Source organism: Rutilus rutilus (assembly GCF_951802725.1).
Source record: "Rutilus rutilus genome assembly, chromosome: 16".
Lineage (NCBI taxonomy): Eukaryota > Metazoa > Chordata > Actinopteri > Cypriniformes > Leuciscidae > Rutilus > Rutilus rutilus.
In genome coordinates, this window is record NC_140224.1 from 2,878,123 (window position 1) to 3,138,379 (window position 260,257).

Consider the following 260,257-nt stretch of genomic DNA (forward strand, 5'->3'; position numbering starts at 1 on the left):
ATAAGAGATGGGCGAAGCACTAAAAACGATCCGCACCTGATAATGTGTGTTTTTTGGACATCGTTTGCTTCCATTGTTATGCTTTTAAACCCGCCAGCGGATTCGGTATAGCGTTAATACATTAATCCACATGATTTGATTGACACAGCAGATTCTTAAAATGTCCAGCAGTGGCTTTCCTTGGTCAGTCATAAATGAAGATATATTTGGACAAGACCCCGTTTGGGTTATTCTAGAGGTGAAGGCTGAGACCACATTTGGGTTTCTTCTACAAAAGTGTCTAGCGAAAGCAAAACCAGAAGATTACATTATAACCCATCGCTCATTATGGAGATGACCACCAAGATTAGGAGGACAATGATCATTTTAAGTACATTTGATTCTTTCTGTGATGTGATTCAGTGTTGGCACAGGATGAAAAGTGTAATAATCTGTTTGGAGAGATTATTCAAGTCTTCTTGTGGCCGGAGGAGTTAAGCTCACCGCAATAGACTAAATAAAGGGTTAGCTATTGTTTTCTTCCCCACCCTTAGACTTATGAAGTTGCTTAGAAATGTTTGCCTTTCAAAGCCAGTTTGACAAAGATAAAAGGTTGAAATTATTTTGCACTCAGTCAATGGTGACTCCTATTTTCTTTCTCAATAAGTGTTGAAGATGCAAGTGGAGTGAATCCAGCCAGAAATCAGTAATATTGTTGAATATTAAGCGTCCCCAACTGAGCAAGACAGAGGTGACCGAACTCCATCAGGGGACAGAATAGAGGAAAAACCTTGTGAGAAACCAGGCTAGTTCTCGTCTGGCCACAGAAAGGGGATCCCTTGTAAAGGTGCATCATATCTGGGTGTCCTTGACATCAAAGAGCTCAAAAAACCCTGTGGTTTACAATGATTTTTGATTCGTCATCATTTCCCACATTCACTGGAGTAGAAACCCCTTCACGTGTACCAGAGTGACTGGCAGGGCTATTTATACACAAAGAATATCCATATTACTGGAAATTAGAGAGAAAATTACACATTACTGGAACATGCATCGAAGAATGTCTTGTTTCCCAAGATTAGCTCAAATACTTGAATTCTTTAAAGGGATTGCAGCTCGGCTCAAGGTCACACAGCCAGTTTTTCCATCTGATTCATCAGGGACTTCTTGCTTTTAGCTTTGGCTATTTTACAGGTCTGCTTGAATCATGTAATCTCATAACCAATCGAAAAAAAGACTTGGTTTACCGCACATAAATTAAATCTATTAGTTACCAAACAGTATATGATTTGTTTGTACTTGAGAACAGACCCCTTATTTAATGGTTTATGCAAACCAGTTATTTGAGGTATAACAGTTTCCCTGCCAGACCTCAAACAAATTCAGAATTAATTTTAACAGCATCAATGTATTAAGATTTTAGTATCCTACTAAGAATCCCTTTTTTTATTTAAATAGACTACTAAAATTGTAGTATGAAAGCAGGTTGTTTTAGGTCGTCCTGTTGACAAAAGCAATGTGTGGTTACAGTGAAACACAATTACAAGAAATCTACTTAATTGCATTGAATATAAACTTGCAGCTTATTTCAGATCTTAAATTTGTCTATGTTTCTTAACACACTTAATTGCAAAAGTTAAATTAAAACTTTTACATTTACTTACATTTTTAATCAGTTTTAAAACATTTAAAAAAAATCGTCATGTTTTAAAGAAGATTTATTTTAATGTGATGACTAACATACTAAAGCACATGTAAAATAATAAATACAAATTTTCATTACGAATGTGTTATTGCAAATATATTTAATACATGACTTAAGTTTCAATAGAAATGACATTAAAGTATATTTCAGTTTTAAATAAATGCTTGTGACGGTAGACTTTAACCATATTTCAAAGACAAAAGAAGTACTTATGAAATTACATATAAAGATGTACTTCAGTCCTTGTTAGGTCAAAAAAGCATTTACTGTAAAAATGATATGATCAATAAGTTTATTTTTTGTTGTTGCTTTAAGTGGTTATATTATACACGATGATTCAAATGTATTATTTAGTCAGTTTAATGTAATTTAAGTTGAAATGACTTAAACATCCATGTTGATTGTACTTAATTTAAAGCAGCAACTGCAAGTTCAACTAATTACATTTCCTTTTAATTGTACATGACATTCCGACAACATATTCAGTTTGCACTTAAGTATATTATTTTAAAGTTTTCATAATAAGTACTCTCTTTTTTTTTGTATTTTCTCAAGGGAAGCTACATCTCCTGTATTTCAGGTAAGCCGTTTTCCGTATAGGCCTCTGTACGCACTCTGTGTTTGCGAGGTCAAAGGTGAATAAACGTGGCTCTTCCCATGTGGTAGGGCTCTCGGGTCAATCTAACAGGGAGGTGCGCGTGAGCTGTATTTTATTTTCATCAAAACGGCTCTGATAACTCGACAAAGTTAACACAAAGAGTAAATTGATACCGAGATAAGCACTTTTCAAAACCTGTCCGCCTCACCGCTAAAGAAATGTGAGCGGAGCTTGCATGATTGAATTAGCGAAACTTAAGCCACTATACTGCATAACACCAAATTCCCCTCCCTGGATGATCCTGTATCCTTCGGAGAGGTAAATACTGAAAACTCATTTCCAGCCCTCTGGTGCAGCGTCTTTGTTTAGCTCTAGCCGTCGCCCGCTTGGCGTTTTTAGGCTGTGGGGGGTAGACTAACTCAAACCATCTGACTTACTGAACAATTTACATAAAGTCAAAGCAAAAGTTGTCTTCCATCATAACCAAGGCACTGTAAACCGCACACGTGCGGGTCAGGTTTCCATCCTCACATGAGGTGGTCCGCATACTGTATATAATCTGCCCAGCTTAACCTGGGTTATGGACTACTTATCACACAAAACAATGGTCAGGGTGAAACCGCAGCTGCCAAGAATCGGTATGGAAGAGTGAAATTCAATCCTGAGAAAACTTTACTGCGATTATAGGCAGACTTAAAATGGGGATTACAAGGAGAGACGATCCAACGACTCGATAACAGAAGGGCGGTCACGTGTGTGCGTGAGGGCACCGTCCTCCCGTGTTTGAAGAGAAAATATATGCAACACATGTCCTCTGCTAGCGCGAAAGGGTGTTGAAAAGAAACGGTTCCAGAACCGGAGGCCTGCGTGCCGCGGAGGTCCCGCTGACAGATCAGCCGAAGCTTTTTCCAAACTTTCACAGGCACACAGACCAAACAGTGGATTCCACTTCAGTTCAGAAGAAATAGCGCCTCCGGAATCAGGAGGACAAAAAAAAAAAAAAAAAAAACATATGGCCATAGGGATGGCAAAAACTTCTAGTACTTTGATACCGAGTACCAAAATAAATAAATAAAAAAATCACCATTATTTATATAAAACTAACAAATTACATAAACTACCATGTAAAAGTTTGGGGTAATGTTATTAAAACATTGCTCACCATAGCTGCATTTATTTATACAGTAAACACAGGAATATTGTGAAATATTATTACAATTTAAAATAATTATTTTCTATTTGAATATATTGTAGACTGTAATTTATTCCTGTGATCAAAGCTGAATTTTCAGCATCATTACTCCAGTCTTCAGTGTCACATAATCTTTCAGAAATCATTCTAATATGATGATTTGCTGCTTAAGAAACTTTTTTTTTTTTTGTTGCTTTCTGCCAGGACTTTTACGCGCTTTTCCCAAATCACGGAAGTGACGTCGACGTCCGGGTTAGTGGTAGCATGAGCCGTCAGGCAAGTGTTATTTAAGTAAACTCCTGATGTACTTACAAACTTTCCAATGCCTGGTTTTATGAGTACAGAACCTATTTGTACTACTGTAGAAGTTTAGTACCATTCTGGGCATTATTAGTGCGGTAATTTACCAGATACATCCTAGGATCCGTTAGCGCCTGCACTAAGCCATCCGGCTGATATCTCTAGATAAGTTCTAACTTTAATAATGTTCGACCAAGGGAAAAAAGGCTTCTGGGGGGTGTTTGGCTCGAGGTCATGTTGCAAAGGACCCTAGGTTGATTTTACTCCGAACCATCCCTTTAAATAGAATTTTTTGTAACATTATAAAATACTCTACCGTCACTTTTGATCAATTTAATGCGATAATGCAATAAAATCTTACTGATCCCAAACTTTTTAATGATAGTCTATGTACTTCAAGTTTTTAAATATGAATTATTGACATATTGTGCAGTACCATATGACATTTTATAATCCACACTAACTTTGCCTTGTCAAATGATCAGATATTTTAAGAGATTTTATGTCTGTATGGATCCTCTCTGTGATATCTGCATGTTGGTTTCACCATGTGACTTTGTTGGTCGCACTACTTGACAGAGACAGCTGCTTTCGAACATAGTAAGTACACACATGTTCAAAGGTTTTCCTCATAAAGATCTATCCTCTGCACTTTCAACATCATGAACTCGGATGACTGGTGACTAAAAGAATATTAGCATTAACACACCCGACGCAGAAACCCCAAGCGCAGGCCATGTGAAGTGCACTTCCGACACCAGGGTACCTGTTTATCCAGAACAAAAGGAGGCAACCGGGTATCCGTCTACACTTTATGCTTTGTTTTCAATTGTAGCTCTCCTGGTAGATCTAGCATTTTAATGAGAAGCAGATGTTTCTGAGAAGGGACAGACATGAGCTGCAGACAGAGTCCTCAGTCCCGCTGTCACAAGAATCCAAGAGATGGGATGAGGTGCGATTATATCAATCACAAACTTTCCCAGGAGTCTTATTCGCATAGTTTGTTTTCATGCTTCCAGTCTCTAGATGTTCAGTGCTCCACATATGAATGATCTGCAGTAAAATACTGAGATATGAATATGACTACTCCCAACATGAATTGTGATAAGTGATCATTGCACTTGAAAAGTTTTGCGAACTGACGGCAACATTGTCAAAACGATAAAACCACTCATGCTGATCCATGAAAACAGCTAAAAAAGCTGTATTATGCATGCAATGTCACTTTGTAAAGAAACATTACGCGCCTGCGCACATATGCATGCTTGAATAAAACACTCAAGATGGCGAAAGCATCAGTTTTGTCTGGCTGGAAGATGTGTTTGGTTTATACGTGCACTTTGGAACCTGTCTTGAAAAGTGTGCGATTTCAGGCCCCCAAAAGTATTTGTTATCTTACTGGAAGTTAGTGGAATTCAATTTACACTGGATTCGGTGTGAAACGACTTCGTAAAATGGATGCATTTTAACTCCTTTCGCATCATATATGATCAAAACTTTTTTAGCAAGTAAAAGTCCTTTTACTATAATTGTAAAAATGTCCACCTTCAGCTCGTGGTTCATGCGTCTTTTTGTCGTGAAATCTTTATTGATTTTAGTAAAGTAAACATAAGAATAACTTTTACATTTCTAGTCATATTTCAAGATGAACATTTACTGGGTGGAAGCAACTTAGGTTTACTTGATTATCCATACATAATTTTCAAATATGTGACTCAAATATGATCCATCAGGCTTTTGAGCAATGTTTATTTGTAGTTTATTATACACTGATTGGCTTCATCACTGTCTCCTCTCCACCAGTAAGCTGGTGTGTGGTGGGCGTTCTGGCGCAATATGGCTGCCGTCGCATCATCCAAGTGGATGCTGCACATTGGTGGTGGTTGAGGAGATTCCCCCCTTCCATATGTAAAGCGCTTTGAGGCCTCAGAAAAAGCGCTATATAAATGTAACGAATTATTATTATTATTATTATTGTTCATCTCTCAATCATTATTGTATTGCATTGCATAATCTGTTTTAAAACTACGTACCAGTGTTGATCATAAATCTTACTTAGACATATTATTGTGAGATATTGAGTGACGCCTGATATTATTATCATTTAATGTAAACATCAATTCCAAATTCAATTCCGAGTTCAATTTCCAAAAATCAGATTTTTCGGACTATTATTTTATGTCAGGCTTTACGGCATAAGCTTATAAAATACGTAACAGCAACAAAATGGACAAATTTTTATTCTCTGCAAGTAATTTTCAGCCCAAATTTCAAGGTGGTAACAGACCTGTATAGGACGTTGAGACAGATACTCGGTCAGGCTTATAAAATGATGCTTTACATCATAAGTGTTAGAGATAGTTGTCAAAACAAATATAGCGATTCAGCATTTCTGTCCGGGTCGTGGCTTGGCCTGCGGTTCATGGCTGAGGTGTGTTTGATTTACGTCTGAGGATCCTTCTCCCTTCATCAGTCTTCTCTCATTTAGACAGGTGGCATATTTCACCCGGGACTCGAGCGCATGTGTGACACTGAGACTTTCAGCAAATCCTCCCCAACAAATCCAGCAGGTCTGTGCAAACGTGCACTTCCCACTTTCAGAGAGATTACCAAATCCTCAAGCTCATCCACTGCTCATTGTGTTCCAGAGATGAAGCAACACAAGCTGTGGAGGTGAGAAACACGTTACACGTGCCCTGGGACAGTCCGGGTCACTTACGGGTCCAGCTGTCTCTCTCATTAGTCTGCGTATAAACCCGAGCTGCTCGGCACCGTGTGATCCGAAGCTGCGGTCTTCTGTGTGTTTCCTCCACCTCAGACTCAGCATTCCTCGAGTGCGCGACATGCAAGGGTCACAGTTCGATATTTTAGTGTTGGATGTTTACAGTATAACATCAAAACTTTGAAAGTTACAAAACTTTCGGTAAAGCCATGCAGTTTAAGCTCTGTCCATGTTGTCGCCTCAATCAATACAATTTAAAATGCACACTGTCTATTTTCTTAGTGTTTACACTATAAGGTTGGGAAATACGTTTTTATTTAGCAAGCAAGGACATATTAAAGTGATCAAAAGTGACAGTATAGATTTATAATGTTACAAAAGATTTCTAAATCAAATAAATGCTGTTTTTTTAACTTTCTATTAAACAAGGAATTAAGAAAAAAAATATATATATATATATCAGATTCCACAAAAATATAAACAGCATTAAATTATGACTATATTAAATGTTTCTTGAGCTGCAAATCATCATATTAGAATGATTTCTGAAGGATCATGTGACACTAAAGACTGGAGTAATGATGCTGAATATTTAGCTTTGATCACAGGAATAAATTACATTTTAAGATATATGCAGATAGAAAACAAATAATTGAAATAACATTTCACAATATTCCTGTGTTTACTGGGTTTTTGCTTAAATAAATGCAGCCTTTGTGAGAGGAGACTTCTTTTAAAAACTTTAAATAAAAATCTTAAACCCAAATTCTGACCGGTATAGACCTGATTAGGCAACATAGAGAAGTACTCTGCAGAAATATCAGAATCTAATATTATTTCTAATATTATATATAGTCCAACCAGAGAAAAAAAAAAAAACTATATATACTTGTTACATGCGGATGAGACATAGAGAGACAAAAACGTAAATAGTAAATAAGCAAATTAGCTTCAATACATTCACAACAAAATGACAAAAGCAAAGTTCAAAATACATACAACAATACAAAACGTTCTCACTTCATAATGTCACACTACCTTAGTATTTCTGTGATTTATACTATGTACAAACTATGTACACTGCACTGAATTCTCTATTTGCACACAAAAATAGGGACAATACATTTGCCAAAATGTGCAATGGCGCAAACACACATTTCCAAACACACGACCTCACACATCAAGTCTGTTGATTGAACTGGATGTTAATGGCAGCTGTAATTTAGCATCTTAAAGGCACAAGATGTACGATTTTTAGGTTAAAATATCAAAATTTTGTTGACTTGTGTACTTGCATTATCCTAAACGTTTCCAACAGTGTTTAAATCCAGAGAAATCAGCCATTTTAACCAGGACACGGACCGTGTCTGTGCGTCGCCTGTCAATGACGTCATATCTGCGTTTCCCTCCATTTCCACTTTTATACTTTCGTAGAAACCACGCAATCACCAAAGACACTTTAATATATGATATGTTTTATTAGACAGGTGAGCAACTGTTTGGATGCATTTATCAACAGAAACCGAATCATTGTTATATAGCTCGACACGGAATCGCTTGTTTTCTTGATTTACCACGAGAACCGTGTTTTTACCGTGATCAGAGACTATTTTGTCAAGTTGCAAACATAATTTCGTGTCATTTAGCAACACAAGTCATCCAGTTTTTATTATTATGATATTGTAATATCGATCTAGATTCCTGCAAAGTGCAACAAGTCTCTTATACCAGCCACCGAGTGAACGCACAGAGTAACGTTAACATAACTTTTTGATGAAGACGACAACTCCCATGAATCCAGCCTCATTCACATCGTCATCAAGCTGCGCCGTAGTTTTGAATAAACGCCATCTAGTGGTGAAAATTACATATTGTGCCTTTAACCAACACTGCCAACTGGTAGAATGTTCAATTTAAAAACGTATTTTCTTTCCCCATTCCAAACACAAGGCTGAACATGAATTGCTCATTTAACAAAATAAAGCTGTGTTCAAAAATCACATACTTTATAGTATGTAAATGTTTACAGAAGAATATTCTGTAAGTAATACTACTGTCTGTATAAAGCAGGGCATTATCAGTTGATGCGGGAATTCTTTGATTTATGGCACACTAACAACAACCACAAAAACTATTTACTCAGGTTCAACTTTCTTGCTTTTTCTCCATGAAGTTTCATGAATTCTGCATATTACTCATTTGACATACTGGGAAAGCAGGCCTGTACAGACACAGATGGAGAAAATCCAGGTGAAGGCGTACAAATACAACATGAAACAGAACAAGACACTACAAAATAAAAGAAATTTCAAACTAAAAGTCCTTCAAAAATGGAATAATAAATACATCAGCTAGGATCACACATTAACCACCAGAATGAATTCATCTTCTAATCCATCAAATCCAGTCATTTCTGAGTACTCTTCCCCTGCTCAACCTTAAAAGTATGGAAATATCATATTTATAGAAATTTACCATGGTAATGCCTTTGAAATACATTGGAGTACTATGTAAATACCACAGTATATGATGATCAGTAACACAGTATATATAAAAAAACCAAGGTATCACCACTGCTATACATTACAAATGCCTTTCATTGTAAACTGACACAGACTTGATCTATATATAGGCCAATATTACAGCATACTCTATATTTCGCAAACTGTATTCAGATTTCAGAGAATTCAATATAAACTCCATCAATCCATCCTTTTTCCAAACCGATTGTTCTATGTACTCGATTAAAGAGATATGAAAGAGAAAACCCTGAAGCACATACTGTACAAACACTTTTCTAACTAAACTCTGACTTTTTTTTTTGCCTTTCTCTGGGAAGTTGTGAGAGTTTGGGATGCTGTATCACTTGTTGAGCTGTGAAATGAATCATTATAATGACTTCAGAGGAGGGCGTCAGATTGTGTCAGCTCTGTCTTATCCAATTCAAGCCCAGTCAATACGTGCACATGTAGTCAGCTGAGGATCGAAATACGACTGCCAGCGCACATTTAAGTGAGCGCTGTGTGCGTGTGCATGTCTCTGGGTGTGGGTATAGGTTTTGTCATGTTGCCAGAGTATGAGAACGTGTCAGCTTAGCTACGGTTTCACGTATTGACTCGTTCAGGCACATATTTCGCTGGGCGCTGGGATTCATGTTGAGTGTCTGAGAGACTCTCCTCTTTCGCACTGACGCAGTGCCAGAGCAGTCAGCCTTAACTATTGTATTTGTATTGTGAGAACATCTGTTTTATTTACTGGCTAATGGCTGACTCAAGCTTGGAGACTGTAAATGCCATTGTAGACGCAGTGTGTGTATGTGTGTGTGTGTGTGTGTGTGTCTGCATATATGAGAGGCAGCAAGTTAAAAATGGGGGAGCAAGGGCCAAAGTCTATACATTTGCATTCATTTGGTGTGCTTTATAGCAGTTTGGGTCTACGCACACGACTTTGGCACTTGTGCGATTCCACTCAGCCAGTCGTGTCACTTTACAGCTGCAGAAAATATGCACAGACTTGCACTTTCACCCCGTGTGCATGGCACACATGTGCCTGTATATCCCAGACTCTGTTAGGATCCTTAGACAGAATAATATCTCATTCAGCCAAATGGGATTATCAGCATTTCGATACGCTTCAAAAATATGTTCTAAAAACGAATTGCCAACATTGCATTTAGTTATGAAAATGTTATTTCTGAATGTTCTCTGAATGTTCAAAACGTAATTTTTTTTAAAGTATTAGAAACTTTTTTATTTCTTATGTGAACGTTGAGAAATTCCCTTTTTATCATTTTGCAGACATTATGGAATGTTACTTTTCACACATTTCTTGAGCAGCAAATCAGCATATTAGAATGATTTCTGAAGGATCATGTGATCATGATGCTGAAAATTCAGCTTTGGTCACAGGAATAAATTACAGTTTACAACATATTCATATAGAAAACAGCTATTCATATTTCACAATCTTATTGTTTTTGTTGTATTTTTGATCAAAATGAAGTGTGTGTGTGTGGTCCTGATAAACTCTACATTATGGGGACAAAATGTCCCCAAAAAGATGGCAATATTTGAAATCCTTGTCCTTGTTCGGACATTTTTAGTGCCTATAAAACAGCTTATACATCATACTACAGTAAGTGATGTTTTTTTTTAAATATAAAAATGCAGAAAGTTTTCTGTGGTTTAGGGGTAGGGTTAGTGTAAGGGGAGAGAATGTACAGTTTGTACAGTATAAAAATCATTATGTCAATGGAATATCCCCATAAAACATGAAAACCCAACAAGGAGAGGAAGAACGATACATATATGTGCATCTGTGTCCGTATACATGTGCATTTTTTATTCCTTCATGCATGTTCAGCTTAAATTAGTTGGTGAAAATAGCTATTGGATAAAGTTTTGAATCTGAGATGAATCGGCCAGAACTTTTTTTTTGCTTGTTTTTTTTTTTTTGCACATTATTGGTGTCTAGAGACATGAAGCAGCGCTTGCTACACAGAGGCCTGCAGTATCATTTAAGGGGCTTAGGGAAAAAAGCAAAACAGGAACAATAAATGTAAATCTCAGGCCTGAATGCCAGCTGCACACCCGTTTCCTGGAATCAAAGACCTCATCTAGGTAATTCATAATGAGGGAATTATCCAGAGGGGTGGACACCAAAAACACCAGAAACGGTATATTACATCCTATAAAAGGGTAAATGCTTTCATCCAAAGCAGAGGAACAATGCAAGGCCCTCAAAACAGACCACAGGCAGATTCTGGACACGACTTCTGTTACGATGCACATTAATCATAAGCTATTTGCAAAATTAATTTAAAGCTGAAGTCTGTCACCAAAAAGAATTAGAAAAATGACCATTTTGAAACCAATCAGAATCAAGTATTCCAGAGAGACACGTATGATAATGGATTTTAACGTTAAAAAAAAAAAGCACACATCCTGGTGTGAAAAAAGGCAAAGTAAAGTCCTGTTTTCCATCAGCCAAGTTGGAGTTTCAGCATGTGCTGTTTGCACACTCTTTTATCTCAATGTGGAAATCAGACAGGCGAAGAGGCAGACAGACACACTGATGGATCCAGTTTCAGCTCTGCTCAGCTTGTGCTGTTTCACACTGTTGCATCATACGGGCCGAGGCTCCTGTTTCTCTTTGGGGCTCAAAGGACCTAAATGTTGCCAGAAGAAAGAAGTGCATATACAAAAATAAAATTACAGAGTAGCATGAGATCAGTTACAGCTGTTTGCAGGGACAGTGATCACACGGCCGCAATGCTGTTCTAATATAAAAGCTAAGCCGTGTTGCATAAACGTCCTTTCACCACTGTAATTTGTTTGGCGATCAAACATTGTTGGACAGTCACTCAGGTCACTGGAATACTGGTCATTTAAACACATCTGCAACTAATCGTTTTCAGTCCAATACTGACAATCAGTGTCTAACTCCAGTAGCCCCATTAGTGTCTCATTTCTAAACGAAGAATCAGTGGTGCTGCCCTAATAAATTTGCATTTATGGGTAGTTTGAGTTACATAACATTATCCAAGTGCCTGCAAACGTCTCGAAATACAAGCCTTTCTTTTGAAACGATGAGAACCCGATCCCTTTTGCTCGGTGACGCAGAAAACGGCCTCGCTCTAAATCAGGTGGCTTCTGACGGGGGAATGAAGCGATGGCAGACCTGATTATAGGGGCCTAAAAGTAAGTTACCCGATCTGTAGCACATTGTATTTCTGCCACATAAAACCCTTTATGGATCGAAATAATATTTCATCGGCCTTTGGGTGATGTAGATCGGTGAATCATGAGGCAGAAGTCTTGAACTAAAAGGCATTTATACATACAAAAAAAAAGAAGAATATTTTTTTTTACAACCGTATAATTTTTTTTGCATGAATGCTTTAACCAGCCTGAAGTGAACAACAATTAGCCAGCATTTTTTATATCATATCAGACACTACTCATTGCTCCTTTGCGACCTGGGTTTCATTGCTTTAAAAGTTAGTCCTTTTTTTTCATAAAGGGAAACAGTTCATTTTTGATTACATTACTTGACAATGAGCTTTAAATTCATTTAAAAGCTCCATCTATGATTCATTTACGTCTGCCTCTTTCTTATTCCCATACATGTGCTACCAATTATAAAGCAGCGTACAGCGATTACTTGGCTAATCGTTTTTTTCTCTTTGTCTTGATCCTACATTTTTCGTAAGACATTGTAGGACAAAATTGACATTTGAACCTCTGACTCCATGGGCTTCTGGTAGTGTGACTCCCCTGACTAAATGCAGACAACACTACAGTTTCAAAGTCATTGTGCATTCCTCATGCTGACCACTGAAAACACATCAGTCCACAATCTGACCACTGGTCGACGCTTGCACACACTTGCAAGTCAAACAAACTACCAGTTGCTCTGTTGCCCCCAAAAATGTAAATAAGCTTTTACAGAGTCGCCGCAAAAATGTAAAAACATCGGAATAGTTAGTTATGCTGAAGTAAACCAACCAAAGATCATTGCACCCACACATATTAGCATTTCATTAGCTTGACATTATAACCGCAGCCGTTTGCTGAAATTGAAAATAAAAACCTACCTTGTTGGCCTAATTAATAGCTGTCAGCAAGAGTTTAGCTCTGGATCATATCAAAACAGACTAAGCCCACCTTGTTCACATATATTTAGCATTAGCGCTGAGGTAGACTCAAGGTGGATCTGGGTGGCTGCTTTCATTAGCTGCGATAATGCATGCGCAGATTGTTTCCATATTCCTGCAAAAGTACATGCACATGCATATTCAATGGTCAAACTATATAGTCCCCCTTTTAATAAATCACGCGGCCACTTCGGGCGAAAAAGAAAAGCCACAGAACTGACCTCTCCCTTGCGTTCAGGTATTTTCCTAGACCTTATAATTAGTCATGTGCGGGTAATGGCTTAGGAAAATATTGGTGACCACGTAAATGGTCATCTGTCTCATTACAATCAATGCACAGCAGTTTTGTTGTTCAGCACTGCGTCGTGTGAGATCCTAAAGCAAAATCAAGGCATTAAACTGCAAAAATAATTCAGTCTTGCTTTGGATTAAAAATATCTAAACAGCATTAAAACAAGATAAAATATGACTAATATATATTTTTAATATTAAACTTTTTTTCTTAAGCATAAATCTAACTTTTTTTCATGCTTAACACGTTTTTAACAAGTTCATGCATGCTTAAAAAAAGAAAAAAAACTTCATAAAATAATTTAGAAAACATTCTACAATTATTATCTTATATTTTTATATAGAAAACTAGACAAAAATACAAATTTATTTTCTGCTTTGTGATGCAAATATATCCCCTGATTTTGCATTTCCTTAGCAATTAAATGTATTGTGCTTTAAGGATTTTTAGATATTTTTATTGGGAAAAAGACAATCTCTTCTTAATTCAAATCCAGTGGCTATTTTTTCTCAATAAATCCTGGCCATTTGTATGTATTTTTAAGATATTAAATGTTTATTTGCACATGCAACAGATATTGAAAGGACAGAGTAAAAAGGGTCATATAAATAAAAATATATAAACTAGATTTAGCATATACATTGGGTTGCTCATGTTATACACGCGCACACACACACACACACACACACACACACTAGGGTGCTGTGTGGACAGAGGCCAGAGGCAGGGCCATCATTAGACAGAAATGAGTGAAAATAAACCTCCTAGGCAGACCCTGGAGGAGCAACTCTTATTATTGCTATTAATAATACAGCTTAGGCGGAACAACCAGAGGTAGCCTCATTTTTAAAAATGATATTTACCCCCATTTTGATGAAGGGGGGCTGCAGGGGTGGCAAAATGGTTCCCACATGTGTGAATGTTAACGCTCTGGTCATTACCCATAAAGACTTGCACAAAGAGAACTTGATTAATTGGCCATGTCCTCTAAGCTCTGGAAAGGCCAGCTCCCAACAATGCAATTATCATCGGCTCGCTGTGTTTATTTGAACGGCAGTGCCAGCCAACACAAAGATGGGCCTGCTTCAAAACACGCTGAATGCAGGAGCATTCTGAAGCATGACTACACGCTAGTTCATCAATTGTGCCATACTGCATTCATTAGATGTGAGTGGGTTGTCTGAATATGATATAATTGTCGACCTGTGGCATATTGCAATGTAGAAGTCTTGGCATGGGCCGTGTCAGGATCCACTGAGCTCTGGATTCGGTCTGCCAAAAACAAGCCCTGGAGGGAGACGCCACCACTGTGAAGGCTGGATGTTACCATTGGCTGTGGTTTAGATTTGGTTCTGAAGTTTCTTTCAAACCCAGTTGCAGTGTGATAGACCAAGACTTGAAGGGAAATAAACAGAACTGCTCTGCTAAGTGTCCAACTGATCATGTGCAGCTCTCGGCCTTTGATGGATTTTCATGACCGCTCAAACCATTTCCAGTAATAACTGCATGTTCTGCTTACAAAATACAAACGTATGCTTTGAATTATGACGCCGCTCGGATTGATAAAGGCGTCCGTCATGTGTAAATCCTGAAATTCTTCGAAAGGCAATAGCTTCAATCCAGTGTTTATGCCAACAAACACGTCGTGCTGTTTTTCCAATGTCTTTTGAGGTTCCTAAACATATTTCTCTAAAAGCGCTGTGTCAATATTAGTATGAACTCTGCACAAATAAAACTGATCCTTTCCTCAGTCTATTAAAAAGGAATTGTGAAATATTTATGCAGTCTATTTTTACATTTGGCTGAAAATGTAAACCACCTGTTGATGCATGCAAGCCTGGGATGTGAAATGTCAAAGTCAATCAAGTGTTATCAAGCGCGAGTGGATTAAATTGACTTATTATAGTTGAGTGCTGTCTCAATGGTTTGCATGTCTTGGCAACTTCACTTCTTACACTTCTTATATAATAACTGAAGACATTGTACACAGTAAACAATGTGATTTAAGTTTAGAACGGGAAGGAAAGCCTTAGCGATGACAAAAAAGGCACAGCACGGTTGTATGACATTGTTAATATATAACAGTTAAGTTGATATTTGATTCAGTATTACCAGTTTCTTTGTTTTTGCCCCACCAAAGAAATTTGTTTAAAACAATGCCACTGTAGCAATACATAGTCGTGTTTCGTTCCTGAATGATTCAGGGTTTTTGAACAAATTGGTTCAGTGACTGATTCAATGGCTCATTCATTAAGATGAGTAAAATGACTCCCTCATAAAGGCCATGTAAAGGAACCACATTACTACTACAGCATACTATTACTACTTTCTCCATAGAAAGACAAGGGCTGTGTCCAAAATCACCCAATATAACTTTAAATAGGGCACTATTTGAGGGGACAGCCACTTGTAGTGGTGTCCGAAACCATAGTCGATGTTATCAAGTGCACTCATTCAATCCCACAATGCACTGCAATAACAAATGTACAACTGATAGACGCTCAATGGCTAGAGAATACCCATAATGCACTGTGAGAATAAGCATTTTTTCAACTGCTTGAACAAATGGTTCTCTGACAGCCACTTGTCGCCACCTACTGGCGTATTGATGTAACCTGCAGAAAGAGTAAAAAAATGAACTGAGACTGTCAATGAACTTTAATGCGATTGCGTTCTGGATTAAACACTTAGAGGAGGCTGGATTGTTTTTCTCAAAACAGTTCAGCACAAACCACTCAACCTATCCTTAGCCTGGTTTGGGGGTAAAATCACGCATTCACTATGTATTGGATTTAATCCAGTACGTCATCGCTCAACAGGCTACAGCGAGGACAACTTGGAAAAACACTAATGGACAGAGATCTTATTTATTTATTTATTCATCAATTTGTTTGTGTATGTATGATGGAATAATATAAATTCTTCTAATATATATTCTTCTTTTCTCTCCCTCCCTTCTAGTGTTAAAAGTAGAGAGAAAAAACATAAAACCTGACGTGGACCTCAGACAAAGTGTTGTGCATTAGCATGCGGTTAGGCCGACTCACATACTCTGCTAATTCTGTCTGAGGTTCACTGGCAGTTCAGGCTCCACTATCCAGAGATCAAGTGTTAAATAAAGCGTTATAATCTCCACCTCCACTGAAATGGCTTTATGGACACATTCTCGAGGGAGGCCAATAAAATTGTTCTCCATTTTGTGCAACCATCAACAGCTTTAATCATGCATATTAGTTGTCCAATAACTTAAACGTCATCTAATCCCGTAAAAACCTTGTGAAAGCAAAGCCGGTCCTCTCACCTAATTTTACCCCAGTGGATTGCGCAGGCGCCTGGGCAAATTCAAGTTGCGAGGCCTTTGGAAGGAAGAAGAAACAAATGGGGACCAACTGGGAATGGCAAAATTGATACATTTGCTTGAACGGCTGGGTAAATAAATGATTATCATTAAACCCTGTAAAGCCTGACATATGAATAGTCAGGAAAAAAATCTGAGGGAAAAAGGGCAAGGGAGAAAATATTCAAAATTGTATTCAGAGGCCCAACCTGAGCAAAAAAAAAGTTGCATTTATTTTTGTGTGCAGCTGCTGATATTTATATGTCCAAAAAGGTATTTAAAATTCTGATTGCTTGAAATGTAAATCAATTAGATTTCTATAATAGTACAACAGACTACTTACATAAAATGCACATAAATATCAGTCGTCACTCTATATCTCGAAATATTCTAAGCAAGATGATATTTTAAATGCTTAGTTTTATGACCAAAGCTTTGTAGCTTTAAAACAGATCATGCAATGCAATAAAATGATGATTAACCCTTCCTCAAAGGCCTGATGATCATATTTGAGACTTTTTTTTTTTATGATGTACTGTATGGATAATCAAGTAGGCCTAAACCTTAGTTGCTTCAGTCCAGTAAGTGTTCATCTTTAAATATTAACAACATGAAAGTAATTCTTACGTTTACTTTAGAAAAATCAGTAAACATTTCATGTGAACCACAATCTGAAGCTTTAAAATGTTACTAAAAGGCCTTAAACTTTCTAAAAAAGTCTAAACTATCAATCAGTAGTAGATTGTGCGCAACAGGTTTGTCTGCAAAGTCTTTATCAAGCTGATCATTTGAAGGCCTTGAAATCTGTGTATTAAATATGATATACTAGGGTTGAGAATGATTGCCTCTATAAAGTAGCTATTACGCCCTGCTTGACGCAAACACACGCAGGCTCTTTTCTGGGACAGTCTGGCAGTTTTGCAAGGGAAGCTGAAGAATGCTGGGGGAAAGTGAGTATTGAGTGTGTGCAAGCCACGTTCCCTTATCTCCTCCTCACCCCCGCACTTCCGAACCCCGTCGGAATGGAGCAGTAGGAAGTCACAGAGACATGGCCTCACCGGGAGAGCGCGGCTTAAAGCCCCTCACCAAACACTCGGCTTCCTCTCTCATCCCGGGAATGCCGCTCTCCATCTAGCTTTCTGTGTTTTCTTAAGGAAATAATTAAAACAAGGACAGAGCTATTCCAACAAAAGCCCTCACTCCCCTCCGAAGGAAATCATAGCGATATCCCCCCTCCACCGCGGCTCCACGCTTTGTTTTATGTGCTTGTAAGTCCGCGGCATTTGGGGGAATTGCTTGCCAGGGATATATATCTCACCGTGAGCTAAGACCTATGATGAACAGTCTGGGCAGCCATTGTTCAAACAAACATTGTTGTTTCTTCTTCTCCCTTTTTTTCCCCCTTGGATTTCCTTGTCTTTCTGGTCCTCGCGTCTCGTTGCGCGGCGAAGGTTTGTGTGCTGGACTCACACTGAGCGCTGGCACACGCGGAGCAGGCATTAGTGTTGATGAGCTCATAGTCAGAGCTCAAGTGCTTTAACGTCTCCATATAAACTGATACTCGTGCCCGTGGGACCGCGCGGGTGTGCTCTGTCTGCTGCGGGACATCTGTGCTTTCCTCTCGCTGAGGTGATGCTGAGATCTTACTCAGAGCAGCCGTTTCAATACACCCCAGAAGAGAGACACATCAAGGAACAGATTACAACTTGTGGTTATTGAGTAGGGAGAAATGCACCATTGCATGTGATTGAAAGATGCACATGAGAAACGTGGTACGCATTTTTACAAAGAAAAAGTGAAAGCAAATTCCTTACGTGGCAGGTAAATGAGTTTTCTCTCAGAAACAGAGAAATAAATATCATTGACCATTTCCCACAAAGTTGTAACTACTCTAGAATTGATCTTGGGCTAATAATAAAGATAGGGGAACTAAAGGTAGGAAGCAGCATATCTAACATATTAATAACATAGCCTATTTCCCAATCTTACAGGAACACTTTTACATGCAGGGTTAGGTGGCGATTTCGTATTTATTGGTATGATTTAAATCGTTACATGAGATTGTGTTGCAACATACCATTCAGCATGTTTTTATATTTCATGTAGTATATAATATAGCTGTTTGAGAATGTAAAAGTTTCAAAGATCAAAGTACACCATAAATGGATAAAAATTTATTGTTTTCCAAATAAAAATAAGCAATTCTAAACTGCCTGATACAAGTCATTAGTGATTCCAGTCTTACTTCCTGCTCAAACCATGTAGGTTCATAACAAATTTGTATAATGCCCATCTATGGCCTTCATTGGCTGTCACGCTTGCGATGGTGGTTCTGGTAACCAAACAGTTTTGGTTCCCATTAACTTCCATTGTGCAGACAAAAAAAAAAAGAAAGTACAATGAAAATCTATTGGAACTGAAACTGTTTGGTTTCCAACATCTTCTATTAGGTTCCACAGAAGAAAGAAAGTCTTACAGGTTTGGAATGATAAATTATGACAGAGTTTTCAGTTTTGGGTGAAAAATGTCCCCTATATGCTTAGATTTCTGTTATTGTTTCAGATGACCTAATGCTCATTTCTTTTGCATAGTTGCTCTATTCGAGCACTAAGTGGTGGTTTCATGTGGTATTGTCCAAAAGCATTAAGGAATTCTTTAACGTTTTATTGTATCGTCTCAGACATCTACTGGAGAAAGTTTGGGTCAATTGCAAAGGCCCATTATCACCCTTCACACACAGCTGCAGATCAGAGAGTCTTTAATGCATTCGGTGGCCTGGCAATAATACTCCACTCGGTGTTCACAGCAATTGACCCATTAGGTCCAACTGTTTTTATAAACTTTTGAAACATGGCCAATTTCTATACTGCAGGGGCTTTTTGCCGGGTTCGGGGTAGTCACGGTCAGTGCGTGCCTGTGGTCTTCATTAAACGGCCGGGCGTTAAAAGTACAGTCCGGACCCTCTGGAGCAAGCGATAACCACGCCTGAGCAACCCTGCTTTCTGTTCGACCGCGAAACAGTCAAATCTCCTCCAACCTCAGCCACATATCGCCTCATGAACCCTGACCCCCACCCTTCTGCAGCACTGAATGCTGGGAGATTTATGGAATCAGTGAGTGTGAATCACAGCGAGATTGTAAAAGGCAGTTCTGGGGTTTTATAGAGGCTGTGGACCAGAGAAGAGGACAGGGTTCAGTGTGACACACTGTGACATACAATGCTTTGGATTACATTACTGATCAATCATTCTGTGCTGAGCTTTAGTCTGTATGCGTGGAAAGGTGAAATAAAAGGAGAGGTGTCAAAGTCCATCTTAACCCTTACTAAACCTTGCAATCGTTTGGTTTTTGGTGTCCTGTCTCCACTTTAGGTAAAACACAGTCACAATAAACACAATCTTTAAGATGCGTTTGAAAGACTGGAGATACAATTGCACTAAAGCATGTTTTATGATTCTTTTTTTCAATCTGCAACATAAATAATCAGCACGTAACCACTAGTACAGCTGCAAATGCAAATTCTGTATGATATTATACTACGGTCAGAATATTAAACTGCATGATTAAGATCAAAATTATTGGTTTCAATTTCGATTCTCAGTAAATGCTCCTCTGAAAGCGCTGTGTTTGAGTCGATTATATTTTGTATTTGAAAGCAACATTCGTCATGAGAACTGTTTATAAATCTGTTGTCAATAAAGAGTAGTGATTAGGCCTGCGTTCGAAAGCTTAAAATTGGTATGAAAAAGGTCTGTGGGCATCATGGCACGTCCGCATCCAATGTTAGCTTCACTTTCTGTCTCCTGAGATAGCTTCATCTGGTTGATTTTTAAAGGCAGCATAGATGTATCCTTCGCTGCCTTTGATATCCCACAATCCTGTGCTTTGCATTCTGTGACAATTAAACTAAAAAGTAAAGATGGCGTCTGAAAGTTGCGGTGTGTGTGACTATTGTAGTTATTAAATATTCACTTAGTTTCACCCAAAGCTTGATCTATTCTGCCTAAGATCATTAAACCATTACACTGCCTCAGAAGTTTGTCTGAAATCAGTTTCGTGGCGTACCTTTGTGCACAAATGTTGCCTACAAAGTCATTGCCTAATAAGGCAACAAGTCAGCCTACGTTTTCGGACGCAGCCAAGGTCTCCCTGCAGTTTTCCAAAATAAAAGTTCAATGGTTTAACGTTTGAAAAGAAAGAAATTAAGACAACCTTAAGTGTTAGTATTGTATTTTTACTGTTGTTCTGTAAAATAATAATGATGATGATGGGGATAGTAATTATTTTTATTAACATTTTTATTAATAATAAAAACAATTCTATTGATAGTTTTATTTTAACATCTACTTTTAATTTTACAGTACAATGGTATGTATTATTGCAATGCCTTTTCCAGGCAACAATATGTTTTTTTTTATTTATAATAACAATTGGTGGGGGGGGGGGGGGGGGGGGGGGGTTTGTTCGTCTTTAGCTGATCACATGTTTGTGACTTGACTTTTAAAAACAAAGAAAATGTGACTTCCCAGTCTTGCAGTCTCTCCTGTTCTTGCTCAGACGTGGACTGGCTCTGATCGCTCTGGTGTGGCGTCTTGAGTTCCCTGTCAGGTCAGGGTTGGACTTCGGGCTTCGGGTCAAGTCTCGAGCCTTCCACCAAGGACAGAAAATATGTTATTTCCTATCCAATACAAAGATTATATGAACATGTCAACTCATGAGTGTTTTTTAGAGCTGCTTTACAGTATCACTGATTCTGTTATTTTCCAGTTTATTACCATGAAGTTTGCTTTGAAACAATCTGAATTGTATAAAGCGCTATATAAATGAGGGTGATTTGACTTGACTATAACAAGAACATTACAATGAACTACACACATTTGAAAATCTCACTACAAATAATCCAGAATGGAAGACACACTTCCTCACATCTGAAATCAATGATTGAGTGAATCTCCTGAACTTCTCCAATCAACAGTACATCATTTCTAATCCATTTATGCTGTAACATCTGCTCTAACGTGGGCCGTTTAGTTGGATCCAGGGATAGGCACTGGATGATCAGATCACTGCATTCTGTACACATTTTAATAAGGAGAGAGCTGGTTAGTCCATGAAAGGAGCATCTAAAACATGATAAATACAAGGATAAATGTTATTTATCTGTACTTTAAAGGTGAAGTATATAGTTTCTGTGACACTGCGAAAAAAATAAGCCTATTTTCCAAAAACCTTGCAAACGTCCCTTTCGCCTCCATCACAAACGCAGCTCTCACTGGTTCTTGTGAAGGCATGTTTCAGATCCAACATATTAGGAATACTTTTAGCTGCGTTGCATTTGAACATTTGTCTTTCTGAACGGGTGCATGATGGTATGGTATAGGTTCCCACAATGCTCTGTTCCCTTTGACGTTTTCATGACCCGTTTAATCTTTGAAGGTATAAATGCAACCAATTTTTGCTTTCACTTCAGTAACTAAAGCTGAATTTCACTCCCCATGGTCCTAAACACCCTCAGGCTCCGCCTTCTACAGTAGCCACGCCCCCAAACTCTCGCTATAGGTTGAGCTGAAAAGAGATTGACGGATCTGAGCTGTTTTAATGGCACCTGGAAGGCTCAGGGCTTACACTTTTGGGGAGATGTGTTTTGTCAGCAGAACAATCTAAAAACACATTAAATCAAAGATGGCGCTGCTGTGAATAAGGTCAATTATCATCAATAACTACGAGACACCTTTAACGGTTTCAAGGTCACTAGTAACTATTCATATTAAATCAAAGAAATACTGTTTGTATGTACTATATGACAAGGCCTGAGCAAGGTGTGGGATTGTTTTGCACTATTTTGCTTTTTGGTGAACCAGTTTGGGTCAGTTTGACCCCCAAACATCATAATTATTAATAATCGAACAAACAGCAATTAAAAAACAAAAACATACAAGAATGTATTGTCCTCCTAGCTCTTGTAATTCATAGACAATAAAAAGTGAGGTTTCAATGATATTTTGACCACTGAACCTGGAAATGTCCCCAGGTTTCCATTTCAGAAAACTGGTCACCTTACTGTAAACTCATATATATATATATTTATGTGTAATCTCCTTCAAGGGGCCGTTAACACAAGTTTCAAAAATAACTTTACAGAGCGCAAGGGAATAAAACAGAAGGCACGTTTATAGGTGAATTAACTCCCATACTCCATTGCTAATATAAACACTCAATACACTCTCTGCAGATTCATCTGATTGGTGCGTTGTTTTAAAAGCGACATCGATCCGCTATAGTTGCGTGTGAAAAGTTGAACTCAAAATTGACTTGCATGCTTTTAAATCTCTCACTGCAGGGTGTTATCAGTAATATCAAGTAATTCAGCCACTTGTGCGCAACATATTTTACCTTATGTAACTTCTTTTTAAAGCCATAATGTGAAATCTCTCTAGAGATGAGAGATTTACAGTCTGACCCCGGTAATTTTGTGTTGCTTTCTCACCCTTACTGTGTCAGCTATAGTTTTAAACATTTCCCTCTCTTCTCCGCTCATCTCCCGGTGTGTCGGCCTGAGTGACTACAGTAATAACAACCCAGCTCGTGCCCTGCCGAGCCCACCACTGTCCCGGGACAGGAAATTAAAGTGAAATACTGAGTCCGAGGCCTGCTAACACACTCTCCCGTGCCAATAAAACAACGCTAACCTGACTGTCATCTTTACAGCCTACACGGCCATTAAGGGGAGTTTTCTGTGTTTCAGAATAAATCACAATGGCAGTGTATGAGGTTTACCTCGCAATGAGATCAGAATGAGAGGAATAATGCAGAGCAGAAAAGCGCTCAGCCGTAAGAGCCGTAAAATATCGCTGGCTCGGGTCAAACGCCCCGTCAATCAAAGACGTGCGTTATGTGGAACAGTATGGGAACGGTTACGGCACAGAGAGTTTTGGAGAAGGGAGCTCTTGCTGCTTTCTGATAATCCGTGTCACTAAACTCTTCAGAAATATTCAATCTTTAAATAAAGGGCTGGGGAAGCTTATTTAAAGGCGCTTTTAAAGGTAATTGCATCACTCATTTCCTTACACATCGAATACATGCGAGTGTAAATGCATCAATCAGCATTTTTTTTATAGGATTTTTATAGGTTAAAAGTTATTTTACAAAACTGATCATGAATTTTACATCCTGAAACTAAACTTGAATTGCATGTGATTAAATGATCTGATATTTAAAGTGACTTACTCACAGTTGTGAGTGTGTTTTCATGTTAGTTGCACCAGAAAATATCAAAATTAATTTTAATTTAGAAATTATTAATATGCTAATCAAGTATCTGATTTATTTAACAGATGATCTGACTAATTTCATTACGTTCGTTCCCAGCTAACGTTCTGTTAAGGGTTTTCCAAAGTTGTGAGTAAATCTTCTTCCAGTAATGTTGATAAAACATTTGTTCAAAGTTATCTGGTTCTCATAATGTTAGCACAAAAACATTATTTAGCTGCACATTTGTCTGATATTAAATGTTACTACTTGTTCAGAGAACAAAAGTAATGTTTCCATATGTCTACAAAATGATAAAATGCAATGTTCCTTTAAAGTCCCCCTGTGGTGAAAATCCAGCTTTTAATGTTGTTTATGTGTCTATGTGGTGTTTTTAATATGCTTTAAGACAAACCATGTGTAAATTCATAAGTCGACAGCATTGCTGAGTCTCAAAAACACGGTTTGAAAACGTCACAAACTACCATGTAACCAATCAGATCAACGTGTGATCGTCAACCAGTGGATCTCTGAGCTGAGTGAGTGAGTGGAGGCGGGGCTCATTTGCATATTCTTAGAACCGCGTATACTTAATGAGGCAAGGGTGTCGAGTTACATTCAAGCTATTTTAAGGCATGACGATTTTTTTATTATTATTTTTTTTCTCAAGGAATTCATTCAAGTCATTTTGGTGATCAAAGTTTTAAGGGTAAAATTATTGACTACAGGGGGACTTTAACATTCCCATATATAAAGTATAAAAAAGAAAATTGCGTTCTGAAATAATGTTTTCATAACTTAATGGAAATGTTAGCGAAATATTCTTAGAACATATTTTTGTTATCTGGGTTACTTGTTATGCGTTACCCCCACCACTTCTTATAAGTATGTATGTAAACTTTGTTACATTCCTAATATTTCCTGTTATTAGCATGCATAAACAGTGTGTCATGTAAGCGAACACCTCGTATCTCTGGCCAAAGAGCATAATGTATTCCTGTAAAGTCAGCTCTCTAAGTCTACAACGTCTGTTATCAAAATCCGCCAGGGCTTTTCGAAGATGCCGCACATTGTCAAGAAAATGCCAACTTGTCATTCTCCCTATTAGACAGCTGCATATCATTTGAAACCGAAGCCAGACACTAAGCAGTACGCAGGCAAAAGTGACTGAAACACTAGAATGAAACGAGTTTCTGGTAATTCAATGCACGTTGCCCGAACCGCTGGACTTAAGTGAATTTGACTTTTCGTCTTATTTGGGGGAGCACTTTCTTTACGCTCAAGAATGAATCACATCACCTGCAGGACAAAATACCAAATATAGTGTGTCACAGTGGTCTGTCAAAATGCCAGTATATCCAATCTCGGGACCCGACGTGGAGTGCCTGTGCAAAATGACCATAAGGCTGAGATCATTTTTTGAGGTAAACGGTGAGTGGGCCATTTCCTGATGAAGAGGCAAGATTCTAGTAACGGACCCATGTTGAAACATTACCCCTAAAAGTAAGAGTTCATGATGGCGAAGCTGAAATGTCTGCCTTCTGCCAAAAGCGAAACACATCGAACACGCCTGTATGGCTCATGAAATCTCATCTGAATATCAAAATAAATAGATTGTGGGATTAATGTCCAAATACCTTTTACGATTATATTAATAAAACATGCTAAAATAAACACTGGTGAATATATCTGATCCAGCTTGAGATATTTGGACCAAAACCCAATAATGAAAGCCATATGGTAGAAACAAATGACTCATGATGCTTGTATTGACTCTATAAATACAAGCAGATTGGTGACGCAATGTAAAACAGCGGCATTGTTTACTTGCTGATGAAAATCCAGACACAATGGCATCAAAGGTAAAACACAGCTATTGTTATGGCAGCAATGTACTGTACCTCTCCATTAAATACTGCATTTTGGAAACATTTGCCTCACAACATAATGACAGCATTGATGGCTGAAAGTAAAATACCTCATTCATGACAATGGCTCTGTTCCAAAACCTCGTGAGCTGCCAACAAATCAAGGGCCATTTCAGATCGTACGGGGCCACCTAACCCTAAACTTAACCCTAATCGACCCCGTGCCCAGGCCACCCATTACAGTCTTCAACAAATATTAATTAATATTAGAATATATTGTTTTACATGCACACAAATATGGACACAAATATGGAAAAACTAGACTCAACTGCATATATTCAATATATGTAAATGGGACATGCTTCCCTCTGTATAATGATGTAAAATAGGCCTAACTGTTTATTCGTGAATACAGTGCCCTCCACAATGGCACCCCGTGTAAATATGATCAAAACTGGCTGTAAAAAATAAATCTGCATCGTTTATCCTTTTGATCTTTCATTCAAAAAATTTGCAAAATTCTAACCTTTCATTGAAGTAAAAGAATTGAAAGTGGGGGGAAATCACATTATGAAATAAATGTTTTTCTACAAAACACGTTGGCCACAATTATTGGCACCCCTAGAATTTTTTACGAGTAAAATATCTCTTAAGTATAATCCCATTAATATTTACCTTTTTTAGCACACCAGGGTGACTAGGAACATGAAACTGTCCAGCTATGACTTCTTGTTTCACAGGAGTTTAAATATGAGGAAACACAAAGGCCAAATCCCCTTAATCATCCATCACAATGAGTAAAACCACAGAATATAGTTCTGATGTGCAGTAAAAGATTGTTGAACTTCACAAAAAAAAATTAGCTAAAGAATAGCTAAAGAATTAAAAATCCCCATTTTGACCATCAGGGCAATAATTAAGAAGTTCCAATCAACTAAAGATGTTACGAATCTGCCAGGAAGAGGACGTGTGTCTATATTGTCTTAATGCACGGCGAGGAGGAAAGTTTGAGTGGCCAAAGACTCTTCAAGGATCACAGATGGAGAATTGCAGAGATTAGTTGAGTCTTGGGGGTCAGAAAGCCAAAAAAAAAAAAAAAAAAACCTACATCCCCACATGTTGTTTGGGAGGGTTTCAAGAAAAATCCTCCTCGCTCCTCCAGAAACAAACAAATTTAATTGTCAGACATGACTGGAACTTCAAACGGCACCGGGTTCTGTGGTCAGATGAGACTAAAAAAGTAGCTTTTTGGCAGCAAACACGCTAGATGGGTTTGGTGAACACAAGGATAAAAAGTACCCCATGTGTACAATTTAATATACTGTTGGATCTTTAATGTTGTGGGCATATTTTTCTGCTGGAGGTCCTGGACTTCTTGTTCAGATACATGGCATCGTGGATTCTATCAAATATCAACAGATAAAAAATCAAAACCTGACGCCTTCTGCTAGAAATCTTATAATGGGCCGTGGTTGGATCTTCCATCAGGACAACGATCCAAAACAAACATCAAAATCAACACAAAAATTTGTTGCGGAGCACAAAATGAAGCTTCTGCCATGACCGTCCCAGTCCCCTGACCTGATGAGTGGGCTGAACTGAAGAGAAGAAGCACAAACATGGATCTGGGAATCTGAAGGATCTGGAGAGATTCTGTATGGAGGAATGGTCTCTGATCTCTTGTCAGGTGTTCTCCAAACTCATCAGGCATTATAGGAGAAGACTCAGAGCTGTTATCTTGGCAAAAGGAGATTGCAAAAAGTATGTAATAAAAGGGTGCCAATAATTGTGGCCAACGTGTTTTGGAGAAAAACATTTATTTCATAATGTGATTTCCCCCCACATTCAATTCTTTTACTTAAATGAAAGGTTAGAATTTTGCACATTTTTTTGAATGAAAGATCAAAAGGATAAACGATGCAGATTTATTTTTTACAGCCAGTTTTGATCATATTTACCAGGGGTGCCATTAATTGTGGAGGGCACTGTATATGTTGTAAACTGCTATTTATTCCTGTGATCAAAGCTGAATTTTCAGCATCATTACTCCAGTCTTCAGTGTCACATGATCCTTCAGAAATCACTCTATTATGATGATTTGATGCTCAAGAAACATTTACTGTATAATTATTATCAATGTTGAACACAGTTGTGCTAATTCTTGTGAACACCGTGATTCACAATTCAAAAGGTTGGGGTTTGCACAGAAATATTACCGGAAAGTACCTAAAAACTGTTTTCAACATTGATATTAATGAGAAAAATATTAATAATTGAGCACTTAATCAGCATATTGGAATGTTTTTTGAAGGATCATGTAACATTGAAGAATGGAGTAATGATGAAGAATTTTTTTATCTACATCTATATAATAATAATAATATAACAAATATTAATAATTATAGTTATAATTAAGAAAATAAACCTATTTATTTATGTTTGGCATGCATTTAAAATACTCTTGGCTCTGAGGGGATCATTTGAATGACTAAAGTCTATAAATGTTACTTCACTGTGCAGAACAGCGTACATGTATATGCTGTTTCTAAACACATGGATCAACTGCTCGAGTGCCTGAATATTAAACTTAAAATCTGTCATGAATGTTACATTATTGGTAAAGTGGGAGCACTTACGGCTCGAGTTCTGAAACGCAGCACACATTGGCCCCGTCTTTGTAAAATGGAAAATAAGTCAGATCAGGGTTTTGGCAAGTAGTTTGTGGTCTGGAGATTAAAGCTCACTTTTTTTGTGAGTGCAATGGACCAAACGCTGTCAGGTATATTGCTACAAATTCTCTTGGTTTATCTTGCATACACTGAACGTTGCCATGGTAAATGAAGGGATTGGAATCATAAGGAATTTCACGCTTGGTTTTGATTCATCTCAACAATTCTGCTTCCTCAACAAGTTCCATTAACGATTCTTCTGAATTCGAGGTAGAAATGTTTGGAACACAGAAATGCAATTCTGCTGCCAATGCAGAAATTCATGCAAAACAAGAAATAAAAAACAATAATGTGGAAACATATTTAATGAATTCCTTTATTTTCATAAAATGCAGCTGACAAAACTCGAAATGTGTATTTTTAACTACACATTGTTATGAACAACTAATTTAAAGCCTTAAAGGCTTACGATATTAATGACTTCAGTAAGTGAGTTATATTAAATCAGACACTGCTCAAAATGATTCATAAGTGTTTGCGATTCACTAAAAATAATCGACTCATGAGTCTTTAACTCAGCAATCAGACTTTTCCGTGCTTCACTGTTGTTGATTCACTAATAAAACTGGCTCATGAGAGTCAGACTTCACTGGTCACGCTGTTAGTTTTTGATTCACCAAAACAGAGATGTCTAAACCAGGGCCTGCAGGCCGAAGTTGGCCACGATATGAGGGGAAAATATGTGCCAGTATTCGGTAAAACTGTTTATCGTGGCAATTAATATGCACAATATTGGACTTCAAAATACTGTGAATAATTCTAGATCAAATGTTAGCATAATTGTTTTAATTTCTCTGAACTTACAGTAGCTTAATTTCCATCAATGAGTCAAGATTCAGAGCGCTCTAACAGGAATATTTGGAGAACATACACTGTGCTGTAACTTGCCTTTTGTTTATTATGGGTCATGTATGAGATAATGTGCAATTAGTAACAAAATAAAACCTGACAGGGTGCAACAATATTACAGTAATATTAATACTGAAGTTCTCTGATATCTTTTTTTATTGTGCAATTAATAAATGAAATGCAAGTTGGCACCAGCTGTGTTTGTATGAAACAAGATTGCCATGAACAACTGTGAATATGCCTGACCAATCAGAATCACATATTATAGAATTCAATATTTTGAATATATTTGAATTGCTTTTTTTAAAGATGGTTATTATTCCCTTATTAATAATAGACTTAAGTAAAATGAAGTCACATGAAATACAAATTTACTTTGCATATTCGCATATTATAAATTATAATATGTGTGGATTAATTTATCATTCATCATTAAAAACAGCAGTCACACTTTATTTGGGTCCAATTATCACTATTAACAGCGACTTTTGCCTCAATAAGCGCAGAATTACTGCTTATTAATAGTTAATAAGGTAGTTGTTAAGTTTAGGCGTTGGGTGATTAAGGGATGTAGAATATGATCATGCAGAATAAGGCATTAATATGTTAATAAACAGCCAATATCCTAGTAATATGCATGCTAATAAACAACTACTGTAGTTAATAGTGAGAATTGGACCTAAAGTGTTACCAAAACAGCAATAAAGTTGCATAGTACTATGAAACTTTGAAAATAAAAACGGATTAGTTAAGAAGATTGCTTAGTGTTTTAAAATTATAAAATAATAAATGATGGGAACCAATTAAAATTTAGAATAACAGTTTGACATAATGCAACTTTTACTTTTGACCCACGGTCCTCAATCACGTTGTATATTTGGCCCATCATTGTAAAAAGTTTGGGCATCTCTGCACTAAAAGAACCGGCTCAAAGGAGTCATTCACTCAAGAATCAGACTTCACTGTGATTTGATTCACTATAACGAACAGGTTCATATGAATCATTCGCTCAGGAATCGCATTGGTCATGCTCTATGTTTGGTGCTGAATAATCCTGGGATCTCTTTCCATTAACAGAAGCAAACGTTGTTCTGAATAAGAACCAGTTTCATTATACGTGGCCATTATAACATGCATGATCTAATCTCCGTGGCAATCAATGTAAACAGATGTCAGTAAATATCTTGTACGCACATTAATGCTAACAAGACTCTTAAAGAATTAATGATGATTTCCAGCCCATCACAATAAACACAGTGTGTGTTCAGACTAAATTGACCTCATTCACCAAGACCACATGATGACCTGGTGAAATAAACTATAGTTCACAATTAATTAGCACTGTATGGCAGAAGTTTTCATGACCTTAAACAGCCTCTGGAGGAGAAGACCTGTGTTGGTTGGCCTTGTAACAGGATGTAAAGCTGCTGTGAAATATGATACGCCAATGATTTATTGTGCGCATTCCAGTATATTGGACAATTTGTAGTGCAGAACAAATGGCAGACAGTAACATTCAATCTACCATTTCAGTGTTGCGTTTCCTTCTTTCTGTTCTGCTCTCCCTCTTAGACGAGAGGATTGCTGGCAGACAGTGTGTTCTTCTTGCTCAAACAGTTCGGTTAATGTTAATGTTGGCGTATTTGGACCAATAAGCACCAGGCCCATCTTCCTGGAAACATTTACCACAATCCATCAATCCGCAATCTATTTGTTTAGGACAAATCAGATCCTCGCTTCTAAGCTATATATCTGTGAACGTGCATTCAAGTGTCTACACTTAAAGTATGCTATGTGATGCACACGAGTGAGCTGGAGAGTTTTCCATCCAGAAGGATGCCGATGTTAGTGTGTTTTTAAGATATCTTTGGTTTCAAGATAAAGTTGGCATGTTTTCTGAAGGACTCCTGGCAGCAGAAAAGAGAGGTGGCTTTAAACCCTTGTGAAAAAGAAGTGCGTTTTAATTGTGCTTTTTTCTAATCTTAATAGTAAAAACTCTACTTGTAGATAATATAATATTAATGAAATAACAGATCACTTAAAAGGAGTTCTTAAGTACACTTTTAAAAAGTGCACTTTATAATGTCAAATTTTAACTTTAAAGTACATTTTAAATCATCTTTTGTCACACATCTTGATGTGTTGACTAACATAAAGCACGCGTAAAGCAGAATTTTAACTGTAGTGTGTTATTTGATATTACATTTAATCGCAACTTTGTCTTTACAAATGTGAAATTACACAAATATATCTAAATATATGACATACAAGATGAGATTCAAGAGAAATTATATTAAAGTATAGGCCTATTTTACCATGAATGCTCATCAGCATATTCAGCAATACACTTTCACCAAAGACAATTGAATTAATTATGAAATTGCATATAAGATAATGCTTAAGTTCTACATAAGTGGGTCATAAAAACACTCTTAACGGACTGCATTTAATGTAAATGTAAACTGTAATACATTTTCATTTAATTGTAAATATCATGCAATTAAGTGTCTGAAAACATTGCATTCTGTTCACACTTATGCATGTTCTTTCATTTCCATAATACTTAGTCCTTTTGAAAGTATGCGAAAGTGTTCTTCTTCTCACAAGGGTGGCTGCCCATTTTGGCTTGCTGAAGCTGATGCCATCACTCTGACCAAGCCGGGTAAATGTCGCGTTTTCACCCACATCCATGCCTATAACCTGCGGAGAGTTTGTATGTGCACTATATGGGAGTTATACGTACCGATATGCATCTGTTTACATGATCACATGTACTTGGCATACTTCCAGCCACCCTTTCCATGCTAAATCAGAGATTAGTGCGTAATCAAACTCTCATCGGGTTGTTCTTAAAGGCTTCTGTCAAGAGGCAGGGCCGTAGGAAATGACTCAATGAGTAATCAGTGTTCTTGGCCCTGAAGTCACGTCTCAAATCAAGATCTCTTCTGTTCACGTCTGCAACAATTCAATTTGTTGTTCAGGTTCTACCATTAAAAATCAGTGATTGGTGCTTTATCATTCTGTAAATTGATTACAAAAACAAAAGAATCTGGGTTACAGTTCTTGCTGAAACAGTAAAGCTTGTTAAATGTTCATCAGGGCGACGGCCGCTGCAGAAGGACCGGCTGATGTAGTCGACGACCTGAAGCTGTACTAAATTACTGTTGTAAAATGTCCATAGAGGCTGAGTCACCGTGTGATTGTATGACTACAGCCATAGCGCTGGACTGGAGTCAAATGAACATGTGTGAGATAAGAATCAAATGGGGAGCTGGCTTTTTATTCAAAATCCCCATTTGCACAAACAAGTTTAGGTAAATTTACAATTAATGTGCCATTGCAATACTTTCTTTACAATAACAAGAACGAGAAGGTTATATTTGCAGAGAGGTTTTGGTTTTGCATCATCTTCCATTAGAAGTGGAATTTTTCATGATCGTCACACACTAAAAGATGTGTATAACCACTGCAATACTTTCTGATATGCCAATTCTTGCAGACATTTTGCAATCAGTTAAGACAGGTGTACCTACAGATAAGATGAAATCTTATGCAATTCTGAGGAGAACTTGAGGAAAAAATGAATAATGTAATATTTTGTCTAGACTACCCTTCACAATTAATTAAATGCTCATAAATTGCACTGTTGCCAAACCAACTCAAAAGCTTCTTCTCTTGGTATTGATGAGTCACAAGGCCCAGTGGAAAGTACATTCAATCAGAATGGCATTTTTATTTGCCAAGTCGCTTTGCACTTACGAGAATCGGACTTCTTGAGCTGCTCCCGAGGTAAAACTCAGAGCGCTCAGCCATCCAGCACTCAGCACGCAATAAATATATGGAAGGTGTACAATGATGGAGGTTCAGAGAGGAAATAATACAGTAATGCGTTCATTATGCCACAGTCAAGGTCATGGGTTCGATTCCCAGGGATTGCATGAACACAAAACGTCAAGTTTGGTACAATGTCTTGTGTTACAAACAAACCTGTATTCAAAATGGTCAGTTGCCGTCTTATGTAAAACTATTTTTAACTATTTCGATTTTTTTGTTATCTTTTACGATTATAATGAATTCAGATTCAATTGCCATCTTAATTGAGAGAATTTGTAGAACTGTTTTAACATTTTCACAAGGCAGGACTGATTATGTGAACTGAGAATGTGATTAAAATGGTTGAAAAACTTAAAAAAGGAATAATTTTAGGTATAAACCTAAACCTCAAAGCTTCACATCCATGTTATTTGTCTGTTTTGAGACAAATGGCGTTTTACTTTTCATTCATATTATAAGACTTGCCTGTTTCCCGTTACTCTTTGTTTCTCTGGTTGCCATCAAAAACATTGTTCCTCTGGCAGGAGGATGTGGCATGAAGATACATGTGAAATAAAACAAACTGCAGACCAGTTTCTAAAAGCACACATGCATTCTTTCTGTGCCTTTGCTCATTTTCAGGAAACAAAAGAAATCTCACAGATGGGGACTGATAAATTGAATGTTCTAGACAAACACCGGCTCTCTGCTGGTTTGATCCTACAGCATTCTCACAGAGCTCTTGACATTTCCCATGCAGAACAACCCAGGCGAAATGGCTGTAATACATGGCTCCTCATATATCCTCCGAATGCCTCTATTCTCCGTGTACTTTCATGTACTCTCCAAGCTGAAGCGCTAGGGAATAGCAAAACAAATTGTCTGCATGCATCTTCCTACAATGACAGCCTCCTTATATACTAGTAAACCAGTGCAGACTCCCAGCGTGAGACGATATAAGTCTTTATCGCGGTGTTTGGGGTGGTTGTGCACCACAGCTGCCTCTTGCTCTCTGCCAGAGAGATACTAATTGGCTGTGTTTTGTCTCTTTGGCCCCTCCTGCTCACAGGGGCCCTGAAGATCTTGGCCGTCGCTGCTGTTTCTGTGGAAGCGAGCCAGAAGGGTTAGCGGGCGAAGAGCCATTTCTTCAACTGATGTCAGCCACAGACCGGCAGGTAAAGGGGGGGTTCTCTTTGCCTTTTAAAGGGTTAGTCGAGGTGTATTGAATCCCCATAATCCACAGGCTTGAAAAAAGATGATGAGTGCTTTGGCAGTCTTAGAAGATGGGACAAATGAAAGAACGATATACAATTGATCCAATTATTTCAAGTTCGCCACGTAAACAACAGCATGATAATATAAGTTTCTGTGGTCATGTTGTATTAAGCCATTTCCATAAAGCCTTTCTTTTAAAGTGCATCTATTATGCTTTTTCAGATATTAACTTTCATGTAAAATGTCTGCGATGTTTAAAAGATCAAAGTGCAGATAAATGGATAGGCCTTTATTTTCTCCCAAAAGAAAGAAGCGATTCTGAGCTGAACGAGTCTTCGGGAATTCCAGTCCGCACAGGAACCAAGGAAGGTTTGTAACAAATTTGCATAATGCCAGTCTATGGTCCTCATTGGCTGCCGGTGAACAACATCTACATTGCCCCGCCCTCAAACACTATAGTTTCTCTGAGACTGGAAGAGTTTGGTTCGTGTTGTTCGTGTGGAGAAGACGCTGTTTTCTGTTGACAAAGCAAATCCACTTTGATGCACTTCTAAAGGATGAGATTGGACGTTAACACTGACGCCATCGTTACTGTTTGTATCGCTGCATGTACAAGTGCTATGGAAGCCTCCGGAGCTGAAATTCTGATATGCTAATGAGCGTTTGTTTTCCGACACGGTCGACCAATCACAAGAGACTGGGCCATCTGACCAATCAGAACGGAGTTGGCTCTCGGAAAGGAGCGGTTTAGGGAGACCGGATCGAACTGTTTTTGCAATGTATATAATGAGAAAATGAAAGTGTTTTTTGACCTTGGATGCATGTAACCCTATTGTAGGAAACTCCAAAACAACATTAGGAATCTTTAAAATAGTATAACAGGGCACTTTATAATAGGAATATTCCACATTTAATATGTATGATATCAATCAACAGCTTTTGTGGCATAATGTTGTCCCCTATTTTATTTTAAAAAGGAGCAAAAATCTAGTTTTTAAAAGCAGAAATGTGAAGCTTATCATTTTATAAAAGCACTTACATTAAATCTTTTGTTAAAACGTGCATTATTTGAGCTTCTCAGCTGTTTAAATCATCATTAATTATCAACAGTAAATTATCTGTTTAATCATCAACAAAGATGTAAAATTGGATTTTACTTTACACAGAAAATGCTAGTAAGTGATTTTTAGTATCGGCTTTCTGTGTTTTCACTCTTATACGGTAGGGGGCGCTATTACACATCTTCTGAAAGAGTACATAATCTCCTGATCAAAACACATGTGAAGAAGAAGCAGAAATAAGCGATATCATATGTAATCATATGCATATGTAAAATAACCCGCTCATCAACATTAAACAGCATATAAATCAAAACTGCATGTTATGAACTGTCGACCCAGGACGAGCGACAGGACTGTGAAGCTTTGAGTGTGTTGATCTACTCCATCTGTGTTTTGATCATCATTCTGAATCCCATCCAGATGTAAACATTTTTTTGTTTAAAAGCAGAGGCTCTGTTCTCTCTTTTGATATGTTACATGTTCAGATATTCAGACAACAAAATATTCTGGAAATTATCAAAAATGCAGGCGGTGGCTGACAACTTTTTTTCAAAAACGCAGGCGGTGAAAGAGTTAACATGCACATTGTGGCTATACTATTGAAATCTTTACGGATTGACGCCTAAATGATTTACTGTAAGTTAACCCAGATATTTGTTGGTGTAAGGTATTTTTTAGTGCTGCTGTTGATTGAGCTTGCTGAAGCCGAATATTCCCTTAAACCTGTCCATGAACACCTGGTCGAAGCTTCCACCTGTGTGTTGCACATGTAAGGCATACGCCAGCTGTGTGAAAGGAGGATCAGAGGGTGTGTGATGACAGGGCGAGTGCTAATTGAAAGGGCTTAGCGCTGACGTCACAAATCCAGCATTCACCGGCTCTACAGCTGCGCAGGTCAGCATAACCGAGACCCTTCCCTCGGCCCGAGGACACGACGAGAAGCGAACACACCTGGAAGAGTCCGGGGAGGAGGAGAGCGTGCAGCCGCGTGGAAGATTACATGCTGACAGGACAGAAAGCCTGACAACAGTCATTACACTCCAACGGGGTTATGCCCTTGTCAAGGTGACTGGTTATGAGTAACCAAAAAAACTGTTTCACGATAAGGCCAAACTGTGTCAGAGGTTTTGTCAAATTAAATGAATAATGTTTGTTTCAATGAGGAAAAAGTAATGAAATGAAAGCTTCACAAACACATGAACCTACCTGGGAACACTTTAGTTCAAGGTCCGATTCTCACTATTAACTAGTTGCTTATTAGCATGCATATTACTATAGTGGCTGTTTATTAGTACTTACAAAGCACATATTAATGCCTTATTCTGCATCCCTTAATCACCCAATACCTAAACTTAACAACTACCTTACTAACTATTAGTAATGAGGAGTTTATTGAGGCAAAAGTAGTGAATGTGTTCCCCAAACTAACCCCCTCCTCTCTTATAATTATATATTGTATTTACTTATGTATCCAGGTTGAGAAAGGCTGTAAAACGACCCAGGTTCAGTTCTCTTGCTGGAATTTTAAATTAAGGCAAGAACCATTGTGTTTTTTTCATGCAGTGATCAATATTGAGATTTTGCTTCCATAACTAGTGAAAATAAAACATTTAAAATACACGTTTAAGTGTTTATTTCGTTACACTTCATCTGTAGATTGCAAATACGTTTAAAGGTAAAGGGTTTTTCCTCCTGCACTGAGTCAGAAGCACTTACATACACCAAACTTTACCTTTTTACTCATAAAATAAGAATAAAGAAATATTACCCTACTCACCTTACCTTGATAATAAAAAAAAAAAGAATTAAGTCTGCACAAAGAATACTTTTTATGTCTTTGAACACTAAAAACAATTGTTTCTAAAAGGATTTCTGATGCACACTGAAAAATAAAAGACTTATTTTTAGAGGCGCAAACACACTGATATGCTCTGCATCGCCGCATGACTCGTTCTTGCGAGGGTAATATCTCTGCGTGTTTGCACTGTGCCAAATCTCAACAGATTGCGTACTTGTTAACTCATGTTTTACACATCTCTGTTCTTTGCATTTCTCCACACTTCCTCATGGGCCTGGTAAAGGATTATGGGATACGGTGAGTTTGAGTCCACCCACACAGCCGGTCCCCCGTGAGCCAGACTCGCAGCCTGAGAGATTGCACTCCTCCGCTTATTTTGTCTGACTTTCATAAACAAGTCCAGGGGTCAAATAATCTCTCTGTATATCTGTCTGCGACTCAAGCTGACTGCTTTTAATATTTAGACAGGCAGTAATGTTCCTTATACTGATCTGCCTACACCGTTACCCTTTAAAATCCCTCGTGGAACTGCCAAGTTACTGTGTGGGCCAAAGTTTGGCTACCCTCAAAACAGTTTAATCATGTTTGCCTGCAGATTTGAGCTGTATTGGATGACGTTGGTGTTTATTTTAAGTCCCATATCAGACGCTAACAACCCGTTTGTTTATGTCATTGTCCCAGAGGGTGTGTGATGACATCATAATACAGTGTCACGGTGTTTTGATGACCTCTGAACTCCTGTCAGTATTAGAAAACCGGGCTGTGAGGAGAGTGTGCGTAAAAGCTGTTAATAAGCGAGAGAAAAGTTGCTAATTAATACCTGATGCCGATATTTTCAGCTACACGTTATGCTGCGTTACAAGCGAGTTTTTTTCATGGGGCATTTGTGCGCAATATAGTCGAAAAAATCTAATCTGAGCAGCCGTTTGTGAGAAATCATACTCAGACGAGGCTGATTCTTCTTCTTTAATGATGCAAATGAGAGCGCACTGTTTACTCGGCCTCCGTCTAAATGAGAAGTTGAAAGTTGACCCGTCTCGCAGTAAGAATAAATGTGAAAAGATAGTGTTTCAGCGTAGGAGTGATACACAACATCTGTGAATTGTTAATACTACAAGAGAGAAACTGATAAATATTTGAAAAAGAGGGCAATTAACAAATATACAGTGACCCATCCACATCCTCATACGTTACGTGTTGTGCACGTATAAAACAGGTGTGGAGACATGACGTCATAAGACAAAACACATAGCGAACGCGTCAAACACACATGGGCCTTAATGAGCAGTGCAGTGGATATAGACACAATATTTCAAAGGAATATTTCCGCTTTTTGAGTCATACCTCATTTTATAACATTTTAAAATATCAAGTAGTGACATTAAAAGTAAATGTGGCCATTACGTCCATTAAAAGTTGTGTATTATTTGATCTGTAAAGCTGTTTATATCATAATATTTATAGGCGTGTTGATGTCATTAAAGTAAAATTGATTACACAGAAAAGGTTAGTAAGCAGTTTTCTTCACTCTAGAATCGTCTTAAAATGCATATTGTTGACATTTTGTGGCTATACTATCGAAACAAGTATTTGACCGTTTACGGATTTACTTTCATTCTAAGTGTCTTACTGTAACCTTCATCTTTTTTTTCTTTTTTTTAACATAATTAGTCATAGTGTGGTACATTATGCCATCATGCATGCCACAGATGCTGTCAATCATTCTTAACTGAATCTTCAGCCTGAAATATTTCTTTACTGGCCAAGTATTTTTATAGAACTAAATCCAGATCAATCAGACACCTGTCTATAGTGCCTGACGCTTGTGTGTGTGTGTGCGTGTGTGCGTGTGTGTGTGTGTGCGTGTGTGTGTGTGTGGTTATATAAATCAGTCTGGAGGCGGTCTGTCTGTAATTACAGGTTAAACACCTCTACACAGTCCAAATGCTGAGAGAGGCGGAGCACATATGGTGTCAATACATTTTAATTACACTTTCTAATTCACCCTTTCCTGCTCTGGACGTGCTAAGACACACTTCCCCTCAATAGACATATCACTGTGCATCAGGGCTCAAAACTGTCTCTCCTGTAGAGCTACAGTGCCCTCTATAGGTTAGAAGAAGAGGGATGCGATATTAACCAAAAGACAAGACTGACAAAAGTTGTTATGCTTCTCCCTGGCATGAAAACAACCTAATACTGAAGTACTGCGTTTGTAAAAGAGAACAACAGTCAAAACAGAGAGTCTATATGATATTAACCCTCAAGTTCTGATGAGATTGACTGTACATTCCCAGAAACCTCAATGATGTATGTGTGAAAATGAAAAAGGTTACACTCTATTCACTTTATGTGTCCTTGTTGCAGTGTAATTATACATTAAGTAACGAGTAATAACATACACTTACCATAGGGTAAGGATTAGAGTTTGGTTTAGGATTAGTTGCATGTAATTATGCTGCTATTATTACAGTAAGTGCATGTAACATATGCAACAAGGAGACTGTAAAATAAAGTGTTACCTATTTTATTATAATAATTATTGGAAAAAAAAATACATATATATTATTTTAAGTTTGTTGTTTTGAGTTATTAAAACATAAAGGTTAATCATTTACATTGGGTTCCGTGATTGCATTTAATGTTTTTATTTGTTCCCTGCTCATAAAATGTAATAAAGACTAGGCTTCAAATCTAAATGAGAGATTTGAATTGTCCAATATTCATTCCAGAAAACCTCAACAAGCCTGAGTGAGACATCAGCCAAAGCTGGGAGATTTACACAAGACTATCTTATGAGGTAATAATCACTGACATGGCAAACCCATCACTTTCGGGACTTTTACAGACTGCTAAGTTTCCAGCCTTCTGACCCCCAAAGTCCATCAAGTCACATCCGTGTGACTCTCTCTGAATCTATAACCTGCACTTATGTCTCTATTAAAGCCTGAGAATGATGTCACTTCCAGCAGTGTGCGATAATTAGCGTTAACACGATTCCCTCGATGTCTTCAGCTTGTGCTGTAGTAGGTCAAACAGTGAGATGAGAGCCAAATGTGTAAGAAGATTTGCTGTTCTCATAACAGAAATGCATTCACATGAACTGAATAGTTTAGACCAAATTTTCTGAAGAGACTCGATCGCTTTATATAATAAACAGATTGGATTTAGGTTTTTATTCACATATAAACATTCATCAACTAACACACCAGTTGTGGTAAAAGGAAGCTCAAGCATGTTCGCTTAACGTGAACCTCATTGGTTCTTGAAGAAGCTTCAACGTGATGCGTAACACGAGAATGAACCTCACTGATTCTTGTTGAGCTTCTTCAAGAACCAATGAGGTTCATTCTCGTGTTACGCATCACGTTTGAGCTTCAGCAAGAACCAATGAGATTCATTCTCGTGTTACGCATCACGTTTGAGCTTCAGCAAGAACCAATGAGATTCAATCTCGTGTTACGCATCACGTTTGAGCTTCAGCGAGAACCAATGAGGTTCATTCTCGTGTTACGCATCACATTTGAGCTTCATCGAGAACCAATGAGGTTCATTCTCGTGTTACGCATCACGTTTGAGCTTCAGCAAGAACCAATGAGATTCAATCTCGTGTTACGCATCACGTTTGAGCTTCAGCGAGAACCAATGAGGTTCATTCTCGTGTTACGCATCACGTTTGAGCTTCAGCGAGAACCAATGAGGTTCATTCTCGTGTTACGCATCACGTTTGAGCTTCTTCAAGAACCAATGAGGTTCATTCTCGTGTTACGCATCACGTTTGAGCTTCTTCAAGAACCAATGAGGTTCATTCTCGTGTTACGCATCACGTTTGAGCTTCTTCAATAACCATTGAGGTTCATTCTCGTGTTACGCATCACATTTGAGCTTCAGCAAGAACCAATGAGGTTCATTCTCGTGTTACGCATCACGTTTGAGCTTCTTCAATAACCATTGAGGTTCATTCTCGTGTTACGCATCACATTTGAGCTTCAGCAAGAACCAATGAGGTTCATTCTCGTGTTACGCATCACATTTGAGCTTCAGCAAGAACCAATGAGGTTCAATCTCGTGTTACGCATCACGTTTGAGCTTCTTCAAGAACCAATGAGGTTCATTCTAGTGTTACGCAGCACGTTTGAGCTTTGTTTTAAAGTTTCGATATAAAGGAGTAGTGACACATTTTGCCACATGTCTAAGTGATTTGGTTTATTGAAAAAGCAAAAAAATTAAGAAAGGGTCGGGTTTATGCAGACTAAATGACTGAATAAATCCGACATCACCAGAGAGAAGTCGTTTCAACGGAAGATTGAGTTATGACATTTTGATGAAATCTACAAGGTCAAAACAAAGAATATGCATGAATGAATCATTCACAAGAAGGTCATTAAAATGCATTTAGAAAATATATTGGGGGGAGGGGGGTTCAATTCATGCCAACTCTAAGTAAGATTTTTTTTCAGCGTATCAGACAAAAAAAATAAAAAAAACCACACCATTTAAATTCACTGGATGTTGATCTTTTTGTGGCAGCGATAGAAAATAAATAGAGTGATATATGATTAGTAGTACTTTTGTGTTTTATCATGAGTGTTATATAAAGTTTGAAGTGGAGTAAAAATGGAAAATCACTGGTTACAGCAGTAATGTTACGTCTCATTAGTAGTGCATATTTACAGGTTGAAGTCTTTGCCCTTCTGTGAGCAGCAGCTAGTTGTTCATGGCAAAGTAATGAGGCCTGTGGTAGCTGGATTCTCCAGTAATTGAAGTGATGGAGCATTGCTACAGAGGGAAAACTCGACATGTAATGTATTTATGTTGTCATATGGTGATTTGTCTCATTCTAACTAATATTGCCATTTTTGTGTGTGAAGAACGTTTAGAGCCACAAGTTTGTTTTCTGAGAGGCTCCTTGTTAGGTTCGAGTTGAACTGATGAAAGCCTACAGTATGTTTGCTCTGTTCTACTTGCATTAGTTCAACTCAAGTGTGAGAGTTTGGTCTGGACAATTGGGTACGTCTTGGGTGTTATGCTGGGAAAAGGATGAAACGAAGTATGAAATACAGGAATCAAACAAAGAAGCGAAAACTCAAAGTGTAAAAACATCTCAATCCAGCAACAAATTTATTCATTATTCCCATTCAAGTTCTCATAATTGTGTATTTTTAAGTTAATGTAAGACCACTGCAAAGCTTTCAGACATCATCATGGGGAACTGAAGAATACAGATTGGCAGTCGAGAAGGGGATAACCCAGCAGCTCTTGGATAAAAACAAGTCAACATTGTCATTTAAGTGAGCCGTTAAATCGAAGTCTCGCCTTCGCCATGACAAACTGAAAAATGATTGCGAGTCAATTATTTTAACAGTTTGGCATGGATAAGAATAACACTGTATGGGAGGGACATTTGTTTTACCAACAGCAGGAGGAGGCTGAGACTTCTTTTCAACAGCACATTTTAAGATGTTTGGCCGGTTAGATCCCAAGACTTGTTCTTCTACGCCTTGCTTTCTCGGTTGCAAGCAAACTAGGGGATGTTTTTGAAACCCCACAATCCTACATTCAGTCCTGACATGTCAATACGAAAATATTCGTCTTGAAAAACATGTTGATTTCATCTGAAACGCAGGAATGGAATCAGACAGGTATCGGCTCACCGTTAGCCTCTTGCTCTTGTGTCTCTAATATCTTTATTTTCTCTCCAAAGAGCTGAACAAAGAAATAACAATAAAGGAATGTCTAGCCAGAGCTGATTGCCAAGGATAACTGTAGCAGATGTCGGTGGAGGAATCTCACTCGTTCTGCCAGGCCCTTGGGAATTTCACCAAGCGGAGAAGCCATCGGATCTGAAAGTAAAAGCGCAGCCGAGGATCTGACCAGGTGGTGAAAGCTTTTGTCTGAAACCAGCTGGCTCTTACAGGCCATGCTTAAGGTTCTGCTGTATTGGATGGCTGTTGTTCTCCGAGGGTTGTAGGTAGCTTGAACGACCGAGCAGTCGCTAGTTTGGACGGCTGCGAGAGTAATGATGGGTGGACATGCATGGATAAAAACTCACAAAACCAGGATCTTGATCTCGAGTCAGTGTCAATACCAGACACAATAAGAAACATCTCTCAAGCAAAACTGCAGCAGACATTTGCGTTATGTAATCTAACCAGTTACATGAAGATTGTCAGTGTGCTTGAGATGACATATAGGTATAGGACCGATTACTGTACTCGTTCACTGTGACATGAATATGCCTTCTGTCCGTTACGACATGCTGGAGCAGTTTTTCAAATAGCATGGCAGCGTTTAGCTGCAAGAGGAACCATCATCCAAATAAACTATACTTTCTTGGCCTAGAAGCCAAAGCCTAGGTCAAAAACTGTGGGAAGATCTCAAGCAAATGCACCTTACCTCATGAATCTCATGCTGTTTCTCCAAACATTCTGTCATTCACAGTGAGAAACTTCTAAACACGACTTTTGCATTTACTTGTCTTCCTTGCAGTTCTTGGATGGCTCCAATGTCTCTTCTGACGGGCTTCCAAACATGTTTATTCCACCCGAAAGATCTCTTTCACGCTAAATAGAGTAGTTGATGTATATTTGACTGTTTTTATGTTTTTGTATCTGATATCCATCATAAAATTGGTACTTTGTGTCTTCAAGTAAACCTAAAGGCATAGGTCATCCAAAAATGAAAACTCATTTTTGAATCACCCACATGTTGCTCCAAACTATCTTTGTTCGATGGAACATATTTAAAAAATAAAGGTTATTTATTGGCATCTATGGTTCCATAAAGAACATCCATGGAAACCTCCCATTGCACAAACCATTTTTTCATAGTGGAAAAAGATTCTTCAGATCATTAAAACGTTCTGCACACTAAGAAAAAAAAAAAAGGTTCTTTTAAGAACTGTTTACTGAAAGGTTCTTTGGGAAACCCAGAATGATTCTACGGCATTGCTGAGAAAACTTTCTTTTATTTTTGAGAGTGAACATCTTTTGAAGAACTGTTTTTGTCCATGCAATCAAAGTCAAAGGGGTCCAAAACATTTCAAAATATGTTTTTCTGTGCTCCACCGAATAAAGATAGGTGTTGAACGACATGAGGGTGAGAATATCCATTTTTGGTCGAAATATCCCTTTAAGTAATGAACAAAGGACTCGTGTGAACTCTTACGCTTCGGTGAACCCAAAGCTCAAAGGATGATAGGATAACAGAAGAGAAAACGACACAAATTTCTCCTCGCCCAATGAGGGAGCCAGCGTTATGCCTTACTAATTTTTACAGTCAGGTTTATAAGGGTGGCCGAGGGGTGCGTGTATGGCGAGGCATCGGAGCAGGTATCTCAGGAGTCCTTCCCTCGGATGATTCTGCTGAAATAAGGGCGCCACTCGACAGGCATGAAATTTTACATTGGAGACAACGTTGGGAGAGCGTGAGGCTTTAGGATGTGCTACAATAACATAATTCCCTCTATCCCACATCCTAAACCTCATATAAGTTCCCTCTTGTGGCTCATTACCACCTGTGGCTGAAAAAGTATGTTTATAAGCTCCAGTCCCCGAAGAGAGGCTGCCATTCGCACGGCTTTACAACCCAGGGAAACTCGGGAGAGAGAGACGAAGGATAAATAATATCTATCATGTCATATATTTACTGTCCTTTTGCAGTCGGTTGCAAATACGATCCCCTTTGCTGCTCCTCGAGGTGGTGTTATGGACTATGTATATCCACAGGACTATCACTTTCACAGTGTCTCGGTGCCCCCGCCTCCCAGCTTCACATAAGTCATTCACGTTGGGGCGATTTATCATCGTGAGTAATGCTCTGGATGAAGTGAATATAGGAAAGGAGGGGTAAGGAAGTGGTGGGTGTGGGACACTGCAAAACTGCCCAGATTCAGGACCAGTTGCCTTTAAATCAAAGCCCATCAAGGGGCCGTGATTTGGTGCGGGGGGCTGATTTGGCACGGTTTCCACGTGTGACATCTCTTGCTGTGGAAGTGCAGAATGGCAAAAACAGCTTGGCTGGACACAGAGTATAGTTGTGTAAATGCTAGATTAAATCAGATTTATGCTTTTCAGCATGGAAGCAGTACATCTGTCTTTCTCAACCACGCCGACCCTCTTTTCTCCATGCTTTCAGTAGGTACGATGCTGTTGAATTAATGGAGCAGAGTGGAGTGTCCACATGGGAGGTTTTTCCTGCTTCTTTTAACGTCTTTTTCATCTCAGTTCACTCGCATGTTCTTGTGCTGTTCGATTTTGCCATATATTATCGATGAGAAAGCGTGGTAAATTAATTAAAACCAAGCCAAGCTGACCCTTCACTTTCTCTTACTGTTACTGTTGCTACTCAGCCAATCATTACAGAACGTCATATAGGAAAGAACAAGAGATTTATATTACTAACAACACTTTAGTTTAGGGTCCGATTCTCACTGTCAACTAGTTGCTTATTAGCATGCATATTACTAGGATATCGGCTGTTTATTAGCACTTATAAAGCCTTATTCTGCATGCTCATATTCTACATCCCTTAATCACCCAGTTCCTAAACTTAATAACTGACTTGGTAACTATTAATAAGCAGTGATTATGAGTTTATTGAGGCAAAAGTCTTAGTAATAGTTAGTCAATAGTGAGAATTGGACCCTAAACTAAACCCAAACTGGATTTTCACTAAAATCTGCTAGTGGTGAAATTTTGGGATTCATTGCTATTAAAATTATTTTTATTTATATGGCCAATAAATGGCCAGTATTAGAATGCTACTGTTTTTTGTCTAATTAAATGAAAAATAAAACACTAAAAACTCTTTTTAAATGGCAAAAGCTAATTTAGGCAGCACAACATTACGTATATGGACAGAATGAAAATGTTATATTAATTTAGGATTTGCTAGAAATACTATATATTTAACAGTGTTAATAAATTATGAACTGTGTTTATAAAACATCCAATGTCGACAGATGCCAAGGGAAAAAGGAAAACATGTCTATATAATATATTGTGCATCCTAAAAGATTATTATTCTGTGGATTGGCATGCATTTTAAATGCTTTGTAAAAATACAGCAATGTGATTAAAAACTATAGCATAAGTGAACTGAACTGTCTCTAACATTTCTACAACACATTGGCTATTACGACCTCTTTGGTTACTATCAACGCCACACTGACCTAAATCAATATGTCAATTATTTGAAGTTTGTAGAGTTAATTTACCTTGGAACAAAAGTTCCCTTACTGATGTTGCAGAAACTATAGATAGCATTGAAAAAGAGTCAAGAATCCAGGTCATGAACCGATTATCCAGTACTCAGCACAGTGGACCTCAATGAAATATCCACTTGTACTAAGTTACAAAGATGAGCTCAGCCAATTGTTCTCACCTTAAGAGTTCCTCTCTAGTGTTTATTGGGTAAGATGTCAGACAGGGTCAGACACAAAACTGAGGCGTTGAGACTGCTATAACAAGGCCCACCTGTGGATCATACTACCACTGTTAAAGAGAAAAGACAGAATAAGAGCGTTAGGGTGGACAATGATCTGGCAACTATAAAAAGAAACAAGCGAAGGGCCAATATTAAACTGACAGCTGTTATAAGACTTTCAAAATAAAGTCTTTATGTATTCAAGAATACACAATTGATATGCATCCTATCAGAACGACTGGACACAGATACGCTATACGGACTACATTAGTCATCTGGAGTGATTTGACGTTTCGGGAGTGTCACATATATCTGCGCCGCCTCGTATACGGGAGTGATGGATCGCTCACTCTCAGCAGGCACTTCAGAAGAGTTTCTCTGATTACATAATTGGCTCACAACACCACAGGGAGAAGGTCCTGTTTGATATTTCATGTCTTTGGTGGGTCTTTTGGCCTTGAGCGGTCCGCGAGTCTACGAGGGAAAGCGCCACTGTCCGTTCGGAGGGTTTTATGTTTAGTTTGTCTTGGCCGCAGGATGCATATCGTTCCGATGACATTCTGCAGACATTTCCAGCTTTTTGTTTTAGCTCCATCCATCTCTCTGTCTGTCTCCCTCTCAACCCTCAAAGAAAGAGAGAGGCGAGAGTTATGTCTCCCCCTGTGTTCTCACTCACTCAAACCTGGCTCGAGAGTTTTGTGGAGTGGTAATACGGGGTTCGCTGCGTCTCCCAGCGTTCCACTTTTTGGCAGTCTCGTGGACCTCCTGACCCCCTGTTTGCTCCCCGGCCCCATCGACTGATGAGTGATGGCTAATAAAAAGGTCCTCTCTTGCCCTGGAGTGTGTTAAACATCTCACTGGCAACGCAGAAGCGATTTCTCACTGTCTGGTTATCCGCACACGTTCGCATACCAGCACCCTTCAGACAAATTAGAGGCGGCGGGATAAATAGCGGGTACACAAAACCAAAGAGGGACAATATGTAGCCTAGTTTTGTAAAAATGTAAAAATGTGCAGTTCTTACCTTAAGGATGTATTTCTAACATTTAAAAAAGATTATAATTGTAACTTAATTAAGTTAGGTTGATTCAGTCGTATTTAGGCATCCTAACCAGACATGATGCGATAAAATCCACTCCAGAACAGCCAATCAGAAGAGCATGTGGGCGGAGCTCTCTTTGCAAGCCAACCGCACTCACAACGAAAATCGATAAATATAATTATTAAATATTAAATCATTTTAACATTAAAAACACACACTGATTGATGATCTAATCTTTGTCATGAAATTCTTGAAACTCTTGTTTACCTGAGGTAAAATATCCCTTGCTTTCAGCATGGCTATCAAGGTTACGTATAATTATATCTGAACTCACATTAAACCTTTTTAATATTAAATGAAGCACATAATCAGTACCTGAGGTTATGATATTGTTATAAAGGTGTCTTCGCAGAAATAGATAACGTTTCTAAAATAGAAAAATAATTCCCTGTTGCTTGTCAAATATCAGATGGTTAACAAACCTGTGATTAATATGAAAAATATAGATTTTATCACGTGTCGGTGTTTGACATCATAGTACAGCGTGAGCATATGCTTTTGAATCGCTCTCACTGTACTTTGATGTCACACATTGATCTCTCTTCAAGTCGAACACGCCCTAATTGAATCAGTGTTTTGATTCATCAGTGAGTGAATCAATCAGTTGAGTGAATGATTCAGTGACTCATCATAAAGAATCTGAATCTGAATATTATATAGTAGGTGAAAAAACTTGTGTGTAAATGGCAGTATATCTGAATTCACAGTATTCATTAAACAGTACTACTTACAGCGAGAATCTGAAGTGATTTACAAACCCTTTCCTTGCCTTTTAAGCTTCACTATCGCCACCTAGTGATAAGGCATACAGATTGTTTTGCACAGATCACGAGACGCCGTAAGTCATCCTGTTTGGTTTCCTGAGTTTTTAAAGTATTTTAATTATGAAACTCTATAAGGTGGTGTAAGGTTTTGGGTTGGGCGGGATGGTTTTTTAGCTATAATTTATTTTATGTTTCACGACTAGCTGTTATTTCATACTTCATAAGATTCGAAAGCAATATAAGCTAGTCTTACAAACGTTTTAAATTATTTACTTCAAAAGATTGTTTTAGTCAATGACATCCACTCTTGTTTCTTCACGGGAGGTTGTAAGAATTTCTCTTCTCCAATTTTCTGTCATTTTTGCAACAGCACTTCCCTGGCATTGACAGAATTTTCCATCTTTCCGTGTTTTCACTGTTATACCGTAGGGGGGCTGTTATGCATCTTCTGAAAGAGTACAGAATCTCCTGATCAAAACACAGGCATAAAAGGAGCTGAAACAAGCAATAAAAGCATTGCTTATGCACGTTGTAGCTAGTGTTTGAAAAAGACGTGATTTTCTCAGCTTTTTTTGTTCAAAATGTAGCTTTTTTAACAAAACCACATTCAAGTGTTGATTAAAAAAAAAGAATGCATGAAGCTAGAATAAAATGTTTTTTTTTGTTGTTGTTTTTTAAAGCAGATTTCTTTATTTTGATATATTTTATGTTCATACAACAAAATATTCTGGTGGCCATTGCATTTTTTTATTTTATTTTTGAAAATTATCAAAAAAATATGGCAGTGGTTGGCAACTTTTCTTAAAAAAAAAAAAGAAAGAAAGAGTTAATCACATTGTGGGTGACCTGTCATTTTTACAATTTCATTTAATAACAAAAAAATGTGGCCATTTGAAGGTCAGTATTTTAACAGGTATGTGTGAAGACTCAAATCGTCTGACTTTACAATACTATAATAACAAACATTTAGAAATCAGATATTTACTATACTACTTATGCTTTAAATTTTACTTCATAGGTGGAAAAAAAGCTCATCTCCCCAAGTAAAAAAAAAAAAAAAAAAAAAATAGAGAGACAAACATTAACATGAATTTGCTTGACTTTAACATGCTTATTTGCAAATGTGATGACAAACGCATAGCTCACCCTTTTCAGGCCTGCTACTACACTCCCAAGATCTGTTTGTTAGGACAGATGGTCTGGAGCGTCTCTGAGCTGAAGGCCCTCGCCTGTAAGGGGAAAAAAAATGGGTTGCAAAGTTACAAAGCCATAGACAAGGATTCCTGTCAAAGCTGAAAGCAAATGTGTGGACCATTCCTGAATATACAGGAGAGAGACACTTTAAAGGCAGACCTGCAGAGATACCCTTACGAAAAAGAAGTATACTTCAAGTTACTTAAGTAATGTTCAAGTATATTTTTAAGTATACTTTATGTAGTAAGTAAACTTGTAAGTGTTCTATTCCAATACTGCTTGGGACTAAATTGGCCCACGTTTTAAGTGTACTATAAGTGTAACAGTAGTAAACTTTAAGTACACAACTAGGTTTCTCATTTGTAATGCATCTGTACTACAAGTGAGCTTATAAGTATACTAGTAGTTTATAGTTTTAATACAAGTAGTAATGTGTTTAGTTTATGAAAGTACACACTGAAGTGTACTCTCAGTAAACTACTAGTTTAGCAGTTTATACTGCAAGTATACTTGTAAGTTTTCTTTAAGTGAACATAACATTATACTTGTAGTTTACTATTTATATATTATTTTAGCACTTGCAGTATACTACTATGTTCAAATTATGTTTTACACTTGAAAAATACCTTTAACTGTACTTTAATTTTAAAAACATTTTATTAGCTTCATGCATCCTTTATTAATCAGCACTTCAGTGTCGGTAAGTTTCACAAAGAAAGGCAACGTTTTAAACAAAAATGTTGAGAAAATCTCATTTTTGTCAAAGACGCATTGATCAGATTCAGAACGATGATCAAAACACAGATGGAGTAGATCGAGTCCGACACCCCCAAAGCTTCACAGTCGTTTTCTCTTCATGGGTTACGCTTCATTTCATTTGGTAATATTAAGAAGTTTTGATTTACACGCTGTTTAATGTTTGATGATCATGTTATTTTACATTTGAGTGAGCAATCTTCTATCACTTGTTTCAGCTTCTTCTTCTCCTGTGTTTTGTTCCGGAGATTCTGTACTAGAAGATGTGTCATAGCGCCCCCTACCGTATAACAGTGAAAACATGGATAGCTGGAAAATTCAGTCAATGGTGTGGAAAAGTAGCCTGGCTCCGCCCTCCTACGTACTTCCGCTCAATTTCATTTTCCTTCAGTACTACGTCTGGGACTGCTGTATATTCTTAGGTTTCCAGAAATAAATTTTTTGTAGGACCAATCAGCGAACAGAGGGAGTGGCTGTGAACGATGACGTTGATGTAGTGCGTCAGTTTGAGTTGGAGTAATGGCAGCGGAGAAAGATGTGAGAAAAGCTATTCGGTCCGTTGTTGCAAAACTGCCGAATATACAGAAGTTAAAGCCGGAGCAAGAACAATGTTTGCTAAGTTTTATTGGTGGCCATGATGTTGTGGCCCTCCTCCCCACGGGGTTCGGGAAAAGTTAGATTTTCCAGCTCACTCAGCACTAGTGCCAGAAGAATTCCATAACTACTAGAACTGCCGCAAGCGGTCATTTTGATCGCTATTCAAAACTCTATATCTTAAATGATAAATCCCCAATTGAGAGATTAATGCATTTATTGTATTAGGATGTCTTTTAAAAACAAAACAACACCAAACTGTACATTTAAACAAGTTTAATTATAATTTATAAATAAATAATATTCGTAGATGCCCTGAACAAAATGACGGAGATGTTTTCATGTTTCCACTGTTCGATCGCGCCCGCGCCCGTCGACACACACACCAAATTCCAGCATTGCAGCCTGTTCATTATAGTGAATAATAATAAAATAGTCAACCTAACATATACAAATTCCACTGCTCTGTTTCTCAGTAGGCTACTAGTAGGCTACAATTCGTACCATTTTAATCGTGTGAAGAGGATGATTTTTTCCGTCGATATTGGAACGTGAGTGAAGTTCAAAGCCTATGATAAAGAATAGTTTAGCATCCAAATACATCGCAAATGTTGAAACATTTTGATTCTAATTAGAGAGTTGCGTGAGCCCAACGCCGCTTACTTTCACTTTCGCTTATAAAGCATTTCATTTTGGCTTTAGTTATTTTTTCATTCTTGTTCTGTTCTGAATGTCATTACATTTAAATGATTTGTTGTTGAATATGTTTAGTGTATTTTTTTACCACATTTTATTGTTGCGTATATTGGTATAATAATACCGCGAAATTCAGTGCGGTCAATATGACCGTTTATGGCCGAAATAGGTAAATATGTTCATTTGTTTTTTTTTTGCCTTATGTGTAATTTCCATGGGTAATTTATATGAAAAACCTTTTAAATGAAAATACAGACACTTTTAGGAAAAGTCAGGCACCAGCAGGATTGTATTTATTTTTTCATTTTCAAGTTATTGCAGATATAAAATTCAAAACGGTCAAAATGACTGCCATGGCAGTTCTAGTGGTGAATGAGTTAGCTAAGGCGAACGATAGGGATGCAAAGCCGATAGTTGTTGTCGTCTCCCCTCTTGTTGCACTAATGGAGGACCAAGTGAAGGAGGCAGAAAAGTTGTTTCCGTATCGCGCAGTAGCCGGTGATGACTGTACAGCATTTGCGGCAGATCCGAAACGACCGCAACGGCGTATTGTTAATGATTAGACCCAGCTTCGACAGTTGACTGAATACATCACTGTCCTTAGTGTCAAATATACATTTTGAATTTGTAAATGTTTCCGGCCGGTTTCGGCGCATGACATACGTCACGACCACACGTTAGCGATTGGCTATGGCAGATCCTGAGTGACTCTGGGCAGATCCAATAGTTTTGAACTTTAACAGAGAACCCGCCTACAAGGAAGTAAACGTTTCTCAATGGAGAGATTCCAGACTCTCTGTACAAATGAAATGTACAAGAGTCTGGTAGAACCAGGCTAGTGGAAAAGTAGAATTAGAGTAAATTCCTTTACACTACCAGTGGACTAGCTTACACAAAAATTCAGATACGCAGAATTAGAAAAATATCTGTTTTATATCAATATTTTGTGACAATGTGAGTTTCATAAGACTGTATATGAAAAACTATGTAAAAAAAAAAAGGCTACTTGATCAAAAGAGTTAACACAACTACAAGCCAAGTATACTTTGAATACTTAATTATACTTTTAAGTATATCTCGATCAAAAGATTGAGTACAAGTACAGGTCACATACACTTGGACTTTTCTCTCAGTATAAGTCAAGTACACTTAAGTGTAATTTTAAGTATATTTCTGAGAAGTACATAAAGAATATGTTTGAGAAGTATATAAAATTATAAAAAAAATACTTATTTTTAGTTTAAAAGAAGTATACTAGAACACTTGAATAAACTTCTTTTTTCGAAAGGGTAAGTTGGAAAGTTACTAATTTCCATTTGAGAAAAGCCAGATTGCTAAAACTAAATCATTTTGTTCAGATCATTCTGATGATATCAATGTTAGTGCATAAATCTGAATAGATATTATAGGCTAGACTATGTTGTAAAGCCCAGCGGCGGGTCTTGCCCTCCATTATGAAAGCTATTGATGTGTTTTGCTACCATGAGGACGTGCAGGCTGGTATTGTGCTAGTTTTGGCCAATGTTTTATTGCTTTTAAAGCTTCTGCTTCCTTCCTCGGATGAAGTATTACAACTACTGTTTGTTATTGAGCCAAGAAATCACAGGTAACAGGGGCCATTCACCATCCACCAGAAGGAGGGGTTGTGCATTTCACGGAGAATTGACTTTATATTGAGTCTCATAAAACACTGCAAGCTTCTCAAAGACGTTTCTATGGAAGCAAATAAATAGATGTGTTTTTCCCCCGTCCCTTTCTGGAGTCAGAAGCGAGATGGTCACCGTCCAGCCTGCATCTCTTTTGGCAAAGGATCATTGGTATGTTTGGAAAAATACTCCACCGAGGGTTTTTGGGTCATTAATAAAGCCTAATTGCAGCTAACCTAGCTGTTATCGGCTTCTCCTTAAACAAGCAATTTGCTATGAAATTCGAGATTCCGCACTCATTTATGCTGTGTTGGTCAGTTCAGCGTTTATATAAACACTTTATAAATCCTTCATATGAAGACGTGCGAGCCTGCGGCCGGCCTCTGTTGCCTGCAGCTCTTTCCTCATGCTTGTTTTAAAATGAGGCCATCTCAGATGTTTCTTATAGTTTATTGAGGAACCACAATCCATCGACAAAAAAAAAAAAAAGTCCTGGATTGCGATTTCTTGATTTGGACTTTAGAGTTATTGCCTTTGTCTGCGCTAAGCAAAATATACATGTTTCATTTCTAGGGGAAAGTTGAGAGAGACTGCCAACGACACTGAAAATTAGGGCTTCGTTTAGCAGGAAATTACAAATCCGCCTTTCAGACGACGGCATCCTACCTGTACATCACTCGCTAAAGACCTGGAGGAGATCGGTCACGGCCCGACCCATGGCAGAGTCAACGTGGACAGTTTATTTCTCATTTACAGTAAGAATGATGTTCTAAAAAACATCTTCCACGTTATTATACGTAGTGCAAATGACTTCATTAAGGGGGTGGTTTCACTTTAAAAAACACAATATTTGATTAAGGGTCGGTGACGTACAGAATAAAGGTGCAGTTACGTTTTGCAATTGCTTTTTTACTCACTTTTTCATTTTGCAGGCAAAATGCCATAGCCTAATTTAACTCGTTTCTGAAAGAGTACTGAATCTCCGGATCAAAACACGGGCAAAAAAGAAGCAGAAACAAGCATTGCTTATGCACATTAATTCTCGATTTTCTCAGCTTTTTGTTCAAAATATTGCTTTTCTTGACACTTAAAATGTCATGTGGTGTAACCATCAAGTAAAAAAATAATAATATATTTTCCTTATACATTGAATACATGTGAGGGTACACATCTTAATCATTATTTCATAAATGTTTTTGTTTAATATATTTAAGGGTAAATTTTTAGATATAAATTCATAATGTTTTTGGCAAGTCTCACCATTAAACTCGCCATGTCATAAAATAATCTGAAATTTTTTAGACTTGTTGACCTTGACACAATAATTGTTCTTATTATATATTAACTTGTCATATAATACAATTATATATATATATATTGTGGACACAAGATAGTCAAATCTTAAAAAAAAAAAAAAATCTAATATTAAGAAGTGGATAATCTTTTTAAAAGGATCAAAAAATTATTTTAACACAAATGAAAACATGTTCATGAAAGTATTTCTACTGTATGTATGAATTGCATTTTAAGTTATTTTTGAATAAATTAATGGGGAGGACAAAGCACAAAAAAAAATAAAAAAAATCACATCAGTGACCCTTAACCTCTTAAAAACACACGGTGGATGGGCTCAGATCATCATTCACTCCAGAGCTGCGTCCTCAATCCTCATTTGAGGCTGGGAGTTTGACGAGGATCCAAGAGAATACAACACATGGCATATAAACTACAGGCCAGCCGACAAGGGACCCATCCGAAAATCAGCGCTACATCAGGGCCGTAACCGTGAGAGGAGATGAAAAATGAAAAGTTTTACAGCCTATGTCTTCCATATGAGGGCCGCAACCCCATGATGGACGCTTGCAGCTGTGGGACTGTGGGACTGTGGGACGCGCTGGGAGTGATGATTTGCATAGCCATTGGTCAACAGCTGCTGATGTCATTAAGGGTGACTGGGAGAGGTGTATTCATCCGTTCCCCTACCGGTCTTTGACGACCGGCCCCTCAAAGTTCTAAAAGTTGCATTTCTAAACTGGTCTGCTTCTGCATTTTAATGCTGCCTTCACATGCTGTCGGAATTATCATGTGACTTTCCTAGTTGAAAATTGGACATGAACGCCCTCTCAAGTCATATTTACTACTGGGAAGTTCAGGGATTATTTTGAAACCCAAGTTCCTGAGTTGGTCGTCCCATTAACTTTAAACATAGCTGAGGGGAAAATGTTTTTCCACAACAACTACATCATCTTGTCTTCCGGTTAAGATTTTTAAGCATATTTACATAACCATTTGAAGCATATTCTATATTGTATACACAGCAAAAATAGCACATATTTGACTAAAATTTCTAGATAGCGCTGTGAATGTTTGTGTTACGAACTGCTCTGACAGACCGGTTGAAGATCCAAACAAAACTATTACATAGTTCTGGCATGAAACTCTAAATGGTGGAGGCTGATAGGTCTTTAGCTTATTGGTAGCAATAGCCGCGTTTCCACCACAGGAACTTTCCTCAGGAACTAGGGACTTTGTGGTGGTACTCGGTGTGTTTCCACCGCAGGATCCAGGGTCTAAATGAAGTTCCGGGGAAATATATCCCCCTCCGAAAGTCCCTGCTTGCGAGGTAGTACTTTTTCAAAGTTCAGGAACTTTCAGGGGTGGGACTTGGGCGTTGAACATGCTGATTGGTTGAGTTCATGCCGCATTTTGATTGGTTGACTCCATGCAGCATTTTATTTCAACCACCATCTGTTGCGGAGCGTGCAGTAACAGTTGTTTGCTATTCGAATCAACAATGGAGTTTAAAAAATACGACCGATGGACCAACGACGAGGTTCAGGCTTTATTAAGCTTAAATTCAGAGGATGAAATCCAGTGGGAACTGTAAAGTCGCGCGCAGTCCTACATCACCGGACTATTTGCCTAATCGTCACGGTACTTTAGACCGAGGCGGAAACGCGGCTAGCAACAGGTCTGGGGGAAAAGTTCCTGGGACAAATTGTTCAGTGTAATTTTGGTGGAAATGCGGCTAATCGTGTCGTTATCCACTTAGCACAGCTGATTGGTTGCTGTTGCATCAGCGGCCAGTGAGCTTGCTGCTCAAACATTCAAATACTTGGCATTGTTTGCTATTAGCAGCAGCGTAGCAGAACTATTCCTTATTTCTCAAAGACCAAATACAGTAACATTGTCATATCCATTACCATGCCAAGATCTATTACCATACCAATCTCCAAAGAGTTGTCATGACAGAATAGGGGTTATACATAATCATAATCCAAATGATCAGAACCAAATAATCCAAATATCAACAAAGTCCAAAACATAGGTAAATCCAGGCAGAGGATCAGAACCATAACACTGTAAAACAATCAGGAGCACTCGGAAATGCAGTGTAACACTAACAAGACTTAGCAAAGAGTGAGTGAAAACACAGGACTTATATAAGCGGAGCTTAACAGGATACTGACACACAGCTGGAAGTAATCAAGCATAATGAGTCCACGCAATGGTTATGGGAAATGAAGTTCATGATCAGATAACAAAGGAGACGGGAGGAGTGCCCTCTGGTGGAGATCCTGGGCGCTCCAGCTGGTGGATGTGACAGTTTGTCAACGAACTTTACATTTTGGCTTTAAAAATAAACAAGAATAAACCTGGAATGATTCCTATAGGCCTATGTCACACTTCCTGCTTCCGCAACGCGGAGTAGGGATTCAGAACTTCCGGTCAACAGTGTTTCTCGATAAGGATTTAGATTATCAGCCATACTAAACTAAATCAGTCTACTAAACCATCCGAGGTAGACTGTCCACGAGCTATGAGGTTGTGAAACGAAGGTTTTTGCTCCTGTAGAAGCTATAAGTTCGTATGAAATCAACCTTGTTTTAAGACACTACCCACAATCCTAAGCGTAGCAGCAACGTCTGCTGATTGGTCCAACTCGCTGTTACCATAGAAACGTTTACCTTACTGGCGAACGGCCCGCCGCTGTTGTTGTAGTGCACCGGGTTGCTCTGCTTCAGGACGTAGACAGCCATACCTCCGCTTTCACGCTTTTCCACTTGAGAGTTTTCATTTACCATCCGAACCACATCGTCATATGTGACTTCAGGCAGGTTGCGGAGAGATTTGATCCAGCGGTATCTATCGGACTCCACCATTGTAAAAAGCTAACCGGAAGAGCCGTATCCCTACTAAAAGACGTACTTCCGGTCTTCAATTTTTTCGTGACATAGGCCTATTCTTTCCGACAACAAAACGCTTTAACGCGACGAGTGTGTAATCACAACTTCGTAAGTGGGAAGTAGGAGACTTCCGATGGCATGTGAAGGCAGCGTAACAGTGCTCGACAACGTCAAAATGATTGAGATGACCAATCAAATCAAAGAAGGTGGGATTTACTGTTCACAGAAACCAAGCGCGAGTTTTTAACAGTGGAAGAGTGTGAGATAAGTTACTCAACATTTAATATTTGACAGTAACCCCAATAATATCCAGTGATGCAAAGTGGCCAACGTTTGTGTCAAATTTTTCCATTTAATCGAAAATATAGGCTATCATTTACTTGATTCATGTCATTCATAATTGAATATGACGAGACAAGCCTTTTTGAACATATTAAATGTGTATTTTAAAATAAAAATATCTGCAAACAGTTCAAATTGATTACTTTACAAAAATTCTTATTCTTGTTCTTATAATGTTCTTCTTTCTTTTTCTTGATCCCCCTAAAACCATTTAAATCCTTTATTTAATTCCTTTAAACAAAATGAACATTACTATTTATTTAAAAGACCCCTCCCAAAAAACAAGCCCAATGCTCAAGACATGATTACGCTCCTGCTTCTGTAAACTCCCATAATTCTCTTTTAGTGTTGGACAAGCTTCTTTCCTCCAGGGGAAAATCGTAATGTATTTAATATCTCAATTACGATAGGCAGGATTCCAGATCTCGGTTAGAAACCGGTCTTGCATCACTGAAACGAGACGAAGTGTAAACTTCTGACCGCATTGTGAAAGCACCATTTACCGAAGGGAATGAGATTGTGAAGATCATTTGCAAACGGTGAACTTTTGTCTTGTGGATGACATAAACGTGCCAACAACAAAAAAACGCAACGATAGTCGCTCAAAAAGGGTCAGAGAAAATGGCCCCTATTATAAGAGAAGATTTACTGTGGGCAAAGCTCATTAGACTCAAGAAACTAGTGCAGACACAATGAATAATGGCTTGTCTCGGTATGTTTGTGCAGTCCTCTTTAATCTGTGTCACTGTGCCCGCTGTTCTGTGGATGTTGGCACGTTTCCCGCTGGATAACTGACAGTGCCCACCATACGCCCTTCTCCTGTGCCCTACTCACCCAGCCTGAACCCATTGCTTCTCAAGAGCGCTCCACCTGACCTGGCACCACAACCGCTCTCTGCCGCCACTCGTACGCCTCCGTAATTACACACTAAATGAGAAACAGGAAAATGTAATAACTCAGACTGGTGATAATGAAATAAAACTGTGAAGAAGAAAAAAACACCACTCTGCATTTCAGCGATCGGGAATATCATCTGAGCTGCAGTAATTTCCCAGATGAAGTAGTGTCTAGCCTCTGAAACTGTAAGGTGAGGCGACCGTTATAAGGATTGGGAGTGGGAAATGAAGCCGAGACTCTCAGACTTTTGGCCAGGGAGCCATTTTGTCTTCTTTCTTTCTTTCTTTCTTTCTTTCTTTCTTTCTTTCTTTCTTTCTTTCTTTCTTTCTTTCTTTCTTTCTTTCTTTCTTTCTTCATCACCTTTTCTCCAAAACGCAAAACGTTCATGGTCATAAACAGGCCTGGAGAAAGCAATTTACATTTTCTTAGGACTAAAGCACATGTATGACAGCAAACAGCTTCATTTGTGGGACAATGATAAATAAAAGTAAAATAATTAAAATAATTAAAAATTATAGATTTTTCAAGAAAATGTTACATTAACCATAAAACATCCTGCAATATTGCTATATTGCTTGTTTATATATATATATACTCTTTATTCATGTTGGCTTCATGCTGTTTTGATTGTATTGTTTTTAGTATTTTACAATTTTCAAGAAAATGTTAAATTTTATCACTTAGATTTAATGTCAAGTGGTGTAACCAAGTAAAAAGTTATATATTTTTATACTTTTTTTTTTTTTTTTTAGGTAAAAACTTCTCTCTTTTTTTTTTTTTTTTTTTTTACAAATATCATGAATTATTCATAAATATAATTATATTTTGTCGCACCCCATGACATTTTACAACCTGCACCATCCTTGCCTTGTCATTAAGAAAAAGGTAAAATGATCTGATATTTTAAGAAATGTATTGAGCTTGACACACATTCCTGAGGGTCTCCATTATATAATTTCTTGATATTTCCTAAATGAATTTTAAAACAGAAATAAGTTTTAAAAAAGCTCATTTATTAAATTGCATTTTGAATCTATTAAATAAATTGATAGAGAGGACAAAATGACTGTCACGCCATTCATTGACCCTATTAGTATTATTTCCCCAAGTAAAGCTAAAGGTGAAGCACAAATCTGAAAGCAACATCTGTATCTTTATTACGACTTTAAACCAAAATGAGCATTAAAGGGGTGGTTGATTATGATTTGACTGCTGTTTAGTTAGTGTGTAATGTTGTTGTTTGAGCATAAACAACATCTGCAAAGTTACAGCGCTCAAAGTTCAAAGCAAAGGGAGATATTTGCTTTTAAAGAAATCGCTTTTTAAGGACTACAACAAACGGCTGGTAGAGACTACACCACATTCCTCCCGGGTTAGTGACATCACCAACCCCATAATTTACATAAACCCCGCCTCTGGGAACGCGATTTATAGATTATCATGACAAAATATGCTAATCAATGACTAGAAGATAACTACACATACATAAATTCATCAACTAACCATTCAGAAATGTCCTGTTGCTTCTACATGTTGTCACTTCTTCTTGAGTCTCTCCATCATTGTCTGACTCCGGTTTGAACATAAAAGGCTAAAAGTTTTTGAAATTTCCAGTGCATGTCTGTGTGAGTGCAAGCTGTTGTAGCTCCACCCCCTGTGCCGGGAGCAGCAGCTCATTTGCATTTAAAGGGACACACACAAAAAACAGTGCGTTTTTGCTCACCCTCAAAAAGTGACAACTTTAACATGCTATATAAAAATATTAGTGGGGTATTTTGAGCTAAAACTTCACATACACACTCTGGGAACAGCAGAGACTTATTTTACATCTTGTGAAAAGGGCATTATACCACCCCTTTAAAGGAGAAAAGTCTTTACCCACCTAATCTGTAACCTCCTGGAAGTTTAGAAGCCTTTTTGCTTAATTTGCTTCTATTCTCAGCCGGCTCCCTGGCTGTTTTCACAGGGACATCACTGCAGGACTCTCGTTTCATACCGCGCCTGCCAGCTGACTCATGAAAAACACACAGCAACGCTCCAGTGTCTCGTTGCATTTAGCACTTACACTAACCAAACCCCACTGTTATTGTAGCTCAACACTGAGGAATATGCTGAATGCCTCTTCTGAGCACCTTGCTTGTTTTCTGAAGGAGCAGCCCTCCTGCATTTCTATTTATGTTTCGAAAATGAGCCTTTCCCCATCCAGTATATAATGGATTGGGACCTGGAGAACAAGGCCACAAACTAACATGTTCAATGGAAATACACAGATTCACTGGCTGATCAAACACAATCAGACACAACGTGCAATACAAGTCCCATGCTCTGGTAGATTCATCACTCCTCATTCACTAATATAATCATACAAGCTGTGTACAGAAAGAGTTTGCACTATGTTTAAATGATCTCAGATCTACATTGCACATCATTTCTGTTACTCTGAAATCAATTATATTACACTACAAATTGAATGTGTGATTTGTAATGTGTTTTTTAAATCCATCATCTAATTCATCACTGTGTCATTTTACAGCATGTCAGGCGTCCAAAACTGGCATGATGCATCGCTGTTGTCTCGCTCTGGTGACACTGATTCAACACTGAAAGACGCAATGCAAAATATGCACATAACATACAGAAACACAGGCAGCTTGGGAATAGATGAGTGAGAGGGATGAATAAAAAAGGCAGAATCTGAGAGTAAAGACAGACAGATGGGCCTGGAAGGGAGAGAGGAGGTCCAACTTGGCCCGTTGAAGTGTTTCTTATGTAATACCACACTCGTACTTGTGTGCCAAAGCTTTTTAGCATGTTTGTAAACCTGGCAGGTCTAAAGCGCAGCTTTGAAATCAATATTTGAAATAAGATTTCATCTGTCTTCTATCCTAAGAATTCTTTCAGACAGAACTGAACCTGCCATGCCGTATCCATTTTATTGCAATTGATGGGTTTGTGGCCTAATTAACTCGATCTTTTGTCTAAAACATCAACATTCTTGACCGGGGCAGAAGGTTATGGTGTGTGTGTGTGTGTGTGTGTGTCAGCACACAAGAGCAGTCAGAAACATTTCCTTACAAAATATCAGTTTGGAAAAGTTTAAGACACAGCATATGGCAGATGTGTATGACGATTTCAAGAATAACGACGTAATGTTTTAAGAATAATTTCATAATTGGCCTTTTACGAGAATAGAGTCATAATATTATGAGATTAAATTTGTAATGAAAAAAACATTCTTCTCATAATTTATATTATAATTCTAATGTATTCGCATAATATAGCGACTTTAACCTCACATTCATGTAACTTTGTAGCCTGACGTCGTCATACTCAGATTCTAGTCAGAATGTGAGTCTGATACTTCTCCACAGAGATTTGATTATGGGGCGTGTCTCAACCGAACCAGGAAAAAAAAAACTCTGCACTCAATTGGATAGACCTACAACCAATCAGAGCAACGGAGTAAATGACGCATGTTCTTCATTCATATTTTCAACCAACAAAATGTCGCGGTTCTCTGTTCCTCTTTTAAAATGAATGCGCTGTCGATATCTTCTATAACAGACGCGATGGCGGAATCTACACATGATGTTTCATAAACAAAGTTCGGGAGGAGCACGTACAAATAATCAATCCAATATCAACTTGTCATCAAACAATACCATGTCTAACGTTACCCTATCTATCAGCATGAGGAAGCATATTCACTCTGTAAACTTACCTAACACTCCTTGACAGTTTTCCAGCATCCCTCCACCACCCCGAATCCTCACTCTTGTCTTGTTCTCTCACAACCAGGAATACGGGGGAGTATGGCTACCGAGCCCACAGCCCTCTCCTCGGACAGCACGTCATATACGCATTTATTCTATCGACTTATTTGTGTGAAATCTTATATACGCATTTATTCTATCTGACTTATTTGTAAATGTGAACTCGTGAAATCTCAATTCTCCAGCAGCAGTCGTCTTTGTTGTAAACTAATTCAAATCAAGCGCTCTTTGGTGACGTGGATGATTACGTTACCGTTGCTCATCTGTCCATCATCGTATAAAGCCCGCCCTGACAATTTGATTGGTCCGAACAATTTTTGTTCGGGCATAATAGCTCCTCAACGGAGCAAGTCCAGACCGAACTTCCCGACCAAAAAATGTTGTGGGCGGGGTTCGGGCTGGCACCCAGGCTAGTAACTTTGACTTTATTCTCAAAATACTAAACTGACTTTATTCTCATAATCTCATGTTTATTTTTGAAATGCTATGATTTGCTTGTAAAAAGGCCTATTATAAGATTATTCTAAAATCATATACTAAAAATCAGAATGGAAAATTATATAGTTGCTTGTATATATTGAAAAATATAGTTTATGTCTATATATATATATAATTGAATTGAATTTATTTGACAAGTTTACAAAACTGTACAAAATAACTATTATCCCATATACTTTAAAAACTGTTGAGGATAAAGACTCAATAAAGCCGATGGATTATTTCCATTGTGTTCCTCAATGTTATTAAAAAGCATGAAGGCATGTACAAAGGAGACACATTAATCACATAATATAAATCCAATATTTTCATTTAAAACACAAAAATCCTAACTATAATCACCAAAGACTTAAATCAAATAAAATGAATTAAATACAAAGCTGCATATTTTGGGAATTGTTAAGGCACCAGTGAAAGCTTCTGACCAGTTTTTATGGTATATTAAATGTAATTCCATTAATGTGAGCTGTAGCTGTAAGGAATCCCTCGGGTATCCCGTAAACGAGCGGGACGGTCCACTCCTCAGTATCGACACTGATCAGGTGTTTTACCACCCACACTGTTTGCAATGGCAGCGTCCCAATGACTGTCTGTCAGCATCGGCCACTACTGTTTGATTACAGTGTGCCACATGTCTCAGTCAACACACGCTGCGACACACATGTGTATATGTGTGTTTGGGGGAGAGAGGAAGTATCAGGTGTGGGTTTGGTTAACAGAGGGCTTTTCCTCTGTCAGTACGCAGTCTCCGGGACCCGTGGGCATCAGGCGCTGAAAGCTCGGACTCTGTCCCAACACATGTGAAGAGGGTTCAATGCGGTTATACATGAGAGAGAGAGAGAGAGAGAGAGAGAGAGCAATGCAGACAAGACAATTCCTTCTGTTTTTTTCTCTATTCATTTAATCTTAAACCTGTAAAGCCTGACATATGAAATATTACATACACTGTATATATACTGTATATAGATATGTATGTATGTATATATATATCCGGTCTGTTAATTTTTTTTAAATAAAGAATTTTTTGTTATATATATATATATATATATATATAACATTTGCAGATGTGTTTTTTGTTGATTTTTGATAAATCCTGCTTTTATGCCTCACATTTTATGATATGAGAATATTAAGCTTATACACGAAAAGGCCCAAACTGAGCAAAAATATGCAATTTTGTGCAGATGCTGATATTTATATGGCCAGAAAGTAAGATGAGATACTGGTGTTTGTAATGTAAATCAATTAGATATTTGTATAGCAGATACTTTCATAAAATGCATATAAATATCAGTTATCACTCTCTATCTTCCAATAAAATAGTAAGATGATATTTAAATGCTTAGTTTTATGATCAAAGCTCTGTAGTTTTAAAAGATATAATGCAATGCAATACAATGATGATAGAGACAATTAGAAAAAAAAGCCTAATGCATCATTTAATATTTTAGCCTTACTTTTCTGAAACGTGATGTAAGGTCCAGTCCACTTGAAATATTGCTAACAATATAAAAGTTATTATTTTTACACAGAAAACAAGACCTGTGAACCACAAGCTGAAGGAGGACATTTTTACAATCATACTAAAATGACTTTTACTTGCTAAAAAAAAAAAGTCTAAGCTATTAATCAGACGACATGTAGTAGATTGTGTGCAAGTGCAACAGGCTTATCAGCAAATTTTTGATCATATTGATTATTAGGAGGCGTTAGAAATGTCCATATCAGGTAACACTGGCATAACCATAATGATATTTAAACATTTTCACCGGTTGACGAATCTCTAACCACCTAAAGCATGGTCAGTTTTCATAAGGTTTAAACAGCGATACACATGAGAGCTCAGGAAATCTGCAGTCTACAAATATCCTCAAGTTTATCAAGTTCTTTGAGAGATATATACAGTCTCAGTAAATCCTTTCACAGATAGAGCCTTCAAGCCAATTAAATATCCAAGAAAAACACGAAACCCTAAATATGTGGCTGTGATCTGCTGAAGGATGACTACATCTCTGCTTTGGTCTTAAAGCACTTTTTAAATGTCAGATATTCCAAACACACACTTGGCGGATGAACGCAATCCCTCTGGCTCACACTGTAATTTAGAGAAGAGTTTCTACGGCCATTAAGAGAACAGATCATCTTACTGTAAAAAGCTGATTCGATGCATTCGCCGTCTTATATGTCAATGTCTAAATGAGAATGTCTGTGTCTTTGTGCTTTAGCTTCTAATGAGATGTAATATCTGGCCAAAATCAGACACTTTATTTGATAGTCGAGTAACTTTGCAACTAACTGTCATTAGCATTCGTACACTGTTTTGGTTAGGGTTAGAAAGTTGATATTAGTTAGTCAATCTCTGTTGGGGAGCATCAAAATAAAGAGTTAGCAGATATTAAGCAGACAGTTTACTATGACTAGTTGACATGTAGTTGCAAAGTTACTTATAGTTGAATGTCTAAAGTGGACCATCGCATGACTTTATCATTTTATCAATTACCATCAACATTCTTTTCCTCAAAGAGCCGCTGAAACATAATAAACCTGTATATTTTTCAAGAAAATAACCTGCGAGGAGCACTTCTAAACAAACCGACTAATTGCTAAGCATAACAGACTCAAAAAGAGGAAATGAGAAATAAGTGGCAGAGATATGAGAAACGAAACAGCGGCTCCTGTAAACTACCCGTTCACCATTCTCATCTTTAACCCAAACAGCCCTAAACACTTCACCCCCAGGTCAAAGAAAATTCAATCATTCTGAAAACATAAAACACCCGGCCTCCCATAATCCCCCAGTGGTATGTTTCCACTTTAGCAATAATTGTATTTTCTCTTCAGATATCTAATAGAACAGCAGCAGCAATGGCTTGGTGCTTGTTTAATTTCTTCCATCTGTTCTCTTTTGGACCCAAAGAGATGTAGAACAAAAGGGGGAGGCCATTAATAGGAGTACAGTTTACAGAAGTGCCAGCAGAGCCTGTAGGTTCAGCCTCGAACAGGCCAAGGATTTCACCTCGTACTTTCAGGCAGAGAAATCTTTCCTCAAATCCTCGAGCGCATGGAGCAGCTCATTCATCTTTATGAAGATCTCCAAAAGACTGTTGTCAAAATGTTTATGCAATTCTGTATATAATCAGCGGATGGAATTCGAAACTCTGAACAATATATTTTTAATGGGGAATAATGGCAGGGTGCTTTGCGCCATGAAGAAAAAAAAAAAGAAAAAAAAATGAAATGCATGGACTCAAAAATACCTGTCCTTAATAACTACTGAATTGTGAGGCAGCTCGGGTACTTATGTATGAAGCATTGAGTATTAAGTAATACATTTCACTGTGAAAATGCCCAGACTGCTCAACTTCTCTGCTGTAAAGCATCAGCCAAGAAGCAAGCGCTTGCAGATGTGTTGAAACGAAAGATGTTTCCTTAGTCATCCGCGCCATCTAGAGGAGAAAACAGAAAGTAATATCCAAAAATACCCTTATATACGAGACACTTTTGGGGGATTTTATTACATCCTTTTTGTGCATACTTTTGTGAACGTGTCACTTGAGGGAGTCATTTTTATGCAGCCATATTGAAGAGTTAAAGAAAAGATAATTGTTCATTCATTTATACGAATCTATTCCCTCAATGATTCTTGAGTAGCCTACTGGACAAAACAGCAGACAAAACTAAAATACAACTGCATGAATCAAGAAATAATCATATAGGTTAAAATAATCAGAAATACTGTCAGTTATTGTACATATATACTGTATGTAGCTTTCATTACAGTAAATAAATGAATTAATTCATACCCTATGGGTTCAAACTGATTTGACCATTGAATTGTCACCACACTACAAAAATGACGCAAAGCAAAATGACGAGATATAAAGTCTTGTTTTCTGAAAACAACAAACAACAAATATCTGCAAATGATTACCCCAGATTTTTATTTTTTTGTATAAGCAAAAAAAAAAATCTCGATTAAAAAATGTTTACATTTGTAATGTAGACAAGTCAAAAACACACACACACACACATATATATATATAGAGAGAGAGAGAGAGAGAGAGAGAGAGAGAGAGAGAGAGAGAGAGAGAGAGAGAGAGAGAGAGAGAGAGAGTGCAAAGGCAGAATATCACAGGTGCAAAGCCTTATAAAAGTTTATATAAATTGTATAGCCTATCCATCTTTTAGGACATATTACTTATGTTTATTTAATAAAAATAAAAAAACGAAACTCTCTAACGAAACTTTGTTGATGAGGATCATCTGAAGACACACTGATGCCGTACAGAAAATGGCTTCATGAAGGGCAAACACGCTTTGGGTAACAGTGAGTAAATCTTCATTTCCATTTGCGTCATAGTCATGTCATTGCGTTTGCTTCGGTCACTATGTGGGGATCTGGCTGTACAGAGATAACAGACAACAACCTGCTAAAACCAACAAGGACTTGCAGCAATTTCCAACATTTGTCTCCTCATTGATGTTATCTTCTAATGACGTCTAAACCACATCCAACACACCTTCATTGGTGAATTAAGCTGTAAAATATATTTTTTATTAGACACTATTGTAATATTCAACAATAGGCTTAAATAAAATATGGCCTTAAACTCTAAATGAGGCAATTACATAAACATAAAAAAGTATTCATGGTATTTGTCTTAGACAAAAGTGAGCTAAAATTGTCTGCTAGACCTAAAATTGCAAAGAAGGCACATTTTTTATGCAAGGTAAGTGTGAGAGAAAAGGCAGCCTTAATGGTGTATGTATCTGATTTATTAATATGAGGCAGACAGTTTATTTAACTTTAGTCATGATGTTTGACCTGTCTGTTCACTCTTATCTGTGCGGGTGAGCATACAAACCCTTGTGTAAACTGAGATGTAAATTTATAGTTGGTTTGAATGCACTGTCACACCAGTCCATCTGCAGTATAGGTGCACATTCATACTAGAAGGGGATATTCGGGTTGTTGCATTGGTCAAATTAAGATCTGCACGGTCAGAAATGAAGTTACTGAACATTTATCTCTTTGGGATTTTTGCTTTTGTGTCATCCGATGTCATTTCCACCTCAACAGATGAGCAAAAGATAACAAACGCAATTAAGATGCGCATCTGGAATGAAATATTCCAGATGAAAGATTTGACACGCAATGTTCCGACCAATAGGAAGGCACCTGAGTTCATGATGGAGTTATATGATGCCGTTGCGGACTCGAACGGAACGCTGAAAAACTCGAAAGTTCTGGAAGGAAATATTGTTAGAAGTTTCGAAGGTGCGTAAATGTAAATGGTGAAATGCCTGATGTTACACTGGATGTTTTAGATGCTAATGCGGAGATTTTATTTTTCTCCTAATATAGGACAGTCCAGCGGCTCATATCACTTCTTTAATCTGACATCATTCGGACAGGACGAGCGCGTGATCAAAGCAGAATTCCGATGGTTTCGCCATAAACAGCCTTTTATGGGACGTCATCATTTTTACAAAGTAAGTTGGGCATTTAAGTACTTTAAAAGTCGATTTAAGTATGCAGCGGATTATACAGTGACAGGCAAACGATCATGTAGCCTACTTTTCCCTTTAAAAGAAACGCCAGTAGCCCAGATAACAAGATACATTGTAAGAACGTTTTGCTAACGTTCCCATTAAGTTATGAAAACGTTATTTCTTGAATGTTCCCTCAAAGTTCAAAACGTTTTTATTTATTATTATATAGGAACGTTAATGAACGTTAAGAGAATATTCCATTTTAGAATTTTACAAACATACTTGTTTTGAAAGTTATTTGAAAGTTCTAAAACAAGTATTGACATTTAATAAACATATATTATATATAATAAATATATATAAATATAAATATATAAATATATTTTGTGCTAACATTTTGAGAACATTAATGTTCAACTTTAATGTTGAACTTTAAGAACAACTTTGAGCAAATGTTCTATTAACGTTGCATTAAGAATGTTTGTTCATTACTTTGAGAGAACCTTGCTAGAACGTTGTAAGAACGTTCCCTGTTAGCTGGAAGGAAATGTTCGTCACAAGTAGCCTTGTCTTACAGAAAACTTAACCAGAAAACTCTGTTTTAGATCGACCTGTATGAAGTGCTGGACAGCAGACCCAAACCTTGGCGAGGGAATTTGATAAGCTCAAGGTTATTACCTGTCTACACCAAAGGATGGGAGGTATTCAACATCACACAAATGGTAAAAAAAAAAAAAAAAAAATTATGAAGAGGAAAACAAATTGTAATCATTTTGTTTGTGCTGCTGTTGCAAAAAATAACTCCTAAATTATGAACAGGTGAGCAAATGGATTCTTCACAGCGGTGAAAATAATGGTATCCTGGTCGTGACAGCTTTACCTTCAGGGAACTGGTTTGAGTCCAGCATTCAGATGGATAGGCAGTCAGATGAGACAAATGCGTATTTGGTTATATATTCAGATGACGGACGAAAGCACTACCAACACCCACCGTTCTACACAGGTAATTAAGCCATAAAACATACTGAATTCTCCAGACACAAGTATAATATATGGGTGTTTTCTAGACTATGGGTACTTTGGGCCCTGTGGTCTTTCAGAAAATAAACTTTCTTAAAACACTTTTCACACTAATTTATTTATGGATATACATGGAGCCACAATGGCATTTCCATCACATCTCAAATAGCATTTCCATCACATCTCAAATAGCATAGGAAATGGGTGGAAATGTTCATATTTTAAGACTGAAAGTCTGGGTCTGCGACAAGGGTAAAACAATACAACAAGAGGCATTTTAAAAGTCGAAAAATTATTGATGCAGTCCTGGTAAAAGTTTCCAGATTTTTTATTATTTTTTTTTTGACATTCGTACAACAAAAAAAAAAAAAAGTTGAAATCTGTTTAGATAAAAATCAACCTCAGGGACATAAAAGGACCTAAAGTTGAAGAAAGACTCATATTGATAACTGAATATAATGCATAATGAAGAGTGCGTATCATGTGTGTGTGGAAGTGTCATTGTTGACTCTCTTTTAGGACAAAATATCAACACATCCCTTAAATTCCTGGAGCCTACAGAAAGTTTAGTGAAGCCAACAATGCGGAAGCGCAGGAGCGTGCGTGCCTTAACTTCCACATGCCAGAGAACAAACCTCTACGTAGACTTCACTAAGATTGGCTGGTCAGGGTGGATAATATCTCCCAGAGGTTATAACGCATACAGTTGCATGGGCTCATGTCCGTTTCCGCTGGGCGAAGGTCTACGGGCTACGAATCACGCTACCGTGAGATCCATCATGAACGCGCTGAAACTATCAAAGGAGGCGGGAAAACCGTGCTGTGTTCCTGATGTGCTTCACCCCATCAGCCTCCTGTACTTCGATGATGAGGAAAATGTCGTTTTAAAACAGTATAACGACATGGTTGCGGGCAGTTGTGGCTGCCATTAAAATACGAAACGGCAAGATGTAAACTAATGTTGATGTGTACTGTGCCACACTGTACATTTAGATAGCATTATTTTAAGTTGATATTTGTATGGGTATTTGTAAGTCTAAACCAAATTAAATATATTAAATGCAAGCATTACAATAATGTCTTTTATAAGTGTGAAACAGATCTACTTCTATCATTATGAGCAAACTACTGTGATTGGAAAATGACCTTTCAGACTTAGAAACGTCATACTTGAAGCTCAACTCTATTAAGCTTGTTACATTTGTGCTGCCAGTACTTATATTGTAATAGTTGGTCATCCTGAGAAATACGTGCATATTGTCAGACAAGCTTGACCCAGATGAGTCACGTTGAGTTCCTTCATTTTCTCAGCCAATGATGTGTGTCGTGCCAAATACCACATAATGTTGCAACCCAATTTTACAGCAGTTTTAGCAGGTGATTAGACACTTGCAGACCTTCCATTCACCACTTGGTGGTGGCAGAAAAATAATCAGCAATTACGACTTTTGAATGGACAAAAATTCTGGTATTTTTCAATGTTTTTTCCACCATTATTTGAAATCATTTTCGAATGCTGGGTTGTTGTTGTTGTGGTGCAGTCTATTTCAGATAACCCCGTGGGATTAAAGAGCATGTGGTCATGGTTACTCACTGTGTCACAGTGTCAATCAGATGATCTCTTCCTATCTAAGTCAAGCAGAATACGGTAATCTGCAGTGAGGGCTATAGACGTTATACTACAAGTCTAAACTCTGGCTTTCTTTCTGAGACTATAAACTGAATGGGATATGAACCGTCTTTGGATAAAATAGCAAGATAATCAAAATTAGATCATTAAACAATTGCTCATTGATGATGCTTTTATTGGAATGGTTATTTTCTGAAGCAACAATCCATTTAAATGGATTCATTCCAAAATGCACCCTGAAAAGTGATGCAATCAGCATTTGTTAAATATACCGTTTTAAGCATATAAAACACATTAACTATGTTCAATTCTTAATTTTTACAATACTTTTCGGCTGAGAAAAATACTGTGGACTAATGTATTTTCAAACCTCAAATGCAAGATGTATCAAAATAATCTGTTAAATATTTTTGTGAAAGCAGCACTACTTTCAATAAGGCGCAAATCCAAATCTCAACCTCCTGTTACAAATAGACAAGTGCTTTTAACAGTAGGAGAACTAGGTATTTGCCATACTTTAAGAAGAAATAAACATGTACAATCCACGACTTGTGTACTATAAACAAAGAACGGCATACATACTACAAAAACTTTTTTCCATATCACACCAGACTGCAAGTAGGAAACAGTGAAAACTGCATTAGTCAACAAACAAAACAAATCCCTGATTTCAGTCACGTTCAATCTCTGGACCATCCACTGATGTTGTCATCTCACACTATCAATTTCCTCTTCAGGGGTGTGTTCTTGGGATATATACACTGGCTCAATGTAAGGATTTACTTCTTCATTATTTATCTGATAAAAGTCCTCCTGTTTCGTGCTAGGTTCAAAGTCTTCCAGGTCATCCGGAGGAATCATAGATCCTGCAGTCCTGACAACAGACTTCTGTGATGGTACAGGCACTGGAGCAAAGCCATGATACAGCATAAGTGGTGGTGTGTTCATAACCTCCATTGGTGGAGCCTCAGGAGAATGTACTGGCAGTTGCACATAACTTTTAGTTTCTGGGTCAAAGAAAGTTTTCGTTTTGACCTGTACTGGGATATCCACCAGAAAGTACTGTCCAGAGTCAGGGTCTTGTAAAAGCTTTCTCTGGGTGATCGGGAAGGACTGTGTTCCAAGATTAGTGGTTGGTGCGTAAGTGTGTTCAATGCTGTTGTGGCGCAAAGGTAATGCCTTTGGAGTAGAGTACTGTGATCCTTCTATTAAAAGATTTGATTTAACTTCACCACCAGTGCGACTTGACATGTTTTCAAATCTATCCAGACTTTGAGTCCTACGTTCCAGTTTTTTGGGCAAGTGTTTTTCAATGCTACGACTTAATCGATCACTGTCATTAATTATACTGCCGTTCTCCAAATGATCCCCATGGTTTGATGTGCCATCTTGTTGTTTCTCAGTGCGGTGGCCCTTTGAGTCACTGGTTTGTCTTTCTTTGTCTTTGGATGCATGTTGCAGTTTTTTACTAGGTTCATTCTCTTCTATGTTTTGACTCTTTTGACCACTGTGGTGTCTAGCATGCTTCTCGCTTCTTTGAGATTTGGGCTCCGTTGTGTCATTGAGATGTTCGCTGTGTTTACCGCTGATTCTGTCAATGCTGAGCGATCTGTGTTCTGATCTGTCAAGTAATTTGTCAGTGCTGTGGTGTCTCCTCTCAGCCTTGTGACTGACACTTTTGTCACTGCTTCTGCCTTTACGCTCAGGTTTGCTTTTAGCTTCAGCCTTTTGTATCCTACGTGTGGTGAGCTTCATGGCTCTGCGTAGAGCCTTTTCAGTTTTTGGAGGCACAACAGGTGGCTTGTTCTGACCATTACTGTCATTTCCGCTGCAGACTGAAGCAGATCTCTCGCTGGGTGCCTTGGATCCCTCCTCATCCTCTGCTGGTGCAATGCTAGAGCTGTTTTCCTCCATGGCATCCCCTCCGCATGATTCATAGCTTTCCAGGCCCTCAGATAAAGTGCTCACAGCAGAGCGGTGCTCCTCCTCCTCAGACACAGAGCCACTTCCAACTGATAGCTTTCTGACTGTGACCAGGTGATTTACTGGAAGGGACAATAAATGCATTGCTGGTTGGTTTGTTTTGGGGCTCTTGACTGATGCAGCTGGAGAATGGACACAGTCCTTGCAGAGGTCCAGACCTTCCTCATCTTTCTCAGATCCATTCAAGTGGTCCTTCTGAGAAAGCTGTTGATCTATTTCTACTTGATCCTTGGAGGAAGTATGACTGTGTGATGTTTGTGTTAAGCTTCTAGCTGACTCAATCAAGCTGTGCACCCATCCGCCTTTGTCCACATCACGCGGTGGAGAAACATCAGACTCACTTTCATGGTTGTTTAAAGAGCAGGAATCTATGGTTGGTTTCTGTGAATTCTCCTTCTCCTTTCCATCAACTCTTTCTTTCATGTAGCAGACCTCTGCTTTACTTAAGAACTCTTCAGGTTGTGATTTTGCCCCCTGTTCTGATTCATGAAATAGAGAGAGCTCACTTGAGTTTGAAGATCGACTGCTGTGATGTGTTTGTTTACCAGTTGATGAGGATATAGTGTGAGATTGCCCTAGGATATCATGGACTGTGATACTGTCCTTTCTGGCTTTATCGGTTTTAAAAGACTGTGTTTCAGAAAGTTCCTCATGTTCATCTACAGTTTTTCCCTTTTCTGAGCTTGAAAGTCCAAACAGACGTCCACTGAAGAAGTCTTTCACATAGCTTTTACTAGGACCTTTGGATTTGTTCTGCTTCTGACCTTCAGAACCCTCTTCCTTCTCGTTCGTTTTTGCCTTGTTGTCTTGCATTTCTTCATTGATGTTGTTTGTGAGATCACGTATAGCTTTTTGGACGTCTTGGGTGACACGGTGTTTCCTCTTTGCACCCGAATGTTCCTCACCTCTTTCTGTTTCTTTCGAGGAGCTGTTAGACTTTCGTTCACTCTCTGAATCCATCTCCTTGTAGATAATGGAATAAGTCCCACTTTCAGGATCACTGACTGTGAGTTTTGGTGGAACAAATTTATGTTTCATTTTGTCTTTTGGAGCCTTTTCATTGGGTCCCTCTTCCATAGACTTTTCGCAGCTTGTATCTTCAACAGGCTGACCTTTCTGAGCATCCTTGAGGTTCACCTTACTTTCTTTGTCATATTTCTCTTTCAGAGACAATACATTTCCTCTTGTGGGGCCTCGATTCTTTGATCGACTTGACTGAACTTTGTCAACTTCCCTACTTTCCATGTCCTCAGTTTTGACTGTAGCGTCACCTTCTCTTTTAAAGTCAGAATTAAAGTCAGAAATCTTTTCACCTACTCTGTCATTACTATGCGAATTACTTCTCCTTCTTCTTGGGAGTATCTCAGGTTTAAAGGAACTAACGCCCGACTCTTCCTCACACTGTCCCACACTGCTAAGATTGCTACTTTTCAAATGATCACCTGTTTTTGTGCATGTATTTTTATTCATCAACTCTTTCTTTTGGCATAATTTATCATCCTTGCTGACATTATCTGTGTTGCTTTCTTGATTGTCAAGGCACAATCTGTCTCTTTCATTATATTTTATAGGTCCTGCATTCTGGCACTGCCCAATAGATGCTTCCTGCTTACAGGGCCTGGCTAATTTTACCTCAGCCACATGACTTTCACCATGTTTGGCCATGTCTTCTGACCTCGTTTGACCAGTCTGCCAATTTGTTTTAAAAGCAGATACAGTATTCTGACCTTTGCCATCCTTTGCACTTTTCTCCCTCTCATTCAGCATGAACATACTAGACTGTTGGTCCTCTCCACTGGTGGGTAACTCACCACCTTGAGATTTTTCACAATCAACTCGTTTTATATCAATGAGTGAACCTCCTGTATTGGAGACAGCCTTACTTTTCAACTTTCTTTGCTCTCGTTCAGCAATTACTTCCTCTAAAGCCATTTTGGCCAGGTCGTACTTATCAATGACAACATTCTCCCTCTTTAATGATGCATTTGTCTTATTAGGCACCTGTTCCGTAGATGCAAATAGTGTTCTCTTTTCAGAAATGTTTCTTTTCATTGTTTCAGAGTTACCCTTTTGCTCTCTTTGAGTTTCCAAACTACTCTTTGATGTCATCATTAGCTCTTTAGCTGTGTTAGCCTCTCCTCTTACATGAACCCCTTCTTTCAATGGTGGTCCATCCATTACTTTATCTTTATGTATGTTTGCAATATGCTCCTCTTGTCTTTTCTCTTTTGTTTTTGTATTTTTGGAATGCCTTGACACCTTTTCATTTTCATTTTTATCCTTTATAGTCCCTTTTTCTGCATTAGAACTATCATTATCATTATCTGTACTTACAAATCGCTGGCTTTTAATGTAGTTGTTCTGTCGTGCAGAAAAGACATGCTTTGCTCCTGTCTCCTTTCTGTGTGGTTCCTTCTCTTTAACAGGGCTTTTCTGTTCACTGACTATTCCTCTAGTTTTCAACCTATCCTTAATTTGATTTGTACCATCACTAATGACTTGCTCTTCCAGCTTTGGTAAACTTACACTTGGACTTTTACCAGATTTGTTTTCAAGAGATCTTTCGCCATTTAAAGCTACAGTGGGTTTAGGGGCATTTAGCGTTGACTCTGAGGGATTATTTTTGCTTTGCAACTCTGCACCTTTAAACAATTTACTTGGATAACTACGCTCTGTGTTATGATCTTTGCTTGCTTTGTCTGTGAAAACCTGTGAACTTGTTTCAACCACAGTTTGAGCATTTGCTCTAATATTAATCTCCTCAGGAGTAGTTTTTCTGTAAAGTTGTAATGAGGGGTAAGTGGCCTTGTTAGCTGCAGGACTCCTGTCTGATTTTAATTTTCCAGATTGAAGAAGACTCAATGCCAAATAGTCATCTGGCACCCCGCCATTTGCAGGAGAGCAAGTTTGAGTGTCTGCAGTTTCCAACAAGGGACTCATCTGAGAGATGATGGCTTTGTGACGAGCGGGTGAAATAGTTGTATCTCCTGAAATCTGTTGAATTTCAAGGCCATCTTTTGACACTTCAGGCAGGGGAGACTCTTTGCTTTGATTTGCCACATCCAGACCTTTAAACTTAGGAGGACTGTACATTGTCTTAACCCGTTTTCTATTGTCTTTGAGATTGAACAACAAGCTTGATGCTATGGATTTGTACCCCTCTCTCCTAATCTCTGGTGACGGATGCACGTCTCTCTCCGGGAGTAGTGGGACATCCAGGGCAGTGGGTGAGAGCACAGTTTGCAGTATGTCTGAAGTTCCTGTCCCATGTCTGGAGGGTATCACTGGTGTCAACAGCTGTGAAATACTGAAAGGAGTTGAACTAGCGGAGGTCTGGTCCTCTATTGTCTTCACTTCGTTTTTAAATGCCTGTGCTCTCCTTTCTCCAGCGCTTGTCCTCTCACAGACTGGTGAGTTGATGGAATGTCCCACAGGAGCAGCACTTTTTGCTCTACTTCTGCTTTTTCTCCAGGGAGCGCAAGGTTCTGCCCTTTCTGAATTACATCTCTGTTCAGAGGCAAGAGGAGGGTCCTTTGTAGGAATATTGTGCTGGATGTGCTTGGACTCTTTCTCTGGCTTTGGGGCTACACTAGGTGCTGAAGATTGTACAGACGCGACCTGTGGTTTAAGCAAACGAGTCTCACTTTGTATAGGACACTTTTCGACTTTGTTTTCTTCTGATGGGGAAAAACTTAATTTAAAGTGTCCATGTGCTGCGGTTAATTCTTTGTAAAGAGGAGAATCATACCATTCAGGTGGCCTATTGCTTAACATAATCTCCGATATGTGCTCCTGACCAATGGGGAATTTATTAAAATCCCTCCATGACAAGAACGGGCTGAATTCACTGTGGAGGAAAAAGTTTATGGAATTCAGTTTTCTCAGGTTGTTGTTTTTGCTGTGTTTACTCTTAGAGGATTTTCCCGAGGGAACCGATGCATCCTTGCTTGATTTTTTGGCGGATCCTTTTTCATCTGATTTTAGGTGATTCTTGGCTTGGGAAAGATGTTCCGCTGCTATACTCTGGTAATCTGAAGAAAACTCAGAGAGCTCTCTTTGGATGCTGAGAAGAGCAGATTTGTCCCATGAATCACCATTTGTCAATCACCATTTGTCATCTTGGTGCTCTCACCATTCTTTCTGGCTGAAAATACAGCAAAAAGTGCAGAGTCTTTGGATGACTTATTTGATCTACTCAATAAATCGTTCGCTCCATTAAGGGGGTGAGAATTAAGTTTTTTGACAGCAGAAAATGAGCTCTCCTGAGTCTTTTTTGAGACGCCCTCCACCACTGGCTTGTGGCAGCTGACTGGAGAGGGCGAAAACTCGGAGTCATTGTATATTGCTTCATCTCCAATGCACAAACTCTTGAAAGCTCGATCCGTCAGGCTCATGACCTCACGGTCTATTTCATTCATAAAGCTATCGAGATAGCGGAGGTGCTGCATGCTTGTCCTGTGACGCTTCTCCTGGTTGCTCATGATGAATACGTTTGCCCAGTTCCTTCAGTCTGATGCAGAATTGACCTGGCTTGACACTTCTTGCATTGTCATCACCAGATATTGGAGATTACATTGTGAGAATCTTGCAAAGAAACAAAAAGACATAGAAAATATATCAGTTTTTGCAACAACAGTCAAAAATCTTATTTAAAAAACTAAATGTTTTGACCTCAGATGTGGTTGCTAATCTATCATGTGACTATGTACAGTAAAGAAAGATACAGCATGCCAAACACCAACTATTTTTAGAAGAAGGCAGATGTCTCTCTGCCCTTTCACATACACAGGCCACCTGCACAACCATTGGCAATCGTTTATTAAAACAAATGGATTTTTCAAACTATGCAGAAGATTTTTCAGCGTGCCCTGTTCAACAGATCTAATTTTTAACATTGTATGCATTATCTGCACACACAAATGAGTCATCATGCAGTCGTTTCTTTGCAGCTGTTGTACTGTGTGGTTGATCCTGGTATAACTCATTAACCCATATTTATCCTGACCTGAATCCATTAGCCAGCACTCATCACAGCTTATATCTGTCATGGTGTGGGAATGTGTCTTAAAAGAGACTACAATATAGCATTATTAACCATTTCTGTGTATCTCTTGGAATGTCATCTCAGAAAAGCTCAAGAGCTAACCATGCAAGGACCAATCTCGAGATATATTTATGAGCATTTAAAAGCGTGCACTTAGTGGCCAGGAAGTTTTGGACAGCGCAACATTTTTCCACCGCACATAATTCTGTATCAACTTGCAGTCATGGTAATTTCCCCACATCTGTTACTTTATTTATGTGAAAGAAGATCTACAGTACAGTGATAACGCCCTGACTAACCTCAAGGAAAGTTCTTCAAAATAACAGACTGTCTATCATAAAATTATAAAAATGTAAAAGAGCAGCTGCATGCGCTCAACAGATCTAAGCCTTTTTTATTATTGAAAGGAAAATATAATTTACCTTAAGAAAATTTCAAACAGAGCTCCTGTCAGGAATGTAAGCACATGCGTTAAACTACATTAATTTGACGGTAACAGAGTAATGGCCTGTTTAAGTTTATTCCTTACCTTTTTTGTTTTTTTCAGTTTCTGTATTTCGTCCTCGGACAAATCCTTAAAGGTAAATTTCACACAAGCCACCAAGTGAAATCAGACTTCTCTGTTACTCCGTAAAAGAAGACTATGAAAATGCTCTTCACTGAACACAACCTGAAGCTCATGGTAGATATCCATGTTTCAGAAAGCACTTGAAGGAGGCTGAGGAAGAACGAAGCGAACACACCCTACCGAAATAGTTGCCGGCAAGGCCAGAGCTGTAACACAGGAAGAAGTTAGCGAGTGCAAATATCTGTGCGACTGTTAGGTGTCGAGTGGGCGACAGATGAAATAGAAATGGTCATCTGCTATTTTGGTACCGGTAGCTTGAAGACCTAAGCCGTCTATACCTCTCCGATCCTTCAGAGACAACAACATTTCACATTAACACAGCAGCTCTGGACACATGGGATGTTGTTGTATGGTGGCTGGGATGAGGAGTCGTTTTTCACACAAACAAGGGGTGGTAAATATAGCACCTTGCATCACCCCACAGCAGTGTCACCAAACTCAAAGTGTGGGATGAGTGTCTAATGGAGTCTGATTACCATGACAGACTTCACACAGTTGTTCAGCTTGTGTCTTTCTAGTACTTCTGCCTCCCCGCTCAGACTGAAAGAGGAAAACACGTTTGCTTAGGCTCTGTCTTAATGCTTCATTATGTAAATATGTTTATTTGTCTATGCGCTTCACACCTACAGAGAGTGTCATAGAGAGTTATTTAAGTGTCTCTATTTGAGGCAGCCTGTATTTCATACAGTAATCGTCTGTCTTTCTTTCTGGCACACCTTTCATATCTCAGCTTATCTGTCACACGCCTGATTCTCCACAGGCCAGACTCTCAAGAACATTGATAATGCTTTTCAAAGTTTGAACAGTAAAGGCCAGTAACTGTAATGATCACTGTAAACATATTGTTTTTATATAATTCTATGAGAATATGGGAAGTCCACACAACAACTTTATTGATAACAACACAGAGGAATGATGTTGCTGGAATCACTTTTGATGCAATTTTATTCCAGATGATAAATGATAAGAACATCGACAACCAATCAGAATCCACCAGACTTTAAAGAGCTCAAGCATTTAAAGCGACAGAGGACAAAACAACTGCAGTAACGCAGTATCTGCATCTTTCATGCATTGCTGTGGATGCTAATATAGTTAACGTTATATTCATCTTTATAGTTTTCATTCTTGGCGTGAACATGCCTTAAAACAAATTTAATCAAATATGGGTAGAAAGCTGTAAAATGATAAAGTTGATAAAGCTACAAACTGAAATTTAGGCCATGTATGTTAAAGGACGAGGTAATTAACATTAGTAAATAAAAATACAACTGTTCATTGTTAGTTCACGTAAGCTCAGGTCCAGCAAATAATATTAACAGATGCAACTTTTGATTTAAATAATGTATTATTAAATGCTGAAATCAGCATTTTCTAAAAATGAATTAAAGCTTTTGAATGTTTTCCCTTGTTAGTTCATGTTAACTAATGTACTGTAATTAACATGAGGTTAACAAATGGAACCTAATTGTAAGAAGTATTACCATTAATTTTTGTCATGTTCAGACCTTATTTGTTTTTATGTTTAAATGAAAGTAAATATGCATTCAACGAGATGCAAGCGTTCAATTGTGTCAAGAAGACACTTTTTTCACAGATAATCAACAGAAATGTGTGAAAATATACAGTTATCACAACACTCATCTGTTTTGTCCACAAACGATTCATGTGGTTGTATGGAGAAAGTCCCTTCCTAATAATATTTGAGCTGTAAGACTCTGTGTCAGCAGTCAGAAAACTGTATACTGCATTTCCCTTTTACCATCTGCTAATGTGAACCTCAAGGGGAGGAAGGTCACTAAGAGAGGGCAGACGAGTCTCTATCCTTAGCAACCCGGTCTCACCGTTCCCAAAAGGCTCTCATGTCCACTCAACCTCTTATTCCAGAGCAAGCAGGCAAGGCTATAATAGGACAACTGGACTGTTTCGCTGTAGGGGGAGTCCAGAGAGTAGCGTGGTCTATTTGAGGTGATGGACGTCCACACATGGGCCGGCTATCATTCACTGCATGGGACTGGAGAATGCTTGGCCATCATGGCAGCCAATAAATACTAGCATGTCTGAAGCGCTGGCCTCGACATGCACTCGCTGCCCACAGAATGACTGCTAGCCTGAGGTTCATCTTACTGTTATTGACTGCCATGCTGGATTCTACAGGAAGAATTTATATAAATGTAATAACCGTAGCCTTGTTATGGAATGCTTAAAGAAATAGTTCGCCCAAAAACAAAACAAAAAAAATTGTCTTTTTTTTTTTTTCGTGGAACACAAAAGAAGATATTTAAGAGTGTTTTTGTGTTCTGTACAATGAAAATGAATGGTGACCTCTGCTATTGAGCAAGATTTAACCCTTTAAGGTACTACTCAACCGTTTGGTAGACCACACTTTAAGTCACTATATTTTATTGAAAAATGCATCAAGCTTAACTCAACCTGAATGAGCCATCTCTATCGTTTGGTGTAGTTGTGCAATGCTAAAAAAATCCACTAGATGGCACTGTGTCTGTGAGCAGCATGCCTTTTCAGTGTTCCTTCAAACAGCACGTGACACAGCGAAAATTTACTCATCCTTTGATGACGCATATCGGCGGGACTTTTAAAGGTAAAACTATTTTGTTGACATATTATCGTTTCAGAGGAGTTGTTAAACAGAATTATGTAACTTAATTAAACAAAAATAAGTCTTATAAGGGTCAAATAATTTTTTCAAAACATGCTCTACCAAACGGTTGAGTTGTCATTTTATGGTAGAGAAGTTAGCTAATGTTGGTAAAATTAGCTAATGTTGGTAAAATTAGCTATTTACAATGACCAAAAGGGTTAGTGTTGTTAAAATGATTAATTTAATATTATTCAATTACATATTTGATGAAAAATATTTGATCAATATAATTTTTTCACTATTTCTGGGAGAGCGGGCACAAAGTAACACTTTTTGACTTTCTCAGTTTGTGTAAATCTACTTATGGTTCAGAGTATTTATTTTTCCCCACATTAATTTCCCACATGTCTAGTACAATTATGTGGTTTTGTTTTATTAATACAGTATACTTTTTTCTTGATAAGAAAGAAGATACCCCGAAAGAATGGAGGTGAAATGTGACAACATGCCCCATAGGTGGGGTACATTGTAACATGTGAGGGGCACATTGTAACATGACCATAAAACAGCTTAAAATGTTATCTGATCTAATAAAAAAAATATACAAGACAGACTAAAATATTTTCTAAATAAAATACAATTATTAACTTTTTCATATAAAATAATGGCATTTATTACGGAGTCCCTAGTCCCACTTTGTCAAAAAAAAAAAATTATAACTATCTTGTGGTCTCAAGATAGTAACTCGTGGCCTCAAGATAATAACTCGTGGCCTCAAGATAGTAACTCGTGGCCTCAAAATAGTAACTCGTGGCCTCAAGATAGTATCTCGTGGCCTCAAGATAGTAACTCGTGGCCTCAGGATACTATCTCGTGGCCTCAAGATAGTAACTCGTGGCCTCAGGATACTATCTCGTGGCCTCAAGATAGTATCTCGTGGCCTCAAGATAGTATCTCGTGGCCTCAAGATAGTATCTCGTGGCCTCAAGATAGTAACTCGTGGCCTCAAGATAGTATCTCGTGGCCTCAAGATAGTAACTCGTGGCCTCAGGATACTATCTCGTGGCCTCAAGATAGTAACTCGTGGCCTCAAGATAGTAACTCGTGGCCTCAAGATAGTAACTCGTGGCCTCAGGATACTATCTCGTGGCCTCAAGATAGTAACTCGTGGCCTCAGGATACTATCTCGTGGCCTCAAGATAGTAACTCGTGGCCACAAGATAGTAACTCGTGGCCACAAGATAGTAACTCGTGGCCTTAAGATACTATCTCGTGGCCTCAAGATACTATCTTTTTTTGACAAAGTGGGACTAGGGGGGCTCTGTACTAATCAAATCTTGGGTGAAGTTTTACACACACACACACACACACACACACACACACACACACACACACACACACACACACACACACACACACACACACACACACACACACACACACACACACACACACACACACACACACACACACACTCTTGATATGTTTGGAGCCATCAATAGCAGCCATCAGATTTTTTATTGGTCAAGAAATTGCACTTAATATGACTTGTTCTGAATTTTGTTCTTTTATTATGAACAGACATCTCAACCGTTTGGTAGAGGACTGTATCTAAAATACTGTAGGGTCTAATTAAAAAAAAAAAATTTGATTGTTGTTATTGTTATCATAATTGAATAAAAAATGCAAAGAAATAATTTTTCCTTTGCTTTTTTCATGGTGCGTACCTCAAAGGGTTAAAGAGATGGACTTACATTTTAGTCTGTTCCCCCACCTATCATAAGACTTCAGAAGATCTAAAATGTAACACATGGGTCAAACAGACACATTTATGGGGATTTCAGGGTGAAGTATAAATAGAAAGTGCACTACCGTTAAAAATAAATGTGCAAGTTTGGGGTCAGTACGATTTTTAAATGTTTTTTGAAAAGTCTCTTTTACTCATCAAGGTTGCATTTATTAGATCAAATAATACAGTAAAAATAGTAACATTGTGAAATATTATTAAAGTAAATGTTTTCTCTTGTAATACCCTTTAAAGGGGTGGTTGAATATGATTTCACTTTTCTAACTTTAGTTAGTGTGTAATGTTGCTGTTTGAGCGTAGTAACTTTGCAGATGTTGTTTACGCTCAAACAGCAACATTACACACTAACTAAAGTTAGAAAAGTGAAATCATATTCAAAGTTCAAAGCAAAGGGAGATATTTGCTTTTAAAGAAATCGTTTTTTAAGGACTACAACAAACGTCTGGTAGAGACTACACCACATTCCTCCCGGGTTAGTGACATCACCAACCCTAGAAGGCTAGAATTTACATAAACCCCGCCCCCTGAACACGATTTATAGATTATTATGACAGAATATGCTAATCAATGACTAGAAGATAACTACACATCAGCTACATAAATTCATCAACTAACCAATCAGAAATGTTGTCTACATGTTGTCACTTCTTCTTGAGTCTCTCCATCTTTCTGACTCCGGTTTGAACATAAAAGTCTAAAAGTTTTTTACATTTTCTGTATGTGTCTGTGTGAGGTAATCGGAGCTGCTAACACACACACACACACACACACACACACACACACACACACACACACACACACACACACACACACACACACACACACACACACACACAAGCTCTTGAAGCTCCGCCCCTTGTGCCGGGAGCAGCAGCTCATTTGCATTTAAAGGGACAGACACAAAACGGTGCGTTTTTGCTCACCCTCAAAAAGTGACAATTTTAACATGTTATATAAAAATATCTGTGGGGTATTTTGAGCTAAAACGTCACACACACACTCTGGGGACATCAGAGACTTATTTTACATCTTGTGAAAAGGGCATTATACCATCCCTTTAAAATGTAATTTATTCCTGTGATGTCAAAGCTGCATTTACTCCAGTCTTCAGTGTCACGTGATCCGAAATCATTCTAATATAATGATTTGCTGCTCAAGAAACATTTCTGGAAACTGTTATTTTATTATAGGGATTATTTGATTAATAATAATAAAAAAAATAACATTTATTTGAAATATAAATCGTTTATAACACTATAAATGTGTTTACTGTCCCTTTTGATGAATTCAGTGCATCCTTGCTGGATAAAAGTTATTCAATAGTAGTGTATCTATTGGCTGCAAATATTAGCATCAATCATGGCATGAAATGTTTAGTTTATCATGCAATTTAAACATGTATTAGCCTTAAAAAACAAGGGAATTCTTTCCATGGATCAATATGAATTATAAGATAAGACAGCTCACAAAGCAAGTCAATTGCAACACTGACTCATTGCAACAGACCCAATTAATATGACACTTGTGTTCACTGCCACAAATGCAGGCGAGGAATATCTGCAGTCTCAAGATGTCAACAAATGTCCTTGTGATGAAAACAGATCATGCCAGTTCTGAGATGCAATCATTAGGGTTCATGACACATGTGATTCACAGATCTAAGGATGTACAAATACCCATTCTGACAATGTTAAGCAATGGCAGTGTGGTGTAAAGTCATGTCTAACATTATGAAGTTTACCACTAAACCACTTCAATATACTGTCATTCATCCATTATAAAACTGTCAAACACAAGCGGTCATTCTCACACTTAAAATATAACATAATAATCCTGGTTTTATTTGTTTTGTGTGGTTTGTTGCTCTAAAACAACATTTCAAAAATCAAGATGTATGATAGAGAAAAGAAGTGTCATTCCTTTCTCTTAAGAAAAATGGTGTTTACTATTACCAGAAGAGTAATAGCTTTTCTCACACTATAAATAGACATAAATAGAGCAGACAAAGAACTCTTGTTGTTATGGTTTAAGAGATTACGATAAGCATTTTGGGAGGTGTTTCATGCACACAGTTTACCTCGTGCTACTGGACCAACACCAGCCTGTAAGTATTTATGGAAATTCACAAGTGTGTTTGTTTGGCGAGACAAGAAGAGGAATTTTGAAGTTCTATTGAAAGGCACAGCTTTACTATTTTAAGCACAGAGTGCAAAATAAACATGCATTTTGTGTTCAATTATGGTCAGTAAGAGAAGACGCTTAAGCTTCAGAAAATGTTGATCATAATCCCTAGGAGGTCAAAATAAATAAGAAAATTGTTTTATTATTATTGATCTCTTCTATAAGGTTTGCGACCAATAAGCCAATTGCGACCAAATTCTATAAGGCCTTTCACCAAAATGTGTGGAGTGTGAATACAGTTTAAAACAATATTTAAGTGATTTTGTTATTTTCACTCACAAGTAAACATCTAAATAGAGGAAACAATCACAAATCTCAATTCAATTCAAAATTCCCATTTTAAGATGGCCAGTGATCACTGCCTTTTCCATCCTCTTAAATGAATAAGCCTGTTAGAATTTAAACATGGTAAAGCATCAAGCAGAGAGTTTGCACTATGTTGAGCTCTTCGTACAAAGATAACTTTGAGGCAATGACAAGGGAACAACTGACAATAAATGTTGCTAATTTAAACATAGCAAGGCAGAGTTGATAAGAATAGCAGTTATGCAGTAAATGCACTAAATACATTGCTAATCCCAGTGCTAAGCCACATTAGATGATAAAAAGATTAAAGCTGTAACACCTTACAAAAAGGCCCCATTGTTAATGCATTCACTAAACGTAACTAACAATGAGCAATTCATTTCTAACAGTTTTTATTAATTGTTGTTAACTTTGCGTAATGCATTATCATAATGTATTGCGTCCTAATGCATCTTTTCAAACATAATTGTAACATAATGTTTGCAGATTGCATCTGAGATTGGTTGTCTGTTTTAATGCATTATACTTTCTAAATGTGTGTTCAATGAATAGATCAGTATTATTATTGATGAGATCACACAATGCATTATAAGGTGCATTATCGGGTTGCTGACTGTGACAGATATAGCATATATAGCAACTATTCAGACCACAAATTAGTCACTCTGATTGTAAAAACCTCATACAATGATATTAATGTCATTTTTGATGCCGATTTTAAATGTTTCGTTGTGTAAATGTGAATCTTCCCAAATGAAGCCCACACAAAGCTGGGAGAACCCGACACCAGTTTGAGCAGCTGGGAGAACGGACGGCCAAGGCCATGATTATAAGTTGCTATGGTAAGGCCAGTCTCTGCTGGCAGTTTATCGAAACAAGATCAAACGAGCTGGCATGTTTTGCGGTTTCTGAATGCTCCATTAATCCGCCATGTTTGTTATGCCAACCTGTTAGTGCTTGTCTTTCAGACATGCACCGCTGACCGAGTCAGGACCCCTGAAGAGTGAGTCTGCATTCTGATCAGCAAAATACTTGATGTTCGTGACCTTTGACTGTGTAACAAGAACCTGTTGATGGAAGCCTGTCCAATGAGCATGTACGCACGAATATCCATCTAGACACAATTAAAACCTGTGATATGTTCAGTCTTCAGTGTCACATGATATTTCAGAAATCATTTTAATATGCGGATTTGCTGCTAAAGAAACATTGATTATTATCAAACTTGAAAGCAGATGTGCGGCTAAAGTTAGTGGAAACAGTGATACAGGAAGTTCAAAGGAACGGCATTTATTTGAAATAGAAATCTTTTCTAACATTATAAATGCCTTTTCTGTCACTTTGAATTTCACACAAAAAAAATGGTACAGACCCCAAAAGTGTGTCGTCGTGGTCAAACCTCTAGTTGCAAAACAAATTGGTGCAATAGATCTCGCATGCAATGCATGAACGTCTCTCAACACATTGAATGGAGGGTTTTAGCCTGATGAACCTGATCTGATTCTTTAACTAACACATGATGCTTAATGGAGATTCGAAATTACAGAGCAAGCATTTTCAGAATGGACATATCTTGTATCTTGAAACTGCTTTTTAAAAACAATTACCCCCTAATGGAAAGAACACTGAAGAGCTGCATGCATATCATCAGCATCATCTTATCAAGTAATCATTTGGTGAACGTACAGGAAATGGTTTAATTTCAACAGCAGCACAGCAGAAAAACCAATGCAAAACAACCAATGTCAGAGACAGACATGACAAGACGTAAGAATGTCTGAACATGCGAGATACTGCTCAGCCTTCTGCTTTATCTTCACCATCGGTAAGGAATTATCATTCAGTTTATGGAAGTCGCGTTGCTAGAATTCTTGTTTTTATTGTCAAGAGCGCAGACGCACATTTTGAACTAGAATAGTAAACGAATAATTGACTTGTGACGGATAAACTATAGGTCAACACATGTTCAAGTAACATCAAGTGTGTGACTGCATGCAAAGTATCCTTACAAAAAAACAACTCTGATAAAACTCTATAAAGATGTGATATATTGTAATATGTGTCGACTGTTTAAGCATTTGCATTTGTTTGTCTTTTGCATTTTTGAGAAAGGTTTGCACACGTCTCAGTGTGGTAAGCTAATGTGTTAAAGTTGAAAGTGATGTCGCAATCACAGATCTAATCTCACTTCCTCTCGATCATAACGTCTTAATTGTGTTTCCAGGAAGCTGGTCAAACACTGATTTACATAATGAAGCTAAAAACAGGCTTATGTGGCAAAAGAAACACTTGTTACAGTATTTTTGCTTACACTTTACTTAAAGAAAAATTAAAAACACACTGCTTCATGAAGCTTCAAAATCTTTGCGTATCTTTTGATCCGAAACCGGTAGTTCGGAGAGCGTATTAAGCTGCCGATGCCGAAGTCGCGTGATTTCAGTAAACGAGGATCCGAATGTTTTGACATTTCAATGGTTCGCCACTAGGGGCCGATGATCTCAGTGAACCCATGAAACAGTGTCTATGCAGTTTTTACCTGATCTCGGATCAGTTTCATAAACTTGTACATTTGTAATGACACATTTGTATAATAAAAAAGTACGTGCAGTAGGCCTGACTATCCACTCCCTCCATAAAACACAAAAACAAGCCCTACAAATTAATAAAAGAACGCATTGGCCTGTTATACAGACACTTCATATTTAATGGTATTTGATGATTTGTTGATTCGATGTAATAGACGGAACTTTTTATGCATGTTTGGGCTGAGTTTTCATTGCATTTACACGGACCGGTGTTTCGAGGGCTTCGAAACTGTGAATCATTTTGCAAAACAATTGGTTCGAAAAGCTTTAGCTTCACTAAGAACCGCACAGAAATGACTTACACATTACCTAACCTTTAACACCGAAGACACCAGACAAAGAACTGAACTGAACAGAGGGTTTGAAGGAAACTAGCCCATACGACAAGGAACTACACCAAAACAGAACATAAACATGACATTAATATTACTTCAAGGCAACATAATTATCTGATACATTTTAACTAAGGATTATCAACTCGACTGCTCTCTTACAGATTGCTTGTTGGTGACACGTGTAAATGGACAGGACTCTTCCAGTGATGAACCAGGTAAAAGACTAAAGAAACTCACAATTCAAAACCCATTTAGCATTGAAAACCGTTCTAATTAGATTATGTTTTCTTCCCCTGAGCTTCAGAAATAAAATATGCTGTCATAGGAGCAGGGATTGGTCTTTTCTTCTCCATCTGTTTTCTGCTATTGAAAATCTACATAATCAGAAAGCAGATGCTTGACAACGAACCATCAGGTAAGTGCTTTCCTAGAAATCTGAATAAAATATTAAAGCTTTTAATCCAAAGGACAAAATATTAATCATTAACATTTTAACATTTTTAAAGATGTATCAATAAGAAGAGCATCTTCACGGTAAGAACATTGTTATATGCATTTTACACTATGATGAAAGTTTGGTGTGGAAGTGAATCTCATAAAATGATGACCTCTATTTTTTAGGGTCGTGGATATGGAAAGCAGGAGGGAATGAAATCTCTTCCGAGGATGAATTGATATTCTGATATTAAAGGTCCCATTGCATGGATTATTTTATTATTTTAGAATGTTTCCTGGGGTGCCCTTATAATGTTAGTATGTTTTTTGGATCAAAAGTTGTTATAATTTAGAAATAAAAGGCATATTTCCTAATTTTAGCCTCTGATTTGAACGCTGTCTGCTGTGAGACTTCAGTGTAAACGCCCACTGCTGTGATTGGCTGGCATGCTTGCATATGAAATATCTAGCATTACATGTGGAACTCCCTCGAAAACTTTTACTATTACAGCTATTATACGTTTTTACTATTACAGCTATCGGGATTAACGAATTTAAGTATTTAGATCTATTCCCATCACATAAAAGGTTGCAGTGATGAGCATTGAGCAGATGACAGCCTGTTGATCGCGTGAATGAAGATCTTATCATTGCAACGCAGTTTCTGCACTATCACTAATGATTTCTCCAATGCAAACATGAGGTAAGTACAGTAAGCATCATTGCTTTCATAACGAGTTTTGGCAAGTGTCCAGATAAACTCGCGCTGTGTGATTGACAGCTTGGGCGACTGGAAAGGGATTGTTCTTTGATCGCTATCTGTATATTAAAGGTGCATTGCGCAAGTCTCTGAGTTTTTGCAGAACTATGCCCCCTTCTGGCGACACGCGAAACTGCAACCAGAGTTGTGCACGCGGTTACGTGGAGTTTGCGTTGGGGTTTGGGATGAACTAGAAGCCGGTCTCTTTGAATCCATCTTCTACTTTTGCAAAAGTCGCTTGAGTTGTCTTCGCTGATGCGGATAATGGCGGCGAATACACAAACCTGCCAGACATAGCCAGGTGAGCGTGAACGCGCATGACGTCACGCCCAGTCGATTCCGTCCCGAATCCCTCTTATTTATTTTACTGTACAGGATTATAGAGGCAATCGCAGTGATCATAGAAGGGCTCATTCAGCCCATCAGGCAATTGTTTAAGCATGTATGGGTTAGAAAAACGGGTATTTTTAACATGAAATGTTGCGCAATGCACCTTTAATCACAGTTTAAGTAAGATTATTTTCATCCTAAGCGAAACGACGTGAAGTTGATCGTTTAGTCACTGGCTTGATTTACTGATGCATAAACAGTATTGAACGACTTTGAGAGAAAGATTATCTGTCTGAACTTGAACAATTACACATCAGACATCCACATAACCCACTGCTTCTTCAGAGGCTCGGACGAAGGAACTAAAAATACTTTTGTGTTCATTTGTACATCCAAACACTGAGCAACTGCCATGCTTCGCTCGTTTGCAAGCCATGATCTCTCGAGGAAAAAACAATATCGCGCTCGCGCAGCTCATTTTCTCATGGGCGGGCCAAATTCTCTTTGCGGGCAAAGAAGAGAAAGGGGAGGTGACCTTTCCCCTTATGACGACATAAGGGGAAGATTTCTAGATTCGCCCGTCCTATTGGTTTACACCCATCAAAACGTCTAGCCACTGGGGGACCATAGGCAGGCTAAGGGAACTCATATTAAGGTTAAAAAAACTCATAAAGTGACATTTTCATGCAATGGGACCTTTAAGCTCAGAGAACACAATCTAATATGTCAATTTATGACTGATTTTATACTGATTTATTAATTAAATCAAATTCAGCAGATCAGCGTCATCGCTCTGCCTTCATTAATCTTTTCTGCTTTTTAGACTTTGAGAGCCATAACTGCATTTACATCAGTAAAATGTTTATATTTGCAGTATATAAATGAGCTATTAATATAGCGTATGTAGAAAAAGCACAAAAGATTTAAGCACGTTTGTCATTTCACTTAAGGTAGAAGACCTATTGGTTTTTGCCATTTTATGTCTTTTTGGCTGTGTTGTGCAACAATCAAATCACATTTATGTGTAATCAAACATGACTGTATTTGTAATTTAGTCAATAATAAATGAACAGTTCCTTCCAGACCAGTCGAATGAGTATTAATTAGAGTCATTTATCTTTATTAAAATGCATGTTGTGACAGATGCCTGAGGCTGTTATGGACCCTAAACACACACACACACACACACACACACACACACACACACACACACACACACACACACACACACACACACACACACACATACTGTACACACACACACGTTTGTTTCACTGTATTAGTGAGGAAATTTCATAGACTTACATTTTATTGATTTCATATCAGGTTAATGATGTTAAGACATAACTCAGCCTCTGAACCCCATAACAGAAACATGTGCAAAACATATGATTTCATGATTTAAAGGAAAACATGCTTTGGGTGATTTACAAGCCTTTTGAACTAAAGAGGACAAGTACAATATCCTCAATAGTCATAATATGTTGTCATAATATTTCAGTATTTAAGTGTCACTTTTGAGTCTTGCATTTGTTTTCTTCTAATCGTTACACTCAATTTAATTAAAATATAAAAGTCCAGTCTTGCAACTCTTGATTTTGTATGGACACAAGCAGAATAGTGCAGAATCTCATTTCATTTTACATAACATTTCTTTATATATATATATATATATATAAAGTTTTTTTCTAAAAACAAAAAGAAACAAAAATCCTTAAACTTCTGTTCATTTCCATTTTAAATCAATCTCAGGTTTTCAATGTGGAGGCTTTTTTAAAAACTGTATCAGACAATGTCTCACTTTATCCAGAGGAGGGCACTGTTGTTGCACAACCGTTTGCACTATTAGCTGAAAAACAGTACACGTTTAACTATATATATTTCATTTTGAAACATCTTGATGAGGCAACTACATCTACACACAGTAGTGGCCAAAAGTCATCCAAATAACATCCGAAATAACACTTCCGGTTCTAACCAATCAAAATATGAGTAGCCTATGTTATATTGGGAAGAAGAATACAATAAACTTGGTTAGGGTATTCAAATTACAAAATTATTTGGCAAGAAAGGCAAACTCCAGCATATAATTAAATGTGGCTTTTATCGTACTGTGTGTATTCTCGTAACATGCAAGCATAATTTATTAATATTTTGCAAGTTCTCTCTTGTTTTTTTATTAGCTATTCTCCCATCGACTTATAAATCTTTGCGCATGTGTCGTGCTTAACATCTTTCCAATCCTCCTTAAGTTCTCTCCAAAGCTGAGCTTCATTGGAAGACCTGTATTCCCCAAGGTTTTCAAAGTCTTTAAGGTCAGAAGACTGAGGCGGCCACTTGAACGCTTCAGAATGCTGAGCATGAACACTTCCATTGCATGCGTGTTGTGTTTGGGATCATTATCATGCTGGAAAATACACATTTGATGCAGGATTCCCAAATATTGTTCTACATTCAAAGCAACTTTGTAGATCCTTCCAACACCTTCTGCGGACATGAATCCTCAATACCATTATGTACGAATAATGGCACATGCATTTGGTATTAAAACACTCCAGTCGTCTCCTGAACATGCCTGACATCATTCAATGCAAGGTTGTTAAATTTTGACTCTTCGAACTGCAGAACACAACTCCAATCCTTATGTTCTTCGGCAAATGCAAAGGTGTTTTTTTTTTTGCAGTAGATAAAACTAATAAGTGGTTTCTTTACTAGTACACAACCTCTCGATCCAGCCTCTTACGGTTCGAGATGAATCGGACGTCTCTTCCAGGTCTTAAGAAGTTGTTTTCGAGGTGGTTCCACATTCAGGAGATTTTCATCCTCCTGTCAAAATGCTCACTAGTCTTCCATGACCTGGCACACACTTCACATTGAGCATATAGGGCTAACACTGTGCTTTGACATTATTCTGAGGACATTGTGACCATTTACATCCTGCACATGAGCAATATCCAAAACCGACTGAGCAGATTTAGCCATTTCAAGAATATCCTTCTTATCGGGCCGTTTTCATGACAAATGATACTTGAAACGTGAAATGCATGGATTAGTTTTACACTCCAGCCACAACTTACAACATGCGTAGATACTACTATTAAGAACCATTACTTTCCTTGAATGTATGTTAAAGTTTCTTCATGAAGCCAATAAAGAACCTGTGAGAGATGTTTCACTGGCAGTAAACCTTGTTTGTAACTTTCTCCAACTAAAACTAGATGTCCACCTTCTGAAGAGGAAATGACATCGCCTTCATTGAGTGTGGTGTGTGTAAGTCCTGTACAAAGGGGGAGGATAGAGGGTGTACACTAAGTAAAAACAGAGCGTGTCCTGTCTCGGGTTACACAGAAGAGAGAGAAAAAGAGTAGAGGAATTCATAGGCAGTTTTTGCGAAGAGATTGAAGTGGAGTTGCATGGAGCCCATCGGACTGGAGAATGAAGATCTCTGCAGTGGTGGCAGCTCTCCTGACTAAACTCCTCTTTGGAAGTAAGTGCAGCGGGTTTGATTTTAACATGTGATCCCCAGTGATTGTTCAGTATAGCTGAGAAAATCAGCCTAGGTGTTGCAAGTGACTGCAAACTGTTTGTGCATCTAATGCATGTTTCTTTTTAATGCTCATGTGTTTTTTTTTTGTTTTTTTTTGTGGTTCTGAGAGTTTGAATATAAAGCTGAAGGTCACCATACAGACAGACTAGATGTGGTCTGTGTATTGTCCCAATCAGCCAAGCTGACATATGCACAATATAAACGCCTCAGTGTAAATGCTAGGAAAGTATGAAATTTCAACTGTTCATTTGGTTTTGGTTTTTCCTGGTAATTCACTTTTTCTCTTCGGCTGTGAGTATGCTGTGGTTTCTGACTCCTCCTTCACAAGTATATAAGGAACATCCTCACTTTTTGTAACTTAAATCATATCTGTGTGTGTGTGTGTGTGTGTGTGTGTGTGTGTGTGTGTGTATGCGTCACTTTGAGTTTATAAATAGCACAACATCCTCAGAAAGAACTGACACACCAGGTTGTTTTCTTCCTTAAAAAAATGCTTACTGTCCATGGAAAATGGTGATTGTGACAGATTTTGTAGAAGTATGTTTACATCTATTTATAACTTTATATTTATATGCTACAAAAATATGAAGCAGCACAGGTTTTTTTTTTTTTTTTTTTTTTACAAATAACGTTTAGAAATGTTTCTTGAGTAGCAAATCAGCATGATTTCTGAAGGATCATGTGACACTGAAGACTGGAGTAATGATGCTGAAAATTCAGCTTTGATAACAGGAATAAATAGCATTTTACAATATATTCACATAGAAAACACTTATTTTAAATTGTACAAATATTTCACAATTTTACTGGGGTTTTTCTGTATTTTTGATCACATAAATGCAGTCTAGGTGGGCATAAAGGCTTATGTCTAAAACATTAACAAATCCGACCCCAAACTTTCGAAAACTAGTGTAGACTAGTGTATATATCTATATATCTATCTAGATCTATATCTATATCTATATATATATATATATACTGTATATATATTAATTTGTGGCGATGTCTGTCTAAGATCCACCCAAGTAATGTTCTCCAGATGGCCTGTCAAAAAGTCTCGTTAAGCAGAAGCAACAGGGTCTGGAAAGGCTCTCAGTTTTAATATCCCAGCATGCATTGCTTTACTATGCTCTTTAAAGCCTCAAACAAATTGCTGGCTTACACGACGGAGACGCTGAATAAAAAAATAAATATTTTTTCATCCAGTTAGCAGTCGTTTTTCTTGAACATTGCGCCTCCATGAAATGTTGCTTCTCTCTCATCAATGTCATATAATTTCCAGATGTGTGCTGGGCCATCAACGTCACAGTGACTCCCTCTCCGTTCACGGTGGTGTCTGAGGGGGCGAACGTCACCCTGTCCTGTCAGGTGAGCCCGCGGCGCCGGTCCACGAGTCTGCCTGTGGTGCGCTGGATGTTTCAGCCGGAGTCGGGCCGAGAGGAGCTGCTGGTGGCCCGGGTCAACATGCAGAGGGCCAAGTTTTACGGAAACTACACCAAGAGCTTCCACAAGCCCAAAATGAAACTCACAGTGGTGAAACACGGCAAGATATACAACCTCCTCATCGTGAACATCAGCGAGCAGGACAGGGGTCTTTACAGCTGCAGGGTGCAGGAGTTTAAGAAGCAGCGGGAACGATGGAAAGCTTTGACCAACGGCTCGGCCTCGACGCAGCTCAGAGGTTTGTCTAACGCACAGCACGGTTTAGTGATGGGAGAAAAAAATACGCTTCAATTGCTTCGCAAAATGCTTCACTGTTTCGAGCTCCTCAAAACGCCACAGGCTGGTGGGTCAGTATGGTGTAAATGCTACAAAAGCCCAAATCATGCATTAAAAACACCTTTTAGAAACCAATTGCAAATGTTGAGGGGTGGTTGATTATGATTTCACTTTTCTAACTTTAGTTAGTGTGTAATGTTGCTGTTTGAGCATAAACAACATCTGCAAAGTTACAGCGCTCAAAGCTCAAAGCAAAGGGAGATATTTGCTTTTAAAGAAATGGCTTTTTAAGGACTACAACAAACGGCTGGTAGAGACTACACCACATTCCTTCCGGGATAGTGACATCACCAACCCTGAAATCTACATAAACCCCGCCCCCTGAACGCGATTTATAGATGATCATGACATAATATGCTAATCAATGACTAGAAGATAACTACACATCAGCTTCATAAATTCATCAACTAACCATTCAGAAATGTCCTGTTGCTTCTACATGTTGTCACTTCTTCTTGAGTCTCTCCATCTTTCTGACTCCGGTTTGAACATAAAAGGCTAAAAGTTGTAGAAATTTTCAGTGCATGTGTGTGTGTGTGAGTGCAAGCTGTTGAAGCTCCGCCCTCTGTGCCGGGAGCAGCAGCTCATTTGCATTTAAAGGAACAGACACAAAAACGGTGTGTTTTTGCTCACCCTCAAAAAGTGACAATTTTAACATGCTATATAAAAATATCTGTGGGGTATTTTGAGCTAAAACTTCACATACACACTCTGGGAACATCAGAGACTTATTTTACATCTTGTGAAAGGGGCATTATACCACCCCTTTAACAAATCATCAAATACCACTAAATATGAAGTGTGTGTATAATAAGAGTTATTTTATTATTGTGTTGTTTGATTTATGGAGAGCTTGGTTAATAACTACTCTCTGTGTCATTAGAAAAATCTACAAATTTAGACACTGATATGCGCGCAGAGATCATCATCCCTTAAGTGGGATGAACTATTGACATTTCTAAACGTTTCGAAACCGTTATGACGTAACAAAGCCTCTTGAAATCACATGACTTTTGCTGTTTAATTCACCGAATCTGTTTTTCATAAAGGCTTTGAAGCTTCACAAAAGCACCCATCACTAGCACTATTCCATATGCTGTTGTGACTTTTCGTTGAGAGTTTCTCTCATCTAGACTCTTAAATTGTCTCGAGGTTTGAAACATCTGTCAAAATACTCACCGCATAAGCGACATGTCGAGAAACTGTTTTGGGGTTGTATGTGTTAGATTTTCCATTAAAAACATGTGGAAATGTGATCTAATATTTATGCGCTATATATCTGTCTTTTGGCCGTCGGGGGTTGACAGAAACAAAGTGAACACTGGCGGAGTGACAGCCAAACGCTATTGACACTGGCTGAAGAGTGGAGTTTTCCTTTACTAACTTACAGACACACAGAGGATGGAGAGACTGTCGCTCTCGGGATCCAAGACTAAATAAGTCCAGACATATTTTTAATGTATAAAGGGGTTCACAGCAAAGCAGCAAGAGTCATAAAAGGCGAAGAGAAAAACCAGGTCAGGAACAGATCAGAGTTTCCCCAAAAAGGGGCACTGGTGCTCACTGTGGGTGGCCGTCGCATGGCCTACTTAAACACATCAGGAATCAACATGGGATGTTTGTGGCTTTTAGTGCATGTGTGTTATCTGCATGTGAGTGTACTGCCAAACATCTGCAGTCTTTCCCTTCAGGTAAAACTAACAAAAACTATAGTTGACTCTACTCTGAACAAAGGGATGTGTCAATTTGGTTTTGGTCGAATCACCTCTGACAAGTAGCAAATCCAACAAAGGCTCATTGGAAAAACATGCCTCTACCCACATTTCTGCAGAAAAACGTACCTATGCAAACAATTCACAGCAATTCCCTGCTGAAATGAACACTAGTAGCAGTTTTTTTTTTCACAAATTATGACTACAAGGGCGAATTATCGATTGATATAGAGACTTATTTTTGTGTGGATCACTTTTACCATAGTGCATGACTTGTAAACTTGCACATTTTGACGTTAGCATCACATCAGCAGCTCCATATATTTCTCACATAAGCCGTGTTTCCAACGAAACAATTTGTCCCAGGAACTTGTTTTCCTCCAGACCTGTTGCTGTCTGCGTTTCCACCGCGGTCTAAAGTACCGTGAAGATTAGCCAACTTAGTCCGGTGGCGTAGGACTGCACACTACTTTACAGTTCCCGCTGTATTTCATCCTCTGAATTTAAGCTTAATAAAGCCTGAAGCTCGTTGTCGGTCCATTGGTCGTATTTTTTAAACTCCATTGTTGATTCGAATAGCAAACAACTGTTACTGCACGCTCCGCAACAGATGGTGGTTGAAATAAAATGCTGCGTGGAGTCAACCAATCAAAATGTAGCATGAACTCAACCAATCAGCATGTTCAGCGCCCAAGTCCCACCCCTGAAAGTTCCTGAACTTTGAAAAAGTACTTCCTCGCAAGCAGGGACTTTCGGAGGGGAAAATATTTACCCGGAACTTCATTTAGACCCTGGATCCTGCGGTGGAAACACACCGAGTACCACCACAAAGTCCCTAGTTCCTGTATCCTGGAAATCCAGACCGAAATCTGAAAGATTAAGGGTCTGGCATTGAGTGATGTAAATCACCCAACTTGAGGAGCGGCACCAAGCAAGCATTCGAAAATCTCACTGCACGCAATTGGATACAACTACGACCAATCACAAGCGGAGCTAACTGGTAGATTAGACTCTTGCCGTATCTGGTCGGCAAAACAGCAAAAATGTCCTTCTTGCAAAGGAACGATTCGAGCGGCGTCTTCTGTTCCTCTTTCAGATAAAAAGCCAAGTCTAACTCGTTCATTGTAGCGGCCAAAGCCGTTTCAGACAACTGGTGTTGATCCATAGCCATCTTGCAATGTTTACTAATGACTTCGACGTCGCAGCGCTGTCGTCATCTGTTCAGCTCGCCTCTGGCCCGCCTATATCAGATAACCCGATGTGATTGGTGCAGCTCGGCTACAAGGGCATATTAAATGAGCATCATTACTCGACGCCAGAGCAAATTCAGCTTGTGCTCTCGCGAGAACTCTGGATTTCCAGAGTATAGTTCCTGGGGAAAGCTATAGTAAACTTGCTCGGTCGCTCACCTGCTACAGCATTGCACTCGGGATGTGAAGCGCTCGGGTACGAATCCCATGAAATTCACGATATATGAGCTCAAAGACTTGTAGACGCAGCTGAAATGCATGGTTGAAATGCACGAATCTCATATTTGCTTTAGTTAATGCTGTCGGTCAGGTTTAGGGTCGGGTATAGACAGTGTAAGTACAGCAATGGAGCTCGTCAAGACATTTCATGGGCTATTAAAAGTGTAAAAAAAGACTTATAAATTATTTTTTTCAAATATTATTCAAATGTATTAATATAAAAATATATATATTTTAGTCTGACAAAGGTTTTCTTTCTTTAAGTGCATGTAAAAATACACTTTCAAGTCGAAACGAAACAAAGTTTTCAATCTAACTGCGGTAATCTGGCGAGAGAAACGGGATATTTTATCCATCAGGAACTGATCTGATTGTGAAAAGTGGGGATTAGAAGTGAGAAGAGATTCAAGCGGTTGAGTGGAGAGCTTTAAAAGAGGGATTCATGACGTCAGCTAAAAAAAGGAAAGTCATTTCATATCAATGATAAAAAATTACAAACACATTGTAGATCATTGTATAAACTCTTCCATAGATTTACACAAGATAAGACCTCACTGTTAGTAATTACTCAGTATGGAACAATTATATTCTTCAGTTGATACATAGCTTTAACTAAACTCAATTTAAATGATAATTTGTGTTTTTGATTTTAGGTCATCCAACCATACGAGTGAGGTAGTCCCAAAACCAGGCCATACCACTAAGCTCAAAACGCTCTGTTCCTACACAATCACATTTTCCACTGAGAGTATTTGTAAGGAGAGCCACTGAGTGTCTCTGCCATGAGGGAGGATGTGGTGCAGATTTAAATACACACTAGCACAGAGAAAGCAGGGAATACTGACCATGTTTCTGGGTTCGACAACAATAGCGAGATGCTTTGTATGAATCTTGTCAGCACGTGTTGCAAATCAATTAAGCCTTTAAGGCTGTCCCTGTGGAAAAGCCTAGATTTGAAGTAAATGGGTTGTATTTTTAAACATTTTTGCTGTGCTGTCCAATGCTAAAATGGCAATGCTGAATAAAAGGCACGCCAACCATTAAGGCTTAGTTGTCATGAGTAAATGTCACAGAATGTGATCATTCATATGGCAGAGACAAAGGAAGATGTCAAATTCCCTACTTTTTTTTATACTCTTTCGTATATTCACTGCTTCTTTTCATAGTTGAATGTGCTGTGGTCGTGCAATGAAATCATTAATGTCAATTGATGCAGCTGCTCTATTGAAACATGCATCTCTATTCATGCCTCTGTGAGGTCTTCAACTGTACAGCGACATTAGCCTTTAGTAAACCACTGAAGATTTCGTATCTGGCTCTTATTTTGTCCAGATATAAGCCATGACTCAATAGAGCTTTTGTCCCTCCCCAGTTCAGTCAGGCATGAGCAAGGGCTCCAAAAATAAGCACATTTCTGCAAGAGCCATGAATGGAGAAATAAATAGTAGTCCGTGCGCAAGCAGAAAAAGCAGAAGACATTTGCAGCGTGGTTAATAAGAACGCATATAGCCAACTGGAAATGTTGTGCATGTTCTATTCTAATTCTGTGACAAACTCTACATAGAAGATTCGACATACTTTCATGCAGTTCCTTACACAATACTATGTCATGACCTCAAAACACTTTTCCCATAGTGCATGGTTTGTAAACTAACGCATAGTAAACATGCTCGGTTGCTCAGCTGGTACAGCACTACTCTCGTGATGTGAAGCAAGATAATGACATGGTTGCTTCAGAAAGTGTGCTTTTATCTCACGTTTGCTTTTGTTAACTCTATTGGTTATGTTCTGTGTTATTTTCAAACACGATACAGCGATATTTACTGGACATTTTATTTCTGAACTGCCGCGGTACACCATAAAAAAATATTCAGTTGTAAATAAAACATTATTGTTGTATGTTGCATGTTTTACAATACTATTTCAGTCTTTCTGCTTCATAATTCAATGTGTTTTTTGCAGTTTCTTTAATTAATTGTAAAATATATGAGTGAATTTTTTTTTTTAAATCGTACTCCATCAACGTAATAAAACTGGCAGATTCATGTTTTTCTGTTTTGAATTAAACTGAACATGCTTGTAGCGCCACTCATTCGTTATATCTCTTTTAAAGTATCGCGTAACATGCAAAAAGCAATGTAATATCATTTTGCAAAAATGTCGTTTAGTTTATGAATGTAATGATACGGTTAAAAAAAATCATGTTTTCTAGAATATTTGTTTCCATAATTTTTTTTTACGAATGCAGTAACTATAAACATTGCTTAACTTAAACTTCTGCTTAAATTACATTAAACTGACTTAAAAATGAGTTGTATACTTATAAGTAGAAAACTTATTAAAGCAATGTAAAAATATATGTTGTCATAACTTACTGATCATATAATCTTTTACAGTGCAGAACACAGGATCAATTCAGCTCATTTGATTCAAGTGAGTCAAATGAGCTCTTTAGTGGTCTGTTGCACACCCAGAAATGTGGCTAAACGTCCTCAGTAGCCGAGGTGGCTGTGTTTATTCGGCCCGCGAGTCTTTCTGTCGTCAGCTGCCGTGGTTATGAGTATTTCAGGGCATCACAGTGGGTGTTAGCCACCATGAGCCAGGACCATATCCAGAGAGAGGGAAAGCCTCGCTGCTGTCATCCCACACACATCTTCCCCTGCAATTTACTTGATTTAACTGCTTGTTTCATGTAATTATGAAGGTCTGGAGCCACAGTGATGAGTGTGCAATTCTCTCTTCTTCCTCTCGCAGTCCATGTTCTCCCAACCGGCAGACCAAAGCAGGAACTGTGGAGTCTGTTTGAAGGTAAGCCACAAAACTGTGTTCAGACATATTCTCTTGGACCAAAATAAATAAATAAATAAATAAAATACCTCACTAAACACGTTCTTTCAGATGCAGGAAATTAATCTACAGCTTTTCTTAATGGGATTGGTCACGCAAAAATATTTTTTCCCATATGACTCTTTTCCATATGAAAGTGAATGGGTACTAGAGCCTCCAAAATCACTAAATAAAATGACAACATGCACTATGTTCCAAATCTTCTGATGTGACAGCTGTGAAGAAGAAGAAATATAAACTTAACGAAAAACAGAAATTCACAAAATGATTGGTACCACTTTAGAATAATGATCTGTCATTAAAGGAATAGTTCACCCAAAAAATTAATATTCTGTCATTACTCGCACTCATGTCGTTCCAAGCCTGTTTGACTTTATATCTTCTGACAAACACAAAGGAAGATATTTTGATGAATGTTGGACAACATTCAGATTTGAAGAACAACATTCCTCAAAATATCTCCCTTTGTGTTTGTCAGAAGAAAGGAAATGCATACATGTTTGAAATTATATAAAGGGTGAGTAAATAATGACAGAATTTTTCATCTCTTTTACCCTTTCACATATAAGTAACACACTCTAGCTGAGCCACCGGCATTTAGTTATTTTAGATTGTATCACCTTACTATTTCAATGGCAATGCATCAATAGCACTGTATGACTGATGTATCGGTTTTAATAATTTTTTCCTTTTTATTAGAAAATAATCACAAACTTAAATATATCGTGAAATATCTGATATTATGTGTAAGTAAATACTCAAATACATGCAAGTAAATGTTTTTGTCGTTTAAACACCTTTATAGTGATTATGTTAGTTGAGATATATATATATAAATATATATTATTCCATCAACATCAGTGTGCATTTTGCTAGCTATAAATGTTTTTTAACTCTAGTACCTATCAGTATTTAAATGACTGAAACCTAAAATAAACATTATGTGGTTGTTGAAAACACTGAACAGCTATGACATATGACAAGCATTAAGGACGTCTCTGGCTCAGAGCAAAAGCAGATTTGAATTTAGCAGTATAATAACACATGTAATGGTGCCATTATAACACATGTAATGGAGTCTTTTTGTTTGTTTTCCTTATATATTTCATGTATTTTGTATAACATGTATGTCAATTTATACTAAAGTATATCTAAAGCCCTATTCGGACTGGATTAGTTTAACATGGAAAGTAAAGTAATTATTACCAGAGCTTCTCAATGATTTTAGATTGTGCATCTCAGTAATCATTACGGACAATATCAGTAAAGATTACGGCGACTTTTACCTTCTGTAAAAAGGTCAGGGAAAATAACCTCAGCTAATCCCGTGCAAATAGACCCGCTGTAAATATGTACTAAAATATTCCATCATTTCCTGTTTTCCGCGGTTTTCCAAGTATGGAGCCGCTTGAAAAGGCATTCAGTTGCTTTCTAGATGCTGGGACGAGTCTGTGGCAAAACTCAAGTGTTTTCCACATACCATTCAGAACAAAAAGAAGGCCGAAAGCACTTGTTAGAGGCACAAACTTACTTTTAGCTTTAGGTAAGTGCCTATTACCAACACAATCCAATCAGAATTTAATGAATAAATCATTCGATCAGACCTAACTTTTATTTTTAGGTTATATATAGGGATAACCGTTTTAGACCATGCGCCGGGAGCGCCGACCATTTTTCCTGTCGTTAAACTAGCAAAAGTGGATTCAGACACGCCCTAAGTGCTCTTGTGCCGTGCGCTTTAGACCATGCGCTTAGATAGTTAAAATAGGGCCCAGTGACTTACTCGTTAAGCCAATGATTTGCCGCCACCTACTGGCGGTTCATTAGTACAATTTCATTTTCGCTGAGTGACTAAGGGACTAAGATTGAATGCTGTTTTTGTGTTCGGTCGTGTTTGTAACATTTATAAATAGTCTATTAAGAGCAAAATATGAGATAAAGTATCTGAGATAAAGTAATTACAGTCGCATTGCACAATGTTTTGTGTCTTTTTTTTCTTTGAAACAGGGCCGCCTCTGCACTGGTGTGATCATATGCATCAAATGCATCAACTTCAGTTGCAATCAGTTATAATCAGTATGCAATAGCGAATTTAGGACTGACATAGTTCCTTAATAGGTCACCAATTTCTGATAAGGAAACTTCAACAAATGCATATACATTTTGTCGTTTTTTTTTTTAACACCAAAAGAGCGTTTGCGCTGGAGCAAGCTGTTAGTAAATCTGCCCTAATCCTGTTTAGAGAAGAAGAAAAAAACACTGATGAAAGACGTAAAGTAAATGACAGAATTTTTACTTTAGGTGAAATTTTTTTTTTTTTTCTTAATTTGCTCTTTATTGCCAGGATAATACAAAAAGGTTACACAGAATGTTGTTATATAGGCACTGCTGTGTCTTTCTGCGCAGTGAACGTACAGTATGCATGTATGTCGACTGTTTCCCTTGTGTTTCAGATGTGTATCTGTGTGCTGTGCTGGTGTGTTGTGTTGGGCTCTTGTGCATGTGCATGTTCACTATAGCTGTGAGCTGTCAGTATCTGCAGAGGAAGAGACGATTAAAAGGTAGGATTCTTGCTGTTGTTGATATAAAACCATCTGATGTAGCATGTAAATGATGCTCCTCATCATATAATCGGCTCATTGACATTTTTTCATATGCTCCTTTTTGTTAGAAAACTATCATTTGGTCAAGAGCCCACAGAACAGGTGAGAAAATATGAAAAGATGAGTCAAGTCAAATGTATTTGTGTAGTGCTTTTCTCAACACAAGCAGCTTTACAGAAAATCATGATGTCTATCTTCATGCCTTATATGTGCATATAGCAGAATAGAGCTGGCCAATAATATAGTTTACATTTTGTGACGATATAACCAATCACGCAGTTATATATATACATATATATAGTACATATTACCCTACGAGAGTTGCTGTATGCGGAAAAAGTTGGACATGCTTATATATCCAACTATATAGAGAGCTGTATGATAAGACAGTTTACAATATAAACAATCACACAGCTGAGATTTGCTATTTATTGCTTTACGACTGTATTTATGCAGGTAAAAGACAAAATACAGGAAAAATGGGAACAAAACACTTCAAAATAAAAGTCCGTAAAACAAATAACAATAACAAACATCTGCCAATGGGGTAAAAAAAGAAACAAATTTTCCTTTTAATATTAAGTTTATTTTTCTTATCCCATTGGCAGATATTTGTTCTTGTTTTCAAGTATAAACTCAATACCTGAAGTCATTTGGCTTTGTATCTTGTTTTAAGAATGTTCTACTCAATAAGAGTTTTTCTTTTGCAGTGTAGGATATACTATATATCCAACTTACTATATCGCTGGGTGATAATATAGTTTAGATTTTCTATGATGTAAAAATGGAGGAGGACAACCTTCCTCAGAAACTGAGAGTGTGTCCGTGTGTGTGTCCAGTTCAGGGGAGACGGTCACTAGTGTGGTCAGTCTGTCTCCAGCTCTTCCCAAGAAGGTGAGAAAGTACAAGAAAAATAAAAGTGTTGAGCAGCCAGATGTGCCACCAGAGATACCGGCTAAAGGTAGAGTACAATTACTGACCTCTATACATCACTGAAGTGCATACTGTAAACCTCAGTTTAATAACTACAATATTACATCTCAGCCCCTATTGCAGACAAAATGCGAAAGCCAAAGCTTTTAAAACCTCAGCCCAGAAAAGTGGTTTTGGTAAGTTACTTTTATGAAATACACAGAAGTTTGTTATTTGTATTGCAAACCTGCCAAATGTTGTATTTAATATTTTATATGCGAGCTGTAACTCCTCTAGTGTTTTCCCGTCCCAACAGCCCAAAATTGCAGAGGAGAGTCTGACGTACGCCGAGCTTGAACTGATAAAGCCACTGCCTGAAGTCAAAGCGTCAAAGACAGGAACGGTGTACGCGCAGATCTTCTTTGAGGACAAGCCTGTGTAGCTTTACGTTTTCTTGTAACATTATTTATAATAACACAATGTTGATTTTTTTTTATCTCATCCTTTTTTTTAATACATGCAACCTCTGGTGGTGAACTGTACATATTGTATATGTATATTCTTTTTTTTTTTCATATGTTGATGTTTTATCTGTGATACAAGTTTAATATTTAGCAAATCTAAAATACACATGAAATTATTGTCATCTGAAAACTGCAAACAGTAACTAAAAAGGTGTATAAAAGCCAAGTAGTCTTGAGGGGGGGGGGGAAATCTGTTCATGAAAACCCATTCCGATCTTTTTTTAACCACTGCCACAAAAAAAAAAAACTAAACTACAAATATTACCCATTTAAATTTGTTGCAAATTGGACCCCTATCTGTTAATAAACTAATAATTTTAAGGACATTTGCACAAAACACTTTTAGCCACAAAAAAATCATCTCAGGAATAGTCTGGGTTCATTACAAATTCATCTCTATGCACATCTTCTGTGTCCTGCAGTTGATGTATTTTTGCTTATATTAAAGTGCCCTATTATGCTATTTTAAAGGTTGTTCCTACAATAGGTTTACATGCATCCAACAAAACACTTTAATTTTCTCATAAAATATATTGCAGCATTTGCTCTTTTCTCACATGTCTGAAACGCTTCTATAAAGGATTCGGTCTCTTTAAACCCCTCCTTTCCGAGAGCCTGCTCTGCTCTGATTGGTCAGAGGGCCCAGTCTGCTGTGATTGGTCGACTGCCAACAGCACGCTTTGGATACCAAACGCTCATTTGAATTTCAGCTCTTCCTCGGCACTTTATACAAAATTATACAAACAGTAACAGTGGCGTCGGTTTTACCGTCTCAATCTCATCCTTTAGAAGTGCATCAAAGTGGATTTGCTTTGGCAGCAGAAAACAGCGTCTTCTCCACACGAACAACACGAACCAAACTCTTCCAGTCTCGGAGAAACTACAGTGTTTGAGGGCGGGGCAATGTAGATGTTGTTCACCGGCAGCCAATCAGGACTGGCATTATGCAAATTTGCTCCATTGTTAAGTAGGTGTGTAACAGGAAGTGAGACTGGAAGTGCTGACGACTCATTTCCGCAGTTCAGAATGGATCTTGTCTTTTAGGAGACAATAACTTTATTTGTCATGCACTTTGATCTTTAAAACTTTGCACACCTTTTACATTCGCTAGCCACACTACAAAAAAAGCATAATAGGGGCATTTTGATTTATTCTGTAAAAAGATGTGTTATTTGAGCTGTAAAGTTGTGTAACCCATCCGTTTCATGAAGAGACTGTACTTTTCTAGGCAGAGGAACTTAGTTATGCATTACTGACATACATTTACTCTAGCTTTTTACATTGAGTTTTTACATTGAGTTTGTGCATAGTTACATCTCATACCTTTATGTTAACATTTCTGGTTTCATGCTCATGTTGTTGAGTTTAAAGGCTTTATGTATCATGGAATAGAAACAGTTGATATAACTTTGCATAGTGATTTTATCACACTAGAGTTACTCAAGTTAACATGTAAAAGTGTATCTGCCAAATGAGTAAAAATAATGTAAATTTTGTGGCTTTTGAAACACTTTTTAACATTTATTTCGGTGCATGACTTTCATTGTACACTGTACAAAATGATTTTCAGAGGGTACGTTTACACAACAATGTACTAGTTTTTCAGTTTTTGAAAAGTTTAGTGTACAAACGACAACGTTGTCAACTCGATCCCCGTTCACACATATCCGTGAAAACGACTAAAAACGCTGTATTCTGCTGCCAGGCCAGTAGATGGCGATGTCACTTTGCAAATACGAGCCTGCAGACTGAACACGTAACGCGCATGCGCATGACGCCACCGGTTTCACAAATTCACGTTTTTGTAGTTTCCACAGAGACGATAACGGTATCCTTTTCAAAAATTTGAAATTGAAACCCATTTTCAAAAGTTAGCATTTTCAGGTCCCCAAAACGCAGATGTGTAAATGAACAGACAAAACGCATTAAAGGTTTCCCATTTTTAGTTGAAAACAGTGTCGTGTTAGCAGCCCTTTACTCAGTATTTTTTTTTTTTTTTTTTGAGTAAAATATCTAAACATTCTTACAGAATACAAGATAAATTAACTTAAGAAGCTAAATGATATAAAATAGGCCAAGATTTGCTTTCTGGAAAATGTATGAAAATTTTGTGAGTTCAAGCTTAAAAATCTGCAAATGAAAAAAAAAAAAACTAGTTTATTTTTCTGACCTCATTGCAGGATTTTTTTTTTTTTTTTTTTTTTTAAGCTTACACACAATTCATGTTTTATATATATATATTTTTAATTAACACAAAAAATGTATATCTCATGTCCTTTTGCTTTTCTTGATATAAGAATGTCTAGATATTTGTACTGGAAAAAAGGCAAATGTACTGAAGAAGGGTTTGTTGTTTGTTATTTTGCAGTGTAAATATATAACTGTTAATGTGAATGAAGACTCAAGATTATTTCTGTGGTAATGGAAAGCAGACCACAGAAGCTCAACTTACGTTGAACCCAGAAAATTCCTTTAAATCTGTCGAAATGCTCAAGCCTGTTTGTTTTTCTTTTCTTTTTTTATGACTTCTTTTTTTTTAAATGGAAGAACATTTTGGATTAAATAATGGAAACGCTAATGAAATATCAGGGCGTATCCATATCTGGAACAGACATGCAGGCACCGCTGATTCGACCCTTGTCTGTCGGACTCTAAGAATAAATACAGTCTCTCACTCCAAGGTTTTTGACACTATCAGACTTTAAATGTGCAAGTAAGTTCTTTAACTGTGAAATATAAAGGGTCCTATGAGATCCCACTGCCTTCACCACTAACAAGAACCATCTGTGAATGACGTACAGAGACCCTCTGCTCAACACATACTGTTTCTCTCTTCTCTTTGTAAGTGTACTGTAAATTAAACATTTGTATGTGAAAGAACATGACTAAACCTCTTAATGCTTTTACTGTGTGCATCATTTGCAAACTCTGTATCTAAAGAAAAAGAGTCATGTTCAGTTTCTGAGGGTTCGTGTGTGAACTGTGATTTGTGGGATTGCATGAGGCAAATTTTCACATGTGTTTGTGTTTAAATGGGAGGTCTCGTTCAGAAGTCAAGAAAGCAGCGTGGAGAGAAATACGTATCTGTAGTCCTTTCATATTAATATAATGGTTAATCAAAAAGATGGAGCATTATGTAGTGTCAAGCCGTGATATTTCATGCTATCTTTTACTATTCCTGTTGACTATTGTAGTCTTCACCCAAAAATGCTGACATCATACTCACTCTCAAAACCTATATTCAATGTTTTATTCGGATATAAAGAAGATATTTTGAAGAATCTTTTAAAACATTTTGGACCCCATTGACTTTCACTGGACCAACAACAACAAATACATTTTTCAAAGTATCTTCAAATCAAGTCAGTTTTTTTTTTATAGTGCTTTTCAGAAAATTATATTGCTAATATCTTTATGCCTTAGTGTCACAGATTTAGCAACAATACAAGCAATTAAGCAGTTGAGATTTGCTATTTATATATATCTGCCTACACATGTCCATTTACATAAAGAGCGGGGTGATAAAATAGTTATATTTCGCAACAAAATAAAACCAATTCTGTGTTGTTCTTAATAAAGAATTGCGTACAGGTTTGGAGGGTGAAAAAATTATGGCAAAATTTACATTTATGGGTGAACTATCTCTTTAACACAACACACCTAACAAAAGAGCAATATACGCCATCAATTATAGTCTTAATCATACATGCAAACAATGTTTTAGTGACTGCAGGACACACACAACTGGTGATTTACACCCAAAACTACTAGAGTTTGTTGAAATCTGTAACACTCATGCGTCACCTTCAATATTTCACCAGTTGAGGAACAAAAACAAAAAAAACATTGCTTTAACATGACCTAAATAAACCTAAAATAAGTCTGGGGACTGTGGGGAGACACGCCAAAACCAGTGAAACGTTATACTAAAAGTAGACACGGCTCGAATTAACTCATAAAAGAAAGGTTTCCATTCTTGACCATGGGATGAGTCTCAGACAAGATTCTTTGAACGGGATCCAGGTAAACATTTATAAGGCAGGTCAGCGGAGGTCTGAGCAAAAACCACATCCTTGATTCAAACAAAACTCCCATTTGCTAGTTTTCCAGAGACCATCTTAGAGCTTATAACACACCTTAACAGTTTAATGGATAATACAAGACAGAAGTTAAATCTATATTTCAAAACAGGAGATCTACAAGTCAAGTCAAGAAAGTATGAATTCATAAAACCTGAAGTCACATCAGTTATGAAGTGTGTGATTAAGTGTGTGTCTTGCTTCCTAATTTTTTTATTAAGTGAGTTTATGGTGAAAACAAGAGAATGTTTTTTTGCCAATCTTGTCTGTTCTTGCCAATCTATATGTTTTGCTAGTGATTTGGTGGTGGTTTATCCTTAATCCAGTAAAGTAAAATAAATCTTTCGACAATGAAAAGTAACTTCTGTGCAAGACTTATGTCTTTTGGTTGAATGATTATGTGAAAATAAATAAATAAGAATACATTAAAACCATGGGTCCTTACATGCAGCATATCCAAATATACCGTAATTTCTATTTAGGGCAGCTTTTACTTTTCTAAAAGATTTGACCTTCTCCTGGTGGATGACAAATTCAAAGAATTTTGCAAAGACAAAACACCTCCATGGCAAGATTTGTACAGTGATTGCTTTCTCATCATTTCCCAGTCGTCACAAATCTCCTGTGTCCCATCATCACTGATCATCCAAGCTTTTCTAACTGGAGATGACACAGGACGAGCTGGAGAAAACAAGAGGGTGTCGGGCTTCTCAGAGCAGAAACCAGATCCTTGCGTGTCTGTGTAAGTGTGAAGCAGCGGTGTGTGAGGAAGCTCTGAAACGTCCCTTAGATCACCTTTCCCACACATGCACTTTGCTGATGGTCTTTTGGCGAGGATATTAATGTTTAATTTAGCGACAGATGCACTAAAGCATCTGAAGAAACACTAAGCCAAAGAAACTAATTTGATTGTTATAGTGCGCAAAAGGTTCAAAGAGAGCTTTGGATTTAATGCTCAAAAATACATGATTACAATTTAAATACTCCAATGTGCCAAATAACACAGATTAAACAATATAAACAGGCTCAATATATAGCCATTTATTAGATAAAGACGGCATTCTGGGTGATGACCATGATTTCCAAGTATTACGTGTTCCTGGATCATAATGTTTTGTTGGTCCTGGAGCAAATAAACATAGTCATTATTCCAAACCCTAACCAGGACGTTGATCTGGGAACACTTCCTACTCAGCAGAATGACACGCGTCCTTTAGCAAAATGAGGGGATATACTGTATGTGATGCCGTCACCGACCTGCAGTTGACTTGAGCTGAAGTCTTGCCTTTAGTCACACTGAATGCACTTTGATGAGTAGACGAATTAAGTGAGTCATAACTCACCTAGATAGCTAACTTTACTAATGACTCAGAGTTTAAAGTTTGAGGTGGTAAAAAAAAAAACAAGCAAAAACGAGATATTCAATATTCAAGTGATTTCTAAAGAAAATGCATTTAGTTTTATTAACTAATAATTAATAGTAACATTACAATGCAGTTTGCATGATCTCAGGTGCATGCTTCTGACATATTTCTGCATGCATCATCAATCAGGGAAATGAACATCAAAGCAGTTTATGCACTCTCTTGGTGGCTAAATGCAATGACAAATGTAGTGATATTTTTGCATTACTGTAAGTGAGTCACAACACACCTAGACATCTAAGAAAGCCAACTTTACTCATGACTCAGAGATTAAAGATTTAGGTGAAGCAAAACAAGCAAAATCTGCCATTTAAAACAAGACTTTAAGGTCGGATTCACAGACAGGGTTTAGAGTAGACTAAGCCGGGATTAGGCCTTAGGTCAATTAGGACATTTAAATAGCTTTTATAAATGTGCCTCAGAAAAGAAAAAAAAAACATTACTAATGTGCATCTTGAGACAAAACAATGGCACTGACATATTTTAAGGTCTGTCTGTGCAAGTTGCTTTCAGTTAAGACGGCGCAAGCATGCATTTGAGTCAGGGACTAGTTTAAGCCTCATCTGGGAAAACGGGGGTTTAGATAAAGATAAAGCACATCTTAATTGTTCATATTACATTTATTTCCTCACCAGGAATTGCATTTCAAGTTGCATGTTCTCTTATGCATGCGTTCAAAATACGTTTGCATCATCCGTCAGGAAAATGAACATCACAGCAGTTTACTGCCCTCTCTTGGTGGTAAAAAGCAATGGCAAATGTAGTGATATTTTGTGACTGTAAGTGAAATGTTATACTTACCAGGTCAAAAATAAATCTAGTTGGGATTCACACTGTCAGATATATCATATTCCATGTATGACGATACTCTGGCATATCTGGATACTAATCTAACAGAGAAACTGTTTTCTCCACTTACTGTAAAATATAGGTCATACTATGTAAAATGACCAGACAACAACAAACTAACAAAATCAGTTGTTGACGTCTCTTTGTATGTGTGAAACATTAAATATGGCATAATTTAAAATCATACTGTAAAAGGTTGAGTTTAAAGGTATAGTTTAAAATCTATTTCTAACTGGCTCTCTGCCAGGTGCTGGTCTCACCACATAATGCTGCAAAATATTATGTTAAAGGGGTGGTTGATTATGATTTGACTTTTCTAACTGTAGTTAGTGTGTAATGTTGCTGTTTGAGCATAAACAACATCTGCAAAGTTACAACGCTCAAAGCTCAAAGCAAAGGGAGATATTTGCTTTTAAAGAAACTGCTTTTTAAGGACTACAACAAACGGCTGGTAGAGACTACACCACATTCCTCCCGGGTTAGTGACATCACCAACCCTAGAATTTACATAAACCCCGCCCCCTGAACACGATTTATAGATTATCATGACGGAATATGCTAATCAATGACTAGAAGATAACTACATGTTAGCTACATAAATTAATCAACTAACCATTCAGAAATGTCCTGTTGCATCTACATGTTGTCACTTCTTCTTGAGTCTCTCCATCTTTCTGACTTCGGTTTGAACATAAAAGGCTAAACGTTATTGAAATGTTCAGTGCATGTGTGTGTGAGGTAAAAGGACACGAGCTCTTGAAGCTCCGCCCCCTGTGCCGGGAGCAGCAGCTCATTTGCATTTAAAGGGACAGACACAAAACAAGGCATTTTTGCTCACCCTCAAAAAGTGACAATTTGAACATGCAATATAAAAATATCTGTGGGGCATTTTGAGCTAAAACTACACATACTCTGGGGACATCAGAGATTTATTTTACATCTTGTGAAAAGGGCATTATACCACCCCTTTAAAATAGCATGCATACCTACTGACATTTATGCATGAAAATCTAACTGAACATATCCATCATCTAATAAGAAAACCACTACGTGCTCCTCACTCAGCAAGCAAAGCAATAAAACTAGCATGCAGAACGACACATCTCTGTTGCCTGGAGATGGAGCAACACAAAGCCGTCCTCATGGAGGCCATGGTTTCAGACTCGACAAGCAGAGCTCTCTACTCAGAGGAAATGAAGTGAGTCACGCTTACCCTGCTGGTTTTTACTTACAGGGTTTCTGAGAGAAGCTTGTGCATTATTCACATGGACGGATCCTTGACACAGACGGCCTGAAATGAAGTGCACACATGCTGTAGTCTCTGAGACTGTCTTCAGCTCTAAACAGCTCTGAGATAGAGATCCAATCACAGCAGGTAAGAAAGCACAATTTCTGTAGTAATGTTGCTTTATGCTTGCCATTTTGAACACAGTTTAGCTATAGGCTAGCTGTTTAAGACTAGTTAACTTAAGACCTGTGAAAACGCCACTAAACTATCACTGCACTGTTCATTTTAAACTGTAAACAGAGTCTTTTTGTTTTGTTTTGTTTTGTTTTCCATTGCTAGGTTACAGAGGTAATATGTTATTGTCATTTGCCTTACAATTACACATTTACGATAAGGTTCCATTTAATAACATTAGTTAACATGAAATAACAATGAAAAAAAACCTTCTAATGCATTTATTAATCTTAGTTATTGTTCATTTTAACATTTAATAATGCATTATTAATTTACGCTTTTTTTAAGGTGATATAGCTACATTTTACTCACTCAAATAAGTACTGAGTAATATCTAACTACATGTACTTACTATAGAGGGTTAGGGTCTGGTTTAGTGTTAGTTACTTGTAATCATGCATAATTTACTCTTATTTCTATAGTAAGTACATGTAGTAACATGTAACTACGTCACCTTTAAATAAAGTGTAACCCATTATTAAAATCAAAAGTTAATATTGTTTAAAAGACTTGATGAACTAGCAATGAACAGTTGTATTTTTATTGACTAACTTTAACACAGATTAATAAATACGGTAACAAATGCACTGTTCATTGTTAGTTAATGCACTTTGAGTATGGGACGTTATTGTAAAGTGTTACCAACATGCCTGGATTCTGTGTCAGATAACAGCCGCTTGTTCGGTAACACATTACCATAAGGTTCAATAACAATGAACACCACTTTTACATCATTTATTAATCTTGATTAATAATAATTTCTACATTTACTAATACATTTGCAACATTTCAAGTTGTAGCTATAATCAAAATTAGTTCATTTTAGGGTACAACAGGGCTTAAATGATCTAGGTTACTAGACCTCCCATAGTTTATGATTGCAAAAAAAAAAAAATATATATATATATATGTTTGTATTGAACATTAATGGAGCAACACATTTTGAGTGAAAATAAACAAAAAAAGTGGTTTGTTTGTTTAAAACTCTTTTATTTAACAATATATTATATTTTATTAAATGATATGATATGATTAATATCATATTTTTAAATAATGGTGATCATCTCTAAGGCGGACACCTAGCTTAATTACCATCTGAATCTAACCATATCGTGTCAACAAATGGGACAGTCAGCCGGCTGTTTATTACCATGTTAATTATTGTGCCTTTAGCCCCTTTTACCCCAAATACCATCAACTGAAAATCATTAAGACATTTGTCTCAAAATACTACATTCCATCATTTTAGCAATCCTCATTTGCTACTTAAATCTACATTTTTAAAAACATCAAATGTTAGATCAAATTATCACAGAATAAACTTTCAACGATCGCATCAATGATCCGCCACATTTCCACGTGCATCTTGAATAAACATGAAGTAATAATGAAAAATGTTACTTTTAAAACTGTACATTTACCTGTTTAAATAATACCAGTTCAACATCTCAAAAGCATTAACTATTGTTGAGGAATTTTGCCTGTTTAAGTTGGCACAGCGAGCTGTGTGGTGGCATACTGGGAAAAACACTGGCCTTTTGATTTGGGCAGCGTTTCATTTCATTAGTCTGTCCTTCAACAGCAGCACTGATGCATGACAGTCACCTCTATCAGACACACTCTCACACACTTCGTCCCAGTATAGTGAGTGAGTCTCCAGGGATTCCTAATCATTATTTTTCTTGGTTTAGAAAGGACAGCTTGTGTTTTTACACAAGGAAACAGTCAACATTGCATAACGTTGCTACCCACCTCGACTGATTGATTGGAATTTCACGTTTGCCCTTTGCGTATTGCTAAGGTAACAATAAGAATAAGCTTAAATAAATATCAACTATAAAACAAGACTCTAAAGATAAAGTACACATCTCACTCCTCAATTGAAGTGCATGAGAGACTCGGCTCACAAGAGATGATCACTGATTGTCATGATCGATAATTGCTAAGAACATAATACTCCCAAATAACACACTATACACTATGCACTTGTAAACGATGAACTCAACCTTATAAAGTTTTTACACTACATGGTTATTTTGTCATTCAACATCAGTCTGACTGATTCTACTTTTGTTTTTTCCTAAAAAAAATTGTTGCTTCATCAATATTCAATAAAAAGTAGGGATGCATGATATATCGGCCACCATATCGGTATCGGCTGATATATGACATTTTTTAATGTTTTTGTTTGAATTGCTTGAAATATGATTGGAATCACATGGCTTTTCACTGTCAGACTTGTTTTTGTAATCAGGCTCTCAAAAATTATATAAGAATTTGGATTTAGATTTATCGGCCAATATATCGGTTACCGGCTTTCAAATTGAAAGAATTATCGGTTATCGTATCGGCCAAAATTTTCATTTCGGTGCGTCCGCATATTTTTTCTTCAACCATACACTATGAGAGAAATGAAAAACATATTTTCCTTCAGGTTTGCCTTTAGCCCCCTTGTACTCAATAATTGGAATATTTTTATTGATACGTTTGTTGTCTTCAGCATAGGAAATCAATATTTTTTCCCCTTTTGGATGGACGTTTTTCACAGAGCTTGTCAGATCATTATGCGTTTAATTTTCTGCAAATGTTAAATGTGATGTTGCCTTAGAATTTGACCAAAAGCACATCTACATTGCATTTAAATGATGCCCCATAGGCAGCTCACTAGGCTTATTGTTCAGAAATACAGTAACTTACACAATGTTGCCTTGTTCATAGACACAATGGTGAAAGGGAAGAAGAAATCGAATGATCCGTCAGGTAGAAAAATCACACTCAAGATGGCGAAGAACGCTCTGAAGGTGACAGTAGACGGCAAACGTCGCCTCGACCTCAGCAACATGGCGATCGCCACGTTTCCAAAGTGCATCCTGAAGCTCAGCGACGTAGACGAGCTGGACCTCAGCCGCAACCTTCTCAAGAAGATCCCCGACACCATCGACAAGTTTGTGAACCTCCGTTTGCTGGATCTGCACAGCAACCACCTGGAGCAGATTCCTGCGGCTATAGGCCGTCTCCCGAACCTCTACAGCCTCAACTTATGCAACAATCACCTGACCGCCTCCGGCCTGCCGCATGAGCTCGGGCTCTTGAGGAACCTGAGGGTCCTCAACCTGGGAATGAACCGCATCGAGACTCTCCCTCCATCCGTGGCTGCTCTCAAAGAGCTTCGGGAACTGGGGCTCTTCAACAACCTCCTGACACTGTTGCCCAAGTGCATCCAAAACCTCCCAAAACTGCAGAAGATGAACATCAAATCCAACCCCATCCCCACAGACGGGCCTCCAGAGGTGGACAGCATCCAGAGAGTCGAGAGTCTGTATTTAGTGCGAGAGGACTGTCTGTGTACCGACTGCCTAAAGAGGTGTAAGGAGGACAGGGAGAAGTTAGACAGTCGAATAAGTGCAGCTTCTACGCAAAAGAAGTCCATCTTTGCGGGTTTCCTAACGCCAAACTCTGTCGCACAAGAGAACCAGGCGTTATGGAGGTGAACATGTAGACTAGTCCAAATCACAATATGCAATACAATGATGATTGAGAGATGTACAAATAAACTTTCCTCAAAAGCCTGTTGTATCATACAAGACAGTACGTAGTGATGGACCTTCATGTTAATGTATTTATGGAGTTGTAAGTGGCGTTTATACTGCAATAGCTTCTATGTACCACTAGGGAGTAGCAAATATCCAAACAGCCTCCGTTCTCACTGCTGCCCCCTAGAGGAGCTCTAATGACATTAGAATCACATCTGGAAAGTGTGGGCACTACACTTCATTAGAGTGTGGCTTTGGAAAAAGTTTTATGCTACACAAATAAATATAAATGCAAATGACTTGAAGCTATACATCTGATATTTATTCAGGAAATACCAAAGGACAATTAGCTACTTCAGGAACCACAAATTTAAGTCACTTTAAAGGGCTGCACGTTCTTCTAATATGAGTTTAATGACTGTAAATGGAGAGAGAACTGAGCGTAATGAAACGTGTAACAACTTGTCAGCAATACCAAAATACACTATTATACTTTCACAATTATCTGTTCTTGCTGTGAAGAAAAGGTTCAGGTGAATATAATTATTATGTCCATATTGATTTTTTTCGTCTTCTCATTTCTCTAGAGGAACAGTTTCCTAATTAACACTCGGCTCAATTCTATTGATTTCCCCACATCCGTGCTTGTTTTGAAGATCTGCTCATGACATGATAAGTGACATTTTAAGATTTCTCTGTTTAAGCAGTGGAACAACAAATACACCAAAATAACATTTACACCAAAATCTGTGAGACTGTGAGCGATAATAGATCTCAAGATGCATGACATTTTCTTTTGGTACAGTATGTAAGGGTTAGAAAAACCATGCATAATGTAATTTGAAAGAACTAAATTCCTCTTATCAAACCAAATCTTGCTTAAATGCTTATTCTTAACTGGATGAACACACATAAGCCTAGCGTATGAGGTTTGAAGTATTGTTATTTGGTGCTCCACACATCTTGAAATGACTCATTTGAATGAATCTGGAGGTCTGTAATCCGATTACTCCCACCAGAAGTCAAAGTAAACAAAACTCAACACTGCTATTAGGCTAAAGTGGATCAAAGTGAAGTCAAAATGGTATGGAAGAACAGATATTTTACCTTGAAAATAGTCTCAGACTCTGGTGGTCCGAGCACGAGGTCTGTAAAACATCACCAGTAACGCATTCTACGTCTGAAATTATGTAGTTTTATACACAAACATGTAACTACATTGTCCTTATAACAGTTTATTTCAATGAGATTTATGTCTAGTCTTGTGATAAAGATACATAAAATAAGGTCTGCATCATTATCATTTTGAAAATCTACCACAAACATCTCCTGTTGCTCCATCACCGCATGTCATGTCTCTAGAGGTGCCCTCCTAAATTATTAATACAACGCAAAATCAATAAGTCATGTGACATTGCATCTCAGTCAACAGAGCAGCAGCTGCGCTAATCAGAATTCTTCTGAACAATATAAGGTTTATTGAACATTTGGTCCCTAATGTCATAATAGACTGAGGGTTTGACACTGCAACTTCAATGTGATAAAAAAAAGATATATATATATATATATATATATATATATATATATATATATTCTTTAATATGATCTTTAATTTGTATGTCATTTTTTAATAATACAGTACAAATATTTGGTTACACTAGCCTATATTTAAAAGTGTCATTGTTACAGTGTAATTATATATTTAAGTACTGAGTAATATTAAGCAACTACACGTACTATAGGGTTAGGGTAGGATTAGGGTTTGGTTGAGGGTTAGTTGCATGTAATTATGCATAATTTACGTTTATGGTAAGTACATGTAACATATGTAACAAGGACACTGTAAAATAAAGTGTTACCAAATGTATTTATTTATTTAAATGCACTGCAATCTGAAAGCAACAATCAAGGACCTATCATATCCAAGATATACATACATATTCACATCATACCCAATCTTTTCGGTAAAGCCACAAAGTAATGTATTTTCAGCCTGAGCAGAATAGGTTCCTTAAAGAAAAAAGCCATATGAAAGACTTGACATGTACCAGAAATTGCCCACTTCAGGAAAACATCTCAAGATCAAAGAATCCAGCCGTGGTGCTCTGATCATCCGACTGGAAAAATACATCCCCGGGAGACTAAACATCCTGACCACTCGCAATGCATTTTGAGAACGGACAAAGAAGCATTTTGAACAAACAGCTAAAACATCATGTAAACAGCTCACGCGGGTATAGGATGACCAGACAGTCAAGTGCATCCCATCTGAGTGGTTTAGGACGCGTGCAATTTCCAAAATAGATGCAGCATAAAAGCATCTGCCGAAAGGGATGTTTATAGGAAATAAATCATTTCGTGAAAACGCAGATGGGCATTTTTTCGGGCAGAACTGACATTAGATAGACCGCATTATTCAATTCCAGAAAGATTTTCTTAATATATCCGAATGTCCTTACTAGCCAAGTATGTAAGAATTAAAAGAATGTGACATGCTATTTATATATATATATATTTATATGAGGAGTTCAGATGCAAAATCCTCTAAGTGCCATCTGAATCATTTTTATCAAGCTCGTATATTTAAGTTCAGTAATTTCACTTAAATGAAAATTAATAGGTAATTTTCATTGCCATTTAAGTGAAATTACTGCATTTAAATATACGAGCTTGATAAAAATTATCATTCTATAAGAAAATTTCAGATGGCACTTAGAGGATTTTGCATCTGAACTCTTCATATATAATATATATATGATATTTTTTTACAATTGGGTGCAGGACACTATAGTTCATGTAAGTTAGGATAGCAAGGATACATTTTATTTTGACTATATCTATCTATCTATCTATCTATCTATCTATGAAATATATATACATGAAAGTTACACACAGAGATACACATGAAATGCCAAAGTGCAAATTCATGGAATCAACACACCGTGTAATCTGTAATGTAAACATAGTTTTGGAGTCTCGAAGGGCACGGTTTGACAGACATGCACTGGGAAGAGAACAAAGCGCTGTATTTGAGAGACTAGAGTATATTTGGGAACTGGCGGGTCAGTGGTGGTTACCCTGCGCCTGAAGCAGCGGCTCTCGCCCTGGTGGCGGTTGAATGAGGTTTTTATTGCTGTCTCATTTATGTCTCCGTCAGGGTGTTGCAGCCTCCCTCCCTCCCGCCCCCCATCCGAACTGAGGACCAGCTGCGCTCTACAGGGCTGAGCTTCCCGAATCACACTGGTGGAGCCGCTGCTATTATCTGCCATACTGGGGGGGGGGGGCTTAGGAACAAGACATGGGAAGAAAAGGAAGACAAGGGCAAGAGGAGGAAAAGGGGTGGGCCGAATGTCACATGGAGATTTGAGACGGGCAATTGGAGTAATTTAGCTGTTGAGCACTCCAGTGTCCAGTAAAACAACACCAGTTATCCAGTAAAAACCAGTAATGGATTACTTGAAGATCATTTAAATTGTATAATCACTTAAAATGTAAAAAAAATATGGAGTACGACGCATACTACATGAGAAATTATACGGTTTTATTCACAAACATTAGACTGTCACCCTTATAACATTCATTTCATAAGATTTATCTTTTCTTTTGACAATTCTTAGATATAAAAATAGAAAATGAATTTCACCCAAAAAATTTTACTTATAATTTACTTATTTTCCAAACCTATAAAAAAATTGTGAAAATGGATGTCAGTTTAATGGTGTACCTGTTTTGTAGCAAATTAAGATTACGATTAGATATTCTTATATATAAATGTGTGTGTGTGTGTGTGTGTGTGTGTGTTATTATCACATATATTAGTATATGTATATATATATATATCTATACACACATATATACTTTATTATTATTATCACATACATTATTAATGTATGTATGTATGTGTATCAGTCCATGTATCAGCAGCACTTAACACATTCAGAAAACAGCAAGATTTATGTAAGAGATTGGTGCCTCCACATACAATTCGCGAATAACTTGATTATTATTTTACCGGTTGACTAATTTCTTGCAAGATAAGTACTGGACTAGTCCAATAGTGCACATCCCTAATGGAGATGTGTGAAGGAGGCATGCAGGGTGAGATTCCCCAGAGATGGAGGGAGTGCGACACACACGCCTGCCACCAATTAGAAGGCGAGTGGCTTGGGGCAGCCTGCTGTAATCATACACACACACACACTGACTGGTCAATGTAGAGGAGCGCATGATGAATAATGCAACGCTTGGTGGGTGTGGACCAGCGTGCGTGTGTGCGTCTGCGAGTAAGAACCCGGAGAGTGAGCATGTGCACGCGTCAATGTGTGTGTGAGGAATCCCTCCCCCAGCCCCCAACCAGCCGGTGCCTGCAACATGAGGTCAGCGAGCTAGCGGGGAAGAGCGGAGAGAGCGAGGAGGAGAGGAAGAGGGAGAATGTACAGAGAGAAGATCTGAGGAAGAGGAATATGCAGAGCAGAGGAAGAGAAGCCCATCGATGGCAGCCATGCTGAGTCCAAAGATCAGACAGACCAGGAGAGGTACAGTACGCTGCATTTGTATTTCATCATCTGTCACCTCTCAGGGGCCGCGTCACACACACACACACACACACACTGTACGTGCTTCGATCTCACAGCATCTCTGCTTCAGCTGCTCTCACCATATTGGCTGGATCTGTTCCTGATACTTCAACTGTGGAATTAAGCAACTGATCAATCAATCAAAAAAATTATATATATACATACTTTTTAAATATCGATCAGTGGCATAATCTCACAAATATATATCACATTTTTATGGGATAAATATATGGGATTACATTTCATAATTTGCTGCTTTCATAACAGAAATGCCTGTTTCTCATTCAAATGTATATGATGATCATCATCAAAATAATTCTGTTCTATAAATTATACATTTCTATATAGAGAGATGCATGCTTCTCATTAAAATTTTATATTCTCATAGAAAAGCAGGAAATTACAGCAAATGTAAAAAAAAAAATGAATCCAATAAATATTTGATTGTGAACATAAGATATACCTATTTGTGACATCGGCTATATATTGCGTTTGACTAGGCTAATAAAACTGCCAATATTTTGACATATTTTGATATTTACTGATATTTTGCCATTTTGTAATTATTGGCATTGGCTGATAACCATGTCAGCTTTTTATTGGTGATAAAAATGTTGTAGTTTCAGAGTATGTGTAAATTGATGAGATTCGCCTTGCCATTATATATACCCATTTTTGGAGATAAATACCCACATCGATCGACGACTATGGCTGTTCAACTGATAAATCAACCTATGTTCACCATCAAAAATTTGATTTAAAACAAGCTGCAAGACAAAAAAAAGAAGAAATAATAATAATGCACTCTATGGCTCAAGAAAACCTCAATAAATAGAGCCCATTGCTTGGCTCTCATTGTGCTGTGGCTGACCATACGTCAAACCACAACCATCCAGCGATGCATTTACACCTCAACAGATGAACATCAAGACACACATTCCACTATCATCCGCAACACGCTGTTCAGCTTCAACACACACACACACACGCCCACAGCGGCTGATCATCATTCATCAGCAGCCTATAGCACAGTCTTGGGTGAGATGTGAAATACAGGCAGGAGAAGATCTGAAGCACAAGGCTTCATTCATCATGCATCAACTTGATGGATGACGCTGTGTTAATAACCAAAGCTCAATGCGTATAAGGAAGCTGAGTGATTTACCCTGTTGTACCCTCAAACCTGCTTATAGCCCATCCCCCATCTGCCTTCTGCCCCAGTACCTGCTGAACATCAAGCATCTGCTGGGAGGAGACGCTAATGCACGAAACAAGAATTTATTTACACGGCACTTTCTGATTGGTCAATCACAGCATTCTTCGGTCGTATGGTTTTGTATAAAGACTGTCAAGCTGTAAAACTGAACGCTGTCCCAACCGATTTCCAACAAAGATGTGCTATTTTCATTTAATGTTCCACTTTCTTATTAAAATTAATATTTCCATTCATTTATTAAAGGGATATTTCACCTCTGGAAAGATGAATGTGTATTTAAATTGGGTCATTTATGTAGTAGAAATGTGAAATTATTTTAGAAGTTGGTGCCTTCTTGACTGAGAAAAGCCAGAAAATGTATTTTTGGCTCATGTGGATGAAAGACAACAACTCCCAGAATGCACTTGCTTCGCTGCCCTCCGAGGCCACGCCCAAGCCACGCCTACCGGTTACAGAGGGCAGTATCGGGAGAAATGATACAGCTAGGCTACTTGTCGAGTCGAAACTGAAAAGACGGCGTTTTATCGTGAGATCCCCCTATGGGCGGGTTGAAGACATGCGGGACGAGCTCCTCCTACTGGCTGGAGTCTCTCGCCTCTGATGAGCTAAATGACGATTTTTGTGTCATCGGAGGTTTTTTTTTCCAGACACACAATACAGAAATCTCTCGTCTCAGGGGGACATGAGGGAGGGAAGCACGGTCATTTGAAAATACTACCGGGTTTCTACTGATACAAAGCTTAATGCTAATCGGTGAAGTATCCCTTTAACTATCCATGTAATATGCCGGATATTAAACAGTCAGTAGGGATGTTATAGAGGAAATTTTCACACAAATAAAAAAACTTGTATTACTAATAACACTGGGTTCTGGGGACATCAGGGTGTTGCTATCAATATGCTGGGTATTGAAATCACTCTTTGCTTTTCACCGACCGCACATTGTACAAAGATAAGATTTGTCAATGATGCTCCAGATCTGTTGCGCACCATATCCTCCGCCATCTTCTTGTCAGTCATCTCTCTTTACTTTCGCTTCGTGATCGTCAAGTGAAATCACGGCTGCTTGTAGTGTCTTTTGTCCAACTGAACTAAAAAAATATATATTTCTATACAAAAGCAAAACTGGCCAAGTAATGCAATCATCGGTAACACCGACTACCGCAGCAAGCCTAACAGTTACTTGGTCAAAAAAGAAATCTTGCATCACCCTGAAGGGGTTTGTTTTGCAATAACGACCAGCTGACTGTACATTATACTTTCTTTATTTCCCAAAGGACTTATGACAGATGCTTTAATCCAAAGCCATTTGCATTTACATTGCAAGGTATATATTTTATCAGTTTATCATGCATTTCCTGGGAATGGACCCTATTACCTTGAAGTTGCTTGCTCGATGTTGGAATGATATATGCTGTTGGTTACAGTCACATAAAGTAGCCTTTTAATAATATAAAGATATTAGGGCTGCACGATTTGGGGAAAATGTCATATTGCGATAATTGAGGTCAATATTGCGATTACGATTGTGATATGCGATATAATAAACAAATGGTTTCATGAGTCAACTTGCTTGGTTCTCAAGGAAAATAAATGCACACACAGATTAGTGATAATCAGCCTAAAGAAAAAGTTCTTTAGTCTTTATTTTTTATTATTTATTTAATATTGAGTAAATATGGAAAAAGCAATAACATTGGACGAACCAGGTGCATTGTTTAAAGTGTTATAGCACATGTGCTAATTTTCAACACCTGTCCATAGGGGGCTTTTAAAAGTCAATTTCAAAATACTAAAATTTTCAAAAGTAAAAAGCTTGTGCTTTTGTATGATATCACAATGATGCCATCTCGGTTTCTTGTCAAATATCTTAATTGCCTGTTTATATAGAGAAGTGACTGGTTTCAGATTGTACGCTGATGTTTGTGACAAGAGCAGTGAGTGTTTTTCTCTGTTCCTTGTTTTTCCTTGATTAACTTTAGCGACAGATATAATTAGTAGCTACTGTGTACTGTCCCTTTAAGACCAGCTGCTGTCAGAGACGCGGATCTCATACGCACCTCATTCTCTCGCGAGTCAGAACTCTTAACGTTCATCATAAGACTAATCTTATGTTATGAAGATACTCGACAAAAAGACATTTTGGCATAATTGTGTGTGTTATTGTTCGTTCAAGCTCGAAAGAGAACTGTATTCTGGCATGCTGTTTTGTGCGCACGCACGATATTAGCGCGAGTCTTTTGTGTGTCACAGGCAGCGCGTTCATTTTGGCATAGGCTACATGTGTGTTGTTCGTTCTACCGCGAAAGAGAACTTGATACTGGCGCGCGTCTATCAGTGGGTCGTGTGTGTGTGTGTGTGTGTCAGGAGGACATTCACTGACTGACAGCGCGTTCTTTTTTGTCTTATCGCGCATGAATGGTTTAAAAGCATTTGCATGAATAAGAGCGGGACCAAAGGATGCCAAAAATTAACAGATGCTGCATTTATAGGCTTATTTGTTTATTTAATATAAAATCGCAGCATTTTGCGTCATATAATCGCGTAGGCTTGACATCGCGATTGCGATTGCGATACGATTAATCGTGCAGCACTAAAAGATATCATTTTATATATCTATATCATTTTATACATCTATAACAGGCTATTTCTAGATATAATTTTCTTTTATATAATAATATAAAAGCCAATGTTTTAATTTAGGAAAGAACATATAATACAATATAATGTCACCCCTATTTTTCTTAAATGAAGCTGCCTTTATAATTTTATGCTCTAGTTTGTGTCTTATAGTTACTAATCTTAAAGGGTTAGTTCACCCAAAAATGAAAATTCTGTCAGTAATTACTCTCCCTCATGTTGATCCAACCCCGTAAGACTTTCGTTCATCTTCGGAACACAAATTAAGATATTTTTGATGAAATCTGAGAGCTGTCTCACTCCTCCATAGGCTGCTGTGTAATCGAGATCTGCCATCCCAGAAAAGTTAGTAAAGACATCGTTAAAATAGTCCAAGTGACTACAGTGGCTCAACCTTAAGTTTATCACTGGTCGTCGCAGCCAACGCTGGTCATGTGTGTGATGCATGTGATGCTAGCCAATAGTGAGCCTACGTTCTGACGTACAACCCATAAGCGCTGCGCTGTTACACTACGTGAACTCACTCAGAGGAACACACAGAAGAAAATTAATAGTTGAATAAAGTCGCTATATTTGTTTGTTTTTTTGCCCACAAAAAGTATTCTCGACACTTGATAAATTTAAGGTTGAGAAACTGTAGTCACTTGGACTATTTTAACAATGTCTTTACTAACTTTTCTGGGATGGCAGATATCAATTACCTAGCAGACTATGAAGAAGTGAGACAGCTCTCAGATTTCATCAAAAATATCTCAAATTGTGTTCAGAAGATGAACAAAAGTCTTTAATTACTGTAATTACTGACAGAATTTTCATTTTTGGGTGAACTAACCCTTTAACGCGAGGTGGAGTTTATCTAAGGTGCCAAATTTATATGCCACAAAAGTGGCGCCAGTGCCACTGTCATCATGCACAACTTGAAAACATTCTTTCCACTATATTTTAATTGCAACTTTAGAGGCATCTATTCTCCGAGTTAATCCCCTCCGTGCCAAAACAGGCAGTTTTGGTGACCACATCCTAGAAACGCCCCTGACAAAGTGGGAAGGTATGAATCATCGCGTAGAGAGATTTGCACACTGGGTGTCTGCACTCGGTTTCATTTGACTTCGGCACTGAAATGCTTAATCCTTTCAAAAGCTAATTGGCACAAAACGTTTGAGTGCAGTGAAAACGTTTCAGTCATGAGGTCAAATTTACAGCTGTGAGGGAAGGTTTTAAAAAACATTGAATGTTTGTATTTCTGCTAAACACATCAAAGCCGAAAGGTTACATTTTTCCATAATATTAACATAAAATAAAATGAATTACTCATACAAGCAAATATCACACTGCTGGTTCTAGTGTTCCTGTGATAGAATAAAATGCTAATTTAGCATTATGTTCAACTTTAACTACTGAAAGAAAGCCTAAAATGATCACCACACCAAGTCATAATCAAAATTTAGTGAGTGAATAATGTTAAATATTGAAACTTAAGATTCGCATTTACACACACTCACAGCGTTTGGCGTGATCTTGCGACTGTCAGAGTAGAAATTAAAGCTGCTGCTCTCCGTATGTTTTTCCGTCGTCTCTAGTCGTGTTCATATGTAAATTGCGTGGGCTTATTTTGTCCATTAGATCGAAAGATCTGGAAAAAAAAACAGAAAAAAAAAAAAAAAACATACATTTACCAGCTCATAGACCCTCACCTCGAAGAAATCAAGACAGAAATGGTTGAAAGTGGGCAAAAGAGACAGATTAAGACACTAGGTGCAAACAGGAATGTGTTTCCCTCGTCTACTTGTGATCCGATCAACCAAAATGCATCTTAATACCAGGTGTAAACAGGGCCTAAGATGGCTAACTAACTAAAATTGTGTATAATGGTAGCTAAATGTTGGCAGTTCAGGATTTTAAACATGGAAGTTCTGCCTATATCATAACCATATGTGACCCTGGATCACAAAACCACGAGTCGCACTGGTATATTTGTGGCAATAGCCAACAATACATTGTATGGGTCAAAATTATCGATTTTTCTTTTATGCCAAAATTTAGTATATTAAGTAAAGATCATGTTCCATGAAGATATTTTGTAAATTTCCTACCGTAAATATATATAAAAACTTTTTTTTTTTGTGAGTGGATGCAGCAAAAGCTCAAACATAAATGGACAAATTTAAAGGTGATTTTCTCAATGTTTAATTATTTTTGCACCCTCAGATTCCAGATTTTCAATAGTTGTATCTCGGCCAAATATTGTTCTATACAATATTTACCCAACAAACCATACATCAATGGAAAGCTTATTTATTCAGTTATGTATAAATATATTATGTATAAATCTCAATAAAAAAAAAAAGACCCTTGTGACTGGTTTTGTGGTCCAGGGTCACATATGGAGAAAGCCATGCATAAACACCCTGTTCTACCAATGCAGACCTCTCTCTTCCTCTGGTCTCCATTAGACAGAGCATCTACTGAACCCACCACACCCAGAGACACAGCTAATATAATCAAGAAGCCTGCAGATCTGAGGAGGAGGAGACATTATGGAAAAGGCCATTGGAGACAGACCCAGCAGCCATCACACATTTGTTTCACTAAGATCCTGACTCAGTTCCTCCACCTCTGTAGTAAACATTTCATTCTAGTGGAGATGGCAAAGTATGTATACGCAAAATGGGGAATTTTGGGGAAAATGTGAATGTTCAGATTGTTTTTGTTGTTACCAACAGAAGAAAAATTAAGGAAAAGAGTAAAGAAAAAGGGTGGCACTGGCAATTAAAAAAATATATAATAATTTTTACGTACACATACAGGAAGAGTGATACGGGAGATCTATGGCTATGTTGTAAAAAGGTTTGGGACAATGGTAAATTATACAATTTAGAGTCATTATACAAAAAAAAAAAAAGAGTTGAGAATGCTGTGACCAATAAGAATCAAGTATTCTAGAGAACCACGTAATAGAGTGCAACAGTGCCTGCCCACTTCTTTTAGCAACGTTGGTTCCGGACGTTTTTAAAAAAGTCTTTTTTAAAACGTTATAAGCCAAGAACCGAACAAACCAGCTACGAGGAGAATAACAATATTACAAACTTTGGTTTGAAGCTGTGACCAATCAGAAGCAAGTATTCCAGAGAGCCGTTTAATAGAGTGCAACAGCGCTGCTCATATTTTAGCGCTGTTGGTTCTGAAAGTGGGAAACCACTTGAAACATTTGTTGTGTTGAGCCACTTCAATTACTTTTGTTTCATTTGTTCATTGCAAACAGCTGAAAGTCTGTAAATTTAGCTAATAAACCTGATTTGCAATGGGAGTTGAATCATTTTGATTACAACTGTATATATATAGATCACAGTAGGTCTATCTTTAAAGGTTTATTTTAGCATTCAAAATGAATTCCCCTATGGAGAAAATGAATGGGACTTTGACTTTTCGAACCCGACTGCTGCACGCTATATGCATGAATTTGAGACGCTCACCAGTGGATTGGGAGTGAAAAATACTATAAAAAAGCCACACATGCATTGATTTTGACTCTACAGCCCAAAGGCATAAGATGACTTGTGCAGGACTGACTCCGATAAATAATCCATGGTGACATAGATTGTTCATAGTCCAGCCTGAAGCCTCGAGCACCACAGCTTGTGTGTGTGTGTGTGGCCTGTGTCAGAGCAGCCACATTTTAAAATCGGTTATATCAGTCAAAATATGTTCCCAAAATATGTTATATTACCATTACCAAATAGGTAATACTCCAATAATCTTTGTTTGACTATGAAATAGTGCTGTGATCTCTATATTATGTGAAATGGCAGACTGGCAAACGGCAGAGGTTTCTATATCAAGTGCGCCTCTGACTAAATTACACTCTGGAGATCCTATTAGAGTATGAGAACTCCCTCCCTTCGGCCATGGGGAAAACAAGCACCTGATACAGGAGAAGCCCAGATACATTTACCAGAGGGTAACTGGTACAGACCAAAGAGGATGATGGTTTGCATTCTGCTGCAGGAGATGAAGCTGAACACAAAGCAAACAAAGAACATCACAGCACGGTCGATTTTGTTATTTAAGATAAATATTAAGAGCTGCACGATTCTGAATACATTCAGAATCACATTATTACTGTTTTTTATGAATCACATAATTATTGTGTTTTTTTTTTTTTATCAAGATCACAATTCTCTCAATTCTGAACAAACAAGTAAATAAAATAACATGTCATTTACTAGAGGTTCTGACAAGTTTAATTGCTGCAGTCTATTTAAAATGTTTACATTTATTTTATTTTAATCAGTATGAATGAACTTACTTATAATGACTTCACTTGTTTGAGTATTGGATGAACCAGTTTTTGAACAAATCTCTTGAATGAATATATAATCATAGTCAATATAATCAATATAATCAAGTGCCAAGTTACTTTCAAAAGGTGATTTGCTCTCACTACCGTAGACATCAGTGTTTACATCCGAACTATCAAAATTTTATTCCAGTACTATAATTTGATTATTTGTAACCATGTGATGTTGAAAAATGTGTTTGTGAAGCTGTTTCATACCTATTCATGATATCTGCTCTCAAGGACACTCAAATTATTTAGCATCAGTCACTAAATATATTTAGTATCTTGAAGCGTGTCACCTACAGTATGTTTGGTGAAGCTTTCTTCTGTTCATGAAACACAAAGAGGACTTTTAAAGAAACGCACTGATCACTTTTTCCGTGCATGTATGCCATGGAAGGAGACTGAAGCTGTCAAGCTTAAAAAAAAGACACAAAACCACAATAAAATTCTCATAAAAAATGGTTGGTATGACTCATGAAGTCTTCTGAAGGCACACAATAGACTACAATTCCCCTTTTGTGTTCCACACAAGAACAACGTGAGCAAATGATGACCATTTTCCCCTCTGCTTCTGTGTTTGTCATCCTTAAATCACGGAAGTCTAGAAAGGTCTCACTGACTTCTCATTGACTCTACATCTCTTCTCTTCACCTACAGCCAGGTCCAAGAGCATGGTGATGGGAGAGGCATCACGCGGCTCATGTCGGCCCACCTCACCAAGTCTCCAAGAGGGGGTGCTAAAGGCCGGCTGGCTGAAGAAGCAGAGGAGCATCATGAAGAACTGGCAGCTGCGCTGGTTCGTGCTTCGTGCTGACCATCTCTACTTCTATAAGGATGAGGAGGAAACTAAACCACAGGTATGTTCAGCTTTAGAGACCTACATGCATTTCTCTTCACAACTCCAGAACACTATGCAGAAACAAACTCGCACCTATGAAAATAAATGTGGGCTTGACTACTGCCGAATTTGCACTATGGAGATGGTTCTCCAATGGTTGCTACAAGTCCTGTACTGTAAGTTCAAACTGAATTAGACACACCCATTCGATTAGACACGCCTCTTTCCAAAACTCTACCATACAAAGATGCTACTGAGACCACTGTAATCAAAGATTGAGTCAAAAGTAAAAGCAAAAGCGTACAACTGATTACGGAGCTGAATATGGTGCTAAACCCACTTAACTTGTCACATTGCTTACATGTTCTTTGAATGCACAAAGGCCTGACGAAACTCAAAGTTTTCTGATTGGATTGCACTTGCACTTTGAAACCAGTTTGCAAAAGTTTGACTTTTCAAAAATGTGCATTTCCTAGTTTTTGTAAAAAAAAAATGTAAAAAATTACATTACAATTCATTTCTAGGGCCGCCAATAATTGTAACCAACGTGTTTTTGAAGAAAAACATTTATTTCATAATGTAATTTTCCCTCTATTTCAATTGTTTTACTTCAATGAAAGGTTAGATTTTTGTGCTTTTTTCTTTAATGAAAAAAAGTTGCATCCAATTAAGCGTCTGTATATTCACAAATGTAAACGTTCGTGTAGATTCACAAGCGGTGTTGTGATGCTGCTGAGAAACCTCTCAGAGTATTGTTATTTATCTCAGTGCAAAGAATGCACAATCAAGTATCATTAACAGATCTGAACATCGTTACACAAACACAAATACAAAAATAATTCTCTCATGTCGCAAACCGGCTCTTGTTACGTGTGACATGCCATCAACAAAATATGGCAAAAAACTGTCAATAGGTGTAACACCCCAAACTAAACTGCTTCTTGAACACTACACACACTTAAAGGTGCAGTCTGTAAGAATGACAACTTGTGGTCGAAATAGGTACTGCAGTCCAAATTCAGACTCGACGGCGCTCACACGGGTTGCCAATTTGAGCACATGCAACAGGAACGAGTGCATGGACAATGAAAATTCAGTGTTTCCCCTAGGTTTACAGGTTTGGGGGGGGGGGGGGGGGGCGCTATCTATCTATCTCTATCTATCTATCTATCTATCTCTATCTATCTATCTATCTCTATCTATCTATCTATCTATCTCTATCTATCTCTATCTATCTATCTATCTATCTCTATCTATCTATCTATCTATCTCTATCTATCTATCTATCTCTATCTATCTATCTATCTATCTCTATCTATCTATCTATCTCTATCTATCTATCTATCTGTCACATAAATTGGTTGTCTGGGAGGGTAATGGTTTGTAAAAGTTAAAAAATGTTAACATAAGATATCTCTTTAAAAAAATATATTTAAATCTTTTTAAAATTGACTTTTGCAAATAACCTTTGTTAAATTTATAGAAGTATTTGTTAATATTAATGGACCAGAGCTTAAATAGTTTTATTTTTTAACTAACAACTAAAAAAAGATTTATAAATACTAACCAATATATATATAAATTTTAAATGGGCTTTTTTTATGAGAAGTTTTTATTTCTATGATGCATTTATTGGAGAGAATAATCCTGTCAGACGCACCACTGCTGTGAACGCGCGTTCACGTAAACACAATTTAAACAATGTATTATTCAATACATTACTTCTATATAATTATATATTAAGTTGCTCAAGCAAGTGGTAAAATATTTAACCATGTACTTATATTAAAATCTTTTGTATTTAAATTTTAATACAATAAATCTTGCATGTCACAAAGAACTTGTTTTTCCACCTCCACGAATAAGACGAGTGTTGTTAGGGATGGGCATTCGATTAAATTTTCCTAGTCGATCGTCGGGAGAATTAACGATCGACTATCGATTAATCATTAATATTTTTATATTGAAATTCATTATTTCTTTAACTTTTTATAAATTAAAAATGCAATGAAAATACAAAAATACAGTTTGTTTGTCCTCGATGAGATCTTTATTACAAGAAGATCAACTTGTGGCAGTGAAACTGGACGTTCGGTAGACTTGAAGATATGCCCTGCGGTGCTCTAAAACAGCGGAACCTGCAGCTGCGAGCCGGCGTTCTTAAACAGAGACCCATGGCCACTTCATCCGTTTTCTGTGATCGGATAGCTATCCGATCGTGAAAAGACCAAATGTAAATGCCCTCCGAAACGCATTCGAGACGGATTTAAACCCGATCGCTCAAACCACTTCAGGAGATCTAAACGCATTCCAGACGAAACTGGACAAGTGTAAATGCATCTGTACCACATGTAAATTTGACTAATCCCAAAAATGCTAAGAAATAAACGTGTGAGAGCGTGTTATAGGCTATTAAGTCATGTTATAGCCAGATATGACGTTGCTTCAACACGCATTACCACAGATGAGCATCTATTCATCAAGCCAACGTGCAAAGTAAACTATCGCAAATCAAAGTAAAAGTCATTCATCAACACACAATCATCTTCATTAAAAGTAAAGAACCGAAATGATCTTACCAGGGCTGTTGCCGCAATATCTTGTTGCGGTCTTTGATTTAGACATTTTCGCTGATGATCAATAAAATGCAGCTCACATCAGTTGCTTTCGGTGACGTGCAACAATTTAAATATGCATATAGCGCGGGAATTCATGATCGGATTTATATCCGTTTTGCAAAAACACATTATGTGACCAGGTGTAAATGGAATCGTTTTGATAATTCAGATAGTTATCCGATCTGAGAAAACGCATGAAGTTCCCATAGAACTTCTGCACCAGTCTACTGATTTCTGTTGAGAAAGATAAGCATGTTGACATGATCTGGGATCAGACGCGACCGCAACCTGGTGACAGCCAGTCCAGCCGCCGAAAACACCCGCTCTGAGGGGACTGACGTTGGATGCACAGGTACCTCCGCGCTAAAATTGATTCCATTGCTTCAAGACTCACACTCTACGCAACGCAACCTGCATTAGTTTAATCATAACAAATAAACGTGATCGACGAAATTCTTAACGATCAATTATCGATTAATCATGCCCATCCCTTATGTCGCCTTGTTGAGGTAAATTGTAGATTTCCTTGCTTTAACTCAGTCTTAAAGTGAAAAAAGTAGTAATTAATTAAATAAATTTATGGTGAGATTACTACATTTTATTTAATTAATCGCACTTATGGTGAAATTACTACATTTTCAGGTCAATCGGTGTTCATTTTGACCACGAAACATGCGCTGTCACTTTAATTCAGCGTTTGCAGCACAGCAGAAATAGACTCGGTGCAGAAACGATCTCTGCACTGCTGTATACGCACCGCAACTGGAACAGATCGATCATCGACGGACTGCATCCTCGTGCAGTGTGAAAGCTCTGTTAACATGGGTACGGAAAAAAATACTCACCGCAAACGAAATATATGTGAAACGGGCGTTAGACTTGGAGCAGGAGAGCTACTTCGGCTGCTTCTCGCAGTAGAGCGAGTGTTGCCATCTTCAGTTCAGCGACACATTTCCAGCCGCGCGCTCTCTGTCCGCTAGTGCTCAACTGTATGTGACGCAAGTGTTTGTTTGTGTGTGAGTGTGCGCACTCATTGGGATAATTGTAAACACAGACAGAAAAGACATGCCATCGTGGAAATAAGATAAATAACATATTACTTAAGGGCCATTTAGGTTTTTTTTTTTTTATAAAATAACAAATTGTAATCTGTCGCTATAAAGAAAATCAAATTTACTTGACCTCCAAGGGGGGCGGGGGGAGCCGTTAGGAGGGCGGGGCGCCCCCCTTATATAATGGTAGGGGAAACACTGAAATTGGCAAATTGGCAACATGAAGTATCACAGACCAAAACAAAAGCAAACATTCCAGCCTGGAAACGCACATTTCAAAGTAAAATAACTGGCTGTAAAGGTGTTTTTCAGAGAAACGAGTATGTGAACTTAGCATGTTTCCTCAATATATGCAAACAAACATATTATGCTATTTTATGCTTTAGTAGAGTGAAAAAGTTACATACAGCACCTTTAAGAAAGGTTCTAGACTGCACTATATGTTAAAGCATCATGTGACAAACAGCTATTGAACAGTAAGTGTGAGCTCTTCCATTTATGCCCAGTTGTTTTACATTGCCACCCCAATACAAGCTTGCACATTGCTTTTTTAACAGGTTTATGACCATTTATTTTAAGCAATCAATACCGTCCAGCCTCGTCAGTCAGACTGAGGTGCGTGATGAGCAACTAACCCTCATAGGAGACTGTCAATACTCATCCAAGCACCATTAATCTGAGCCCATGCTGTGCTGGCCAGGATGTGTGTGAAAATGTCAATCCCACCCACTTTTCCTGCCTTTAATCAATGGGATTCAAAGTGGAAGGGCTGTGTAGGAAAATCTCAAAGCAAATCACACACTGAGATAAAAGGCGTTCATCCCACGCATCATGATCTGTTTTTTATGGTTGTTCACAAAGAACATTTTGCATTCCCAAACATTTCTCAAGAATGTTCTCAAGACAAAACTTAAGAATTTGAATTCCTTAAAAGAATTGTTTTAAATCGCCATAGTCAAAACATCTTAAGCCCCTTTCACACAGAGATTCCGGAAAATACACGGATAATGTGTCCCGGGATCGTTTGATTTTGGTTCATTCACACTGCCAGTGATTTTCCGGAATCAGTGAGTGCGTTCACACACATCCCGTAAAGATCCCGTAAAGACACGTGACGTCAGGATGTGTTGTAGAAAGGTCAGTCTAATCTTCCGCTACCGCTCTTTCCATTGTAGTCGTGCACTTGGTGGATTTTTTTACGCAGCGTCTTAGGCTACGTCTACACTAATCCGGATAAATTTGAAAAGTCTAAAAACGCTCCGCATCCACACTATCATTTTCAATCGTTTTACAAAATTTGCACATCCACACTGAAACGTCTGAAAACGCTTACATCCCCGTACTGCGCACGAGTAAATCCTAAGACGCTTCGACCTGCGTCATTTCCGCTAGGCGTTTATTTACTTTCCGGCTCTGAAACGCAACTGTCCTCGAGTTCCGGCGCTAAACAACAACTGCGAGTAAACATTCTGTCTCCTTTGAAGAAACGCAATCTGCAGAATGTACAAACTGTTATGATTAATGTTAAGATTAAACATTAATCTTTAAACAAGGCTGTCAAAACGGAGAGCATCCAAAACAACTGCTGTACAATGTCGTTCACCATCTTGGCTGAATTGGTCATATGACTGCATCACATGACTAAAAATGCGTCATCGTATTCAAAAGCCTCCGTTTTCACAGTCCACACTACGACACGAAGACGGCGTTTTCAGATGTATCCGCTTTGGAGAGCGTTTTCCAAAAGCTACATTTTCGTTGACTTAAAATGCCATCTCAGTGTGGACGGAAGGCCAAAACGGAGAGAAAAATATAAGTTTATAAATAAATGAAAACGTATTAGTGTGGACTTGGCCTTAAGTTTACTAATGATCTGCGCTCTCGATCTCGAGAAACCACGCTCGAGCATTTTTTTCCGGATTCGGTCGTACACTAACACATCGCGTCCCGTTCCACAAAGCTGACGAACGCTCTCAGCTTCAGCGCGGATAGTAAGGAGCTCCTGGTCTCGGCTTCATTCTAGTTTGCACACATTTTTTAATTCTTTCTTTGTTAATGACGAACACAAACTTTTTTCTAAGAGCAACAAAATACCCCTTACGGCATTGGTCCTGGCTTTTGTTCACACAGGGAGCGTTCCGGGACTGATCCCGGCAATGTTACTAGGTCCCCATCCCGGCATCAATCCTGCAATCACACAGAAGGCACTCTAGCAATTTTACGGCAATTTCCCGGGATCAACGCGCTGTGTGAAAGGGGCTTATTATAGCGTCCAATAAAAGGAAAATGTCATGAATATTGCCAGATAGATTTAGCTGCCTATAGCTAAAAGCACCGGGGAGATTCTGACCCCAAATCTACATGCAATTAGTTGCCCTGCAATAATCTCTGGAATTCATTCAGTTTATAGTTCATCTAATTGAAGGAGGCACTCAGAAAATGTGTACTCAAAATCCCTGGTTACACATTTCCAGATGAACACTTGCTGCTTATTAAAGAATTACATTCAAGAGCGCATGGTAATTACGTTTGACTGATTTTTAAGTCAATGTAGGTTAAGTGATGCATTTGTATGTCTCTGTGCAGGGCTGCATCTCACTGAAGGGCAGCCAAGTGAATGAGCTGACAGCCAACCCAGAAGAACCCGGCCGACACCTTTTTGAGATTATGCCAGGTGAGAAGCTCTTCAAATCATCAATGTCCTATACCGAAACCAGCATGTAACAGTCTATATAGTAGAGATGCACCTATTGATCGGCTGGTGACCGGAATTGGCCGATTTTCACGTGATCGGCCATGACCGGCGACCGGCCGGTCAGTCTGACATATGCCGATTTAATGCCGGTCAAATGCACTCGGTGCCACATGATTAACATCGCGCAACATCAGCATCACACGTGCACACGGAACGCACATGTAGGAAACCTCTTGAATTATGGCCGTTTCACACCGCAAATGTCAGTGGCGCGTGAGCCACATTTTTTTCCGTCATGCATGTTAATCAATGAGTGCAAAAATACAAAAATGGTGTGCACATCCCAAACACCCAGATTGGGCGCAGGTGCAGGACAACTGAATGATATAAACAAATAAAGAAGGGTGAAGTCCGCACACTGAAAATTACTGCTCCAAAAGAATTTATTCAAGCAACGTTTCGACCCTCAGGTCTTCATCAGGCACAATGTCAATGTAAAGTGAAGTCAACTTTAAATAGACACAGGTGATCACCTTAATTAGGCACACCCAAGAAATCATGTGACAAATGCAAGTCATGTGACAAATACAAGTTACAAAAATGTTTTTCAATCACTATAAAAATGGCTTAATATCAAAATCCTCATTTAACCCTAAAGGTGACAAAGTATTTAAGGTATAAATCCAAAAACAATCAATCAATGAGTGCATTCACACAGGAGCGTCGCGTGAGCAGCAGTGAAGCGCGGGTTTCGGCGCGGGTCTATTTTTGCAGCGCTGCTCACGCTCAATTAAAGTGAAAGCACACTTTTGATGGACAAACAACTAAAAATGAATTCACACAAAAAGTGCTCAAAATGCACAGAATAAGTATGTCTAGTGTGTTTTAACAAGATCTCCAGTATGTCAGAAAAGAAAACGAAGACTCAAAAATATTTGTAGAAGATTTACCCATTTAAACCTGTTTTCATTATTCAGTTTTGGTTGCAAGTATGGTTATGATTATAAAAAATAAATAAAGTAAACTAGCCAGAAATTATAGAAATATAGAAATATCTTTATACTGCACGGCTATATATGTGTGTGTGTTTTTCCCACACCAGGAGTAATTTATATAGTTCTATTTTATATCGATTATCTGTTCAAAAAATTATATATGTTCTATGCAAAATGTAAAATGTTCTATTAAAGAAAAGATAGAAAATAAATATTTGTGTGTGCTGTAAAGTGGTTAAAAAAAATCGGCTAAAATCGGTATCGGCAGGTCAAACCCAATGAAAAATCGGAAATCAGAATCGGCCTAGAAAATTGTAATCTGTGCATCTCTACTATATAGTTTCTGAGTGACAGGAAATCAAACGGGCCTTCCAGAATATTCTGATTGCAGACGGGTCATTTGGGGTCAGCCTGATTTACTGATGCTGAATGTCTGTTTGTTTTATTTATGACAAGTAAACAACACATCAGTGTGACACCCATCAGAGCTCTAGAAGACATGCAGTTGGGACACGCAGTTTTTTTAACAATATAGCAAAGAAAACAGAATAATTGATTACAGCTGTGCTGTAAACTACATGCCTATCACTCGGCTAACTGCAGCAAACCTCCAGTGTTTACAAGATATAAATTCTCTCTAAATCCTTAAGATGATGCCTGATGTGCATCCTCCTTTCTCTCTCTCTCTCTCGCACATGCTAATCATAATAAAAAGGGAAATATTGAATTTCTTACAGTATATCTCTGAAAATGCAGCCCTGGGTTGTTCAAGTCAGAGACAGCAAAAAAATAATAATCTAACTGCAAATCTGGTTAAAAACAATCTAACTCTTGTTGGTTAACATGTATTATGGTGTATTCTTTTCCAGAGCAATGTGCATTAGGGTTGGGAAATTTTTAGGCACATAAACTAAATAATATAATATGATGAGATATGATTTTAATACATGAATTATGCCTTGCAATGCAATAATTGTAACTCTTATAATACTTATCTATTAAATGCTACATCTTTAGAAAGTATAGGCCTAATGCGTTACAGCACGACAAACAACCAGTTTCAGATGTGACAAGGAATCTGCAAATATTATAATGCATTTTAACTTTGGTTACAAATATTTTTGAAAAGATATGCATTACAGTGTACATTGTGAGTGTATTCATAATCCATTATACACAAAGGTTTTTAATGGTCCACTTTAGAGATTCTATTGACTACAAGTACCTTTGCAACTACATGTCAACTAACTCTCATTAGAGTATTAGTAGGCTGTCTGCTTAATATCTGCTAACACTATTTTAATCATGGTCCTTCAACAGACTGTTACTTTGCAAGTACAGCTCAATTTATTCTACTAACCTAATCCCTAAAAGTTTACTAATAGTGACTGTAATAATGACTGCTAGTTGACATGTAGCTGCAGGGTTACTTATAGCTAGTATAATGGTCCACTGTAGACACTGAATAAAGTGTAACCTAAAAAGGTTTTAGGTTTTAAGTAAAGTGTTACTGCTTTTCAATAATACTAATAATTATTATTTATTTAAAGTATGATTATGAATTTTTGTACAATCATCCATAATCATTTAAGAATCAGGGTGCATCAGCAAAATGTTCACCCCTAAAGTGCATCATAAACAATTATATAACTGAATTCTGCGTTAGCTAAAGCAATGCACCAAATAAAATAGCCAAACACACAGCAGTTACCCAGCCCCCGACACCACTTTCTCATGCCAGATCAGTCAACACACCATCTCCTCCCGAGAGAAGAGCTCTTAACCACATGACCAGCATGCTTCAGCTCCTTCGAGTCAAACAAACTTATTGACAAAGTCCCTTTTCCATGCAAAAATGAACAATAACGTGACATAGAAATGATTGTGTTGTGACTCAGAAAATGAATAAGATCCGAAAACAACGGAGAAATGGAAAGACGTGATTTACAGCTAAGAAAACTCAGATCATACTGCGCTGAAATATTGAAACAATCTTATGTTTTGGGGTTTTTTAAACATCCAACAAACATCCAACAATGGCACCATTCATCGCAGGGAGATAAATGACAAGTGCTACAAAAAATGGGATCCAAACCAATGGGAAAAGCCTGGAATTATTTTGCATGCTTCTGTGTTTGCGTGGCATTCAGAATGCAAAAGCATAGTCTGGTCTTCTAACCCATGCTTGCTTCCTCTTGCCTCCACAAAGTTTAGTTATCTGCTAGTGAGGATTTCCCCAAGTATCAGGTCCTCTGAGATTGATGCATCTGGTGTGCTGTGTGTTTGCGTAAGTGCAGCGAGGTGTTTAGAAAGGACTAACAGAGCAGGCCGTCTCCTTCTGTCAGTCTACCGTGAGAAGTCGGTGGGAATGAGAGAAACAGAAGTGAAGTGCTGCTGCTTGAGCTGAACTGAGACGACAAAAGTACTTTCTACTCACTGGCTGTTGTTTTTTAAGGGCGTACTGTATGGACTAGCGTGTCGCCGTGTTCCAGTTTTTTTTATATCCACTCTGGGACATGTTTGAGATGTGTTTTATTGAAGATTTGGTGGTTTGAAGCAAACACTTCTGCAGCATGAATTCAGTGTGGTGTGAGAACTGCATGTGCCGTGTTGGGGTTCATGGCCAATCTGTTGGAGTAAGAGACATGGCACAACATTAGTCTTCTATACAAGCTCAATCCCTCAAGTGCATCATGGGACAGGGCTGCTGTAAGCCACGGAGGCTCAAACCACCACTACCCCAAGGTAATGCATTTATTCGTGCACTTAGAGATCGAAGTGAGGATGATTTTCTACCATTTTCTTTATAATACTGTTATAGCATTGTTAGAGTATGGGTCAATACAAACATATACAAAGCTAGAAATGCTGGGTTATTATTTTCATACAGAACAGATGCATTAGGGATGCCACAATATAAAAAATATTTCTATTGTTTTTTTGTGTTTTTTTAATATGGCCGATAATCAAAAATGAAAAATTGTAAATCTAAACCCCTTTTAAATGCCATTTTCAACGTATGATTAAAAGATAAATAGGCGTAACTTTTTTGTACATTTTGTAATAGGTACACATAATATCATATAATGTTCATATAATTTGAGAAAATTATGATATTAGAACAGAACTACATGTTGTTAAGGTTGCAATGTACCTTTAAATCAACACCAATGTCTGTGGTAACATCCTAAGCTATAAAAAAAAAAAATCACACAAAAAAAAAGATTTTAACAACTTTACAGTTCAAATAATAGGGGAAAAAAACAGTTTAATTAAAAGTTTTGACAAAAACGAATTTTTGGAAAATGATAAACCTCACATTTCAATCTAAAAAATGATTACGTACGTTACACAAAATTATTAGACGGGATGAATGAAAACGCAAATTCACTCTCTGACAGTAGGTGGTGCTTATGGAAAAGCAACGATACTGTACAGAAAAAAGAGCAGCGCTTATAAACACAAGTTCATTAGCCATCATACAAAGGTAAGATGAAAAGAAGACAGTCAGTTCTCTTCAGATCATATAAAGAAATCTTAAAGAATATAAAGAATTCACTTAATCAGATAACTGATGCATACTTTCGCCACAAGCCTGTTTTTCTTTTCCCTCCCAGAATATCAGCAGTCATTCTGACACTTCCTAAAGAGACATGAATGCGAAACAAAATGCCACACCATGGTGAGAAATGAGGGGTTCTCATTATTCCTTCCACTCTGTGTGAGAGCGTTAGCCTCAGAGGGTCTGATTGTCTTATTTATCTTAATTGCATCAGTACTTTGTTTAGCAGTTCAGTCGAGTCTGCTGTGAACACTTATCGTCTCTTGAGTTATTACTTCAGTCATTCTGTCTGGCTGAACAGAATAATAATTTTAGCTTTATCATTGTTAAGCTATAAACTGAAGCCATTATGGAGGTTGTTCTACTTTTTATCCTTTACTGTTGCAAAGCATCTGTATTACTTTGGCTCTTTCTTTCTAGGTCTGCTTTAAGTTATTATGATTTATGAAGTGTTCAACTGCTCATGCCAATGATGGCCAGATGGATTGAACCACAGTTTGATGCTAAAGCCTTAAAGTTTTACTGAAATATATATTACTGCTACATTACATTTACTAATTAAAGATACATAAAATGTATTACCCTATAAAAAAATATAAAAAACTTGCAAAAAAGTGACTGAAAATGGAGAAAATAAAATCATAACCACTTACAGCGCCTAAGACACTTGTGTTAATCTTTAACACAAATCTAATGAATGTTGCTCAGAAATTCACATTTCTATTTTTTCTTGGGCAAATAATCTTGGTTGCAAGCTATAACAGCTATATTTAAGACTATTTAGTTTTGCAATAAATATAAATACCTTATGCTGAATTTATTTTACATGAACACTTAATTTATAAATTAGCAAGAAACGACTCAAGCAAGACATATGTAGGGAGATATGAATCTTTGAGTAATAAACAGTGATGTAGATGTAGAGGTGAAAAACAAGGTAAGGCAAGTTTATTTATAGAGCACATTTCATACACTATGGCAATTCAAAGTTCTTTTAGAAAGGAATAAAAATAACCACAAAATAAAAGCAAGGAAAATTAAAAGTCATTCAAAATGCTTTACATAGAAAGCAATTAAAATATCACACTATGGCAATTCAAAGTGCTTTGCATAGAACATAAGCACAAAATAAAAGCAAGGGGAATTAAAACAGTTATAAAAGGAATTAAAAGAGATAAATGATAGTTATAAAATTAATTAGAGTAAAATTAAAGTAGTAAAAGATGATACATAGAATAAACTTCTCATTTGGTAAAACACTGGTGTATCTTATTTTGCATATAGTTTTACTCTTACACTGTGTCTGCGGTGTTTATTCGGTGCGCCTATAAGAATTCCACTGGACGTCTCCAATGGACTCGATTTTTCCCTAAAATCGGACAGGAGGTAAAACAGGTAATACCATCATCTCACAGATTGCCTCTCTTGATTTCTGTCTCAGCTGGTGAGAAAGACAAGGCTGCGATGAGCCATGAGTCTTTTCTGCTCATGGCCAACTCCCAGAGTGACATGGACGACTGGGTGAAGGCCATCAGACGGGTCATATGGGCTCCATTTGGAGGAGGTAAATACCAGGTGGACCACAACCACAGCTACCAATATAAGACACACACACTAAATAACATTTAACGTTACTGTATAGCTAGTTGGAAAACAAGTGAATACTTATCTATGCCATTGGATCTTTCTTGTATGTTCACATGATAGGCTATGACCAGGACATGCTCACAAAAATATCCCTGAGCAGAGTAGGATCCCTCACTATCCCGAGATTCAATTACAAAGGCCCTGTTATTAATAGAAAGTTCAAACAAGTAACGTCGTAATGTAAGCAAGTCCAAGATATCTGCTCTCAGTTAGAGACAATGTGGCAACGTGCCTCGAGCAGCTTGAACAGTTAAAGCTTGTACTATATGTTGATGTTATCTTTTTGATATACAGTAACACGAAAGAGTAATTTTCTTACCGTGGTCTCGAAACAGGCAGGAACGTTTCCAAGTTTCCAAGTTTTCAAGTGTCTTGCGTCAACCAAACTGACGCCAAGATTAACTGACTTTTTAAAGACCGTGCTTTTTTATTTAGCTTTTATTGATATAATTAAACTTAAGACAAATTTAAGAACTATTTCCACATCAAAACATTCTTTCTGTGTGGTCTTCTTGTCGTTAGTGCGGTTGAAACGCATCAATAGTTCGCGTGTCTTTCTGGTTCAAACAAGAAGATTAACGGTCCCTCAGAGAACCCGGATGCACAGGATGCGCTGACAGGACATCGATGGAAAGAGAATATATACCTGAAAAACGAGTGTTTCTTTGTACGTCGCGTTCTTCGAAATACTTCGATGGCCACTGTAATTGCGAATCTTCTCGCTGCTGTCCTGTCGTTTGGAGTAAAGCTGACAGTCATAAAACTGCAGGTGTGGTAAGAGTGAAACGGCACGAACAAAGTCACGTGATCAGTAAGTTAACCACAGACTGATTTTTACTACCTGACTGCATGTAGTACAAGTACTATCATGTTTTGGTAGGATAATTAAATATATAATAAATTATATAATACATATTTGTAGTGGATTTCAAGCAAATATTTTATGAAAATAGTGTTGCATTTCAGCTTAGCTTGCCTATTATGCTACACTAAAATATAGTGTATGTAAATTAGTTCTTTAGTTGTCAATATTGGGGTCTGCTATTGAAAAACCCATCCTGGCCGATATAGGTAAATTGGCTACTATGTTTTTTTCCGATATGTACAATTATGATTACCTGAATTACCTACCTTACATGCTTAAAAATAACGTTTTCTAAAGGTTTTGTGCAGTGATACCATAGAATAGGCTAGTTATGTTGGGTTCCCCAAAGTACGGACATGGTGATTGGTGAATAAGAAAATATATAAGATGGGAGGAAAAATTATTTGGCAATGTTTTTGCGTTCTCTCGTTCCCCCCAGAAATGTTGCTTTCACTCAAAAGTTTTGCAAGCGAACCCAAAGTTTCTTAGGGGAACGCAAAAGCTTTGCCAAATAATTTTCCCTCCCATTTTACATATTTTTTCTTTATCATGTCCCTTTAGCAGCTCCGTACCAAAGAACAATTTCAGTGAAAACAGTATTAGTATATCAAAATAAAAACTTTTTCGAAAACTTGCAATGGAAAAGGATTGTGCATTGAAGAAACATTTGTTTCCCCAAAGAACCTTTCAGTGAACCGTTCTTAAAATATATATATTTTTTTACTAATCTAAAGAACCTAGAGTAGAGTAAATGCCATGGTCTTTCTTGACTGCTCATGTACAGTATAAGAATCTGTCGTTTGATTCATCTCTACAGGCATATTTGGGCAGCGTTTGGAGGACACCGTACAGTATGAAAGGAAGTTTGGCCCTCGTCTCGCCCCTCTCTTGGTTGAGCAGTGTGTGGATTTCATTAGGGAACAGGGGCTTGATGAAGAAGGACTGTTCCGGATGCCAGGACAAGCCAACCTCGTCAAGGACCTTCAGGAGGCCTTTGACTGTGGAGATAAACCTCAGTTTGACAGGTACTATCACCAGCTACTCCAAGCAAAGACATGTTAACCAATTAACCCTCTCCAACTGTCGGTACTAACCCTATAATTGTCCTCTATAGTAACACTGATGTCCACACTGTGGCTTCCCTGCTGAAGCTGTATCTCAGGGAGCTGCCCGAGCCAGTCGTTCCCTTCTGCAAGTATGAGGATTTCCTCACTTGTGCTCAGCTCCTGGCCAAAGATGAGGAAGAGGTTAGTGGATGAACAATATCTGAACATATATGAAATGTAGAGAAGTAAACTTAAAGGAACAACATTTAGATGTATTTGAAAACACCTACATGATCCAAGTTTCCCTATTCGGACGGGATTAACTTTACAAGGGTAGATGGAGTAATGTAATTTTACCACAGGACGTCTGCAATATTAATGGCCAATTCGCACGGGATAAGATATCTCAGTAAAACTAGCAGAAGTGGGAGGGGTAACGTTAAGTCGATTTGCGCATCGCCGTCACCCTCCTGTCGTCATGTGTGTATTAGGTTGCTTCCTGATATCACGTGCGCAAACACATATAACCTATATTTATATATTTATATATATATATAAAACAGTTATGTCCGGTCGAACGATGTATTAATTAACTTTAGATTGGATTGTGTTGGTAATAGGCTTTTACCTAACGCTAAAAGATGTTTCATGCCTCTAACAAGTGCTTTCGATCTTCTTTCTGATCTGAATGGTGTGTGTAAAACACTTGAGTTTTACCACAGACTCGTCCCAGCGTCTAGAACGCAACTGAATGCTTTTTCAAGCGTCTCCATACTTGAAAAACCGCGGAAAACTACTTTTAAACACGAAATGACAAAATATTTACGTAGATATTCACAGCGGGTCTATTCGCACGGGATTAGTATTACCTGAGGTCATTTTTCCGGACCTTTTTACTGAAGGTAAAAGTCGCCGTAATCTTTACTGATATTGTCCGTGATGATTACTGAGATGCACATTCGGACAGGACTAAAATCACTGAGAAGCTCTGGTAATAATTACTTTACCCCACCTCTCCATGTTAAACTAATCCAGTCCGAATAGGGCTTTTAACTAGAGTACATTTTCCACATATTGTTAGTGGAAAGAAGTGTTTAGCCTGGGATATGTTTAAACACAGTTGTTTTTGTGATTGTTGCTGATTCAAAATCATTTTGTTTTAAATAAAATATTGTGAAGGGTTGCAAACATCAAATTTGTCAAACTAACCCCTTGAACCAACTATATAACATTAAGAAAATGTTAACAGTAACAACAAAAATTGCTATGTTGGAACAAGCTTAATGAATTACCATATGAATGCATATGGCTGCTCTGACCTGTAGTTGCTTATAGAATTTGTTTTGTATTGAGCTGTTTGCTGGTATTGGTGCCAATTATTTCTGCAGTTTTGTCAAAAAGTATGTTTGTGTGCTCATAAAACAGAAAGCTGTTACAGTCAGTATGTGGTTTTCTAGCCAATGTTCCTCCCACATATTTCCCAGCTGACATGATGCGATGCACAGATTCAGAAGATGCGTGAAGCGGAAGTCAAAATTTAATTACATTATGCATATTATCAAAGTTTCAAACACTTGATTTTTAGAAAAGCATAATTTTCGTGAAATGTGGAAAAACATCATTTTCACTTGATTTCAAACCATAGGATGCTGTGGTCGCTTCAGTGATTTTATATGTTTCCACAGGGAATACAAGAATTAGGGAAGCTAGTGACGACGCTTCCAGCTGCCAATTACAACCTTCTGAAATATATATGCAAGTAGGTCCAACATAATCATTTTAGACACATTCTTGTTAGTCCTTTTCATGGTTCAGTGCTCAAAGTGAACTCCATTTTTTATAGATTTCTGGATGAGGTGCAGTCTCACTCAAATGAAAACAAAATGGGTGTGCAGAACTTGGCCACCGTGTTTGGACCAAATATCCTTCGTCCTAAAATGGAGGATCCAGTAGCTATTATGGAAGGTAAGCTCTTATCGAATTTCAAACCAATTAGTTTGTTAAACAAGACACACTTTAAAACTGGACACCTGTTGGATGGTTGCACCAGCTATGCCTAAAATGTAGCGTATATTTGCACAATTATAATATGCACTACTAAATACTTGAGCATGTACCACTTATAAACATAATATATAAATATATATCCAGAAATAGATCACACACACACAAATTTTTTTTATTTATTGCTCCTTTTGTTTATTTTAGATACAGTCATTAATATTATTTGCACATTTAAATACACTAATTATTTGTTTACAAATTTGGAGGCTTCTTTTTGGATTAAAAGTAGTATTTATAATACCGGTAAATGTATAATAATAAATGTTGTTTATATGATATTTTTCATTCATGTTCTGTTCTGAATGCCGTTAAATTTAAAGGATCTGTTGTGGAGTGAGGGATACATGTTTATAATGTTTGTAAACATTTAGTTTTCTATTTACCAATATTTAAAACATTTCAGAATGTAATAATAAAATTTTGTTTCTCTCAACAATGCAATTACGACTCTGCGACTTATAGTCAGGTGCGACTTATTTTTCTGAAAATGTTAAATGTTATAATGTGCCTTAAGAACAAACGATGCAATGAAAATAAGCAGAGAATAAGAAAACTAACCATAATGTAAATTAAACAGATTACCAAAGTACATTTTACACACACAAAAAAAGCTATTTCAGTCTTCTCCTTCAAAACTTCACATTTAATTCAGTGTGTTACTTTGTAATTATTTGTGAAATTTCTGAGTGAAAATTGTTTTCTACACCAATTTATTTTATGTCTAAAATGATTGTGATTTTAACAGTAAAAGACTAAAAATGGTTCAGTAAAAATCGGTTTACTGGTTAACAATAAGTTTCATTACTATCTACGGTGAAGAACTGTAATACACTGTAAAACATTATATGATCAATAAGTTATGACAAGTTTTTCCATTGCTTTAACTTATCAAAGTTATACAAGATTGAACTAATTTTTAAAGTGAGTTTAATGTAATTTAAGTTGAAATGACTGAAAAAAGCTAATTGTACTTGTAAAATTTAAGGCAGCAACTTTTTTTTTACAGTGCTAACCTTATATTTAATGTAATTTTACAGTAAAATACCAGGTAAATTTACAGTTTTGGAAGTAAAAAAGAACAAGTCATTGTATAATTTACAGTGGAAAAAATGTAAATTGACATTCCCATAATTCCCTGTGTGACACTTAACATTTGATATATTTTCGTTGAAATAACTCTTTCTTCTTAGTTTTTCTTACCAGTTATGTTCATTAGGGTCTAATTTAGTTAAATGAATGTTTATTGCATTACTTTAGTGTCGTGTGCGTTACCAGGATGGTGTTTAGTATTTGTGTGAATGACACTGCAGATTTTATATGCTAGAATTGACCTCATCAGCTTGTGGAAAAGATACTTGTGATAAGCTTTGATTCATCATGTATATTTCTCATCACCACCTGTTTTTGGTGGTTGTCAGTGTAATACAATGGTACAAAACAGATATTAGTACTTCAATAGGTTGGTATATACATTATATCAGTTAATGAAATACTGTACATTTACTTAAAATTATTGACTACAGGGGGTCAGGACTTTAATCTCTTTAAAATTCATCTTTGATCACTAAAATGACACATTTAAATGTTTTTTCCCTTGAATGCCTTAAAATAGCTTACATGTAACTCGACACCCTTGCCTCATTAAGTATACACGGTTCTATGAATATGCAAATGAGCCCCGCCTCCACTCCCTCACATCAGCTCAGAGATCCACTTGTTGACGATCACACGTTGATCTGATTGGTTACAAGGTAGTTTGTGACGTCAGAAACACCAGCGATTTCAAAGTGTGTCTTTGAGACTGTCTTTGGTTCACTGCAGTTTTAAGGAGAAAATACTCAGCAATGCTGTCGACTTATGAATTTACACATGGTTTGTCTTAAAGCATATTAAAAACACCACACAGACATACAAACAACATTAAAAGCTGGATTTTCACCACAGGGGGACTTTAAATCTGTAACTAAAACGTACATCCCAATGTAGGAAGTACATCAGGGTATATGACTGATGGATACAGCATTACCTTTGCATATGTGTTTTACAGGCACCTCCCTCGTTCAGCATCTCATGACGTTACTGATTAGCAAGCATGATCGCCTGTACACTGAAAAAGACTATGAAACATCACAGAACCAGATGGAGGTGAAGGACCAAAGCCAGCAACATCAGCAGTCCAACCTGGTTGACTGGATCTCTGAGGAGGATCTCCAAACCTGCCCACCCACAGCCAAGAATGACCCGACCAGTAGCAGTGCCTCATCTGTGGATGCCGTTTGCACCTCGAAGTCAGTGCCTCAGGGAAAGGGAGAGACGGCCGTCAGCCCCAGTAAGCAGGCTAAGACTCTTCCAGGGTGGAAGTACACCTTTAAAGGCTCCTCTCCCAGGCCACAGTCCGCCAAAGTCTCTGCGGTGGACGTGACCACGGGCTCCAGCGGGAACTGGCTCATGAACGGGCTTTCCTCGCTCCGGGGACACCGACGCACCTCATCCGGAGAACGCTCCGGAGAACGCTCCCGAGATTCAGGCTCCTCTCAGAGACTGTCTACCTATGATAACGTCACATCTTCTTCAAGTCTGGGCAGCGTGTTGAGTATGGACAGCACGCCTTGGTCCAGCTCATCGTGTGAGATCTCGGTCCCGGACTCCGGAGGCGAGCCGTTAGGGGCCGACGACGGGCCGAGCGCTCAGGAGGAACGAGCCGAGGAGGAAGAGAAGCCCGGCGAACACGAGGACATCGGCAGCACCGAGGAGAACCGCGCGAGCGTTGTGTTTTGCAGCGATAGTGGGAACGTGGCACCGGTCATTCGAGTTGTGGACGAGGACGCAGAAGAAACCTCCTCATCTCTGGTCAGCGTCGTGGCCGAGCTGAAAGAAGAGCTGAGGAAGCAGAAACAGACTTATGAATCTAGAATTAAAAAGTAAGGTTGCCGTTTCTTAAATGCCATGAGGATGGCTCGAATTGTTTAAAAATACACGCCCTGTTGGGATAGGACTAGATTAGGGAAAAGAGAAGGTCAGATTTGTGTTTCTCAAACATCCCTTATGGAAATGAACCGTGGTTTTACTACAAATTAAAAAAAAACATGGTTGTTGTGAGCAATAACAACAAATTAACTATGGTTTTGCTACACTAACCAGTTTAACCATGGTATTAGTATTTTCAAGAAACGCATCTTTTTTGGCAGCACTTGATCCATTAATACTAACACTTTCTTTTATTTTCTCTTCTACTCTATATCTATTTAAAAATAATAATGATTACATATACTCAGTGGTGGAATGTAACGAAGTAAAAATACTTCGTTACTTTACTTAAGTACATTTTTCACGTATCTGTACTTTACTTAAGTAGAATCAGTAGTGCATACTTTTGACTTTTACTTCGTTACTTTTTGCAGCAATTATTATACTTTCTACTCCACTACATTTCTACAACGTTTCGTTACATTTTCGTTACATTTTCTGATCAGTTTTTCCCCTTGCCAAAACAGGGATTGAAAAAAATCTCCATGTTTTCGGTGCTGACGCGTTCATGTAACATGCAACTGTGGCGCTGCCAATAAAGCTGTCACAAAGAACCGGCAAAAGTAATTATTATGAATATGTAAAATATAACAAGGAGACATTTTAATTGATGCTGACGCGCGATCTTTGCAGTGAACGCGCCAGAGAGAAATGCACATTTCATACGGATTACATGCAGAAAACAGTCTGTTTTCTTTCGTTTTGAATTGTTCTGTTTAAAAGTACACATTTCAAGTTTTCTATATATATATATATATATACATCTCAGGTCTGTGAGGCAAGTACAGACCTGAGTTTCGGTTCATGAGTTTCACCAGTTCACGCGCCCGCGCCTCCGTGTCCTGATCTATTTTCTGCTATATTTACTTATTTATTAAATCCATGAAACATGAATGAAATATTGATTAAAATTAAGATACAATTAATACGAAACGAAATTCACTTTAAAGAAGGGCTTTTGAGGTCTCTGTGAACGTTTTAAAGCAGTATTTTAGTGCCGCTTTCAGAGCGCTCACGTGCGTAACGGAGAACTGACACGTCCGTAACATTGTTTTTTCCTCATAAATGTGAACGCAAAAATAAAATGAATATGATATGGTCTGTGATATGTTCTTCATCCGGTGGGTATTACTTTTGGTTTGCACAGTGAAATTCACAGAATTACAAAAAAATATTTTGCCACCTAAAAGTTAAAGATTTTTTTTGTGTCACGTACGGATTTATATTTCCCTCATATTAAAATATAAAACGCATGTGTCTGTAGTAGACTAGTATTTTTCTAATGTCTGGACTTCTTTATTAAGGGAGTATGGATATATAAACAGTTTCAATTGGTATTTGAGAATTTACATTTCAAGGTTTTACTGCAATTGTCACGACCATAACGCTGGGATTGCCCAATTTTAAAGAATTTATCCAGGTCTACGTATTGTATAATGTTAACTTCAAATAAGGGGTGTGTCGCGATTCTGCCTTCTCGCACTCACACCGCGACACATATTGCATACACATATTTCGGTTTCATATTGCATATTGTTACAGCCCTAATTATTAGAATATAGACATTAAGAGAATAAATTGTTATGAAAGTACTTTTACTTTTAATACTTAAAGTACATTTAAAATCAGGTACTTTTTACTTTTTACTTAAGTAGGGTTTTCACTGTGGTACTTTTACTTTTACTAAAGTAAATATGTCTCTGGTTATTTGTACTTTTACTTAAGTACTGAGATTCAGTACTTCCTCCACCACTGCATATACTGCGTTAGACTAAACTGGGTAGGGTTGTCCTACTGTTAGTTTAATTGCTGCTATTGCTCTCCTCATTTGGAAGTCGCTTTGGATAAAAGCGTCTGCTAATGATTAAATGTAAATGTAGTAGTAAACTGTGGTTAATCAAATGGTAATCAATCCGCCAAAAGCCATGGTGACACTTTCACTATAACAAAACCATGGTTAATTTTCGTAAGGGATATGGAAAGCAAATGAAAATCTCTTGTCTTTTTGCCATAATTATTAACAAAAAAGTCAAGCGCCACAAAATATGACTCTTTTGCAAAGGTCCAAGGGATAATATTTGTTGCCACCCAAACTTTAGAAAATAATTATATTATAAATATACTGTAATTCGGGGGTCCTCTAAAAAAAAAAATCACAGACATCCTCTGGTAATAATAATAACATTGTTTAGGAATTAATTGTGTCCAAATAGTGTTTCTCTAAAAAATAATGTATTGCTAGAATCTGTACTTTTTAAACTTATTTTTTGTGATGGATTACAGAAATACACTTTACCTTTGAAGCCTTTGTATACTTTTCTAACTCGATAAATTCTATTTGAATTAATTAATGAAAATAAATTAGATTTTTATCATAATTATTACAAATAAAACTTAATCAGCAGTTTTCAAATGTGTGTGTGTATGTAAAGTCATATATTTGACTAAAGCACTATTGATGTTAGATGTACGAACCTTAAAAATACAATTGTGTTGTTGTTATTTGTCTTGTCAGTAGGATAAAAAAACAACAACTAATAATTTGACCATTCTACGATCTATGAAAAAATACTTCTTTAAAGTAATGTTTTTCTCTCTCAAATTGCAGCCCTTGAGTTTCCCCTGACCCCAGTTTGAAAGCCCCTGGCATGAGTAACTGTTGTTGGTGTTGACTCACGCCTGTGTTCTGCCCTCTACAGGCTGGAAGACTCAAGTGCAGCCCTGTGTGCGCAGATGGAGAGACTTGAGCAAGAGATGGAGCAGGAGAGAAAAAGAAAACGAATGCTTGAGATCAAACTGAGGAACTCTGAGCGAGCCCGTGAGGACGCGGAAAACCGCAATCGCCTCCTCGAGAAAGAGATGGAAGACTTCTTCTCCACGCTGGGGGATCTGGCTCTCGGAAGCCGCACCAGTGACATTTAATGCAAAAAAAATTAAACACAAGGACCACGCAAGATGATGTTGTCTCAGGCATCTCCATTAATTATACGGACAATTTTATGTCTGCAAAATTCCACCAGTCACTTTTTCAAGGCGGCTCCCACCATTCCAGCAGTGTTACATTTATTAAACTATTTTACACCCGTCGTTTTAAAGCGACTTCCTTTTTGGAGGTTTCAGCTGACAAAGGAGTGGAACATCTGAATCCGGTCGTGAAATCATGTTGTTTGCATGTTCGAGGTTCCCAGTCTGAATGCTAATAAGGACGATTAGAGCAGATCTGTTAGCTTTGGCACATTAAAGGATTAGTTCACCCCAAAATGAACATTTCCTAATAATTTACTCACCCCAATGCCATCCAAGATATCCATGTCTTTCTTTCCTCAGTGGGAGAGAAATTATGTTTTTCTTCTAACAATGGACTTCTTTGGTTACCATCGTTTTTAAGTCCAAATCAATGCAGTTTCAAAAGTCTTTGAAGTGTTTAAACGGGCTGTACGCGATCACAGCTGAAGAAGAGGTTGTTATCTAGCGAAACGATAGGTCATTAAAAAATATATATATATAATTTATAGACTTTTTACCTTCAATAGTTCGGATTGAGCTGATCAACAAATGGACAGGGAACTACGTCATCACGTTGAAAGGTCACGCCGGCGCCGGCAATACTATTTGAACTACTATTTATTTATTTATTTATTGCACACGTCATACATAGATGTTTATGCATTCATTCATTCATAACGTGCATGAACGAATAAAAATACTATTAGTAGTATTTAGTATTAGTAGTACTATTTGAACTACTATTCATATTCATCAGAATGTTATTCATATACTATTCATATTCATATTCACTGAATACTATTACTATATATATAATAGCAAACAATACTATTTGAACTATCCTCCTACGTACGGTCGCATTGTAAACAGTGGGGCGGTACTTCTGCCGGCGCCGGCGTGACCTTTCAACGTGAAGACGTAGTTCCCTGTCCGTTTGTTGATCAGCTCAATCCGAACTATTGAAGGTAAAAAGTCTATAAAATGACCCATCGTTTCGCTAGATAACAACCTCTTCTTCAGCTGTGATCGCGTACAGCCCGTTTAAACACTTCAAAGACTTTTGAAACTGCATTGGTTTGGACTTAAAAACGATGGTAACCAATGGAGTCCATTGTTAGAAGAAAAATCCAGAAATGTTTTCCTCAAAAAACATAATTTCTCTCCCACTGAGGAAAGAAAGACATGGATATCTTGGATGGCATTGGGGCGAGTAAATTATTAGGAAATTTTCATTTTGGGGTGAACTAATCCTTTAAGCAAACCACTGCCGCAGAAAAGCGTCACTTATAATGACATTGGGACAGTCACTTTGTCCAGGTCTTAATGTAACGCAAGACTAAAATAGCTCCAGATCTTGGCATTGAATACTTATTCTTGCATTCGGTGGTATTTTGAGACGTTTAAAAGAAGCTATAAATGTGACTTTTGTCAATTGAGCTCATTTTTTTATTTATTTTACACTGTTTAAGTGCTTAGAAAGTCTAGAAATGCTCTGTGGATGTTTCTTAAAACGAGTGGTCAAATACTGTGTTCATAGATTATGTAGACTCGGCTCATTCTCTGAACTATTGCATAGTAGGTCACATTATATATATTAGCATGATGGCCGTAGCCTAATGGTCAACTTTCCAGGCTGCTAATATGAATGTTTCAGGTTCAAGCTCAAGAAGAAGAGACCCAGAAACTGGACATCACCACTGTGCCCTCAAGCAAAGTGCTTTTTGCTGCTCAACACGTTTCCGTTTGGATATTATCTGGATATTACTAGAACGACAGCTTTTACAAAAAGTCTTTAATGCATATTTAGAGTATGTGAAGATGTTATACATCATTATGATTCGACTATTATACTGCGGTCATACATGACGATTAGTCTTCTGTGCTGTGCTGAAATGTTACCATGTGTCACTGTGGTGGTATGTAATTATTCACTAAGGCCTAAATTAAATTGTAAACTGAGAAACGAACGTACATCTTGTAAAAGCGATCTGATCATCTACTTCATGTGGCTGTGTTGTCATCTAGCGTGGCATATACAGCAGAGTAAGGCTGTGTTTAAAGGGCTGGTTGATTATGATTTCACTTTTCTAACTTTAGTTAGTGTGTAATGTTGCTGTTTGAGCATAAACAACATCTGCAAAGTTACAGCGCTCAAAGCTCAAAGCAAAGGGAGATATTTGCTTTTAAAGAAATCGCTTTTTAAGAACTACAACAAACGACTGGTAGAGACTACACCACATTCCTCCCGGGTTAGTGACATCACCAACCCTATAATTTACATAAACCCCGCCCCCAGAACACGATTTATAGATTATCATGACAGAATATGCTAATCAATAACTAGAAGATAAGACACATAAACTACATAAATTCATCAACTAACCATTCAGAAATGTCCTGTTGCTTCTACATGTTGTCACTTCTTCTTGAGTCTCTCCATCATTGTCTGACTCCGGTTTGAACATAAAAGGCTAACATTTTCTGCAATTTTCAGTGCATGTCTGTGTGAGTGCAAGCTGTTGTAGCTCCGCCCCCTGTGCCGGGAGCAGCAGCTCATTTGCATTTAAAGGGACACACACAAAATTGGTGCATTATTGCTCACCCTCAAAAAGTGACCATTTTAACATGCTATATAAAAATATCTGTGGGGTATTTTGAGCTAAAACTTCACACACACACACTCTGGGGACATCATAGACTTATTTTACATATTGTGAAAAGGGCATTATACCACCCCTTTAAGACCCGAGCTCCAAATGACATAATTGGCAATGACTGTTTCTGGGATACTTTGGCTTAATTTTTCTAAAATGGATTTCTAATTTTTTTTACAGTGTATGGGTAATGCTAACAGAGTTAAACGCAGCCCCGCTTTTGCACCATCTCCAACATCCGCATACGATTGCCGTGCAACTTTCAAATTGATCATGAAACAACTGTTAAGGGCAGCGTTTCTTAAAAGCACCATAGGTTGATCGTCGACACCATTAGTGCCTGGTCTGATTGGTTGTCAATGTTTTTTATCGTTCATTTGCTAGAAAATTAGGTTTGAATAAGCTATAGCAATAACAAAACAGAAAATGCTTGAAATTATATTTTTTTGATGATTAAAACATTTTCAGCCAATCAGAATCCACTCGACTTTAAAGAGCTTGAGCATTTAAAACAGCAGATGACAAAGCTGCAGTGCATGCTTATAATATACAGAACACTACTGTACGTTAGTGTTGAAATCAATACAGTTATCATTATTGGAAAAACTGGCCTTTTAATAGTAGTATGCAATTCCAAACTCATTCAAGTCATTGAAACATTCACTCAACTGATTTATTCAGCAACTAAATAACTGACAATATTCAGTCTAAAAACGTGAACTTGTATATTGAGCTGCAATAAGACATGGGAAAATAATTCTGATTCAAACTGGTGTTTATTTGCAGTACATGTACAATTGGTATCATAAGATCCCAGTGCATTCTTTGTAGTAGTGCACTTCTCATTGTCTGTATGCTGTTCAGTGCACACAGAGTTAGCAATTTAATAATTGTTGGGCTGGCGTTGCTAGCAAATATTACACGCCAGCACCAAATCTTAACATATTGGTAATTCAAGATATTTTACAGATGTTTTTGAATTGAACTTACCAGGTTGATCAAAGTCCTGTGGCTAAACATGAAACCTTGCTAACATCAGCCACAGAATTTAGTTTTTGGTAAGACAGGTTATGTAACATTGACGAAAAAAGCCACAAAAAAAATATATATCCAGATTTAAAAAAAAAAAAAAAAAGTGTTTATCGGACAGTACCAAACATATCTCTACCTCTGGGTACATATTTAAAACTAATAAGTCTAGATCTACTGATTACAACTAGCATGACAGCAGTGGGTATTGCACATCAACTGTAAAAAAATGAGTACAAAGTAAATTAAACAAAAAGATCAAATTTACATTTCAGTTCTTTTACTTCTAGGTGAAGTATACATAATGTACAAAACTATACGTTGCCTACTATTGACAATAGTTCACTTTAGAAATAAATAAATAATGAAATCTGTATTAACATTTTACGGGCAACTACGTCTCAAAAAAAAAAAAAAAAAAAAAAACTAGAAATTTAGAGTGAGGTAGTTCATCAAAGCCTACTTTGATCTGAATTATAACATTTTTGAGAGATGAAATAAAAGCAAATGCAATGAAAAATCTGACGTTTAAAATTCATTAGCCTAAAGACAGCAAAGAAAAATTAAGAGCACTTAAAATGAAAAAATAAAATAAAAAATGTCCGGGATGCAACTCAAATAAAAAGATTATATATGCCAATCATTATGCAAACACAAACCTTCTGTTCCTACATCCTCTCAACTATCACCATACATACGCATGTCCATTCGATAGCATTGCCTCATGGGAAATGTAGTTCCCATCCACAGCATTTGTTGCAATATCTTGCACATTTCCCTAACACAAAATAAAGCTGCAAAACCATATACGCATACCAAAAATGTTCCAATTTGCTCTTACTTTGATGAAAGACCTTGCTCGAGGAAACGTCCCTATGCATTTTCTCAACATGCCCCAACCTTTCAATCTACATCACACACATACACACACATCCAAATACAATAGAAAAATAGACACTCCAACATGATATGAACAGTATTACTTTGAAAAAACCTCACCCAAATTTCTTCATCTTTCTAATCATTCAGGAATGAATGCTGGACTCAGGCACTTTCTCCATTTCGAAAACAAAATAAAAGCCCAATGATCAATGGCATTTCAAATTTTAGCGATGGATTTAGCTTGTAGAGTCGTGTTGTATTCTTTACAGTAGGATTAGTTTACACTACATACACCAATATTGATATAATTACATTCCAAAACATTACATAATCAAAGATGATCATGATGGGATTTTTTTTTAACGTTAGATTGCCAAGTCCATGAAAAGGGCTAGTTCCTTTATGATCTATTTTGAACCTCCAATCTAAAGTTTCCATTCATTTAGCACTGATTGCTGCATATAAAATGACATGATTTAAAAAAAAAACTTGTTCTCATAGCCTAATAAATAAGATCACGTTGGTATACGCAGTTTGATTGTAAAGACTAAAGAAATCAAAAGCGTTTCTGATGCAGGGACCAAATATCCAATTTCGGTTTCATATCATATACTGAAGTGTTCCTTTTACAGGACTGTACAGCGCTGAAAGAAAGCTTAATGAAAGCTGTGGGTTTCGAGTTGAAATATGTACAGACTAGGTTACATACGGTGACATTTGAAAACCCAAACGTGTTTTTACAGAGAGTAAATCTTGTGCACTGAAATTAGACATTAGAAAGAGTAGCTTAAAGTGTGTTTTTGTAAAGCCAAACCAAATAAAACGTACACAGGTCATATTAAAACCATCTTAGACCAGATGCATTTCATACACCACCGACTCCCAAACAGTAGTAACAGTGTGGAAACATTAATTTATCCAGGAAATGGACGTGCCATTTAAAGAGCCTCCACTAATTAGTGATTAAAAAATGACGCTCAAAAAATAAAAACATCTCACAAATATATTCACCGTCCATCTTTACAAGTAAACTCGAATCATTCCACGTCCAAACGGCAAGATGACGTAGCGCTAGCTTCGATCTGATGCAAAATTAAAGTACAGCAAATGAAAGCAATCAAAGTAATGCTGGTTTGGTGTAAAAGCTTTCAAGGTGCCCTCAAAAACTCTTACCTCCATTCTTACACTTTTTCGATTCAAAAGAACTTGTCAAGTTTTTAGAAAGAAAGGAGGACACGTTTCCGTCTGCCAGTTGAAGAGGGATGTTAGCGGGAACGGGATGAACGAGGATGGTCATCTACAGCAGCCCAGCGGTCCTGTGGTCTCCTGACTGCTGTCCGTGTCCGAGGTCACGGTGGGGTCGCTGGACATGGACGACGCGTCGTTTGTGGAGGAGGAGGACGTCGTCGAGGGCTCCTGGGAGTCGCTGCTCACTGCTGCACCTGTGCTATGAGGAACACAGCACAGTTTTATCAGACAGGTGGACGTGTGTGTAATTTACAGCGTGATCGATTTACTTCACAAGCAAGAGTGTGAGAGATTTATGCTTTATACATATTCTTAATATCTTACAATAATGTTGCTTTTCAAGTAAATGTATCTGGTATTAAAGAGGTTTACACATTTAATGGGGGAAAAACTGATAAATTGTATAATTTGAAATGTTTCAATTTACATCAGATTGTGTAAGATATTAAAGAGCTTGATTTTTTACATGTTCATCTTTCTTTAGTGTGTAATGTTGCTGTTGCTGTTGCTGAAAAGTTCCAAAGCACAAAGTTCTTCTCTATATCAGTGTCAGTGTTTCTGAACTCCTGAAACGCCTCCATTGTAGTCTTGAGTTTCTTCCGGGAACGAACACGTCACAATATTCCTCATTTAAATAATTCATACGCAGAATAAAGGGGCGGAGCCTAGTTGAGTTAGTTAGTAGTGTGTTAAACTGGCGGTTATGGTAAGGGGCGGGACATTTCCCAAACACACTCGAAGCGCTCGACCAATCACAACACACTGATCCAGCCGACCAATCAGAGCACAGTGTGCTTTTCAGAAGGCAGGGCTTCAAAGATACAGGAACTAAACAGAGCGTTACTGACAGACTGGGGAGAGAGGAGCTGCAGCAATGGAGAATATGGGGAAAATAATGTGTTTTTTGATCATTCAAGCATGATCTATTGACCTATTCTAGTACAGCCCAAATAATAATTGTAAACATAATACTTTCTTGTCAAGATTTCAGTTAAACGTACAGTATGGAATTTTTCGCCGCTAGGGGTCGCTAGCCTCTTTACAATAACAAAGGTGTAGTTTGATGACGCAACATTTGCTAAGAATTATGGATCTTGTCGTCAACGTCAAGCCGACCGATCTAATAATGTTTATGGATGACTGAATGCATCGATGTTTTTATCATGACTGTGATATGAAGCAGGTCGGGATTGCTATAAGAGACAGCTATCAGCTCCACACACGACGCGAGTCCCGCGGATATAAAAGGAATATGGACATTTCATTCTACCGAACTACACGCAAGTGCAGAATTACAACTCACAGGTCAGTTTATTAGACAAATTAAACTTGTGAGGTAACGCAGCGCTGTTTCACTTGGTCTAACATTACACTATCACACTAAACTGCATTTGAATGTGTTGAAATGTATGTGTTAGTTTGTCTGTATGAGACTAGCAGTGAGCGAGATCAACATTAGAATAACATACAGATCATATTCTAACATTTTATCATTGTTGAACTATATAACATTGATTAGTTTTATGTAAATGTGCTCACCTGTTTAATAAAGTACATGTACGAGCGGTCGAAGTCTCGGACGTGGAGTTCTCGTTTATATACTGTCCTATGGGAGCTCTCGGCATCTCGAAAACACCGCGCTGATATTTTAGTTCTCCTTTTTTATCCAAAGTCTGCTTGCCATGGTCCATAATGTTTGAATGAAACAACAGCGTGCAGATAGACACTGCGAACTACACAGTTGTCTGCGTCTGTCGCTTTGGTTACTATCAGAGGGCTCTGGTTGCTATGGCAGTACGAGCGGAAACCAGGGAGAACGCGGATATGACGCCATTGATGGCGACAAAACGGAAATAAAGAAACGGGACGTGTCTTCGAATTAAATTACAAATTTCTCCTGCTTTGAAAGTTGTTGGAAACAGTCGGGATAATGTAAGTACACAACTAAAAAAAAGAAAATAATAACATAGATATAGTGATTTTTGCTATTTTTAAAGCAAAAAAGTTACATATTGTGCCTTTAAGGCATTTGTAAGTTCTTCTAATTCTAAACCTGCTTCGGAGCAAAGCTTTATAATCCAGGGTTAAAACGTACCTTAACCTGGGATTAAAAACAATTAACCCAAGGTTAACCACAGTGTGAAAAGCCTAATACAGAGTTCATTTCATAAATCAAGGAGGAAACTAACCTAGTGAGGCCGGCTGTCCTCGGATCACCCCGTTTTTCGTTCGCTCCTCCAAGTCCAGCACTTCCTTATATATCAGCTCTGATCAGGGAACAGATACAGAGGAGCAAGTGTTACGATTCATGTAAGTGTTACACGATTTATTACAAATAATCTTATATTTCATGCGTCCATCAAGATCTAAATAAAAAGGCAAAATAATCATGTGTTTGTCATATCTTGAGACATTAAAAAACAGTCAATAACTTTAAAAAACAAGCACCTTTCCACTCTTCTACTGTGTGTTCTCTCTCATCGAGCTGTTTATCCGTGATCGCCGGTGGCGGCTGAAACCAAGCAGATAAATGTCAATCAGATACATCACAAAGGAAAGAAAATGATACATCATGCGCTCGGGAGAGTTGGCTCCATCTGGACTCAACGAGCACCTCGAAATAATGAGCACTTACCGCTTCCACCTCTGACGGGTCGTACCACACGTTGATGTAGGGGTGCTGGAGGGCCTCGTCCACTGAGATTCGCTTCGACGCATCTATTACCAGCATTTTGGATAACAAGTCTCGGGCCTGGCTCGCTGGAAAATAATCGCATTTAAATCAGAAACTGAATTGAGAGGGAACTCGCCATGGACAATCATGCTGATCTAGGATTACTGCAATTTGATGGGAGTTTAATGAAGGGAAACAAACTAAATTCTGCGTCTTTAGAAGCCAAATTGAAACAGCAAAGCATAATCGTGAATTAAATGCGCCTTTAATTAAAGCAATAAGCTAGTGGGAGTCATGGATTACAGTCATTTTACAACGGTTGAAGACCCCATGCAATTTTTTGTGATAGTGTCCTTTCTTGACATATTTTGGCATAAAATAGCACATTTTAACAGGCCCAAGCCTTTTTTTATATACAGCCAATAGTTTATGGCTGTGAACTATGAAGAATACCCAAGTATGTAAAAAATAATAATAATTTGTAATTGGTTTCGGTGGACAATTTTCTTATCTAGAAATGTCATCAAATAGTGCAAGAAAATCTGAAGCACTTTTAATTCTTATCTTAAAACATTTTCTTTTCTTGGATGGCTTATACTTGACTATTGGTCTACTGGTTTAATACGCATTTTCATTTATAATTATTTGTATTTGTTGTGTTGTTACTGTTGTTTTAAAACTAATTTCTTTATTGCATTTGTTTTCATTTCGTTTCATTTTATTCTGCTAGGGTGGGGGGGGGGTTTGGGTCTTTTTTGTAAAGTGCTGTGAGAAAGCAACTTTTAAAGTTGCTTTACAAAATAAAGTTATTATAATTATTTAAAAAATATAAAAAAATACACCTGCCACTTAAGAACCCAGTAGATTTGACTTTGCTACTCGCTATTGCTAGGCAGTGGCAGGTGGTATTTGTTTACTTCTATAAAACAACAATATAATAAAATGTACCATTGTCATCAAATAATTACAAGTACAAATTAAAACAATATTTGCAACAAATATAACATAATGGTCTAGCATCAGTCGCCTAACTCTTGGTAGTCTTATGATCGGTTGCACATTCAGTCAGAAGTTTACATTTATCTGCTATTTGCATCTTTAAACATCGATTCAGTGTAACAGCACTATAAAACAATAAATATTGCCTTAATATTGAAGTATCATCCGTCACCTTTGAGTTTGTTGTGGTCAGAGTCTGCAGGGAAGAGCACGTCAGGGAAGAGCTTCTCAAAGCTGTAACCAGCATAGCGAGGTCTGTTCTCCACGTAAGTCCTCACAGACTGGTTGAGCTTCAGCATGAACTCCTGTGACGGTGTGCCCAGCTGCTCGATCACCTTGTTCCACTGGTCAATATCTTCACATTACATGCTAAGGAAAACTAATGACTGGAGGCATATCATCATTTCTCTCTCTTACCTGACTAAGATCTGGGTGACTTCCTTCAAAGTCACATTCATAAACATAATTACCCAAAGTGAAACATTATAAGCAGTTAACCTCTTTAATATTTAAGAATGACTCTAGCACATTTCCTAATCCAGCGTGATGTGACAAGTCTCCACTGAAAGTCATAATGTTGCATTAATATAATATATTGGGCCCTATTTTAATGATCTAAGCACATGGTCTAAAGCGCACGGCGCAAGTTCACTTAGGGTGTCCGAATCCACTTTTGCTAGTTTAACGACGGGAAAAATGGTCGGTGCTCCCGGTGCATGGTCTAAAAGGGTTGTCCATATTCTCATAATGAGTAATGGGAGTGTTTTGGGATTTACGTGCGTTAAACCAATCAGAGTCTCATCTCCCATTCCCTTTAAATGCCAGTTGCGCTCGCACCATGCCAGATTCGCTATTACATGACGGAATTTGATAGTGGAAAGACCGAAGCGTCTCCAGAGCGCAAACGGATCTGCTCGTGCGCGAGGTAAAAGTGCGCAAGCAGATCATCTACAGGACAAGCCGGATTCTTTATGTACAACAATAATAATATTTATATTGTAATCCTTTTATTTTTTATATTTGGCATGTTTGTGTGCTGCTGTGCGTCCCTGTGTGTGTAATAAGCAGAGTGTACGCACGTTGTGGACCCGCTATAGGCGCACATTACTAACGCGCTCATTAAAGAACAAAAAAAATATCGCGCCATTGACTTTAGTCCAGGTTTCAGTTGGTCAATGGCTCAGTCTATATCAGTTGTCTCAAAAACGAGAACAAAAAAGAACACACCTCGTTCTCAGACCAGCAGCCCATGGGCGAAAATGGATTTGCTATTTAAACAACGTGGCGCAGGACGTGAAAATGATAACTGCGTCGGACTGAAACTAGCCAAAAACACTTGTGTTGCCCTTAGCACTGGGTTGCGCCGGGTGTTAGATAGTGCCCATACTGTATATATATATATATATTATATATATATACACACACATACACATATATATATGTATACATGTATATATATATGTATATATATTATATATATATATATACACACACACATACACATATATATGTATACATGTATATATATATGTATATGAATGAATGAGACATTTAATCTTGATCTTCATTTCAGCATTTCAATCCTTTTTGCACATCAATGTAAAAAACCATATCAAGGGTAAAATAACAAAACAAACACTCAAAAACACTTACAATGGGACAGTAAAGACGACCAGGTAAGGATACGGTCTGTGCCAGGAAACAACACACTACCTCTGACCATTTCAGCCATGATGCATCCAACAGACCAGACATCAACTGAAAAATGAAATGACAACCAAATTAAACTGCCAAAATCTTACAAATGAAATGGCATGATCAATGCCGATAAAAAAGAAAAACAAACGCACAAACACACACACATCTCAAACAAAGAACAGGGTGCACTGATGTGGATGCAACAGAGGTGACAGGACGGTGCATGCAAACAATCCCAGTGTGCATCAGGCAGGACCACGGGTCAATCATCCCAAACAGATCAAGACATCCAAGTGGCCCTACTCTTCACAAAACAAATGACTAGAGGCTGAACAAGGATACAGTCCCTCCCTGGAAAAAGGATTTTGTGCCGCACCATCTCTGCCATAATGCAGCCAACAGCCCAAATATCCACTACACGAGTGTAGCATAGAGGAAAGAGAGAAGACATAAGCAAAGCAAAAAGGGCAGCGCGACTGGTTGAGAATATTCTGAGTTTGACCCACAGCCAATTTTTCCTCAGCGCTACCGACTAAGGACTAAACGTCAGCATTTTCGGCCTTCAAATTGATCTGTTATTTTCGCACTGCAGTGAACCACTTTCACTTCCCAAGTTAGACTGGTGCTCAGTGACTAATGCGCAGCGCTACAGGCAAACCCATCCAGTGTGCTCGGGCATGCAGAAACTAGTTCGGCTGGACAAAAGAATCCCTCAAGGGCTTTTAATGTTAAATCACCACAGCCATTTGGTGAGATCAAGGTTGTTTTCAGCAGAATGATGTGAAGGGTGCTCTGGGGTCGTCTGGGACCCTTTATGTGGGCATGCTGCAAACCAGTGACATCAGGTTAGCACTCACCATTGGCTTGGTAACCCATGCCCAGGATGACCTCGGGGGCACGATAGTAGCGCGTCACCACGTAAGGGGTCATGAGGAGGCCGGTGGCAGCCGTCCGGGCCAGGCCGAAGTCGAGGATCTTCAGTGTACAGTCGGATTTCACTACTATGTTACTAGGTTTCAGATCCTGGAAAGAGAAGAAGAGGTTAAGGGTCAGCAGAGTGGTCACAGTCTCACAGGTAGGAATGAGCACTGCAGAGTTCAGAAACTATGGCCCATTTTTTCCACTTTAGATTTTAATAAATAAAAGAAATCTGTAATGATTACATAAAATTTTTGTAATCAAAATTCACGTCTGTTTAATTGAAAGCATGAAAGGTATGGACTTTAACAGTTTATTAAAAGCTTGAAAAACACTATTAAATGTTTTATTTTTCCCCATATTCTGTTTTATTTTTTCCCATATTCTGTTTTATTTTTTTCCCATATTCTGTTTTATTTTCCCAAATTCAGTGTTTCCCCATTTTAATTTATTTTTTTTATTAAAGTTCACATTTTAATAATCAAAAAGCATGTGTAATCAATTGAATGTGAATCAATTGAGATTCTGTGTTGACGGTTTTATTTTTTCTAGATTTATGATTTAATACACATTTATCATTGTTTAGAAAAACAGTGGTAATCAAATAAAAGCATTACAAAATTTAATATTTTAAAAAGTAATCAATTGAAAATCGGGTTTTATTTTTTTGATTACAGTTCAAATTAAAACATGAAAGAACAATCATGTGATATTCCTTAAAATATCATAATAATGCCCTAAGAAACCGATGGGGGTCGTAAAAGCATCAGCAGTTTGTTATACATAATTGGCAGCTAAATTATGCTGTCTTGATTAAATATCTTATTTTGGCCAAAGCTTTGTCGTCTGTTGCTTTAAATCAGTTTTCTAGGTAATTTGTGTTTATTAAGCTAAGGCTTAAGGCCCGTTCCCACCAAGGACGATAACTATAATGACTATAATGATGAACTATAGTGATAGTTATATAACTATAACTATGATGATTTATAGTTTTAAAAAAAAAAATCTAAATATAAAAGAATAGAGTCCACACCACAACTGACCAAATTGCTTACAGAACTTATTTTTTTTCCAGCTGATGAACGATAAAAACTTTGACAGCCAATCAGAATCCGTCCTGCTTCATATACCCCTTTTCCACCAACAAGAACCAGGTGCTGGTTCAGAGCTAGAGCTATTGCCAGTTCGGAGTTGGTTCGACTGACGAGCTTACTAAGAACCGGTTTGCGTTTCCACCGGCCAGAGAGCCACAACAGAGCTATATCTTACGTCACTGCATACGTATCATGTTGCTCAGCAACGCGCGTGCGGCAGCGCCAAACACAAACACACCAGACTTGTTCGAGATGCATCGGCTTCTCGCAGAACGATCAGCACATGAAATCAAAGCACTGCGAAAGCGATCAAAAAGCACAAGGAGTCGTATGATCTCCAAACACTCCCGCAGCTCTGATCGGTCCACGCTGCTCCGATGCATCTCGAACAAGGCATCAACAATAATAGACGTTGCGTTACTATGGATGCTCATGGGTTTGCGAAAATAAATCGGCATCCAAACACGGCGAATCCAACGCGTTCGTGCAGCTCGCCGTAACTTACATAGACGGATATTATAATCGAGCTGCTATTAGCTCGACTAGCTGCTATTTAAAAATGGCGGTCACAAGTTTCTCTTCAGTCTTGTTGGCCACGGTAACCCCGCCCCCAGCCTCTGACGCAAGCGGTTCTTTCTTGGCTCCGTTCTAGACCCTGCAATGATTTGGTGCTACTTAAGAACCAGTTTTACTGGTTCGGAGCTGGTGCTTTGGCGGTGGAAAAACAAAGAACCGATTTGAAACTAGGCTCTGGCTCCGAACCAGCACCAGCTCTGCCTTGGTGGAAAAGGGGTAATAGAGCTCGAGCATTTAAAGCGACAAGACGACAAAACTGCAGAGCATTATTGCTGGCATTAAAATGTGTGAAAGCTCCTGTATTAGAGCATCAATTCATTAGTTTAGCAACATCATAAAATAAAACTACAACAACAACTGAGTTTTTTGTGCTTTATGTGTGAAGAGCTTTTCCTGTGACACACATATGTGACCGTTACTGAAGCATTTCAAAGCCAGTAACCTATGGAGATGCAGCCTATGTAGAAAGATGGCTTTGAAGTGTGTGTGTGTGTGTGTGTGTGTGTGTGTGTGTGTGTGTGTGTGTGTGTGTGTGTGTGTGTGTGTGTGTGTGTGTGTGTGTGTGTGTGTGTGTGTGTGTGTGTGTGTGTGTGTGTGTGTGTGCGCGTGCGTGCGTGCGTGTACCCTGTGTATGATGCCGGCAGCATGTAGGTGTTTGATGCCACAGAGCATCTGATAAAGCAGGTAAGAGAGTCTCTCGTGGTCCAGCTCCATCTGAATGACCTGGCACAGGTTTGCATCCATCAGCTCCATCACCAGATAACTGAGGACAGGAGACGAAGGAAAAGGAGTGAGGAACACACAAATTAACACGCATACATGCACATACTTGGGATTTATGTGGGTAACTAAGCTCTGACAAACATGGCAAACGTATGCATTAGTGTTGCACGGTGCACCGATACTTCAAAAGTATCGCGATTCTTGGAAATTAAAAACGTCACGATACCTAAATTTATTAGTATCGATACTTCTAAGAATGACCGCGTTCCAGATTTGTAAGGCCGGCGACACACTGGCTGCGTGGCGTGTCCGTTTTTATTTCAGCTCCCATGTTAAGAGCTAGCACACTGCCTGCGTGACACGCGCGCCTGAGCCGCGCAAAAACGCGTGCATGCTAGAATAGAACCGGCGCCTATTTTTCACGCGACACGCAAGCGTGTTGGAATCGTTTCCAGGCAAAATAGAATAGGAAAATATGTTTCTATGTCATTTTGACACGAATGCATATTAATATAAATTACATTTTGATGTTTGAAAGTCTAGGTTTTGACATAAATGCAGATATAAATGTAATTTAAAAAAAATATGATCGATTTTCAAATACTGCACCTCTCAATACAGAACTAAATATTCTGTAGCCTATTTTGCCGTCAACACTGCCGACGTTGTCTTTGCTGCTATATATTTATGTTTAACATGAAGTATAGGCCTTCCACAACTCTCTCCCCATATGTCAAATATATCACCAATGAGGCTTATCATATGTTACCAATATTAAACATTGTTTAATATAGTCGCTGTTCATATTTTTATTGAAAGTTCATAATCAAGATAAAGTTATTACCGGTAACTCTTATGTTTCTTATGATAACTGAGATAATGCTGCTAAATTTATATATTTTTTTACGTTGAATGTCATTGCTCTAATTTATTTTTTATTTTGTTCAAATGTTTAATATATCTGCTGTTCATATGTTCATTTATTAGTGTGTTATGATTAGAATGTTGTCCCGGTTTTAAAATAAAGCACAGCAATGATATTTGAGAGTGTTTCTCCCTTTTCAGGAAAAGTATCGAAAAAGTATTGAAATCGCAATTCTTGACTTGGTATCGGTATCGAAACAATAATTTTGGTATCGTGACAACACTAGTATGCATGCTACTGTGGTAAATTTAATAATCGCACAGACCGATATTTCTGTAGTAGTGCAACATATATGTGACCCTGGATCACAAAACCGGTCACATGTCGCACGGGTATATTTGTGGCAATAGCCAACAATACATTGTATTGGTCAAAATTATAGATTTTTCTTTTATGCCCAAATTTATTAGGATATTAAGTAAAGATCATGTTCCGTGAAGATATTTTGTACATTTCCTACCGTAAATATATAAAACATGTATTTGTGTGAGTGAATGCGGCACAATCGTGAACATAAATGGACAACTTTAAAGGACATTTTCTCAATGTTTCGATGTTTTTACACACTCAAGATTCCAGATTTTCTAATAGTTGTATCTCGGGCCGGACAAATATTGTCCTATACTAACAAACCACACATCAATGGAAAGCTTATTTATTCAGCGTTCAGATGATATATACATCTCAATTTCAAATTGACCCATGTGACTGGTTTTGTGGTCCAGGGTCACATATATATGTCGCACTGTGACTGTACAGCCCTGATCTTGTTACACAGTGAGTTTGAATTAATCCAAGGCCAAACTTATATTACGCGTTATGCATTTTACAAGTCAAAAGGCATTTCAGTTCCATTCTAATTCACAGCAGAAAAGAAAACTTACACATCCTGGAATTCTTCAAGTGTCTTCTGTGGTGTGAACACATTTAACAAGCCAATTATCTGTGAAATGAAAGCACACTGCGTGAAAGACGTGCATGTGCTGTGAGGTTCACCTGTTTGAATTTGTCACATCTATGAGGAAATCAAGTTCTTACTATCCAAACTATATCATTACAAAATTAACTTCAACATACACTAATACTCAAAACTTTGGGGATTTATTTTCTTAATTAAATTACTACTTTTATTCAGCAAGGATGCATTAAATTGATCTAAAGTGTCTGCAAACAAATTTATAATGTTACTGCTGAAAATTCTATGTAATAAATGTGTTTTAAAGAAGTATCTTCTGCTCACCAAGGCTGCATTTATTTGATTAAAAATACAAACAAAAACAGTAATATTGTGAAATATTATTCCAATTTAAAACAGCTGTTTTCTATGATGAATATACAGTTCAAAAGAACAGCATTTATCTGAAATCTAAAGCTTTAGTAACATTAAACACTACCCTTCAAAAGTTTGGGGTCAGTAAGAATTTTAATTTTATTTTTGGGGGAAAGAAATACAGTAAATCAATACTTTTATTCATCAAGGATGAGTTAAACTGATCAAAAGTTACAGTAAAGACATTTATAATGTTAGAAAATATTCTATTTTAAATAAATGCTGTTCTTTTGAACTTTCTATTCATCAAAGAATTTTGAAAAAAAATTGTACACGACAATAAAATAATAATAATGAATGTTTCTTGAGCATCAAATCATCATATTAGAGTGATTTCTGAAGGATCATGTGACACTGAAGACTGGAGTAATGATGCTGTAAATTCAGCTTTGATCACAGGAATAAATTACAGTTTAAAATATATTAAAATAGAAAACAGTCATTTTAAATTGTCATAATATTTCACAATATTACTGTTTTTTTATTGTTTTTTTATCAAATAAATACAGCCTTGGTGACCAGAAGATACTTCTTTTAAAAACATAAAAAAATCTGACCCCAAACTTTTGAACGGTAGTGTATATACATATATATACACATACATACAATTAAATTGAAACAGAACAAAACATGTCTTACGTTTTTGTGGTTGACACATTTCATCAGGACCAGTTCTCTGTAGGCCCGTTTGGCATGGGTTTGGTTCTGAAAGGGTCGGCTAAGTTTCTTAATTGCAACATTTCGTTCAAGGACGTGATCATACGCAGAGCTAAAAAAAAAAAGAAAAAAGAAAAGTTTTTCATTTAACACACTTTCTTTTATAAGCCATCTTTATGATAATCTGCTTCAGGCTAATTCAATTCATTAAACTTACCAGACGATGCCTTGAGCTCCAGACCCGATTGGCCTTAGATTCTGATAGCGCTTCAAAACGGTGAATGTTGAATCTCCTACATCTATGCTGTAATACTCTTTCTCACGCTTATTCCTGTTCATGTTGAAAACCGTACTGACTGTTTCTTGGGCATTCAAGAAAAACTTTACCTTCGAAATCTGAAAAGACAAAAAGACAAAAAGAAATGAGTGAGTAGAACACCTTCATCTGGTCCTGGTCTGGACTGGTTGTGTGTTTACCATTGAAAAGAGAGAACGACATATATAAACTTGGTTTGTGATCACAGAAACTTGACCTTCAAAGTTAGGGAAAATTCCTAAAAGCAGCTGCGTGTAACATACAACACCATATATAGAAGAGATTTAAGTATAAAAAAAGCAATAGTTTGCATTTTGCAATTAATGTAATGTGCTTTTATTTTGCCATTACACTTTCCAAAGTTTCTCTGTCATTAGACTAGTTTCATGATCTTTCACAGCCTGTGAGTTTATAAGATTAAGACGCATGTAAGATCAAAATATGTTAATTTTTAATGTTATCGTTGTCTTATCGACCCGATAAGAAACTTTGGGCGATATGTAATGGATTTCCTTCACTTTCGATGCTCAAACGTTCGACATGATGGTTTTGAATTGCTTAAAAAAAAATTTTTTAAAAAGGAAATTACAGTTAAGTGTATAACATGCAAGTCTGTCATATACAGTAGGCTACATAAAAATCATAATCAGAACATCATTATAATTGTGTGTTTGGGACATGGCTATTAATAGTGAGATTTTTTATTTTGTAATCAGGCTCTCAAAATTAAATACAAATTTGGATTTAGATTTATCAGCCAATATTGGACGCCTGCGGTGGTTCGGGCACATGTGCCAAGTGGACAGCGCCAGACCGCCATTCACACTACTCTGGTGCCGACGACCACCAATGTGGAAGGTACTAGTGGTCGACCCGATATTGGTTTTTTGATGGCCGATATCTTAGAGAGCAGGGTGGCCGATATATATATATATATATATATATATAGCCGATATCAATATTTAATAAATTATAAATAAATTAGAAAATAAATCCTTAAAATAAACATGCTTATACTTTAGATGGCAACTTCTTGACTCTGCAATCCTATTACAGTATTTTTCACAAATAAAGTAATTGTTTAAAAATATATGAATATGTGAATAAAAAGCAAGTAAACACTGTAACAGGGCACTCAGTAATCTGGTCATTTCGTGTGCACTGGTAATCATATTTTTTTCAAATAAAGACAAGATAACGCTAATTTTACACACAGCACACAGTGAAAACAATACGAGTTTTTCGATCGCGTCTCCTGTGAGGCTGATCTTCTGTTCGCATTCACTCACTTCAGGACCGACCGTTTATCCAGGCTACTACGCACACTTCACAAGATATATCACAGCTGGATTCGATTAAATCTGCAAGGTCTGTGAAATTAAATGTTTATTAGATATTCAGAGATTTGTTTAAATTATGTAGATGCGCATTTGCTGAATGTTGACGGTAAATTAAGTATTTTAGCCTGATTGCTTTACTTTTTCACATACCATTTAGGCCTACTTTCTTTGTTTACCAGTCCTGTCTAGCAAAGTATTAGATATGACTGACAGAGATCGTAAACTAATGAAGACGGAGAATGTGAGTGAGCGCTGTGTGTGTGATCAGGCGCTGCCGTTCTCTTCTCAGCACCGCCCGTCAAAATAAAGGTCCTGCTTCCAACACATCGGCCAATCAGAAAAACTTATCGGCCGATGACGATATTTTTAAAATGCCAAATATCGGCTGATATATCGGTCGATCACTAGAAGGTACACCACTATGCGCCGAAGAAGACCTGGGGAAGCAAGTCGAAGACGACCTCAAAAACTGTCGTCTTACCCTTGCGGACGCCTAGACCCTATCCACCGACCGTCAAGTTGTGAAAGACGCCGAAAGTCAAGAAGATAAAGAGAGAAGAATATGATGAACATGATTAAATACATGCTTTATTTTTAACTAGGTGAAAGAAATCCAAAGCAAAGGCATAAATATCAAGATAAATATTGAATATCATCAAAATGGTGCAAAATATCAATATATTTTATTCATGCACTGCCACGAAAGTCTATGCAAATACCAAAGCGCTGTGGAAAGTGGGTGACGAATCTGACCTAAGAAGCATCAGCTTAACGCATCGTCAGCGTTATAGTGACTTGAAGCAGAAATGCATATTTAAACAGGTACACTGCTCAGGGAACTGTGCAAACAAATGACCCAGGCTGAGACAAATGACTCAAATTTAGCATATTATGCTGCAGATTGCAGTGACTTATACAGGACAGCCTGTACAGGTGATTTTCTTATACAGGACAGCCTGTACAGGTGATTTTCTGTTCACATGGTGCATTTTTTTCCACTCAAGGCATATATCAAGGATCCCTAACATGACATTACATGTGTTTGGCAAATGGTACATGCACTTTTACAAGTTGATTATACTGAAATGTGTGTTGGTGTTGGCAGTGCCTGTACACAACCATCATATAATGATAAAAATCCATCCAGTGGTCTTTTTTTTGTCTCCTTATATGTTTTCTTCCGTCTCAAATCGAGCCGTCTGACCGTGTGACGTCACACGGTCGGACGCCCCTCCCACGATTGTTGATTGACAGCAGCGTTTCAACACAGACCCGCCCTGAGCGAGCTGTCATCATAGTCCGCGCGGTCATTGTTGATACGCTGGAGCACTGTCTATGAGCAGAATGGCGTCTAAGTGATTGTGGTGTTCTGCTCTCGGGTGTAATAAGGAACACAGCATCATTTTGATGTTCCTAAATCCGAACCGCTGAAGACGCAGTGGCTGAGTTTGTTTTCGAAGGGAATATTCCCCACGATCAACGTCAATGCTTTCATGTTTGCGCAAATCATTTCTCACCAGACTGCTTTACAAACGAGGGTCAGTATAAAGCTGGTTTTGCTAAGAAGCTGTTCCTGAAAATAGGATCGGTACCAACTATTCGTGTTCCTGCTGCACCTCCAGAAGAAGAAGTGAGTGTAACGTTTTATTAACCTTTATATTAATATTTATATTAATCTTTGCAAACCGCTTGCTGCACGCTTCACGATAAATGCGGCTAAGGTTTACACTCAGGGTACATTACAGCATGTTTTTTATGTACGACGTTCTCAATATAATTCATAATCCCACGTTTATAATGTACAAAACACGTTATGGTTATTGTGTTATTACAAACGGTGTACGCACAGAACAGAGGGGCGGGGGGAGCAAAGCTCATTATCATTTAAAGACACATGCACTTAAATGGCGTGCTGAAAACAGAGCTGTTTTTGACCAGGTAAAATGAGTGTTTTCTTACAATACTAATGAGAATTTTTAATTAAAGTGTATTACACAAAATGTTAACTGGTATTAAGTCTTACCAGCCTAACTTCTCCCACAATAACTCATATTATTGGTGGCGTTCAAGTCCTCCTGGGAAGTACGTATTTACGACGTCAGTAATTAAAAAATTAAAAACAAGAAATGTGCATATGGGATGTTTGCTTTTTTTTATGCTTTTAATTAATTTATGAAGCCACTGTAAACTTTATTTTTTACACATATTACAATCCTATTGTACGGCAATTCGCTTATTTTGTTGTAAATTAAGAAAAAAGCTGACACTGTCACTGCTAAATTACCTTTAAGTATTGCTGTATTCCGACATGTTTCTCACTGAAGCGCCTCCAATTTGTAAACTCAGGGCTTAAAGAAAATCCCGAGCTTAGTTCCCACTTTTTGGTGGCGTTCAACTCATAAATTCATTCTTTCCAAAATGACTTGAATGCACCATGTGTCCTCCGCTATATTTCAGATGCGCATTGTTTGTCCATTTGTACATGTGTTATTCACTACTGTAGACTTAGTTGATGATCAAACTCGTTGCTTATTATTTTCATTATTGATTATCATCAATTAGGCCAAGTAGTTGCAGCCCTAAATCTTATTTAAATCCATTAACACATTTCAGCACACTGTTCAATGGTGCATCAACACCTGAGGGATCAGGTTTCAATTGAATTTTAATTCATACTTCAGAGATTTCAGAGACTGCATTCTTTAACATCAATGTGAATGGAAAGTGTCAATCATCTCCTAAAATAATATTGAGAACCGCACCCAAATGCCCTGAATTCAACATCTCACAACACCATCCATCCACCAACAAACAATGACCTCAATTTCTCTGATCTGGACTCCTCACACCTCCAGATGAGTCTTGCATTGAAATCAAATGAAAACTGCTGTATGTATACTGTGAGAGACATTCTGTTCTGTACTATCAGAGCACAGCGAGTTATGCATGCACACAAATGGCTGTCTCTCAAAACTCAACGAGCTTCATACATAAGCAGCATTTTGGGGGCATTATAGGCGTTTAAGAAAAAATGCTGTCAGCTCACTAGGTTTCGAGACACAGTATTCAATCTAGGATCTCAAACTTACACATCATGTCATTTGCAGAATGACAAATGGGTAGATTTACTATGTTTTAGTACCATAAAACACCGTGTTTAAGACATTTGCGATGATATTTGATGTAAAGTACCATGTAAATATCATTGTATCCAGTACCATGGAGTATATATATTTATAAGACTTATTACTACCATCACTGTACCACGGTATCAGTCCATGTGCCATATCGATATGTAAAACACATTATTGTAAAACACAATAATCCTCAATGAGTGAAATAAGGCGCTAAGATATCATTCTCCCAAATGACTAGCTTAAACTAGCGAGTCAACGGTGTTTACTGTGGTGTTTTACAGCAGCAATTCAGGGTTACCCTCCCCCACAACCCACCTTAAAAACATCAGCGGTAAAACTGCAAGTGTTTACTCACCCTCTTAAAAGATATGCAGACAATTCAAGAGATGATTCATAAAAGGGCAAGCGTCTTCTTCACACAGAGCACTGCAGTTCGTTGTATTCGTCTTGTTTTCCACTTGAAGACACAAGCTCTGCGATCACTGTGCTTCCGTCCACTGGCAGGCCTTGAGCTGCGGACACTTGCGTACTACGTCACCGTAACTCTGCGTGAATGTGACGTGCGCAGTTTCTGCGTTCTTCCCGACGTCATCGATCGAGGTCGTGCGATGACGTCGCGGTCCTTGTGTACTACTGACTGTTGAAAGAAATCGCTATAGCTAGGCTTTCTTTTACTGATTCTTGTTAGATTTCATAACTAACACAGAAACTAAACAAGAGAAGGAAATGAGTGCATCGACATTTTACCTTCTAAAACCTTTGAAGATGTCAAGACTGGACAAGAAGTGTATAGGGTAAAAGTTTAACTTCCCCAGTACAGTTCATTAATCACAAATGTTTTCTATTACAAATGCTGTACTACAAATTACACATTATCTACTTAAATATGGACTAATTTGAATACATTTGCAGAATGTTTGTTGACAGATAGTAGATTTAAAGCTGTTTACGTTAAGGGATTCTCTTTCTCGTTTGGATCAATACATAAAATCAGAAATACTACAGCCTTTAAAAATTTTACAAAAATCAGGCGAATGATAAATGAACAAACCTGTAAAAGCTTATAGAATATAGATAGTTTCTATAAAGTTTGGTGCATGAAAGTGCTGTCGAAGTGGAGATTTCTGAAGAAGAAAAAACTCATTTTTGAGAAAACATCCTTTAAAGATATGTATTGTAACACTTAAATGTGTATTTTTGAGATGTTTTCTTTCAACTAGTCTGAAGAAAGACGTTGTGGAAGCAAAATAGCATTAGAAAATATGTTATAGTACAGAAACATACAAAAATTGTGTGTGTGTGTGTGTGTGTGTGTGTGTGTGTGTGTGTGTGTGTTTTAATGCATGTTTACATACTTTTGCACTTGGAAAGCTGCATCCTATTATTATTTAGTAATTAATGCGACAAAAGTAACGCATTCGAGGGATATCCTTCTAAAACCTTTCAGTCATACATAGATAACATTCTGTAAATGCATCATATTATGAGAATATACAGTACAGGACAGTAGTGAAACCGTCACGGTTCACATCTGTTGAGTTAGATTAGTGAAGGTCTGGGGGGGTCAGGGGGTTTGGACACACTGATTGGTCGCCCACTGACCTTTTCTAATCCAATTGAGTTCTTATGGCTGGGCTCTAAGAATAGGACTAATTAAGCTAAAACACTGCAGTGACAACATTTCAATGGAGGAAATGCTCCTGGATAATAACCCGTGATGTCGATAATTATAAAAGGAGTGTTTTTGTTGGTATGCAATTGACAGGGACAGAGCAAGATGCTTGAAAGGATTTTAACTGAGCAGAAGATATCCGGAGGACAACTCTGCGTATATCGAATGTAGAAAGGTAATCATGCTTTACAACTTGTCCTTGAACGTTTAACGTTACATAGTCATAGATAAATACAATGTCTTAGCACACAGAAATGTGGCAAGCACAGTATTAGTGGCGAACATAAAACTGGAATGAGATGGCCATCTTCTCTGTATTAAATATTTAACAGCATTAATAACAATTATTTATTTTCCCTTAGCAAAACGGTTTTAAACCCTCTGGCACAGTTATACCATTTATGGCAGGTACAATAATGAAGTTTGGAGTGTGTTTGCCTATTCATACATGGCAGTTATAAAACCCTTTGCTTGATAAATAGTAGGCTATTAGACCTACATCTGATTCTTTTCAACACAGCATTTTCAGATAGTCCAGACCAGATAGGTGATGCTTTTTTTGCCAACGTTATAATATTTCAGTGCTGAAGACAAGTTGAACTTGGTGCAAGTTTTTAAATCACAGTATCATTATGTCAAGAAGAGAAAATCATGACAAACATTCATTTCAAATGTATACGGTTGAGTTGAATCCCTTGAAATTAGTGTTTTGTAGTAAAGGAAAGACTGTTTCGGTCATACTTTTGTGTCCAATTCTCACTATTAACTATATTAACTATGACTTTTGCCTCAATAAACTCCTAATTATTACTTAATAATAGTTAATAAGGTAGTTGTTAAGTTTAGGTGTTGGGTGATTAAGGGATGTAGAATATGATCATGAAGAATAAGGCATTAATATGTACTAATAAACAGCCAATTTGCTAGTAATATGCATGCTAATAAACAACTAGTTAATAGTGAGAATTGGACCTTAAACTAAAGTGTTACCACTGTTTCTACTCCATGATTCAATGCAAGTGACAGTCCTGAGGGGCAAAAGTCATGCTAATCCACTACGGAGGCCAATCAGCATTTTACTGCATAAATGCAATTACAAATATATTCAAATCACTATAAATCAGTCTTATACAGTAGAACAAGATGCTTTAAAGTAACACTGAAAATATTTAGACTCAACCTTTGTACTCTTTGAGCCTGCATACAACTGGAAAAAAACTCAGTCATTCTTTTGGAGGAAATTGTCATATGTTGTAACATACAGTATGGATGTCAATGACAACTGTCTTTTAATTAGCATTTGTATGGTGCTTTAACTTTAGTTAGAAGACACATTAGAGCAAATCCACCAGGCTCTGTCAAAGCCAATTACTAGAGGAGAAGTCTTGCATGCAAGTGTGCGAAAGTGATACTGACATGGTGAAGAGAAGATGTGCGTAGTAGTGCTTTCTTGCGTTCTATGCAAGCAAGGTAATTCCCCCAGTTAACTCCTGTGGCAAAGAGGTTAGCTGGAGACTGTGCTTTCGCTAATCACAGCTTGCAAAGTTACGCAAATGCAATGAAGGTTACATGTAGTGTAATGATGGACCTTTTAAAGTTTAGGTTGCAGTCATCCACAATCAAAGGGACATTTCATTCAAAAATGAAAAGTATGCTCACACTCTTGTCATTCCTAATGTGGACCCCATTGACTTTCATATGGACACTCAAAATGGTACTCAAATATGTTGCTAGCTTATGGAAGTGAGTACTTGAGGAAAAAGTATGTGAATTAATGTGGATTTTCCATGAATTTTTGCATACAGTGGTCAATAAATTGGATCTGATCTTCAAATAAGCAACAGCCAAGATAGTCTGCAAGTAAAACACAATGATATGTGAACAAACTCTGTAATGTTCAGAGTAGTGTATGTAGTGAATGGTGGAAAGAGTATGCGAACCCCTAGGCTAACGATGTCTCCAAAAGTTAGGCTAATTGGCATTACGCGTCAAAGAACCTGGAGTCTAAAGAAAGATTGAAGGTGTTTCCTGCCAAACAAGTGAAAAACAGTTATGAAATCCAAGGGTTCCCTTAGGAAAATTGCTTAATTGAGTTGAATATGTACTTTGTAGTGTAGTTCAAATCTTAAAAAGTATATTTAAAAAAAGAAAACTGACTGTTTCATAAGTGTACTCTGTAATAATGTGAAAGTACATTTGACTCAATACACAATAAAAAATTATATGATCAATAAGTTATGACATTGCTTTAACTCATCAAAAAAGGTCAGTATTTTTTATGTTATACAAGTGTCAGAAAGTAGATGTGATTTAAGTTGAAATGACTTAAACATCCAAGCTGATTTTACTTAAGGCACCCACCTTTTTTTTTTTTTACAATGTAAGTTTGATAATCTTTTGTCATGCTTTACTAGAGAAGTACACTTTCATGTGTTGACTAAAGCACATACTTGATTATACAACTTGATTTAAAAATTACTTGATTATGAATTAACTGTAGTGTGTTATTTGATATTGTATTTAAATGATAACTGTTGCCAAAATTCAACCTATAGGGTCTTTTTGACCTAGACACAACATGAAACTTTGCTGGAAGTATCACCAGGGGCTCTACACATGAACTCGAGCATTGAGAACATTGTTTGTGTACACAGAGTTTACTAAAAAGAAAGATTTTGAACAACTCGCTGTAGCTGTGTGTCCGCCGGCATTAGATTTGTGGCTCGCCCTCATTTTAGAAGAAGACGTTGTTAACGAATCTCATTGTATATTGTTTTGTTGAATATTAAGTGGAATACATCAAATTGTCTCAACTGTGTCTGCATGTTTAAAGTGATTCTCAATTGAAGCGGGTATCAATTGCATAGTGTGGTTAAAGCATATATAGGGCCGCAAAGTGAATCCAGAAGTGCCTTTCACCCTGTTACGACTTGATGAACCACTGATACGATTTTGGAAACATTGTTTTAAGGTAAAAAATGTTACTTAGTGTTGCTTTAAGTGCGATTACATGTAAATTGCGATTACTCGTTCTGCCCTATTCTATACTCTTTAAAAGTATGCTAAAGTGTAGGAAGGGAGGGAAAACCAGTTATGAAATCCAGCTCAACCTTTTCATGCATGTGTGCGCTGTTGTAATGTGCTTGTGTGTGTTTTGCGTCTGGCAGAATGAGCATGTTTGTGACCCTGGCGGAAGTGCTGGAGTCACGAGGAGCACCTCTGGAGGAGGTCGAGGTCTGGGCTCTCCTCCTAGGGGCTGCAGAAGTCTTGATAGACATCTCCAGTAAAGGTAGAACGCTCTTTCATCTCTTTTTCATGCTCTTATCCATCATTACCAACATAATCTGTCACCATTGTACCTCCTTCCCTTCATCCAGATCCTGGTAACATGTGCTGTGTCATCAGCCCCGGCTCCATGCTCCTTTCTGCAGTCGGCAGGATTGCCTTCAAGACCTGTGGCCGATCTGAGGCCGTGGGATCCTTCACTTCCCCAGAACTGTCACAGAGCAACACTTCCCCCAGGACACAGGCCACGGAGAAGGTGAGTTGGCCTACAATTATGGTAGATAGCCTGACCTTCTTGCTGAATGTTAAAGGGTTAGTTCACCCAAAAATGAAAATTCTGTCAGTAATTACTCTCCCTCATGTTGTTCCAAGCCCGTAAGACTTTCGTTCATCTTCGGAACACAAATTAACATATTTTTGATGAAATCTGAGAGCTGTCTCACTCCTCCATAGGCTGCTATGGGATCGATATCAGCCATCCCAGAAAAGTTAGTAAAGACAATGTTAAAATAGTCCAAGTGACTACAGTGGCTCAACCTTAAGTTTATCAAGCGACGAGAATACTTTTTGTGCGGAAGAAAACACACAAAACTAACGACTTTATTAAACTATTCATTTTCTTCTGTGTGAGTTCACAGAGTGTAACAGTGCAGCGCTTCTGGGTTGTACGTGAGAACGTAGGCTCACTATTGGCCGACGCTGGTCATGTGTGTGATGCTGGCCAATAGTGAGCCTACATTCTGACGTACAACCCAGAAGCGCTGCGCTGTTACACTCCGTTTTTTTGGCGCACAAAAAGTATTCTCGTCGCTTGATAAACTTAAGGTTGAGCCACTGTAGTCACCTGGACTTTTTTAATGATGTCTTTACTACTTTTCTGGGATGGCAGATATTGATTACCTAGCAGGCTCAGTTCACCCAAAACTTCTGTCATTAATTACTCACCCTCATGTTGTTCCAAACCCGTAAGATTTTCTTCGGAACGCAAATGAAGATCTTTATGTTGAAATCTGAGAGCTTCTTGTCCCTCCATTGACAGCTACTCAACTACCACTTTCAAGCCCCAGAAAGCCGGTAAAGACACCATTAAAGTAATCTATGTGACTCCAGTGGTTTAACCTCAATTTTAAAAAGTGACGCGAGTGCTTTGTGTGTGCAAAAAACATAATTTACCACTTTATTTATAAAATATAAATCTCCAACACACGTTCATGTATGCGTTTTTTTTATCTCGTAAATGCGCGTTGGAGATTAATATTTTGTGGGGGGGTTTGGGTGAACTAAACCTTCAAAGGATTAGTTCACTTCAGAATAAAAATTTCCTGATAAATGATGTTTTATTAACAAAGTTCGGGAGGAACACGTTCTAATGATCAAACAATCAAGTCATTCCAACCAGCTGTCAGCAATCAGTAATCAACAGGTCCACTCAATCAGCATGATTAAAGGCCTATAAATACTCACAGTCGACTCACCCATTATCCTCGACAGTTTTCAGCATCCCTCCCCCACCCCATCTCCTCACACTTACCTGGTTATCTTCCTAACCAAGAGATACGGGGGGAGTACTCTGGGTTCGGGCCCAATTTCCGAGCTCGGAGCCCTCCCCCCGGACAGCACGCCAAATACGCATAACTATTTATTCTCTGATCATTTGTAAGTGTGAACTCGTGAATTTACTCACCCCCACATCATCCAAGATGTTTATGTCTTTCTTTCTTTAGTCGAAAAGAAATTAAAGGGGTGGTATAATGACCTTTTCACAGGATGTAAAATAAGTCTCTGCTGTTCCCAGAGTGTGTATGTGAAGTTTTAGCTCAAAATACCCCACAGATATTTTTATATAGCATGTTAAAGTCGTCACTTTTTGAGGGTGAGCAAAAACCCACCGTTTTGTGTCTGTCCCTTTAAATGCAAATGAGCTGCTGCTCCCAGCACAGGGGGCGGAGCTTCAACAGCTTGTGTCCTTTTACCTCACACACACATGCATTGGAAATTTCTAAAACGTTTAGCCTTTTATGTTCAAACCGGAGTCAGAATGATGGAGAGACTCAAGAAGAAGTGACAACATGTAGAAGCAACAGGACATTTCTGAATGGTTAGTTGATGAATTTATGTAGCTTATGTGTCTTATCTTCTAGTTATTGATTAGCATATTCTGTCATGATAATCTATAAATTGTGTTCCGGGGGCGGGGTTTATGTAAATTCTAGGGTTGGTGATGTCACTAACCCGGGAGGAATGTGGTGTAGTCTCTACCAGCCGTTTGTTGTAGTCCTTAAAAAGCGATTTCCTTAAAAGCAAATATCTCCCTTTGCTTTGAACTTTGAGCGTTGTAACTTTGCAGATGTTGTTTATGCTCAAACAGAAACATTACACACTAACTAAAGTTAGAAAAGTGAAATCATAATCAACCACCCCTTTAAGGTTTTTGAGGAAACATTCCAGGATTTTTTCCAGGGACCGACGGGTAGAAGGTCCAATTGTGACCTTTACACGTGATGACGTAATGCTTGGCTTATCGCAGAGCTAGTGCAAGATGAGCATTTGTGGTCAAAAAGTATATAAATGGTTTGGCTAGATACGACTCTTATTCCTCGGCTGGGATCGTGTAGAGACTTTGAAGCTGCACTGAAACTGCAATTAGGACCTTCAAACTGTTGGACCCCATTGAAGTCCATTATATGGAGAAAAATCCTGATGTTTTCCTCAAAAACCATTAATTTCTTTTCGACTGAAGAAAGAAAGACATGAACATCTTGGATGACGTGGGGAGAGTAAATTATCAGGAAATTTGAATTCTGACGTGAAGTAGAAGATGCACTTTTCAAGCATGGTGTATGGCAAAGAATTTAGCATTTATTTGCTCTGATTATAGATGGTGGTTTACTCACTAGGGATGACTCTCTATTGGGCAGTAGATTATCAACTTCCACAAAATCAGGTGGGTTCCTCTTCTTCACAGAATCATCTGGTGGTCTTTGGTCATTTTAGACAGAAAATATTTTATAATTTAAAGGGATACTCCACCGTTTTTTCATATTAAACTATGTTATTCCCTTAACTAAAACGAGTTGATACATACCTCTCTCGTCTCAGTGCGTGCGCTAAATCGCTCTGTCTTGCGGCGAAACTTTGTTAGCACTTAGCTTAGCCCAGTTCATTCAATATGGGCCAAGCAGAGAAGCTACCAAACACCTCCACGTTTTCCCTATTTAAATACAGTTACTCGCGTAGTGTAACTCGACCTAGGACGGTGACACAAAACAAAACGTTGCGCTTTTCTAAGCGTGTAAAATGGATAACTATATTGTATGGCGGAATACCATAGCAAGTGCTTGGAAGCACTTCGACTTCGGCGCAGTAATATCTTCACTAGAGGGAGCGGGGGCCGGTGAGAGGATTTTTCACGAGTGAAGATATTACTGCGCCGAAGTCGAAGTGCTTCCAAGCACTTGCTATGGTATTCCGCCGCAAGACAGAGCGATTTAGTGCACGCACTGAGATGAGAGAGGTATGTATCAACTCGTCTTAGTTAAGGGAATAACATAGTTTAATATGAAAAAACGGTGGAGTATCCCTTTAAATAACATTTTTGGAATGGACCTGGACATGAATAGAAATAGGCTAAATGGTCTATAAAAAATCGTCACACTTGGGATCTTCACAGTCAAAAATGACTACCAAAAATTAAATAAATTGGGGAAATACATAAAGATATGAAAATACAGTGCAATTTATTAGGTACAATCTACAAATCAGCCACGATGAGGTACTCTTTGATAATGTCTAAATATATATCCAAATGTGAACCTATTAATTATGTCTGAAAATACTGGTATAGGCAACTTGGGAATACACAACCCTATTACGCATGGTTTGCTTATTTCTTCCACCAGATGGCACCAATCTGCTTGAAATCCCATCAAAATACAAAATATTAAAGAATAAACATTATTGAAGCACACATTGGTAAATTTTTTATCTTTTTTTTAAATTCAGCTTATTGTGTTTGGTCTGTTTTGTTCGCTGATGATCACAAGTGTGACCGTGAGGAATACCAGAGGGAAACATCAACATCAAATCAAATTGAACTCTTTTTGATGTCAGGAATCCCTCTTAAAATTAGCATTTATATTTATCAATGATCAAAACTAGCTAACGTCCAGAGCTTATTATTCTTCTACTTCTTTGAACACTTATTGCACCTCGTCTCCCGCTAGCCTGTCCAGCTCAGCGACGACCTGAACAGCCTTTTACTGAGCATGTGCGAGGATGTGGCTCACAAACGGGTGAACCTCCTGACGTTGCTGGAGACGTGTGAATATCACCATAAGACTGCTGTCCTGCCCCGGCCAGAGAAAGCCATCAGACAGATGGCCGAGGATGTGCTGCAGGTAACGGTTGCCGGTCTACAGTGATTTAAACATAAAATACAATACTTAAAGGGATACTTCACCGATTAGCATTAAGCTTTGTATCAGTAGAAACCCGGTAGTATTTTCGCATGACCGTGCTTCCCTCCCTCATGTCCCCCTGAGACGAGAGATTTCTGTATTGTGTGTCTGGAAAAAAACCTCAGATGACGCAAAAATCGTCATTTAGGCGAGAGACTCCAGCCAGTAGGAGGAGCTCGTTCCGCATGTCTTCAACCCGCCCATAGGGGGATCTCACGATAAAACGCCGTCTTTTCAGTTTCGAGTCGACTAGTAGCCTAGCTGTATCATTTCTCCCGATACTGCCCTCTGTAACCGGTAGGCGTGGCTTGGGAGTGTCCTCGTAGGGCAGCGAAGCAAGTGCATTCTGGGAGTTGTAGCCTTTCATCCACATGAGCCAAAAATACATTTTCTGGCTTTTCTCAGTCTAGAAGGCACCAACTTCTACAATAATTTCACATTTCTACTACATAAATGACCCAATTTAAAAACGCATTCATTTTTCCAGCGGTGAAATATCCCTTTAAACAGCGTGAAAACACTAGATTACCAGCTAGCACTGAAACAATGTTTTCAGACACTTAATTGCAAGTTATGTACAATTAAATGGAAATGTATTATAGTTTAAAATGTAATGTAATTAAATGCAATGAGTTGAAAATTACCCACTTAAGTAGCCTACATCTGTATATGTAATTTCATAATTACTTCTCTTGTCTTTGAAATACGGTTACTATAGTGTTCTGCTGAATGTACTGACATTTATGGTAAACTAAAATATACTTTAATGTTATTTCTAGTGAAACTTGTATGTCATGTATTTAAATGTATTGTAATCTCACGTTTGTAATGATAAAGTTGCAATTTAGTACATTTATAATATATTAACTTTAAGTATGATATCAAATAACACACTAAAGTTAAAATTATAATAAATACTTTACATGTGCTTTAGTATGTTAGTCAACACATCAAAATGGATGTACTTCTTTAAAGCACAACAAAAGATTATTAAAACATAATAATTGTAATAAAAGTCGTTTTGGTTCATTAATATTATCTTTTTTTTAATATACTTTTAAGATTTGAAGTACACTACAAGTGTGTGATGATTCCAACCTGTGTTCGCCTGTCTTCTGTGTTCCTGGACTTTTATGTTATTTCCTGTCTTGCTCCATGTTTTGTAGTCCTTTGTAGTTTTTCTTGTTGATTAGTTCCTGATTGTTCCCAGGTGTGTCTTGTTTCCCAATCTCCCCTTGAGAGTATATACCCAAGTGTTTCAGTTTTGGTTTGTCGGTTGTTGTCTTTGCATGTTGTGTGAAGCTGTTGCGTTCCTGCTCTTCTTCCATGTTCCATGTTCCATGTTCCATGTTCCATGTTCCATGTTCCATGTTTCCTGCCCCTGTTCCTGGTTTTGACCCTCTAGTTGAATTGTCTTTGCTTTCATTTTTAATAAATACTGCTGCTGCTGGATTCACACCTCTCTTCGTCCCTGCTTACACGTTACAGAGTGCATAGTCAGTGCATTTAAGAATTTTAAATAAAGCTTTATAAAACATTTTGTATACATTTTAATGGAAGAAGGGCATCGACCATTTCCGTTTACGTGATTCGTATTCATAAATTTTCATTTTTTTACATTTATGCATACAAACAACAATTTTTTTTACTCATTTAAAATTCTTAATCGATACAATGAATAATATGTAAGGATTATTCAATTCAATTTTATGGTATTTTACTATACAATTGAAATTTGTAAATCTTAAAAAACAGCTGAAATGTTTTTTTTTTGTGTTTATCTTACATATTTTAGTGTTTTTAATGGAAATATTTTAAAACAATGTATGCAGCTTTCCTTTTGAATACGGATCTGCCATAATTACTTAACAATAATAGTTGCTGAGCACCATTTTATTTTTTTTCTAGGCTGAAAAAAACCCAAATGATTCTGCTCATCTCATAGACCGAAGCCAAATGGTTAGAGAAAGACTTCGGGGTATGTTTCTCAAAAGTCATTATTTGATCAACTGAAGTTTTTTTAAATAACGAAGTGGCGTTACTCTTAAAATGAAGGCAAACACTGTCATATACCGTCTTTATATCCTTTAGGTGCTTCCTGTCAGAACTCGGTTTGGCCTCTGAAAGGGAACAGCACACCGTCACCAGCAGACTTCAGCAGGTGAGTAGCACTCAACTCATCCATTTCACATCATGAAAAACAGAAGTAAGGCAGGACTTGATTTTATCCATTGGGAATTGACTGGATCGGAAAGTGGGAGATCAGAATGATTGTTGGATGTGGGAGGAGTTTTGTGGCATAATTCAAGGAAAGTTGCCATTTCCAGAGCCATTTCGAGAAAAGATTATGAAGACCAAGTTTATTTAATTTAAAGTGATTTGCACTGATGAATTACAGTTTATCAATTTTAATTTTATGTTGACTTTTATAATTTAATTGAGCTTATGTGCATTTATTCCTGTCTCTAATTTAAATAAGATGAGGAAATAATTTGTTACACCATAAAAAAAAAAGGTCCCATTGGTTAATGCATTAATTATCATTAACTAAAAATACATTTGTTACAGTATTTATTAATTTTTGTTAATGTTACTTAACAAAAATACAACTGTTTGTTTTAGTTCATGTGAGCTCAGGTCCATTAAATAACATTTCTTGACAGCGTTTTTTACTAATGTATTACTAAATGTTGAAATTAACATTAAATTGATGCTTTTAGAAGTGTTTTTCATCATTAACTAATGTAATTAACTAATGTTAAAGGGATAGTTCGCCCAAAAATGAACATTTTGTCATAATTTACTCACCCTCAAGTTGTTGTGACTAAAGAACATTAACCTGTATGAGTTTCTTTCTTCTGCTGAACACAAAAGAAGATATTTTAAGGAATGTTGGTAACCGTACAGTTGACGTAGCCATTGACTTCCATAGTATTTTTTTCCCTACTGGCCACCACCAACTATTTGATTACCAACATTCTTTAAAATATCTTCTTTTGTGTTCAGCAGAACACAGTTTGGAACAATTTGATGGTGAGTAAATGGTGACAGAATTTTCATTTTTGGGTGAACTATCCCTTTAACAGATTGTAAAGTGTTACCAAAGGTTTTAATTAAGATCTAAATTCACTGCTATTTGTCTTCTAGAAGTCATAGTTCACACCAAAGGATCAGAAACAACACATGGCTGCCCCAAAGTCCTATTCTTGATAGACGGCGTCAGTTCAACTCAAGGCCAAATCAGTTGTTTGGCTCTTCATTTAGCCTTAATGAACGGAAAATAAAGGTAAGGAACTAAGGGCCAGATTTACTAAACAGGGCAAATTAACGTGAGAGCGTAATCCCATAAAAGTGCAAATGGGAGTGATTTACTGACACTGCACACATTAAATAACACAGACGCAGCCCGATCATTTCCATAATGACCAACGCAATCAAGAGCAGCGCAAATTCGCGTAGGGTTGCAAACAAGCAGAGCCGCTGATAATGATGAGGTGCATGTGATCTAAAAAAGGGGCTTCCCAGACAGCAACATAGTGTCGGCCCAGATCCGAGCCACATCTGGTATATGTGGGTTCCACGCGTACCAGATGCGGGCCGGATCTGGCCCGATGCTGTTTCTGTCTGGGTTGAAGTCCCCAAGAAATCAAAATTTTTGAAGTTTTTTGGTTTTAGTATGAATATGTTAGCCTTAAGGTTATCTATAAGTGCAAAATTCACATTTAAAAGATATAAGCAGTCTCCACAGACCACAAAACATATCAGACCCATTTGAATTCTACCAATTCAAATAAATCACCAACATACATTACACACTTTTCAAACTACACATCCTCAGCATGATTATAATCACTGTTTTGGTTTAGTAACAGTTTCATATTAAATCTAAAAGGAGAATCTATTAGACTGTGGCTATCATAAGCTATCAAATGCGGCTTTACCAAGCTCAACAGCTCTGGCCGAGCTTGTTTAAATGTAGATGTTTTTAAAAAATATGCTCGATATGTCCCACCCTGTCTTCCTGTTTCCTGGGAAATTACATCAGCTCACTGAACAACGCTGCGCATTTCAAGGCACTTCAGTGGGACTTACTGGTTTTGGGCGTCAAATAATGACACAAACACCAGTAAATTGACGAGCGCAAACCCTAGTAAATCACGTAGCATGATTCATCTAAATATCTTCATCCCAGAAATATTGCTTCTGAAAGGGAAATGCATATGCAATAAGATCAGCTGTAAAAATGAACCCTGTTCACGCCTTTTCTGCATGTCTTCAGTAAATCCCGACAGTAGTTTTTTAACGGCACAAGAGGGTTTGCGCTGGAGCAAGCTGTTAGTAAATCTGCCCTGAATGCCCCCTTATTATTACATATCTCTTGGCTTATAAATTGTACCCTTCAGGATTTTTGACTGTTTCTTGTGTGTGGTCGTCCACAGGATACGGGTCCAGAGTTCATCAGAATGCTGGAGGAGCCTCTCGTCGTTTTAGAGCTGCCTAATTCTATTGTGGTCAGTTTGATATCCTTAGAGCAAGAGTTTTGGCTCTACACCAAAGTGAAATTGGCAGCCTGGGTAAGAAGGATCAGTTATGTGTGCTGATTTCCCTTCTTCTCTCTCTCTCTCTCTCTCTCTCTCTCTCTCTCTCTCTCTCTCTCTCTCTCTCTCTCTCTCTGAACAGTCAAACAAAGGGCGTTCAAGTTCAAACCACAGGGACTTGAGAGTTATGATGCCAAATGGACAGAACATTCTGCTCAAGTGTGACGTCAAGTCCAGAGGAGGAGACGTGTTTGATATGATCATCGCTCATGCAAACCTTGTGGAACATTTTTACTTTGGCCTTGCATATAGTGATGGTAATTTACCCCATGTAATCATATTAATATTAATTTACTTTTATATCGTTTTTAAAAAAAAATCTTTTATATATGTACAGTGGGTACGGAAAGTATTCAGACCCCCTTAAATTTTTCACTCTTTGTTATATTGCAGCCATTTGCTAAAATCATTTAAGTTCATTTTTTTTCCTCATTATTGTACACACAGCACCCCATATTGACAGAAAAACACAGAATTGTTGACATTTTTGCACATTTATTAAAAAAGAAAAACTGAAATATCACATGGTCCTAAGTATTCAGACCCTTTGCTGTGACGCTCATATATTTAACTCAGGTGCTGTCCATTTCTTCTGATCATCCTTGAGATGGTTCTACACCTTCATTTGAGTCCAGCTGTGTTTGATTATACTGATTGGACTTGATTAGGAAAGCCACACACCTGTCTATATAAGACCTTACAGCTCACAGTGTATGTCAGAGCAAATGAGAATCATGAGGTCAAAGGAGCTGCCTGAAGAGCTCAGAGACAGAATTGTGGCAAGGCACAGATCTGGCCAAGGTTACAAAAAAATTTCTGCTGCACTTAAGGTTCCTAAGAGCACAGTGGCCTCCATAATCCTTAAATGGAAGACGTTTGGGACGACCAGAACCCTTCCTAGAGCTGGCCGTCCGGCCAAACTGAGCTATCGGGGGAGAAGAGCCTTGGTGAGAGAGGTAAAGAAGAACCCAAAGATCACTGTGGCTGAGCTCCAGAGATGCAGTCGGGAGATGGGAGAAAGTTGTAGTAAGTCAACCATCACTGCAGCCATCCACCAGTCGGGCTTTATGGCAGAGTGGCCTGACGGAAGCCTCTCCTCAGTGCAAGACACATGAAAGCACACCTGAAGGACTCCAAGATGGTGATAAATAAGATTCTCTGGTCTGATGAGACCAAGATAGAACTTTTTGGCCTTAATTCTAAGCGGTATGTGTGGAGAAAACCAGGCACTGCTCATCACCTGTTCAATACAGTCTCAACAGTGAAGCATGGTGGTGGCAGCATCATGCTGTGGGGGTGTTTTTCAGCTGCAGGGACAGGACGACTGGTTGCAATCGAGGGAAAGATGAATGCGGACAAGTACAGGGATATCCTGGGAGTGCTCTGGACCTCAGACTGGGCCGAAGGTTCACCTTCCAACAAGACAATGACCCTAAGCACACAGCTAAAATAACAAAGGAGTGGCTTCACAACAACTCTGTGACTGTTCTTGAATGGCCCAGCCAGAGCCCTGACTTAAACCCAATTGAGCATCTCTGGAGAGACCTGAAAATGGCTGTCCACCAACGTTTACCATCCAACCGGACAGAACTGGAGAGGATCTGCAAGGAGGAATGGCAGAGGATACCCAAATCCAGGTGTGAAAAACTTGTTGCATCTTTCCCAAAAAGACTCATGGCTGTATTAGATCAAAAGGGTGCTTCTACTAAATACTGAGCAAAGGGTCTGAATACTTAGGACCATGTGATATTTCAGTTTTCTTTTTCAATAAATGTGGAAAAATGTCAACAATTCTGTGTTTTTCTGTCAATATGGGGTGCTGTGTGTACAATAATGAGAAAAAAAAAAAAAGAACTTAAATGATTTTAGCAAATGGCTGCAATATAACAAAGAGTGAAAAATTTAAGGGGGTCTGAATACTTTCCGTACCCACTGTATATACATTTTCATTTTAGTAAAAGATTTAGTAATTTTGTTGTGTTTTTAAATGTCTTTTATAGTTTTTATTCATCTTTATTTCAGTTTTAGTTATTTTAGTACATCAAGTTAAACTAAATGAAAATTATTTATTTCAGTTAATGTTTATTTCAAGTAACGACTTCGTTTTAGTTTTAGTTTTACTTAACTATAATAACCCTGGTCTGTTATTTTAAATATAATAAAAATAATTATTTAATTTAAATAAATAAGATTTTTCTAATAATTTTAATATATAAATAATTGAATATATATTATATAGATAATTAAAATAATTTAAAACAATTATATTTTATACAAATAATTTAATACATAATTTAATTAATTATATATATATACATGTATATGTTTCTATGTCTGATATTGATGAATAATTAGGTCAGTGTGTCAGCTGGGTTTGTTCACATATAATTTTTTTTCTCTTTTTCAGATAATGAATTTTTCTTTCTTGACAACGACACAAAAATATCCAAAGTTGCCCCTGACGCCTGGAAAAAAGTGCCCACTGCCACATTTGTGCTTCATTTCCGCATCAAATTTTTTGTGACGGATGTATCTTTTCTTCTGTAAGTCTCTTCTTTTCCCTCATTTAATAGTGTGTTTTTACCTCTTCCTGTTGGCTAAGTCGTTTACACGATGCGTTTTAGCCGTTCATTTACACGTCAACAGCGTTTTGGGGGCCTGAAAATGCAAACATTTGAAAACGGGTTTAAAAGTACACGTTTTTGAAAACGATACCGTTATCGTCTCAGTGTAAACTACAAAAACACAAATTTGTGAAAACGGTGACGTCATGCACATGCGTATTACATGTTCAGTCTATAAGCGCATATAGGGCCCTATCTTGCACCCAGTGCAACTGACTTTGTACAGCGACGCATGTATCATTCCTATTTTGCACCCGACGCACAGCGGACTTTTCCCTCCACAGACGCACGTCGGTAAATTAGGGAATGAACTTGCGCTCCCGGGAGCGGTTCAGCGAAAAGAGGAGGCGTGTTCCGGCGCAAAACGTTCCCTGGTGCTATTTTGCAGTTCCAGAAAACAATTCCGCCACTGACCAGGAAAAACTTCGTCTAAAGTCAGTGGCGCGTTATTCAGATGCTATTTTAAGGGCGCATGCTTGGCCATAATCAATGTAACGTGTGCACAACGCGCATACACTTTGCTTATCTCATCTACACACAGATGCAGCAGTTCTCATTTTTAGAAAACCATACATTATTACAAGGAATTTACGCATTTATTACAAGGTAAATTACACATTAACCCAAATTATTATATGGCCTGTTTAACCGAAGCTAATTTGGGTGTGTTTCTCAATGTCACTTCTCTGTCTTTTACGGCCCTGACGAGAACGTCGGTCTCCTCGGCTGTGAACCGCTCCTGGCAAATCCGCCGTTATAATAGCAATCCGCCATGGAACAAGCGCGCCTGCTCTTAAAGGGAATGTGAGATATCCCTCTGATTGGTTAATTTCACGTTACGCCCAAACCACACCTATGAATAATGAAGCTACTTCAGACCAACCCATTTTAGATTTGCGTCGGACGCAAGAGTCATTTATCCCGCCGGTATAATAGCAACAGCGCCCAAGACCCGCCCACAAAGTAACTTACGTTTTGTGCTTGGTACTTGCGTTTCAGATCGTTAAAATAGGGCCAGGAGTGTTTCTTTACAAAGTGACATTGACATCTACTGGCCTGGCAGCAAAATACATTTTAGAATAGAATACGTTTTAGTCATTTTAGCAAATCCGTGTGAACGGGGATAATTTTGACTAGGTTGTCGTCTGTAAAACGCAAATGAAAAACGTTTCCGCTTTTAGTGCATCGTTGTCGTGTAAGTGTACCCTAACTTTGCCCTTCGTCGTGGCAGACACAAGCTGACCCGTCATCAGTACTATCTCCAGCTGAGACGGGACGTTCTGGATGAACGGCTGCGCTGTAACGAGGAGACCTGCTTGTTTCTTGGTGCCTTGGCTCTTCAAGCCGAGTTTGGGGACAGTATGCCTGAGGTATTCCAGATCAGTGTTATTTTAGTACCACTGAGATTAATTATAATATATTACATTTCTCATTTTCATTTAGTTTAAGTTGAAGTGCAAAAATAACTAAAACAAATAAAAATTATTATTCGTCAATATCAGAATTAAAACATTAAAAATATCTATATTTTATATTAAATTATTTATTTATTTATTTATTAAAATTATTTGAAAAAGATTATTTATACATTCCCTGGGTGAGGTGACAACTTTACTTATATACATTATTATTTTGAATTAGTTTTTGTTTTTATATTTTCCATTTTCATTTTAAGTTTAGCTAAACTTTTTGGCATTTTGTTGTGTGGTTTTATTTATTTTATTTATTTATTTTTGTATTTCATTTGTATTTTTTATTTCAGTTTTAGTTTTAGCTATTTTAGTACATCAAGTTAAAGTAAATTAGAAACGAGCTAACATTTATTTGTCTAGATTTTATTTTATCCCGGTTAACGTTTATTTTATTTCAAGTAGCAAAATATATTTTCTTTAATGATTTTAGTTTTAGTTTTACTTAAGTATTAAAACCCTGGTCTGGTATTTAGAAATTAATAATATAAATATTTAATAAAAATAAATAATCTTTTTCAAATAACTTTTAAAAACATAATATTATATATAATATATACTTTAAGACATTGCTTGAGTTATTTTAATACTTAAACCGAAACTAAATGAAAATGAGAAATGTTGCCTTGGCATTCAGCTGAAATCAACACATGACGGCGTTTCTATGATTTGTGTTTATTCTCAGTGTTGCTGTGCTATACTGTATATCTGTTCAGTGATGTCACACCTATAAATGGTGCCAAACGTTTATAAATAACAACATTACATCTTCGGGAAGCATTGAGAATGTATCAGCTCACATTTATATTTAGCTGATGCTAGATGGTTATGTAATGCACTCATTTATATAATATTTATGTGTGAATATTATACTTGTTTTCGAAAGATTCAAAGAAAAAGCATGTTTTCTGTGTCTTACGAAGGTCTATGGGAAGAACTACTATCAGCCTGAGCACTACGTCTCCAAGAGTGTTTTGCAGAAAATGGCAATGCCTTGCCTGAAAGATGAGTTGCTACGGTTACACGCCAACAATGCAAACATGACTGCAGAGGAGGCCGAGATCGAGTTCCTCAAGGTTATGTTCACTTCTGTTCTTATTGACAGCCCGTATGGTGTGATTCCTCATGAAAGTGTAAACTTTACCTTTATATGAAGTACAGTATGTAGGGCAGACTGGGGCTAATTGTCACACATTTATATTTCTGTTGAACATTGAACCATAAGAATGCTCATTATTGGCAAAGGGGCATGTTGTCACACAGTATGGGGCAAGTTGTCACAGTGGAACCTGCCATTAAATAGAGTTTTTCAACAAAATGAAAACAGTAAAACAATTATGTAACAACAACAATGCAAAACGTAACACAGAAATATCAAATTCAAAAAATAAAAATGTTGATAATAAAATAAAATAGAAAAATCTTTGACTTAACATTTATTCCAAATTCTAAATCTTGAGAATATGAATAATTCAAAATATAAAATAAATAATTATATATATTGATGAATAATTAGACCAATGTGTCAGCTGGGTTTGTTTAGAGTTATATATTTTTTCTCTTTTTCAGATAATGGATTTTTCTATCTTTACAAGTTGCGCCTGGAAAAAAGTGCACACATTTGTGTAAATTAGACTTTTGACTCAAAACCTCATATTTATTGAGATACAGGCTACATATATTGTGATAATATATAGCCTCTGACTCCCCTATAAATGAAAGTCATTTAAGACACACTTAAAAATAGCAGATCATTGCTTTAGATAACAAAATATCAAACCAAATGCATGCATCTGAAATAAAGATACTGTACATTTTACAAAAACATTTGCTAGGTTGGAGATAATATGAGATATAAAACAACAGATATACAGTTTAAGACAAAAGTATTAGGTAATATCTGTCACTCAAGTTGGTTAAAAGTCACTGCAAAAATCATGGCTCTGAAAAATTAATGGTTTGATCTTTTAAAGGGGTGGTTGATTATGATTTCACTTTTCTAACTCTAGTTAGTGTGTAATGTTTCTGTTTGAGCATAAACAACATCTGCAAAGTTACAACGCTCAAAGTTCAAAGCAAAGGGAGATATTTGCTTTTAAAGAAATCACTTTTTAAGGACTACAACAAACGGCTGGTAGAGACTACACCACATTCCTTCCGGGTTAGTGACATCACCAACCCTAAAATTTACATAAACCCCGCCCCCGGAAACATAATTTATAGATTATCAAGACAGAATATGCTAATCTATGACTAGAAGATAACTATACATCAGCTACATAAATTCATCAACTAACCATTCAGAAATGTCCTGTTGCTTCTACATGTTGTCACTTCTTCTTGAGTCTCTCCATCATTGTCTGAATCCGGTTTGAACATAAAAGGCTAAAAGTTTTTGAAATTTCCAGTGCATGTCTGTGTGAGTGCAAGCTGTTGTAGCTCCGCCCCCTGTGCCGGGAGCAGCAGCTCATTTGCATTTAAAGGGACACACGCAAAAAACAGTGCGTTTTTGCTCACCCTCAAAAAGTGACAACTTTAACATGCTATATAAAAATATATGTGGGGTATTTTGAGCTAAAACTTCACATACACACTCTGGGGACATTAAAAGCTTATTTTACATCTTGTAAAAACGGCATTATATCACCCCTTTAACTTCTAATGCGATGAAATTAAGACATTTTTAAATTTTGGGGCCACTTTATTTTAAAATGGAGTGAAAATAAAGAATGAGAAGGATGGAAAATGTGACAGCTGCATTTGTTTGTGCTGCTCTTCATCCTGCTGCCATCTATTGGATTTATTTAAACCCATAATGACTCAGCGGGCTACTGGCCAAATATTTTTACAGACACCATTAGGTCTGAACAGCTTTTCTGGAGCGATGATTGGCAGTGGGTGTCCTACATTACATAATCTGTCCAACTGACTTGGCAGCACTGCTCGACTCCCCCACAGAGCGTTCAGCAGCTTCCAGAGTACGGGGAACTGCTACACCGAGTGGCCCGTGAGAAGAAGCCGGTGTTTGGAGAGCTGGTCCTGGGAGTGTGTGCCAAAGGCATCATTGTGTATGAAGTTATAAATAACTCCCGCGCCGCAAGCCTTAGATTCCTCTGGAGAGAGACCAGCAGTATCACCTCAGCCGTGAGTCCACACTAATGCAGAACACTGTATCGTCTTATTTTCGTTAAAATACAAAACAAACATAAAAAAGTTAAAACATGTCCTCCTATCCAAGTTGATTTTGCACTTTGGAAGCATTTTAAGTAAGCTATTCGTACGATTATTTTTCCTTTTCCAGTTCTTTCTTTTTTTTTTAACTAACTATAAATTTATGACTTTAAACCCCTCAAAGAAATATGAAAATTGAAGGAAAGAAGGTAAAGAAACCCGTTTGGTACAAGTAGTTTGTAATTTCTTTCAAAGAAAAGTAGTAAACCAGGTAAAAAGCACACTTTGTCAAATGGAGTATCCCGTAAGAAAATGTCACAATATTCGTAATTCAAAAATTAAGTATGTTTGTAAAAAAAAAGTCTCTTCTGCTCACCAAGGCTCCATTTATTTGATTAAAAACACAGTAAAAAAAAACATTAATATTGGGAAATATTATTACAATTTAAAATAACTCTTTTCTATGTGAATATATGTTAAAATGTAGTTTATTCCTGTGATCAAAGCTGAATTTTCTGCATCATTACTCCAGTCTTCAGTGTCACATGATCCTTCACAAATCACTCTAATATGAGGATTTGCTGCTTAATTATTATTGGTGCTCGATTATTAATAATGTTTCTTATTTTTAATAATGTTTAAAATAGTTTTTGTTGCTTACTGTTTTTGAGGAAACTGTGATACTTTTTTTCAAGATTCTTTGATAAGTAAACCGTTCAAAAGAACGGCATTTATTTGAAATAGAAATCTGTATCATTATAAATGTCTTTACTGTTACTTTTAATTTCATATAAAAAAATATAATTTTTTTTTTTTTTTTTTTATGTTGATAAATTATTAAATTGTGTGAATTAAACTGTATTAAAAATCTAATAAATAGAGGACTGTATGATTTAATCTGATGATGTTCAACATAATAATTCTTCCCACTCTGTTCTCATCAACACAGCGACGTAAGTTTGTCATTGAGAGCAGCACCAGTAAAAAGAAGCACACCTTTCTGACCGAAAAATCAAAAGTGGCCAAATACCTCTGCGAACTCTGCTCCGCACAGCACAAGTTTCACAAGGAGATGAGCTCTCGCCAGCTCACACACAGCCTCGCTTCAGGTTAGTCCACATCCACTCCGATAAAGCTGTTTAATCCAGAGTTTTAAGAGACTCTTAGTTGGGCTTTGCCAGAGGTGGACAGTAACAAAGTACATTTACTTGAGTACTGTAAGTACACTTTTTGAGTATCTGTACTTTACTAGAGTATTATTCTTTTCTGGAAACGTTTTAATTTATCTTCACTACATTTGAAAGACAAATATCGTAGTTTTTACTCCACTACAATTCTGTCAAGGTCCTTGAGTAGAGAGTAGTAATGTCAGTCAGGGGGTGATATTGTTTGGAAATGAAAGTCGGGTTGACGTCAGAACTCGACTGATGTTGGTTTCTGACGTCAACCTGATTTTCATTTTCGACCACAATACAACGTCTGTCCAACATAGGGGATTAATGTAAATCTGATGTTGGACTCTGACATCAACCTGATTTTCATTTTCAACGTTGGGTTTGGTCTTCTAAATGCGAATTTTGTCATTGTTTTGGAGCACACTAGCTTATAATTTACAGTCAGTAAGGCTAACATATTCATACTAAAAGCCAAAAAAATTTAAATAGGGCACTATTTGAGGGAACAGCCATTTGGGTGTCCGAAACCATTGTGGACGTAATTGAGTGCACTTATTCAATCTCACATTCAAATATTACTTTTTACTTTTGATAATTAAGTACTTTTAAAAACAAGTACTTCTGTACTTTTACTTAAGTAAAAATTGGTCTTTACAACTTTTACTTGTAATAGAGTAATATTTGACCAGTAGTATCTGTACTTTCACTCAAGTAAGGAAGTTGTGTCCACCTCTGGGCTTCGCTCTGTTAGTGCTTCACAATAAGCAGCAGTGTAAATGTGTCTGTAGAGGAGAGTATTGTGCAGTATGCAGCCGTGTGTCGAGCTCAGAACCACGAGGTTGCGCTCAACGACGGACGCCTCGATCCCGCTGCCGACGACTCCATGAGCAAACTCTGTGAAGACATCGCTACCCGCCTCGAAGTAAAGATCAAACTACAGAGAGACTTCTTAGACTTCACCAGGTGAGAACAAACTCAACCATGAACCATGTCAGTCTTTGTATTAAAAAGGTGTTTGGGCTCTACTAGAATATGTATTTTCCCCATATTCTCCATTGTTGCAGCTCCTCTTTTCCCAGTCTGTCAGTAACGCTCTGTTTAGTTCCTGTCTCTTTGAAGCCCCGCCTTCTGAAAAGCACACTGTGCTCTGATTGGTCGGCTGGATCAGTGTGTTGTGATTGGTCAAGCACTTTGAGTGTGTTTGGGAATGCCCCGCCCCTTACAATAACCTCCTGTTTAGCACACCACTAACTGACTCAACCAGGCCCCGCCCCTTTATTCTGCGTATGAATTATTTAAATGAGGAATATTGTGACGTGTTCGTTCCAAGAAGAAAACTCAAGACTACAATGGAGGCGTTTCAGGGAGTTGAGAAACAGTGATATAGAGAAAAAAATGCCTTTGAAGGGACTTTTTCGTGCTCAAACAGGAACATTACACACTAAAGGAAGATGAACATGTTTAAAAAAGACATTACAGACAAAACCATTGTTTTTTTCAAACCACTGGTCAGTTTTGGGCTATTTTACTTCTAATAGCATGTCATCTTTCCTACTATTGTAAAGAAAACATCCAAAATACACATTTAAGTGTTAATCTTCTTAATTGCATCTGTAGATTTACATATCTCGGCCGTGAGTTTTTCAGAAATCTCCACATCAGCGGCTTTATATACACCAAACTTGACTGTTTTGTTCATATCTGTATTCTGAAGTACTGAGGGGTTTGTTCATATATATCATTCCCCTGGTTTATATAGTACTTTATTGCTAATAGCATGGTGGGAATGGGTTTTTTGGCTGTTTACAGTATTTTCTGATTTATGGAGTGATAAAAATAGATATCCCAAATCCCCTCTGTAAATCCATTCTTTATCCAATGTTCTCATGGTGTCTTGTCTGTTCGTTTCACTTCTAGATCCCAAAGTCCAGCTCTACAGAGAAGCTCTTGTAGTTCTCCGAAGCGTTGCTCTGAAGTCCCTTCAATGTACTCTCCTTTAAGAGGTAAGATTGACAATCAACCCATAACATGAACCTGTTTCATTGGGAAACAGTGCAATGCAGTGTGACCTTTTCTCACAGATACTCCAACAAGTTCCCGACCTCCAGAGAGGGAAATAATCTGTGTTTCCCTCAAAAAGGACCCCAAAATTGGCCTTGGTAAGTGGATTATGGATCATTACTAACTGATATGCATTGAATCTACTCAAAAAAAATTCATTTGCCCTCTATTCTGATGGGTAGATTTAATTCCATGTTTTGAGTAAAGACTACCTTCATTTATCAGCCATGACACGCATAACATTTGTCAATACATTAAAAAAATTACTTTCAAAAATTAAGTAATGTAAACTTTAATATCCACCATAACTGAACCCTATCAAGTCTTTTCGATTTACTCAAAGAGACATTAAAGAGGACCTATTTTTTTTTGTACATGTTCGTCTTTCTTTAGTGTGTAGTGTTGCTGTTTGAGCATGAAAAAAGGTCTGAAAAGTCACAAAGTCTCTCCAGCGGGAGTTCTTCTCTATATCAGTGTCAGTGTTTCTGAACTCCTGAAACGCCTCCATTGTAGTCTTGAGTTTCTTCCGGGAACGAACACGTCACAATATTCCTCATTTAAATAATTCATACGCAGAATAAAGGGGCGGGGCCTGGTTGAGTTAGTTAGTAGTGTGTTAAACTGGCAGTTATTGTAAATGCGGGGCATTTCCAAACACACTCGAAGCACTTGACCAATCACAACACACTGATCCAACCGACCAATCAGAGCACAGTGTGCTTTTCAGAAGATGGGGCTTCATAGAGACAGGAACTAAACAGAGCGTTACTGACTGACAGACTGGGAAGAGAGGAGCTGCAACAATGGAGAATATAGGGAAAATAATGTGTTTTTTGATAATTTATTAGACCCCAAAAACAAAATCAAGCCTTTGAAAAAGAGCATAATGGGTCCCCTTTAAATAACAGATAGATAAAGTAAAGTAAACCTCCATTTTACATATTTAAGTGGATTATACACAATAAAAGTACAAGCTGCGTAATTTTTCACAGCATGCATACAGAATATTAATTCACTCTTTCTTAATTTTGCCTCTAGGCATTGTTATTGTTGGAGAAGACAACACTGGGAAACTGGACCTTGGTATCTATATTGCATCAATTGTACCTGGAAGCCCAGCTGACCAAGATGGACGCATCAAACCAGGTGAATCCTTACAATCATCAGATTATTTTGTGTTAATAACATCAAGACATGACCTCAGAAGTCGCTGTATGAACATTTGTGAAGGCGAGCTCCATGTTTCCGTCAGGTGGTCGACTGATCTCTCTAAACCAGCTCAGTCTGGAGGGCATGTCCTTCAGCGAGGCCGCTGACATCATGCAGAACAGCTCCAGTGAGGTGGAGCTTATCGTCTCGCAGCCAAAAGGTACGATCATGCTTTTAAATTAGTTATATTCTGCTGCACGTGATATAACATCGGTACTCTCTAAAAATTGTTGTAAAAAAATGTTTCTTACACTGAAAAGAAATTGCTAGTACATTTCATTTCATAAATAATAAGAAACGGCAAGAGACACATTGATATAAACTTAACATTTGTAAGACTGAAAGAGTGTTTTCTTGTAAAACATACTCCAATAATCTATGCAACTTAATTTTTATTTTTTTTATAGTGTACATTGTTTTAAAAGAACTTAAATTTTGAGTAATCAACTCAAAAAATTGTGTTTATTCTACAAAATTAAGTAGTTCCAACTAATTTCAACACAATTGAGTGGTGACCCTAGAACCAAACCAATGCATAATAACTAACATAGGATGTGTTAAATGTAATTTATTTATTATGTAAATGTAATGAACAAGTAAGGCATCAGCACAGTCATTGTTCATTTGCTCAGTGTAGTTTATATCAAACACAAACTATCCATAAGCAGCATGATGGTAACCACAAAATCTTCAACATTACAAAACTCTTTTAAATGTAAAACATAAGAATAATAACAATAAATAAATAAAAACAACTTAAAATAAAAATTGTATCAATTATTTTCCTTATCCAGTCCTTTGCAAACGCATGCTGGGAACTAGAAATTCACTCGCCAAGTTACCAAGACAATTTCTACTCGATTTCTAAAGTTAAAAAAAAAATCTATTTAGGCAGACATTTCAGTTTAAATAACACAATATTAGATTGATGTAATGATCAACATATTGTCAACAGAACTTTTATTTTGTTTGATTAAATCAATAAATGCAACCATACATGTACAGTGTATAAAACTGGCGTTGTGAAATCATCAGCTCTGTCTAAGCGTGAAGGCGCTGGTCATCTGGCGGAGAGGAACTACACGTCGCAGAGCACTTTACTGGCTGACAGTCGAGCAGGGGACGAGTACCTGGATGAGCTGGTCAGTGTCATGATGACCCCGAAAGGCTCCAGCAGGCTTCACATCCCTGAGGTTCGCATTATAAACGCACAGGTACTGAACATGTTCCTTCAGAGGCTGGGGAAATGTGCCTTGTTTTCTATGAATGTTTCTATATGTTTGTGCTGTGTAGATGCATGATTGGTTCTTTATCTATAGGTAATTTTGGCCTAAGAAAATTATCTATTTTATGTAAATACATAAAACCTATTTAGTGTTTTATAGGTTCTAAATACACAGTTAAACATTTTTAAATTACACTTTTAGCTTAATTTGAAAATTAGAGTTATCAAATTTATAAATTCAACAAATAAATATATTTTTTGTTTAGAAAATATGGTATGGTTCATGACTATTTCACTGTTTAGATCATCAATGTTTTTACATAATGTAATATTTTTAAGGTGGATTTATGGGTAATACTTTACAATAAGGTTTTATTAACATTAGTTAACATAGTTAACCTGAACTAACAATGAACAATACTTCTACAGCATTTATTAATTTTAGTTAAAGGGTTAGTTCACCCAAAAATGAAAATTCTGTCAGTAATTACTCACCCTCATGTTGTTCCAGCCCCGTAAGACTTTCGTTCATCTTCGGAACACAAATTAAGTTATTTCTGATGAAATCTGAGAGCTGGCCCAGAAAATGCATTAAAGACATCGTTAATATAGTCCCAGTGACTCCAGTGGCTCAACCTTAAGTTTATAAAGCGACGAGAATACTTTTTGTGCGCAAAAAAACACAAAAATAACGACTTTATTCCACTATACGTTTCCTTCTCTCTGGGCCTCGAGTTAGTTCACGTAGTGTTTTTGCGCAGCGCGTCTGTGTTGCACGTCACCACGTAGGCTCACTATTGGCCGACGCTGGTCATGTGTGTGATGCGTGTGACGTACAACACAGAAGCGATACGCAGTTACACTACGTGAAAAGACTCGAGGCCCAGAGAGAAGGAAATGAATAGTGGAATAAAGTCGTTATTTTTGTTTGTTTTTGCGCACAAAAAGTATTCTCGTCACTTTATAACCTTAAGATTGAGCCACTGTAGTCACTTGGACTATATAAACGATGTCTTTAATGCATTTTCTGGGCCAGCAAGTTATAATGTCTTAGAAGCCTTTGGAGGAGTGAGCCAGCTCTCAGATTTAATCAAAAATATCTTAATTTGTGTTCTGAAGATGAACGAAAGTCTTACGGGGTTGGAACAACATGAGGGAGAGTAATTACTGACAGAATTTTCATTTTTGGGTGAACTAACCCTTTAATGTTCATCTCAACATATACATTTTTATGATCAAAATTTGCATCTGTTAACATTAGTTACTGCACTGTGATTTCTACAAAGATATGAAGCAGCACAACAGTTTTCAACATTGATAATAATCATAAATGTTTGTTGAGCAGCAAATCATCATATTAGAATGATTTCTGAAGGATCATGTGACACTGAAGACTGGAGTAATGATGCTGAAAATTCAGCTTTGATCAGAGGAATAAACTACATTTAAGAATACATTAAAACATAAAACTGGTGTGTGTGTGTGTGTGTGTGTGTGTGTGTGTGTGTGTGTGTGTGTGTGTGTGTGTGTGTGTGTGTGTGTGTGTGTGTGTGTGTGTGTGTGTGTGTGTGTGTGTGTGTGTGTGTGTGTGTGTGTGTGTGAGAGTACATATGAGAGAGATAGAATAATGTCTAATAGTTGTGTCCATTCTCTCTGTTTGTTTTAACAGGATGATTATTCCAGGTCAGCGTCTCTGATCAGCCTGAGACCTGAAGAGTTTATTGTGATGCTTCAGAGATCTGGAGGTAGTCTGGGCATCAGTATCACTGTAAGCACACTGTTTTATAGGTTTATAGGTTTTGAGACTAAACAAAGTCGGCACGTATACATTTTTAAATAAAAAAAATAGGAATTTAGATGACACGGCTGTCTTAGGTTTTGGTTATGTTTATGCTTTCTTGTCTTTTATTTAGATTTTTTTAAATAGTCTTGTTTCCTGGTGTGTCATGTGATTTTTCCCTTGCCCCTCATGTGATCTTGTCTTTTGGTCATTTAGTGCACTGATTGGTTCTTTTGTCTCGTGTTTCATTGGTTTATTGTCTTATCTTGTTGTCAATTTTGTCTTTTCATTGGTTCATGTTCATTAGTTCCAACTAAAAAGGTCTCAGGACCCGACGCAAAAGAGTGATTCATAAGACAAGTTTTGAATTGCTGAGTGCGGATACGGGAGGGAAGTTATTGTGTGTTATCTGTGAGTGAGAAGCGAAGAAAGAAATTAATTATGTGCTCCTGCAAAATATAATTATCTAATAATAACAGCACACAGAAGTCTGTCACTGCAGATCGGAAGCAATAGTGTATGTGGATATGGGAAAAAATAGCCTATAGACATCAGCCGTCATGGCCGCCGCCGCCACATCTGAATCCACTAAAGTTATCTCGAAGCGTTTGAGACTGGTATTCAAGGTGTCAGCCTCCTCAATGATGTTATTCTGTGTGAAAATGTTGTTGGCGGTCACAATACTTCTGGCCTGGCAGCGGAATACATTTTAGTCGTTTTCGAGGATCCGTGTGAATGGGAATCATTTGGACAATGGTGTCGTCTGTACACGAGAAACACAAAGGAAAATATTTTCCATTTTTAGTACATTTGTTGTCGTGTAAACATTCATTTTAAGTTTAAGTATATTTTCCGTGTATACTGTATATTAGTGTACTATATAGTGTACTTATATTCATTGTACTTGTAGTATACTTGTATTTGCACTTGCACTATTTCAATACTTTTAGGGACTAAATTGGCCCACTCTTTAGTTGAAAAAAAAAGTATACTTTAAATTGAGTGCTTAACTAGTAATACACAAGTGTTTCTTTAGGATTGCAGCTATACAACTACAAAATGTACTTTTATAAACTAAAGATGAGTTAGTAAATAGTAAACTAACAGTATAACTATAAATTCACTCAAACATGCCAACTACCAATTACATGCCAAGTATACTTAGAATACGTAATTGTTCTTTTCTTAAGTATATCTTAATCAATTAAGCACCAATTAAGGCCAAATGTACTTAGACTTTTCTGTATACTTGTCCATAAGCCAAGTAAGTATAATTTTAGTTATATCTCTGATGAGTAGACAGAATGTATCCTCTTATATTTATAGTTTAAAACAAGTAAAGTAATAGCAAACTTCTTTTCTTTTGTCAGAGAAGCCAACCTTAGCACCACCAATATTATTTACCCAAGTGAAGCTGAGTTAGCTGTTGTACGTCTGCTACTCCACAGGGTCAGTAGTATCACAGAAGGTCAAACAGAATCAGCTGCCAAAGGGAAAGAGAAAGAGTGGTCACATGACTCTGGATATAAACGTGCGGAAGGGGGAAGCACAGGGCTATACAGGCTACGGCTAATCTGTCTAAATGGGGTTAAGTAGCTTGAAAGGCTTTTGTACTAAATGTCCGTGAGCTTGGAAGGCCGTCCCGTCAGACACGAAATCCAACCCTGAATCCATTATTCTGTGCTCGCCTGCTGCTACTGTACATGATGACCTTGGGAGGTCACTTGTGAAAAGCACACTTTAGCATAATTGTAAAAAGAAACGATTAAGTATGACCTGTTTTCGGACACTTAAGGGCATCTTAATTACAAAACGATTAAAATGTATGTTGACACTTTATTTTAAGGTGTCATTGTTATAGTGTAATTATATACCTAAGTACTCAGTAATATTAATTAACAACATGTACTTACTATAGGGTTAGGGTTTGGTTGAGGGTTACTGGCATGTAATTATGCATAATTTACTGTTATTACTATGGTAAGTACATGTAACATATGGAACTGTAAATTAAAGTGTCACCAAATGTATTATAGTTTAAATGTATATTAAATGCAATGAGTTGAAGTTAAGAGTGACCCAGTAGGACTTAAGTAAATCTTTACATGTAATTTTATAATTACTCTTAAAGTATTTGAAATATGGCTAAAGTGTACTGACAGTGACAATCATTCATGATAAACTAAATACACTTTAATGCCAATTCTATTGAAAATTGTATGTAATTTATTTACATTTATTTGTAACTACACATTTGTAACGATGAAGACGCTATTTAAAATTGTAATCAAGCCTTTACATAACAAAAAAAAAAGTATTAAAAGATTTATTTCAATGTAGATTTTACATTTCTACAAAGTGACTTCTAAAAGTGTGTAAAGTAATCTTGGCATGAAAGTGTACCCTCAAGTGGCCTTTTGCTGTATTAATAGTATATTATCTACAAGCACAGTTAAAAAGTACACATTTAATACAATCAAGCACACTTATTTTCACAAGGGGTTCTTATCAAAAGAAGTTCAAATGTGTGACTGTGTGTCTTGATGTCTGAATCCACAGGGAGGAGTGAACACAGGTCTCCGTTATGGAGGGATTTACATCAAGAGTCTGGTACCTGGCGGAGTGGCCGAACAAGATGGCCGAATCCAGACAGGTACATGTGCATGTTACTGTTCTTACTGCCATTACAGAGACTGAGGAAAGTGGCATGGATCTGCACTGAGATTTAGTTTAGTAAATGGATGCAAGAATGCGTCGGTTTGGTTGAGTCACTTGAATGATGATTGTGTGTGTGTGTCAGGAGACAGGCTGTTGGAAGTGGACGGTACCAGACTGCAGGGATTCACAGATCAGCAGGCGGCTGAATGTTTGGCAAGAGCAGGCGAGGTAAGCGCTCTCTCTCTCTCTCTCTCTCTCTCTCTCTCTCTCTCTCTCTCTCTCTCTCTCTCTCTCTCTCTCTCTCTCTCTCTCTCTCTCTCTCTCTCTCTCTCTCTCTCTCTCTCTCTCTCTCTCTCTCTCTCTCTCTCTCTCTCTCTCTCAGCTGTAATCACCGTTTCCTTCTAGGAATTCAGTAAAACCTTCGACATGATCTCTCTCAGTTGTAATCACTGCTTCCTTCTAGGAATTCAGTAAACCTATCAGTAAATTTTCGACATGATCAAAACTTTCACACAATCGACTACATGCCTTCTGTCGTCTGGTTGATGTTTCAAACTTTTATTAGCAAGTAAAATGCATTTTAGAATCATTGTTAAAACGTCCACCTTCAGCTTGTGGTTCACTTGTCTTTTTGCTGTGAAATCTTTATTGAAGTAAATGTAAGGTGAACACTTACTGGACTGAAGCAACTTTGGATTACTTGATTATACATACATCTTACTTTTATTTTTAGTTTTTTTATCTTGTTAAAATGTCCCAAATATGATCATCAGGCTTTTGAGGAAGGTTTATTTGTTCAACTCTCAATCATCATTGCATTGCATTATATGTTTTTAAACTACAGAGCTTTGATAATAAATTATTTAAATCAAGTATTTAAATATCATCTTATAAACATTATTTGCATATATATATATATATATATATATATATATATATAGTGATGAGTCTGATGACTGATATTTATATGCATTTTATTGAAGTAATCTGATATGCGGTTATAAAGATCTCATTGACAAGCTTTCAGGATTTTAACTTTTTGGTCATATATATTAATAAATGCACCAAATTGCATATTTTTTTTTCTTTTTGGCACCCTTTTTTCTCCTCGAGCAAAATTTCTCACTTTATCATATTGTATGATCCATAAAAGCATGATGTATCAAATATGATACAAAACATGAAACTTTTTTTTTTTTCAAACCTATATACTATGTGCTATTTTTTGTATGTAAAACATTGTATGGAAATAAGCTGCATAAATATTCTTCAGTTTATGAATGGTGACAAAAAAAAAGACCAAAAACTGAAGATTTTCACATTTCTATTGCATGGCTTCAGAAAGCTTGGGATATGGTACACAAATCATATGGACTGGTTTTATGATGGTTTTTGTAGCCTGACCTTCAGCTGAACTGATATTAGTGATAATAGTTTTCTGTGTGTGTGTGCGTGTGTGTGTGTGTGCAGGTGGTGAGTCTGGTGCTGGAGCGGGACGGAGGCTCTGTGATGAGACGAGGCCCTATAAACCCTGTGTTACGGGACACACTCGCCGTCCGATCACCGAATCCCACAGGGATGAGGAACAGCTGTCCTGCCATCACCATGACCAGACCCTTCGGCGTCAAGCCCAGAGACTACAGCTTTGTGTCGGACGGTAATCAAAAGATGCATGTAAATGCACCACTTTAATGGTGTATAGTATATACAGTGATTCAGATTCTGTGCTGCTTTTGCAGTGCAAAGACGACTACTTACCACATCATGTGTTTAAAAAAGAAATCACCCTTTTAAACCATCTTGCAATATTGAATATCACCAGAAGGATTTGTTAACCTTAATCTCTGAGCCCATTCAATTCAATTGACATTTCTATTTATATGGAATATTGCAGTATTTATCATACATGATTTATACATGCACATTAAAATTAATGTACCTGTATAATATGAAATCAGGATAACTCCCTCTTGCAGCATCTCTTCTATTCTCTGATGACGTGGGCGGGGCAACCTGTCACTCACATGAGATCCACCAATAGAAAACCACAACCATCCAATCAAGCCCCGCCCTACATTTGTTGTTTCAAAAAGCCGTTTCACTCAGATATACGTCACAATAGACCCATTTCGAGCTGATGTCACGGCGTTAGCTGGTGGCAAAACAAAGGGAAAACTGGAGGCGGCCAATACAAACCAGCACAGATTCGGCTACATAATAAGGAGCTTAAATTATTATTATTGTTATTAAATGTCATCTTGTTGTGTTGTTGGGTGCAAGAAGCGACGGAGTACAGGCTCCGATTGAAAATTTTATCGCATAATGTTTTCTAAATTATTGTGATTATTTGTGAATCATCTATGATTGTATACATTGTTTTGATTGATTGTGACTGGACTTTTTGAAGAACCTGGTAAGAAAGTGTAATCAAATACATAGTTAAAAAATGAATATGCTGTATCTGGAATTTTTATTTCTAGAAAATATTCACATCATTAAAATTGCACCGTAATGTCACTCTTTACATTGTCGTCTTCTGTCTGGCCGTGGCGCTGGCTAGGCAGAACTGCGGATCGTAGGCTACCACACAAGACTTGTGACTGTTTAGTACAGTTATAGGCATCTAGAGATTTACTGTATACACCATCAGTTTCTCTTTACGCTCAGTTTCTCTATCGGGTAGGTGTGGAAGTCAGGCCACTCAACCGGAGGTAGCGTTAACGTTAATCCTGTCAGATCGTCCATCCATTGAATGAGCGTGTATGCCGGGTCAGCCAATCTGGGATGTCCATTAAAATTAACTTTTGCAAATAACAATTGCGGTCCTGGACAGTGAGTGACCTAGCACATTAAGATAAAATCAGATTTTCTCCAGTCATTGTTAAAAAACAAGCTAACAAAACTTGCAAACTAACGTTAGTGAAGCGGCCTGAGGGATCGTTCTGCCACCACCTAAGCTCCGCCCACAAGAAAACGTCACCATGTTTACCAACTGAAAAGGGGTCTATGGGAAAATCTATCTGTTTCATAACAGTTTTTACTCTTTCCCCGCCAGCGTAAAAAATAAAAATAATTGCCTGCCACCACCAGCATTTTTTATCATTTTCTCAAAAGTTTCATGACCCTCAGAATATTTTGTTGTATGAATATCTGAACATGCAAAATATCAAAAGAAAGAACAGACTCTCTGCTTTTTTCTTCTTTTTTTATTCTAGCTTAATGGATTCCTTTTGTTATCAACACTTGAATGTGACTAAATTTCATTTAAAAAACCAACATTGAGCAAAAAGCGGAGAAAATCACGTTTATGTCAAAGACAACGTCTGGATGATGATCAGAACACAGATGGAGTAGATCGAGTCCATCAACACACTCAAAGCTTCACAGTCCTGTCACTTGCCCTGGGTCGACAGTTCATTCAGTAATATGCAGTTTTGATTTATATGCTGTTAAATGTTGATGATCGGGTTATTTTACATATGATTACATATGATACCGCTTGTTTCTGCTTTTCTTCGACTGTTTTGATCCTGAGATTCTGTTTTCTTTCAGAAGATGTGTAATAGCGCCCCCTACCGTATAACAGTGAAAACACGGAAAGCCGGAAAATTCCGTCAATGGCGGGGAAAGAGTTAAAATCTTGGAATCATTGAGAAACCTTGAAATGTCTTAAAGATTGTATTCCCTGAAACACACAGATGCCCTGTCCACCGCGCTTCAGGATTACACAAACACAGGTAAAGTGACGTCACCTCCACAAGGCTGGCTTAAATGTGTCTAATTCCGTCCCCAGAGAACATTCAGGAGGTGAAACTTAAGAAGACCCTGAACGGTCTGGGCTTCAGCTTCTTCATCTCAGAGCTGGACACGTCCCTCGACTGTGGCTCCATCGTGCGGATCAGAACGCTGTTCCCAGGTCAGCCTGCAGAGGAAAGTGGCCAGATTCAGGAGGGAGACGTCATTCTGTCGATTAACGGGCAGCCGCTGAAGGGCTTGTCCTATCAGGTAACCAGAGCTCGTCTTTAACCATTACAGACATGATGGGAATATTAACGTAAACCGTGTGAAGGGCCAGGATTTGTTGATAATAGTCCAATTATTCCTTCCTGGGCAATCAAAGTGATGTCAGCCAAGACCATATTTACTATTAAACTGATATTTGGCCTGTGAACTCTGACCCTACAGCAAGTGTTGCAGTGTTTGAGGATTTCTCCTTCAGAGGTGCAGCTGGTTCTCTGCCGTCCCGCTCAAGGTTTGGAGAGAACGCACAACACCCACTATACACTTCATCTGATCTTTTTTATTTAAAGCTACACTGTGTCATTTTTTTTTGTTGATTCTTAGCAAAAAACACTTAGTTCTTTCAAAAATATATGTGCTCATTAATGTATATTTACTTCTTTCAAGTAATAAAGTATTCTCGTAAGTTTATAATCTGACATTGAAAGTATATACGGGTGAGGGGTTCGAATGCCGGTCGCCATTTTGCCCCTCCATCTTGAAACTACATTAGCCAAAGAGGGACATACCTGTAAATTCAAGCTTCGCCTTTCGCGCTTTACACTCAGTGACTCAGAGACGAATGCGAGGGGGAGATTACTCGCGACTGCCGGCAGATTTGAAAGATTACTGATGCAGGATCACGCCTATTCTCGAGGACATGTAGCAGAGTCGCCAAGGAAGCGAAAGAGAGAATTAAAACGTCAACGCGAAAGGCAAGTCCAAAGTCAATATTGGAGTAACTTTTCCCAGATGGAAAGAGCTCATGAGGAGCAAAGATTTTAAAACGGACGCCGAAGTTGCCTGCTTTCTTCTCGACAGGTAATCCAGCCTATTTGTGTAAATTCGAAGTTTTATAGTTGCTTGTCCAACCATAGCATGGTCGTGCATAACGCCAGAACGACCTCTAGTATAACTTGCGTTACTTTTCCTCACGTCAATGGTGAAAAAGTATAGTTTACCTTGTAACATAAATCTGTGCTGCGACGGATCACAGGTGATAGTTTTAAAGGCGCAATTGGATGAAGTTGAACTCGAAGCCATGTTAATCTTGGCATAATACGGCCACCGTAGGAGTTAAAACGCCCTCGAAATTGAAAGGAACAGAAACTAATATTCACTGGGTAGTCATATACAATTTCACCGCTAGATGGGGGAAAATATCACACAGTGTAGCTTTAATTTTTATATGTTTAGTGATAATTATATAGACATACACACACACACTCTCTCACACACACACACACACTCTCTCTCACTCTACAGGTCAAAAGTTTGGAATCAAATTTTAAATATGAAATAAATGTTAATGTTTTTTTAAAGAAGTATCTTATTATAAAAGAACTTTAAAGAACTTGTTCTGTTGTAATATATGTTAAAGTGTAATTTATTCCTGTGATCAAAGCTGAATTTTCAGCATCATTACTCCAGTCTTCAGTGTCACATGATCCTTCACAAATCATTCTAATATGATGATTTGATGCTCAGGAAACATTTCTGATTATTATCAATGTTCAAAACAGTTTGAGGTAAGATGTATTTTCTTAAAAGAAACTCATACTTTTATTCAGCAAGGACACATTAAATTTGATCACTTGAAGACTGGCGTAATGATGCTGAGAATTCAGTTTTGCGTTACGGGAATAAATGACACTTTAAGATCTATTCAAATAGAGAACAGTTATTTCACAATATTACTGTTTTTACTGTGTTTTTGGTCATTGGAGAGCAGAAGAGACTTCTTTTTAAAAATATTTAATAAATCCTGATGATTCCAAACTTTTGAGCGGTAGTGTAGCCTATGCAATGTCATATTTATGTATTTTTAATAAAATATTCAAAGTGAAGTCAACGTCACTGATTTGTGTTTACAGTAACTTGGAATCATGTTTTATGTCGTTAAGGAACACTTCCACCTATATCCGAGAAAATAGGCCAACTGACCTGCAGCTGATCCATGAAAGATATGAAGGTCTTCTCCTGGGAAGGTCAAAGAGGAATCCTGGTGCATTATGGGAGAGGATGGATCCTTCAGAGGGGTTAGAAAGTTCAAAACTTTGATTTTCCTTTAAGGAAGTTAATGATACGCACGAGTAGATGTAAAAGTAGAATTTCCCTATACAGCCAAATTGATTTCTGTGACTTTACTAGGGCTGTAATCAACCAAAGAAAATCTTGGTCGACTGAAGTCCTGAAATTTTCGACTAAAAATTACGTTAGGAAAAAAAACGTTAAATTAATTAGCTGCGCAGTACTTGGTAGCCTTGTTGTCCGCCTAAATGAATTATAAATAAACATAAAAAACTAATAGGCTATTTGCAGTATATTAAATCGTTTTTGACCTTATTATTTTGCACTGAAATGAGTCTGACACACGAGTCTGTCGGCTCTGACAGCGTCGCATCACGTGCACCTGCGCAATATCATAGCCTATGATTTCCGAAAATAGTGCTATGTTGTCAACTAGTGATATCACAAGAACTTTTGAGGAATATGCAACATAATTTAGACAATTGTTTTTGTCATATGTATTATAATAACTGACAGACACTATCATTTCAGCCGCTCTGTGGAGCTCAGCTTCGCGGCTGAGACACGAATAGACTATTCACTTTTAAAAAAATGCTGCCACACTGCCGATGTCTTTGTTGACATGGTAGAAGAGGTCTGACTGACTATGAATTAAACGCTCTCACAATTTAATAAATAATATTCAGCAAACCTTCTAGTAGCCTACTTTCTTCAATCTGTCTCTCTTCTCCAGTGGGTTGGGCTAATCCAAAAGAAGTGAAAACAAGGGGGGTGTTCTGAAGACAGACTGTTACCTGTGAAACAGGGGTGCTCTGAAAACACCCCCATTAGCAATTAGTGCTTTCCACCTGATGAAATGAACGCGGCAAAAAATCGACCAATCAGAATTTTGGTCGAGTCAGAACGTATCGACCAAATAATCGACTAATCGACTGGGAGATTACAGCCCTAGACTTTACTGAAAATCTTTGAAAGGGAAAATCGGGTAACTAGTTCTTGCACTTTAATTTCCTCTACCTCTTTTTTTGTTACATTTTTTTACGTTAAAATCGCAATGCAGACACACACACACACACACACACACACGCGCGCTCTTAATGCATTCTAGGGATAATCCTGAACTTGTAAAAGCAAGGTCAACATGTGAAGGATCTCAGCACTTAATCTAGTCACTCCTTGACCAAACATGCTTTAGAGAGCCAGCCAGACTTTACTATCAGAATTACCACAGCACTTTAAGAGAGCAACTAGAAGAGTGTCTTTTATTTGACTAAAAGAACATTTGTTTGTGTCTCAAGGTCCTGTCAAATACAAAAAGGAAGCAGACTGAGTGTTTGAAATCCTACAATGATGCCGATCCTGCTCCTGCTCCTTTACTTGACTGGATGAAAAGGCAAGTGTCAGTAAGCCCTTTTTTATTAATGATTCGTGTCCATAATCATGCTGTCATACTGCCAGTTTGAATACAAACTATTTGAATGATGCTTAAAAAAAATCCATTCTGTAGAGTAACAGATTTCCAAGCAGAATCTGCAGAAACCATGAAAATATCTCTGGGTCTTAGTGTCCTGAATTGCCATGTTAAAGAGGACATATTATGACACACACACTGACACACAGCTTTTCCAAGGTTGGATTTGGCCAGGCTCTAACTATAAACAGGAGTCTCGTCTCAAAACATCAAGATAACAAGTTCTTTCTCAAGAAGAGCTACATTTTAGTCTAACTGGAAAGTATAGGCTTTAACTGAGAAATGGTCCCTTTAACTATAGACTTCAATGACCCCTATGTGTTTTAACATGTTGAAGACCTTTCTCAAACACAAAACATTTCCCTATTTTATTTCTTGAAGCTGGGTTAAATGAGCAAGCACTGTTACTGCATTCAGAGATCAAATACTGACATTAAAGAATACATGAAAAGAACATCTCCGTAATCACACTGGTAACTTCTATAACAAAGTAAAATCTCCAGAGAAGTCATTCAACTCATTTGATATTTAGAAGGAAAAATATTGATTAATACCTTGATTATAAGCACTCATTACATATACATTGAAGCAGCAGTGGATTCCAATCCACCCCCTTCACATCGTACTATGATTACAAGTTAATCAGCGAGTTAGATCGTTATGCGAGAAACAACGCACCACTGTTTAGTTCCTGTCTCTATGAAGCCCCTCCTTCTAAAAATCACACTGTGCTCTGATTGGTCGGTTGGATCAGTGTGTTGTGATTGGTCGAGCGCTTCTAGTGTGTTTGGGAAATGTCCCGCCCCTTTCCATATCCGCCAGTTTAACACACTACTAACTAACTCAACCAGGCCCCGCCCCTTTATTCTGCATATTAATTATTTAAATGAGGAATATTGTGACGTGTTCGTTCCCGGAAGAAACTCAAGACTACAATGGAGGCGTTTCAGGAGTTCAGAAACACTGACACTGATATAGAGAAGAACTTTGTGCTTTGAAACTTTGCAGAGATTTTTGAGGCTCAAACAGCAACATTACACACTAAAGAACGTTGAACATGTAAATAAGCATAAAAGGACCACTTTAATATATGATTGTCTTAAGGTAAAAGAATGCAAAAAAGTTCAAATGACTGAATATACTGCCTGATAAATTCAGTCTTTTTTATTTTCAACAGTTCCTGCAGTTCCAGAGGATTTCCACAAGGTGGCATTACAGCTTCATAAACAAATCATGTGACCCATCTCTAAATTGTTTGACTAATTTTTGTCTCTAAGAATGAGTTGTTTGTCTTTTTTTGTTCTCTTTTACATTACTACGTAATGCATTCTGTATTAACTCTTAAACCAATATACTGAGCACACTTCACACCACTTTGAGCTTGAAATCTTTCAATAGAAACTCTTTTAAAATGTCTTTCTGTAGCATTGACACTTACGCAGCGTTGCTAGAAAAGTGTGTAAAACTCTGAGCATCAAACATTGCTGAAGGCAGCTACACATTTACCTCAACTGCAAACAAAAAGTTATTATTTTTGGTGCCTTGCAGTCACAACAAGATATTACAACTGTTACAAATTTCAGATATGCCTGTTTCGATAACTGAATTATGTTCTGTACGTATTCAATCTTCAGCCTTATCCTTAAGTTTGCAATAAAGATTGAAATGTTTATAAATGTAAACTTTATTCTTTTTTTTTCAAATAGATAGATGAATTGATATGTTTCTCCAAGGGTTTCATCTGGTCTTTATGCTGGCTAATCAACACACACTCAACACACTGTTATTACTAGACAGCGATCAGTAATATCTCTGAGTTTCTCAGTTCCTCAGCTTCTCGAGGAGAAACATCTGCAGAATCCATTAAAGGACCTGCGGGATCTCAGCTTATTTTTACAGAGCCGCTCTTGCCCTGAATTATGTGTCCATCCCGTCAGAAAACACACACACACGGTCGCGGACATCACGGCTGGGGAACCTTTTACTCAATCTGTCATTAAAACTCAGTTCTTTCAAGAGTTACTGTGCGTTCACACCGCCGCCGACTTGAGCTGCAAAGAAGCTCTGGCCGCCCTGTCAAGGACGCTTGTCAAAAAGTACGGAGAAGCTTGTTGACGCTTGTTGACGCTTTGGCCGCTCTGAAGTCTGTGTCACACCATGAAATGTAAACAGGGAAAAAAACAAGCAATACATTGACACTAGAAACCTTTTATAATGACAGCATTTTTATAACCGTTTTGGTCACATTTGGTCGGGAAAAAATTATTTTGATTAATATGCGCGAGGGAGAGCGAGCAAGACGTGTTGTTTGAAGACGGTTAAGGTGAGTGAGTGCGCGCGCGCGGCCGGGGCTCTCTCTCTTTTGTAACTGGTCCCTATATTAAAATAACGTCATAAATTTTATATAATAACGTCATAAATTTCGTCATAAATGATAGGAAACCCAGCAACAGCGATTATCAGTTTCTCCTCCATTTTCTCGGAACTAATGTTTTGGTAGGAACGAAAGTTTACATCGTATGTTTCTCCGGAATCAGCCAGCGCGAAGGACGTCTATATTCTGATTGGTTGCTGGCGTTTTGCCGCTGCTTGCCGCTGAACCGCGTCATAGCTCATTACCATAAAGTTGAGCTTCTCTCAACTTTCAGATTGACGCTCAAAACGCTCAAAACGCCCAAAACGCGACGCCGATGGATTTGACGCTCCTTGCAGCTGAGAGAAGCCAGCTTCCATTGAAAATTAATGACTTCCGGTAACTTTGGAAGCTCAAGTCGGCGGCGGTGTGAACGCACAGTTATGGTAAGGGTTACTCTACAACAGTGTCAATGACTAATTACTTATTAAAATGAATTCATAATAATCCACAGCTGTTGAATGTGAGAAGCTCACAGAAAACAAAGCCTGCGTCCCAATGTGCATACTATCCATCCTAAATATATGTGACATTAGTAATTGTCAATACTATTTAGGGCAGATAGGGTGGATAGTATGCACATTGGGACGCATGTGGCTTCATAATTACCCAGCATGCCCTGCAGGAAAGTAGTTGCTGTTTCTGTCAAACGCTCAGACAAACACAGCTTCTGTTCACACTCAAAGAAGCCTGTTAGTGTTGGTTTTCTCGTCTGTCGGGTTGTGGATTCGTGGAATATCTGAGATGTGATGTATAATCATCTTCTGGTGATAGTGTGAATTAGCCATAACATGTAACAGTGAAGCGCCCCCAGCTGGTGAATGTGGGAACTTACAACAACAACTACAACACTCCTCACTGGGCTTTTGACCATGAGAATGAAATCTGGAGACGCCATAACAATTTGTTTTATTTAAATATTTTTATTAATTTACAAAATATGTGTTTTTAAATGTAAAATGTATTGATCATTTCTACTTTAATTTTTATCATAAATATGGGTATACATACAATACCGGTCAAAAGTTAGGAAACATTACTATTTTTTTATGTTTTTGAACGAAGTCTCATATGTTCATCAAGGCTGCATTTATTTGATCAATAATACAGAAAAAACTAATACTGTGAAATAATTTTACAATTTAAAATAATGGTTTTCTATTTGAATATACTTTAAAATATAATATATGCAATGTGATCAAAGCTGCGATCAACCTAGCATAAACATAGCACACTCTCACATTTCTATAATTCACATCCGTTATTTGCAAAATCGGGCTTAAAATCCTGTAGGTGAACTAGCTTTGGCAGCAGCTTCGATCTTCGACCTTGACGGGCTCTGTGACGTCACATGCGCGCCAGTTCTGTTCATGATGTCACAGGCTGGTAACAGTGCAAAGCAAACATAGACAGACAAACACACACAGTACAGTTAATGAAATACAGTGTACAAACAGATTATCTAGATATAAAACAATGGTAAACATGAATGAAATGTTAAATTGGGCCGCCGCTGCTGTGTTAAATGCGACAAACGCCAGCCCAGACGCGCCTGCTGAGAACATGACAGGTAAGTCAACATTAATACAAATCAAAACTCACAGAAATAACAGTCCCAGCTGCACGATTAATCGTTAAAAGATCGCGCGATCTCGATTCAACCCCCCACACGATCTTAATCATGCATTTGTATGATTCTGCCGATGATATTCAACGAGATAACGCGTTAGGGGTGGAACAGATTGCACTAGATTCGGTTCGCCAGTAACGCATGTGATTCGCGGATTAACTGCTAAAGTTAACCATCATAGAGTGAAAGTTCATCATTTGGACGTGTATTGACTTGCCAATTTACACCGTTTATATACTGTCTATGATTTACACAAACAAAGAAGAGCCAAAACCGGGACTCTCTGACACACACACACACACACACACACACTTGAGAGAGAGCGCGGCGCTTTTCAGACAGCGCTCGAACGGACACATAAACACAAAATTGTCAAAATACCGGTCTAAATGACCGCCTCGACAAGTATTCTCTCGTTTATGTCATATGTGAACATCTGAGAAAGAAAGGGATATTTGTCAGTTTTTTTCGGTCCGTGCAGTCTTAAAGTGACAGCACTTAATATTATATACTGTTTTCTGTGTCATTGATATAAATAAAACAATAAAATACAGCTTTAACAAAGATTAAACTATATTTAATTTATACAGTGACAAATAGTGTTATTTTACATTTAAGTTTTAATTATTCATTTCTGTAGGCTACCTGAATATAGGTTACTGTTAGACTTTGTAAACTTTATTTAGTATTCATCTCTGCTTGTAATGTGTGTATTTGTTCTTATTTTATTACTGACTGTTCACTTGTTTTAAATAATGTGTGAACTTTATCAGTTAGGCTAGTAGTTTTTAATGTAGCAGCTGCTATCGAAAAACTTCAACTGAGCTTTAAGTAATAAATGAAAAGCAAAGTTATTATAAACTTATCTCAATTAAACACTTATCTTAAACTACAGTATGAGATGGTTAAAAACAAAACTGCTCAATCACAAAGTACCAGCGGCCAGACGAAACAAACGTCTATAAAAGCAACGCTATTCAACGCAACACCAGACCCAAAAATGTTGATAGTGTGTCTTGCTAAGAATCTTTAATAGGTCTAGTCTGGCGTAATACCTTTGAATGTTGTCAATGTTTAATTGTCATTTTTTATTTATTTACTATTTTTGTTTACTGCATTTATTTAAATTTGACTGAAGCAAGTGTATTATTTTGTTTCTATCCTGTTTGGTAACCTAATGTTCAGGATTTGTAGATCTTTAAAATAATAAAGCTTTTCAGAATCGTGAATCATTTTAGCCAGAATCGTGCAGCTCCAGGTAGCCAAAAAGATGTGTTTCCACATGTCTAATTCCTGTCAGAAACTCTGGATTAAGTGTTTTTTTAGTTCTCTTCAATAATGGTTGAATTCTGTCCTGCTTTATGCATCCCTTATGAATTATTATTTTTTAAACCATGTACCACAAATTGGTTGTATAACCATGGTTTTGCTAAAGTATCTTGAATTACATTTAAGCATATAGTTACAACAAACATCTAAAAAATAACAACAGAAAGACAAGTTACCATTTAATGATACAGACTTTTACATACAGAAGTTACATAATCTTAAAGAAAATATAAGCTTAATAGATAAAAGGTCCCCTTTAACAAAAAAAGAAAAAAAAGAAATACTAGTCCCATACATACATCATTTCAACAAAGGGCTATAACTCTAATATAATGAGCTCAAAGTGATCATAATCTCTGCTTATTTCTCCTGTGTTTTCAGGCTGTTCTCTGATCATCCCTCTGGTTCTTCCGGTTCTGATCACCGCTGGACTCTTGTTACGGTTTCTCTGTAAGAAGCGTCAGTCTCGAGGTAAAACTCCTTAAATACTTTAGATGGAGAAACTCCATTTATTTTATTGTCTATTATTTTAATACTATAATAGTATTGTCTAGGGCTGGGCAAAAAAATAGATTTTTCGATTAATAGTTTTTTAAAATGTGGTCGATTCAAAATCGATTCTCAAACGCCACGAATCGATTTTTTTTTTACATATTTATTTATCTATTACCCAAAAGCCAGTGCTAGTTTTCCTCCACTGTTCATAGGCTTGCAAACTCCATTTTATAGCTAATGCTGTGAGATTTTATGTTTGTTTTATCTTAATCAAAATAACCTCAACTAGTGCTTCACGATTAATCATTTCGCAATCGTGATGTCAAGCCTACGCAATTATATGATGCTGTAAGGGCCGATATATTGGTCCAAAGCTGGTTCGCCAATACACGGGGAAGGTTATTGTAAGATACTGGAGACAATAAAGACAGCGAGTGAAACTGCAGAAAATGTCTGTCTGGTGCTTTGTTCCAAAGCCTTTTCACCGTTTGTACTGCACGCTCGGCCTCTCCATTTGAGTGAGGTGTGTGAGGTGATGATGTGAGATGTGATATGCCATAGCTCTCACAAAAATCTCTGAATTCCTCTGACACATACTGGGGCCCATTGTCTGTTCGTAGGACAGTAGGAATCCCATGACGACTGAACTGTGATTTCAACATTTCAATGGCAGTACGGCTTCTCTGATCTTTAAAGGGTTAGTTCACCCAAAAATGACAATTCTGTCAGTAATTACTCACCCTCATGTTGTTCCAACCATGTAAGTCTTTCGTTCATCTTCGGAACACAAATTAAGATATTTTTGATGAAATCTGACAGAATTTTGACTCCTCCATAGGCTTCCAGTGTGACCGGAACTCACCGGCCCAGAATAGTTATTAAAACATCGTTAAAATAGTCCAAGTAACTACAGTGGCACTACATTAAGTTTATCATGCGACGAGAATACTTTTTGTGCGCAAAAACAAACAAAAATAACGACTTTATTCCACTTTTCATTTCCTTCTCTCTGGGCCTCGTAGTGTTTTTGCGCTGCGCGTCTGTGTTGCACGTCATCACGCAACACACACATGACCGGCGTCGGCCAATAGTGAGCCTACGTGGTGACGTGTAACACAGACGCGCTGCGCAAAAACACTACGCGAACCAACTAGAGGTCCAGAGAGAAGGAAATGAATAGTGGAATAAAGTCGTTATTTTTGTTTGTTTTTGCGCACAAAAAGTATTCTCGTCGCTTGATATACTTAAGATTGAGCCACTGGAGTCACTTGGACTATATTAACGATCTCTTTAATAACTTTTCTGGGCCAGCAAGTTTCGGTCACACTGGAAGCCTATGGAGGAGTGAAACATGGCTCAGATTTCATCAAAAATATCTTAATTTGTGTTCCGAAGATGAACGAAGGTCTTACGCGGTTGGAACAACATGAGGGTGAGTAATAACTGACAGAATTTTCATTTTTGGGTGAACTAACCCTTTAAGCTCGTCCACTTCAATGTATTTTGAAAAATAATCCACGAGAAGAATGAAATGTTTGCCATTAAATTCAAAGATGTCTGAGGCCACTAGCTCAAATGGCAGTTCTGGGGTTTCAGTTGGCTTTAGAGGCAATCTTGGTAGTTTGTTTTGGAACTCTGCACATTTGCTGCAATTCTTCACCACCTCCTCTATCTCTGCGCTCATGCCCGGCCAGTAGAGCACTTCCCGCGCTCTCTGTTTGCTTTTCACAATCCCTAAATGAGACTGGTGTATGAGTTTTAACATGTGCTGTCTCATGGTGGGTGGTATTACTATACGCAGCCCTTTGTACACCACTCCATCACATATGGTCAGTTGACTTTTTGAGTCCCAATATGGCTGAACAGTAGTTGGGGCGTCTCTCCTGTGCTCTGGCCAACCTTGCTGGATGATGTGTTGTAAAGTGCTCAGCTCTTTTTTTGTGCATTCCTGTAGCTCAGCATACTTCTCTTCACTTACAGCCACATAGTTCAGCATGGATACACACTCCAAATGTTCCAATTCTGGAGTATTTTGTGACAGTTGCGCCCTGGAAAGTGTGTCGGGCAGCTCCATATCTTTTCCTTTCCTGTACATGACAGTCAAATCATACCATTGGATGCGCAGGCGCATCCTCTGTATGCGCATGGGGGGTGGCAAGCAGTGTTTTCTTAAAAATGTCCTCCAGTGGTTTGTGGTCATTGTACACAGTGACCGACTTTCCAAAGATGTAGTGATGAAATTTTGTGCATGCATGGACGATAGAAAGCATTTCCTTTTCTATTTGTGCATAGCGGGTCTCGGCGTCGGTCAGAGACCTGGAAGAGAACGCAACAGGGTGATTGTCCTGCAAAAGCACAGCACCTAATCCACTGCTGCTTGCATCACAGAAAATGTCAACTGGTTCTGATGGGTCAAAGTACTTCAGTACGGGGGGGTGTGAACACAGTTCTTTGAGCCTTGCAAAAGCTCTTTTCTGAGCAGGTTGCCACGCAAACTCCACATTACTTTTCAGGAGCTGACGCAGCGGTGCATCTTCTTCGCTGAGATTTGGTATGAATTTTGACAAATAAGTCACAAACCCCAAAAATCGGCGAACCCCTTCCTTGTCAACAGGTTCTGGCATGCCCCTGACTGCTTGGACCTTGGCTGGGTCAGGCTTCAGACCTTCTGCAGTGAGTAAATGGCCAATATATGGGACTTGGCTCTGGCGAATGCGACACTTATTGAAATTAAGCTTCAGGTTGTAGCTTGTTGCTCTCTCGATGACTTTGCATAGGATTTCATCGTGCATCTTCACAGTGGGGGCCGCAATCAAGATGTCACCCATAATGGCTACTGCTCCCATAATGCCCTCTAGCATGCCATCCAAGATCCTCTGATAGATCTCAGGAGCACATTTAATTCCAAACGGTAGCCTCAACCACCTAAACCTACCAATGGGTGTGTTGAAGGTTGTTAGGAATGATGATTCCTCATCTAACTCGATCTGGAGGAAACCCGACTTGGCATCGAGGACTGAGAATATATACGTGCTCCAGGCATAGATGACACAACTTCTTCAACGGTGCGCATGGGGTAATGTTGTGCAATATCCACAATTTCAAACTCTGCATCAGTGGCACACTGTTTATAGTGCACTGATAAATCTACGGCAGCGACTGGTTTGAGCTTATGATTAGAGTAGGAGCGCAACAGCTTGTTAGAACGCTTTAATTCACCCGTGTGCACAAGTTGCTGGTAGCTGTCAAGAGTCAAAGTGTTACACTTGGCACCAGTATCTATCTTGAACTGGACTCTCTGTGAAAGTATCATCAAATGCACAGACCATTTGTCCACAGTTAATGTAGCTGCTGGATGGACAACGTCTGTTAGGCTAATGTTCAGTATTTCATCATCAGACTCCTCTAGCGCTTCAACATTCAGTGTGTGAACAGCACGTTTACGGCACACTGCCATCCAGTGGTTGGGCTTGTGGCAGTAAGAGCACGTTGAGCCCTTGGCTGGGCATTTGCCCTCGTTCCATTTGTGATGGGGATGTTTACCGCAGCTAGCACAGAGAGCTGATGGTTTTGACTGAAATGGTCGAAACTCTCACTTACGTCTTGTTTCCTCTGTTTAAAACGATGGCGAGCTATCCTCTTATTCTTCCTTGGTCTGATATATTTCTCAAATTTGTCTAACACCGTTTTGGGATCCTCTTTCTCACCTTCAGCCCAGTTGAGCGTTTTGTAAATTTCTCTGCCTTGACCGCCTATCCACGTACCCAGACAGCCGGCTTGCTGCTTTGCAGTTAGTTCGGATAGTGGTCCATCAAAAACAAACGTGACATGGCTCCGAAAACGGTTGCATTCCTGGTATAAATCTGCAGCCTCCCAGTCAATCTTTGGGTGCTCAAAATGTGGGGAAGCCATGTTACACTTCTGACACCATGTAAGATACTGGAGACAATAAAGACAGCGAGTGAAACTGCACGATAGCTGATTTTACTGAACAGCACGCAAAAGCTGATATACTATATGTATACAATATAATGCTGTATATACTATATGTATACATATAATGCTGATATGTATACAAAAAGCACTGGCGCAGACAACGTACAGCGCGCTCTAGTGGCAACACAATACATTACAGTTATCACGTGTTCTGTCCTCACTCATGCAAAGTACTGTTTGGTTAAATTTGTAATACATTAAAGGTGCTATAAGCGCTCTCCCGCGTTTTTTAGGCCAAAAAATTTTTTTTCACATACCGCAAACATCTCCTCACTATCCGCTAGCTGCCTGTCCCCTGAACACATTAACTCTTCAATGAAAATAATATCAAAGTCAGGTAGAATACAATCAAATGTAACAATTTATTATGTCAGGTAAATGTATCATGCCAATTTCATAATCAATTTCAAAGATAATCGATACAAACATCAAATCCTCTGGAATAGAGAGAAGATGCAAACCCAACTTTAAGAAATACATGAGGCTGAGAGATATCTCTCGCTCTCTCAGCCACACGGACCAATCTGAAGTACAGAAAAAGGCCCCGATCTCCCTGCTGCATTTCATTAAATAGTCAGACCTCTTTCACATGGAAACATGTGCTAACAAAAGAAATTTGCATTCAGAGGTAGCACCTCTTGGGGGTGAGTGACCATTTGTCTTGAGAGACCACCTTCCTTTGTAAGTCAGCTATCCATAAACTCTTAAAACCTTATTACCTTGTGTTTTACTTATTCTGAAATGAGACATTTGTACCAGTCGCACTGTGACATTTTAAACGATACCAAACATGAAAATACTCTGTGATAATCATTCACATTAAACTATTCATTTTCTTGGGTGAAATCAGGTGATCATTTGAGCATTAAAAAAAAAAAAAAAACGGACGAAACACCCTGCAACCATGTTATGAGTGTTGGCGCTGCATAGTTTGTCCACCCGAGGGCACTCTACAAGGAAGACTGCTAACATCAGTGAGCTTGGAAATCACAACGAACTTATTCTGCCTAAATAAAGTAATGATTACTGTATTTATAACTAGCATATCTGTAGTTCCAGTCCCTGCATTGTAAAACGTAAGTTACACACGCGAGGAGTGAACATTTAGACAGAGAGAAAAAGTATCAAACATAGCCTGTGCATAAAAGTTAGCTTTGTGCGTTGCTGACTTTGTTTAGCCGCAGCATTAAAGGACAATTCCGGTGAAAAATGAACCTAGGGGTAATTAACACATGGTCACCGAGTCGATCGTTCCCTGGGATGCAATTTCAATTTCATCAATTTCAATTTCAGACGCAATCACTGATTCATGAAACCGAGACCTGTTTATTTTCCCCCTGCCTTCACTCAGCTCTACGCCCTTAAAAAGGCTGTATGATTAAAAAAAAGTTTATAAAATAGGGTTTAGTTAGGCTACCAAATGTTTTGACAATCACAAAAGCCTACAGTAGAGTCTCTAGTTATTAGGCTACTATTCTGATTCATGTCCGTTTCAGCCTGATGTTTCTGATGTTAGATTGAATTTTTCCTTAGGCTACTTGCAGTCTGAGGAAATGGATACCAGCGGTGCTCAACCTTCGACCAGCGCTGATGTGTTATCTGAGAGAAACCCCAGCAGTAGCCCAAGAGATGGACCTGTGCAGATCAACCCAACAGGTAACATTAATACAAACTAAAACTCACATGTATGCAGAAATAACAGTGGGACACGATTACTGGGGGACTTCTCACTCAACTCAAACTTGGTAACAGTATGAATGAACGTAAGAATGCAGATTTGTCATTTTAACTGAAATTAGGACTGGTGTTGAAATTAGGACATTGTCGGTCAGTGTCTCTGACAATAATAAAAAACTAACAATAATACTGATAAGATAATAATATTTACTACGAATTCTGCTACTATAAGAATATAAACCACAATATAAAAAAGAATATAAACCGGTCGCTAGTTTAGACAAACACTGACAACTCATTGAGCACTGTACATTGAAAGTAAACATAAATATTATAAAGTTGTTGTTGTAATAAAATTCGCATTAGGCCTATGTTTAATTTGAGTAGTTATTTTTAACCTTTAATTATACCAGATGACAGGGATCTCTGTAGCCTATGTTTACAGCGTTAGGTGTGATTTTCTTTTTTGAGAGAAATTAACATGTCTCTAATCTAATTTATTACATGATCGTAATAAAACCACAAGAATTAAATTGAATTTGTCAAATTTGTATCAAGCAATAGTAAAAGCAGTAGCCTATAAAAAACAAAATTATATTTCGAACAATTTTATGAATAAAGGTGGAAAATTAAAAACCTGCTGAAAAACAAAAAACTTTATTTTAAGTCATATCCTTTTAAATTCTCGTGCTGTCAGCAGGGTGCTCTGCAGTTCCCACGCCCATGGAACCAACTCAGGGAGGGGCCCTGCCTGAGGTAAGAACATGCTGTTATTGTTGTGTTGCTGTACTATGTTATTAATGCAGTGCTTCTCAATTTTTTTTCTGTTACGCCCATGAAAGAAGACTATGAAGAAGAAAACATACTTCTATGAAGAAGTAAACATTTCGCGCCCCCCAACTCTCCGCCGCGACTGTAAATAGTAGCATTTGTCTATAAAATTGTTATAAGTACACCTATGCATAACATTGTATCCTTATTAACATTGAAGAAAACAAAAATGAAAAAAAGAAAGAAATATAGATCAACTTACAACAAAGAATAACTTTATTAACATTAAGTCTTTTCTGTTACAGACTAAAAAACAAAGTGCATCAATTTGCCTGAAATTAAAAAAAAAATTAAATCCTTATTTAAAGTGTAAACATTTTTTGACCATTTGATACTGAAAAATACAATTAAATATAATCAATAAATAATTATAAATTCAAATTGATCAGCAACATTAACTCAGGAGCACAATCTATAAAACACTTTGACCTGTAAAACAAAAATGAAACAGTTTTTTTGCACTGAGCAATTTGGTACACCACCTTATATGATGCTAACAGTGCTCGCTGGTTTACTGAAGTAGCATTCACAAAGCGAGACGATTGTTGGCAATATTCGGCATGTTTTCGCTGAAAAAACTCAAGCGGCTTATCAGCGTGATTGGGGTGTAATGTCTTTAAAGGGGTCATATAATGCCATTTTTGTACAAGCTAATATGATTCTTTAGGGTCTAAATTAAAAGTTTGTAATATACTTTAATTAAAAATTCTCATTAGTATTGTAAGAAAACACTCATTTTACCTGGTCAAAAACAGCTCTGTTTTCAGCACGCCGTTTAAGTGCATGTGTCTTTAAATGATAATGAGCTTTGCTCCCCCCGCCCCTCTGTTCTGTGCGTACACCGTTTCTAACACAGTAACACAATAACCATAACGCGTTGTTCATTATAAACGTGGGGTTATGAATTATATTGAGAACGTCGTATATAGAAAACATGCCGTAATGTACCCTGAGTGTAAACAGCCGCATTCATTGAGAAGCGTGCAGCAAGCGATTTGCAAAGATTACTATAAATATTAATAAAAAAGTTAATAAAACGTTACACTCACTTCAGTTCTTGACTAACAGCAGATGGATAGTATGCTCGATAATCTACTGCTTTTCCTGCAGTTCTGTTGAATTTACTGTCGAATTTGAACCACTGAATTTGTGGAAGTGAATTTGCAAAGCGAAATAAAATGGACCGAAAATTGCCTGCTGAATATTATAGGTTGTATTTTTAAACAGTTTGAATATTTTGGAAGTGAAATATGAAAGGTGAATATGGATTATTGAATTTTTAATAATGAAAATGTCTTTGAAATGTTTTTAATTGAAATATTCACAGCTTAAATATTCAACCCATGTTGAATTTCAGCCTATAAAAATGCAAGCCCTAAAAATACAATGCATTAAAATGCAAGCATGGTTAATGCAATGCCTATTATTTTTCAAGTAGTGCAATTCAACAGGCTTTTTGTTTCAAAAACATTTGACATTATTTTACTTCCATAAATTTATGAGATTAAAACCATGTTTGTGCTCCAAACTTACTTTATAACGCAAGTCGAGTGTTTTAAATAATCTTCTGTGGTCTAATTTGGCTTCAGATAAAAAAATCAGACAGAAAATATATTATTTTATAGTATTCTGCACAATGATAAAGTCTATATAGATTAGCATTACATTATAAATATAATCTATTATTATGAAAATACCTGTCATGGCTTGAAAAACACAGGTAACTCAAATATCATTGCAATCATGTTTATTGTCTTCAAAACATCTTTATCTGCATATTACTGCGATCTCTGATAGCTTTGTGTGTGTTCGTGGCTTCCTGGAATGTCACATGATCATGGCTCTTCTTCATGTTCCATATATGGACTATTATTGTGCATAGGGCGCCCTCAGGCTGTTGGTATGAATTGAAAACAGTAAATCAGCGTATACAGCGCTCATAATGATTACATCGACGCATTTGGGTATAAATTCAATAAATATTATTCCTGTCTATAGAAATATGTTGTAAACCTATGAGAATCTATCAATATTTCTCCAAATCTGCACATTTTTGAGCTAAAAGCCCTGAGGGACCAGTGGCGGTTCTAGGGGGGGCCCCGGGGGGGCCAGTGCCCCCGTGTCAACAAGCTTGGCCCCCCCTCTGGCCCCCCTAAATTTGGAATCGTAAAATCACACCTAACAACTGCGCATTTATTCAGTTGCGGCGCCTCCATCTAGGCTACACTGCAGCGCACAACGTATATTCACATCAAATGTTAACGCAGAGGAACGGGACACTGCAGTTCACAAAAGTTCATTATTTGCATGTGCTTTAAAGCCTTGCCGGTTAAACATGTCATTCGCTGCTGATGCGCTGTTCAAACATGCGCTTTACTGAGCGCGTACACTCGACGCGCACATGCACTAAAAGCCTGTTACTGGACTAAGTTATCTTTTGAGTCTTATATTGCGCTAATACTGTCAAATACAGACATTGTTTACATAAACAAAGTTGGTTATGTCTAAAGTGAAAGCAAACAGAGAAAATTAATTAAAATCTGCTTGTCATATGCGTGTATATTAGACGCGTCGCGTGCAGTTCTTAAAGAGACAGTAGCCCTAATAATAAACATGCTGCCGCTTGTCCTTAAAGAGATAGTTCACCCAAAACCAAACAGTTGCTGGTCCCCATTGACTTCCATACATAGTAGGAAAAAATATATACTATGGAAGTCACAGGGGTACATCAACTGTTGTGGTTACTCACATTCTTTCAAATAACGTTTATTTTCAACAGAAGAAAGAAACTTATTCGGGTTTAAGACAACTTAATTATGACTTTTTTGGGGGAGAACTATCCCTTTAATGTTAATAAAACAACAAAACACACAGAGGAAATCATTCACTGCTCTTGACTGAGAACTTTAAGTCTGTTGTGTTTTATTTTCATATTTGTTCATTTAATTACTTTCTCATACTGTTAAATACACCTATAGATGGGTTTCCGTTTCTCGAATTACCCATTATCCTCTGCGGCGCGCCGCCATGTTGTGTGTCAAAGCTGTCAGTAAGCCACTGGGAGACACGGCTCATTCACTGTGCTGCATTAATAGAAAGCCAGTTAATATAGAGTATCTTTGACTCTTTTGTGTTGAGATACGATGACAAATTCCTCCAAACCTGGCGACAAGGTGAAGGTTATTTACAGGGACACATTAGATGATGTTTGCAAGGCAAGATGATGAGAAATTGAGTTATATCGATGGAAAGGATCCTTACACAATGTCGAAAGAGGACTGGTTATGTAATCCTGCGGCGTACCCCGATATTCAGGAAATGGACATTGCCAAGTATCTCATCCACACCGTTAGTGCGTACACTTTTGACGAATTAAGAGGAAGAAAGTCTCTGGAAGCATACAATTATTTTGTTAGAATGTGCGAGTTAAAATTTTATGTGGTCGCATTTGTGCGAGTGCATGGTCATGTACTACTCAGTTAAATTCACGCATGAATTCTCCTGCATTGAACTTGTTTTAGAATCCGCCAAAGTCTTATTTGATCGGTGAGTAATGTAGATGAACTGGGCGCATGTGTAACTGAAAGAACGAGCAGAGGGAGAGAGAGCCGGTCGCGCGCGCGCACTCCCTCTCTCTTCGGAGCCAGGCGAAAGTGTAAACAAGACTTCACCGTCTCCAAACTAAGCGCTGTCTTGCTCTCTCTCCCTCGTGGAAAAGTTAGTCTGGAGCCCTGCATTGACGGTTCACATCGCTGTAGCCAGGCGGCTGATATCTGCACAGCCCTTATTATACGGTACATTTAGACTCAGTGTCAAGACAGCGATTTGACAGCCGATGAGAGCTAGCGCATTTAGCTAGCCCATCTTGGAAATGATTAGATAAAGTAACGTTACGTGTCACATCTCCAGAGCACAAAACCTCTAAATGTTCACAAGAGCTGCACTGAACATTGACTCCAGCCAAACGGAGAATAATCGTATGATTTTCATGTTCAGAATAATGCCGATTCAGGATATTATCATGCTCCGTAATGCAAACGCTTGACCCACTTGACACACAAGATGGCGCCGTAAGGAGTTGCGGGAGAAATGTGACGTCATCGTAAATCTATCTATAGCTGAAAAAAATAAAGCAGTTTATTTAATTTGTATATTAAGTTGTGTATGTGTAATATGTATCTCTGTTCTTAATTTTTAATAACAAAGAAAATAATGACAAAGATTTTCATCTTCGCCACTTTGGCCTAAATGTCTGCCATTCTTTTTTTATTTTATATTTTGTTACCTATAAGGCTTTGTTTTTAAAATAGGGAAATTAGTTTGGCTGTAATGCTCAGTCACTTGCAAAATAGTAAAACCAACATGAAAAAAGAATCGTGATAAATCGTGATTTTCCTGGAAAAAAAAATTGTGATATGATATTATTGCCATATCGCCCCAATAGCGTAAAAAAGTGCCTAGATGTACTTAAATGCTAAAAATGTGTTATTATTGATCATTATATCACACTACAATTAAACATAATGAAACATTCATTTGAATTGAAATTGTTTTATTAGCTTAGCTAATATAATTTATTAGCTTTTTCTAGAGATTGCAGTCATACATGACATGGTGAAAAATGACTTGAAATAATACTGAAAATAGGTTAAGATGAATGTTAAAGGTGTGCCCCCTAAAATCACAAGTGGCCCCTGCCTGGCCCCCCCCCAGTTACTGTGGTCTAGAACCGCCACTGTGAGGGACGTTGTTTTGTGAATCGCTGTCATGACGATAGCACAGAGTTTTTTTATGAATGAAAGCGGCTGACGGTCATAATTCATATTAAAGGTATGGACGCATTTTTTCATTTCATAACTCCTGACACAAATTAAGAAATAACTGTCGCTATAAGTTTCTCAGAATACAATAGTGGTCAAATACTGAAACTTGAGTCTTATATCTTTTTAATGATGTATAGTACTTTGTCAAGGTATAACATTAAATCTGATAACTGGTAACTTTTAACTAAATAAAAAAAAAACGCTTAACGGCAACGGTTAACAGGTGCATAACGTCCGAAAAAGTCTATTTATACTAAGAGAGAAACATTCAGTGTATTTATGTAAAACACATTTGCATCGCTACAATTTTTTTTAGTGATGTACAAATAGCAAACGATTTGTTTTTCCAATCGGTTCATTTGAATGAATCAGAGTCGTGCGGGTTTTGAAATCTCTTCAATTACAAGTCCAACTGAGGAGGGTTAAATTTAAGAATCATAAACAACCACAATATTTGACACAACCTAATCGCCAACATAGTGAAAACAGCAGTATTTTACAGAAAAAACTCTTTTACCGAGACACACACACACACACAAAGGCCTTGCGATTACTTAACTTTGAAACAAATCATTTTTTAAACAGTTCATTGTTTGACCGAATCGATTCGATAACGAATGGATCTGATTTTCTGATCTCCTCCCCAGTTGTACTGTATGCTTGTACAGCTCATAAGCATAGACAGTCTTTGCGCTTTAAAGTCTGTTATTGTTTTTTCTTTATAATTTCAGGTCAACTTGCCAGTGAAGGATATGCTAAACCAGGTAATTCAGCAAACAGTTTTGGTTTACATTTGTTTATTAACATCAAGCCTGTAATGCCATGTGTTCCTGACCACACACACGCCTGCTGAACAAAAGCTTTATATACTATTTTACACATGCATTCTCAACCAAACACTAATTCAACCAACACATGTTCCTTGCCTTTCAATTATTAGATGACACTAATAATTAATTATGACACTATCTTTCTCTTCCTTCTATTTCTTAAGATTATCCAGCTGAAATGGCCAGATATTTGTCAGCATTTCAAGAAGCTGTTCAAGAAATACGGCAAGATAGACTTTGATGCCAAGGTCATACATGGAATCACCACACACACACACACACACACACACACACACCACAACACAATAAATAATATTCCAGTAACATGGTTAATAATATTCCATAAATGCATAAAGAAACAACTGATTTGCCCCGATATTACAGTTTTGGCTAGACATTTTTATGTTCTAAAACATAACTTTTCTTCATTTTACAGCCGATAAAGGTGGATGGAGTGAGGATTCATCCAGACAGTAGAAGAGAGAAAATTCAGCTTGACGTGCAGCTGAGGTGACGAAATTATCTGACTGTCAAACTGCAGCCAAATCACTAACATAACATGAGTGTTTATCCTATTTAAAGACTTAAATTTTTTGTAGTTTTCCATCAATTTTAGTTGTTAGGAACAAATTCAGCAGATTGGTTCAATTTATTTGTTAAAAGTTAAAAGCAACCTAATGTTTCCTCTCCGGCATCTTTTTTTAGCTACGACGGGGGTGCCAAAATACGATATCAACTTTTCAAATTGAAGAACATACGGGTGAGATTATGTGTTGCGGGTTGTGACAGTACATTTGATATGGTCCCACTGTAGAAATTAAATCTTGAAAGATAATTATATTTGCATTCTTTCAGATGCAAGGAATGATGAGTGTATCTTTGGAGCAGAACGAAGATCTCTCATTCGTGGATAGTGTATCCATTACATTCCACGAAAAACCTGTGAGTGTCTCAAAATTAAGAAATATAGACAATAAAGAACCTTTATTTTTAAGAGTTTATGAAAAATTAGGGTTCTTTTATGGTTGACAATATGATTCTTTGGAGCTTAAAATATTTTTAACATTACACTATCTCCCAGACTAGTCTTGAGTTCTAGTTCCAGACTAAAATGCATGTTTGAACTGAACATGTTTTAACTGAAAGCAACTTGCACTGACATATTTCAAGATATGTCAGTGCAAGTTGCTTTCAGTTAAAACATGTACAGTTAATAATGTTTTTTTTTTTCTAAGGCACGTTTATAAAAGCTACTTAAATGTCCTAATTGAACTAAGGCCAAATCCTGGCTTAATCTTAGCCTATAGGTTCTTCAGATTTGAAGCTCCATTGAACTTTAAATTAGTCTTAGAACTTTTGCATTAGTCTTCATGCAAGTGTGTACTGATCCTTACTGTCTTTATTCTTTCATTAGTGCTTGAATTATGTAATAATGTAATCTTCTCCTTTTTCCTCTTTGTTGTTAGAAACTGACCTTTGACATGCCCTTTGGGGCCAAGTTTGTCAGGTGATTTTCATTCATTACACATAGTGATATACACAATAACATTTTTATTCAGTTCAGTACACTCGCTGTCCTTTTCTTTTTTAAATATATTTCACACGCTGTCCCTGTTCCTTTTCTCACTATTTCAGCTTTATCTTTGGCTTTCGCCGAAAGCTCATGAAGAAGATTGACTCGACACTGGTTTTTCCAAATCGTCTAACTATTCCTCTTGGACGGATGTGGCAGAGTTGAATAAACCGTTGCCCAAGGTAGATATAACAAGTTAGGCTAGCCTAGCCTAGCCACCAATTCTTAAAATACACTGTTACATACCTGCTACCATTTTTTGAGCTTCAAAGCTTCGGTAGTAATGAACATCGAATATTCGAAGCTTCGGAGAGACGGGGCTGAACATATTCTTCTCTCTAATAATGACCGTGGTCAAGCCAGCCGCAGTTTGAAAATACACGGTCAAGCCAGCCGGCAAAAAAAAAAAAGTGTGTGCGCCTATTACTATGAATGCGGTAATCTCAGTAACAGCAGAGAGAGAACGCGCTTTCAGAGCGCTTGAGTTGCCCAGATCTATCTATCTATCTATCTATCTGTCTATCTGTCTATCTGTCTATCTATGTATCTATCTGTCTATCTTTCTTTCTTTCTTTCTATATATCTTCTTTTTTCTTTCTTTCTTTTTCTATCTATCTTTTTTCTTTCTTTTTCTTTCTATATATCTTCTTTTTTTCTTTCTTTCTTTTCTTTCTATCTTTTTCTTTTTTCTTTCTTTTTCTTTCTATATATCTTTCTTTTTTTTCTTTTTTCTTTCTTTCTATCTTTTTCTTTCTTTCTTTCTTTCTTACTATATATCTTTTTTCTTTCTTTCTAAAATAGGGACGTGCAGGGAAAACGGAATATTGTTTATAGTTTAGGGAAATGGGTGTGCTTTTTGATAAATGGCATTATGGTTTTGAAATTTTAGTTCAAAAGCCTGGTTATAGTGTTTAAGCAATCGAGAAAAACTTTAACATTTTGGTGAAAATGCCTGAAAGTACACCATAGTAACCATTATGCCCAGAGCATTTTGACATTTATAATCTGTCACAATATCTTGTGTTTGTTTGCTAGAAGGTAATCTTTTCTTTTTTTTTTTCTTTTTTTTTGGGCCCGAGCACCGATGGTGAGAGGACCCTATTGTTTTTGCTCCGTTTATTCTTCTTCTTCTTCTCCAAAGTGAATCGCTTTTTAGAGGGTCTAAACATGCTCGAAAACTCATGAAACTTTGCACACGCTTCAGAAGTGGTGAAAATTTACGTGTGATATGGTTTTCAAAATTGGGTGGGGCAAATTCGGTAAATTATTGCCCCCACATTTTGCCCCGGCTCTACGTTTCACGTACAGGTATGAAATTTGGTACATACATGTAATGACCCAATACCTACAAAAAAAGTCTCTAAACACAACAGGAAGTCAGCTATTTTGAACTTCCTCCTAGATTTTGTGCATTTTTCGTAATTTCCTGATGTTGTACTTTAACGAACTCCTCCTACAGTTTTGATCTGATCCTCTTCAAATTTGGTGAGTGTAATCTTAAGGCCTTTACTAAAGGCGCCGTGTGGCGGTGGCAGGGGTGCGAGGGCCCTTTTCATCGCTGCTTGCAGCTTTAATTTTTAATTAGTTTTACTTTCTATTCATTATTAGGAGTTACATAATATTAGTTACATAAATATAGTCTGGAGAAACAAGCATTTATTTATTCATTCTCAGTGTTGAGAAATGTAACATGAATGTGTAATGTTATTGTGTTAAAAATAACTAAAGTACCTAATTATGTTACATATTCATTTAGTATGAAAACTAGCATGTTAATTACTTATGGATTTAAAAGTACCATTGTCTCAGTGCTGCGCGAGCTCTCTTTCACAAACGCGCACACACAGCGAGAGAAGACGGGCAACTGTAAGTCTAAATTTTGTTCTTGCTTGTGTTTTTTTCTGTCAAAATATTAGAAAGCATTTTGTAATATCCATCATTATCCATTTTTAAAAATCGTTAAAATACCGTTAACAAAACCCCTCATTATACAGGCCTACTTGATGATCTTTTTACGTGGCTGTAAAAAGTCTTGAGTGTCTCACGGAGGAGCTACGGGAGCATAAAAGGAGGAGCGACGACAGTGAAGAACAGGAGAGGACCAGCAGTTCGTTACAACAGTACAGCAGAAGCACAGCCGGCCTGGAGTGATGCGTGCGAGTGGAGGAGACGCGGCGCATGACGTGACGTATTGCATTTTGTATCTTTGTAGCCTAACTTGTGCAACTTTGTACACATTTGTTTGAGTTCATTATTCACATTTGAGTTTGATTGCTCCTGTCTGCCTCGTTGCTTCTGCTGCTGTTTGCGTTGGTGTGCGTCTGAAAAGCTTTGTATATCTTCCTGTTTTGAATCATTATTTACTATCCAGTGGTGGACAGTAACGAAGTAAATGTAATTCGTTACTGTACTTAAGTAGTTTTTTTACGTATCTGTACTTTACTTAAGTATTTAAATTTTGGAAGACTTTTACTTTAACTCCACTACATTTCAAAGTCAAATATCTTACTTTTACTCTACTACATTTTCAAAATCAGTCGTTCCTTTTATTTATGAGTGGATAAAAACTTAACTGGTCAAACGAGCCACCAATCACAGTAGCCTACAACGTGCTGCTTTGTTTTGAACTTGCCATCTACTAAACGTGAACCAGAGCCGTTAAATATGAGAGTTTTTAACCATAGACAGTATATAAGAGGTTGCGACCAGTGGTGGACGAAGTACACATACCATGTACTTGAGTTAAAGTAAAGATACTCAAGGTAAAATATTACTCAAGTAAAAGTAGAAGTGCTGCCTTTAAACATTCACTTGAGTAAAAGTACAAAAGTATTTGCCTTCAAATGTACTTAAGTATCCAAGTACTATGATTTTTTTATGGCTATAATGTCCTATTATAATTTTTGTCACAAGACTCTTGCTTAACTCAGTCTTCGTGAAGACTCCAATGTCACTCTTGGCACATCAATCTATTAATAAAATGACATTAATTAGTCTATATATATAGACTTTGGATAAAAGCGTCTGCTAAATGACTAAATGTAAATGTAAATGTAATGTATGCTTTTCAATCGCTCTCGCGATTTCGCTCTATACTTTGATATCATAAACTGATCGGTCTGTGCAGCGCCGGTTCAAGTCGAACAAGCCTAGTATGTCGCAACCTCTTATATACTGTCTATGGTTAAAAACTCTCATATTTAACGGCTCTGGTTCACGTTTAGTAGATGGCAAGTTCAAAACAAAGCAGCACGTTGTAGGCTACTGTGATTGGTAGCTCGTTTGACCAGTTAAGTTTTTATCCACTCATAAATAAAAGGAACGACTGATTTTGAAAATGTAGTAGAGTAAAAAGTAAGATATTTGACTTTGAAATGTAGTGGAGTTAAAGTAAAAGTCTTCCAAAATGTAAATACTTAAGTAAAGTACAGATACGTAAAAAAACGTCTTAAGTACAGTAACGAATTACATTTACTTCGTTACTGTCCACCACTGGTTGCGACACACTAGGCTTGTTCGACTTGAACCGGCGCTGTACAGACCGATCAGTTTATGATATCAAAGTATAGAGCGAAATCGCGAGAGCGATTGAAAAGCATACAGCCGTCTACTCTAATCAATCTCGCTGTATTTTAATGTCATTCACCCAGTGGCGTACCGGACACCCCCGCAGCCCCCGCGGTGCGTGGGGGCCCCGCCTCTTTGGAGGGCCCCGCCCAGGCCCTTCTAAAAGGCGTTCACACACCACATAGGATAGAACATGTTTTTGCTTTGAAAAACTCAAGACGCGGCAAATTAATTTGAGATGAATTTAGAATGCCGTGTCATGCTGGAGAAACGGCACGCAAAGCGTGAAGGTAGTGCAATGATTGAAAAAGTAGGCTACATGAAAAACTCTTAATAATGCTAAATAATTTTCTAAAACAGCAATCAGGGAAAATCAATTTTCAAAAATAGAAAGAGCAAAGTGTGGGAGACATTTGCCGAAATAATGAAAGATGATGACCAAAGTGCTGGCTTTGTCATGTGTACTTCTTGCGATGCCATTTACACATTTGATAGCCACAAAACTGGCACGACCAACCAGGCACAGCGCCAGGATTCCAGTTTTGGATGGGCCAGACCAATTGTGGGTGGGCCTTAAATTAAAACCGTAAAATAATAAAATAAAATAAAAACGTAAAATAAAAATAAATAAAACATTATCCAATCACTGCTTAACCTAATAAAAAAATATTGACTAATATAGCCTACTGTTATATTATCTGTGCGTATACATAATATAGATTTTAATAGCTTGATGCTCTTTAAATATTTTGTTGCATTGTTAAAAGTTTCGGTGCATAGGACGGACCTATCCGCGATCGCTCTCCATGGTTCTGACCAAAAAAGAGCGCTTTGGAATCTCCATTACGCATCATACCTGGGCTGCATTTTGCGATAACATTGTCTCTTAGCGGGCTACGAAGACTCTTAAGGTATAACTTAACTAAAGGTATACTACCACTAAAGGTAGGCCTATATAGCCCCATTCACACAGCGCTTATCATTGCTAGGCGTCTTCAGGGCTATCATCCACTCGCGAGACAGAGGCGCTGAAAGGCAGAGGCGCTGGCGCCCTCCTAGCAACGGCGCTGTTTTTGGTAAAACATGATTTTGACGACTTCATTAAGTTTTGTTTTATAGAAAACTCTTTTTAATTTTTTTTCGTTTTGTATAAATTGTATCTTAATTTTTATCAATGTTTTATCAATCAATTGCCCGTATTTAATGAATAAGAAGCAAATATATAGCAGACAATGTAATAAGGCGCCGGCACGATCACTTGCATTGCTTGTGCCTCACAGTTTTGAGAAATATAGGCTATATATTACAGAAAGCTTGAAATGTCTACTTTTAAACGAAAATATTCAAAACAAAATAAATAGGCTACTCTCTGATTATGTAATCCATATGAAATGTGCATTTCTCTCTGGCGTTCATGGCGAGTCCGCATCGTCAACTTCATCTTTGCAGCGACACATAAAACACCAGTTTATTACTAAACAATTAAATGTCTCCTTGCTAATTTAGACACATTCATAATCATTACTTTAACCGGTTCTTTGTGGCAAGCTTTATGCATGCGGTCAATAACACTTATTATCCTGTAGTAGGCTATAGATTTAAGTAATTAAATTAATATAAAGGGGCGATTTGTCCACGAATGGCTTAAATGAACAACTACTAGAAAAAAAATAATTAGTCGGAGGCAGCCTTTATTTCACATATTTTCGAACCAGCAGGCTATTCTGGGTTGAGCGAGCGACCCTACGGAATGAGTGAGCGGAGCGGAATATTCAGAATTGCGCTCTCCGCTCACGAGCTCTGATCGGAACAAACCTGAACCTCACTGTCTGCTGAACTTGCGCAGAAACATCAAAATAGACATAGCCAGCCTTTTAATAAAAAAAATATTGACTAATATAGCTGTTATTATCAATATTTTTTTATTAAGTTAAGCAGTGATTGGATAACGTTTTTTATTTTTTTATTTAACGTTTTTAATTTAAGGCCCACCCACAATTGGTCTGGCTTATCCAAAACTGGAATCCTGGCGCCGTGCCTGGTTGGTCGTGCCAGTTTTGTGGCTATCAAATGTGTAAATAGCATCGCAAGAAGTACACATGACAAAACCAGCACTTTGGTCATCATCTTTCATTATTTCGGCAAATGTCTCCCACACTCCCACAGCTTCCACTCCCCAGTCTTCACCTTTTCTCTTGCCGCCTCCATCTCTACCTGCAGACTGAGCTCGTGCGTCATCGTACTTCTTGCCAGTTATTCAGCCAGTTATTCAGCCAATAAAGTGTAGACCTATGTATTTCATTGAAAATAGTGTCTAGTAATATATAAATTACAAAGGTTTAATTGGCATCTTTATTTCAAACGACCCGACCGACCGCGACCCGAATATCATAAAAAATATTTTTGGATGACTCGTAACCGCGGGTGACCGCAGGTACCCGCTCATTTCGGATCAACCCGCGCATCACTGTAGGCTATAGTGTTAATGACAAGTCAAATGTAAGAGAAAATTGATTTTCCCTGATTGCTGTTTTAGAAAATTATTTAGCATTATTAAGAGTTTTTCACGTAGCCTACTTTTTCAATCATTGCACTACCTTCACGCTTTTGCGTGCCGTTTCTCCAGCATGACACGGCATTCTAAATTCATCTCAAATTCATTTGCCGCGTCTTGAGTTTTTCAAAGCAAAAACACGTTCTATCCTATGTGGTGTGTGAACGCCTTTTAGAAGGGCCTGGGCGGGGCCCTACAAAGAGGCGGGGTACTTCTTGCCAGTTATTCAGCCAATAAAGTGTAGGCCTATGTATTTCATAGAAAATTGTGTCTAGTACTATATAAATTACAAAGGTTTAATTGGCATCTTTATTTCAAACGACCAAGTCGAACAAGCCCAATGTGATCTCGCCGCCGCGCGTGTAGCTCTCAATAGTTCCAAACAAATCGCGTTGCCAATTTTAAGCGGGGCAGAGAGCAGCAGCTATTATTGCAGCAATTATCGGTAAATATTGACGCATAATGAACATTGCTTATTACGTTGACACTAAAATTACTTGCATATAATAGCATTTTTTTTTTCTGAGGAGTAGCAGAAACACTGCATTAATACGTTTTGGTGTTTAATTTTGGAGGGAAATGATATATATATATATATATATATATATATATATATTTATTATTATATATATATATATATATATATATATAGACTAATTAATGTAATTTTATTAATAGATTGATGTGCCAATAGTGACATTGGAGTCTTCACGAAGACTGAGTTAAGCAAGAGTCTTGTGACAAAAATTATAATAGGACATTATAGCCATAAAAAAATCATAGTACTTGGATACTTAAGTACATTTGAAGGCAAATACTTTTGTACTTTTACTCAAGTGAATGTTTAAAGGCAGCACTTCTACTTTTACTTGAGTAATATTTTACCTTGAGTATCTTTACTTTAACTCAAGTACATGGTATGTGTACTTCGTCCACCACTGTTGTGTGTGTGTGTGTGTGTGAGAGAGAATGTGTTTGATATAGTGTGTGTGTGTGTGTGTGTGTGTGTGTGTGTGTGTGTGTGTGTGTGTGTGTGTGTGTGTGTGTGTGTGTGTGTGTGTGTGTGTGTGTGTGTGTGTGTGTGTGTGTGTGTGTGTGTGTGTGTGTGTGTGTCAGTGATGCGCGGGTCAATGTATAAACAACCCGCACCCGACCGACGTTTTCAACTAACCCGCCCGCAACTCGGACTGCAAAAAAAGAAGAGAAAATATTGTACCCGACCCGCTTCCTGACCCGCATTTTTTAAAAGTAGGCTAGTAAATGCTCATCGTATCATTGGGAAAAAAAGTAATATATTCTAATTTTGTCAAGAATTATAAAAAATCGTCAATAAGCTCATATTTTGTACTAAAATAGTCTAAATGTTTAGTTTTAAAAACAATTTTAAAAGGCTGGCTATGTCTATTTTGATGTTTCTGCGCAAGTTCAGCAGACAGTGAGGTTCAGGTTTGTTCCGATCAGAGCTCGTGAGCGGAGAGCGCAATTCTGAATATTCCGCTCCGCTCACTCATTCCGTAGGGTCGCTCGCTCAACCCAGAATAGCCTGCTGGTTCGAAAATATGTGAAATAAAGGCTGCCTCCGACTAATTATTTTTTTTCTAGTAGTTGTTCATTTAAGCCATTCGTGGACAAATCGCCCCTTTATATTAATTTAATTACTTAAATCTATAGCCTACTACAGGATAATAAGTGTTATTGACCGCACGCATAAAGCTTGCCACAAAGAACCGGTTAAAGTAATGATTATGAATGTGTCTAAATTAGCAAGGAGACATTTAATTGTTTAGTAATAAACTGGTGTTTTATGTGTCGCTGCAAAGATGAAGTTGACGATGCGGACTCGCCATGAACGCCAGAGAGAAATGCACATTTCATATGGATTACATAATCAGAGAGTAGCCTATTTATTTTGTTTTGAATATTTTCGTTTAAAAGTAGACATTTCAAGCTTTCTGTAATATATAGCCTATATTTCTCAAAACTGTGAGGCACAAGCAATGCAAGTGATCGTGCCGGCGCCTTATTACATTGTCTGCTATATATTTGCTTCTTATTCATTAAATACGGGCAATTGATTGATAAAACATTGATAAAAATTAAGATACAATTTATACAAAACGAAAAAAAATTAAAAAGAGTTTTCTATAAAACAAAACTTAATGAAGTCGTCAAAATCATGTTTTACCAAAAACAGCGCCGTTGCTAGGAGGGCGCCAGCGCCTCTGCCTTTCAGCGCCTCTGTCTCGCAAGTGGATGATAGCCCTGAAGACGCCTAGCAATGATAAGCGCTGTGTGAATGGGGCTATATAGGCCTACCTTTAGTGGTAGTATACCTTTAGTTAAGTTATACCTTAAGAGTCTTCGTAGCCCGCTAAGAGACAATGTTATCGCAAAATGCAGCCCAGGTATGATGCGTAATGGAGATTCCAAAGCACTCTTTTTTGGTCAGAACCATGGAGAGCGATCGCGGATAGGTCCGTCCTATGCACCGAAACTTTTAACAATGCAACAAAATATTTAAAGAGCATCAAGCTATTAAAATCTATATTATGTATACGCACAGATAATATAACAGTAGGCTATATTAGTCAATATTTTTTTATTAGGTTAAGCAGTGATTGGATAACGTTTTATTTATTTTTATTTTACGGGTTTTTTTTATTTTTTTATTTTACGGTTTTAATTTAAGGCCCACCCACAATTGGTCTGGCCCATCCAAAACTGGAATCCTGGCGCTGTACCTGGTTGGTCGTGCCAGTTTTGTGGCTATCAAATGTGTAAATGGCATCGCAAGAAGTACACATGACAAAGCCAGCACTTTGGTCATCATCTTTCATTATTTCGGCAAATGTCTCCCACACTTTGCTCTTTCTATTTGTGTATTTGCGGAGCTTCCACTCCCCAGTCTTCACCTTTTCTCTTGCCGCCTCCGTCTCTACCTGCAGACTGAGCTCGTGCGTCATCGTACTTCTTGCCAGTTATTCAGCCAATAAAGTGTAGGCCTATGTATTTCATAGAAAATTGTGTCTAGTACTATATAAATTACAAAGGTTTAATTGGCATCTTTATTTCAAACGACCCGACCGACTGCGACCCGAATATCATTAAAAATATTTTTGGATGACTCGGTGACCGCAGGCACCCGCTCATTTTGGATCAACCCGCGCATCACTGGTGTGTGAGTGTGTGTGAATGTGTTTGATATAGTGTGTGTGTGTGTGTGTGTGTGTGTGTGTGTGTGTGTGTGTGTGTGTGTGTGTGTGTGTGTGTGTGTGTGTGTTAGATAAGGAATGAAAGGAGAGTGAATGTCCTTTCCAAAGATCGCCACCTTGACGTGGTGGAAAGGCTTGTGTGTTCCAGTGATCCCAAGAGGTAGTCCAAATAGGGGGTTCGTGGAAAAACGCCCATACAAATAAGCTGCCATTGGACGCATAGTGCCCCTGATGGACCGTAGGGTGATTATGGATGACACTTGCCCATTAAATAGTGGGCCTTTGTCACTTGGCGATAACTTCTGCACTAACCTGTCGCCCCGGGAGTAGGTGCTGTTCGGACGCCTTTAGGGGGCGATAAAGGGTAACTGCCCCCATGAACCAACCATATACCCCCCATATACCCCCCCATCGACCCCTAAGCCACTCCCACATCCCACTAACCCACTATTTTGTCCAATAACCCACTATATAGGGCAAATGTCCCGTTGACCCCCCCCCCCACTCCCAAGCCACGCCCCCATCCCACTAACCCACTATTTTGTCCAATAGCCCACTATATAGGGCAAATGTCCCATTGACCCCCCCCCCACTCCCAAGCCACGCCCCCATCCCACTAACCCACTATTTTGTCCAATAGCCCACTATATAGGGCAAATGTCCCGTTGACCCCCCCCCCACTCCCAAGCCACGCCCCCGTCCCACTAACCCACTATTTTGTCCAATAACCCACTATATTGGGCAAATGTCCCGTTGACCCCCCCCCCACTCCCAAGCCACGCCCCCATCCCACTAACCCACTATTTTGTCCAATAACCCACTATAGTGGGCAAATGTCCCGTTGACCCCCCCCCCACTCCCAAGCCACGCCCCCGTCCCACTAACCCACTATTTTGTCCAATAACCCACTATATTGGGCAAATGTCCCGTTGACCCCCCCGACCATTCCCAAGCCACGCCCCCGTCCCACTAACCCACTATTTTGTCCAATAACCCACTATAGTGGGCAAATGTCCCGTTGACCCCCCCCCCACTCCCAAGCCACGCCCCCGTCCCACTAACCCACTATTTTGTCCAATAACCCACTATAGTGGGCAAATGTCCCGTCGACGCCCCCCGACCATTCCCAAGCCACGGCTCCATCCCACTGACCCACTATTTGTCCAACAAACAACTATAGTTTTCAAATGTCCCATTGATCCCCCTCCCTGACCACTGCCAAGCATCGCCCCCTTCCCACGAACTCACTTTTTGTCCGATAACCCGTGAAACTGTTTTTTTTCACAAAATCCTCACAAAGTAAAAATTTCTAGCTGGTATATCTCTGGAATTAAGCCGAGTTGGGGCCCCATTTTTTGGTCACACGGGGGCCTCATAGTGGTCCCCCCACACCCAGAGTATGGAGCCCCGACTCGGCTTAGTTTTTGAGTTACGTCCGGTCAAAGTTCAAATTTCAAGCTGGTATAGCTCTGGAACCGAGCCGAGTTGGGGCCCTATACTTTGGACACACGGGGGCCTCATAGTGATCCCCCCAGACCCAGAGTATGGAGCACCAACTCGGCTTATTTTTTGAGTTACGTCCGGTCAAAGTTCAAATTTCAAGCTGGTATATCTCTGGAACCGAGCAGAGTTGGGGCCCCTTACTCTGGGCACAGGGGGTTCTCCAAGAGCTCGCCCCAGGGCCCAAGTATGGAGTCCCAACTCGGCATCCTTTTTCAGTTACACCCGGTCAAATTTTAAAATTCAAGCTGTTGTATCTCTGGAACCAAGTCGAGTTGGGGACCCATACTCTGGGTACACGGGCCCCTCCTAGCAGTCACCCCACGGCCAGAGTATGGAGCCCCAACTCGGCTTGGTTCCAGAGATACCGCTGCCACCAAAGTCAGTCCACTTTCGCATCCCCAATAGCGGCTGAAATGTTTCACATTCGCTCTACAGACCGGCGCTTTCGGTATGTCGATCGGGGCGTGCCCAGGGGTCACCGTGCCGAATCTGGGGCCCCTGGGACTTTTCTATAAAAATCCCACCCGCCCATTAAATGAATGCGTTTGCCACAGTGGTTTCGCGGACACCGCTTGGAAAGGGCCGATCGACTAGGGGGCGCCATTTTCCGTCTCGCCACGGCCCACTGGAGCGGGCGGGAAAGTTTGGTGGACCTACGACCTCGTTCAGGGGTCGATAGGTCAAAAAAGACACTGCAAATCCATAAAAAAAATGGCCCGTGGGACGGCCCCCTGTTCGTAGACGCAGTGTCGTGGTACCTTGATATTTGAGATTTTGACTCTCCAGGGGCCCCCGACGCACGGCCCCGAAGCGTGAAACTCTAGGACCTTCCTAAAAAAAGGCCCCTACCCCGACATCAAATCATTTAAAGGCCTGAAAGACCCTTTCAGAGCCTTCGCTCTAGAGCCCGGCGCTTTCGGTATGTCGCTCGGGGTGGGCCCTGTGGTCACCGTGCCGAATTTGGGGCCCCTGGGACCTTTCTATATCACTCCAACTCGCCAATTAATGTTAGAGGGCCGAAAATGTCATTTTTAGGGTTAGGGTTAGGGTTAGGGAATATTTTTGCCTTCGCTCTACAGACCGGCGCTTTCGGTATGTCGATCGGGGCGTGCCCAGGGGTCACCGTGCCAAATCTGGGGCCCCTGGGCCTTTTCTATAAAACTCCCACCCGCCCATTAAATGAATGCGTTTGCCATAGTGGTTTCGCGGACACCGCTTGGAAAGGGCCGATCGACTAGGGGGCGCCATTTTCCGTCTCGCCACGGCCCCCCGGAGCGGGCGGGAAAGTTTGGTGGACCTACGACCTCGTTCAGGGGTCGAAAGGTCAAAAAAGCAAAGCACGTCCGTGAAAGCACTGCACCAACAACTGGCCCGTGGGACGGCTCCCGTTCGTAGACGCAGTGTCGTGGTACCTTGATATTTGAGATTTTGGCTCTCCAGGGGCCCCCGACTCACGGCCCCGAAGCGTGAAAATCTAGGACCTTCCTAACAGAAGTGTGCCACTTATACCCAACTTTCACTCAAAAGGCTCTTAGAGTATATGAGTCAAAGAGACATCAGGCAGAGATTAGGGTTAAAGGGTGAAAATGTGTTGCTTTCGCTCTAGAGCCCGGCGCTTTCGGTATGTCGCTCGGGGTGGGCCCAAGGGTCACCGTGCCGAATTCGGGGCCCCTGGGACCTTTCTGTAAAAATCCCACCCGCCCATTAAATTAATGCATTTGCCACAGTGGTTTCGCGGACACCGCTTGGAAAGGGCCCATCGACTAGAGGGCGCCATTTTCCGTCTCGCCACGGTCCCCCGGAGCGGGCGGGAAAGTTTGGTGGACCTACGACCTCGTTCAGGGGTCGATAGGTCAAAAAAGACACTGCAAATCCATCAAAAAATGGCACCTGGGACGGCCCCCCGTTCATAGACGCAGTGTCGTGATACCTTGATATTTGAGATTTTGACCCTCCAGGGGCCCCCGATGAATGGCCCCGAAGCGTGAAAGTCTAGGACCCTTCCCCCGCGGCCATCAAACTCGATCCACTTTCGCATACAACATAGAGGCTGATATTTTTTGCCTTTGCTCTAGAGCCCTGCGCTTTCGGTATGTCGCTCGGGGCATGTCCAGGGGTCACCGTGCCGAATTTGGGGCCCCTGGGACCTTTCTATATCACTCCAACTCGCCAATTAATGTTAGAGGGCCGAAAATGTCAGTTTTAGGGTTAGGGTTAGGGTTAGGGAACATTTTTGCCTTCGCTCTACAGACCGGCGCTTTCGGTATGTCGATCGGGGCGTGCCCAGGGGTCACCGTGCCGAATCTGGGGCCCCTGGGCCTTTTCTATAAAACTCCCACCCGCCCATTAAATGAATGCGTTTGCCACAGTGGTTTCGCGGACACCGCTTGGAAAGGGCCGATCGACTAGGGGGCGCCATTTTCCTTCTCGCCACTGCCCCCCGGAGCGGGCGGGAAAGTTTGGTGGACCTACGACCTCGTTCAGGGGTCGAAAGGTCAAAAGAGCAAAGCACGTCCGTGAAAGCACTGCACCAACAACTGGCCCGTGGGACGGCTCCCGTTCGTAGACGCAGTGTCGTGGTACCTTGATATTTGAGATTTTGGCTCTCCAGGGGCCCCCGACTCACGGCCCCGAAGCGTGAAAATCTAGGACCTTCCTAACAGAAGTGTGCCACTTATACCCAACTTTCACTCAAAAGGCTCTTAGAGTATATGAGTCAAAGAGACATCAGGCAGAGATTAGGGTTAAAGGGTGAAAATGTGTTGCTTTCGCTCTAGAGCCCGGCGCTTTCGGTATGTCGCTCGGGGTGGGCCCAAGGGTCACCGTGCCGAATTCGGGGCCCCTGGGACCTTTCTGTAAAAATCCCACCCGCCCATTAAATTAATGCGTTTGCCACAGTGGTTTCGCGGACACCGCTTGGAAAGGGCCCATCGACTAGAGGGCGCCATTTTCCGTCTTGCCACGGTCCCCCGGAGCGGGCGGGAAAGTTTGGTGGACCTACGACCTCGTTCAGGGGTCGATAGGTCAAAAAAGACACTGCAAATCCATCAAAAAATGGCACCTGGGACGGCCCCCCGTTCATAGACGCAGTGTCGTGATACCTTGATATTTGAGATTTTGACCCTCCAGGGGCCCCCGATGAATGGCCCCGAAGCGTTAAAGTCCAGGACCTTCCTGAAAAAACACCCATCCCCCGCTGCCATCAAACTCATTCCACTTTCGCATACAACATAGAGGCTGATATTTTTTGCCTTTGGTCTAGAGCCCTGCGCTTTCGGTATGTCGCTCGGGGCATGTCCAGGGGTCACCGTGCCGAATTTGGGGCCCCTGGGACCTTTCTATAAAACTCCACCTCGCCAATTAAATGTTAGAGGCCGAAAATGTCAGTTTTATGCTTAGGGTTTGGGTTAGGGAAAATATGTTTTGCCTTCGCTCTAGAGCCCTGCGCTTTCGGTATGTCGATCGGGGCGTGCCCAGGGGTCATCGTGCCGAATCTGGGGCCCCTGGGACTTTTCTATAAAAATCCCACCCGCCCATTAAATGAATGCGTTTGCCACAGTGGTTTCGCGGACACCGCTTGGAAATGGCCGATCGACTAGGGGGCGCCATTGTCCGTCTCGCCACGGCCCACTGGAGCGGGCGGGAAAGTTTGGTGGACCTACGACCTCGTTCAGGGGTCGAAAGGTCAAAAAAGACACTGCAAATCCATAAAAAAAATGGCCCGTGGGACGGCCCCCTGTTCGTAGACGCAGTGTCGTGTTACCTTGATATTTGAGATTTTGACTCTCCAGGGGCCCCCGACGCACGGCCCCGAAGCGTGAAACTCTAGGACCTTCCTAAAAAAAGGCCCCTACCCCGACATCAAATCATTTAAAGGCCTGAAAGACCCTTTCAGAGCCTTCGCTCTAGAGCCCGGCGCTTTCGGTATGTCGCTCGGGGTGGGCCCTGTGGTCACCGTGCCGAATTTGGGGCCCCTGGGACCTTTCTATATCACTCCAACTCGCCAATTAATGTTAGAGGGCCGAAAATGTCATTTTTAGGGTTAGGGTTAGGGAATATTTTTGCCTTCGCTCTACAGACCGGCGCTTTCGGTATGTCGATCGGGGCGTGCCCAGGGGTCACCGTGCCAAATCTGGGGCCCCTGGGCCTTTTCTATAAAACTCCCACCCGCCCATTAAATGAATGCGTTTGCCACAGTGGTTTCGCGGACACCGCTTGGAAAGGGCCGATCGACTAGGGGGCGCCATTTTCCGTGTCGCCACGGCCCCCCGGAGCGGGCGGGAAAGTTTGGTGGACCTACGACCTCGTTCAGGGGTCGAAAGGTCAAAAAAGCAAAGCACGTCCGTGAAAGCACTGCACCAACAACTGGCCCGTGGGACGGCTCCCGTTCGTAGACGCAGTGTCGTGGTACCTTGATATTTGAGATTTTGGCTCTCCAGGGGCCCCCGACTCACGGCCCCGAAGCGTGAAAATCTAGGACCTTCCTAACAGAAGTGTGCCACTTATACCCAACTTTCACTCAAAAGGCTCTTAGAGTATATGAGTCAAAGAGACATCAGGCAGAGATTAGGGTTAAAGGGTGAAAATGTGTTGCTTTCGCTCTAGAGCCCGGCGCTTTCGGTATGTCGCTCGGGGTGGGCCCAAGGGTCACCGTGCCGAATTCGGGGCCCCTGGGACCTGTCTATAAATATCCCACCCACCCATTAAATGAATGCGTTTGCAACAGTGGTTTCGCGGACACCGCTTGGAAAGGGCTGATCGACTAGGGGGCGCCATTTTCTGTCTCGCCACGGTCCCCCGGAGCGGGCGGGAAAGTTTGGTGGACCTACGACCTCGTTCAGGGGTCGAAAGGTCAAAAAAGACACTGCAAATCCATCAAGAAATGGCATCTGTGACGGCCTCCCGTTCGTAGACGCAGTGTCGCAGGGCCTTGACATTTGAGATTTTGACCCTCCAGGGGCCCCCGATGAATGGCCCCGAAGCGTGAAAGTCTAGGGCCTTCCTGAAAAAACGTCCCTCCCCCGACATAAAATCATTTAAAGGCCTGAAAGACCCTTTCAGAGTGAGAGTGAAATAGCCTTGAGGTAGAGATTATGCACAGAGGCTGATTTTTTTTGCCTTCGCTCTAGAGCCCGGCGCTTTCGGTATGTCGCTCGGGGTGGGCCCAAGGGTCACCGTGCCGAATTCGGGGCCCCTGGGACCTTTCGGTAAAAATCCCACCCGCCCATTAAATTAATGCATTTGCCACAGTGGTTTCGCGGACACCGCTTGGAAAGGGCCCATCGACTAGGGGGCGCCATTTTCCATCTCGCCATGGTCTTCCGGAGCGGGCGGAAAAGTCTGGTGGACCTACGACCTCGTTCAGGGGTCGAAAGGTCAAAAAAGACACTGCAAATCCATCAAAAAATGGCACCTGAGACGGCCCCCCGTTCGTAGACGCAGTGTCGTGGTACCTTGATATTTGAGATTTTGACCCTCCAGGGGCCCCCGATGAATGGCCCCGAAGCGTGAAAGTCTAGGACCCTTCCCCCGCGGCCATCAAACTCGATCCACTTTCGCATACAACATAGAGGCTGATATTTTTTGCCTTTGCTCTAGAGCCCTGCGCTTTCGGTATGTCGCTCGGGGCATGTCCAGGGGTCACCGTGCCGAATTTGGGGCCCCTGGGACCTTTCTATATCACTCCAACTCGCCAATTAATGTTAGAGGGCCGAAAATGTCAGTTTTAGGGTTAGGGTTAGGGTTAGGGAACATTTTTGCCTTCGCTCTACAGACCGGCGCTTTCGGTATGTCGATCGGGGCGTGCCCAGGGGTCACCGTGCCGAATCTGGGGCCCCTGGGCCTTTTCTATAAAACTCCCACCCACCCATTAAATGAATGCGTTTGCCATAGTGGTTTCGCGGACACCGCTTGGAAAGGGCCGATCGACTAGGGGGCGCCATTTTCCGTGTCGCCACGGCCCCCCGGAGCGGGCGGGAAAGTTTGGTGGACCTACGACCTTGTTCAGGGGTCGAAAGGTCAAAAAAGCAAAGCACGTCCGTGAAAGCACTGCACCAACAACTGGCCCGTGGGACGGCTCCCGTTCGTAGACGCAGTGTCGTGGTACCTTGATATTTGAGATTTTGGCTCTCCAGGGGCCCCCGACTCACGGCCCCGAAGCGTGAAAATCTAGGACCTTCCTAACAGAAGTGTGCCACTTATACCCAACTTTCACTCAAAAGGCTCTTGGAGTATATGAGTCAAAGAGACATCAGGCAGAGATTAGGGTTAAAGGGTGAAAATGTGTTGCTTTCGCTCTAGAGCCCGGCGCTTTCGGTATGTCGCTCGGGGTGGGCCCAAGGGTCACCGTGCCGAATTCGGGGCCCCTGGGACCTTTCTGTAAAAATCCCACCCGCCCATTAAATTAATGCTTTTGCCACAGTGGTTTCGCGGACACCGCTTGGAAAGGGCCCATCGACTAGGGGGCGCCATTTTCCGTCTCGCCACGGTCCCCCGGAGCGGGCGGGAAAGTTTGGTGGACCTACGACCTCGTTCAGGGGTCGATAGGTCAAAAAAGACACTGCAAATCCATCAAAAAATGGCACCTGGGACGGCCCCCCGTTCGTAGACGCAGTGTCGTGATACCTTGATATTTGAGATTTTGACCCTGCAGGGGCCCCCGATGAATGGCCCCGAAGCGTTAAAGTCCAGGACCTTCCTGAAAAAACACCCACCCCCCGCTGCCATCAAACTCATTCCACTTTCGCATACAACATAGAGGCTGATATTTTTTGCCTTTGCTCTAGAGCCCTGCGCTTTCGGTATGTCGCTCGGGGCATGTCCAGGGGTCACCGTGCCAAATTTGGGGCCCCTGGGACTTTTCTATAAAACTCCCACCCACCCATTAAATGAATGCATTTGCCACAGTGGTTTCGCGGACACCGTTTGGAAAGGGCCGATCGACTAGGGGGCGCCATTTTCCGTCTCGCCACGGCCCACTGGAGCGGGTGGGAAAGTTTGGTGGACCTGCGACCTCGTTCAGGGGTTCCCACTGAATAGGTTGGATCTGGGACATTTATGTGTTTTTGCTCTCCCGTCATGTGTGATATCAATTCTCGTTCATTAAACCACCTCTACTGTACTAAGCACACTCAACTGAACACATTCATCTAACCTTCAAGTCATTTCAGTGCTTAATTTGCATACAAATGCAGTGTCCGCGAAACCACTATTTGGCAGGAAAACAGTGGTTTCGCGGACACGGTGGTTTTTAAGCTTAGCTTTCGAAATATTTTGATGAAACCCATTTATCAGCACTCAGCTGGCTCCCCTGATTCCGTGGCACCAAGTGCCATCCCAAAATTCCACTGTCCGCGAAACCACTGTTTTGTACAATGGAATAAATGGCACGTGGGATCTCCATATCTCAGCTCTGGAAGGCTCTAGAGCCTCCAATCTTGCACTCCTGTCTGCGCCTCAGCACCCTCTATCCGAATCCAGAGTTTCGAGAAGATCAGAGAAACTTTATTTTTCGATCCAAAAAAACCCACAGGCATACAATAACCCTTATAGATTTTTCGGGTCGAAATATAAAGTTTCTCGGATCTTCTCGAAACCTTGGATTCTGATAGAGGGCGGTGAGGCGCAGACAGGAGTGCGAGTCCTGGCTCTCTACACCTCTCCTGAGCTGAGATATGGAGATCCCACGTAGCATTTGTTCCATTGTGCAAAACAGTGGTTTCGCGGACAGTGGAATTCCGGGATGAAACTTGGTGCCGCGGACTCTGGGGGGCCTGCTGAGTGCAGTGAGATAGTTTTTATCATGACTGGAACTGTAATTCAAATGTCCAGCAACGATACTGTCTGAAAACCCATACAGCAGATTACATGTGGGACTGTGTCCAATTGCAGCTTATTGAATGAATGGCGGAAAAACATTTTCAAAAAATAGTGGGTTATTGGACAAATAGTGGGTTCGTGGGACGGGGGCGTGGCTTCGGAGGGGTCGGGGGGGGTCAACGGGACATTTGCCCAATATAGTGGGTTATTGGACAAAATAGTGGGTTAGTGGGATGGGGGCGTGGCTTGGGAGTGGGGGGGGGGGGGTCAACGGGACATTTGCCCAATATAGTGGGTTATTGGACAAAATAGTGGGTTAGTGGGACGGGGGCGTGGCTTGGGAGTGGGGTGGGGGGGTCAACGGGACATTTGCCCAATATAGTGGGTTATTGGACAAATAGTGGGTTAGTGGGACGGGGGCGTGGCTTAGAGGTCAAGGGGGGGGCAACTGGACACTTGGTCACTTTAGAGGGCAATCGGACAAAATAGTGGGTTAGTGGGACGGGGGCATGTGGCGCCACACTGAGGATGAAGGCCGAACTGCATTGGGGGGACTCGGACTTCGGGGGCCTCCCGTCGGGCCCCCGAGGGGGTCGGGTCCCCTCGAACCCTCCCGGGTCAGTCGGCCGCCCGGGGAGGGTCGGCTCGTGGTGTCGGCCGACCCCCCAAAAATTTCGGGGGGTCGGCGCGCACCGTCCGCGGACCAACGTCCGCGAGCCATCGCCCTGTTGAAGTGCGATCCAAATGGGCATTGAAGGGATAGTTCGGCCAAAAATTATCTTTAACCCATGATTTACTCACCCTCAAGCCGATCGAGATGCATATGTCAATCTTACGTCATACGCCAGCATCCATCTCCGTGAACGCGCGTCGACCGCTACCGGAAGCCAGTTATTTTCGTTTATAAAGTTTTAAATATGTATATTTTTACGACAAAACCGCACGGATTACCCTCAGAAGGCCTTCGTTTATCCCCCTGGAGCCGGATGGATTACTTTTGTGAAGGATGCATGCACATTTTGGGACTTGAAGGAGGTGAACCCCATAGCTTCACATTATAACCACTGAAAGATCTAAGACATTTTCTAAAATAACTGAAAATGTGTTCGTCTGAAAAAAGATTGACATATGCATCTCGAACGGCTTGAGGGTGAGTAAATCATGGCTTAAATATCATTTTTGGAGCGAACTATCCCTTTAACGAAATAAAATAATTTTTGAAGCATTTTTACTTGATTTTGTCTTTCTTGATCCACACACACACTCAGACATGCTCACTAACTCACACACACACTCACTCACGCACATACAAACACACACAGACACACTCACTAACTCACACACACACTCACGCACAAACACTCACACATGCACACACACACACACACTACACACTAACTTGCTCACACACTCACTTACACACTTAGAGTTTATATGAGTTTAGAGTTTATAAGTTTAAATGAAGTAGTTTAAATCTGTTTAAATTAGTTTAAAGTTTAAATTAGTTTGGGTAACACTTTATTTTGATGGTCCCTTTTGAACGTGCTGTTGACTATAAGTAACTTTGCAACTACATGTCAACTAACTTTCACTGGAGTATAAGTAGACTGTCTGCTTAATATCTGCAAACACTTTATTGTGATGGTCCTCCAACAGCAGAGCCGGACAGTAACGGAGTACATTTACTTGAGTACAGTACTTAAGTACAATTTTGAGGGATCTGTACTTTACTCGAGTATCATTTTTGGGGAGTACTCATGACTTTACTCAAGTACATTTGAGAGGCAAATATTGTACTCTTTACTCCGCTACATTTCTATCCCTAACCATGAGTACCCATTACTTCTTCTAAAAAAAAAAAGGAAAAAAGAAAAATCTCGGAAACCCTCAATTTGTTGGTTCCCTCTCAAACGTGATTGGATTGTGCAGGCGCCACTGATTGGGACAGCCTATCAGCAATCACCTTAAGCTTTCCGCCAAAGTCAATTCCATGGTCACCATGGACGAAACAATGGATGAAGACGCAGCAGGTCCATCCCGGGAATGTGCCAGTCTATTTCAATTTTCTGAACAAGTTAATGATAGTTTTCGCTTCAAGTGTTTGCTGTGTTTACCAATGTAAGCACTGTGGCAGTAGTAATGCAATATTTAGAAAATGTACTCTTGTACTCTTGATACTCAAGTACTTTTAAAAACAAGTACTTCAGTACTTTTACTTAAGTAGACATCTGACTGTAGTACTTTTACTTGTACTTGAGTAAAATTTAGCAAGGGGTATCTGTACTTTTACTCAAGTAATGAAGCTGTGTACTCTGTCCGCCTCTGTCCAACAGACACTCTACTGACTATAAAACTTTCTTCAGTTAAACAAAGACAAAACTGAAGTCATTGCTTTTGGAAACAAAGATGAAGTTCTCAAGGTGAACGCATACATTCACTCTAGGGGTCAAACAACCAAAAATCAAGTCAGGAATCTTGGTGTGACACTAGAGTCAGACCTTAGTTTCAGTAGTCATGTCAAAGCAATAACTAAATCAGCATACTATCATCTGAAAAATATTGCAAGAATAAGATGCTTTGTTTCCAGACAAGACCTAGAGAAACTTGTTCATGCTTTCATCACCAGCAGGGTGGATTATTGTAATGGACTCCTCACTGGCCTTCCCAAAAAGACCATAAGACAGTTGCAGCTCATACAGAACGCTGCCGCCAGGATTCTGAGCAGAACCAGGAAATATGAACATATCACACCAGTCCTCAGGTCTTTACACTGGCTCCCAGTTAAATTTAGGATTGATTTTAAAGTATTATTACTGGTATATAAATCATTCAATGGCCTAGGACCTCAATATATTGCAGATATGCTCACTGAATATAAACCCAACAGATCACTCAGATCATTAGGATCATATCAGCTAGAAATACCAAGGGTTCACTCGAAGCATGGCGAGTCCGCTTTTAGCTATTATGCTGGAACCAGCTTCCAGAAGAGATCAGATGTGCTCCTACTGTACACATTCAAATCCAGACTCAAAAAACATCTGTTTAACTATGCATTTACTGAATGAGCACTGTGCCGCTGTTCGTCCGACTGTTTGTACTGTACTGTATTTAATTTTTTATCTTTCTAAACTGTTTTAATTATTCTTATTTCTTTTTATTATTTTTTTATTTCTTCTATGTAAAGCACTTTGAATTGCCATTGTGTATGAAATGTGCTATATAAATAAACTTGCCTTGGCTTGCCTTGCCTATAAGTAATTTTGCAACTACAGTACATGTCAACTTAATCTAACCCTAACCCTACCAGTCTATTAATACTTAACTAACACTCTAATGAGAGTTAGTAGACATGTAGGTGCAACGTTACTTATAGTCAAGAGAATGTGTTAAAGGGACCATCAAAATAAAGTGAAACCTTAGTTTGACATAGATGAGTTAAACTCACACACACGCACACACACACTCACGTACGCACATACTCACACATGCACGCACGCACACACAGACACAGACACGCTCACTAACTCTCAGACACACACGCACACTCAGAGTTTATGAGTTTAGAGTTTATAAGTGTATAAATTGATGAGTTTATAAGTGTACGAGTTTTCAGATGATTAGTTCCAACATAATTCCACACAGAACTCAGCACTCCAGACCCCAAATCACCAATCCAGAACCATAAAATCCAGGCTCCAGCCAGTCTACGCTAACCAACGAAAAACCCCAGCTAAGAACTTTATAGCCATGCAAGCTTCAAAGAGATGAGTCCAACTAAAGGAAGAACGTTTTCAATGTTAGATAGTTTGGAAAAGATTGGTTCAAAGATGGCAAAGTTCAGGGCCCGACCAAGATAACGGCAGAGGTTGCTTGATCCCACGACAGATATACAAAACAGACCTCCTTCTTCTTAAGGACCTCTGAATGACCCCAGGGTTGAAATCTCTTAAAACCACAGAGACTGGGACTTTACCTATAAAAATACATAAAATCATCCAAAGCTATTCTTGATGGACTTATAATCAAACATCGTGCAACTACATAATTCTATATTGTGTCTACATATGTGTGTCTAATATGCTTAGATCCCATATAAGTCATATAATAGATGTTTGAATGAAAGTGTGTCTCGTTTCCTATCAGTACGATCATATTAGTAGGGAGGTTAAGTGACTTTTGACTTCAAGTCATGATGCAAAGGTCCCCTTTGGTATGGAAGTACCTTAGGGCCACAGAAATAAATTTATCCTAAGACACACGTGAGATCACATTTTGTATCTTATATACGCACATTTTTTAAAAATGGCCCCCGACCATACTTGAGAGGCCCATATCTTTGCTTCTGTTATAGCTATAATGACAAATTTGGTATCAACGTGTACATTTTTGGGGTCAAGGAGTCCAATAAAAATAGGTTCCAAGACTAAAAAACAATAATGTTGTCCTTACCATGACAATTGGAGGTGAAGTATGCAATTTTTTATTAAAAAACACATGCCAAACACACAGTGTTTCGGCGCCAGAGTTTTTTTCCGAAAAATGTTCGATTTTAATTTCAAAAGGCTATATCTTAAAAGTGATAAAAGATAGAGACTTTCTGTAAATTAGAGAAATATTAAGGATGACCCAAAGTGTATGTAGGGATTACATTTTCCCATCTAATTTGCATATTATGACATCATTATGGTTGCGGCCATCTTGGATTATAGAATTTTCATGAAAAGTCACGTTTAAATGATAAAAAAGATCAAATGCAGCACTTCTTTCCCCCCAAAATGTCCCTCACCTTCTGTATGCTATATTGCACAATACTGAATGCTCAGGTAAATAGTAAGTAGTAAACAAACTGTGTAAATCATTACTAATAAATGGTAGAAACAAACCGAATGCAAGTAGCGGTTGGCCTTTTGCTGTAGAGATTTTCTATTTACTACAAAAGCCGGCATTCCCATCAGCTTGCGATAGACTATGCATAATAGCCCCTCTGCCCCGTGTCACACCGTCTCTGCTCCTGCTGGGAGCAGCGCGGCCAGATCTGCCTCGCGTGCGCGCCGAGTGTGCACAGCTCGGACTACTGTCATTGTCATTGCGACTCCCCACCCTGCCTCCACGTTGCCCCCTAACTGTCCTATGAATACTTCGACCTCGTCTAACATACCCAGTGGCATTAGACAAACAAAGTCTCCACCACAATACTGTCGCCGCGATTGTGGAGAGGCACATGCGGTAAAAATCTCCCGCCTCGTTCCCCACAACACTAACACGCCTGCTAACATCGCGATGAACACTCCGACCCCGAGAAACATTGTTCCCACCACTGACATTGGGTAAAGGACCATCTAAATTGGGCAAAGGATTCACCGTTTGTGCTTGGTGTAGGGCTATACTTTCACTTTCAGAATCAGGCAGATATTCCCCTTCATAATCAGGGTCCACGAATAGAAGACCCAACACTTCATTGTGGGTAAGCTTTATTGATGCCATTAGATATAATAATAATAATAATAATAATAATAATAATAATAATAATAATAATCTAATGCAAATACTCGCTGACGTTGACAATATTGCTCTGATAAAATGGCTCACTCGCACACTAGCTCCGCTTTTGTTCGCACTCATTCAATGCACTCTAGCTCGAAGATTTTGTATAGAAGCATGATGTTTTTTTGAGTCGCGGATGAAGTATGACATGTCTGCCATCTAATGGAGGGTAGGTTGAACGAAATTTGACACCCTATTTGACAAAATCGGCCGTTTTATTCAATGGACTGCCTGAGGTGGGACCACGACACCAATCTGCTCCTAGTGACTGATCACTTAATTCGCTATATCTATGCTAAATGTTTTCAAGCGGTCATATGACACACATTCCTCTTTTATGCATGGCCTCCACCAGATATCTACTACCACTTTGCTGGTGTAGTTTCATTGCCAGATATAGCGAAGCTGGTGTTTCCCTCTCTCTTATGTGACGAGGAACACTGCCATGTTTCTTGGATCTGCATCTTACAGAGTTGAAAATTATTTGCTGCCCAATGGATGTTGCAGCCTGGAACTTCTCAGGTCCAGGAGGTGGCTGATCAATACCTGATCCATCAAGAAGCATGTATAAGAACGATCTCAGCATGGGAGGGATAGAATCAGCTTCACAGGAAGTTGAGAAGGCACCTGTAAAAGCATGCTTCATGGGGAGATACTCTTGCAGAAGGATTTTGGCTGCTTTGAAGATGATGGAGACATCGGTAGAAGTGCTGTTTTTCATGTTAGCAACAGCTTTGCTCAGGTCATCATCAAATACAACGGACCAGACACGATTTATTTGTACTGATCTGATGTCAGGAATCAGGCGTTCAATATCCTTCCGAAGGCGTGTGGTGTTGCATTTGATGTTTGGAAATCCAAGATCAGCAATGTGCTCGTCATAGAGGGCTGTCAAGTCAGACATTGCCAGTGATTACCCTGAGCAACGATAGTCCTCGATGTATTCGAGCAACTCATTGAGGACATGTGCTCTGATGACCTGAGTTGCATTACTTTCAGTTGAGTCACATCCAACAGTTTCTGCTTTTCTATAGAGCCTAGTCAGGCATGCACGATGATAAACAGCATTAATAGCAACCATGTCACCAGCAGCTAGTTCAGCCAATAGATGCCTGTCACCCACCACCTGAGCACATTCTTTCACTTTTCTATCCAAGCCAAGGGTGGCAGCCCTCCTCAGTTCCTTTTTTTTGCCCTCTTCACCACAGAAGAGACACAGTTTATCAAATGGTTCACATGATGATGTTAGAATAGAATAGAATTCAACTTTATTGTCATTGCACGTCACAAGTACAAGCAACGAAATGCAGTTTGCATCCATCCAGAAGTGCTTTAGCAAGAATATAGATATATTACAAAATATAGATATATTTTAGATATGTTACAATGTACACGGTATGAAGGAATGTTATGAGTGCTATAACTATAAGTATATACAGGCTATAACTGTAGTAAGTGTACAAGCAATGTACAGGCTATGAACAGGTTATACGTATGGATATAAATAAAAGACTATAACAGACTATAAATATACAATATGCAAGTATTAATAACAGCTGTAGAACTATAATTATTGTATTGTATTGTACAGCATGGTTGTCTATACAGTATTTACAGTAAGATATATATGAATAATTTATACAGTAGTAATATTAAAGTGCATGTGGCTGTAAGTGGTGGTCCAGCCACTGTGTATGAGTGTGTATGAGGATACTGGGGTTTTTTGTCCATTGTGTGTATGTTCAGATGTTGAGGGTCTGGGTAAAGCGAGTGTGGTGGACTTGTCACTCATGCGCCATGTTTTTACTGGACTCACAGACTCTTCATGCTTTTTTCTTTTTCTTGCTCTCTCAACTTTTTGTTTATCAATCGCATTTCTGCAGCTTTTGTGCCACACCATAGGATTTTGAATCATCAGCTGAACTACATCCTGACTACCACCACTAATGTCCACTATAAACTCAGGCAGATCCCCTAATGCCTTCAGCTCCTGGATGTTATCTAAAGCTTCTTTGTAACATGATTGCAATCTTTCAGGATTGTTTCTCAGTTTGAATGATGAAGAGGGA

General features: G+C 38.3%; 7 protein-coding genes across 13 annotated transcripts; 5 read left to right on the forward strand and 2 right to left on the reverse strand.

Annotated features, from left to right (window-relative positions):
• The first annotated feature begins 68,235 nt into the window (after window positions 1–68,235).
• LOC311306633 (bone morphogenetic protein 2-B) lies at window positions 68,236–71,337 on the forward strand. The gene is made up of 5 exons (XM_084435143.1): window positions 68,236–68,514; window positions 68,602–68,729; window positions 69,335–69,451; window positions 69,549–69,732; window positions 70,269–71,337. The coding sequence occupies exons 1-5, from the start codon at window positions 68,244–68,246 to the stop codon at window positions 70,679–70,681; spliced, it is 1,113 nt and encodes a 370-aa protein (XP_084291269.1). The 5' UTR covers window positions 68,236–68,243; the 3' UTR covers window positions 70,682–71,337.
• A 189-nt stretch (window positions 71,338–71,526) lies between these two features.
• Window positions 71,527–77,924, reverse strand: LOC311306635 (uncharacterized protein). Its single transcript, XM_084435146.1, is given in 2 exon segments — window positions 71,527–77,462; window positions 77,465–77,924. Coding segments are annotated over 2 exon segments (5,754 nt in total). The 5' UTR covers window positions 77,844–77,924; the 3' UTR covers window positions 71,527–72,087.
• Window positions 77,925–93,685: 15,761 nt separating this feature from the next.
• vstm4b (V-set and transmembrane domain containing 4b) lies at window positions 93,686–107,907 on the forward strand. Its single transcript, XM_084434012.1, has 8 exons — window positions 93,686–93,862; window positions 95,205–95,603; window positions 101,637–101,690; window positions 104,183–104,290; window positions 104,401–104,434; window positions 105,172–105,293; window positions 105,377–105,441; window positions 105,561–107,907. The coding sequence occupies exons 1-8, from the start codon at window positions 93,811–93,813 to the stop codon at window positions 105,684–105,686; spliced, it is 960 nt and encodes a 319-aa protein (XP_084290138.1). The 5' UTR covers window positions 93,686–93,810; the 3' UTR covers window positions 105,687–107,907.
• Window positions 107,908–113,227: 5,320 nt separating this feature from the next.
• lrrc18b (leucine rich repeat containing 18b) lies at window positions 113,228–117,546 on the forward strand. The gene is made up of 2 exons (XM_084433421.1): window positions 113,228–113,495; window positions 116,301–117,546. Exon 2 carries the CDS (start codon window positions 116,306–116,308, stop codon window positions 117,071–117,073), a length of 768 nt encoding a protein of 255 aa, XP_084289547.1. The 5' UTR covers window positions 113,228–113,495; window positions 116,301–116,305; the 3' UTR covers window positions 117,074–117,546.
• Window positions 117,547–121,503: 3,957 nt separating this feature from the next.
• On the forward strand, window positions 121,504–153,331 carry arhgap22b (Rho GTPase activating protein 22b). The gene is made up of 10 exons (XM_084433435.1): window positions 121,504–121,650; window positions 130,548–130,747; window positions 136,985–137,072; window positions 143,092–143,214; window positions 144,980–145,187; window positions 145,277–145,409; window positions 146,894–146,967; window positions 147,052–147,173; window positions 149,320–150,193; window positions 152,999–153,331. Exons 1-10 carry the CDS (start codon window positions 121,608–121,610, stop codon window positions 153,219–153,221), a joined length of 2,088 nt encoding a protein of 695 aa, XP_084289561.1. The 5' UTR covers window positions 121,504–121,607; the 3' UTR covers window positions 153,222–153,331.
• A 3,387-nt stretch (window positions 153,332–156,718) lies between these two features.
• Window positions 156,719–176,021, reverse strand: mapk8b (mitogen-activated protein kinase 8b). 4 transcript variants are annotated; one of them, XM_084434241.1, is made up of 12 exons: window positions 175,861–176,021; window positions 170,930–171,108; window positions 170,695–170,824; window positions 169,610–169,668; window positions 167,702–167,840; window positions 165,347–165,512; window positions 164,478–164,549; window positions 162,964–163,146; window positions 161,754–161,878; window positions 161,567–161,630; window positions 161,308–161,385; window positions 156,719–159,317 (listed from the first exon to the last, which is right to left on the reverse strand). In XM_084434241.1, the coding sequence occupies exons 2-12, from the start codon at window positions 171,049–171,051 to the stop codon at window positions 159,301–159,303; spliced, it is 1,155 nt and encodes a 384-aa protein (XP_084290367.1). In that variant the 5' UTR covers window positions 171,052–171,108; window positions 175,861–176,021; the 3' UTR covers window positions 156,719–159,300. The 4 variants fall into 4 exon arrangements, with proteins under 4 accessions (XP_084290367.1, XP_084290368.1, XP_084290365.1 ...); XM_084434242.1 differs by lacking the exon at window positions 164,478–164,549 and adding an exon at window positions 164,832–164,903; XM_084434239.1 differs by having other exon boundaries at window positions 159,028–159,312; window positions 175,861–176,012.
• A 91-nt stretch (window positions 176,022–176,112) lies between these two features.
• frmpd2 (FERM and PDZ domain containing 2) lies at window positions 176,113–216,068 on the forward strand. 4 transcript variants are annotated; one of them, XM_084434757.1, is made up of 31 exons: window positions 176,113–176,299; window positions 177,271–177,352; window positions 180,345–180,466; window positions 180,555–180,718; window positions 183,341–183,406; window positions 184,686–184,859; window positions 186,828–186,897; window positions 187,011–187,080; window positions 188,067–188,205; window positions 189,359–189,430; window positions 189,600–189,774; window positions 191,925–192,060; window positions 193,373–193,511; window positions 194,534–194,686; window positions 196,569–196,754; window positions 197,731–197,890; window positions 198,745–198,919; window positions 199,874–199,959; window positions 200,038–200,115; window positions 201,056–201,163; window positions 201,270–201,386; window positions 202,262–202,440; window positions 204,121–204,219; window positions 206,791–206,884; window positions 207,032–207,117; window positions 208,360–208,546; window positions 210,683–210,894; window positions 211,075–211,141; window positions 212,793–212,927; window positions 214,218–214,312; window positions 215,568–216,068. In XM_084434757.1, exons 3-29 carry the CDS (start codon window positions 180,346–180,348, stop codon window positions 212,840–212,842), a joined length of 3,363 nt encoding a protein of 1,120 aa, XP_084290883.1. In that variant the 5' UTR covers window positions 176,113–176,299; window positions 177,271–177,352; window position 180,345; the 3' UTR covers window positions 212,843–212,927; window positions 214,218–214,312; window positions 215,568–216,068. The 4 variants fall into 4 exon arrangements, with proteins under 4 accessions (XP_084290883.1, XP_084290885.1, XP_084290884.1 ...); XM_084434759.1 differs by lacking the exon at window positions 176,113–176,299 and having other exon boundaries at window positions 177,161–177,352; window positions 208,360–208,563; XM_084434758.1 differs by lacking the exon at window positions 176,113–176,299 and having other exon boundaries at window positions 177,161–177,352; window positions 214,218–214,322.
• Window positions 216,069–260,257: the final 44,189 nt, after the last annotated feature.

Bases quoted from the DNA above. Each gene is read 5' to 3' on its own strand.
- vstm4b (XM_084434012.1), top strand. From the start codon at position 93,811: ATGAAGATCTCTGCAGTGGTGGCAGCTCTCCTGACTAAACTCCTCTTT. The intron at 93,863-95,204 runs GTAAGTGCAGCG...TATAATTTCCAG, and splicing joins GACTAAACTCCTCTTTGGAA to ATGTGTGCTGGGCCATCAAC. The intron at 101,691-104,182 runs GTAAGCCACAAA...CTTGTGTTTCAG, and splicing joins ACTGTGGAGTCTGTTTGAAG to ATGTGTATCTGTGTGCTGTG.
- LOC311306633 (XM_084435143.1), top strand. From the start codon at position 68,244: ATGAAGTTACTGAACATTTATCTCTTTGGGATTTTTGCTTTTGTGTCA. The intron at 68,515-68,601 runs GTGCGTAAATGT...CTCCTAATATAG, and splicing joins TATTGTTAGAAGTTTCGAAG to GACAGTCCAGCGGCTCATAT. The intron at 69,733-70,268 runs GTAATTAAGCCA...ACTCTCTTTTAG, and splicing joins ACACCCACCGTTCTACACAG to GACAAAATATCAACACATCC.
- mapk8b (XM_084434239.1), bottom strand. From the start codon at position 171,051: ATGAACAGGAATAAGCGTGAGAAAGAGTATTACAGCATAGATGTAGGA. The intron at 165,513-167,701 runs GTACACGCACGC...TTCTCTTTCCAG, and splicing joins CTGCCGGCATCATACACAGG to GATCTGAAACCTAGTAACAT. The intron at 161,386-161,566 runs GTGCTTGTTTTT...TTCCCTGATCAG, and splicing joins CACAGTAGAAGAGTGGAAAG to AGCTGATATATAAGGAAGTG.
- frmpd2 (XM_084434757.1), top strand. From the start codon at position 180,346: ATGAGCATGTTTGTGACCCTGGCGGAAGTGCTGGAGTCACGAGGAGCA. The intron at 183,407-184,685 runs GTGGGTTCCTCT...GTCTCCCGCTAG, and splicing joins ATCAACTTCCACAAAATCAG to CCTGTCCAGCTCAGCGACGA. The intron at 199,960-200,037 runs GTAAGATTGACA...CTTTTCTCACAG, and splicing joins AATGTACTCTCCTTTAAGAG to ATACTCCAACAAGTTCCCGA.
- arhgap22b (XM_084433435.1), top strand. From the start codon at position 121,608: ATGGCAGCCATGCTGAGTCCAAAGATCAGACAGACCAGGAGAG. The intron at 121,651-130,547 runs GTACAGTACGCT...CTTCACCTACAG, and splicing joins GATCAGACAGACCAGGAGAG to CCAGGTCCAAGAGCATGGTG. The intron at 145,188-145,276 runs GTACTATCACCA...TGTCCTCTATAG, and splicing joins GATAAACCTCAGTTTGACAG to TAACACTGATGTCCACACTG.
- lrrc18b (XM_084433421.1), top strand. From the start codon at position 116,306: ATGGTGAAAGGGAAGAAGAAATCGAATGATCCGTCAGGTAGAAAAATC.